General features: G+C 42.6%; 10 protein-coding genes across 38 annotated transcripts; 5 read left to right on the top strand and 5 right to left on the bottom strand.

Annotated features, from left to right (window-relative positions):
* The first annotated feature begins 6,861 nt into the window (after nucleotides 1-6,861).
* LOC100488256 (insulin-like growth factor-binding protein complex acid labile subunit-like) lies at nucleotides 6,862-15,156 on the top strand. The gene is made up of 2 exons (XM_018089351.2): nucleotides 6,862-6,942; nucleotides 13,063-15,156. The coding sequence occupies exon 2, from the start codon at nucleotides 13,167-13,169 to the stop codon at nucleotides 14,226-14,228; it is 1,062 nt and encodes a 353-aa protein (XP_017944840.1). The 5' UTR covers nucleotides 6,862-6,942; nucleotides 13,063-13,166; the 3' UTR covers nucleotides 14,229-15,156.
* A 3,614-nt stretch (nucleotides 15,157-18,770) lies between these two features.
* lsm12 (LSM12 homolog) lies at nucleotides 18,771-28,647 on the bottom strand. 2 transcript variants are annotated; one of them, NM_001037267.1, is given in 6 exon segments: nucleotides 18,771-19,411; nucleotides 21,210-21,336; nucleotides 25,000-25,016; nucleotides 25,019-25,109; nucleotides 25,465-25,598; nucleotides 28,410-28,565. In NM_001037267.1, coding segments are annotated over 4 exon segments (360 nt in total). In that variant the 5' UTR covers nucleotides 28,531-28,565; the 3' UTR covers nucleotides 18,771-19,411; nucleotides 21,210-21,336; nucleotides 25,000-25,002.
* Nucleotides 28,648-34,001: 5,354 nt separating this feature from the next.
* Nucleotides 34,002-57,270, top strand: g6pc3.1 (glucose 6 phosphatase, catalytic, 3, gene 1). Of its 3 annotated transcripts, none has more exons than XM_031894737.1 (7): nucleotides 34,002-34,022; nucleotides 53,755-53,972; nucleotides 54,363-54,463; nucleotides 54,925-55,006; nucleotides 56,291-56,409; nucleotides 56,515-56,656; nucleotides 56,758-57,270. In XM_031894737.1, exons 2-7 carry the CDS (start codon nucleotides 53,755-53,757, stop codon nucleotides 57,116-57,118), a joined length of 1,023 nt encoding a protein of 340 aa, XP_031750597.1. In that variant the 5' UTR covers nucleotides 34,002-34,022; the 3' UTR covers nucleotides 57,119-57,270. The 3 variants fall into 3 exon arrangements, with proteins under 3 accessions (XP_031750597.1, XP_002935604.1, XP_017944816.1); XM_002935558.5 differs by lacking the exon at nucleotides 34,002-34,022 and adding an exon at nucleotides 51,034-51,140; XM_018089327.2 differs by lacking the exon at nucleotides 34,002-34,022 and adding an exon at nucleotides 53,320-53,338.
* A 7,216-nt stretch (nucleotides 57,271-64,486) lies between these two features.
* Nucleotides 64,487-107,138, bottom strand: hdac5 (histone deacetylase 5). 3 transcript variants are annotated; one of them, XM_012952843.3, is made up of 27 exons: nucleotides 106,008-107,138; nucleotides 99,537-99,705; nucleotides 92,891-92,962; nucleotides 80,937-81,202; nucleotides 79,399-79,543; nucleotides 79,152-79,263; nucleotides 78,602-78,732; nucleotides 78,343-78,474; nucleotides 78,005-78,117; nucleotides 77,557-77,670; nucleotides 77,240-77,420; nucleotides 76,790-76,980; nucleotides 74,021-74,230; nucleotides 73,230-73,362; nucleotides 72,560-72,693; nucleotides 71,677-71,797; nucleotides 70,899-70,948; nucleotides 70,552-70,659; nucleotides 70,190-70,245; nucleotides 69,831-69,918; nucleotides 69,611-69,730; nucleotides 69,405-69,502; nucleotides 69,120-69,238; nucleotides 68,479-68,612; nucleotides 68,306-68,390; nucleotides 67,193-67,340; nucleotides 64,487-65,648 (listed from the first exon to the last, which is right to left on the bottom strand). In XM_012952843.3, the coding sequence occupies exons 2-27, from the start codon at nucleotides 99,556-99,558 to the stop codon at nucleotides 65,609-65,611; spliced, it is 3,123 nt and encodes a 1,040-aa protein (XP_012808297.1). In that variant the 5' UTR covers nucleotides 99,559-99,705; nucleotides 106,008-107,138; the 3' UTR covers nucleotides 64,487-65,608. The 3 variants fall into 3 exon arrangements, with proteins under 3 accessions (XP_012808297.1, XP_012808298.1, XP_002935586.2); XM_012952844.3 differs by lacking the exon at nucleotides 92,891-92,962; XM_002935540.5 differs by lacking the exons at nucleotides 99,537-99,705; nucleotides 106,008-107,138 and having other exon boundaries at nucleotides 92,891-93,337.
* A 15,246-nt stretch (nucleotides 107,139-122,384) lies between these two features.
* On the top strand, nucleotides 122,385-130,941 carry hrob (homologous recombination factor with OB-fold). 4 transcript variants are annotated; one of them, XM_012952850.3, is made up of 10 exons: nucleotides 122,385-122,527; nucleotides 124,275-124,328; nucleotides 125,778-126,686; nucleotides 127,940-128,023; nucleotides 128,166-128,309; nucleotides 128,525-128,633; nucleotides 128,918-129,003; nucleotides 129,097-129,198; nucleotides 129,465-129,594; nucleotides 129,754-130,941. In XM_012952850.3, the coding sequence occupies exons 1-10, from the start codon at nucleotides 122,513-122,515 to the stop codon at nucleotides 129,801-129,803; spliced, it is 1,683 nt and encodes a 560-aa protein (XP_012808304.1). In that variant the 5' UTR covers nucleotides 122,385-122,512; the 3' UTR covers nucleotides 129,804-130,941. The 4 variants fall into 4 exon arrangements, with proteins under 4 accessions (XP_012808304.1, XP_004918641.1, XP_012808305.1 ...); XM_004918584.4 differs by having other exon boundaries at nucleotides 122,385-122,515; XM_012952851.3 differs by having other exon boundaries at nucleotides 122,386-122,527; nucleotides 128,169-128,309.
* Nucleotides 130,942-132,238: 1,297 nt separating this feature from the next.
* asb16 (ankyrin repeat and SOCS box containing 16) lies at nucleotides 132,239-138,508 on the top strand. The gene is made up of 5 exons (XM_002935539.4): nucleotides 132,239-132,643; nucleotides 134,137-134,404; nucleotides 135,596-136,088; nucleotides 137,074-137,187; nucleotides 137,269-138,508. Exons 1-5 carry the CDS (start codon nucleotides 132,334-132,336, stop codon nucleotides 137,452-137,454), a joined length of 1,371 nt encoding a protein of 456 aa, XP_002935585.2. The 5' UTR covers nucleotides 132,239-132,333; the 3' UTR covers nucleotides 137,455-138,508.
* An 11,210-nt stretch (nucleotides 138,509-149,718) lies between these two features.
* On the top strand, nucleotides 149,719-155,516 carry tmub2 (transmembrane and ubiquitin-like domain containing 2). Its single transcript, XM_002935538.5, has 3 exons — nucleotides 149,719-149,825; nucleotides 150,828-151,432; nucleotides 153,551-155,516. Exons 2-3 carry the CDS (start codon nucleotides 150,831-150,833, stop codon nucleotides 153,912-153,914), a joined length of 966 nt encoding a protein of 321 aa, XP_002935584.3. The 5' UTR covers nucleotides 149,719-149,825; nucleotides 150,828-150,830; the 3' UTR covers nucleotides 153,915-155,516.
* Nucleotides 155,517-158,799: 3,283 nt separating this feature from the next.
* On the bottom strand, nucleotides 158,800-175,898 carry atxn7l3 (ataxin 7-like 3). Of its 7 annotated transcripts, none has more exons than XM_031894414.1 (13): nucleotides 175,764-175,898; nucleotides 175,275-175,385; nucleotides 173,490-173,622; nucleotides 172,606-172,777; nucleotides 168,867-168,964; nucleotides 168,558-168,580; nucleotides 166,091-166,136; nucleotides 165,545-165,576; nucleotides 162,060-162,128; nucleotides 161,507-161,550; nucleotides 161,310-161,381; nucleotides 160,783-160,916; nucleotides 158,800-160,503 (listed from the first exon to the last, which is right to left on the bottom strand). In XM_031894414.1, the coding sequence occupies exons 1-13, from the start codon at nucleotides 175,773-175,775 to the stop codon at nucleotides 160,361-160,363; spliced, it is 1,089 nt and encodes a 362-aa protein (XP_031750274.1). In that variant the 5' UTR covers nucleotides 175,776-175,898; the 3' UTR covers nucleotides 158,800-160,360. The 7 variants fall into 7 exon arrangements, with proteins under 7 accessions (XP_031750274.1, XP_031750272.1, XP_031750275.1 ...); XM_031894412.1 differs by having other exon boundaries at nucleotides 168,846-168,964; XM_031894415.1 differs by having other exon boundaries at nucleotides 168,846-168,964; nucleotides 175,275-175,389.
* A 6,043-nt stretch (nucleotides 175,899-181,941) lies between these two features.
* On the bottom strand, nucleotides 181,942-194,758 carry ubtf (upstream binding transcription factor). Of its 10 annotated transcripts, none has more exons than XM_004918581.4 (20): nucleotides 194,332-194,758; nucleotides 190,551-190,649; nucleotides 189,840-190,015; nucleotides 189,632-189,715; nucleotides 189,384-189,539; nucleotides 189,086-189,150; nucleotides 188,870-188,990; nucleotides 188,599-188,709; nucleotides 188,157-188,290; nucleotides 187,585-187,726; nucleotides 187,146-187,187; nucleotides 186,669-186,716; nucleotides 186,323-186,454; nucleotides 186,109-186,219; nucleotides 185,880-185,968; nucleotides 185,574-185,763; nucleotides 184,694-184,741; nucleotides 184,389-184,457; nucleotides 183,640-183,780; nucleotides 181,942-183,551 (listed from the first exon to the last, which is right to left on the bottom strand). In XM_004918581.4, the coding sequence occupies exons 2-20, from the start codon at nucleotides 190,606-190,608 to the stop codon at nucleotides 183,429-183,431; spliced, it is 2,040 nt and encodes a 679-aa protein (XP_004918638.1). In that variant the 5' UTR covers nucleotides 190,609-190,649; nucleotides 194,332-194,758; the 3' UTR covers nucleotides 181,942-183,428. The 10 variants fall into 10 exon arrangements, with proteins under 10 accessions (XP_004918638.1, XP_002935582.2, XP_004918630.1 ...); XM_002935536.4 differs by having other exon boundaries at nucleotides 186,606-186,716; XM_004918573.4 differs by having other exon boundaries at nucleotides 182,329-183,551; nucleotides 186,606-186,716; nucleotides 194,603-194,758.
* An 11,762-nt stretch (nucleotides 194,759-206,520) lies between these two features.
* On the bottom strand, nucleotides 206,521-237,746 carry slc4a1 (solute carrier family 4 member 1 (Diego blood group)). 6 transcript variants are annotated; one of them, XM_002935535.5, is made up of 22 exons: nucleotides 237,457-237,746; nucleotides 234,376-234,467; nucleotides 233,884-233,962; nucleotides 233,296-233,347; nucleotides 231,697-231,794; nucleotides 226,102-226,190; nucleotides 220,371-220,551; nucleotides 220,149-220,284; nucleotides 219,802-219,892; nucleotides 218,608-218,674; nucleotides 218,129-218,313; nucleotides 217,545-217,743; nucleotides 216,837-217,034; nucleotides 216,057-216,205; nucleotides 215,470-215,664; nucleotides 213,419-213,589; nucleotides 212,980-213,069; nucleotides 212,266-212,441; nucleotides 211,244-211,485; nucleotides 209,762-209,931; nucleotides 208,190-208,363; nucleotides 206,521-208,063 (listed from the first exon to the last, which is right to left on the bottom strand). In XM_002935535.5, the coding sequence occupies exons 2-22, from the start codon at nucleotides 234,391-234,393 to the stop codon at nucleotides 207,983-207,985; spliced, it is 2,841 nt and encodes a 946-aa protein (XP_002935581.2). In that variant the 5' UTR covers nucleotides 234,394-234,467; nucleotides 237,457-237,746; the 3' UTR covers nucleotides 206,521-207,982. The 6 variants fall into 6 exon arrangements, with proteins under 6 accessions (XP_002935581.2, XP_017953388.1, XP_031750102.1 ...); XM_018097899.2 differs by lacking the exons at nucleotides 231,697-231,794; nucleotides 233,296-233,347 and having other exon boundaries at nucleotides 237,457-237,742; XM_031894242.1 differs by lacking the exons at nucleotides 233,296-233,347; nucleotides 234,376-234,467; nucleotides 237,457-237,746 and having other exon boundaries at nucleotides 233,884-233,954.
* Between the last annotated feature and the right edge of the window lie 11,771 nt (nucleotides 237,747-249,517).

Consider the following 249,517-nt stretch of genomic DNA (forward strand, 5'->3'; position numbering starts at 1 on the left):
GGGTTATATGGAGCAATGGGAGGAGTTATAGGGAGGGTTATATGAAGCAATGGGAGGAGTTATAGGAGGTTATATGGAGCAATATATGCAGAGTTATAGGGAGGGTTAAATGGCACAATGCAAGGATATTTAGGGTAGTTTATTTTGAGCAATGTTAAAAATACACTTAAAAAGCCACACCAACCAAAACTTTTTGCAACAACCTTACATAATATTACAATAATATGACAAGATATTATTATTCCAAAACAATCATTAATGTGTGAATAATTAGCTAATGTACTATTTAAAAACTACTTTTCTATCTGAATATGAGAATATATTACATTTTGTCTGTATAGCAGAAGGTCAGGGATAATCTACTATAAATCACTCCTTATAGATCTACAGATGGAAGATAAAAAGAAAAACAGGTTAATGGGGTACACATACTTTTGTTTATACTAATATGATCTCCTAAGGTCAATATCAGACTGCTAGGCTTTTATAAAAGATAACAGAGGTAGGGGTTGCCACATTTCTCTGTGACAAATATTGGCCTTTGGGTTGGGGGGGTGGAGCGTGATGTCATTTGGTGCCAGGCTATGACATATTTGGCAGACTGGGCGGAGTTATAGGCGGAGCATAGTTATAAAGGGTGATCAGCAGCAGAGCGGGTCAGGGAAGGGAGGGATTTCTAGACCAGTGCCTATTTACAGGCAAGTACAGTCAGTAAATATAAAATACTGGTGCTGGCCCTAGCTGGGGATTTACTGGTTATGTGGTAGCCCTAAACAGGGGGGATATAATGTGTCCCAGTGGGGATCTCCACAGCTTTCCATTTACTTGTGTAGAATATTTTAGGATTATCTGTATTATAATCAACACAAATAAGTTTTTGTGTTGGGTAAAATACTGTCCTTCGGCTTCAGCTTATTCTTCCGCTTTTTCTTTTTATTCTTAGCGCCCCCCATTTTCTAAACGCTACTCCTCCTACAGTTTTAGGGGTACAACACCCTAACTCTCCAAACTTCTTCACCCAATAGCGGAGCAGGTTGTTCTTTTCTAAGCGATCCGGCCCCCCGTCTTTTTGTGGCGCCGCTCCGAACCCCACAATTTTTCCATTGACTTTGACAGGGATGTTTTCAAACTGCTGCTAATCTTACTTTGAAGCTACACCCCCCCAAACTTGAATAACATAATAATGGGGTCACCCCGAATGAAACAGCGACATTTGTTGGATGACCCCAAAGTGGGAGGGGCCAAAAACAGGCAATCAAATTTCACCCATTGACTTTAATGGGAAAATTGAAGCTGCTGCCAATCTTACAGCTTTGAGGTTACACCCCCCAAACTTGAATCACACAGTCATGGGGTCAGCCTGAATGAAAATATGATGATTGCTGGATGCCCAAAAGTGGGTGGCGCTGTGAAGAGCCAATCAGATTTTACCTATTGACTTGGCAGAAATCCAACCCGCTGCCATTTTCACAGTAATAACACCGGGGGCCCCAAACTTTGCAGAGTTAGGCACCAGGTAACTGTGGTTTAAGGTAAGAAAAAGTGGGCGGAGCCACCAACATCCAATCAGATTTTACCTATTGACTTTTAATGGGGAAATTCAACCTGCTGCCAGTCTCACAGTATTAACACCAGGGTCCCCAAACTTTTCACAGTTGGTCACTAGAGGACTTCAGTTTTAGTTTTGAAAAACTAGGCGGAGCCACCAACAGCCAATCAGATTTCACCTATTGAATTTTATTGGTTTGATGCCAGGGTCCCCAAACTTTGCACAGTCAGTCACTGGCTGATAACATATTCAGGGTTAGAACAAGTGGGAGGAGCCACCAACAGCCAATCCACTTCCACCCATTAGATTTCATTGGTTTATATTTAAACTGATGCTATTATTTAAATATTAATTCCAGGGTTGTTAAACTTTCCAGAGTTAGTCACTGGGTATTTGCCATTCAAAGTTAGAAAAAAGTGGGTGGAGCCACCAACAGCCAATAACATTTCACCTATTTACTTCCCAAAATTTGCAGAGTTGGTCACTGGGGGACTGCAGTTCAAAAAAAGGAAAAGTGGGTTGGGCTACTAAAGCCAATCAGATTTCATCCATTGAATTTTATTGGTTTAAATTTAAAATGCTGCCATTCTCACACTATTAATGCCAGAGTGCCCACTGTTTGTCACTGGGTGACTTCGACTCAAGGTTAGAAAAAGGGGGTGGGCTCACCAACCACCAATCACAATTCACCTACTGACTTTTATTGGTTTAAAGGACAAGGAAAGTCAAAATCTATTAAGCACACTATTAAATAGTACTACTATTGCTGTGTAAAAACGCTATATTTCTGGCTTGCCTAATGAAAGATTTACAGAGATACACCTGCTACATTCAACTTACTTGTTTCAGTAAACAGCGCCGCCATCTTTAACAAGGGATGCCCATTCCCTTTCCCTCTCTTGTCTCTACTGCGCATGCGTCCCCCGCTCCCCCCTGCATCCTTCTCTGTCCCCCCCCAGCTCACACACCAACTCGTCCAGCTCAAATCACCCCCAGCGCCTGCCTGCCGGCTGCGTCCTCTTGTCACTGTCACCCCCTCCCGCTCCGCTCCGTTCCTCGCTTGCCTCTCTCCCCCCCAGTACCTGCCGGTTGCATCCTCTTGTCACTGTGGCCACCCCACCCCGCTCCGCTCCCCGCTTGCCTCTCTCCCCCCAGCCTGCCTGCCGGTTGCATCCTCACTGTGGCCACCCCCCCCCCCACTCCGCTCCCCGATTGCCTCTCCCCCCCAGCATCTGCCTGCCGGCTGCGTCCTCTTGTCACTGTGGCTACCACCCCCCGCTCCGCCCCCCGCTTGCCTCTCTCCCCACCACAGTCCCCCCTCTCCGCTCCGCTCCCCGATTGCCTGGTCGCATGGTCTGTGCAGGAGCGATGCATTATGGGAATCTTAAGGGCACTATTAAGACAACTGAAGGTATGCCTGCAGCTTGAGATTAACTCTTTATTAGCCTTTCCTTCTTCTTTAGTTCCAGGTTAGAAAAAGGGGGTGGAGCCACCAACCGCCAATCAGATGTCACTCGTTGACTTTCAGTGGGGAAATTTATGTTGCTGCCATGCAGACACTATTAAAACCAGGGTCCCCAAACTTTCCACAGTGGTTTTTACTGTATAACTGTGGTCCAGTCCAGTTTGTTCTCAAACTTCCCTTTCTAGTTATTTATGCATTTTTCAACTTTAACAAAGAGAAAGAAAAATAGAAAGGAAAAAAGGGGGAAAAGAAGAAGAGGAAAAATCTCATGCTAGACACTGGAGCCAATTAGTTTCATTACTATTACACTTAAACAGTAGGGTTAGCAGACGTTTCATGAAAAGAAATCCTGGGGCCACATACAGCATCAAATTTTTGGTACAACCCCTTGTAATTATTTTTGGTTGGTAAGAGTGCTATTAACTAACTCCAAAACAGAATAGATGGAGGAGACTTCCATTGTAGGAGGATGGCTTTTTTGAGGTAGCAAAGTCTGGCATAATGATTAAGTCCAACAATTGGTGATAAGATCCAAGGAAAATTTAGGGCATCTGAAATACAATGAACAATATCTCTCCAAAAGTGTTGTACAACTGGGCAACTTTAGAACACATGCATATACCAAACAGTTTCCCGTTCACTCTTTATACAGGTATCAGAAGTATGGGGGTACATCTTGGATAGCCTATATGGCGAAAGATAGACCCAATTAGGAAATTTCATCTGTATGTATCTGTCCCTAATTGATATTATCAAGTCTGGAATTTGCCTTAAGATAGGTCTGGAACAGGGGTAGGCAGAAGAGGCACCTGCTTAGGGTGCAACAGTGAAGAGGCGCTTGGCAGGTACCACTGTTGCCACCTAGTCCAGGATCTCTTCATTTCCCGGCGCTCCCTCCACTACCGCCATCCCTGCGTGTGTGCACATGCGCATGCGGCGAGGGGACCGGCGGGGGCGAGGTGCTGGCCGGGTCGCCTAGTGTGCCCGGCCGACTTGGCCCGCCTCTGATCTGGAATGTCCCTCATCTATTTCTCTAGTACCTTAGCAAGTTGGTCTGGATTGGCCTGCCATAGGATAATGTTGTACCAAGATAGGAGCTTAGTGAGGTTTTCCCTATGTAGGTATTTTTCAAGAGTGGTATCTACTATGTCTATCGGTCTAGTCTGGAATTGGGTGAAGAAGGTGTGTCAAAGCTGGAGTTATCTAAATTGCTTGTGGATTTTGATGACATTTTCTAAGTGCTTGGAAATGTCTTGCAGGTGTTTGCAGTGTGAAGCCCACTGGGAAATGCTGGGTAGAGAGGTGCCCACCATGGCCACACCTGTTGTGGGCCATGGGCATGTTTAAGAGCCTTCTGAAATGCTAGGATAATTCTAAGCATAGGGGTAGTGGTTGTATAATATGAAGAATATGGTATTCTATTTAACTATTTAACTATATAACTATCAGGGTCAAGTTAGCTTCTTCAGATTTTGTGTGGTGCTTATTAATGATGATCCCCAGGTATTTGAATGATTGTACTACTTGAAGGTGACCTATTTGCCTAAAATTGGGATGGAGGGAGTGGATCTTTTAGACAAAAAAAGGCAGATTGCACTTTTTTTTTATTTATGCGTTTTTCAACTTTAAAAAAGCGCAATATAAATAGAAAGGAAAAAAAGGGATAAAAGAAATGGGAAGAGAAAGAAAAGGAAAAATGTAGTGCTAGACACTGGAACCAATTAGTTTTATTACTATTATACTTAAACAGTAGGGTTATCAGACATTTTGTGAAAAGACATCCAGGGGCCCTATACAGCATCAGATTTTTTGGGACAACCTCTTGCAAAGGAAAGTCAACTTTTGTTTGGTAAGTGTGATGTTAACTAAGTCCTTCCAAAGCAGAAGAGATGGAGGGGCAAAATACTTCCATTGTAGGAGGATGGCTCTTTTGGTGTAATAAAGAAGTTGGAGTCAATTAGTGAAAGATCCAAGGGAAATTTAGGGCATCTGAAATATAATAAACAATATCTCTGGGCAAATCTAGAACACATGCATATACAAACCAGTTTCCCGTTCACACTTTATACAGGTATCAGAAGTATGGGGGTACATCTCGGATAGCCCGTATTGCATAAGATAGACCCAATTAGGAAATTTCTATGTATCTGTCCCTAATTGATATTGTCTGGAATTTGCCTTAAGGCATCTACCCACATTTCCTCAGATAGATCTGAATGTCCCATTTTGGAAGGAACACCATCAGGTAGGGTGAGTGGTAGGGTCGGATTGGGGCGCCCCGAGGCCAGTCCCCCCACCTTGACCACAGGTGCATGTGCATCACAACTCATACGGAGCATTGGGGAGAGGACTTTTATGTGCGTCGCCCCTAAATTCCTACTGCCCTAGGCCCGAGCCTTTGTGGCCTCTCCACAAATCCCGAGTTGGTGAGTGTTAGCTGTCCCCATGCATCTGTTTTGTTGGATAAGTGTTTATTTAGAAGGGTGAGGTTAGCATCTTCAGATTTTGTGTGGTGCTTATTAATGATGATCCACAGATATTTGAATGATTGTACCACTTGAAGGTGACCTATTTGCCCAGAATGGGCTGGAGATTGTATTTTTTGGAAAAATTACTGATTTGGTTTTATTCATACGTATAATGCCAAATAGGTGCTGAATTCCTCTATCAGGGTCAGTGCATTGGTTAGTGCTTCTCCCAGATAAGTATAATTACATATCATCTGCATATAATGATATTTTTTCTGTTAGTCTGCCAACCTGTAAGCCCAGTATATCAGGGGAGTCCCTTATTAATATCGCTAAGGGCTCTATAGCCTAGGCAAAAAGCAAGGGAGACAGGGGGCACCCCTGTCTCATTCCACACCCCAGTTGGATGGGTTTCGAGAGCCTCCTGTTGACCAATACTTTCTCTTGACTTTGCAGATATAATGCCCTCACCCAGGCATATTGACAATAGCTTCTTCTATATCCTCTACATATCTGTCTAGGTCTATTTTTGTATCTGGTGGGATGGAGTTCTACCTTATCTAAAAAGTTGCAGAGTTAGCTATGTGGGGTTGGGGGTGAGCTGCGTATGTACCCTGAAAGTATTGTCTGAAGCAGTCCAATATCCGCTCTATTTCTGAGATTTGGTCACCATTTTTATCTCTAATGTTTGCTATCACTGGGATTGTCTTCTTTAGCTAATAATGCAAAAGGTTTCCCATTTTTTTGCCTCTATCAAACCATGAAGCTTTGCAGTTGATGCATTTTTTGATACATAATAAATCAAGCTGTCTCTGTGCACCCCCAATCATCTCTTTAGCAGTATTATTAGGATCAGGAACCAACTTTTGTACGGGCTTTGCCAGGGACGATTTAGCTGTGTTTATATTGGCCTGAATTTCCCGTCTGGCAGCAGATATCAGCGAGGTATAGAGCCCCGGTAAAGAGCCCCCTAGTATAGGCTTTTCATGCATGCCATACCATCTGTTCTGACGCCGTGTTAATATTTTGTTCTCAATAATTTTAGCAGATTACCCTTTAGCAGACATGGGCCCTATGTTACTTTTAGGGCTTAGAAATTTGCATCATTAATGGGACAAATGTTTTAAAACTATAACAAATTCTAGGAAACGCCATGAAGTGGGAGGCTGTCTCACAATTGATTAAAATACCAGTAAGTAGAACTTATTTTGTTCTAATCTAGACTTTTGTTTCTGGGTATGGGACTAAGCTGTCAGTGGTGGCTCCCCTCTCCCTAGCTCCCTGTACAGGTGGGAGGCTTAAATAATGCAGCAGCCACATGCATATTTTATAGCTTGCCCAGTATTATAGTGCTGAGTGACAAGCTGGAGTCCCCTTCACAACATCACACACAAGCTTCCCAGAGACTGAGGGATACGGCAGGCTTCCTAAACACAACAACTAACTAGTGGATTATGGAGGTAAGAAGAACATGCTCGTTGGCTAACCCAATAGGTGAACTTGGTATAAGAGCTTGCAATTCTTCTAGGTGGGGCGATAGCTTAAATGCATGTTAAGGCTTATGGCTAGCAGGCTTATAAGCATAGAAATAAGCACTTTTACATTGATCAAGAATCAATGTTAGAACCTGGTAGTCCAATCTGCTGACTATGCTTCATGGTGAGGTCCTTCTTGGGATTTGGGCACTGTTGGAACAGGAGAGAAAGGGAATGTGTAATTATCAGTGGCATTAGACAGTTCGTAATCAATTGTACATTTTTTATTGACTTATTTAACTCCTTCAACGAACACATCTTCTCTCCAGTTTGGAACATAACCATTTATCTGGTTGCTTGGTTACCCAGGCAACAAGGCAGTGGTCTAAATGGCACACCAGAAGAGGAATAAAAGATGCCCTACAATGAAAGATGAGTGAACAAATAAATACCAGCCAAACTCTATCATCAGGCTGTGGCAGATGGAATAACATGAGTTTATCATGAGGGAGACCTGAGGGGGCCTGGGATAAAAGGGGCATTGCAAGGTTCAATTATTTATTTTATTTTACCCCTCTCATTTATAATATAATCACTAAAAAAAATCTGCAGCCTTTTCATTATTTTTAATGTAATAATATGGTTTGGAACAGTACCCTAAGCCCCGTCCCCTGTTCTCCTGCTGATCTGGCTGACTACTTTGAGACCCAAATAATGTAACAGTAGTCGCCTGTCCTCAGCCTGCCTTCAACCTGCATCCTCCCAATCCCACAATTCCCAGTAGACGAGATGTCAATAAGGAAAAGGTCACCACAGTGCAATGCATTCTGGGTTATGTAGTTCCTGCATGCTGTCTGTAAGCTATGAAGATTTTGTTACAATTTGTAACATCAATGTTTTAGTCCCTCCTCCCCTTCCAGGAATTCAGAAAGAGAAGAACTGTTTTGCAGCTGGATTTTAGCACATAAAAACTTACTTCATGCTTTTTGAAGGAACAGATTACAGTGAGAGGTATATTAGGGGGCTCTGTGCTGTGTGGGGCTCTTTAACAAATTTTGGTTCAGAAGCCATAGTTCCCTTTTAAATTATTGGTTAATTACAATTCTTAGAACGCCCAACTCCCCCCACCCCTTTCTGATAGGATTTAGTTGTGCTGTAAATTGAAATTCTGCAGTAACAGAGGGGCTGCAGGTTGGACAACACTGATTTAATTGTTATGTTATCATCTGGCCCTATTGCCTTTCTTTGTGCCCTAGTATAGCTGCTGCCTCCTCTCTTCCTACGTACAGCTGCTTTTCTGTAGGACATCATTATGTGCGGTGACCAGGGTGCTCGCCCTTATTTGCATTCCCCTAATGACAGTTATATATTTTCAGCCAACACCATGAATGCATATCAAAAACATAGTAAAGAAGTATATTAGGATGAAGGTGCAGGTAAAGCAGCAGGTAGCATTGTCCCATCTGTTAGAGATCAGTGTCAGGTGTCAACAACAGCTTGAGGATGGCAGCCATGACCAGACCTGGAGGAGGAAGGGGAAAAGGTGAAACATAAGGTACAAAAGGAGATGGTGTTTGGCAGTAACTGAATCCCAAGAGATGGAATGGAGGCGCATAGATAGACATGCTGTACAGGCACATCCAGATGGGTACATACAGAGCAGTTGCTACAATTTCTTCAGCGAAAGATAGTGGTGGCAAGGCAGACAATGCATGTACTGCTACTGCACAGAGAATTGCTTCATTCCTCTTGGCAGATCAGCTCACAATAAGGAGGATAAAGACATTAGGGTTGATTCACTATAGTGTGATAAAACGAGCTCTATTTATAGCATGCGTTAGAAATTTTATTGCGTCTTATTTTTCGTGTCTTAATGCACGATTTACTAAAAGGATATTTGCGTTAATTTAGACGCCATGCTGTTTGCGCTATTTAAGTCGCAGCTATTTTTGTGCAGTATTTGACGCAACGCACGCTACTTAAAGCAGCACGCTACTTGTTGCGTGTGCTAATTAATGCACCTGTGCTACTTATCGCACCCACGCCATATTAGCCATACACACCATTATGTTCGTAAAACTACTGTTCTGAAAATGACCATTTCCCTGCAAACTGGCGGCTGCATCACTCTAGGGCCAACACAGACTTGAATAAATAACACTGCAAAGTCCTTATTGTGTTGCCAAAAGCTCATGAACTCTACTTTTCTATAATTACTGCCTGCCCCAAGTAGGTGTTAATTTTCGCATAGACTAATGCGATATTTAGTGCGTCCAAGTGTTTGTGAATCATGCGTTAGTATTATCTCTGCGCGCTAATTAACGCAATTCGTTAAAATTAAAGCATTCGATTGCACACTATTTAACGCACGTGATATGTGACTTAAAGCATTCAATAATACTTCTAGCGAATCCCACGTTTTTTTTTGCGTCAATTTTAATGCAAAAAAGCAAGAGATAACGCTTATCGACCTTTTGTGAATCAACCCTATTTTCTTTTGTTTTAAAAATGGGAAAAGTTTACCTATAAATGAAGTTTTTAGTATGTTATAGACACACTTATTCTAAAAACATCTCAGTTGGTTGTTATGTATGGTTTTTCCTATCCTGCTGCTGTCGAGTAAGTGATACTTTTATATGGTTATAGGAGTCACTTATTTTGTCACCTTGGTGGTGGGTCAAATTAGGCTAATCCAGCTTTGGGGAGAGGTTTGCTTTAATGGTCCTCACCCAATGATGTTTCCAAGCTTGCACTGCAGATTTCAATTGCCCGGCTATAGTTTTGGTTTGGAATGGTATATAGATATATATATATATATAGCAAAAAAGGTTTGACGACAAGCACACCCTCAGTGATCCTTGAGAAAGGTCCTATTATGTTCGCAATAAACTTGTGATATTTTTAAAAGGTTGTGCTGGTCGTGAAACCTTTTTGGCTAAATATTTAAATTTGGCTTTGCACTCCGCGAGACATAAAGTTTTTGCCATTGGAGTGCAGACACTGCAAAGACTGGTGTGCACCAATATTCACTAGATTTTTTATTTTTAATGCTTAATTGGTAGCACCTGGGTCTTTTGACCACGCTTAGGAGTGATGAATCTACATATGTTATATATATATATATATATATATATATATATATATATATATATATATATATATATATATAGAACAAAAAAGGAAAATGCCGCACTCACAGGTCTTAGTGTAAAAATTCAGCTTGTTTATTTCAAACGTCTATCTAACGTTTCGGCTGCTTCCACAGTATTTTTCAAAGTGATAAACACACAGAAACACCCACTGATAAACCCTAAGTGGCGCCAAATTAAAGCTGATGGCGTCATCCTGCGAGTAATCAGTCAACCCCCACTACAGTGTACATATATGCAAATAAAAAAAAACAAACAAATAACTATACCAAATTCAAGTGTGTTAATACCAGAAATCAATAGAAAGAACAGTAAAGAAATAGTATACAAAAGAATCTGTGGTAGAGGGAAAAAGAACCAAGATCAGAAATGCACAACCACCTGTATAGCTGAACTGCAACTCCCTTATAGTGCTGAGCGAGCGAGGATATATATATATATACAGTAGAACCCCCGCCCCCTATTTTATCCCAATCCCAGAATAAAAACTGTTGTAAAAACCAGGAAAATGTAAAATCGGGGAAATATATTATGCATTATATACTGAATAGACCACACACCAAAAACAGTGTGTATGTATTTATGTGTTTACTTGGAAGGTACCAATGTTTTAGCATGGAGCTGCCCAGTGAATTGGTTAAATCCATAAGCCAATGTCCAATGAGGGCTTCCCAGATCCAGGGGACGGGGGTGGAAGGGATAATGAAGACATAATCCAGCACTATTAATCCTGCACAGGGATTACATTTCCCTCAAGGATTTATGCAGCAGGACACAGATTTCTGATGAAATCCATTAGTTTGCAGGAAGCTCTGTATGAAACCGGACTAGAAGATGGCTAAGGTAGGTCACAAGCTGATAGATACCCAGCTAAGATGGGGTGGTTTTATAGACTTCATTAGAAATATGCCTTGTAAAGGCCTATAGGACTTTTACATACACTTATAGATAGAACCAAGTATAGATGTTAGAACCTAGACATGCTCAGAACACACAAAAGTCATAGATACTCAAACTATAGACACAGATGCAGAGTATATAGATAATGTACCTACAGAAACCCACTGCATACGTACTGGATTTATAAAAACATGCTGCATAAACATGGGACCTACACAGCCACACAACATGGATACAGGACCTATAGATACACACTACATACAGTAAATACAGAAGATATAGAATTAAACTTTGTAAATACAGGAGAGACAAGTGGTGAATGCAGAAGAGACAGTAGATCGATGCGCAGGAAAGTGCTGAGATGACAGCTATTACTGAGCTGCCAGTGAGACTGCCCATACGCTGTACATGAAAGCACTGGCAAGCTGTGGGTTAGTGCAAGGACAGTACAAATATCACTGGCTGAAGATGCAGCATTTGATAATTGGGGCCACAGGCAGTTGAATGTGTTCTTGATTGGGGGGCAAATAGAGGCTGGGTTGTGCTCTGTTCAATGAGTTGTGCAAATCAGGCTTGGACTGGCAATATGTGGATTCTGGCAAATGTTAGAGGGGCTGCTCTAGACCAGGGATCCCCAATATTTTTGTTTTACCTGTCACAATTAAATGTAAAAAGAGTTGGGAAGCAACACAAGCATGTTCCTGGGGTGCCAAATAAGGGCTATGATTGGCTTTTTAGTAACCCTATGTGGGCTGGCAGCCTACAAGAGGCTCTGTTTGGTGCTACATCTTTTTTATGCAACCAAAACCTCCAAGCCAGAAATTCAAAAATAAGAACCTGTGTGGCCACTGGGAGCAACATCCAAGGGTTTGGTGAGCAACATGTTGCTCCTGAGGCAGTGGTTGCTTGGGAATCACTGCCATTTATAGTCACCATGTATTGGGCTGGTGGGAGGCTGTTTGGGCCTCTGTGTGCTTAAAGGAGAAAGAAAGGTTTATTAGCTGTTTATTAGCTGTAAATACAGCCATAAGCACTCACAGAAACGCTGCACTGACTTCTCTGTCAAAAGATTAGTTATGTCTGTAATTCCTGTGCCAGAGACAAGCAGCTTTCTGCTCTCTGCTCTCTCCTGCTCCCCCCTCCTTCAAGAATGCTAAAAACTCACTCCCCCCTCCCTTAGGAATGTGGATCTGAGCAAATCAGCAGGAAGCTGACTCAGAGGGGCACATTTACTAATCCACGAATGTCCGAAAAGCATCCAAATGAGTTTTTTTCGTTATAGTCTTACTAACTGAGCATGTTCACTTGGTCTGGGTGTCTGTGCAGGAGTGAGGTATTATGGGAACTTTCTTTACCCAGCTCAGCATTTTTTCTTCCTGTTTGGCTTCTGATCTTCTGAACAGGTGGAATATGGGGAGACTAAAGGGCACTATTGAGACAACTGAAGGTATGCCTGCAGCTTGAGATTAACTCTTTCCTAGCCTTTCCTTCTCCTTTAAAATGCCAGGGCCTATTTTGAATCCCAGTCCAAGCCTGGTACAGATAGATATCCCTTTTGCAAATTTGAGAGTAGGACAACAGACAAAGTACTGAGGCTTCTCTGCTGGAGACCTCAGAGACACATTGGAAATGGCTAAAGAGCATTTAAGGAAGGAAGTGGGTGAACCCCTGATCTTCCAAGTATGAATCAATTTAGCGTAGATTGGGAAAGGGTTGGGAAAGGCAATAGTCTTTCAGGTGGCGTTCAAGGCTTCTAGCACAAGCTTCTATTGAGATACTATGAGATACTTGTTATGCTATCTGCAGGTCAGCAGCATGCTAAGGGCAACTTACTAAGTCCAGTCCCTGACCACAGACATTAGTAGCTCACCTTTAGAAATATATGTAGCTATATGCATGTGAGGACCTAGAACATGGTAACATAAAGTTCTCATTTGTCCATATGCACTAAATACAATGTAATACAGAGAGTAGATGTCATATGGTTCAGCATGGATTTCATTGCTATATTCTAATTATAATCAAATGCTAAAATATATGGATTTTTTTATTACAGTTTCATGAGTATTTGAGGTGATGGAGACCTGCAGAAGAAAAACACAAGTCTAACCTGTAGCTGGTAAACTATGGTAAGGTAGTGATCACGCCACTACCCTCAAAATGCTGGAATTGCTTCCCCTCTTGCTGATAATCGTACCTTCCTATTCTAACATAGTTCAGAACTGCCCTAACTTCTGCCTTTGCTATGAGTCTTCCAACCTTGTGGAATGCCGGAATCAGAACCTCCTCAGTGTTCCACACCATCTGTCACACAGCACGTGGATGTTGGATCTAAGACATAATAACCTCAGCAGATTGGATCCTGCGTCCTTCCAAGCTTTGTGGTCACTCCGTATCCTCCTCCTTTCAGACAACAGGATTGAGAAGGTGTCCCCTAGATCTTTCCGCTCTCTTGGCTTCCTTGAACGCCTGGACCTCTCCTATAACCAGCTTTCCAGCCTGCCCTTTGACTTCTCCAGGGGCTTAGGTTCCTTGAGAGAGCTGAGGGTACCTTCCAACCGACTGACAGTCTTGAGCTATGAAAGCCTTCGCCATTTAGAAAGTCTGGAGAAGTTGGATTTAAGCAAAAACTTCTTGGCTTCTGTAGAGCAAGGAGCTTTCCGTGGACTGTCCAGGCTTCGTCACCTCCACCTTCAATCTAACCTTCTTTATGCAATAAGAGGTGGTTACTTTTTCATGCTTCAGAATCTTGAGCTATTAGACTTGTCAGACAACAATATCAGCAGCATAGCAGTGGAATCCTTCACTTCTCTGCACTCACTTAGACTCCTTGCTCTCTCTGATAACCAGCTCAGTCACCTTAAATTTAAAACCTTCATTAATATACAGACCCCAAGCACTCACATGCAGGTATCTGGCAATCCCTGGGTGTGTGACTGTGACCTACAGAGAGTATTTGGCAAGATCAACAGTGTTAGACACCTGCACATAGATGACTATGAAAATCTAACTTGTGCTGGTCCTCCACAGCTCTTGGGAGCAGCTCTAGACTCAGTGGACAGCCAACTGTGTGTGGCTGAGACAGCCACCGTCTTGGTGATTACTATCACCGTTCTCGTAACTGTGATTGCTGCTATTGTCATGGCTGAGAGGAATCGGAAGAAGAACCAGGACAAGAACTGGAATGAACTAGATGGACCCTTCGAAACCCAGGACAAGTGATGACAGCAGCTTTGCAAGCTGGGCCGACTCACTACAGTAGTATGTCTCAGAATATCAACTGAAACACCCAGGAGAACATGTCATATAATTTAAGGGGAACCATTAAATATTTGGCTGCTTCTTTGGACCCAACCTGATTATAAGGGGTCTTTTTAAAGGGGGGATTGAGATCAATTGTGTTTGCTAATATACTTTCATATTAATATGACCTTGTCTGATCAGCATGTTAGTGTAAATACAACACCCAGCACCCTCTTGTATTTATCTTTGATTCTATTAATCCAGCTCTTGCATCTTTACTTGTATATGTCCGCCTATGTTGAGAAAGCAATTAATTCCAAAGGAAAATATTAGTGGGATAGTCTCAGGCATCAGAACTATGGGGCAGAGCCAGGGTGATACCCCAGGAGATTTTCTCCTGATTTAAATTTTTTTTTGTAGGATGCAGGCAGGCAGGTAGATGAAGGAAACGTTTTCAGTGCGGCAGGCACCATACTGCACCAAAATGTATCCCCCCTTCACCACCCACCTCCTCCCAATATGATCTTCTGGGGCCCTTGAGGAACAGGGCCCACCTTTGTGCCATAGTATCCGTTAGCAAATATTCAGCGGGTAACATTCACTGGTCACCTGGTTGAAAGTAAGAATCTGATTGATATGGGTTACTAGACTTGGAGCAAAAGTTGCCCGTTTTATGACATTAACGCCATTGCTGGGTACACCTTGGGCCTCTGCTGCTGCTCTCATCTCAACTTTCCTTTTTACAGAACTTTTACACTGGGGGATAATAATGGTGGCCTAGGGTCCTAGTTCTAATGACACTCACCACAATGTAAAAGAAAATGTATTCACTCTGTCTTAACTTGTGTTGCTTATTGGCATTTTGTGTGATACCTGTGATTGAAACTAAATATTATTTTGGATGCTCTATTCGTGCTTGATTAATTGGAAATCCATTTGTTCTACTCAGACCCTCTCCTATACTTTTGCCAGCCTGCCATTCAAACCACTGCCTGGTTGCTAGTGGGACCCTAGAAACCAGTTATATTATGACAGAGAGCTATTGGGAAAAAAAAGATAATTAAAAAAGCACAACAGAATAAGAAAAGGAGCAATGGCAAATTGTGTATATTAATGCCCTTGTCTACATCAAACAAAAAGTTAATTTCAAAGATAAGAGCATTTTCTTGACCCGTCCTTTTGTTAAAGGAACAGTAAGGGCTCTGGTACACGGGGAGATTAGTCGCCCGCGGCAAAACTCCCTGCTCGCGGGCGACTAATCTCCCCGAGTTGCCTTCCCCCTGCCATCCCACCGGCGAACATGTAAGTCGCCGGCGGGATGGCAGACGCGGCGGCGCTATTTCGCGCAAATCGCCGAAAAAGACTCGCGAGGCTTTTTCGGCGATTTCCCAAAATCGCCCCGCCGCGTCTGCCATCCCGCCGGCGACTTACATGTTCGCCGGTGGGATGGCAGGGGGAAGGCAACTCGGGGAGATTAGTCGCCCGCGAGCAGGGAGTTTTGCCGCGGGCGACTAATCTCCCCGTGTACCAGAGCCCTTACACCAAAAAATTATAGAGTTTTAAAGTAAATAAAATATAACATACTAGTGCCCTGCACTGGTAAAAGTTGTGTGTTTGCTACAGTAACTCTACTATAGTTTATATATAATAAGCTAGTGTAGCCCCGGGGGCAGCCATTCAAGCTGGAAAAAAGGCACAAGTTACATAGCAGATAAGTTCTGTATAATACAATAGTGTTTTATCTGTTATCTGCTAAGTGCCTGTGCCTTTTCTCCTTTGAATGGCTGCCCCCATGGCTACATAGCTGCATTCTTTATATAAACCATAGTAGTGTTTCTGAGGCAAACACACCAGTTGTACCAGTGCAGGGCAGCAGTACATTATATTGGAATTTCTTTTATACACTTGAATTTTTTGGTGTTACTGTTCCTTTAAAAACAAGGTAATGAGGATAAATATAAATGCCACCATTATCATAATACTCATCCTGGTGTAGTTAACACAGCAAATCAGCATATGGAGCAGGTTGTTCAAATAATAAAATGGTTTCAGTGCTCCTGGGGCGACAGTATCTAAAGGTGGCCACACACATGGCGATTTGCGATCTTACGAAAGATCGTTCCAATCTGCCACTAACGTTCAGGGCTGAAACGGCAGATAAGGAGGCAGAAACAATCGGATTTCTACCTCCTTCTGCCGATTCAGCCCTGAAGGCAGATTTTGCTCAGGCGCCTTCTATGGCCATACACGCACCGAATATCGCACTAAACGAGGTTTCGCAGAGACTTGAGTGCTCACAGTAATCTTCCTTAGCACCAACAACATGAAAGCTGCTTCTGAAAGAGTTCCTGCTGGATTCATTTTAATAGAGCAAGGGAGGGACCTCTACTGGCCAAAATGCTCTCGTGCACGGAACGTTACTTTCCTGAGGTGCCAAGAAAGGGCTATAATGGGCTGTTTGGTAACCCCTATATGGACTGGCAGCCTACAGGTGGTTTTCTTTGTAGTACACATAGGATCCGATTCACTAAAGGTCGATACGCGTTATCGCATGGTTTTTTGCGTTAAAATTGACGCAATAAATAACAACCGATTCGTCAAAGTAATTTCGTATGCGTTAAATCACGCGCTACTGCAATGCATTAATTCACGAATAGAAATAATACTAACGCATGATTCACAATCACAAATGAAGCTTTAAACGCACTAAATATCGCATTAGTCTGTCCGAAGATTAACACCTACTTGTGTAGCGGTACTTGTGAAAATTGTGGTTCGTGAGCTTTTGGCAACACAACATGGAGTTTGCAGTGGGATTTTTTCAAGTCTGTCTTGGCCCTAGAGTGATGCAGCCTCCAGTTTTCAGGGAAATGGTCATTTTCAGAACAGTAGTTTTACGAACATAATGGTTACGTGCATTAAATCGTGCGCTAATATAGCAAGTGGCGTAATATATCTCAACTCAGTGTTCCTTGCAGGCAAAATGGATTGGCCTAGGGATCTATCATCATAACGCATTCAAAGCACACACACATCCTAAAGTGCCTGCAGCTTTCGTGTTGATTTGCAGTCATTTTGTTTCAAGGAAAAGATATTGCTCACGTTTGCAGTGGATAATGAGGATTATGCTCCAGCTTGGTCTTCACTCAGCCTCCTTTCCCTTAGCGTTCAGCAAGCAGGGGTACAGCAGGTTTGTAGTTACCCTCATTAAAGCCCCAATACTGGGGTTGTTCACCTTTTGAGTTAATTTTGGCATGATTTAGAGAGTGATATTCTGAGACAATCTGCAGCTGGTCCTTATTTTTAATTATTTGGGGTTTTTTTGTGTGTGTGTTTTTTAATTATGTCACTTTTTGTTCCGGAACACTCCATTTTGGAATTTCAAGTTATCTGGTTGTAAGGGTTCAATTTAGAACAATGGAGTGGTATGAACAAGACTGATGTATTTATAAAAGACGCCCAGAATCGAAAAATAATAATAAGTAACAGTAAAATCGTAGCCTCATAGAGCAAGTTTGTTTTGGCTGCAGGGGTCAGTGACCCTCATTTGAAAGTTGGAAAGAATCAGAAGGCAGCACAGACCGATTGAAAAGTTGCTCACAATTAGCCATTCTAGAACATACTAAAAGTTAGCTTAAAGGTGAACCACCCCCTTTAACTCTGCACCAAGCCACTACCCTGTACTACTGACTATCTTCCCTAAAATAACCCCCTGCCTGAGATCAGTGTGGGCCTATTTACTTTCCATCCTTGCATTATGTTAGCTCACATGCTTTCCCCCTTTATTATACAGCAGAATCAGTCAGTCAGCATGACTTGTCAGGTTTTTTGCAGATGTCACTGCCTGGGGCATTCTGAATAACAAGTTTGTTGAGTGACCACCCTTGCCTTTCTGCTCTATAAGCTCAGAGCACCAACATTTGCCTTTTACCTTTCCGCAAAGACACTCACGTCATTAGGGAAATAATCTGCCTGTGTGCAGTCTTTAAAAAAAGTTGGATGAATGTAGGTGCTAGGTAGGTATTTTATTGAAGAAAATTAACGTTTCACCTCTAGCGTTAGCCTTTCTCAAAACACTTGGAGAAAGGCTGGCGCTACAGCCGAAACGTTATTTCACATTCTTCAATAAAATACTTTGCTTCCAGTTCGGATAGTGAGCGGCCATTAGCACACGCAACTTGCCTATTACCAGATGCATCCCCTATGATTTGCCCTGCAGGCATGACAGCGCCACCACACCAAAAGGGATTATTGGCATATACTGTCATAACCATCCAAGCTTGGGGATACACCTTTTTCTCTCCTGGGGGTGGTAGGAAGTCAAGAAAGTGCAAATCTAGCATTTTTTTGGGTGCTTGATTAAAATAGATGTGAAATTTCAAATAACGTGTAGGTCTGCACAGGAGGCTGGGGTGTGCAGAGCCCAAGAACCATTTTGCCGCTCTTACACGCAATTAGTTTGTTCCCTCCCTCCCAAAATGTATACATTCTGAAGCAGCCACAAAACAGCACAAAAGGACATACTTTCTTTTGGTTTTATTTTTAGTTTTTTTGCTTTTGTATTTTTTGTTCCTTCTTTGTACAGGCAGTTTTATAACCGCTGCACAGCCAGCGAGGGACATGCCTTGCATTGCCATTCCCCTCTGGCTGAGTATGGTTGCACTTTCCCCCAGCAACAGACAGAAAAAAAAAATCTTTACACAAATAAAGGGGAGGGGAAAATCTGCTGTGGAAGAAATGCAATGTTGGGGAAAAAAAACCTCTGAATTAGAGCCCAAATGGCTAAAGAAAAAAATATTCTGGATGACTGAATGAAGCCCTTGGGGTCTTCCATAGAACATAGTATGTCCTCAACCCCTTCCTGAAGCCAAGACTGAGAATAATGGCTTTTAAAAAAGTAAAGGGTTGAGTGACTAGTCCAGAAATAAAAGCTACCCAATCCCACCCAAATCCCCGCTCACCCACCCCCATGTGGTCCACCCCCTATAGCTCTCCTTTGGACAACCACACTACTGGTGGAAAGAAGAGCAGGCAGCATGGGGAAGGCGAGGCCAACATGATTCGAAGGCTCAGGATGACGTGCTGGTCTCTTTCTGTGACTGTTGGGCTGGATTTCTCTGCACCCCCTTTTGATTTTCCATATCTATAAAGTGTTTCTCAACCTGAAAGGAAAGCAAATGATGACGGAAATTGTCAGAACTGAAAATTTTCTTCCTTCGCCACCCAACATACTGATGCTATTTTGACAGATAGTACAGTCCAAGAATTAACAGGGCATGCCCAATGTGGTTTAACCCTTAAGTTATAGCTAGTCAGAATGATGGAGTTATTGAGGCCACATCTGCACTTAATCATGGATTTTTATTTTAAATTTTGCCCTTTTCGTACCCCATGGATTCAATATAACTACAGAAAGGTTTAGGGCAACAAACAAGGCACATTTCTTACAGAAGAAAAAGTCTAAATTGCCAAATAGTATCTAATTACTTGCCAGTACAGTAACCAGGAAATATGGTGTTTATGGCACGCGACCAAGTATCAATGTTTAGTTCTCGTCTATCATTAGCACCATAATTACCAGTACTGAAAAGTGAAGGTGGAGAGGGATTAATACACTGACTTTTGTCCTAAGTGGAATAAACTTCCCTAGGCTTATTCTTACAGAGGAAGGGGCTTGCCACATTCCAAGGGCAGTCATGACCCTCAAACCCTTAAAAGGTAACATTTATACACAATACTAACTTGCTACCTCAGGCTCTATATAAAGGAGAAGGAAAGGTAAAAACTAGCAAGCTTTATCAGAAAGGTCTATGTAAATACAGTCATAAGCACTTAGAGTCCTCTATCAAAAGAAACACAGGATTTATTGTCTCCTTTTTTTCCTGTGCCAGAGTCTGTGCAGCTCTATCCTGCTCCCCCCTACCATAAGAATGCCAAGAACTCCCTCCCTCTCCCTTAGGATTGTGTGATCTGAGCCATACAGCAGGACGCCTCCTCATTAGTCTTACAAACTGTACAGGGTCTTGGTGCAGAAGCGTCTGAACAGGTGAAATATGGGGAGAGAAGGGCAATATTGAGAGAACTGAAGGTATGTCTGTAGCTTGAGATTAACACTTTATCATCCTTTCCTTCTCCTTTAAGAACTCAGTGGTGTTATCCAAGCTAGGGATACACAGAATCCAGGATTTGGCAAAATCCTAAGTGTTTAAAGAGTGCAAAAATTCTCATCCTCCATTCCCAAAGTATCAACAATGGGGGCTGAGGAATGTTAGAATTAAGGAAAAGAACAACTGTAATTTAGAGGAAACACAAAATGGGGGAAGGGCAGCTTATGTGACTCAAAGACAAATGTAGAATGTACAGCGACAAAACGATATTCTGCCTGTAGATTGGATAAAGAAATGTCACTGTGCCGTTAACACTGCACCTAGATATGGAAAGATCCTGAGGAGGCTAGGAATGGCTAACTTTAACCTCATGGAGAGGGCTTCCTTTATAAAAACAAAATAAAGACCACCTGCTCAAGAGCTTTTTCGGTTCCGGTTGTAGGTGGTTGCTTATCATTGCAATGAGTAGGGAAACACCTTCCAATGAGACACTGGCACTTTCCAGGCAGTGCTAATATGGAAGCCTTCATTTATCAAGGTAAAGTGATTTTTTGAATATACAGTATCTAAACTGAAAATATTCCTTTTGTTGGCCAACTGATGGACTATGGACTTAAAGAATTCATATTTCTTTAAGTCCATAGCCTCATTTAATATTCATAAGGGAAATGTGAAATCCCATGACAGTGTTCCTTTAATACAGAACAGGAAGAGTAAAGAACAAGGCAGAGATGTAACCTTTTTGTGAAGAGGTAGAAGATAAGCAAACAAAAAGAGCTAAAACTTTCCTGATACAATAGCAAAGACTTGCAAAGTCTCCCCCCTCTGTCCGTAGAATGAGCTCTATACTTACTATTTTGCAGACGTGGCACAGGGCACGGCCCTCCTTTCCTTTACAATTTTCAACCTGGTAGGGGGGAGAAATTACAACTTCTTCCATAACTACTATATTCTTCTCCTGCCATTTACAGTCTTTTATCCTAATTTAAAAAAAAAAAAAAAAAAAAATTTAGACGTAAATACACAGAAACAAATACAGAGTCACAGAGGTTACCATGAAGTGGTTGGTTTGTAACAGAAAAAGTGAAACTGGTTTTAACAGTGTTTAGTACAGAAAAAATTAAACATTTTCAAAAATGATTTTAAAGGACACCTATCACTAAAAATTTGTTTCCCAGAGTTACGATTTCTATTTGCCTAAACCTCCTGTGGGGGAAGTAATTTTCCTATACAGGTATGGGATCCCTTATCCGGAAATCAGTTATCCAGAAAGCTCCGAATTACTGAAAGCACAACTCCCATAGATTCAATTTTAATCAAATAATTCAGAATTTTAAAACAGGATTTCCTTTTTCTCTGTAATAATAGAACAGTACCTGTACTTGATCCCAACTAAGATATAATTACCCCTTATTGGGGGCAGAACAGTCCTATTGGGTTTATTTAATGGTTAAATGATTCCCTTTTCTCTGTAATAATAAAACAGTACCTGTACTTGATCCCAACTAAGATATAATTACCCCTTATTGGGGGCAGAACAGCCCTATTGGGTTTATTTAATGGTTAAATGATTCCCTTTTCTCTGTAATAATAAAACAGTACCTGTACTTGATCCCAACTAAGATATAATTACCCCTTATTGGGGGCAGAACAGCCCTATTGGGTTTATTTAATGGTTAAATGATTCCCTTTTCTCTGTAATAATAAAACAGTACCTGTACTTGATCCCAACTAAGATATAATTAATCCTTATTGGATGCAAAACAATCTTATGGGGTTTGATTAATGTTTTATTGATTTTTTGTAGACTTAAGGTATAGAGATCCAAATTATAGAAAGACCCCTTTTTTCGGAATACCCTTGGTCCCGAGCATTCTGGATAATCGGTCCTATACCTGTACTAGGTGCCCTTTAAAGGGGTGGTTCACTTTTAAATTAACTTTTGTTATGTTGTAAAATGGCCGATTCTGAGCAACTGTAATTGGTCTTCATTATTTATTTGTTATAGATTTTGAATTGTCTCCTTCTAAAATTGGTCACTGACCTCCGCAGCCAAAAAACTATTGCTTTGTGAGGCTATAGTTTTACTGTTATTGTTACTTCTTATTCTTTTTATATACCAGTTTCTCATTCAAACCACTCCCTGGATGCTAAGGTAATTTGAACCCTAGCAACCAGACAGCTACTGAAACTTCAAACTGGAGAGTTGCCGAACAAAAATTGAAGTTAGGGATTCACCAAATCCAGGATTCAGTTCGGGATTCGGCCGAATCCATGCCTCTGGCTGAACCAAATCCGAATCCTAAAAATCATATGACTTGGCCACGTTTACACGGAAGTTGAAAATTGTTTCCATTTTTAACCCTTCCAAAACCTAATTAGGATTCGGTAAATGGCCAAATCCTTACAAAAGTGCATTCTGTGCATCCCTAATTGAAATAATTAAAAAACTGCAAATAAAAAATGACCCAAGAGGAAATTGTCTCAGGATATTACATCACACTAAAACTTAGCTCATAGGTGAACAACCCCTTTAAGCTCACGCCCTATAAATTGAGTTAATGTTGAATAAGGAACTGCCCTTTAAAGGAATTGTAACATTTTTTAAAATTCAAATACCCTCTCAATACTTTTATTAGCAAATACAGCATAGCAAAATTTCAATAGTATAAGTTCAGGCAGCAGCTCTCTCCCACCATTGCAGTAAAACCCATAAATCACTCATTAGACGGACTCTGAAAACTCTAAAGAATGCAGCAAATTAACTTGTCTTTTCTTTTGCCCTATAAATTAGTGGTAATGTATTTTATTCAAAAACCACTTATAACATTGCAATTTTTTTTAAAGTTACATATCTTAACAGTATTTAGAGGAGCCAAATACGAAGTTACATTTTGAGCTACTTTTCCTTTTTAGAAACATGGCTGAACACAATGAAAGCAGGTCCTTACTGAAATACTTCAAATCAGTGATCAATTCTCCTTTCTCTGACTATTGCAGAGCATTCAGAAGGTTTCTATGTAGTGGTACCAAGGTGATATATATATTAAATCATTTAAAAAAAAAAAAAGGCCATTTCATACATAGGCCGGCTGGGGCTCAAAACACCTTGGATAGTCAAATCTTCTGAAGCAGCCCAAGATGGACAGCCTTGATATACATAAGGATCTTATTGTCAACACCACCACCCCCATCAGCTACAAGTGGAGAACAGCTTACTGAAGCTCCTTTAACATTAGAGAGTGGAAATCAGAACCCAGTTCCGGCAGGCACTGGCAACCTAGATGTCTTGTTTTTGTCACTTTCGTATTGTCCTAAAATTTTCACCTTTTAATCTCTAGCAAACATGAATTAGTTGATGTTACATGTAATTAATGAGCACCTAATGCATCATAATGCTTAGGGTTACCAACTCACTGCTGTCACAGAGCTGCTTTATAATTTAACCACTTTCAATGCTATATAGCAGGGCTGTGGAGTCGGTAGATAAATTCTCCGACTCCTCAGTTTCTGATACTTCCGACTCCTCTGTTTTTAATATGCTAATGTATTTTATACATTCATTGAAGGAAAGGAAGGAGACATACATGTCATTTAACCACAGAACTACTGGCTAGGAAGCCAACACTCTACTGTATTGCCCAAGTAATTAATTATGACTGTTTGTGAATTGGGACATTTAAACTTGCTTTATTTTTTTTATTCCCATTTAAATTTAGTAGGAGTCGGTTCATTTTTTGCCGACTCCAGGTACCCAAAATTACCTCCGACTCCACAGCCCTGCTATATAGTGCCTGTCCCAAAAGCAAGAACAGATTTCCTGTTGTACACATGCAGGGGCTGTTTTGTGCACATTAAAGGAGACATATTGGACAAATAGAAATAAACATTAATCTTGAAGGCAATTATGAATAATATATGGTGCTGGTTTTATATTGCTCTAAAACTTATAAAGATTGCTCTAAAACGTATAAAGACTTGGAGAGCAACACAAGCACCATAAAAGTTCATGGAAGGGACACTATCAGATTACAGGAGACTTTATTTGGGAGTAAATCTTATTTTTATTCAACCAAAACTTGTATCTAAGTCGACTATGAAGATTTTCATTCATGCAGGTCATGGTATATCTAGTAAGTCAGGAATTCAAAAATAACTACCAGGTTTGGGGGAACGGAGAGCCAACATCCAAGGGGTTGGTGAGCAACATGTTGCCCCCGAGCCACTGGTTGGGGAACACTGCTATAGACCCTATCAGGTGTCTCTCCAATTCAAACAAGGGGTGGGCATGTCCTAATGATCCCTGCCAATAGCACAGTAGGAAGGAAGTAGCCAATCAGAGCCCTGCAGTCACACAAGCAAATACAGGCTTCAGTTCCCTATCAGGTCAGTGTGTATTTAAACTTGGACAAATAAGGGACTCACTCAAGAAAATGTCTTCAAAAATATCCTAGAGCTTCCTGTCTGATCACTTTTGCCAGACAACAGACAGCCGTAAAACTATGAGGAGGAATGTGCAACTACAATCTTAAATGAAGTACAACAGATGCTTATACAGAATGTAAATTTGATTCTGCTCCTGCGAGTGCACCTCTGCATCTGCTCATGGTATCTGACAAAGATGGTTAGTGGTGAAGACTCACGTCTTATGAATGGTCTGAAAAAGTTGCTGTCCATCCAGTGACACTCCAGCACTGATAGCGTAGGCCTGGCTCAACTTCTCTTCCTTCTCTAAGCGAGCTCTGCTGGCAAGCTGCAGACATAACAGCAAAAGATTTACTTAGTTTTACTCAGTACAAAAGCTGGGGTCAATAGGCTGAAATAAAGCTGGGAAACTATCTGCAAGGAGTTTGTATATAACCCCCTTGCTTTCATGGTGTCCTGGTACTCAGGTACACTCCCACACACTGAAAACATACAGGCAGGTTAGCTGGCACCAGATAAAATTGACCATAGTTGTAAATGTGATAAAGTGCTATATAAAGAATATTATTAAATACTGACTAAATGTAAGGTGACCACCAGTGTAGCAAACACAAAACAAACCGCAACATTCAAATCAGAAGTTTGGAAAATGACAATATATTAAATTGCAAATAGGTTCCTACCTTGGTGATATTGAGAGAGGCTAAGGGCGGTGGGGTCTGTGTTCTTTCGTTTATCACCTCTACGTCAGACACATAGTCCAAATTCAGGAGAAGGATATCAGCATGGTTGGGCTTCCCACTGGAGGAGGGGCACTCTGCAGAAAAGGAGGTTAAGGAAAAGAGCACAGAAAGGGCAGCACTTAAGCACACAGCTCATTTAAAAAAACAAAAAAACAAAACAAAGCTACCCAGTCAGTTGATCGGCTCACGGGTAAAAAAAGAAATTATGTCTTCTACAGGTCTGCTATCTCGGTCTGTGTTCCTAATCAGCTAACAATTATAAACGGAGTAATCTATTTGGTTCAAATGCATGAATGGTGAGCTGTTTAGGGGTGAAACATCATAGCAAAATCAGCTATTTATCAGGAGACTAAAGGTGGCCATACACGTGGCGATCCGACGATGTTTCGTACGACCATCGGTCGCACGAAACATCGTAAGATCCGCCACACACCATTCAGGGCTGAATCGGCAGGTAAGGAGGTAGAAACAATAGGATTTCTACCTCCTTCTGCCGATTCAGCTCTGAAGGGAGAATTTTGGTCAGGCGCCTTCTATGGCGCCCGATCAAAATTTTCAAACTTGTCCGATCGGCGAGTCGTCCGATATCGGCAGCTTCCTGCGATATCGGTCGACTCGCCGACATGCCATACACACACCGATTATCGTACGAAACGAGGTTTCGTACGATAATATCGGTGCGTGTATGGCCACCTTTAGGGAACAATAAATCCACCTCTAGTCAGCACAATCACCTGATTTCACTCCTAAACAGCTCACCTTTCATACTCACAGTCATTTACATATCCCCTAGTCATACCAGCATCCCTTGGGTTAAACAGTTTAGATTTGGAGAAGCCTAAAGCTGGCCATACACGGGCAGATCCGCTCGCTTGGCGATGTCGCCAAGCGAGCGGATCTTCACCCGATATCCCCACCTACGGGTGGGCGATATCGGGGAGGCATGTAGGCAAATTCGATCGTTTGGCCCTGGGGCCAAACAATCGAATTCTACATGCGGCAATGGGGCAGTGGGTTTGGGGACCGCATCAACAAGCCGACCCAGTCCCCGATCCGACTGGATTTTCTTACCTGGCAGATCGATATCTGGCCAATTTCAGGCCAGATATCGGTCGGCCAGGCCCCTCAGTTCTGCCCCTACACGGGCCGATAAGCTGTCGAATCGGTCCAAGGGACCGTTATCGGCAGCTATAATCGGCCTGTGTATGGGAGACCTTTAGAACTGTGGCACACGGGAAGATTAGTTGTGCCGCACGACTGATCTCCCTCGAAATGCCATCCTACCGGGCGAAAATGTAAATCGCCAGCGGGATGGCACACGTGGCGCTGCGATTTCCCCAAAATCACGGAAGTTTCCTCTCAAGGTGCCGCGTATGCCACCCCCCCGGAATTATACATCTACTCCCAGTGGGATGGCATTTCGGGGAGATTTGTTGCAGGCGACTAATCTCCCCAAAATGCCATCCCACCGGCTAGAATGTAAATTTCTGGTGGGATGGCATACGCAACACCGAAATCGCCGAAGTTTCCTCTCAAGGCAACTTTGGCAAATCACCGTGTCACGTATGCCATCCCACCGGCGATGGGATGGCATTTCGGGGAGATTTGTCGTGCGGCGACTGTCACAGCCCTTAGGGTGAAAATACTAGTAGCAGCTACTTGTCGTGGCTACTAACAGACAATGCTGATTGTTTACTGATAATTATCTGTGTGTGTTTTAGCACAGGCAATTCTCAGTATTGTCTATGGCAGGTTGTTTTCTGGAGTTTTGTAGCCATGACAAGTAACTGCTATTAAGTAGTTCAGTGTGTCTTCACCCTTATACATCCCAAAAACTATCAAGAACCTGTTAAGATCTGCATTCTCATCCATTGGACCTTGGCCTACAAGTTAGTGTGTCCGGCATAGGATCTTTCAGGACCCAGCAAAGTATCCTGGTAGTATTTTCATGCTGGAAGCAATTCTAAATATTCTGCTTATGGGGCAAAGATGCTGCACTGATCATTTTCTCCATGCCAATCCCCTCTTGTGTGCTTTCACCACAGAAGCAGTTCAGAGACTGGGTTTAAATTCTGGTCACATCTGACCCCAACTCGCACATCAGGCTGTCAAACTGACCAACCCCAACATATCACCTATCCCCCTAGAACATGCAACAACAGCATGTTCCAATCAATGCCAACTGGAGCAGCAGTGAACCCCCTATAGTAACTAGCTAGACTGCCATTGCAGTGTACCGTATATTACTCACAACCTCATACATGCTAGCTCATGAACTGCCCACCCTGACTCACCTCAAACCACGTTTTGAAAGCACGATACCCCAAACACCCCCCCAGAACAACTGCTACCCAGTAAACAAGAAACGGCCAGCCAAGTAAGCCCCCCAGTCACACAGCACCACCCACAAACACCACCTACACCCAGACACAGTGATACCTACTCACCCACAGGCAACTCTCCATACAAACTGAAATCCCCTGCCCACACCTAGCACCCATCCCACCCAATCCCCTCACAAACACCTGATAAGAACCCCCACCCCAGCATCCCTTATACCCTTCAAGGCCACCCCGACAGCCTTACTTCCGCCTCCCAGAGAAACATGCCGAGTCCCCATAAACAGCCCACTCTCGCCTCCTCCATTCAAACCCCACCGCTCGCTTCCCCTTCTCCCATCGGGCCAGCGGACTGCCATACGTATTATACGATGTAATAGCCAGCACCTGTCAGTCTCTCCTAGCCCACTCACCTTTCCCCCTTCATAACCTTCCGCTCCCTCACTCCATTTTCTCGGCAGCCCCTCCCTTCCCCCCACTTCGTACCCATCCCCCACCGATTAGCTCCCTATACATTATCCGTCGCTTTCTCGCTATAAAGGATACTGAGCGCCAGCATTTTGCTTGGGTAGTCAAAGGCAACCACCTCGCCCTGCAGTCTCGTCTCTTGGCAGGTCCGGCATGAAACATAGGCGCCAATGGCGAAGTATTCCCCCGGACCCGCCATCTTCCAGCCGGCCTGCGTAACGTGCTACAGCAACACGACCTCAGCACGTATTCTTAAAAAGCCAGCGTCAAACTCTGGCCTGCTGGGAAATCGCCTAGGAGACGCGGCGTTACCACGCCTACCAAAGAGCACGCTATTTCCGTCCATCTTTGGTGGGGCGTCTTCATGTTAATAGAGGATTTGGCATTACCACGCCCACAAAGGAGTAGGTTGTTGCCTCCATCTTGAAAGGGGAATTGATACGCTAATAAAATTCATAAACGTTGACCTTCGCCGTAATTGGAAAAACGTTACCTTGTCAAAGCGATTGAATCGCTTGATAACGCAGTAAAATGTTTATAAACTTAACTGCAATTAAAAGCAGTACTGTTTGAATTCTCTGAGACACATATATACAGTTTGAGTTGCTGATAGTTAAGGTGCAGCCTGCTTTCCACTAAAACCCTGGCTAGGCCACTGTACTGCTGAAATTCCAGTGCTTTAAAGAAAGACATTGTAATCATTTCTCTCTCTTTGCAAAGACTGTACCAATATGTACAAGCTTTATAGTAAAAATGAATAACATCGGTATCGGTAAGCCTGGCCAGGAAATGTATTACTATACTGCTGAAATTCAGGATGGCATTTCAACTGTTTTTTTTTTCTCTTTAATTGTCACTATCTCTTTATCATTGGTAAAACTGTACCAAATTTGTACAAACTTTGTAGTAAAAATGAATAACATTGGGAACAAATTGGGCCCGGTGCCCCCTTCCCACCTCCATCTCCCTGCCCTGCATATACTGTAAATCCCCACTCCTACTTGGGAGCCATTGGTGAGCAGAGAATAAAATGCCACATTGGAGAAAGCAGACCATGCAGCCCAGGCCCACTGTATCATGCTAAGATAACACCACAGACTGCTGTTCAGATATAAATTTCACAAAAGTAAACCATGAAATGAATAAAATGCCACCTATACATCATTGCCCTGTCTGTGTAAAGACCATAGTGAATACAAGGAGTCCAGAATTTACGTTGGGCATATAATAGTAATTCAAAGGAGAAGGAAATGTCAGGTACCCCCACCCAGTGATTTTAATCACCTGATACCCAGGCCAGTGCTCCTGTTGGCAGAAAACTACACTGACACTTGGTACTTCTGAGTGAGCACCACAGAGCAATCATCTTTTTTCTTCTTGATTCTTCAATAGCCCTGGGTCAACACATGCCCAGTGGGGTCAAAAAGCAGACTTTTTGCTTAAAGTTTGACTTATTATCAACTGCACACACACACATGACACAAAGAAGGAAGAATCAAGAAAAAGATCACTTCACTCAGAGACGCGTGCAGTTTTCTGCTGACAGGAGCAACAGCCCAGGGTATCATACCAGGTAAGTGATTATAATCACTGGGTGGTACCTGACATTTGACAACCCCTGGTGATTTTACCTTTTCTTCTCCTTTAAAGGAAAACTATACCCAGAACAATGTACTGTAGGTCTCTATAAAATATAGTGCATAAACCAGCCCCTATGTAAAACCCTGTTTCATTTAAATAAACCATTTTTACATAACTATACTTTTTAGTAGTATGTGCCACTGGGTAAACCTAAATAGAAAATTGCCATTTTAAGACTTAAAGGAACAGTAACACCAAAAAATGAAAGAGTTTTAAAGTAAATTATATATAATGCACTGTTGCCCTGCACTGGTAAAAGTTGTGTGTTTGCTACAGTAACACTACTATAGTTTATATATAATAAGCTGCTGTGTAGCCCCGGGGGCAGCCATTCAAGCTGGAAAAAAGGAGAAAAGGCACAGGTTACATAGCAGATAACAGATAAACTCTGTAGAATACAATAGTGTTTTATCTGTTATCTGCTAAGTGCCTGTGCCTTTTCTCCTTTGAATGGCTGCCCCCATGGCTACACAGCTGCATTCTTTATATAAACCATAGTAGTGTTTCTGGCAAAAACCCCAGTTTTTTGGTGTTACTGTTCCTTTAAGGGCCCCTGGGATCATAGGATTCACAGTGCACACAAACAAACCAGGGCAAACATACATGTTAGGCAACATCAGCCAATTAATGGACAGAGCTTTGTCTTTAGCCTTCACACTTCTTCCTCTTACAGTTAGATCATTTAATCTCTAAATGTTGTCTCAAGAAAAAAGATGCAAAAGGGCAATATTTACTGATATATATATATTTCAGTTTGGCAAGATTATTTAATAGGTCACTTAACATAGTACAAACTATCTGTTGGTTAAAGGGGACCTATCACCTTAAGAAATAATTCCAAATTGTTTTCTATTGTGTTTGTCAAGCGATATAAACTATACTTACACTATATAAATTATTTTAATCTTATTTTCTTCAACCTCGGAATTCACAATGGCAGTAAGCAGGCAGGCACCATTTTGTGGCACTGTTATCAAAGCAGGCATTGCATCCTGCCAAAATCTTGTTTTTGTGCCAGTATGGGTGGACCTGATGCCTATGTCCATACACTGGTAACAAAATTTCATGGTGAGGAGGGCAGTAACATCTAGGAAGTTCTGAATTGAAAGTGAAAGTAACTGTCTACCCCACCTCTATGCCTAACACATAGAGGCAGGGCAGGCAATATATGACTGACAGCTGGGATTTTTAAATGCCTTTATAATGGGTAGGAATGTGGTAATAAAAAAATGATTTTGGGTTTCTTGTTTAATTTGAAATGGGCTTTTATTATACAGCTTTTTATGTCTGGATTTCCTTCAAGAGACTATACCCTTAAAGTGGAATACCAACAAAAAACTGTTTTTACATATTGAAAGAAAATGTAATACCCAATACCTTTTTTTTAATATAAATTAATTGCAAACAACAGTTTATCCAAGTAGCAAAGTAATGTAGCTAAAAACCTACTGATAATAAAACTATAATACTAAAATTCTCATCTTGCAGCCAGTCAAGCAAATTGGCAACACTGTGTAAAAATGTGAATAGAATTCTAGGAAACAATAAACAATGTAACAATAAGGGATGTGGTACTGCACAGTTGTGTTACTGAAGATCAAAAACATGTAGGCACAGTTCCACATTACCTGGTCTTAACTTGGGTCCTTTCCTGCTTGTCTAATATCTCTACTTGGATGTTCCAACTCTACAGAAATGGTTCTTTTTTCCTATCCAACATTCACAACTTCCAGGAAGTCTCTATCAGTTTTGAACTCCATAATCACCCCATCTGCTCAGGCCCGGTTCTGCATCATCCTTTACTCCTCATATCCAGTCACTCACTAAATCATGTCACTTTTACCTGCACAATATGAGCATTTATCACGCAAAATGGTACTAATATTCGACTACACTATATATCATCACATTAATAGATCTCTATTAATTGGCCTTCCTATTCAAAGACTGTCACCTCTTCAGTCCAAAATGAATACTGCTGCTGGGCTCATACACCTCAGTAACCACTCATCCTCTTCCGTGCCACTCTGCCAGTCTCTGTACCGGATTCCACTACCTTTCAGAATTAAAAAGCAAACTAATGACCCTCAATTTTAAAGCAGTCCATAACTCTGCTCCACTCTACATCTCTCATGAAGTCATCCCCTTGTTACACTTTTCTACTGACCTGCTCCTCAACTCCTCTCTCATTATCTACTCACACGCTCGCATTCAAGACTGCAAAAGCTGCCCTGTTCTATGGAATTCTCTTCTACATGCTGTCCGCCTGTCAATTTTACATTTGTGTTTTAACCCCTTCACCATTTAGATTGTAAGTTCTTTGGGGCAGGGTTCTCTAATCTCTTTTATTGGTTATTGCCTGTTTTGTATGTTTTCTGTTTAATGGATACACTTATTTATTGTACAAAGCTGTAAGATATGTTGGTGTCTTATAAAAATGTAGTAATCATAATAATACAGCTCTAACAAAGGGTATGGCATCTACCAATGAAATATTTGGGACCTGGGGTTTACTGGATAAGTGCTTTTTCAATAACGTGAAGCTTCAAGCCATAAGGCTACTAAAAACCCTAAAGCTTTAAAAAACAGAACAGAATTTTTTTATCATCAGCATGGACTTTGACTAGCTTCACTAACAAGATTTAGGGGCCCATTCACGAAACCACGATTAAGTATTTATGAGAAAAATTTATATTTTTTCTAACTTATAGAATATTTCATAATGTCCACAATAATTTTGTTAAAATTCCACAACTTTTTCGTGGTTTTCGTTAACTCCCACGAAAAAGTCGTACTTTTGACAAAGACTACGAAAATTTCGGAATTTATTCAAGCTTTGTTATCATGACTATCTTTTTGCCAGGTTGGATTCGTAGAGTGTCACTGAGTCCTATGGAAGGCTTCCAAAATCATATATTGAAGGTTTCAAAGCCAGAAAGGTTTTCACGCCGTTTATGAACATTTGGTTCAGAAAATTCTGTGATTTTCAGAATGCAATCATGATATTTTCATGCCTCGGTCATACAGGCAGAGCAGACAATTACTTTCACTTTGCAGTCTGCACTACCTAGATGTCATTGCACTCCTCTCATTCCCCCTCTCTCCTCATGGTCTATAAATACATAGCTGTTGCATGGACCTGGGCATCAGGTCCCCCTTTCTGGTGCAAAAACAAGATTTGGGGATGATGCAAAAATCTATAAAAATCTATCCACAAAATGGCACCTGCCCGCTTGCTGTTATAGTTAATGCCAAGACTGATGGAAATAAGATGTAAATAAATTATATAGTGTAAGTAAAGTTTATTTTGCTCAACTAACATGCTAGGATTTTGAATTATTTCTTAGGGTGACAGGTCCTCTTTAAGCTATATAGGAAACTATGGAAAATGGCTGACATATTTCAGAACTTTTTCAATAATGGGTTTACAGATTATAGTTCTCATACTTGTATACCTAAATATAACAGTATTTTTGGTTTAAAATTCTATTCTATTATACAGAAATTTTCTCTATATATAGTATACAACCAAGCATGGTAGAAGGTGCTTTTGGAGAGGATTTAAAGATTTATATACTACACTAAATCCAGTAGAGGGCAACACTGCTTAGGTAAAGAAATACAATAAGAGTTACTTGCAGAAGGACTAAAGTATATCACTTTGTTTTAGACAGCAGCAAGTTGCTTTGCCCATCATCATTAATTTACAGAGGTCCAATAAGTTATACCACATTTCACAACAAATGGTAAAGGGCCTTGCTCATAAGAACTTATAATCTACAGGCTTGATAAACAAATGACTCCAAGTGAAGTCACATAAATGTCCTTGAAGAGGTGGGAGTTTAGGAAAGCAGCCAAGAATAGAATGATGTTATGAGAGGGATAGAGAGATGAAGGTCAGAAACAGAGAACGTGTGTATTTGTGTGGTTGGATATTTTTTTATGAGATCAGAGATACTGGGAGGGGCCATATTGAGGGTATTGTTGTTAACATTTTTAAGAGAACAGAGTCAAGTGAAGAAAGCCAGGTGATTGGAAGCCCTTACATAAGTAAGTTCCGGTTAATTAGATTGGGACATGTAAAAAATTTACCTGGAACAGCAGAAACTTTCATCAGGTAAATAGAGATGGAAAGGGGTATTGCAGCTAGGAGCAAAAAATATAGAAAGGGATGGGAACCTTATTATCACAGGGGGGTCAGTTGGTTGATGAGATTAGGGAAAAAGCTGAAATTTTGGACTCTTATTTTTCATCGGTCTATACAAGTGAGGAGCCAGCTAATGAAGGCTTCTTTTAATATGCCCAGTTCTAGTAATTTAGCTACTGACGCATGGGTCACTCAGGAGGAAATTCAAAAGAGACTTGAACATGTAAACAAAGGTCCAGGACAGGATGGTATTCATCCCAGGGTATTAAAGGAGCTTAGCGATGTGATTGCCAAACCTCTTCACTTAATTTTTCAGGATTCATTGCGGTCTGGCATGCTGCCCAGAGACTGGTGAATTGCTAATGTGGTGCCGTTATTTAAAAAGGGATCCCGTTCTCAGCCTGAAAACTATAGGCCTGTTAGTCTGACATCAGTGGTAGGAAAGCTTTTGGAAGGGGTAATAAGGGATAGGGTACTTGAATACATTGCAGTTCACAATACTATAAGTTTGTGCCAGCATGGTTTTATGCGTAACAGATCTTGCCAGACTAATTTAGTTGCCTTTTATGAGGAGGTGAGCAGGAACCTCGATGCTGTAATGGCAGTTGATGTCATCTACTTGGACTTTGCTAAAGCATTTGATACAGTACCTCACAGAAAGTTAATGATAAAATTGAGGAATATTGACCTAGAACATAATATTTGTAATTGGATAGAGAACTGGCTGAAGGATAGATTACAAAGAGTGGTGGTAAATTGAACATTTTCTAATTGGACCAGTGTTGTTAGTGGAGTACCGCAGGGGTCAGTCCTTGGTCCTTTGCTTTTTAACTTGTTTAACTCTTTTACTGCCAAGCACGTATGGCATACGTGCTGGCAGTAAAAGGGCTTAAACGCCAACGACGTGTCTCATACGTCGTTGGCGTTTAAGCGCTGCCCTCTGCAGCGGCGGCATGTGCCGCCGCTGCAGAGGGCTTCTAACAATGACAGCCCCCCTGGGCAATGTGCCAGGGGGGCTGTCATCAGGGTCCTGCAAGCCGATCGCTCGCAGGACCCTCCAGGAAGCAGCAGACGCGATCGCATCGCGTCTGCTGCTTCCTGCTTCCTCTCTCTCCCCCAGCGCCGGCGCCACTGAAGGAGGAGGAGATCGGTCTTCAGGACAGGTAAGGAGTATTATTTTTTTTTTGCATTTATACACTTACACACACTTTTACATACATTTATACACACTTACATACATTTACACACACTTACAGCACACATTTTAGCATCTTTTTTATTTTTTTTTATTTTTTTTTTCATTTTTCACACTTTTATACACTTATTTACACTCATATACACACTTACACACTATCACACAACTTTTACACATGTACACACATGTATACACAAACACTTTGGGTTTTTTTTGTTTTGCTTTTTTTTTTTTTTTCATTTTACCACTTTGTTTTTATTTTCTTTTACCTAAAAACTGTTTATTTTGACAGCGTAACTATTGGATCAGATATTCTGGCCACTAATTACACTGTCATGTAACTTATTTTGTTGTTTCACTGATTTGCACAATTTTTGTGGTTTTATCACATTTTATCCCTATATAAGTGTTCCTGATCTGTTTTTAGCGTAGCTTTGCCAGGTGTAACTTTGGTGTACAAAAATAACTTTACCTATTTTGAATTCATCAGAATGTGTACTTTCCAAAAATATATGGTTTTCTGGGGGTCACTGTATAGTTAGGGGGGGTTACTGCACATAATACACTGACAGGGGGCTCTGTGTGCAAAAGCTGAGTTGCAGGCGAGAAATCCTTATGCGCTATTTTCATTTTGGGTTCAGTACATACCGCAGACTTTGGTATATCTATGCATATTGGGCATCAAACTGTTCAGTAGGCCTCTGGTGTTCCTATTTGGGGTGACTTGCCTTTGTACGCAAGAAATTGTGTGAGATAAATGCGGCAAATTGCAACATTTTTAGGCGATTTTCTGAAATGTCATAAAAACCGATAACTTTAGGAAAGCTTTGCGGCTTGGTACTTTGGTGTAGAAAGGACTCTTTACCCTTGTTGGATTTGTCAGAATGTGTACTTTCCAAAAATATATGGTTTTGTGGGGGTCTCTGTATAGTTAGGGGAAGTTTTGGCACATAATACACTGACAGGGGGCTCTGTGTGCAAAAGCTGAGCTGGCAGGCGAGAAATCCTTATGCGCTATTTTCATTTAGGGTTCAGTACATACTGCAGACTTTGGTATATCTATGCATATTGGGCATCAAACTGTTCAGTAGGCCTCTGGTGTTCCTATTTGGGGTGACTTGCCTTTGTACGCAAGAAATTGTGTGAGATAAATGCGACAAATTGCAACATTTTTAGGCGATTTTCTGAAATGTCATAAAAACCAATAACTTTAGGAAAGCTCTGCAGATTGGTACTTTGGTGTAGAAAGGACTCTTTACCCTTGTTGGATTTGTCAGAATGTGTACTTTCCAAAAATATATGGTTTTGTGGGGGATCTGTATAGTTAGGGGAAGTTTTGGCACATAATACACTGACAGGGGGCTCTGTGTGCAAAAGCTGAGCTGGCAGGCGAGAAATCCTTATGCGCTATTTTCATTTAGGGTTCAGTACATACCGCAGACTTTGGTATATCTATGCATATTGGGCATCAAACTGTTCAGTAGGCCTCTGGTGTTCCTATTTGGGGTGACTTGCCTTTGTACGCAAGAAATTGTGTGAGATAAGTGCGACAAATTGCAACATTTTTAGGCGATTTTCTGAAATGTCATAAAAACCATTAACTTTAGGAAAGCTCTGCAGATTGGTACTTTGGTGTAGAAAGGACTCTTTACCCTTGTTGGATTTGTCAGAATGTGTACTTTCCAAAAATATATGGTTTTGTGGGGGTCACTGTATGGTTAGGGGAAGTTTTGGCACATAATACACTGACAGGGGGCTCTGTGTGCAAAAGCTGAGCTGGCAGGCGAGAAATCCTTATGCGCTATTTTCATTTTGGGTTCAGTACATACCGCAGACTTTGGTATATCTATGCATATTGGGCATCAAACTGTTCAGTAGACCTCTGGTGTTCCTTTTTGGGGTGATTTGTCTTTATCTGATCTTTATCAAGAAATTGTGAGAGATAAATGCGGCAAATTGCAACATTTTTATGCGATTTTCGAAATGTCATATAAATCTGCAAACTTAGGAAAGCTTTACAGCTTGGTACTTTGTAGCAATAAGAAATATTTACCCATTATAGATTCGGGGGGATGTGTATTTTCCAAAAATATATGGCTTTCTGGGGTGAATGTACTTTTTTTGTAGCATTATCCCACATAAAGGATGTAAATGTGTTGATTTTGCAGGAGCTGAAATGATAGATCATATGGGGGTATGTTCCCATTGGGGCCCCTACATGCCACATACTTAGGTAAACCTATACATATTGGGCATCAAACTGTTCAGTGGACCCCTGGCGTTCAAATTTAGGGTGTTTTATCTTGGTACCTAACACTATGTGGGAGATAAGATGCTGCAAAGTGGAAGCTTTGAGGGGATTTTTGGAAATGTCATCAAAATTGCTAACTTTAGAAAAGCTGTGCGGCTTGGTACTTTGGAGTAGAAAGACATGGGTACCCATTTTAGATTTGGGGGAATGTGTACTTTCCAAAAATATATGACTTTCTGGGGTGAGCGTACTTTTTTGTAGCTTTATCCCACATATAATGATGTAAATGTGTTGATTTTGCATGAGCTGAAATGACAGAAATGACAGTATATATGGGGGTATGTTCACATTGGGGCCCCTACATGCCACATACTTAGGTAAACCTATACATATTGGGCATCAAACTGTTCAGTGGACCCCTGGCATTCAAATTCAGGGTGTTTTATCTTGGTACCTAATGCTATGTGGGAGATAAGATGCTTCAAAATGGAAGCTTTGAGGGGATTTTTGGAAATGTCATCAAAATTGCTAACTTTAGAAAAGCTGTGCGGCTTGGTACTTTGGAGTAGAAAGACATGGGTACCCATTTTAGATTCGGGGGAATGTGTACTTTCCAAAAATATATGGCTTTCTGGGGTGAGCGTACTTTTTTGTAGCTTTATCTCACATATAATGATGTAAATGTGTTGATTTTGCAGGAGCTGAAATGACAGAAATGACAGTATATATGGGGGTATGTTCACATTGGGGCCCCTACATGCCACATACTTAGGTAAACCTATACATATTGGGCATCAAACTGTTCAGTGGACCCCTGGCGTTCAAATTCAGGGTGTTTTATCTTGGTACCTAATGCTATGTGGGAGATAAGATGCTTCAAAATGGAAGCTTTGAGGGGATTTTTGGAAATGTCATCAAAATTGCTAAATTTAGAAAAGCTGTGCGGCTTGGTACTTTGGAGTAGAAAGACATGGGTACCCATTTTAGATTCGGGGGAATGTGTACTTTCCAAAAATATATGACTTTCTGGGGTGAGCGTACTTTTTACTAGCTTCATCCCACATATAATGATGTAAATGTGTTGATTTTGCAGAAGCTGAAATGACAGAAATGACAGTTCATATGGGGTATGTTCACATTGGGGCCCCTACATGCCACATACTTAGGTAAACCTATACATATTGGGCATCAAACTGTTCAGTGGACCCCTGGCGTTCAAATTTAGGGTGTTTTATCTTGGTACCTAACACTATGTGGGAGATAAGATGCTGCAAAGTGGAAGCTTTGAGGGGATTTTTGGAAATGTCATCAAAATTGCTAACTTTAGAAAAGCTGTGCGGCTTGGTACTTTGGAGTAGAAAGACATGGGTACCCATTTTAGATTCAGGGGAATGTGTACTTTCCAAAAATATATGACTTTCTGGGGTGAGCATACTTTTTACTAGCTTTATCCCACATATAATGATGTAAATGTGCTGATTTTGCAGAAGCTGAAATGACAGAAATGACAGTTCATATGGGGGTATGTTCACATTGGGGCCCCTACATGCCACATACTTAGGTAAACCTATACATATTGGGCATCAAACTGTTCAGTGGACCCCTGGCGTTCAAATTCAGGGTGTTTTATCTTGGTACCTAATGCTATGTGGGAGATAAGATGCTTCAAAGTGGAAGCTTTGAGGGGATTTTTGGAAATGTCATCAAAATTGCTAACTTTAGAAAAGCTGTGCGGCTTGGTACTTTGGAGTAGAAAGACATGGGTACCCATTTTAGATTCGGGGGAATGTGTACTTTCCAAAAATATATGACTTTCTGGGGTGAGCATACTTTTTACTAGCTTTATCCCACATATAATGATGTAAATGTGTTGATTTTGCAGAAGCTGAAATGACAGAAATGACAGTTCATATGGGGTATGTTCACATTGGGGCCCCTACATGCCACATACTTAGGTAAACCTATACATATTGGGCATCAAACTGTTCAGTGGACCCCAGGCATTCATATTTAGGGTGTTTTATTTGGTTACTTTATGACCTGTAGGAGATAAGATGCTATAGACTGGAAGCTTTGAAGCGATTTTTAAAAAAAATCACAAATTTTGATAAAAACCAATAACTTTAGGAAAGCATTGCGACTTGATAGTTTGGAGTAGACAGACAGTTGTGCCTATTCTGTATTCCCCAGAATCTGTTCTTTCCAAAAATGTACAATTTTCTGGGATAAACCTTCTGTTAGTGGAAGTTTGGCCTTGAAATCCAAAGTATGCAGTTTTTTTGGAGCAGTGCTTTGGGAATTTGGTAGTGTACTGCTGGGAGTTTTTGACCTATACAAGTGAGAAATCTCCATAAAACTATATATATTTGGTATTGGCACGTTCAGGAGACATGGGACTTTCCAAATCAGTTGTATATTCGTGCATAAAATAATTTTTGTTTCTAGTATGTGTGATTATATTATGGAAAATTTGATTTTTTTTGCATTTTTAGACATTTAGAAGCCTATATCTTGTTACAGAATTGGAATTACACAAAAATTCTACCATATTTTGAAAGCTTAGGTTGTTCTGAAAAAAACGATATATTGTTTTCCTTGGTAAACTAAAAGTCCCCCCGAGGAAAGGCCCCTAAAGTGAAACAGTGCAAAATGTTCAAAAACTGTCTGGCAATACAAGTTCCGCTTTGACCAAAATGGCTGGCAGTAAAAGGGTTAAAAAGGAGGTGGGCATTTATAGTACTGTCTCTATTTTTGCTGACGATACTAAATGTCAGGCCAAAAAGTAGGTGTCGAGGCTGAAGGATAGGTCGTAGTGAGCAAGCCCACAAACATCTCACACTAACTGGAGGATTGCCTGAGGATGGGAACAGGAAGCACGGAAGTGGAGAGAGGCTGGAGAACCAAAACGAAGTAACAACAGGATCAAGCAAGAGAGTGGTCAGACGGGTCCGGGTCGAGGCAGGCAGAACAGGTTCAAAAGCGGATTTGAGGCAGAGGTTCACAACGGAGAAACAGGATAGGGAAAAACGTCAGGCACCACAGTAACCTTGATAACCAAGCAAAGATGGCAAGTACTGGGCGATTATTTACAGGATGGCGACAAGACACAAGTGCACACTGCGTCACCTTGAGTATGCAGTGCAGTTTTGGGCTCCAGTCCTTAAGAAGGATATTAATGAGCTGGAGAGAGTGCAGAGACGTGCAACTAAACTGGTTAAGGGGATGGAAGATTTAAACTATGAGGTTAGATTATCATGGTTGGGGTTGTTTTCTCTGGAAAAAAGCGCTTGCGAGGAGACATGATTACTCTGTACAAGTACATTAGAGGGGATTATAGGCAGATGGGGGGGTGTTCTTTTTTCCCACAAAAATGATCAGTGCATCAGAGGCCCCCCCTTCCATTTGAAGCAGCATAAGTGGTTTTTCATGGTGAGGGCAGTGAGGTTGGGGAATGCCCTTCCTAGTGATGTGGTAATGGCAGATTCTGTTAATGCTTTTAAGAGGGGCCTGGATGAATTCTTGAACAAGCATAGTATCCAAGGCTATTGTGATACTAAAATATAAAGTTAGTATTGATGTTAGTATATATAGTTTATGGGGCACATTTACTTACTCACGATCGTTCCGACGGCGTCCGATTGCGTTTTTTTCATAATGATCGGTATTTTGCGATTTTTCGGAAAATTGTCGCGACTTTTTCATTGCCATTCCGAATGTTGCGCAAAATCTGGCGATTTTTTCGTAGCGTTAAAACTTGCGCGAAAAGTCGCGACTTTTTCGTAGCCTTCGCGCCGAGTACGAAAGATTCGGATTCATTCAAGCTTCAGTATGGTGACTTTTCTTGGGCCAGGTTGGAGCTGCAGGGTGCCATTGAGTCCTATGGGAGGCTTCCAAAATCATGCTAAGTCTGAAAGTTTCGCCCGCCGCTTACGAGCGCTCAATACGAAAAAGTCGCGACAAGATACGAGCGCATCGTAATGGCTACGAAAAACTCGCATTTTTTCACGCAAATCGTATTGGTAACGAAAAAGGCGCAACAATTTCTGAAAAGTCGTAAAGGCGCCGAAAAAATCGCAAAAAATACGAAAAAGTCGCAAAATGTTCATTTTCCAATCGGACTTTTTCCAATTCGGTTCGGATTCGTGGGTTAGTAAATGTGCCCCTATGTGTGTGAGTGTATAGATAGGTCAGTATGGGTCTGTATGTGAGTGTATAGATAGGTCAGTATAGGTTTGTGTGTGCTGGGTTTACTTGGAAGGGTTGAACTTGATGGATTTGTGGTTTTGCTACTGAATTTTGAGTAGACAATGTATTGCATGTGCAGTGTATTGAAAATAGCAATGAATGAATGTAAGCGACAGTATAAGGCTGTGTCACAGAGTTCAGTGGAGAACCAAATTTCTGGGCTGACAGTATGATGTGTTAAAACCAGCAGAGAAATCTTAAGGAGGAACTCATACCCAACCAGTGGCTAGCCTTTATGTTGCTCCCAGTGGTCTAAAGACAATGTACACTGCCAAACAGAGCCTCCTGTAGACTGCCAGTCCACATTGGGCTACAAAATAACCAGTCACAGCCCTTATTGGTCACCAATTGCTTTGCTCCCCTGCTTTTTTATATTTACATGCTAATTACAGGTAAAAAAGGTTGGGAATCCCTGTATTAGAGTGGTGGTAAGGAATCAAGTCTTTCTGAGGTTAGAAATGGCTAAAAAACTTCAAGTTAAGTTGTACAATTGTTACACCATCAAGGCTAAAGACCTTATTAGTGGGACCTGTACCCCCTCAAGACCATTAAGGTTCAACATTCACTTATAACAAGGCTACAGATTATTACAGAATTATTGCTGTAGCTGCCATCCAGCTTTTGTAATCCAGAAGAAACACCACAAATAACTCCTAATAAATTTAAATTGTAATGAAAAAAATAAAATATGTTACAATGTACTATTTCATAGATAATAGACATAATATAGTACTTTTCTGCTGTAAGTAGCTTAGTTGTTTCACTAGTGCCCAGCCGAGCAATTATAATCATATTGTTCACACCTTACTATTATAACTTTGTTATCTTAAACTTTAAAATTTAGGTTTAAGGAATGTTTGTATTTTCTTTAATAAATAAAATTCAAAGCAGAATGACATAGGCTTAGTTATAGATTTAGACCCAAACCAGAACAGTATCTTCATTCATGTTGGCAGCGACAGGCTTGGGTGGGCAATAGGGCCATGTAGCAGCTTTCTAGCCAGTAGTTCTTTGGTTTGTTCCCAAAAGCAGACACCATCTTCATATAGCTTTAACATTGTTTTGCCCTTTTAATCAACATGGAAAATACATTAGTATATTAAAAACAGAGGCATCAGAGTCAGAGGTACTATAAACTGAAGAGTCGGGTTTGAAGTTGAAGAATATATGTACTGACTCCACAGCCCTGGGATATACGCAGGTCATGAATCAGCATGACCAACGCAATGTCTCCTGGCGCAGGCACGGGGAAAGGTTGATGCCAGCAATAGGGGACTATTCTTGGCCTGCATTTATCTGAAGACCTAGAATCAGCCCTGTCTGGCATTAGCCTAAATAAAAGTAGTGAGTGGGGGAGTTAGCACAGATAAGAGATGCACAGCTGCTAAGCCAGTGAAAGTGTTTTTCTGAAGCAGGAAAGGATGAATTTGAAATGTAGGAAGTCAGGGTTAGACCATAGCTTCCTCTACAAGTGTTCAGCTGTCTGGGTGTTTCTGGAAGGAAACACATTGGAGCTGTGTGGCTGGGTTGGAGGTTTATGTGAAAAAGGTAGAATTTGGTAAGGGACTACATAATAGTTCTACCCTTAGGAAGAAATACAATTAATGGAGAAGGAAAGTCATTTTGGCATTTTACTGCCAATAGATTCGCCACATTACTGCCACCTAAGAACACTATATTTATTCTGCGGAATGCATTACCTGAGTAAAGAACCCTAGAAGCTTTCCTTGTTTGTTTAACGGCTGTCATTTTAAGTAGCTTCCTGCTGCAGTTCTAGCCTGTAGCTCAGATCACACACTCCTAAGGATGGGGGAAGTGAGTTTTATGATTTCTTATGGGAGGGGGGAGCAGGAGAGGGGTGAGAGGAGAGAATTGGGCAGACTTTGGCCCCGGGAATGAATGATTTTACGGAGAGAGGAAGTCAGATACCCAAGAAACATGTTTACAAAAAAAGAGACAAGAAATACACAGTGCGGCTTTTCTGTGAGTGCTTTTTGCTGTATTTACATCTGCCTTTCTGATAAAGCTTACTTAGTTACTTTCCTTCTCCTTTAAGGGCACACACTAATATAATGCGCTTCAAAGGCACTGTTAAGTGATTTGATGAATGATTGTGCAAAAGTGGGTACATTAAGCAATACTCAGGGGTATTTATTTAAGCTTTTACAGTTACTTATTTTAAACACAGTGTGCACTATTTTCCCCCTATAGGAGTGTATTAGAATTACAAACAACGATTATTGTCTAATCTGCATTTATAATCTTTAGGCAAAGGGTTCTTGGCCTTTAACTTTTACAGTTTTATTTTGGTGCTCAGGCATGAGAAGTATGAGAATAGACATGAGAATAATGAAAAAAACAAACTGTAAGGTCACTCTAAACTGACGTGGGAGATAAATCTGGCTTTCCTGTGCCCATGCACTGCCAGACATATCCCTTCCCTGCATAAGTCATTGTTTTTGTTTTGCAGCTGAAATCACAGGGAGTCAAATTTTCCCCACTGTAATTTTGAATAGAACCTTACGGACGTCAGTGTGCATATATTGCCTTGTGTATTATTTTACATTTCTTAGGGGCCTTTTCATCAAAGTACTAGTTCGAATCCCGAAATGGAAAAAATTGGGATTAAATACAATAATTTCTGATGATAGCAAATATCACGTAAATGCTTACGAAAAAATCATATTAGTTATGATAATATCGTATTGGCGATCCGAAAGTAACTAAATTTTCATATCCAAACGATCGTAAATGGCGGGAAAACCTTTCTGACTTTAATCCTTCTGTGCATGATTTTGGAAGCCTCCCACAGGACTCAATGACACTCTGCAGCTCCAACCCGGCCCAAGGAAAGTCTCCCATAGGGCTCAATGGCACTCTGCAGCTCCAACCCGGCCCAAGGAAAGTCTCCCATAGGGCTCAATGGCACTCTGCAGCTCCAACCCGGCCCAAGGAAAGTCTCCCATAGGGCTCAATGGCACTCTGCAGCTCCAACCCGGCCCAAGGAAAGTCTCCCATAGGGCTCAATGGCACTCTGCAGCTCCAACCTGGCCCAAGGAAAGTCTCCCATAGGGCTCAATGGCACTCTGCAGCTCCAACCCGGCCCAAGGAAAGTCTCCCATAGGGCTCAATGGCACTCTGCAGCTCCAACCCGGCCCAAGGAAAGTCTCCCATAGGGCTCAATGGCACTCTGCAGCTCCAACCTGGCCCAAGGAAAGTCACAATACTGAAGCTTGAATGAATCCGAAACTTTCATATGTTTTTGTTGCACAAATTTTGTCGCAAAGTAAAAAAGTCGCAAAATGCAAAAAAGTTGTGCAAATATACAAAAAAGTCGCAGAAAATATGCACAGTATGAACAAATACTAATTTTTTTTACCTGTCGTACTTTAATAAATAGTATTTAGTAATATTAGTGTTTCAGTCACCCTCAGTGCAGACAATTGGTGTCACCACCAGATTGATATATAATTAATAGTTTGCCAAATGTTATTTTGACCTAGGAGGTAACAAAAGAGGCAATGGTGTAACTAGATGTTACACCATTGTGTAAATTTAATGTAGGCCACCAAACCATGTATAGTTGACCTGTTCTATTAAGATATATTAAAAATGCTCATTAAGACCTTACAGGGCCATCTACACTCCTAGCCCCCCTGCAACCACAGGGTCTGCTTCCTCTGTAATTATGCCCCTGAATAGAGGCTGCCTGTTAAGGGCAGAAGAATATAGAGGGCCCAGTGAAGGATCTTAGCTAAAAAAGTTTTTCAGTTAGCCTTTGCACCACATAAAAATAGGCAATTAGCACTTATCTCTGGTCATATTATACCTCCCAGTCATGTGTGGACTGGGATTCAAAATAGGCTGTGGCATTTTAAGTACACAGAGACCCAAACAAGCCAAATTAAAATTGACTGTCTGTGGTGTCTTACAGCAGCCCCTCTGGAATTTCCCACAGATTGCCAGTCAGGTCTGCTTCCAGTCTTGAACTGCAGCCAGAGAAGTTGGGGGCAGAGATATGGGTGGAGGGGGTCTGTCTGGGTGTAACTGGACATAGCCAGGGTGGGTAGATAAAGCAATAGCCTAATGGTTCACATGGAATTTTATCTACCAGCATTTTTTTGCCAGTATGATCCATAAGTGCCAGTCCCTAATGAAATTACATGAATTTCTTTCAGTTTGCACATGGTGTGCAATCTGGGGCTGGTGTCCACTACACGTGGGCACTGACAGGCAGGCGCCATTGTAGTCATTGGCATTAGGAGGTTGTGGCATGTGACTTCTGTGACGTTGGTCTAGGGTTTACAAATTACATGTAGGGAGGAATGTAACAAGAAATACTTCTGCCCTGTTGGTCAGTTTTAGGACCACTGACAAACCAGTGACAAAATCAGTGACTGTGCCTGTAAATTGGGAACAGTTATAATCTCCATTTGTTCTGCCACTGATCAGCTACATGTTGTCTGGATTTTTTCCAATTTGGTGCCAAAAAACTATCTCTACTCTTTACTAGGGTTGCGGGTTGCCACTGGCTAAACCTGAACAAAGGGTGTTATTGAGGGTGAGGCAGTAAAGCCAAGGGTGGGCATGATGACATCAGGGTCAGGCATGTTAGGTGGGGTTATGATACCAGGGTGCGCTTACTGCATCACTTAGGACAGGGGGACCCAACCTTTCTTACTCGGGAGCCACAGTCAAATGTAAAAATACTTGGAGAGCAACACAAGCATCATAAAAGTTCATGGAGGAGCCAATTAAGGGCTGTGATTGGCTATTAGGGGCCTCTATGCACACTATAAGCTTACAGGGGGCTTTATTTGGTAGTAAACCTTATTTTTATTCAACCAAAACTTGCCACCAAGTCAGTAGTTAAAAAATAGCTGGGATGTCTGATTCAAAACCAGATGGTTTGCAACCCTAGTTATGTCTTTATTTTGCCTGATGAGTAAGCCCAATCCTTTAACTAGAAAGGGAAGTTTGAGAACAAACTTCATGTTGGGTTGAAAAACGTTGTCACTGACGGTTTTCACTGAATGAAATCTGATCTGTTGTTGGCTCTGCCCACTTTTTCTAACCTTGGACCCACAGTTATATAGTAAAAACCACTGTGCAAAGTTTGGGGACCCTGGTTTTAATAGTGTCTGAATGGCAGCAATTTAAATTTCCCCACTGAAAGTCAACGAGTGACATCTGGTGGCTCCACCCCCTTTTTCTAACCTGGAACTGCTGTTACCCAGTGACTAGCTTTGCAAAGTTTAGGGACCTTAGGATTAATAGTTAAAGAACGGCAGCAGTTTAAATTGAAACCAATAAAAGTCAATAGGTAAATTGTGATTGGTGGTTGGTGGCTCCGCTCACTTTCTCTAACCTTGAGTCGAAGTCACCCAGTGACAAACAGTGGGCACCCTGGCATAAATAGTGTGAGAATGACAGCATTTTACATTTAAACCAATAAAATTCAATGTATGAAATCTGATTGGATGAAATTTAATGGGTGGAAATGGACTGGCTGTTGGTGGCTCTGCTTTGCAAAGTTTTGGGACCTTAGTATTAATATTTAAAGAATGGCAGCAGTTTAAATTTAAACATATGAAGTCTATAGGTGAAATCTGATTGGCTGTTGTTGGTCCTGCCCACTTTTCTAAACTTGAACATAGTCACCCAGTGACAAACAAAGTTTGGGGACCCTGACATCAAACCAATAAAATTAAATAGGTGAAATATGATTGGCTGTTGTTGGCTCCACCCACTTTTTCAAAACTAAAACTGCAGTCCCCTAGTGTGCCGCGAGATGTTGACTGGTGTGCCGTAGGCAGGGCCGAAATTTTTACTTTCAAAGGGGGCCCGGCGATGCTACAGTTTTTCTTAGTAGCTCTTAGGCCCTTTAATAAAATCCGGGCCCTATCATTGGTTGCGCCCCGTGTGTACGGGTGACGTCAGTACGCACGGGGCGCAACGTTATAAAAGGGCCTGTGTGCGGTCGCGTGTAGGCAGAAGTGCAGAGGCGGCGCGCCTGAGGGATACGAAGATGCTGCTGAAGCCACGGAGAAGCCGCCGAAGAGCAGAAGTAAAATGCTGCTGGGCACCAATGTATTAGGGGGGGCCACGGGGCACACTGACTTATGGGGGCACTGCTGCTGGGCACCAATGTACTAGGGGGGCTGGCTCTTGGCACCAATGTACTGGGGGCACTGCTGCTGGGCACCAATGTACTAGGGGGGCACTGCTCTTGGCACCAATGTACTAGGGGGGCACTGCTGCTGGGCACCAATGTACTAGGGGGGCACTGCTCTTGGCACCAATGTACTAGGGGGGCACTGCTGCTGGGCACCAATGTACTAGGGGGGCACTGCTCTTGGCACCAATGTACTAGGGGGGCACTGCTGCTGGGCACCAATGTACTAGGGGGACACTGCTCTTGGCACCAATGTACTAGGGGGGCACTGCTGCTGGGCACAGAGTTAAATTTTTTAACATTTTCTAATGGTGGTGTGCCTCGTGATTTTTTTCATGAAACAAGTGTGCCTTTGCCCAAAAAAGGTTGAAAAACACTGCCCTAGTGACCAACTGTGAAAAGTTTGGGGACCCTGGGGTTAATACTGTGAGAATGGCAGCAGGTTGGATTTCCCCACTGAAAACAATGAAAGAAATGTGATTGGCTCTTGACAGCCCTGCCCACTTTTTCTAACCTTGAGTATGTAGTCACCCAGCGACTGACTTTGCAAAGTTTGGGCACTCTGGCATCAAACCAATAAAATTCTATAGGTAATATCTGATTGGCTGTTGGTGGCTCCACCCACTTTTTTTAAAACTAAAACTGCAGTCCCCTAGTGACTAACTGTGAAAAGTTTGGGGACCCTGGTGTTAATACTGTGAGAATCACAGCAGGTTGATTTTTCTCCATTGAAAGTCAATAGGTAAAATCTGATTGACTGTTGGTGGCTCCACCCACTTTTTCTAACCTTGAATCACAGTTACCTGGTGCCTAACTGTGCAAAGTTTGGGGACCCTGGTGTTATTACTGTGAGAATGGCAGCAGGTTGGATTTCTGCCAAATCAATAGGTAAAATCTGATTGGCGGTTCACAGCTCCGCCCACTTTTGGGCATCCAATAATCATCCTATTTTCATTCAGGCTGACCCCATGACTGTGTGATTCAAGTTTGGGGAGTGTAGCCTCAAAGCTGTAAGATTGGCAGCAGTTTCAATTTCCCCATTAAAGTCAAAGATTAAAATTTGATTGGCTGTAGTTGGCCCTTCCCACTTTGGGTCATCCAACAAATGTTGCTGTTTTATTTAGGGTGACCCCACGATTATGTTATTCTAAAACTGTAGGAGGAGTAGCGTTTAGAAAATGGGGGGCGCTAAGACGAAGAAGAAGAAGAGGAAGAATAAGCTGAAGTTGAAGAACAGTAGGTTGGGGTTTTAACCCAACATAATGATACCGTTTCATGACAGCCCCTATAACTAAAGATCGGACCGTACCATTTTGGTGGACGGGGGGGTTGAACTATACCATTTTATTAGAGGAGGGGGATGGACTGCACCATTTTTTTGGAGGGGAGGGGGGTCGGACCATACCATTTTTTTGTACGGGGGGGTTGGACCGTACCATTTTATTTGGGGGGGTCGGAATGTAACATTTTATTGGAGGGGGGGTCGGACCTTCCCATCTTTTTGGAGGGGGGGGTTGGACCTTCCCATTTTTTGGAGGGGGGGGTCGGACAATACCAATTTTTTGTAGGGGGGGTTGGATCGTACCAGTTTTTGGGGGGGTTCGGAATGTACCATTTTATTGGAGGGAAGGGTGGACCGAACCATTTTTTTATATACTAAAAACCACTGTGCAAAGTTTGGGGACCCTGTTTTTAATAGTGTCTGAATGGCATCACACAATCATCATATTTTCATTCAGGCTGACCCCATGACTATGTGATTCAAGTTTGGGGAATGTAGCCTCAAAGCTGTAAGAGTGGCAGCAGTTTCAATTTCCCCATTAAAGTCAATGATTAAGATTTGATTGGTTGTTGTTGGCCCCTCCCACTTTAGGGTCATCCAACAAATGTTGCTGCTTCATTCAGGCTGACCCCATGACTATGTGATTCAAGTTTGGGGGGTGTAGCTTCAAAGCTGTAAGATTGGCAGCAGTTTCAATTTCCCCATTAAAGTCAATGGGTGAAATTCGATTGGCTGTTGTTGGCCCCTCCCACTTTGGGTCATCCAACAAATGTCACTGTTTTATTCGGGGTGACCCCATGATTATGTTATTCAAGTTTGGGGGGTGTAGCTTCAAAGCAGTAAGAGTGGCAGCAGTTTGAAAATCTTCCCTGTCAAAGTCAATGGGAAAATTGGGGGGTTCAGAGCGGCGCCACAAAAAGACGGGGGGCGGGATCCCTTAGAAAAGCACAAGCAGCCTGCTCCGCTATAGGGCGAAGAAGTGTGGAGAGTTTGGGTGTTGTACCCTAAAACTGTAGGAGGAGTAGCGTTTAGAAAATGGGGGGCGCTAAGAATAAGAAGCGGAAGAATAAGCCAAAGTGGAAGAACAGTCTGTGGGGTTATTATCCTGGGGCCAAGTACAGTATTACCAGTAATCCATAAAGCTCTGAAAATGTGCTTTTTCTTTGTGTAATAATAAGAATTAAACAGACCGTGCTGATAGAAAAAAAATAGTATTTAAATATTCATTTATTGCCCAATTCCTAGCAACCCTACTCCTTCCAGTTCCTAGCAACCCTACACCTTCCAGTTCCTAGCAACCCTACTCCTTCCAGTTCCTAGCAACCCTACTCCTTCCAGTTGAGTTCCTAGCAACCCTACTCCTTCCAGTTGAGTTCCTAGCAACCCTACTCCTTCCAGTTGAGTTCCTAACAACCCTACTCCTTCCAGTTGAGTTCCTAGCAACCCTACTCCTTACAGCCCACCTTTTACACTACAGTACCATCCTTCTGCCATTTATGGCTCCCGGCTCCCCCTGACTGGCTACACTGGAACCCTCCTTTTGACAATACAGCAAGCCTGGCACCCACACTGCGGACTGGGCTACAGAAAGCAAAGGGAAACCTGGGCCGGAATAGCACAAATAAGCACAATCACCAAAGCTTATGAATAATATCTTAATCCGAAAGTTTAGAGATTCTCTGACGTCATTACCCCATTTTGAATTCACATACATTTTTCCGCAGTTTTACAGAGAAAAAACGTCACACAATCGCGCATGCGCTTAAAGGTAGGTTTCTTCGCTTCCCCAAGTAGGCGCGTCTTCAAGGGGGCGGGGAACAGCGTCCAATGAAAAGGCGGAGTGGAAGCCGGCGGTGCGGGTTGGGAGCGGGAGGTGAGTGAGACGTGGAGCTGAGTAGTTTCTTAGGCTCCTTAGTTGCTGCAGCCTCCGCTTCTGTAGGGCGCGGGAGTGCGGATGGGGGAAGGGTATAGAGCTGGCTGCAAATATTTCTTCCTTAGCAATTGAGGAAATAGGTATTGGAAGGATGCTGGGAGTTAACAACGCACTATGGGAGAGCTCTGTGCAATGTAATAGGGAGAGCTCTGTTCCCTGTAGCGCTGCTGGTATGGGTTACAGCGGGGATCCCCAACCAGTGGCTCAGGGGCAACATGTTGCTCCCAGTGGCCTTAAAGTAGGAACTTATTTTCAAATTCCTGTTTTAAAAGCAAGTTTTAGTTGTATCAAAACCATTTATACTGCAAAACAGAGCATTCAGTAGGATATTAGTCTACTTAGAGGCTACTAATAGCCAATCACAGCCCATATTTCACCCCCAGGAACCTTCTTGTCGCTCACCAGTAAAAAAGCTTCGGGGACCCCTGGGTTAAAGGGACTGGCATATGTGTCCCTGGTTAGGTGAAACTGACAACTGGAGCTGCATCATTGTATCATATCCATTATAAAGCACCAACGCAATACAGTGATTATATGTCTTTCCTATCAGCCCCTGCCCCAGTGGAGCTTACAATCTAAGGTCCCTATCACATTCCCATCAGTCCCTGCCCCAGTGGAGCTTACAATCTAAGGTCCCTATCACATTCCCATCAGCCCCTGCCCCAGTGAGCTTACAATCTAAGGTCCCTATCACATTCCCATCAGCCCCTGCCCCAGTGAGCTTACAATCTAAGGTCCCTATCACATTCCCATCAGTCCCTGCCCCAGTGGAGTTTACAATCTAAGGTCCCTATAACATTCCCATCAGTCCCTGCCCCAGTGGAGCTTACAATCTAAGGTCCCTATCACATTTCCATCAGCCCGTGCCCCAGTGGTGCTTGCAGTCTAAGGTCCCTATCACATTCACACACACACTAGGGCCCATTCTGTCAGAGCCAATTACATTCCTACATGGCCAGTGAGCGGTGGGCATGTGCCCAGGCAAGGTGTTAGTGTATTTCTGGTGAGTTTCAGGCGAATATGGTGATGTTAGAGTATAAAAATGACTCCTCAGCTGCCAGCCTAAGTTACTAGCAAGAAATCTGCTTTTGTCCAAAAGTGATTGTCATTACAGTTCTGCCTTGGGGTGGGTTAAAAGCATTGAAGTAAATGGTGGCAGAGTATTAATAGGATAGCATGCAACATTACTACACAGAGGACCAAACAGCCCCCCACCAGCCAAATAAATAGTGATTGCCTATGGTACCTTACAGCAGCCCCATTGGCAATTGCCAGAACTCACAGATTACCAGTCCGGCCCTGCACAATCACATCAATTGCTAATTCTTCTGTACCCCCACAGTAACAGCCCAGTCTTCTACTTCCTATACATTGCACTTGAATTTATTGAACCCCCCAAAAATTCAAAGGCATAAAACCCTCCTAAAATGACATTGTATACAGGGGACATTAGACAGAGCTGGTGACATGTCCAGCTGTATAACTAGGCATGGCCAAAACAATCTTTAACCCCTCCATGGCTGGTAAAGGTTTTTGCTCACAGTTTAAGGATGTACTGTAAGCAACAATATGCCATCAGCATTTCTAGGGCAGCTGCAATATCAAACCTGCTACAGTGGAAAATGGGAATTAATTACATTAGAGTGAGAGAAGATATTTCTAATTAAATACATTGCATAGCTCCCTTAAGTCATTTTCTTAAATACATTTGAGCCTAAAAGGGGAACTCAGGCCTCCGAACCAAAATTTGTTAAAAAGCCCCACACGACACAGAAACCCTTAATAGACCTATCACTGTAATCTGTTCCTTTAAAAAGTATGAATAAATACCATTTTTATATGCCGAAATCCAGCTACAAAACAGATCTTCAAACATCATTTGAAATATTGGCAGGGGAGGAGGGACTAAAACATAGATGTTCCAAATTGTAACAACTGCTCCACAGCTTACAGACTACATAACCCACAATGCATTGCACTGTGATGTTCCTTTCCTTATTGACATCATGTGTGCAGGGAATTGCGGGATCTGAAGGATGCAGGCTGAAGGCAGGCTGAGGACAGTCGACTACTGTTACATTTTATTTGAGTCTCAAAGTAGTCAGCCAGATCAGCAGGAGAACAGGGACCAGGCCTAGGTAACTGTCCCAAACCATATTATTAAATTAAAAATCATGAAAAGGCTGCATATATTTTAATTGATGTTTTCTGCAAAGTTGCTTGAAATTATGTTTACGTTTCAAAAAGCTTAAGTTTTGTTTGGGTGGAGTTCCCCTTTAATCTGTAACCTAACAAAAGAGAGGTCAATGTAGAAATCAATAGCATTAGTGATAAAATGTGACTAAAAGTGCCATGCACTAAAACCTGTCATGGGGTCTCATTGCCTTCCAGATGGAAAAATCCAAAAAGCAGGAAAAAAGCTTTTTTCCTACTTTTTAGATTTTTGCAGTTGTATTTGGTTGCAGCACAGAGCAACAACTAGGAGCTAAAGCTTTTTTCGTATGTATTTTATACAAAGTTTACCAATCATTTTTTATTTTTGAATGCCTTCCAGATGGACGTGCTACATAGTTCAGGAGTCGTCTTGGCTGCTTATTTGCAAGAGAAATGCCTGGACTTTTCTCAGTTCTGGCTATGGGTGAATCATCTCGGAGACCCCGCTCACATCTACGTCATCTACTTCCCCCTGGCTTACTGCATCTGCAACAGGCTAGGAGTGGCCATCCTGTGGACAGGTCTCCTCTCTGAGTGGTTGAATCTCATATTTAAATGGTGCGACTCCATACTTTGTTGTGGCTTTCAGCTTATTTCATCCTTGCCTTGACATGAATAACCCCAAAACACAACCACTGGAAACACAGTTGGCTTTATTATCCCCAATATTAGCAAATAGGGATGATGTAATAAAAGGCACTGTTTGCCCAGGTTCTGTAACCTATAGCAGCCAATCAGCAGGTGGAATTTACTGGTCAACTGTTTAACGGCAAACATCTTATTGGTTGCTATGGGTTACTGCATCTAGGCAAACTTGGTGCCATTTATTACATATGGGGCTTTGACATTGTGTGAACTAAGCTTTGAGTGATGAGGGAGGGAAGGGCTGTTGTCCATAAAGTCAAATCACTATGTTGCTTTTTTATGTGTAATATATATTTTTTCAAGGTTTTTATTTGGGGAGCGGCCATTTTGGTGGATATATGAATCTGGGATGCACAGTGACCTACATTTAACACAGTTCCCATTAACATGTGAGACAGGACCTGGTAAGTACTGGAGCTGGGGAATCCTTTCATTTCGTCAGTGATGGAATTTAGGCTATATGATGGAGAAGGATAGGGATGTTTCTGATACATAGGTTGGTTACATGGAGCCTGAAGAATTCTACTCTTTGGGCTTGCAGGATTATTTACTAGATATCTAAGGGGGAAGGGGGGCAGAGATGCAGAATGTTTCACAAGCTGATTTTTTTAAGGGGAACTCCACCCAAACACAACTTAAGCTTTTTTGAAAAGTAAACATAATTTCAAGCAACTTTGCAATAAACATCAATTAATAAATAATAAATGCCTTTTTAAGGACCCAGGCATACTGTTATATGTGTGAGTGATGAAGGACAGTGTGTGTGAGGGATAGTCCTAGCTGTGACGGTTCTGGGAATCTATATTACATTCAATTTGGACTAAAGTGCCGAAGTGACTGGAATACAATTTTTTTCTGGTTCTAGGGAGCCCTTCAGGGCACTGTATGATCACAGGAGCTGCACTTTGGCCAGTAATGATGTTCTTCACCAACCTACGGCCCCAAAGGTAAGTTGCTGATACAGGTAGGGGCAATTTGATGCGACTAGGGCTGTTTTCTTTATCAAGGAGATACTTGTTCATTGTTTCATAGTAGCTTTGAAAAAGAGGCCTCCATACATGTCGGCTGCCAATTTTCTTTGCCCCAACTTCTTCAGTCACCCACAGTAACAGGCCTTCCACTTCCCATACATTGCACTTCCACTTCCCTGAACTTACCCTTGACTTATAGAGTAGCAGCATCTAATAAATACTGTAACCTGACAGCCAGGCTAAACCAATGAAGGAGAAATGAAATCTTAAAGAATATGTTCCCAGACCCTGTTGATGTTCTAGTTGGTGGGCTACAAGCAGTGGCAGGGCATTCCTATGGGTGAACAAAAAAGGTTCCTTTTGTAGCTTAGACATAGCCAATACAACCTTTCCAACTAATTGCTACCATTTTGGTTTGTTAACCTTATGGTTCTTTACCTAACAGTGTATGGACTGTTCTCATGGTGCCTAAGAAAGTTCCCTAGGAAATGTCTTGTGTTGGTTTGAATGCATTCAGATTGATGAATTATATTGCCTGGCATAGACCTCTTAAAGTGGTAGTTCACCTTTAAATCAACTTTTACTGTAATATAGACATTGATATTCTGAGACAATTGGTCTTTATTTTTTTTTTTTGTTGTTTTAAGTTATTTAGCTTATTGTTCAGCAGCTCTCCAATTTGGTATTTTAGCAACTACTGGGTTGCTAGGGTCTTAGTTACCTTAGCAACCAGACAATTTGTTGTAGAATGAGAGACTGGAATATAAATAAGTGAGGAACTGAATAGAAAGATAAGGAAAAAAGAGTAACAATAACAATAAAATTGTTGCCTCACAGCGCAATATTTACTGGCTGATGGAGTCACTGACCCCCCATTTAAAAGCTGAAAAGAGGCAGAAGAGTAAGTCAAATATTCCATACACTATAAAAAAAGACCAATTACAAAGTTGCTAGGAATAGTACATTCTATAACATACTTAACTTAAAGGTGAAACAGCTCAGTCCCTCTTCATTAATCTTCCCTCACAATTCATTTTAATATATTTTAAAAACACCCTTAAAACCCAAAAGGTACAGCATATTGCATATCAGAGAGGATACGTTCAGAGAGTTTCATTTTGTATTGACGGAGCCCTGAAGCTGTTTCACCACATCCATTCACTCGTTGGGAGACTGATACGTGCCCAACAGAATGAAATTGTGAAGGTAGGGTATGGGAAAAGTACTGGGCCAATAACAAATGTTAATGTATCATTTCAGGACTTTGCTGAGCTTGGTGCCCATCATACTGTATATAATGCTGATGGTGGGAGTTGCAATATCCAGAGTCCTCATCCTAGCTCACTTTCCTCACCAGGTTGTGGCTGGTCTCATAGCAGGTTAGTCATTGGATGTTGTCAGTAGTATTGTCCTGACGGGATTGGCTTGGAGAAGCCATGTCCTTGGTGCCCTAGCTAACATTTGTTGTTCTATCCAACATCTAGGGATGTATTTGGGGCACAGTATACCAGGCACTGTCTCTCGAGGCTGTACTTTACTGTTTTTCACGCTAACATCTGTCCTACTGCTCTTTGGGGCCTTCCTCATATATTTTGGAATGGGTATCTTTGGAGTGGATCTGTCCTGGTGAGTATGAAGTCTTTTAATCCTAAACCTAGTAACAGTGAATGTAGGTGTTAGCCCGCCTATATACCTATATACAATTCACTGGAGCAATCGTTCCCTAGGTCCATCAATCGTGCTACAAAATGGTGTGCAAAACCCGAGTGGGTTCGTCTAGAGACGAGACCCTTTTCTTCAGTGACCCGAAGTGCAGCAAGCGCCTTAGGATTAGGATTTGCCTTTCGCTGTCCCCTGTACAGCCGGCTGTGTAAAGGCAATAGAGACTGGAGGAAAAGGACAATTACCCTACTCCTTTCATTGCTATTGCTTGGCCTCCTTCATCATCTCCCCCTACAGACAGCCTCACCATTGCTCTTCTACTTTTTAAACTTTATCCGCCATGTTCTGGGCCCATTTGCTGTTGTTATCTTGGCTCCTTTTATCACACACTCTCTCAGCATGAGAGCGACAGACAAGAAAGAGTGATTTCCTCAGTGTATCTAATCTGTTATTACCACCACAGTCAGTTTCGTTTCTCGCTTCCACCTATATCTGAAATGTAAGACTTCATTTTCTTATTGGTTTTGGAGTTATTTCTATATTTAAATAAAAACAGTGTCACCAAGTGACAAAACACAGCTGTCTATTCTGTTGTATCCTTCCAACGGTATAATAGTGTGTAATTATGTGACATATTACAGTACGGGCATAGAACAAGAAAATGTCTTTATGCCGATAAAAACGTACCCAGCAGTAGTCGCCCATTTCAAAAGTGCCCCCTACCTCGGACCCCCAGGCCCTGTCTACTGGTCAGTCAGCAACACAGTTTTCAAACAGCAAGGCCATATAAGAAGCAATGTTGGGTTAATGGGACAATGTCCCAATAGGCCAGGGGCACATGTCCTTTAGACTATCATGATTTTGTCATGCCAACAATTTTGATGTCACTCCTAAGACCTAAGCTGCACATGACCCACAGTCCAGTAACAAGGGGTATAAAGAAGGAAGGGCAATTTTTGAATTGGCGATAGGATTTTATAGGTATAGTGATATGCTCCTGTTAAAATATAGAACATATCACTTTCAAGGTGACAATTATGTGCCAGTGCATTATACTCTTCTATAAATACAAATTATGTGCTGACAAAAACTGTGTGTTGGCCTGATATATTGGACCTTTCTCCAAAACCCTACTAGTCCCGCCCATCTGTTTCATTCCTGCTGCCTTTCCCAGGCTGTGCAGGGGAGCCAGAGGCACTCAGCACACTGCACTGTTGGATAGGAACCAATCAGCAGCTAGGCTGACCTGATAGGGAACTGAAGCCTGTATTTGCTTGTGTGACTGCAGAGCTTTGATTGGCCTGGCAGGGACTGTTAGGACACGCCCACCCTCATCTGAAAGATGGACAGAAACCTGAGAGGATCTATAGGGAGCTCCAATAAAGGGACCATTTTTAAAAATGATTATTTTTAGCCCAAAGTGAAAACAGCACTATATATTATTCATTATTGCATACAGGGGGGGGGGGGGGGAAACAATGCTCTAAATCTAACCCCTGAGTAGCTTTGCATTGTAGGAGTATGCAAATATCTATTGCTAAAATAACTGTAAAAGGAAGCAATAGCTTAAGGCTGCCACGCATAAATAGATCTGCTTGTTTGACGTGGTCAACAAACGAGTGAATTTTTTCCAAATTTGACAATCCATGTGCAGCACCAAATTGGACTGATTTGTTGATGTGGCCTACAATATGGGACTATGCAGAGGGCCACATCAATGCACTGATGCAGTCTGTACCCGATGGGTGTTTCAAACCTGCCTCATAGATATAAATTGGCCAGATATCAGTTGGGCATAGTGACAATATGGGCACTTAAGCCAGCCAATAAGTTTCCAACTGGAGAGGCAAGGTTGGCAGTTTTTATTGGCCCATGTACTGTATCACCAGAACATGGTAAACGCACATAAAATGTTGCATATTCTATTTCTGCCCAAGCTTTCATCTCTATTTGTGACTCATATGATTACATTTTTTTACAATATATATATATATATTTATTTATTTTTTCCTGTTAGGGATTTAGTAGCCCCCTTTTAGGAATTTATCCACGCCAGCAGGGAGGGAGCCTGAAGCCCCTATAAATAGCTGGGACCTAGGCAAGTTGCCCACAATCATCCTCCCCTCCACAGTGGACACGAAGTGGCCTATTTATAAACTGAATGTGTTTTGATTTCAACACAATTTGTGACATCATTGTTCCAACATATTGTCGCAGTATCTTATATTTTGTTGTGCAGCAATATTGCAACTTTTCTTGCAGCCATGTAATGATTTGTGTACATATACATACATAATGTCCCTACACTTGATACTGTAAATGTGACCCCCAGGAAAGAATAAAGGACAAGCCCACATTCCAAAATAAAACCACTCTGCCCATTACCACAGAAAGCCAGAGGTTCCTGCCAGTCTGAGCACATTTTTATTTATACAAGGACAAACAGGACATATTACAAAATACTCGGATGAAAATTCATACCCACAGCATGTGAGGGAGAGACACAAAGACACACACACACACAAAAAAGGGAATTTACAGCGGATCTACCTCGAAGGCTGTCCGCCCAGAGCCCCTAAACTCTGCATGTAATACTGCTGAACAACATGGTTTTGTTTTTATTATTAATTTAGAAAAAAATATATATATTTATTTACACAACAAATTACGAGACAGTTGCACAAGTCCACTGCATGTGAGGGTGAGAGGAGTTGAAGCCTTAAGACGTTGTTTGAAGGTGAACCCGCCTCAATCCAAGCCTGGTTTCCACCTGCCTGAAATTTCCTGACAATTCAGTGTAAACAATTCCATTATAGGTTAAATAACGATCAGCATGATCAGTGGCATTGCCATTCTAATGCCACCCTACCTTCCCTTAAACAGTACAGTGTGAGCTTGTGCGCCAAACAGAACTCTCAAAATGATGATGTTTGGCGCACAATGCGCTATGTCCTCACTGTCTCTTTAAGGGCAATTAAATGCAAGATAAACACATTTTCTCTGTAAGTCCCACAGCCAGAAACATTTAGTTACATTTTAACACATCTTTGACCTCTGTATCTTCATTCTTATATATCAGATGAAGAGGAAAACTCATTTAAAGTCTTATTTTTATCACTGCCTTTAAAGAACAAGGAAATCATTACAAAGTAAATGCTCTACACCCTTTTGCGATCTACGTGCATTATTTATTAATTTGTTTCTGTTTCAGAGCTATTTACTGTTTTATTAACTGTCATTATAATGAATTTTGTAACAACAACGCCATCTGCTGGTCAGTTCCTGTAGGAAAACAGAGAAGTGCTTTTGACCTCTTTCCTGAGCAGAGCAACATTGGAAGTCTTCTCTGTTTTCCTTCTGAAGGTATATCTCGTTGTACAATTACAGGACTGACCATCAGGTTGGTGCTGTTGTTAAAAAAAATAATTATACTGGCAATTCATAGAAACTTAAATAGCTCTGAAACTGAAATAAAAAATGCATATAAATTGAAGAAGTGCTTCGAAATGTGGCACACATGTGGTTTGCTTCTCCTTTAAATCTAGCTTGTTGACTGAGAATCCCAGGAGTTGTAGTTCAGCCACATCTTTGAAAAGCTGTTTGTTTATTGATTCTAGGTTGTCATGCTTAGTCAAACAAGCCAGCCATATGCAAAGATTGACAAAAAGATCTTCTTATTGATGGTGAAAAGGTGAACCCCCTAGTCAGTCAAGATCTACTGACCTTCCCAAACATTAGACTGAAGCATTGCCAGTGTCCAATACGCATGTAGCTTGGCCATGCAGTGAGGCCATAGTCTGCTTGACTCTATGACTGCTACAATTCACAAGATTATTGGCTCCTACCACCATGGAAAGAGATTTTTTCCCCACAGCATGATGCACTAGTCCAAAGGGAGTCCCCATATTCAGGCATATGAGCAGTGGCTAGGTATGTGTACAATATGCAGTCAGAATTACAGGGTACATCAGGTTTATGCTCTGCACATCTGGCATCCAACAAGACCACTGGTCAAGGCAATTACCTACACCCCCCCCCCCATGGATTTCTATGAACAACTCATTTCCATTTACTTGAACCCCCTTTGTGCCTTTAAACATTTACATGCACCCTGAATTCCCTCTTCATCAGATATCTGTGCTGCCAGAGGCAGATAAAAGCAACCTAGCCACTGTCTGGCCAATCAAACCAAGCCTTATGGCCTTCACACACGGCATGAGTCGACGTCTTCAGCCTGCACCTCCAAAGGGCAACATCCAAATGCCGGTGTGTTAGGGCCCTTAAAGGAATAGCAACACCAAAAAGTGTTTTAAAGTAATTATAATACAATATACTGTTGCCCTGAACTGGTAAAACTGGTGTTTTTGCTACAGAAACGCTACTATATAAATATAAATAAGCTGTGGTGTAGCATATATGCTCTGTAGAATATAATGGGGGTTTATCTGTTATCTGCTAAGTAACCTGTGCCTTTTCTCTTTTGAAAGAGACAACCAGTAGCTCGTGAGCAACATGTTGCTCACCAACCCCTTAGATGTTGCTCCCAGTGGCCTCAAAGCAGGGGCTAATTTTTTGAATACTTGGCTTGGAGGCAAGTTTTGGTTGCATAAAACCCAAAGTAAAGCCAAACAGAGCCTTCTGTAGGCTGCCAGCTTACATAGGGGCTACCAAATAGCCAATTATAGCCCATATTTGGCACCTCCAGGTACCTTTTTCATGCTTGTGTTGCTCCCCAACTCTTCTTACATTTGAATGTTGCTCACGGGTAAAAAAGGTTGGGGATCCCTGATATAAACTATAGTAAGGGCTCTGGCACACAGGGAGATTAATCTCCCCAAACAACCATCCCCGAAATCGCCTGCGCAGCGTGTGCCATCCCACTGGCGACTTACATTTTCACCGGTGGGATGGTAGTTTTGGGAGATTAGTCACGGGCGACTAATCTCCCCGTGTGCCAGAGCCCTAAGGATTTGAAGCAAACACAACAGTTGTACCAGGGCAGGGCAACAGTGCATTATACTGTAATTACTTTTATACAATTTAATTTTTTGGTGTTACTGTTTCTTTAAGGTACGGAAGGTTCAGCTGGGCTTGAGTATGTAGCTACTAAAGTGCAATATCATTATACAGTCTGAAGGAGATAAAAGGCATCAATAAGGCTGTGAAATGCTACATATAAGCTTGTATAGCTGGCTTAGGGTGCAGAAGCCTTCTGCATCAATGGCATTTATTTTCCATTATATGGTCATCTTTTTACTGCCGTTGGGGATCTTTGTAAGCCCTAAGACTTTGGACTGGGCTTTAAACATGGCCTGGGGCACCCAGGTCTTAAAGGATAGTGTCATGCCTCTAGAATATGACAGTACTGATCAGGTTCAATAAATAAATGTACGTTATATTACATTGCCCTTAAGGAAACTGCTTCAGTATGAAAGACTATTTAGGAACATTCACAGATAGTGGTTATGGAATACTTGTGCCTGTGTAGTGTGCATCAGACAGGGAGCTACAGGCGAAGAGGATCATTTTGACCAATGTTTTTCCGCAGGGTGGTCAGGAACAGCCCCTGTACCATTAGCATAAAGGTTGCAACTAATCCCTTAACAACCGTAACTGGGCTCACCTCATTTACTAACAATGGGAAAACCTGCACCCGGGCCACAACCCACACTAGCTAATAAGTGATCATCGTAGTTTAGCCAGTTGCAGGGTAGTAATGATTTCATTGATGGCCAAGGGCAACTTTTCCCACTGTTAGTAAATGTGCCCCCATTTGGTCTACATCCTGCAGTTTATTAGCAGTGGTTATAGAGTCTCGCTGCAAATTGCAGGGAAGGTGCTTTATTGGTAGTGTTAGTGTGAGTGGGGGATTTCTTGGTGCCCCTTAAACTAGATGATTAATTACTTGCACTGATTTCTATAGTTAGACAGCATCTGTCTCTTTGCACAGTCATAGCATGTGCATCTCTATAAAGTGCAAATTAGCCACTTACGACAGAATCGAAATTCCACATCATAATATTTGTATCTGGGAGTGTTCACAAACACATATTTCATACTGGAGCTGATTAGTGATGAGCAACATTTTTTGGCAGGCATGGATTCTCTACAAAATTCCCGCATTTCGCCATTGGTGAATTTCTTGCAAAACGGCTGCAAAAATTCACCACAACAAAAATTTGCCAAGTGAGGGAAAAAGTCAATGCATTCATATTCTGTATGTATGTTACTGGAATTGGTGGTGATACGTCCACTGTGGGGGGATTGTTCATAAGGGACAGTTCCGTGCTACAGCCATGGCACATGTGGGTATACATAGCCAAATAATTCACTGGACACTATGTGACCATATACACAATATACACACAAATGTGTTTGTTTTAATGCAATGAATTGGTCTTGAATGTTGTGTATGCTGCCTCTTGTGCTCTCTGCCTTACAATGTGCGCTTGTTTTGCTCACAGGGCATTACTAAGTGCACCTACCTTGCTCACAGGGCATTACAAAAGAGGCCTCCCTTGCTCACAGGGCATTACCAAGTGTGCCTGCCTTGCTCACAGGGCGTTACAAACTGCACTTGCCTTGCTCACAGGGCATTAGTAAGGGGTATATTTATTATGCTGTGTAAAAAGTGGAGTAAAGCATTACTGGTGATGTCGACAAGCAATTAGATTTCAACAGTCAGAAAACCAAAGCAAAGTATCTGATTGGCTGCTATGAGCAACATCACCGGTAATGTTTTACTCCACTTTTTACACAGCATGATAAATATACCCCTAAGTGCGCTTGCCTTGCTCACAGGGCATTACAAAGTACACCTACCTTGCTCACAGGGTGTTACTAAGTGCGCCTACCTTGCTCACAGGGCGTTTAAAAGTACACCAGCCTTGCTCACAGGGCGTTACCAAGTGTGCCTGCCTTGCTCACAGGGCATTACCAAGTGTGCCTGCCTTGCTCACAAGGCGTTACCATGTGTGCCTGCCTTGCTCACAGGGTGTTTCCAAGTGTGCCTGCCTTGCTCACAGGGCGTTACCAAGTGTGCCTGCCTTGCTCACAGGGCATTACCAAGTGTGCCTGCCTTGCTCACAGGGCGTTACCATGTGTGCCTGCCTTGCTCACAGGGTGTTTCCAAGTGTGCCTGCCTTGCTCACAGGGCGTTACCAAGTGTGCCTGCCTTGCTCACAGGGCGTTACCAAGTGTGCCTGCCTTGCTCACAGATTGTATCGCACTGACATAAAACAGTGCTGTAATCCTTGAATCAACATAAACACTCTCAAAGGGGACATAGTTAAAAAAGGGAGATTTCTTTCTACTAGGATTTTTTTAAAGAGCGACTATATCTTCATTTTTATAAGGGTGTGGGCGGGGGGGGGTTTCAGATTTATACCTTCTCAACATAAATGCTTGTGCCAACCATACCTTTTGCCTTTTGTATTTAATAGGCGATGTGTGGTTTCTGTTATTTGTTGCATAAAAAGGGGGCTAAATGTGAAAATGCAAGGTATGTCACATTCTACTTCCTGTCCTGCCGAGCAAGGTCAAACAAACCTTCTTGTCTGGCCAAGCAAAGTCAAAGCAAATTAGCTGTTCACTGAGCCCTGCCTGTCATTATACAGAGGCTCCTATGTGGGTGGCTATGTTTTGACCTTGCTCAGCAGGACAGGAAGTAGAATGTGAAATGAAAAAAAAAATAAAATACATATTTTCCAATTATAACAATAGACAAAAGGTAAGTTCAACACGAGCCCTGTTAATTGTACATCTGCTTAACATGAGGGTATACTTTCCCTTTAATTTTGATATCTCTAATAGAAATAATAAATAACCATATCAATCTGCTCCTTTGCTTTATTTTCCCTTATCTTTTATGCTGGTGTTACTGGGCCCGGCTTGCACTTTTAGCCTATGCTGGCCTCAAGGTTCCATGGCCGACTTTTTTTCCCCCCCTTAGGGTCCTTCGATATATAACTTAAGTAATTGGTTAAGGGCATTTAAATGGCCCAAGCTTATAAATAATTAAATCATACTGGGAATTCAGAATCATGAGAGTTTTTTTTCAGGTCAGTGTGCAATACAAAGAACCTAAATCCTTTCAGCAGGGCTTATGTTGAACCGAAGTCTACATAGTCCCCCTTTTAACACACTATCATGTGTATGTCATCCATGGATTATACAGATTGTTGGATGACACATTAAGCTCAAAGTGTTAAGCTGTGCTTTAGTTGTGGCATAAGCGAGTGGAAAATAAGACTCCATTACTGATATAAAGTAGGGCTGTTTAGCCTGTGGCACTTTAGCCATAAACTGAAGGCCACAGGTTAGGCAACACAGGTACATAGTGTTAGCATCACCATCTTGTCCTTTATGTTTCCTGCCTACAGCCTGTGCTCTGAAAGGCACAACTAAATGCAGGACCACAGAAATTCAATTCCACAACAGGGGCCCATCCATTTCTGCCCTGTAGGGTAAGCCGGAAGGCCTTCCGCAAAGCCGTTACTTCCATAGATCATTCCATTTAAAAAGTGCAATGCATTAGTGTATACATTTCCCACACATATATACATACCATTTAGTGTTGTATAAGACACAGAGAGATGGCACTTTGGCAGTAATAAAAGGTTACTCTTTTCACTGGGGCGGTGAGACAAAATCCAGGACAGCAGCACAGATGGAGATCAGGTTGGAGTGAGTGGGTCCCAGGAAAAGGGGTGGTGGGTGTGCTAGCCTCAGCTGCTGGGACACAGGACATCTGACCCATTTAATTGTCTTGTGGTTTGTTTGTTTGTTTTTTTTCCTTTTTTTTTTTTGTTTCTTGGTTTTAATAGAAAAAATAAACCAATCACCATAACAAAAACTAATAAAAGAAAATTAAAAAAAGGACTGCGGTGTGTGTGGGGGGTTGGATGTGCGGATTACTCAGGCCACTGGTTCATCTTCCATGGGCTCTTCTAATGGTCTGGAAGGAGAAAGACAGAAGTGGAATTAGGGGTAGGGGATCCCCTTAAAAACAAAGAGGGTTACATTCAAAGAGTGGAAGCCCCCGCTGCCTTTGATTAAAAAATAAGTATATGCAGGTAAGATGTAAGAATGAGCAAAAATCCTAACGTGTACGGCTGCCACTCATAAAGCAGAGATAAGGGTCCCAGCCTGAAGGCTAATGAGAGTGCTACCTAGTTTCTCTCCATGAAAGCAACACTGATGGTTAGCTAGAGTGGAATACAGGTTAAAGGAACAGTAACACCAAAAAATGAAAGTGTATAAAAGTAATTACAATATAATGTACTGCTGCCCTGCATTGCTACAACTGGTGTGTTTGCCTCAGAAAGACTATTATAGTTTATATAAGTTAGCTGCTGTGTAGCCATTCAAAGGAAAAACGGCACAGGTTACTTAGCAGATAACAGATAAATCCCCATTATATGGGGCTTATCTACTAGTTATCTGCTATGTAACCTGTGCCTTTTTTCCAGCTTGAATGGCTGCCCCCATGGCTACACAGCAGCTTATTTCTATAGTAGCTTTTCTGTAGCAAAAACACCAGTTTTTTGCAGAGCAACAGCACATTATATTTTAATTACTTTAAAAAACTTAAATTTTTTACTGTTCCTTTAACAACTAATTTGTCTTTCTAGATATTCTTGGAACTGTAGAAGAATAACTTGTACAATAATGTTTTCCTATCTCTGTAGCCTTGCCAATAGCTAAGGATGACCTCAACTAGATACTGGATTACAAATGACTTGAACCCAAAATACTTGTATATATAAGGTGGTGGATTTAGACTTTTTGGGATCCCAACTGGTAGGAGATACTTTGGCCACCTAACATTACTAAATAGACCAGGGGCCACAAGCTTTCTTACTCGTGAGCCACAGTCAAATGTAAAAAGACTTGGTTGGGAGAGCAACACAAGCATCATAAAAATTCATGGAAGTACCAAATAAGGTCTGTGATTGGCTATTTAGTAGCCTCTATGCACACTATCAGCTTATAGGAGGCTTTATTTGGTAGTAAATCTTGTTTTTATTCAACCAAAACTTACCACCAAGTCACGCATTCAAAAACATCTACCTGGTTTGGGGGCACTGAGAGCAACATCCAAGGGGTTGGGGAGTAACTTGTTGCTCACGAGCCACTGATTGGGGATCACTGAAATAGATCATGATTAGGAGCCCATCAGAGGTTAAAATCCTACTAAGGCCAAGAGAGATAAGTGACTATACCCAAGTCTGGAAACCCAACACTTGCAGTAACAGTACTATATGTGCTTGTGGTCCATTAAAGTCTACCCACTAGGGGTGGCACCTAAACTGTTTCTTTCTCTATGCATTTCTCAGCATGCATACTGGGTGTCTAATACAGTAGCCATGGCCATGATCATCGGCCTTAACAGCTGCTGAACTCCACCTCTCTGTATCTTATCATCCTACAATAGTAAATTTTCCTACTCCCTGGATTTCATAATGTACTGTACATTATTGTTATTGTCAACTTGATTACCTAGGGTTAGAGTCTGAGTTGCACTGGTCTGTATCCACTGATAAGGATGCAAGCGCACTGACGGCTTCCGCTTCCTCCAGTTCTACGCGTTGCGCCTCTAGGATAGAGAAGCCTAAAGTAGAGCTCTTAAGACAGCTCCAGTGTTTGCCTGAAGGAGAAAGGATAAAACTATGAAGTCTGCTCCACCTGTATATTGCCCCTTAAGTGCAAGCAGTCAGAGGATGGGATCAGGAATTAAGCCAATGTATTTCGAACCCCTTTCCTAGTAAGGTCTTTGGGCTCTATGCTTCCAGTAAAACACTCGGCCAAACATTTGCCAAACCAGTTCTAGTCCCTCAATCGCACAACAATATACTTCTATAATGCTCTGTAAAATTATCCCCGCAGTAGCATAGTGGCCAAATACCATTTTTTAAAGATCCATGACCCCTGTTTATTAGCACTGCATCCAGTGTATTCATGCCCCCACTGTTATCTGCTATCCAAACAGCCCTACAGAGCCCATCATGGCTGCTTCCACTACCACAACATGAATTCCTTTAGTTCCTCCCATACCTTCTGTAACTCCTCCTCTAATCATATGCCCTAGTTCTCATAATCATTCAATTAGCTGCTGTTAATCCTAGTAGTCTCCCATACCTTCTAAGGGCTGTGACACACGGGAGGTTAGTCGCGCCGTGACAAATCTCCGTTGTCGCGGACGACTAATCTCCCCGCAATGCCATCCCACCGGCTAGAATGTAAATCACCGGTGGAATGGCATACGCGGCTCCGCGATTTGCCAAAGTTTCCTCTCAAGGCAACTTCAGCAAATCGCAGCACCGCATACAGTATGCCATCCCACCGGCGATTTACATTCTAGCCGGTGGGGTGGCATTGTGGGGAGATAAGTCGCCCTCGACAACGGAGATTTGTCTCAGCGCGACTAAGAGTCACATGAGCAAAAGAAGCTATAGTGGGTATCAAAGTTGGAGGAAGGTATTTAGAGGAGTATATACTCCTCCATCTAACTTTGATACCTGCTCTAGCTTCTTCCTTGCACCCCTGTATCTGTTACTACTCTGCAGTTTCTTCTCTTAAGCTGTACTCTATCAGAATGCTCTTTCCACTTACCATGAATATTGATGACTCTCTCCAGGGTTGCTATTGCATTGTCACTGGGTCTCTGCTGTAGGACACTGTTATCAAAAGGTGTGGGCTACAGACAAAGAGACAACATTAGATAGGAAAGAGGATAAGAGAAAGCTCCCAATGCCCTCCCCAAGCGAGCCCCCTCTATTCCTCACCTCCATACCAAGAAGGGCAGAAACACAAGCCTCTGAGGCATCACAAATGGCTGTCAGATCATGACCTCCCTCTAATGCCAGGACCACTTGGCCGCCAGCCAGAGTCATTAATTGCTTGGTAAGATGTCCAAAGCCTGATGGAGGCATAGATATGTGAGAGGTTTAGAGAAGGCATTAAAGAATAGATGATACAGAAGAATAAAAAATGAAAAGGAGACTGAATGCTGTGTAAAGTAACTTGAGAACGTGGGGCAAGGTGAAAGGTGATACAAAACTTGAAGAAATGATGATAGAAATAATTCTATTTGAAGATAAAGTTGAAGGCAATGTTGGGACAAGGTGTTCTGGCACATAAAGCAGCTGCCAAAAAATGTCACCCAAACCCGTTTCTTTACTGGCTGCTGGTTTCAAGTCAAATGACCAGCACTATGGTTCCACTAGAAGCACCAGCCAATTCTGCACTTCTGGAATTGAGAGGAAGCCAACTCTTCATATAGCCAGTGTAAACATTATATCTAATGGATCTGTCGAGGAGTAGTAGGCTTGTGCTGCATCCCCACAGGACAATGCCCTGAACAGCTGCTCTCATGCCAGTTCTGAGAGAAGAAAGAGGTGGACAAGGTATGATCAGTTGCACTCACATTTGGCTGTTACCGAGTAGCCCCCTAGTGGAGACTGATGACCCTCAACTGCGTCAAAGCCAGCAGAAACAAGGACAAAGTCTGGAGAGAACTCCTTGGCTACAGGCATAACCACCATCCTAAGAGGAGACAGCACAAAATGAGTAAAGGGAGGTCAAAACAGGGAGTAGCACGTGAGTCTGAGAATAATGGTACAAGTGGAAAAAAAAAATAAAATGAAGAGCTGCATACGATGCATAAATGAAGAAAGATTGTGAAGAAAATAATAGAAACAAGACCACAAACCTGAATGCAGCAAGGTACTCAGCGTCACCCACAGGGGGATCCACGCCGCCCGTCCACGCAATGTTAACATTGAACCCAGTTCCATGGCCAGCACCTACCTATCACAGAAAGACATTTCTCTAGTCAGGACACAACCCTGTATCTTGATGCCTTCCCCCAGTGAATACCATCACCCATTCTTATTTCTGACTCATTTCTTCACACACCTCATCTGAAGAGCCGCTACCAGGGAAAAAGTTCCCATCATCATAACGGTGGAGAGAAATATAGAGGATATTTGGATCGTTGTAGAAGGCCTGTTGTGTGCCATTACCATGATGAATGTCCTAGAGGGGTATTGGAATAAATATACGGAGTAATTTAAGGGTATCACTGACTTATATAAGGCTTAATGTCTTATGAGACATTATTTGTCCAGTAACTTACCCAGTCCACAATCAGAATTCGTCCCACATTCATCTTCTGACGGAGCAACTTGGCCGCTATAGCCACAGAGTTAAAAAAACAGAAGCCCCTAAAGAAAGAGGAAAGGGGGAGAAGGTTATTGATGGACAAGAAAGAGGTAGAGCAATATGTTAGAGAAGTCAATGTGTAAAATGTATAATATGGCAGTAGAATTCTTAATGAGATGAAAGTGGGTGTCGGACTGGCTAGAGCAGGGATGGCTTTGATGTAGTTGGCTAGCTTGAATATATTGCAATATATGGACAAACAATCACTGTTTTGTTTAAAGGGAAGGACATCCTTTATATATATATATTAATGGGTAAGAGATGTCTACTTACATGGCAACAGATTCTTCAGCATGATGTCCAGGCGGTCGGATTACTGCAAAACCATTCTATTAGAGGAGAAAACAACATGAATAAGAGAGGACAAATGGAGTATCCACAAGCAGGGTTGGACTCGTCCATCCAGACACCGGAAAAAAGCCTGGTAGGCCCCACCGACCCATACCAAATCCCCACTGCAAAAGTGGGGAGGGAAGGGGCAAGCGGTGGGTGGCGGGGGCCCCCTGGATCCTGATGAGATTAAGGAAATTAAATATACAAAGTAAAAAGTGGGATAGAGAGAATGGGCAGGGATAAAAACAATGGCCGCCATCCCTGCCTTACGTGTCTATTAAAACCCACCATCCGACTCTTACCTTCAGTTCTCCAGCAGCTACTTTATAGACTAATTCGATTAGAGACCCCACTGCTGTTCGAACAGCCGGAGGTGAGTGCAGCTCATTCCACACGGTGTCACTGTCCACCTATGATGAAAAATATGATAGCTCAAACTATGGAGACATTGCCAGACAGCAGTAGCCAGATATCAGTTCCTTGTCAGGTATAATGAGCATGATTCAGTGCATGAAGTAGGGTTGTTATGGTTTCATATAAAGACCACAAAGGTATACTGGAGGTTAGAAATCCAATGAAAGAACATGGAGTTTCTACCAAACTTAAACAGAGAAGGACTGAAAAACAATGCTCTGAAAGAAATACTCACTCCAATTCCTCCACAGGGCAGGACTGCATACAGCTTCTGGGATAGAGTCCCTAAAGACCACAACAGACACAACAGAAATAAACTTTTTGTTGCTGGGTAAAGCTGCTAGGATGCATACTGCAAGTATAACTTCTAAGTTCATATTACTGAATACCTAGTTAGAGTTTCCTAGGTAATACCCAGCGTACTATCACCATATGAACATCCTACATAATTTCTGCCATTTGCCATAATTAGTTCTCTACCACTAATCTGATTAATGTGTGGCCCCACAACTTCACTTTTTATCCATACATCGTACCCCCCCCCCCATCCTGCTAAAGCATACCCTTTGTGCTTAATGTTTCCCATCACCCCCTGTACATCTCTAATTGCAATCTCTCACATTTCTATGCTTTAGCCAATGCCACACTCTATACTGCCAACATTCTTTAAAGGACATGTAAACCCCACACACAAACATTTAATCAGAGAACAGCCTCTTTGAAATCTTTGAATACCTGCCACACTGGTTGTCCAGAGGTTACTAGTAAAGCTGCAACATCTCCTTAAATGTAATGGTGCTAACAAATGGAGGGGGGTATATGCAGTACAAATAATGGCATTTGGGTGGAGGAGACGTGCCCAACTGATACACATTGTAGGCAGATGTAGGCTTTACATGTCCTTTAAGTTATACTCCAGGTCTTCTTTCCCTTGACGATTACTGCATTTTCTTTTGCCTTTCCTATGCCTTCTGTTTATATCCCATTCCTTCTCTTAGAATATCTCCCCTCACCTAGAATGTTCTTGCTCTCCAATTTGTGGCGACTCTGAGGGCTGGTCCCATAAAGCAAGGTGTGATGCTCTGTGTGAACGGTTTGGATCTCATCCAATGTGGCCTTCCTGCCTCGGACACGCTGTTATAAGGGCAATACAGTAATGTCACCATTACACTCTTGTTCAAACTTCCCCCTAGCAGCCTCAGCCATGATACCCATGAGAAACCTTTGTGACATACCTTAGGTTTACAGTGTCATGCAACCCCCTTCCTCAGTGCATAACTATAGAGGAAGCAGGACCTGCAGTCGTGTAGGGGCCCGGACCAGGGGTCTGCTTCCTCTATAGCAGTAAGTAGCTCCACTTACCTACTCAGCATGAGCGACTGGGGAGCAAAGGACATGGGTGGGAGAGTGGATGGAGGTAGGGCTGGGTAGGTGCGCGCTGGGCCGCCTCTCTAAAGTTTTTTTTTTTGCATGGGAGCCCGGTGCATCATTGTTATGCAGCTGCCCTTCCTGACATTGTACAACTGTAAAGCATTGGATTCTAGGACTTAAATTCCCATGACACTATGAGCCCAAAGGGAAATGGTTTGTATGAGTATCATGGTTTTCTTTCAATCTGTGGAATCAGGTATATCTGTGCTCAAACATTTATATTTATCTTTGGAAGTTCAGATAATATTTATGCATCTTTTGTACATAACCTAAATGAATGGATGGAGGGGGAGTCCAGAGAGAAGGCCAATTTAAAATATATTTTGGTATAAAAGCTTAGTATGCTTTGGATATTCTTGAAAAACCTGGGTGATAACAACATGTTCAACTGTGTAAAACAAACCAAGTTTGGATCCAAGATTCCTCGCCTTTAAATACATCTGCTTTATCACTTCTATAATGTACCTGGCATTTTCCCAGCAGGCCAGTCTCCTGCAGGCGGGACCAGACACTTTGGATTCTCCCAGCATGCTCTGGGTGATTGTTGGTATCTCCACATGTGCACTGGTGTTTCAGCATGAGGGTATCATAGACTAGACCTGGCCAAATGTAACAAATGAGAAAAACAAGATGATATAAGAGACAGCAGTGGGTGGAGATGGCAGGAAAATAATTGCCATATTGTTTTAATAACAATTAAACAGAATCTTCCCAAATCAGTTGTATGGTTGCCAGTGACCCCCAACAACAAATTTGCAGGTGCAGGCTAGAAAATGTGAGAAGAGGACAGCTAATAATTCAAAACCATACAAAATAAATAATTTTTTGCTTAAAAGAGGTTCATCTATAACATACTAAGTTCATGTAACAGTAAAGCTCCCCCCCTTTCAAAAACAATATCATTTGAACAAAGCACCGCTCTCACCCCATGTATCATTAGGCAAGATAAACCAATTAAAATAGATTCCAAATCAAATGTGTTGCTCCCCAACTCTTTTTACATTTGAATGTTGCTCATAGGCAAAAAACATTGGGGACCTTTTAAAGGGACACTATCACTCAAGGAGTATTGGCAACTTAAAATGTGGAATGTAGTAAAGTTAAGCAATTTGGACGTCATCTTCCTTTGTCTCACCAGTTGTGCTGATTACTCTGTGGTGTGGTTCTAAACTGCAGGTTGAGAGAGGAGCCGCAGGGGAGGACTGAGTGCGACTCAGAGCTGTGTGAGGGAGTGAACCCTGGTAGAGAGGAAGGGCGTCTGGGAAGAGCTGGAAGAGGAAAACAAAAAAATAAGTTGAAGTAGGAAAAGTTATTGAGAATGAAATGTTCAGAAACATGAGCGAGCATGACTAGAATGACTAAGGTATTGGTGACTGCAGTGGCATGAGGGGACAGCGACATATCCATCTCTGCCACCATACACTCACAGGCACCCCTCTCATTTCTCCATACCTGCAGCCCACATTCCCTCTCAGAGCAGGTCATAAGGGGGTGTCATTGCAGAGCTGAGTCATAAATGGGGGGGGATGTGAGTCATTGGTGTGTGACTCATACTCTGCTGGTCTTGTCAAAGAACGGAGGCTGTGCGTGAGAAAGCGCGCCATACGCACTGCAGTGTAGCCTGCCCTCTTCGTCTGCAATGCCTATCTCCAATGCTTCTCCGACTATAGCCCTAGATTGTATCTGTCTCTAGCTTTAAGGTGGGCACTGCAGAAACATAAAATGCAGCAATTCTGGCCTGAAAATTCACAAATTTTCCATTTAAGTGAATAGGAAGAGGCAGTAAAGTTGGCACTTCTCTAACAGCTGAAGGGTATGGCTCCATGTGTCACAGCCTAAATACATCTTTATTTCAGCATGATGCGCTGTGCTGTTCCCTGATGACCACCCCACCAATATTTCTAGGTTTCCCCACATTTTCTTTACCTTTTTCAGTGCATGCTCAACACCATTGGTCCTGCTGTCTTCTCTGTCTTCATCGTCTTCCTCTCCACCATCTTCCTCCTGTGTTTCTTCACTTTCTGTGCCCCCATCAAGAGTGAAAATCGCACGGCACCTTTCACCTCCATCCTGCTCTGTCAGCTCTTCTTCTGTTTCTTCTGGGTGGGTAGGTGGCTGGCGGATGGCCTCACTGGCCTGAAAATATGACATTAAGAAAAATATGAGATGGAGAGGCAATGTACCAAGGACAAAAACGTGTTCAGGTACCACAGCCTTGCCTTATCTGCCTCTGTTAAAACAAGCAACAGACTTCTTTAGCGCCTCCCACAGTTCTTCTATTGTTGGAATCCCCAACCTTTTTTTACTCATGAAAAATGTATTTGGGGATGCCAAATAAGGGCTGCGATTGGATATTTGGTAGACTTCTGGGAACTGCTAGCCAGCAGGAGGCTCTGCTTGGAGTAAAAGTGTGTCTGTGATTCTGAAGCCAGAAATTTAAAAATGGGCACCTACTCTGAGACCAATATCAAAGGGGATGGTAAGCAACATGTTGCTTATGAGCCACTGGTTGGGGACCAGTATTGTGTTACCATGCCATTAAAATAAGCCAGCTAGGGAAAAGATCACATGGTTTAGATCCCCTAAAAGCAGAACTTCATTACAATGGAGGAATTGTCAGGCCAGAAATCAATGAAGGGGAAAAATACACATACATGGAAATGGAAAGCATACAATCAACAGATGACAGCTACCCTAGGGAAGTAATAGGACCACCCTGATGTTTGGAAATAGTATGGGTGGGTCACAGACATCCCCAAGATAAGGGCATGCAATGTGACCAGAGTAATTAAAATAGTATTGGCAAATAATGACAGAAATATAGCTAGGAAAAGTCAGTATGACAGTCCATTGGGTGTCATACTCCTAGATACCCCAAAAGCCCAGCTAAGGTCAGTCAGCATACAATTTGGGTCAAATCTTTTACATTGGTGAACAGACATACAGTGGATATTTTCACACCCCTGGTAAAATGTCAGGTTCCTGTGCTGTACAAAAATGAGACAAAGATAAATCATTTCAGAACTTTTTCCACCTTTAATGTGACCTATAAACTGTACCACTCAATTGAAAAACAAACTGAAATCTTTTAGGTGGAGGGAAGAAAACCAAAAAAACTAAAATAATGTGGTGTACACACCCTTAAACTAATACTTGGTTGAAGCACCTTTTAATTTTATTACAGCACTCAATCTTTTTGGGTATGAGTCTATCAGCATGGCACATTTTGACTTGGCAAGATTTGCCCACTCTTCTTTGCAGAAACACTCCAAATCTGTCAGATTGCGAGGGCATCTCCTGGGCACAACCCTTTTCAGATCACCCCACAGATTTTCAATCAGATTCAGGTCTGGGCTCTGGCTGGGCCATTCCAAAACGTTAATCTTCTTCCAGGGAAGCCATTCCTTGATTTGGATGTATGCTTTGGGTCGTTGTCATGCTGAAAGATGAAGTTCCTCCTCATGTTCAGCTTTCTAGCAGAAGCCTGAAGGTTTTGTGCCAATATTGACTGGTATTTGTATAATACCTTTTCCCACATGTTTTTGGGAGACTTCAGATGTGTTTTTGCAAAATGTAGCCTGGCTTGGATGTTTTTCTTTGTAAGAAACGGCTTTCCCCTTGCCACTCTACCCCATAGCCCAGACATATGAAGAATATGGGAGATTGTTGTCACATGTACCACACAGCCACTACTTGCCAGATATTCCTGCAGCTCCTTTAATATTGCTGTAGGCCTCTTGGTAGCCTCCCTGACCAGTTTTCTTCTCGTTTTTTCATCAATTTTGGAGGGACGTCCACTTCTTGGTAATGTCACTGTTGTGCCATATTTTCTCCACTTGATGATGACTGTCTTCACTGTGTTCCATGGTATATCTAATGCCTTGGAAATTCTTTTGTACCCTTCTCCTGACTGATATCTTTTAACAAAGAGATCCCTCTGATGCTTTGGAAGCTCTCTGGGGACCATGGCTTTTGCTGTGGAATGCGACTAAAAAAAGGAACCTGACATTTTACCAGGGGTGTATAGAGTTTTTATATCCACTGTATATCCATTTATGACATTAACTTTAGGATTGCAGAGCTACATAAATTCCCATTCCCATTCTCACTGTACTGAGAATGAGAAGAAGCAACTCCAAGGCTGTCCTGGGAAGAGTACAGAAGCTTACAGACTTCTGGGTTAGGAACACTTTAGATAAGCTTACAAAAAGTTTGGGGATGGGAATACATTAGGAGAAGCTTTTATAGAGCTCCACGTTGAGGACACAGTAGAAGAAGCTTGCAGAGAGTTTGGAGATGGAGGTAGAGAACAAGAGCTTTTAGAGAGCTCCACATTGAGAACATAGATGAAGAAGTCAGCATAAAGTTTGGGGACAGGGGTAAAGATTAAGAAGCTTTGAGAAGCTTTTAGAGAGCTCCACATTGGGGACAAAGAAAAAGAAGCTTGCAGAGAGTTTGGGGATAGGAGTAGAGAACAAAAGCTTTTAGAGAGCTCCACATTGAGGAAACAGTAGAAGAAGCTTGCAGAGAATTTGGGGATGGGAATACAGAACAAGAAGCTTTTAGAGAACTCCACGTTTAAGACACAGGGCAGGAATATTGTGGAATAATGGCACTATATCAAGCTTATGTAGAGTTCTGGAGCAATGGCATAGTTGCACAGTTAAGCTAAGGTCCTGAGTGGTCTATACAAACCTTGTTGAGGTGTTGCTGGTCCAAGTAATGCTGGTGTTGCAGAACCAGTTGTTGAAGCGCCTGAGGACTTTGCGGGAGAGGAGAGGACTGTGTACGACTTAGGGGACGATGCCTTGTGCCTTTGGTGACAGAGCGTAGGGAACCAGAGACTCGGTCTCCCCCTACTAAGGGGGACTGACCATGAAGAGGGACTGCAACAAAGAATAACTAATAGTAATGAAAAATAATTTGACTGACGAAGGAAAGTCTAAATATTATTTGATTCCATAAGACGGAAGGAAAGCAAGTTAGGAAACTTGAGGAAATAAGTCAGGTTATAATAAGATGGGTGAATGAAGAAAAGAAAATGTAACCGGGTGTCATGAAAAGAGAGAGAATTTAAGGATAGAAAAACTAAAGGAGAAAAATGAAACCTTGAAAGGAAAAGGGAAAAGAAAAGCAGATATTCACCTGTTATGAGAGCGCTCTGCTGTCTAGCCTGCTCTAGTAAGAGAACATGCTGTAGGAGAGAAGGTGCCGTCAGGGTACTTATCTCACCCCCATCCAGGGCAGGCAGTGGAGAGGTGTTAATGAAGGGACCACCTGGGCGCAGACTCTGACGCTCTGCCCCTTCCTGGGGGCTAAACTGACCCTGAGGAGAGAACCTTAGAAGTAGTAAAGGTCAAGTCATCATGCCTGGAAATGATACATTTCTAAAAACCCTCTGTAAATGTGCAAAGGTTTTCTCAGACTGTAAACATTACTTCCATTTCAGTCTGGCTACTCACAGTTAGGCTGCTGGTGCTCCCCTGCAGGCAGATGTTGGGCAGTGATGGAGAAGTATACAACCCGAGAGGTCCACCCGCTCCTTCCAGAGCCAGAACTCTCTGCTGAGGAAGCATCTAAAGAATTTAGAGTACAATATTGTCACTGGTTAAGTAGTGACCACTGCAACACAAAACAATTTTCACCCACCATGTTCAGAAGCCCTTGTACTATTTAAACTATCCAGTCATTTGACCCTTCTCACCTCTTCCAGCTTCCATGCTGGTCTGGACTGGTAGTCAAAATAGGCCCTGGCATTCTATGTACACAGAAGCCCTAACAGCCCCCCACCAGTCCACTTTCTATTGCATATTACAGCAGCTCCTCTGGCATTTGCCAGAAGCCACAGATTGCCAGTCCGGGCCTTCCATGCACATCTTTCCCACAACTTTTACCCTAGGCCTCCCTTACCTCGCTGGCAATATTAGGCACGCTGCCAGTCAGTCCATTCTCACATATGGCACTGTTGGAGCTGTTTGGCGAGCTCGGCCCAGATCCTGGGGCACTATTGCACACCGAAGACACTGCGGGAGGAGCACCAACATCTCAGCGATGAGACTTGGGTTTCAGGGGAACAGGAAAAAAAGCAATGGAGTGCAGTAGAACTAAAGTGACTGTATGAGCAGTATGGGGTGAGGAATGCAATATATAAAGGATAAGTAGAGGCAAATATGTGGGTGCAGGTAGAAGGAATTCAGCAAAGAGTAGCAGTAAAGAGTTGCTTAAAGATTGTATCAGTTCCAGCATACCCTGGATTTCAATGGCTCTTTTCTTAAAAGCACTGATAACAGTTCCATCCTTTCTTCGAAGCAGAGGACTACTCCGACGTTCTGCAACTTTCTGCTTTAATCGGGATCGGACCTTAAGATTAGGTTCCGAGGCTGCAGGAAAACATAATAAGATTTTGAATAACATCCTACACATAAACCTTAGCCTCAAACTCTTCACTGATCATTCTCCCTCAGTTTCTCTGGTGCCCAGTATAAAACCCAAGTTGGATATACTAACCAGTTTTGCGGAGAGGAAAGTCATCACGTCCATCGCAGGTTGCAAGGAGGGATACCTTATAGGATGGGGGAGTTGCTGGTGACCCAGACTGAGGAGGGGAACTATGGTCCAGTGAGGTATGGTGCGTGCCCCTATGACAAAAGAATGGGACACTGATATGCCATGAGAAAACAGATGAGAGGCCATAAGGTAAATGAACATTTGGTACATATAAAATAGTGAAATACAGTTATAATGGGGTAATGCTACATGTTAAATACAGCAAGAAGGCACAGAGTTGCAAAGATTAGAGCAAGATACTAAGGGAAAGGGAGGAGGAGAGGGTGAGAACATATTAAGTAACAAAATCCAAGGAAAGGAGAGATGAAGATGTAGAGTAGACTGCAGGTACTTGAGGTGACAGTGCAAGTAAAGATGAGAATTAGATGGAAAGAGAAGTAGAAAATAAAGATGGGAAGAGCACTTAAGAAAGCAGCGAATACCATGTAGTATGAAGGAGGAATAAAGCAGGTTTCAGGAGTGCAAGAAACCTCTTCTAGTTCTCACTTACCAGCACTTGGGGTGCTGTAGGATGGAATGGTTCACATTTCCAGGTACCTCCTTGGACTTACTGAGCAAAAATTCCTGTAGCTTTAGTTTCACCTCTGTGCTGGCAATAGCACCTAACAAAAACCAGAGATTACACACTAGTAAAGGATTAAGCACCATGTCTCTAAATAAGATGAATGTTCTGCAGCTTCTGATCATATTGCCTTGCCCCCTAGCTTAATTGTATCCCCTTTCCTTAATCCTCTTACTTTCTTTGCTCTTCTCCTTGTTCCTCAGAATCAGAAGCTGCTGCTCCAGTCGCTGTTTTTCAGCCTCTTCCTGCCTCTGCCTTTCACGCTTTCTCTGCTGTTCCAACTCTTGCTGTCTCTTAGCGGCCATGATCTCCTGCTGTTGCTGCAAAAATTCAAAAAGACTGGGGTGAATGCTGGAGCAGTGATCTCCAACCAGTGGCTCGGGGGCAACCACTCCCTTTGATGTTGCTCCCAATGGCCTTAAAGTAGGTGCACAGAGACATAGTTTTACTCCAAGCAGAGCCTCCTGCAGGCCAGCAGTCCACATGGGGCTACCAAATAGCCAATCACAGTCCTTATTTAGCATCACCAAAGAACTTATATCATGCTTGTGTGGCTCACTAACACTTTTCATATTTAAAGGAACAGTAACACCAAGAAATGAAAGTAATTGAAATATAACGTACTGTGGCCCTGCACTGGTAAAACTGGGGTGTTTGCTTCAGGAACACTACTATAGTTTATATAAATAAGCTGCTGTGTAGCCATGGGGGCAGCCATTGAAGCTGGAAAAAAGGAGAAAAGGCACAGGTTACATAGCAGATAACAGATAAGACACCATTGTATTCTACAGGGTTTAACTGTTAGCTGCTATATAACCTGTGCCTTTTCTTCTTTTGAATGGCTGCCCCCATGGCTACACACCAGGGTTTATATAAACTAGTAATGTTTCTGAAGCAAACACAAAACTTTTACTAGTGCAGGGCAGCAGTGCATTATAGTTTAATTTCTTTAAAATATATACATTTTTTGGTGTTACTGTTCCTTTAAGGTGTGGCTAAAAAAGGTTGGGGATCCCTTTGCTGGAAGATGGCAATTCAACATAAATAACACAATTCTCTACCAGAACTGACAAGAAAAGGAGCAATGTCTGCATATGGTTATAAGAAGAAAGCTAGTTTGGTTGAACAGATAAGACGACATCCCAATCAGAGAGACAGCCAAAAATCTTTATATGGGGGAAAGGGCAATCTCTAAGGAATATGGAAAAAAGAAAAGTAATTTCTATAAGTTGTGGGCATGATCCGGTGGGAAATGCTTATATTTAGCAGGAAAGCTACTAGTCAAAAAGCCGTCATATAAAACTGATAAAGAACAAACATTTAAAAGAAAGGAATGGGCTACAGAGCAGTTCTGCTACAAAATGCTCAGAAAAGTGTTGCAATTCATTTAAGGTTTAGTTTACTACAAGGCACAAAAATGGATGCCCGGGCATGTTAAAATACACATATTCATCGTGCTTGTGCTCATATAGTGGAGGAAGAAACATGTTGCCAGTAGTACTTACTTCAAGGGGCATGGTGCCAGTTATAATATACATAGGAGCAAAGGAGTCCCGGACTGAGCAACACAGTGAAATGTACTGATTATTTAGACTATGATTTAGTAAATGAGCCCAGTGATTCTTGAGCTTTACGGTGGGGGGAAGTTAAAGGGACCCTGTATGAAGGTGTTGGTTACATGGGTTTCACAAGCCACCAAGAAAGGTTCCACACCTTAAGGTGTTTCTGTAGTTGGACCTCATGTTGCCTTGTCAGGTTTTCGTGCTGCTTTTGGAACTCAGCAAATAGAAGCTGCTTCTGGAGTTGCTGCTGTTGTTTCAGGAGAAGTAGCTGCTGCTGGAGCTGTTGTTCCCGACCCACTGGGTCCAGGATACCCCCAGAGCCGCTGCCGGACCTCGGTTCCGCTCTCAGCTCTCCTGAAGTAGGCGATAGACTGCTGGGAGTGGGTACTGCCGCAGAAAGGAGAGGAGAGACCTCCACTGTTTGGGAAAGACAAAAGAAGGCTGTAGGTCAGTAAAGGCATGTAGCACTTACAGTGTACAGTGTAGCCTCACAGCGTTCAATTAAAACACGTGGGTAGTAACCCATCTGCTACACATGTGATTATTGCCCCGGATCCAGAATAAATATTGTAATACAACTAGTACGTATAATAATACTAAAACAAATAAAAAAAAGAACAGGAATTTCTTGTGACAGACAGGTAAAGGCCACTCTGCAATTACCTATTTAGTGTTACCAATTGGATCCTGTCTCTCAAAATTTAAGAATTTCCCATGTTTTTCAATAGGAAGCTGTAACAGGTAGGCATTTTGAATGCAGTGGAACACTGTGGCAGTTACAATCTCAGCCCCAAGGGTTCTACATTTTACAGTAATATAAAGATTACTACAGTGCTAAGGGGTGCAAGAGGGTGCCCCTTACTGCTCACTTAGCAAGCACCTGTGCTCCTCATAGGGCTGGCAATAAGGACAGGCCCCGTTACAGCCTGCTTCCTCTGCCACTCCTTAATGTCTCATATGAATGACATGCAAGTTAGGAGGTAGGTGGAGGGATGCCTATGTGCCTCCCACCTCTCACCAATACAGTGCTGACTACAGCAGTCAGCTCTGTATTCTTGGAGGAAGCAGCAAGCCTGTGGATAGCTAGAATCTCAACCATAAAGCAGTACAGGACTGCTGCACACAGTTTAGTCTAGTTTAGATTATTCGAGCATTGCAAATTGATATAGAGGGCAGAGCCATACCGACTCTCATGACTGGGAAGAACATAGTAGAGTTATATAGGATAAATGAAAAAGAGGGGGATGGAGTTAGTGTGCATAACTGCATAAATCGTGAGTGTTTGAATGAAGGTACAAGGGGAGTTAATAACCCCATTCACTGAGACCAGAGTCAACGAGGTTCATTCCTCTTGCTGTCCCAGAATTAAAGCAGGGCTAGTGGGCGGAGCAAGACTCTGACAGGCTACATTTGGGGCATAGTGCTGTCAAACAGCCCACAATAAAGGAAGAGCTTACAGCACTGGTATACAATAAAAGGGCTGTTGGCATAAACATGAATTGAAATCTGGCTGAAACTCTTATTTTTCATCTGTCTATACATCCGAGGAGCCAGCTAATGAAGGCTTCCCTTTTAATATGCCCAGTTCTAGTAATTTAGCTACTGACGCATGGGTCACTCGGGAGGAAATTCAAAAGAGACTTGAACATGTAAAGGTAAACAAAGGTCCAGGACCGGATGGGATTCATCCCAGGGTATTAAACGAGCTGAGCGCTGTGATTGCCAAACCTCTTCACTTAATTTTTCAGGATTCGTTGAGGTCTGGCATGTTGCCGAGAGACTGGCGAATTGCTAATGTGGTCCCGTTATTTAAAAAGGGATCCCGTTCTCAGCCTGAAAACTATATGCCTGTTAGTCTGACATCAGTAGTAGGAAAGCTTTTGGAAGGGGAAATAAGGGATAGGGTACTTGAATACATTGCAGTTCACAATACTATTAGTTTGTGCCAGCATGGTTTTATGCATAACAGATCTTGCCAGACTAATTTAGTCGCCTTTTATGAGGAGGTGAGCAGGAACCTCGATGCTGGAATGGCAGTTGATGTCATCCACTTGGACTTTGCTAAAGCGTTTGATACTGTATCTCACAGAAGGTTAATGATCAAACTGAGGAATATTGGCCTAGAACATAATATCTGTAATTGTATAGAGAACTGGCTGAAGGATAGATTACAAAGAGTGGTGGTAAATGGAACATTTTCTAATTGGACCAGTGTGGTTAGTGGTGTACCACAGGGGTCAGTCCTTGGTCCTTTGCTTTTTAACTTGTTTATTAATGACCTGGAGGTGGGCATAGAGAGTAATGTTTCTATTTTTGCTGATGACACTAAATTGTGCAAAACTATAAGTTCCATGCAGGATGCTGCAGCTTTGCAGAGCGATTTGACAAAATTGGAAAACTGGGCAACAAACTGGAAAATGAGGTTCAATGTTGACAAGTGCAAAGTTATGCATTTTGGTAGAAATAATATAAATGCAACTACCTAAACTATCTACTGGTAGTTTGTTGGGGGTATCCTTAATGGAGAAGGATCTAGGGGTTTTTGTAGATAACAAGTTGTCTAATTCCAGGCAGTGTCATTCTGTGGCTGCTAAAGCAAATAAAGTGCTGTCTTGTATAAAAAAGGGCATTGACTCAAGGGATGAGAACATAATTTTGCCTCTTTATAGGTCCCTGGTAAGGCCTCACCTTGAGTATGCAGTGCAGTTTTGGGCTCCAGTCCTTAAGAAGGATATTAATGAGCTGGAGAGAGTGCAGAGACGTGCAACTAAACTGGGAAAGGGGATGGAAGATTTAAACTATGAGGTTAGACTGTCAGGGTTGGGGTTGTTTTCTCTGGAAAAGAGGCGCTTGCGAGGGGACATGATTACTCTGTACAAGTACATTAGAGGGGATTATAGGCAGTTGGGGGATGTTCTTTTTTCCCATAAAAACAATCAACGCACCAGAGGCCCCCACTTCCATTTGAAGCAGAGTAGGTGGTTTTTCACGGTGAGGGCAGTGAGGTTGTGGAATGCCCTTCCTAGTGATGTGGTAATGGCAGATTCTGTTAATGCCTTTAAGAGGGGCCTGGATGAGTTCTTGAACAAGCAGAATATCCAAGGCTATTGTGATACTAATATCTACAGTTAGTATTAGTGGTTGTATATATAGTTTATGTATGTGAGTGTATAGATTGGTAGGTGTGGGTTGTGCGTGCTGGGTTTACTTGGATGGGTTGAACTTGATGGACTCTAGTCTTTTTTCAACCCTATGTAACTATGTAACTATGTAGGGTTCAGCCAGATGGAGATTTTCTTGTACATTTTCTTTACATCTATATTCATTTTTCTCTCTATTTTTCATGGTTTTTTTTGTATTTCCCATTTTTTTTCACCAGCGCTGCATTAAGGACCCCAAACAGGGGCTTTCAAACCTGATTTTTAGATATCAGTAATGAAGATAACGTTTGAAACCCCCTCACAGGCCAATGCCTGTTTCCTCAGCATGAATTGGCTAAGGGTGGCAATACGTGGACAGATTTCATTATATTTAACAAATTATTTTAGGACAATCCCAATAAAATATTGTATCATTACATTGATGGGGTGCAAATGATTGCAAAATTTACGGTCGTTACAACTACATCGTCCGAACAGCCGGCAGTTGGACAGGTTTAAGAACTTTTATTGCGAAACTATAAAATCAGTCAGTGAATGGGACAATCAGATCATCATCATTTAACAAATGTTCACTGCACATGCCTTTATTTTGTAGGGTTGGGTTAAATGTAAACAAAAAAAGTAAACAAAGGAACAGAAAGCCATCGGTTAATATATGTACCAGCCAACATGACAAAGATACAACAAAAGTCTCCTCACATATTGTTATTCCTTGATGGATGAATGGTTTGTTAACAGACAATCTCAGCTTTTGCATGAGCAGCTTAATTGAGAGAGAGATGAGGGAAAGATAGATGGAGGCAGAGACAGAGGAGAGAGGACTGCAAGAGAAAGAGGGTGAAGTGTAAAATAGATTGATGTGGATGAAGTGTAAATGAGAGGAACATATAGAGAGGGACAGATCTAGAGGAGAGACAGGGCAGAACAGGTGTGGTACAGAGAAAATGGGTAGCGTGAGAGAGGTAAAGGAGGGACAGGGGAGAGATGGGGAGAGATGGGGTGAGAGGGGAATGTGGGAAGAGGACAGAGGAGGCACAGGGAAGAGCAGAAGAGTTAAAGAAGGGATGGGGGAAATAGAGAAGGTATAGGTAAGAGTGGAATAGGCAGAGGGACATGAAACAATGGGAGGAATAGGGACAGACAGTGGAAGTGGTAAAAGAGGGACTGGGGAGATTGTGAAGAATAAAGCAGGGTAGAGGTAAAGAAAGGACAGGAAAGAATCAGAGAGGTTAAAGAACATATGGGAAAGAGTGGCAGGTGTAAATTATGGAGTGGGAGAGGTAAAACTGGGAGTTGGGATGGGGTTAGTGGGAGAAGTAAAGGGATGATGGGGAAATTGGTAGAGGGAGGGTGGCAAATGTAAAGAAGGGACGGGGGAGTGGGGAACAGAGGCAGAGTGGGAGGGAAGGGACAGTGGGGAACAGAGGAAGAGTGGTAGGAAAGGGGACGGGGGAGTGGTGGAAACAGAGGCAGTGTGGTAGGGAAATGGACAGGGGAGTGGGAGGGAAGGGGCAGGGGTGAGTGGGAGAGAAGGGACATGGGTAAGTGGGCGGGAAGGGAAATGGGTGAGTGGGAGGGAAGGGACAGTGGTGAGTGGAAGGGGTGGGTGGAAAAAAGCAAAGGGACAAAAGAGTGGAACAGTGGGAAGGATAAGAGAATCTGGAGAGAGTATGCACAGGGAGGGAGGAAGAGGTGGAGTAGGATGGAAGGGTTGGAGAGGAACAGCAGCAAATGAGTGCGAGACATAAGGCGTATGGGAAAGGTGGAGGAGGGACAGGGGAACAAAAAGGTTTGAGGAAGAAGCAAAGTAATGAAAAGGGTAAGAAGATAGGAGGCAGGGAAGATACAGTGAGCGCAAATCACCTTTTTGTACTTTCAGAGTGATTATTCTGGATAAACAAAGCTAAATATAGGCAGAGAAAGCATCTGCTGAGATAGGTGGGGGGTGGAGAACGGAAGGGAAAGGTGTGTGTATACAAACATGTTATTGTATAAATGTACTTAATACCCATCATTCTTATCTCCCTCTGTATAGTGTACAGACCCAATGAGCGGCCGGTGACAGTTCTGATACACAGTGGCAAGGGGTGGGCAGGTGAGACTTGCGAGGGGGCAAGGTTAGTGAGGGGATGGTATCCATGTAACATTCCTCCGGTCTTCAGACATCACAGGAGCTAAATATATTCTGAGCCATTTATATTTAGACTGAGACACTCCACACAGCACTAATACTATATATACTGCAGGAAGGACAGTGCTCCCCTGTTAGATTAGTAGGTGAGATGCTGAAAATATATCATCATCCCCAGATATCTCTGGTTCTCCAGTGATTTAAAGGAAAAGTAACACTAAATTTTTGCAAGTGAAAAAGCTATTCTACCCTGCGATACGGCGAAGGAAGGAGCAGGCATCAACTATGCGACGATTGATTGATTGAGTCTAGCCTGACTCCTTCCTATACAGAAGGAAGGCTAGGCTCGATCAATCGATCCTCGCATAGTTGATGCCTGCTCCTTCCTTCGCCGTATCGCCTTAGTTCAATTGACAGGAAGTTTTAACAGGTATTTTCTTTTAAAGCATTCAAAATACTAAGGGGTTTGCAGGATAGGGCAGTTATTGGTGCAGGGTAGAATAGCTTTTTCACTTAAAAAATTTTAGTGTTACTTTTCCTTTAATCTGTTCTCTGTGATTCTCGCCCAGCAAAACTAACTGTGATATATATGGTATTTTATTCTGAACTGACTCCTTAAAGTAGGTGTATTGCAACATGTTTTACTGTGTTTCCTTGTGTTACCTGTAAGTTTAGGCATGGAGAATATCTGCCTGGGTATTAGGAAAGAGTCGGGAGTATGTGTGCCTGGGTATTAGGGGAGAGTAGGAGGTATGTGTGCCTGGGTATTAGGGGAGAGTAGGAGGTATGTGTGCCTGGGTATTAGGGGAGAGTAGGAGGTATGTGTGCCTGGGTATTAGGGGAAAGTGGGAGGTATGTGTGCCTGGGTATTAGGGGAGAGTGGGAGGGATGTGTGCCTGGGTATTAGGGGAGAGTGGGAGGTATGTGTGCCTGGGTATTAGGGGAGAGTGGGAGGTATGTGTGCCTGGGTATTAGGGGAAAGTGGGAGGTATGTGTGCCTGGGTATTAGGAGAGAGTGGGAGGTATGTGTGCCTGGGTATTAAGGGAAAGTGGGAGGTATGTGTGCCTGGGTATTAGGAGAGAGTGGGTTGTATGTGTGCCTGGGTATTAGGAGAGAGTGGGAGGTATGTGTGCCTGGGTATTAAGGGAAAGTGGGAGGTATGTGTGCCTGGGTATTAGGAGAGAGTGGGAGGTATGTGTGCCTGGGTATTAGGAGAGAGTGGGAGGTATGTGTGCCTGGGTATTAGGGGAAAGTGGGAGGTATGTGTGCCTGGGTATTAGGAGAGAGTGGGAGGTATGTGTGCCTGTGTATTAGGAGAGAGTGGGAGGTATGTGTGCCTGGGTATTAAGGGAAAGTGGGAGGTATGTGTGCCTGGGTATTAGGAGAGAGTGGGAGGTATGTGTGCCTGGGTATTAGGGGAAAGTGGGAGGTATGTGTGCCTGGGTATTAGGAGAGAGTGGGAGGTATGTGTGCCTGTGTATTAGGAGAGAGTGGGAGGTATGTGTGCCTGGGTATTAAGGGAAAGTGGGAGGTATGTGTGCCTACGTATTAGGGGATAAAATGAGGTATATGTGTCTAGGTATTAGGGGGATAATGGGAGGAATGTGTACCTGGATATTAGGGGAGAGTAGGAGATATGTGTGCCTGAGAATTAGGGGATAATGGGAGGGATGTGTGCCTGGGTATTGGGGGAAAGTGGGAGGGATGTGTGCCTGGGTATTGGGGGAAAGTGGGAGGGATGTGTGCCTGGGTATTAGGGGAGAGTGGGAGATATGTGTGCCTGAGTATTAGGGGAGAGTGGGAGATATGTGTGCCTGAGTATTAGGGGAGAGTGGGAGATATGTGTGCCTGTGTATTAGGGGAAAGTGGGTGGTATGTGTGCCTGGTAATTAGAAGACAGTGGGAGGTATGTGTGCCTACGTATTAGGAGAGAGTGGGAGGTATGTGTGCCTGGGTATTAGGAGAGAGTTGGATGTATGTGTGCCTGGGTATTAGGAGAGAGTGGGAGGTATGTGTGCCTGGGTATTAGGAGAGAGTGGTAGGTATATGTGCCTGGGTATTAGGGGAGAGTGGGAGGTATGAGTGCCTGGTTATTAGGGGAGAGTGGGAGGTATGTGTGCCTGGGTATTAGGAGAGAGTGGGAGGGATGTGTGCCTGGGTATTAGGGAAAAATGAATGGGATGTGTGTCTGGGTATTAGGGCAGAGTGGGAGGGATGCATGCCTGGGTTTTAGGGGATTATGGGAGGGATGTGTGTCTGGGTATTAGGGGAGAGTGGGAGGTGTGTGTGCCTGGGTATTAGGGGAGAGTGGGAGGTATGTGTGTCTGGGTATTAGGGGAGAGTGGGAGGTATGTGTGCCTGGTTATTAGGGCATAGTGAGAGGGATGTGTACCTGGGTATTAGGGGAGAGTGGAAGATATGTGTGCCTGGGTATTAGGGGAGAGTGGGAAGGATGTGTGTCTGGGTATTAGGAGAGAGTGGGAGGTATGTGTGCCTGGTTATTAGGGCATAGTGAGAGGGATGTGTACCTGGGTATTAGGGGAGAGTGGAAGATATGTGTGCCTGGGTATTAGGGGAGAGTGGGAGGGATGTGTGCCTGGGTAATAGGAGAGAGTGGGAGATATGTGTGCCTGGGTATTAGGGGAGAGTGGGAGGTATGTGTGCCTGGGTATTAGGGGAGAGTTGGAGATATGTGTGCCTGGGTATTAGGGGAGAGTGGGAGGGATGTGTGCCTGGGTATTAGGAGAGAGTGGGAGGGATGTGTGCCTGGGTATTAGGAGAGAGTGGGAGGGATGTGTGCCTGGGTAATAGGAGAGAGTGGGAGGTATGTGTGCCTGGTTATTAGGGGAGAGTGGGAGGGATGTGTGCCTGGTTATTAGGGGAGAGTGAGAGGTATGTGTGCCTGGGTATTAGGGGAGAGTGGGAGGGATGTGTGCCTGGTTATTAGGGGAGAGTGAGAGGTATGTGTGCCTGGGTATTAGGGGATTATGGGAGGGATGTGTGTCTGGGTATTAGGGGAGAGTTGGATGGATGTGTGCCTGGGTATTAGGGGAGAGTTGGATGGATGTGTGCCTGGGTATTAGGGGAGAGTAGAAGATGTACAAAAATAAAAAATGATAGGTGAACTTTGTATAATATACTTGCGAAAAAAAGCTTTAGTTTCTAGTTGTTGCTCTGTGCTGCAACCAAATACAATTGTAGAAATCCAAAAAATAGGAAAAAACCTTCAGCAGGTTTACTGCAAAACATTTATTGTGGGTAGTGGTAACACGAAATGTTTCAGGTCAATACCCTTTATCAAGTGTACCACTTGAATGAGTGGGATGCATGTCTGGGTATTAGGGCAGAGTGGGAGGGATGTGTGCCTGGGTATTAGGGGAGAGTGGGAGGGATGTGTGCCTGGGTATAAGGGGAGAGTGGGAGGGATGTGTGCCTGGGTATTAGGGCAGAGTGGGAGGGATGTGTGCCTGAGTATTAGGGGAGAGTGGGAGGGATGTGTGCCTGGGTATTAGGGGAGAGTGGGAGGGATGTGTGCTGGGTATTAGGGGAGAGTGGGAGATATGTGTGCCTGGGTATTAGGGGAGAGTGGGAGGGATGTGTGCTGGGTATTAGGGGAGAGTGGGAGATATGTGTGCCTGGGTATTAGGGGAGAGTGGGAGGCATGTGTGCCTGGGTATTAGGCCATAGGTTTGTGTGTCTGGGTTTTAAGGGAGAGAGGGAGATATGTACGACTGGGTATTAGGATCGAGCAATTAGTATGTGGCTGGGTATAAGGAAACAACAATAAGCGTATGTGCCTGGGTATTTGGAGAGGGTAGGAGGTATATGTGCCTGGGTATTATGGCAGAGCAATAAGTATATGTGCCTGAGTATTAGGGGAGAGTAAAAGGCATATGTGCCTGGGTATAAGAGGAGAGTAATAAGTATATGTGCCTGGGTATTAGGGTAGAGCAATAAATATATGTGCCTGGGTATTGGGTGAAAGTAAAAGGTATATGTGCCTGGGTATTAGAGGAGAGCTATAAGTATATGTGACTTCGTATTGGGTGAAAGTAAAAGGTATATGTGCCTGGGTATTAGAGGAGAGCAATAAGTATATGTGACTTGGTATTGTGTGAAAGTAAAAGGTATATGTGCCTGTGTATTAATGGAGAGCTTTAAGTATATGTTTCTGGGTATTAGAGGAGAGCAATAAGTATATGTGCCTGGGTATAAGGGGAGAGTAAAAGGTATAGGTGCCTGTGTATTAATGGAGAGCTTTAAGTATATGTGCCTGGGTATTAGAGGAGAGCAATAAGTATATGTGCCTGGGTATTAGAGGAGAGCAATAAGTATATGTGCCTGGGTATTAGAGGAGAGCAATAAGTATATGTGCCTGGGTATTAGAGGAGAGCAATAAGTATATGTGCCTGGGTATTAGAGGAGAGCAATAAGTATATGTGCCTGGGTATTAAAGGAGAGCAATAAGTATATGTGCCTGGGTATAAGGGGAGAGTAAAAGGTATATGTGCCTGGGCGCTAGGAAAGAGTGAGAGATGTGCGCACCTATATCTCTTTATTAGAAAACAGTAAGAGGTATGTGTTCCAGTGTTTGTGTATAAGAATATTAAGAGGTGTTTGCTTGTATGTTAGAAGAGAGTAAGAGGTGTAGTTGCCAGTGGCATGTGCCCGTATATTAGAAGAGAGCTAAATGCATGTCTTTGTTGGTAGCTTTGGGGAGAGACGGGTATATGTGCCTTTAGCCATGTGCTAGGAAAGATTGTGCTGGGAGAGGTACCCAGGTATATATGCCTGTGTATTTGGAGAGAGTGTAAGATATGTGCACTTATGTCTCTGTATTAGGAGAGAATGAGAGGTATGTGTGTAGGCAAGTGTGTTCAGAGAGAGAGGGGGGTGTGTGGGCTGATGTCATTGTATTTTAAATGAATGGGAGATATGTGCAGTCTCGCTGTGTGCACTGTTTGTGTACGAGTATATCTTTGTTTCTCTATTGTCTATGTACTAGGAGAGCTAGTAATGTTTTTCTGTACTAGGAGTGCTAGTAAGCCTATGTACTAGGAGAGCTAGTAACCATTTTTCTGTACCAGGAGAGCTAGTAACCCTATGTACTGGGAGAGCTATTAACCGTTTTTCTGTACTAGGACAGCTAGTAACCCTGTGTACTAGGAGAGCTAGTAACCATTTTTCTGTACTAGGAGAGCTAGGAACCCTATGTGCTAGTAGAACTAGTAAACCTATGTACTAGGAGAACTAGTAACCCTATGTTCTAGGAGAACTAGTAACCCTATTTACTAGGAGAACTAGTAACCATATGTACAAGAAGAGCTAGTAACCCTATTTACTAGGAGAGCTAGTAACCCTGTTTCCATGCTAGAGAGCTGGTAACCCTATGTACTAGGAGAGCTAGTTATCCTGTTTCAGTACTAGGAGAGCTAGTTATCCTGTTTCAGTACTAGGAGAGCTAGTTATCCTGTTTCAGTACTAGGAGAGCTAGTTATCCTGTTTCAGTACTAGGAGAGCTGGTAACCCTATGTATTAAGAGAGCTAGTAACCCTGTTCTGTGTTTCTGTACTAGAAGAGCTAGTAACCCTATGTACTAGGAGAGCTAGTTACCCTGTTTCAGTACTAGGAGAGCTAGTTATCCTGTTTCAGTACTAGGAAAGTTAGTAACCCTGTTTATGTACTAGGAGAGCTAGTTATCCTGTTCCAGTACTAGAAGAGCTTGTTATCCTGTTTCAGTACTAGGAGAGCTAGTTACCCTGTTTATGTACTAGGAGAGATAGTAACCCTGTTTATGTACTAGGAGAGATAGTAACCCTGTTTTCTGTGTAGCAAAAAAAAAAGTGTTTTGTAGTTGGCTGTGTATTAGGAGACATAACTGTCAATCATTTTCTTTCTAAGCATAAATATGTATATACATATGTGTGTGTGCATCTGGCTGCTCCAGAGAGATATCTATATTTTATAGGAAGGGGGTTGGAATTTTCCAGTGGAAGAAGTGGATTCCTATGAATGCGTGAGAATAAAAAAAAAGGCAGACAGAAAGGTGTCTGGGATGACAGCAATTGCTGAAATCAGGCCAATCAGTTATAGGTGGTCCCTACACATGGAGCCGGGCAGGAGGTAGGGTACCAGTGCAATCAGGGAGCAGTAGAAATGGTGCTGGGAGAACTGGGAGGGATTCCCAAGGTAAAGCAGCTGGGAAAACATAGTGGGTTCCCCATGGAATGAGATGGAGACAGGATAGCCCCAGAGAGACTGCTTGCAATAACAGCATCCCTTCTACAGATTAACTACGGTTCTTTGGTATCTAGGGCGTGCAAATGCACTCTAAGGATAGTGAGGGAAGGGGTTCCTTATGTGCAGACACAGCAATGGGAAGAAGTAGATGAGATGTAGAGTAAGCTAGAGCTACACCTTGTACAGAAGGACATGGCATGGGATAGATAAGGAGTATCGGAATGAACATTTACAAGTACAGGGGAAAGCTCCCCCAAAGAGACCACTATATAAATGAAAAAGAAGGATAACTAGAAATCAGAGGATATCTGAGGTTAGGATGGAGGAATGACAAGGAAATCCAAATATAACGTGGGTGTGTGCACAGCCAGGAGGATGGAGTATGTGGGGGATATATATGTAGCACGGTCCTTGGGATAATACTGTGGTTAGGGAGTGGGGTTTCCTGAGACACAGATGTACTGTAAGGTGCAGCAATGCCAGTATGGAGGCAACAGGAAACCAGTGGCTGTGGCAGTCTGTGCTGATGAATGAAGGGAACATAAGGCATGGGTACGGAGGGTGGCTCTCACCTGCAGCAGGCAGTGCGTGCCCTTGTGCCCGGCTCAAGATTTCCAGCGCTGGCTCTCGCCCTTTCACCCCATCTGCAGAGGACACACAAGGCTCTGTCTCATAGATAGTCTGCAGCATGTCAGGCAGCGCCAGAGCCCTGGGAATTAGCAACATTCCCAGGCTTCCCCCTCTACCCAGCCGATATCAACAACCAGCCGGATTCACACCGCCAAAGAGACAGCAACAACAACAAAAAGTGTCTCCCCCACTTCTCCCGGCAACTCTTTTGCCCCACAGATAGTCCTCAATATACTGTTGGTGTGCTCATGCAGATGATACAAGCCATATCCAAAATTAAGGTGTTGGCAGTGCCAGGGCTAGTGGGAGATGGGGAGAGGTTTTGCTAGGCCTGTACCATGCCCTCCCCCTTCTGCCTAGTGAGCGCCGGGCTGCAAGTGGAAGGTTCTGCAGCAGAGAGACTGAAATAGAATGGGAGAGGAGGAGTCGGATATAAATAGACAGCAGAGAGAGAGTGAGGGAGAGGGAGAGAGAAGAGGGCTGGGGGGATAAGGACTCCTCAAGAATAACAGAGCTGCTGGAGTGTCACACTAGAGAGCAAGAGAGTGAAAGCAGAAAGAGACAGACCAGAGGGCAGGGTACAAGATGGCACTTCCCTTATTCACCCTTAATGCCACAGTGCCAGCTTATACAGGAGCATGTTGCCATGGGTGGGTGGCAGATATATGTTGCACTTTAAATGTAAGAGCATGGGCTCTGCTCTTTAGAGCTTACATAAAGCCAGGAGGAGGGGGAGCCGGGGAAAGAGAGTAAACAGTGTGTGGACGGGTGCCATGATGGAGGAGGAAAACAAAATATAGAACGACAAGAAGAATGAGTGGAGAAGCCACATAGAGAGAGACAGAAGGGAGATCAGGTGCAGGACAAGCAGGTGGAAGAAGAAAGGTGGTATTTGGAGAAGAGATGGAGCGTCATTAGAAGAGAGGGAGGAGAAATAGACCATAAATATCAACAACAGAATGGTTGGGCTAAGAGATGAAGATTAATCATGGGTATAGCCATTGGCACATAGGCTGAATTTCAGGCAGTTTAATTAAATGGTAGTTATTCAAAAAAAGATCACTGCACCAGTGCTGATCCTAACAGGCAATTGGCATTTAACTCTACAGGAAACAGCAGGGGGCAACTTCAGGGTTTCCTATGTGCAGTGGGCAAAATGCCTGAAATCTACCCCATATGCCATAGGCCTAGGGAGAGGAAGTGGGGCAAAGGGGTACCTGGCCTGGAGCTGAAGAGCCAGAGGTGAAGATGAAATCAATGGAACAGAGGCAGGAGAGATCAGACAGAGATGGGCAGGGTGGACCTGTAAGAAGGAAGCCAAGGTCTAGGACTAAGGGAAGTGTAGACAGCGCACCTACTGTGAAATAAAATAAATGCTATCATAGATCTTGGCTGAAGCTTTCGTGATCAGCAGATGATAAATATGCCGGCGGGTAGTAGTGTTATTTGACAGGAAATATTTCTTGTCTAATGCAGAAGGGGCTGAGACAGGAGTACTATAGCAGATACACAAACAGGAGGGCAAAACACAGATACTAAGGTTAGTAACAAGAGAGGGATACAGTACAAAGTAGGGAAAAGGAATAAGATGAAGCGTAGTGGCTAGATAGGTGGTGTAAGAGAGGAGGGTAAAAAGTAGAGAAGGTGGGGGTACGAAGAAAAGACAGAGAAATAGCATGAGGTAGTGATAAGAGTAAGAAAAAGTAGACCAAAGTATAGTATAGTGGTGAGGATAAAGTGAAGACGGATGGGTGGCATATGAAGGAGGAAATGGAGACAGGGAGGTAACACATGGATGGTATTTACAGAATAAGACAGAATAACATGATGAGGTGGAAATAACAGAAAGAGAAGTAGGAAAAAGGTTTGCATAAGGGAGGGAATAACAGAAAGAAAAGGAGGGGGAGAAGGGGAGAAGGGAGAGGATAACAGAAAGAGAAGAAGGAAGAAGGGTCGCATAAGGGAGGGAATAACAGAAAATAAAAGGAAGAAGAGAAGGAGGAAAATAGTAGTATAAGGGAGGGGATGACAACATCAGGAGGACCTTAGGTTGCCCACCCCCATGTATATACACACAAAATATAAATAAATAAATATATATATATATATAAAATGCAATAAATATCACTTGTCCTTAAAGAAACCTCATCAATCTACATGATAACAAATTGGATCGGCTTCCCAGTCTTGTTAAAAGAATCCAGTACATGTATATAAATAGCACAATGTACGCCAGCATCGCCTGCCCTATGTTTATACACAGCTTAGTATAGTACATTTCCTTGGAACGCATAAATGTTACGGAAAGCAGGGGTTGCTGGGAAATGCCCAGGAAGGTTCCTGACATAAAGCTTCATTTCCCATGATCGCCAACAACCATAACTGTGTTGGATCCATGGTCAACAGGTTTGTAACATTTGGTTCTTATTTTTTTTCAACTTGAAATGCTTTCTGGCTGCACATGATGAAGGCATAAACAAGCAGACATCGAAATACATGGGCAGAGTATGATATTCTGTTTGTCAGAATGTCATCTCTCTGAATTCCACACATAAATAGCCAGAGAAATGTATTATTAGACGGTGTGTATATATAGCTGTGACCTCATTCTAAGAGCGTGTGTCAGTACAAGCAGTGTACCCTGCTACCGTGCTCTTTGGCAGGTCAGAAGCACATTGTGACAGTGTCTGTTCAGTTCCATGCACTGTTCCAGGGGTTCAGCAAGGACCTTGAAATTGATCAATGTCATCTTAAAGTGCTAACTACTGGTCCTTGTAGAACTAAAATTTCATGACCTTTAGGGTAAAACAAATGAATATTAAGTATGACAGTCTATATGGCTATACAGTTGCCATTTTGCCCTACTAAGACTCATTCTATAAATACAATATCCCCCTACTATACCTGCTATCCTACAGCCACAGTCCCTTCTCAGAGGCTATTATCCCCACTGCTACTATAGGCACCATCTCTCCCTACTATACCTGCTATCCCACAGCCACAGTCCCTTCCCAGAGGCTATTATCCCCCCCCCACTGCTACTATAGGCACCATCTCTCCCTACTATACCTGCTATCCCACAGCCACAGTCCCTTCCCAGAGGCTATTATCCCCACTGCTACTATAGGCACCATCTCTCCCTACTATACCTGCTATCCTACAGCCACAGCCCCTTCCCAGAGGCCATTATCCCCACTGCTACTATAGGCACAATCTCTCCCTACTATACCTGCTATCCCACAGCCCCAGTCCCTTCCCAGAGGCTATTATCCCACTGCTACTATAGGAACCATCTCTCCCTACTATACTGGCTATCCCACAGCCACAGTCCCTTCCCAGAGGTTATTATCCCACTGCTACTACAGGCACCATCTCTTCCTACTGTACCTGCTATCCCTCAGCCACAGTCCCTTCCTAGAGGCTATTATTTCACTATAGCATACCCCCCAACTGTCCCGCTTTCCGCGGGGCTGTCCCGGTTTTTATAGCGCATCCCGCTGTCCCGGATAGTTCAATGAATGTCCCGCATTCATTGAACTATCCGGGATAGCGGGATGCACTGGCTGGAGCCGGGCACTCCGGCTCCTTGTGCGGCTCTGCTCCTTATGTGGCTCCTTGTGCAGCAGCGACAGGCCCTTTTATAAGGTTGCACCCCGTGCGTACTGACGTCACACGTACACATGGAGCATAACCTTATAAAAGGGCCTGTCGCCACCGCACAAGGAGTCGCATAATGAGCAGGAGCCACTGAAGAAGGAGCGTCTATGGGGGCACTGTGTATGGGGGGTACTGTCTACTGGCCCACTGTGTATGGGGGGGCAAAACTGGTACATAGTTATAACTCTGGTTAGTCCTTGGCTTGGATTCCACTAAAGAAAGCTCTGGCAACACCCAAACCAGCAAAAACAAGCAGATTATGCATGGTGGGGAGTAAAGCAGCAATAAAAGATATACAATCAGCTGTGTCATAACCAGGTAGTAGTTAAAAAACTGGGGGGGGGAGAAAACACAAGACAAAACTAAAGAAACAGGAATTACAAATGGACTGTAGAGGCTAAAGGGCAAAACAATCCACAGTTCATATCACTATTAAATTGCATGTTGTGCTGGCAGCAAATATACTTAAAATTAGGTCCGGAACTAGGGGTAGGCAAAAGGTACATTTTCTGCCTACCCCTAGTTCCGCTCCCTTGTCTTTGCCCCCACCACTTGTCATTAAGCGGCAGGACAGACCAGGGGAGAGGTGGCCAACCATGTTGCCTAGGGTGACCGGTCAGTTTAGCCTACCCCTGCTTGTAATTAAACTGCCTGGATAAAGTGCTGCATAACTTACACTTAGTTCCACTCTGGGCTCTCTTTCCCTTGCGCCCAACAGTGCGGTGCCCTAACTGTGACAAATTTATAATTCAGCAAAAGGAGAAGAGCACAATCCATACAGAGGATGAGCAAGGGTACAAGTGGTAAGTACATAGGCAATAAAGGCACTGAACAAACTACAACTCACACCACCACCCAGGCAGCTGAATGTTATGCTGTTATAATGGAGCAAAGCAAAGGCACTGTGACAAACTGAATGCAACTATATATAAATGTGGCTATACACTTTAAAATAACAATCTTTCTTGCGATCACTGGTTGCAGGAATGATCGCTCATCCACTTCACTAACGTTAAGAGCTGAATCATCAGATATAAAGGTAGAAACAATCGAATTCTACCCCATCTGATGATTCAGCATTAACCTACTGCCAATGTTCAGCTGCAGATCGGAGAGACGATTAAAATCCAAGGCTTTTGCCAATATTGGTCACCTCATTAACCCATCATACAAGCACCAAATATCATGCGATAATGTTTGTGCATGTTTGGGCACCTATAGTACAGGGAGAACTTTAATGGAAGTGGTATTAAATGCAACTCAGATGTAGATGAGACCTAATGTTACCAATATTGTGTCTGAGTAGAGTTGGAACAATAACAGAAGACACACAAACATATAGGGAGACATCAACTTCCCATCTGTATCCAGTGCTGACTCCTAGTGGGGAAAAACTGTACATAGTAGGCTAAACCATTAAGTAGACCAAGCCAGATATATTAAGACAGTAGAACAGCAAAAACTTGATGAGTGAGGTAATGAGCTTTTTGAAAAAAGGGGGTAAAAAATAATACTAGGAAATATGTAAAGTATGTCATGGTTGTGTAGAACTGGAAGATCTAAAGGCAGAGAATAGTGGATTGTAGGAGTATGTGATAGCGTGCATTTAAATTCATTTCATACACATATTTACCAGACTTCCCAAAATGTGTCGAGTGGGATGGTAGTGGAGAAATGCACAAAGTGAGAAAATGAGTAGGTGGAACATAGAAGAGAATATAGTGTGGATATGGAAAAAAGAGAGGTAGAATGAGATTGCAAAGGTCAAAGGCTAGCACAATGCAGAAAGAGAGAGGCATCAAAATGGGTAAGAATAAAAAAGATTTGTGCTATAAATTAATAGGCAGTGTAATATCAGGTGATGGAGGGAGAGGTAAGGAGTACTGTTAAAGAGTATAGATGGGTAGACAAATTACAGAAGCTGGAATGAGTGGTCACTAGGATTTGATGGAGACACTAATACTACAGCAAATAAAGTGCTGTCTTGTATAAAAAAGGGCATTGACTCAAGGGATGAGAACATATTTTTGCCGCTTTATAGGTCCCTGGTAAGGCCTCACCTTGAGTATGCAGTGCAGTTTTGGGCTCCAGTCCTTAAGAAGGATATTAATGAGTAAAGGGGATGGAAGATTTAAGCTATGAGGTTAGACTGTCGAGGTTGGGGTTGTTTTCTCTGGAAAAGAGGCGCTTGTGAGGGGACATGATTACTCTGTACAAGTACATTAGAGGGGATTATAGGCAGTTGGGGGATGTTCTTTTTTCCCATAAAAAGAATCAGCGCACCAGAGGTCACCCCTATAGATTAGAGGAACAGAGCTTCCATTTGAAGCAGCGTAGGGGTTTTTTCACGGTGAGGGCAGTGAGGTTGTGGAATGCCCTTCCTAGTGATGGGGTAATGGCAGACTCTGTTAATGCCTTTAAGAGGGGCCTGGATGAGTTTTTGAACAAGCAGAATATCCAGGGCTATTGTGATACTAATATCTACAGTTAGTATTACTGGTTGTATATATATATAGTTTATGTATGTGAGTGTATAGATTGGTTAGTATAGGTTGTGTGCTGGGTTTACTCGGATGGGTTGAACTTGATGGACAATGGTCTTTTTTCAACCCTATGTAACTATGTAACTATATGTAACTAATAGACTGCTGCTAGATGGGCTGATTTTCGGCCTGTGTGATCTGAGCTTCCAATGACTATAACTGCAGCAGGAAGCTAGCAAAACCAAGCTAAATTGTCAGCTGCTATTGGAGAGAGCTTCTAGGGCTGATTACTCAAGTATAGTAAAGCTATTCATTATTTGGAGTCTCATATTAAGGTATCTGTATTTCTGAACAAATATCAGTTCCTTGCATAAAACACATATCAGTTCATTAACACTGTCATTCAGCATATTATTAACACCTCCCAATATCCTATCCTACTACTCACCAGACTGGGTGGGCAGGCTCATCACGGTGTCCACTTGGTGGGGAGATTACGCGAGGGGTCCTAAAATCCAGGTCACCAAATCCTAGGTTTTCCCCCCAAGGTTAAGGGAGTAATGACACCAATGTTAGAAGGTTCTGGCTTCTGTGGACATCCCTTAGTCTGTTGTTACCTGTATGGGGCAGAAAGAAAATTTAAGAGGATTAGGCAAATAATACAATCTTTTTTTTTAACAGGAAACAGTTCCTTCATAAGCAAATAAATATGAGGAGCAGTGGGGAAGAGATTTTTTTTAGGGGAAACAGGAGGGTTATGTGGAGCAATAAGAAGGGTTATATGGAGGGTTATATATAGCAATAGGAGGAGTAATAGGGAGAGTTACATGGACCAACAGCAGAACTTATAGAGTATTTTATATAAAGCATTATGAAGAGATATAAAGTGGATGGAAAAGGATATAATGAGAATTACATGGACCAACAACAGAAGTTATAGGGAGGGGTATATGGAGCATTAGGATGAGTAAGACGGAGGTGTTACATGGAGCAATAGGGTGAGTTAAGGGAAGGAGATATATGCATGGGCACTTCTACTGGTGAAAACTTTGTTGCAGGTGGCATTTTACTAAAGCGGTCTATAGGTAACTTCAAACTTACCATTTTAATAGAAAGTTTGGCTCTTTACAGTTTCCAAGAAAGAGGACAGGTAAGTGAAGGAGCATAGCTCTGCTAACTCACTTAGCAATATAGGACAAAGCACCCATGGTTAAATGGGTTATATATAAGATGTAATATATAACATATAATACAGGGATTCCTTAAATATGACAACAGAAGGTGTTTACAGAAAGAGGTTAATTGAGCTATACATAAACATTAAGAAATGACAGGATTTATATTTCTAAAAAGAAAAAAAGAGCAATAGTTATGGGTATATTGGGTTATATAGAGCAATGGAAGGAAATATATACATATATATATATATATATATATATATATATATATATAACTGCATATGGAGCAATTGCATGGTATGTAGGAACCTTTTACTACTTGGTTTATACAACCATGCACCTGCATTGTACAACCAAAAAGCATTACAAAATGAATATCAGGGACTGCATAAACATTCCCTCTGCAATGATTTTCTTTTGGTCTGTCAGTATTGGGTTATGACAGCCTACCCATCCACCCCCATACTGCAGTGAAATCACGTCTCCCTGCGTCTGTGACCCTCGGCTCTAGCACAGTCATTAACATTCAGCGAGTGGAGAGGAGTGTGGGAGGGAGGGAACAGAATGAATGGAAACACGTAGAGCACAGCATGGGGAGGAGAATTATGAATGGATAGACAGAGAGAAAGATAGAGGAAGAAAAAGGGAAGAATTATGAATGGAAGCACAGTGTAAATTAAGGGAATGACAAACACGGCACATCCATAGATAAAGGTGATAATAGCCTATAGCAGGTATAGTAGGGAGAGATGGTGCCTATAGTAGCAGTAGGATAATAGCCTCTGGGAAGGGACTGCGGCTGTGGGATAGCAAGTATACTAGGGAGAGATGGTTCCTATAGTAGCAGTGGGGAGATAGTAGCCTCTGGGAAGGGACTGGGGCTGTGGGATAGCAGGTATAGTAGGGAGAGATGGTGCCTATAGTAGCAGTGGGATAATAGCCTCTGGGAAGGGACTGTAGCTGTGGGATAGCAGGTATAGTAGGGAGAGATGGTGCCTATAGTAGCAGTGGGGGGATAATAGCCTCTGGGAAGGGACTGTGGCTGTGGGATAGCAGGTATAGTAGGGAGAGATGGTGCCTATAGTAGCAGTGGGGAGATAATAGCCTCTGGGAAGGGACTGTGGCTGTGGGATAGCAGGTATAGTAGGGAGAGATGGTGCCTATAGTAGCAGTGGGGGGATAATAGCCTCTGGGAAGGGACTGTGGCTGTGGGATAGCAGGTATAGTAGGGAGAGATGGTGCCTATAGTAGCAGTGGGGGGATAATAGCCTCTGGGAAGGGACTGTGGCTGTGGGATAGCAGGTATAGTAGGGAGAGATGGTACTGATGGTCCTCAGCAAACTAAGTATGCACAAAAAAATTAAAGCCCCCTCCCTGTGGCTCTGGTTAATGTGTGTGTAAGCTGTGCAAACTGATTCCAGAACCTGCAGACCTGTCTTTTCACAAATCACAGGCTGTTAGTCTCTAAACAATAGGAGATTCCATAAACCATTCGAATGCAGACAGCATCTCCAGACTGGCCAAATGCATTCAGGGCTATGTGCCAAAGGGCTGAGGGATACACAAGCAATGCAGTCAAATCCAATATTCATTTGAACAGCCAATCACTGTGCAGCAATTGTTCACCTTACCCCAATTGGATAAAAGCAGTATGAAAAATGCTCCTTAGGACATCTTCTCCAGACCTCAGGGGAGCAGCAGTTATTTATATGGGAGACAACAGTTGCCATGTATTTTAACTGCTAGCCTTGGAGACCAATTAAATGATTCTAGGTTCTGAGACAGCCCTTCTTCTACTGTAAATCATATATACAGTAGATGCCACCAAGAAGTGCTTTTATAAAACAAAGCCCAGGACATTCAGTTAGCAAAGTGAATGCTACATCCTCCTTTTTTAAGTGGTGGTGCACTGGGCTTCCTTTCATTTCTGCTTGTGGACCCCTGTCCACTTAAAGGAACAGTAACACCAACAAATGTGTTTTAAAGTAATTAAAATATAATGTAATGTTGCCCTGGTAAAACTGGCGTGGTTTCTACAGAAACTATACTATAGTTAATATAAATAAGCTGCTGTGTAGCCATGGGGGCGGCCATTTAAGCTGGGAAAAAAGGAGAAAAGGCACAGGTTACATAGCACATAACAGATAATCGCTGTAGAATGTAATGAGTCTTTATTTGTAACCTGTGCCTTTTCTCATTTGAATGGATGCCCCATGGCTACACAGCAGCTTTATTTATATAACTATAGTAGGGTTTGTGAGGCAAACACACTAGTTATACCAGTGCAGTGCAACAGTGAATTATACAGTAATTACTTTTGTACACTTTCATATTTTGGTTACTGTTCCTTTAAGGATGTGATTAAGGATGTGGGGAAAGGCTTGCTAATTCACTGGGATGGAGCAGGTATGCCCCCACAAAAAATCAGTACACCTAGAGAAAATAAGTATGGCCATTTTTGTGACATGTCTTACCACAGTAGTTCCCATACCTAGACCCACACCAGGGGTAGGGGACCCAGCATAAAAGCCAATAAAGGTGACATTTGAGGGTTAGTGCTTTTGTACAGCCTTGGGCATCAGTCTAACTACAGCAGCTAAAGTGGTCTTACAGTAGCACAGGTTGACATCTAAGCCGTCACTACTATAGGTAGCAATATCTTATTTATTAGTTTACATTTCTATCAAACTGCTTCTCTTGGACGTGGTATTGGTCATAAACAGCAAGGGGACTGCGCCATCTTGTGGTCAGAAACAATGATCCTATTGTGTTCTATACACAAGAAGCCTGGGCGCCAGATTGACATAAATCACTTTGACCCTCCTTTTAAATTTAATACAACCAAGTTTCCCAGAATCCCCAGTACCACACAACAAAGATGGCTATCTGAGCAGGAGAATTAGTGCTGTTGGTCATACCTCAGAAATGTGCAGAGAATCTAAGCCATTGTCATTGGGTGTCTTCCACCTATTACTTTTAGGGTCCACGTCCCTTATATAACCTGTTACTGGATCAAATCCCTGCAGTGATGCAAACATTGTGTCTGGGATAGGATTCCTAACTGCTGTAGTCTGAACACACTGATATAAAGATGTATGAGCCCCAACCAAAAAGGACAACAGAACCATTGATTCAAAAGAGAACTGAGTTTTCTTGCACAAGCACAAAAGCTGATTATCATTTTTTCTGCTGTTAAAGGGAAACTCCACCACTGAAACAAATACATAGTAACATAGTAACATAGTGTTTGATTAATGCAGAAAAAATTAAATCTAAGCACTTCTCCAATACCAAAGACATTTAAAAGTTTTATCAGCCTGGCTGTTTACATTCTCTTCACTGCTGGTTGTGACCCCTGAAAGAGAGAGGCAAAAGCCACCTGTAGATCTGTTTTTTTTTGTTTTGCTTCAGAACCAGAAAACAGAAAGGGGTGAACCAGTGTTGGGCTGATTCTTTTATGGTCCACTAGAGAAGCTGACACTGAGGCCCCACACTCAAAACAATTATCTGTAGACTTTGCTAAACGTAATAGTTGACATATAGACCTATGATGGAAATGGGTTAAGACTGATGGAAATTACCTTTGGCTAGGGCCCAGGCTAGGGCAGGGAGTCACTGGGAGATGCCCAGGTTCTGTGGCAGACCAGTCCAACACTGGTATCATAATTTTAAAAAAACCCCTATAGTTATACCTGTCGTAACAATCCACATGTATGTATGTGTATTTAGATACAAGTGGTTAACATGTGGTCCAAGACTACTGACTGTAGCCAGGGTTGGACTGGGGGGGGGGGGTGCAGGGCCCACCGGGGCTCCAGCCTCAGGGGCCCTACAGGTGCCCCGGCCAGCCACATCACCTAGCCCCCCCCCCCCCAGGGGCCCCCCTAACCCCCCCACAGGGTTCCCACCCGACGTCCACCCCGAGCACGCATAAATTGAATGCGTCAGGGGAGAAACAGACAGGCAGGGGGAGCGCCGGCAAGGGTCGGACTGGGCCACCCAGTCCGACCCTGACTGTACCTGTATAATTCCCCTGCTTCCCTCAAACCCTAGGTACCTGGGCAAACAAAACATCACTTTTGATTTAGTGTTCGCGGTGGATGGGGGAACCTGCATGACTCAGGTGAAGGCATTTAACCTTTTTTGAGGTCCCTGCTACCGCAACTGCATTGGCCAGATTACACAGATAAGCAGTTTGCTGACAAAAAGTGCAACTGCCACTGAAAGGGATGTTGATGAGGTTGCGGAGTTTAACATTGCTGTAACTCTGTATTTTACACACCACTGGGCAAGAAGCATGTCAGTGCCCTGTAGCTGTAGGTGCACAATGTTTAGCCATGATGTGGGTCTGAGAGGGGGCATCTGTTATAGACGCATTCGGCACAGTCCTTGAACTGCTGTTAAACACTGATTAACTACAGCGCATCTTTTTCTACTGACATCTCCCACTGATGTAACATTCAGCACACTGACATCACTTTAAAGGTCTCTTGATAATAAGAAAGGACACTGCAGCGCAACACATTCCAGCCAAAGTTTTACCGTTCTCCGAAAAACAGAACCCTTATTGGCTGTGTCGCTGCTCTTATTCTGGTGCCTGAGGAACGCACAAGTCCATTTTTTACAGCTGGATTTAAACTACAACTCTCAGGGCCCCTCACTAGCAAAAGGCTGTTTAAAGGAGCAGTATTCTCCCTTGGTTAACACAAGGGCAATTTATAGGACTAGGACTGAATGTACTTTTTGCCTGTTGTTTAAATCACAAAAAACCTATGTTTTTTGTTATTTCTTGAGCTAAACAGGGAAACTGAAACTGAACTTCCTGATTGGCCCTTGGAATGTAGATACTGCCCCTTTAAGGATGCTAAGAGTCACACTCCAACCAAATCATGACATCTTGTTCATAGAAACCCCAATGTTCTAGCATTTTTTGCAATACTTGGATTAGGATGAATACTTAATAATTAGCTTTCAACCCTATTCTGACCCCTAGAGAGCCTTTAAAAAGCATGTAAACCCAAAAATGCAAATTAGGCTAATAAAAATTCTATATCTAATTTTGAGCAACCTTTCAGCATACATGAAATAAATATTTTTTTAAATTTTCATGTGTTTTTTAAGTTATTTTAACTGTAATTGCTATTGAAAGCAGTGTCTGCCAGTTATTTGCTCCTATTCTGCACTGCTAGTTCTGCGTTTTGAAACTATATAGCAGAAGCCAGTTGATTAACAGAACTGTCTTGGTTGGAGAAGAGCTGGAATTGTTTTAACAGTCAGAACCAGGAGTGCAGAAAGGAACAGACAGGTACAGCTTACGTTACAATAAAAGTCAGTATATATGTTTAATGAATATATATTGGAACACTGCTTAGTTGCATTTTTTCATTGGGCATTTTGGGGTTTACACACTCTAGATAACCCTTATTACCCTAAACATCATCTTTACCCAAAATGTTTATCCCTAGTTTCTACTGCTATGTACCCATACCAAACTGTTAGAGCTGTTATATCCTATTCACAATCTCCGTATAAAGCTATGGAGCCTTTTCCCCCCAGTATCTGTAAAAAACAGGTAAAAAAAAGGAAGTGGAAACCCAAAATTAAAAAAAAAAAAAAATTGAAAAACCCACAATCAGAGATGTGTATCCTGTAGCTCTCCTGCAAAACTGCTTCACTGCTACAGCAGCTGGAGGGCCCCAGGCTGTACATCACTGGACTGGATCAGGTACCTTGACTCTTACCTGCAGATTGCTTTCTCCTTTCAGCACAAAGACTGGGCAATGTCACCGGCTGTCTCGTCTTTGTCTCAGCAGAGAAACACCATTGGCCTCACACCGGACAGACCTCAAAGTTGTTGGAAGTCTTGTATTTTGGCAGCAATAAATGGACCTGCTCTGGATGTCTCTTAGATCCTCAGAGTAGCAATATTATGCATAGCACTGGGTAGATAAGGTATAAAAACTGAAGCTAAGTGACCTGAAAACACTGATATATATATTGCAAATAGCCTTGAGAGTTACTCTGCATTTGCCAGGAGGTCTCTTAATTCTCTGATCAGTCAGTAGAAGAGGGTCTTATAAATTCTGCCAGGGACGACAGGTCTCCCAGCTCTGTCACTGGAAGGTTGGGGGTGTTTGTGCCGATAGCTGGAGGTCTGCAGTTCTGCCAGAGGCAGGGGACCTCTCAATTGTGTGTCGGTCACGGATGCTGGCGATGTCTCTGTTCTCCAGTTGTCTCTAATGTTAGAGGTCCCTTGGTTCTGCCTCAGTGGCTGGGGCTCTCCTGCTCTTCATGTAATTGGATGGTGGCAGCCTCTCAGTGATGACATGGAACTCTCTCACTTTCTGTGTGTCTCCTGTCCCTAAGTGAAATAAGAATTGTCAGGATCCCATAGAGTCTCTCAGAGATTTCTTTCATCCCTTAGTGCTGGCAGGTCTCCTGTGTTTCTCAGCTGGAGGGATGTCTCTCGCTGAATGAATGCACCAGAGGGATGTCTCTGCAAGTGAATGAATAGGAGAGGATGTCTGCCTTTCTTCATGGGCTGGAGACTTTAAGTGGAGGTTCTGTCTCTTGCAATCGGTGGCTGTCACTGCTCAAATGCTTGCTACCTCCCTCACAGCATTCAAATGCCAGCCTGTCTCCCTAGGAGGCCCTCACATTCCCTCTTTCTGGCCATCCTGCCCCCCTTTCATGACTCCTTGTCCCTCTGGCAGTCTCTACTCCCGTGACTACCACCCGACTCGTCTCTTTCTCTCTCCTCCACAGCGTCCCTCCCTCCTTCCCTTGCTTTATGCCAATCTGACCCTCTCTCTCTCTCCCCTTTGCGCTCCTTCTCTCTCTCTCTCTCCTGCACAGTCTCTCCTTCACTAACAACAACATTCAATGACGTCACCGGCCGGTCACGTGACTTGCTCGCCTAAAAATAAACTTCTGTCAACGATTGGGCGGGGCCTGAAACCAAGAGGTGGAGTTTATGATGGCTAGCAGAAAAATAAATAAATAAATGAAAAAAAAATCCCTCTTTGTTAAAGGAAACAGCACCCGAAAGTGTATTTCTGTGTGATCTAATAGGACACGGTGCGATTGTACGCAGATAAATATGCTTCTACGTTGTTAAGGGGGATTATGTGAAGCTTATGTGAAGTACGGACCCTCCAAAAACATTCGTTTTGCCTCCATTAGTTGTGCAGTTATAAAGAAATTGTAATTGTCTCCTAGTTGGGGAACTATAATAAGCAGAAAACACAACCACACTCCTTTTTCACTAGGCTTCTGGGGGATTCTGGGAGTTGCAGTTTAGCAGACATAACCTTTTTCTCTTTCATTGTGCAATGGTGTGCTGCCACCCATGTAATTTCAAGATGAGTAAAAAAGAAGGCTAATCCAACTGATGTAAAAGAAAATTGGTTGGACCTGTGGACTTGCAGAAAGGTGGATTTCCAGTGGCGCACCAGCAAAATCAGGGCGATTACCATTATTGTCAGTGCAGATGTGTTTTCCAGCATGAATAGCAAAGTGCTACAGATGTATACATCAATAGGCACATTTCTAAACAGTCCCATCAGGCCTTCCCACCAGGAGCTTCACTGTAGTCAAATGTCGCATTTTGTAGCATATTGTAATAGTAAGGCCAGTGCCATTCAGGGCAGATTCTTGGACTAAGGATAACCATTGGTAACCTGCTACCTGCTATCCCACAGCCCCAGCCCTTCCCAGAGGCTATTATCCCACTGCTACTATAGGCACCATCTCTCCCTACTATACCTGCTATCCCACAGCCACAATCCCTTCCCAGAGGCTATTATCCCCCCACTGCTACTATAGGCACCATCTCTCCCTACTATACCTGCTATCCCACAGCCACAGTCCCTTCCCAGAGGCTATTATCCCCCCACTGCTACTATAGGCACCATCTCTCCCTACTATACCTGCTATCCCACAGCCACAGTCCCTTCCCAGAGGCTGTTATCCCCCCACTGCTACTATAGGCACCATCTCTCCCTACTATACCTGCTATCCCACAGCCACAGTCCCTTCCCAGAGGCTATTATCCCCCCACTGCTACTATAGGCACCATCTCTCCCTACTATACCTGCTATCCCACAGCCACAGTCCCTTCCCAGAGGCTGTTATCCCCCCACTGCTACTATAGGCACCATCTCTCCCTACTATACCTGCTATCCCACAGCCCCAGTCCCTTCCCAGAGGCTATTATCCCCTCACTGCTACTATAGGCACCATCTCTCCCTACTATACCTGCTATCCCACAGCCACAGTCCCTTCCCAGAGGCTATTATCCCCACAGCAACTATAGGCACCATCTCTCCCTACTATACCTGCTATCTCACAGCCAAAGTCCCTTCCCAGAGGCTATTATCCCTACTGTTACTATAGGCACCATCTCTCCCTACTATACTTGCTATCCCACAGCCACAGTTCCTTCCCAGAGGCTATTATCCCCACAGCAACTATAGGCACCATCTCTTTCTACTGTACCTGCTATTTCACATTCTGGATTTTACTAAAAAATAATGCTTTGCAGAATCCTAATAAGCATATGGCCCAGGGCAGTTTCCCTGCTAGTATACAGAGAGCTGGCATATCCCCAGTGTATAGCTTTCTAGGGCAGAATATATAATGTAGTACTATTTTTAGCTTTGGGAAATAAATTATCTTTCATCGAGTCTAAAAATATACAGTGTACACTATAGAGTTAGTTACACATTCTGAGTTGTATCTTCTGACAAGCAGTAGATGTTTGGTTAAAAATGGAGCAACCTGCTTTTGTTTGTAACATTCCTCAGGCTTAACTGACACTGATCTATGGGTGTGAGGACAAAAGGATACAAACAAACAGCATCCTGTATCTCGTGTTGTTATGGGTTACGGAACTCTTTGCAGGTATGTCGATGAATGCCATAACATGGTCTTTTGTATAAAAGCAGCTTTTCTTAAGCCTTACTACTCCACTGAGAGTCAAGGCTGTCTGTGCCACCTATATTATGTACGGTTACTCACATCCCTACAAATTCTATGTTTCCATTGTATTATTAATGTATAGAAATTACTGTGTTGACTTTTACTGTTCCTATTTAATATGCGTAATGCAGAGTGACATCACATATTTGTTCCAGAATTCTGCACTTCATTCAACCCCCCTCTCATTTTATTACCCCCCCCCCCTTCCTTTATCTCCTTAATAGCATCTTACTCCTTTTCACTCACACTTTCTATGCTGCCCCAAAGGGTTCTGGGTAAAAAGCTGGGTCCAAAAGCCGGTTTCCATGGCAATAATGCAAGTTTTTTTTATCACTTTCCTCAAACGCCCAGTCCTCCTGGAAAATGAGAGAATGTGCGAAATGAGGAAAGAGTTGCTTCCCAGGGAGATGTGGGAGAGGAATAAGATTCTTTCTGTTCTAATACAAAGGCAAGGACATGGAAAGAGTAATGTATGAATGTCTGTATGTATATCTTTATTTATATAGCACTACACAGCGCTGTACAGCAGATCTAATATTTATTCCAAATGTCATTATTTAGGGTCATTTATCAGTAATGCCTTGAAAAAAGCATGGGATCCATAATTTTATTTAATTGCTTTACCCCCTTGCATGTGAAAGTGTAAGTATTGCTTGCATTTCCCAAAAATGGGATGAAGCCTAACCAATCAACAATTACTTTCATTGCTATAGCTTTTGCTGTTCAGCCTAATAGCTGAATGAACAGGTCAGTGGCTAGACTGTAGCAAGCAATGGCAGTCAGCAGTAGGAAGGGCCAGCAAGGTATTCAGGGTCCCGGCGGGCCCCATGGCAAATGGTGAGTGCTGGCCTCCCATCGTGGCCGCAACTGTGTACATGGTGTGGGGGAAAGGGGATAGCTTTGGATTAGGTCCTCACGACTGGGGTGCCAAAGTCTGACACTGCACGTATTGTTCTGTATTAAAAGATTATAGATGTGATATAGATCACATAAGGAGTGGGCTATTTGTCTTCTTTACAAGGTCCTAAGTCCTAAAAACCATGACTTAAGCTGGCCATACGCGTTCAGATTTTAGTCTTCTTCTTAAATGCTATGATCTAAAACTAACATTTAGACTGAAAACTCCTAAAAATAACAAATCAGAGGATATTCTGAACATGAAAATAGTTGGCAGACACCAGTCATACGAAAGTGACTTCCATTGCGGGCCCCCAAGAATATTGTCTGATACACAATACATGTGCAGATTTTTTCTGTTAGCCAACTCAAATTTTCTAACTTGCCCGATTGACTAAACCACCGATCAGCATGGTACGTAAATTAGTGGGACATTAATTTGGAGCACACATGTGGTTCTTAAATCAACTAGGTTTTGTACGATCTTATCGGTATGGGTATGGCAATACATATCAGTACATGTATGGCAAGACACACATGGCGATTTGTAGCCGCGACTTTTTAAAAAGTTGAGGCAACAAATCTGCAGAGAGAAAATGGTGTTCGATTAGTCACAGAGACTTGTATAGAAACTTATGGCAGGTAAGTTGCCGCAATCCACTTTTTTAATAAGCTGCAGCTACTGATTGCCATGGTATGGAAGGGATCAGTTATGAAGAAAGGCTGGGCATGCTGGGATTGTTTACACTAGAGAAGGAGACAAGGGCATCCCTTGAGATAAGGGTAATGTGACACAGAGCTGACGCAGGGCAAGAATCAGCAGGTCTGCAGGCCTCTGTCCGTTGGTTTGTCTGCACTCACAGGCACTGTGGCAGCCTGGGTACAGACACATGGACCGGATTTCAGCATGCACATGAGTACGCATTTTCATGCCAAAATCCACTCCATGTGTCTGCACACAGACAGGTACACAGCCTGAGGGGAAAGGCAAAAACCAACCAGAAGAGGCCTGCAAATCAGCCCCATGCAGCACTATCCTAAGAACTGAGAACTTTTGTGATTGTACTGGCAGATACATTAGAACTTCAATAAAGAGTTGGATGGCTTTTGTCATGTAAGAAATACAAGAACCTGATCCATGGACCGGTCCAATTGCCATCTTGGAGTCAAGAAGGTCTTTTTCCCCTCTCTGGTGATCACCTGTAGCTGCAAGATACAGCCGGATCCCAATACCTTATATATTATGTTAAGGACCAGGTACAGGAGAGGGCTGCATTATATATTATATTTAAAGTAGAGATCATTTGTGCAGCCGAGGGAATCTCAGATATTCAGTCTCACACTTGTCTCTTAGACCTACCAGATGGGCTTTATCCACACAGCTACTATTCAGTGTCCTGATTTACCTAGCTCCTGTTTTAGGGTCCCACAAAGTGACCAGAGCAGTATGAAAACCATTGCTGCTCCAGAGCTAAGTAGGAGACAGGAGCTCGGAGATTGCGCAGCATTATGCGCTGCACACACTCAGTCCAGCCGCATTATATATTCCACTCATGTCCCAAGCAGAGGTCCTAAGGCTCTGTTGCTCAGTGACTCATTGCAGTCTGACTCACCGCTCGGAGACTGTCTCTCTGACATGGTCACCCACTGACATCTTCGGAAAGCGTCTCCTGCAGGCTCTAAGCTTCTACACCAGGAAACTGGCAACTATGATACACTGAAAAGGCATTGATATGTTCATTCAAACACTGTCAGAAGCAAACCTGCTCTCACATTGTCACCAGACACACCTGCAGTCATAGTCACAAGAAACAAAAGGGTAGCCAGTCATCTCTTTAAAACCATGCACACAGAATAACTGCAAGTTAAATGGTTAATTAGCAATTAACATACATATTTGCTATTAAATTGCTATTTTATTCAGTGTGTGTGGATTTAATATGTATCAGAGGAACTCCTGCAGTCATACACTGATAAAAGAGTCATTTACATTCATGCTGTGCCACTAGTGGCTCTTGTGAGTACACACACACCTACAACTCATGAGCAGGGACGCTATAAAGAACCATGGGCTCCTCCCCCCAAGAAACCCATAATTATTATCCTAATTCTCACCTAGGCTTTTGCCAAAAAGTCAAATACCCATACATGCATGGCCATGCCTACAACCTACCCCAGGATGCCCCATTATGACATCTGCTCAAACTCCACCCACTCACCTGAAAGCTCTAAATCCTTTGTGACCCACTTATCACATTTTGGGTATAATGGGATCTCTTGGGATCATATAATAATCTCTGTTACAGGGTAACCCATTTGAAATAAAAAAATAACAAAAGTGGTATAAAGGTGATACCTTTATTGGCTAACTAAGATAACCATAGCAAGCTTTCAGAACTTTTTTATTCCTTATTCAAGCTGATAACAATGAAGCTGTGGTTCTCTCTGATATTTATACAACTTTCAGCTCATGGATCAAATAACCAGAAAAAATATTTATCTGTGTGGAAGGTGTTAACAAAGTCATAAAAACTGGGGGGGGGGGGGGGGGGGCTTAATATAAATTAGGGTAAGTTACTGAAGTGTGAAGTAAAAGGAATTCCTTGTGAGTAACCCGTCCAGTGTCTCTACAGATGTCTGATACCTATATTGGCTAACAATAAAAATACATTGCAAGCTTTCGGAGCTCTAAGGCCCCTTCATCAGGCAAAATACAAATGAGAACTGGAATGGCACAACATTTATACTGTTAGATCAGAAGCAATAGTGTTCACAAGCAATAAATTAGGAAGATACAGATAGATAGAGACAACTTGTGAAGATATTAAAAGTAATTAAGGTTTATTAGGATGGGTTGTAAACAGTCCAGGGGTCTGGATTCAGTCAGGTCAGATAGTGTGACATGAAACCTGACCCCAAATTAAGGCCCTGTCTTAATGTGTTGAATAACTCCATACATTTGAATTCATAGATCTTCCTTTCTCATTCAGTTCCAAAGTTCCCTTTTAGAATTAACACCTTCATATCCTGAAGCCTGTGGTCCTGATTGCAGAAGTGTTGTCCCACTGGTGTATCACATGCTTTCGTCTTGATATTATGTCTGTGATGGTTCATCCTTGTGCGTAGTTTTTGCCCTGTTTCTCCAATGTACGTTCCTCCTGTAGGGCACTTAGTACATATGATCATGTACACCACATTGGAGGAATCACATCAATAGCAGTCCTGATTGGTGTAGACTTTTTTTTATATTCGGTATTGCAATTTGATCTTTGCACAGGATTTATTTGCAAGTATCACATCTTTTGCTGTTGCAGGGAAATGTACCTGCTCTAGTTGTTTGGGGAAGAGCACTTCTAACAATCATTTTCCTCAGACTGGGAGGTTGTCTATAGGACAGAAGGGGTAGTTCAGGGAATATCTCCTTTAGTCTGGTATCTGTATGGAGCATGGGCTGCCGCTCGATGGCTATTTTTCTTATAATGTTCAGCAGTGGGTTGTAGGTAGTTACATAGTTACATAGGGTTGAAAAAAGGCCAGAGTCCATCAAGTTCAACCCATCCAAGTAAACCCAGCACACACAACCCACACCTACCAATCTATACACTCACATACATAAACTATACATACAACCACTAGTACTAACTGTAGATTTTAGTATCACAATAGTCTTGGATATTCTGATTGTTCAAGAACTCATCCAGGCCCCTGTTAAAGGCATTAACAGAATCTGCCATTACCACATCTCTAGGAAGGGCATTCCCCAACCTCACTGCCCTCACCGTGAAAAACGACCTACGCTGCTTCAACTGGAAGCTCCGTTCCTCTAATCTAAAGGGGGGGCCTCTGGTGCGCTGATCGTTTTTATGGGAAAAAAGAACATCCCCCATCTGCCTATAATCCCCTCTAATGTACTTGTACAGAGTAATCATGTCCCCTCGCAAGCGCCTCTTTTCCAGAAAAAACAACCCCAACCTCGACAGTCTAACCTCATAGCTTAAATCTTCCATCCCCTTTACCAGTTTAGTTGCAGTCTCTGCATTCTCCAGCTCATTAATATCCTTAAGGACTGGAGCCCAAAACTGCACTGCATACTCAAGGTGAGGCCTTACCAGGGACCTATAAAGAGGCAAAAATATGTTTTCATCTCTTGAGTCAATGCCCTTTTTTATACAAGACAGCACTTTATTTGCTTTAGTAGTCACAGAATGACACTGCCTGGAATTAGACAACTTGTTATCTACAAAAACCCCTAGATCCTTCTCCATTAAGGATACCCCCAACACACTACCATTCAGTAGATAGTTCGCATTTATATTATTTCTACCAAAATGCATAACTTGCACTTGTCAACACTGAACCTCATTTTCCAGTTTGCTGCCCAGTTTTCCAATTTTATCAAATCGCTCTGCAAAGCGGCAGCATCCTGCATGGAACTTTTAGTTTTGCACAATTTTGTGTCATCAGCAAAAATAGAAACAGTACTCTCTATGCCCACCTCCAGGTCATTAATAAACAAGTTAAAAAGCAAAGGACCAAGGACTGACCCCTGCGGTACTCCACTAACAACACTGGTCCAATTAGAAAATGTTCAATTTTCCACCACTCTTTGTAATCTATCCTTCAGCCAGTTCTCTATCCAATTACAAATATTATGTTCTAGGCCAATATTCCTCAATTTGATCATTAACCTTTTGTGAGGTACTGTATCAAACACTTTAGCAAAGTCCAAGTAGATGACATCAACTGCCATTCCAGCATCGAGGTTCCTGCTCACCTCCTCATAAAAGGCAACTAAATTAGTCTGGCATAAAACCATGCTGGCACAAACTTATAGTATTGTGATTTGCAATGTATTCAAGTACCCTATCCCTTATTATGTCAGACTAACAAGCCTTTAGTTTTCAGGCTGAGAATGGGATCCCTTTTCAAATAACGGTACCACATTATTTATTAGCCAGTCTCTCTGCACCATGCCAGACCTCAACGAGTCCTGAAAAATTATGTGAAGAGGCTTGGCAATCACAGTGCTAAGCGCATTTAATACCCTGGGATGAATCCCATTCGGTCTTGGACCTTTGTTTACCTTTACATGTTCAAGTCTCTTTTGAATTTCCTCCTGAGTGACCCATGCGTCAGTAGCTAAATTACTAGAACTGGGCATATTAAAAGGGAAGCCTTCATTAGCTGGCTCCTCAGATGTATAGACAGATGAAAAATAAGAGTTCAAAATTTCTGCTTTTTCCCCGTTCTCATCAACCAACTTACCCCCCCGTGATAATAAAATTCCCACCTCCCACTTTTTGGTTCAGGGGCCACATTGGCTTACCGACGGGGCCTCTCAGCTCCCCCCAGCATACCACCCAGCATTCTCCAGCTCCACTCTCCAGCATCCTGCAGCTCCCAACCCCAGCATCCTTCAGCTCCACCCCCAGCATCTTCCACCTCCACCCCCAGCATCCTCCAGTTCCCACCCAGCATCATACAGCTCCACCCCCAGCATCCTCCAGCTCCCCTCCCAGCATCCTCCAGCTCCACCCCCAGCATCCTCCAGCTCCATTCCCCAACATCCTTCCCTGCATCCTCCATCTCGCGCCCCCAACAGCTACGTGCGGCTCGCTCCATCCTCCGGCTGATTCTGACCCCAGCTCCCCACTGAATCCTTTTATATGGTTGCGCCCCGTGTGTGCTGATGTCACGCGCACACACGGGGCGCAACCAATCAGGGGCCATAATTCTTTTAAGGGGGCACGACTCGGTGGCCCGAATTGAAAAGGCCAGCGGGCCGGATGTGGCCCACGGGTCGTAGTTTGCCCACCCCAGCTCTAATGTGTTTTGGATCTGTATTTTGTCTGCATTACAGATGTGTGGGCAGGTTTTGCATTGTTTTTTGCCACAGGGATAAGTTCCATTTTTGTTGGGTTGTATTAAGGCACTTCTTGTTGTTAGTCTTTTAAGGTTTGGGGGCTGCCTGAATGCCAGAAGTGGTGGGTCTGGGAATATGTTTTGGAGCCTCTCATCCTTATGAAGTGTACACTGTAGATCCTTGGCTATTTTTTATCTGAGGTTCTTTAGTTGGGGATTGTATATGATCACTAGAGGGATTTGATTTATTTCTGTTTTTTGTTTGTATTGTAGAAATTGACTTCTGCGAATCCTGGTGGCTGTATGGATGTATTGATTCACAATCTTTGGGTTGTAGCCCCTTTTAATGAAGTCTGCTTTGACTGTTTTGAGGTGGTGGTCCCTTTCAGTAGCGTCAGAACATATCTGGTTATATCGTGGAGCCTGGCTGTAGATGATGGAGTGTTTAGTGTGGTCAGGGTGAAAGCTATCATACATTAGATATGATGGTTTATCCATTGGTTTTCGATATATGGTGGTTTGTAAACTATTTGCGCTGATATGAATGGTTGTATCTAGAAAGTGAATGTGAGTAGAGGAGTAGTTCAGTTTTAAATTGATAGTTAGGTGAAAGTCATGAAATTGTTTGTGAAACTGAATGAGTTCTTGTTCAGTCCCTGTCCAGATTATGAATATGTCATCTATGTAACGGAGGTACGTCAGAGGCTTGGTGATACAGGTGGAGAGAAAGTATTGGATACCACTTTTGTTATTTTTTAATTTCAAAAGGGTTACCCTGTAACATTTTGACTGGCTAGCATGGTACATCACCTTTTCCTGCATCTACAATAATCTCTCTAATGCTTTAATTACCAGTAGGTCCTTCCAGCAGACACAAGGCCACCCATTCCAATTACAAGAAAGGAAGTTCCATCTGAATCGTAAAGTGATTTTTACTGTGAGAGCTGTGAAGTTGTGGAATTCTCTCCCTGAACGAGTCGTGCTGGCTAATACATTAAATAGCTTCAAAAAGGGGTTGGATGGCTTTTCAGCAAGTGAAGGTAATACAGGGTTATGGGAGATAGCTCTTCGTACAAGGTAATCCAGGGACAGGTCCAATTGCCATCTTGGAATTTTTTTCCCCTCAACAGCAAATTAAAGAGGATTTAGAAGGGTTTTTTTGCCTTCCTCTGGATCAACTAGCAGTTAGGCATTAAGGTTGAACTTGATGGCTATATGTCTTTTTCAACCTAACTTACTATGTCACCATGTCCCACAGTGCCTCTGCCCTGGTCATATGACACTTGCTGTCACACCCTAATGAGAAGTACTTGTATTCACAGCCAAAAAAGACACTGGTACAGTCCCCAAAAACACCTGAGTCCACACACAGTCCCCAGAAACACCTGAACCCACACACATTCCCCAGAAACACCTGAACCCACACACAGGCCACCATCAGGTGGGGAGAGGGGGTTCTGTTGTGCCGGGCCCGGTGAAACTCTGTTTCAGAAGGGCCTCCCCGCGTCGTGAAAGTTACATATAAGGTTATGTGAAAACTTACGCAATTTATGTAACTTCCACAAAAGTTGCCTACAAACTTAAAGAACTGACGTAACTTGCCTAGAAACTTTTGTTCTGAAGAAGAAGACAATCTATGAAGCATGACAGGGGCAGGTAGAGGCAAACCCACTCACCACCAATGAATTAAAAAAATAAAGAAAATTCCACTGCCCCCAATGAACTGACTGACTTATTAGTACATTTATTATTTTTTTTATTTATTATCATTTTAACTATATATATGAACTGCTTATTATAGTGAAACATTACCTGATTATTTTGGGAGTAATTTACTAAATTTTGTTATTGTCTCCTACATGAAGTATCACCCGGGAAATTACTGGTTATTGGGCCCCACATCAATATAATTGGGCCCCTACACTTACGCAATTTATGTAACTTTTTCAAAAACTTTCAAAGAAAGTAATACGTAACTTATGTATTAACTCCTCTAACCCCCCAATAAAGAGACTGACTTATTAGCGCATTAATTATTTTTACTTTGTGTATGAACTACTACTACTATTGCGCTCCTAAACTTTACAGTTTACATAACTTGTGCAAAAACTTATGTAACTTTTACATCAAGCAATGACAGTGCAGAGCAAGGGCAGGAAGGAGTGTAGAGTTTAAACTTATTACAAATTCCATTAATCATAAATGAACTGACCAATAATTGGCACAATAATTAATGAAACTCTTTCTATGAACTTCTTATTATAGAGTAACATCAGATGTTTATATTGCACACACAATAATTTTGTCTCTGTACGCTTGTGTTCATGGGGGGGGGGCCATATAAATAACTTGTATGGGGAACTAAAGTTTCTGATGGTGGCCCTCCCCACAAACAGTCCCCAGAGTCACCTGAACCCCCACACAGTCACCAGAAACACCTGAACCCACATACAGTCTCCAGAGACACCTGCATTAATACACAGTCCCGAAAACTGTCTGAAGTGCAGGTGCACTTTTGCACCTTAACACAATTTTCAAACCATTTTCATGTGGGCTCACAGCTGCACACCTGTGCATTTTTCCATTGAAGAGAGGCTTCAGATGGGGTTTTTTTGCCTTCCTCTGGATCAACTAGCAGTTAGGCAGGTTATATATAGGTATTATGGTTGAACTTGATGGATCTATGGGAGGTGGTCATGGGCTTTTTTGGCCAGTGGAAAATTGTAGGTGGAATATCTGCTAAGTATGACCTTAGTTATTAGACAGTATCGTCATCTCTTCCCTAGGAGGATTGTTGTGTGGTCAGCAAGGCACAACTTGCGCTATTTCATATGGTGTATGTCACTCTGCCCATTCAATGAGCCTTTGTTGTCCTTTTTGCCTTCACTCAAGCACGTGGCCAGTACTGAGAATTTGCATTGCACTGGGCAAGGAATGGAGGAAAATATAGGACAATGGCAACTGAAATGTTCCCTTGTCTATTTTTCTGATATGTGACTGTTGAGTACTGATATTTCAACAAGTAATTCAGTTTAAAAAAAATATGTTAAAAACACCAGTTGTTTTTTTAAAGCAAAATATTAATTTTTGACTGATTTTCTTTTTCATTGTAAAAAATAATAATAAATAACCTTGTTAACTAAGCTATCATATACCCATGTTGGTGGCAAAATAATCCTATTAGTTTTTATTTTCACTGTTTTCTAGTAGCCTAATGGTGGCCATACATTATCAGATTTTAGTCTTCTTCCGATGGACGTTCATATATTGGTCGTACATTTAAATGCAAAGATCTAAAACTAACATTCAGGCTAGGATATATATAATGGTAGGATAAAGCCCTAAAAATAACAAATCGGAGGATGTTCTGTACATTAAATAGTTGGCAGACACCAATCATACAAAAGTGACTTCCATTGTAGGTCACCCAAGGATATCTTCTGATACACAATACATGCGCAGATTTTTTCGTTAGACAACCAACATTTTCTAACCTGGCCGATCGATTAAATGGCCGTGATCCATGATATGATCATTTGAAGCCCACACTTGGTCCAAAAATCATACTAAACTAGGTTTTGTAAGGTTTGAAGTGACTGGAAGATCCCTTATCCATAAACCATCCTGTATAACTGCAGTAACATAAAACACCACTAGGGGTCTGTAAATCACAAACTAGTAACCGCTGATTTTTACTTCATAGGCATTTGTAAAATATACAAATGGCCACACACTTACAATATCTGGTGATACCTAGTGGCACACAGAGTATGGAGGCAAAGAAATAACAGGTACAATGATTCTCTCAGAAGACTAGATTTTTGCTTGCTACTGCAAATTCAGTGCAATCATTTGTGGCCAGATGCTGCCATCACATAACTGCTGTTGGCTAAATAAGTGCCAGTGGGTACATTTTATGGCCAGAACAAGGTCTTCAGTATAGTCCAGTAATTAAAACAAGCTGTAGGCTGAGATACCGTACAGTCAGGGGTATATTAGTAAATTGACCATCAATTGGAGGCTCATTCTGAGTGAGTAGAATAGGGGCACCCCCTTACTCCCTCAACTCTGCATCTGAATTTCACTACAAGTGGTCATGAAGAAAATTAAATTTCTGTTATATACAGGTTTTCTGCACTGCCCCTGAAGCTACCCCTATAGTTATACCCCTGTTAAACACCCCAAAAATTGGATACAGTGTTACCTACACAGGTGTATGTTTCTAGTAACACTGGCATGGTATCAATATTCAAGACAGCTGGCAACCTTAGGGGGCACATTTACTAATACTCGAATCCGAATCCCGAATGGGAAAAAATCAGATTGGAAACGAAAATTCAGCGTTTTATCGTCACAATTTTTTCGTATTTTGCACAACTTTTTCGTCGCATCATGACTTTATCGTATTTTGCGTGATTTTTTTGTCGCTGTCGTGATTATTTCATATTAATCAATTGTAAGCGGCAGAGAAACCAATCCGAATTCTTTGCGACGGCGATGAAAAAGTCGCGGAAACAATACGATAAAGTCGTAACGGCGACGAAAAAGTTGCGCAAAATACGGAAAAATCGCAAAATACCGTTCATTATGAAAAAAACGCATTCGGACGCTTTCGGACGTTCGTGGATTAGTAAATGTGCCCCTAGGTGTGTGCCATCACTGTAAATGGCATGAAAATGCATTCGTATTTTGCGCAACTTTTTTCGTCGCCGTCATGGACTTTATCGTATTTTGCGTGATTTTTTCATTGCCATTGCGATTATTTCGTATTGAGCAATTGTAAACGGCGGAGAAACCAATCCGAATTTTTCGCAACGGCGACGAAAAAATCGCGCAAAATACAATAAAGTCGTAACGGCGACGAAAAAGTTGCGCAAAATATGAAAAAATCGCAAAAAGTACCGTTCATTGCGAAAAAAATGCATTTGGACGCTTTCGGACGTTCGTGGATTAGTAAATGTGCCCCTAGGTGTGTGCCATCACTGTAAATGGCATGAAAATGTTTCCATGATTTCATATTTGCACAATCCATGAATTCAAATACAAACCTGTCAAGGGGCTAATAAACACAGGACTCATGCCATCTCTGTCCTCTAGACTCATTGTTCCTGAGTCCCACTTGCCTCACTGTACCTCCCAGTGGTACAGAATTGTAGAGCCCCAAAACAGTGAGGCTCACTAGAAGGTTTGCAATAGATCAGAGTAGTTCCTGCTTGTAAATGGACACAATTGGATTGAGTATGGCTTAAAAGAGAATGCAAGTCAAAATTTAAAAAGCATACTGCCCAATAGTCCTCCTATTGTTTAGTAAAAATGCCACACTTTTGGCTCACCTAATCAAATATTTACTCAGTCACACTTACTTCACATTTTCTAGAACAGGCAGCCATCTCTAAAAAGGTATTCTCCCTTCCTTTCCCTCCTTGCTTCATACTGCACATGTGTTTCATTCCCTCCCCCCTCCCCTCTGCCAGATCCACTTCTGATTGGCTGGTGGGCTTGTGTAGCTCAGAACAGGACACAAAAGAGATCGTTCCCGCACACCCAGGCTCTCCAAAAATTTTCAAAGCCTGGTGCTCACTATTAAAGGGACCGGCACCCTCTAGAATCCAGTGTACAAACAGTGTTTGCTATCATGCTATCTGACCCTGAAACGTTGCATATCCGCAATAAAAGTTTAAGGGCTTGTTCCCTTTTTTGCAGCCCTGAGTGCCACTTGTTTTTTGTTTGTAGCTCAGAACAGGAGACAGGATCAAGTTACACACATGCTCAGAGAATAGGAAGGCTGCCGCTGGCACCTACAGGAAGGGGAGAGAGATTTCAGTGATGTCACTGTAGGCTTCACACTGCTGTAGGCTGCCAGCACCATATCTCAGAGAAGCAAGCAGGGATCTGGGAATTAAGATATGCAGTATGTACTTAAAAAGAATGCCATTTTTAATTGCCAGGTGGCAACCCTACCCCAGACACACGTTCAGTTGATTCCTATTCACCAATAAGCGCATTGGGGAATGGCCAGAGTAGATTGTGGGCATGGCCAGTGGTATTCTATTCACATAAGCATTTATAGAGAAGCCAGGGCCCATTATAAAAAAAAGGGTCAGGAAGGCAATCTCAGGTTCTGAGGGGAAGGGCACTTAATCAGCCTGGTATAACAATTTCTACGTCTTGAGGAACCATAAACCATATAATCCCCATGTTGCTTTAATATCACGGAATATCGCTGGATATTAATACCTCTGGATCGTTTACCACCAGGATACAATGTTCAGTAGAAATTGCTCACCTCTTTTTTTTTTTACCGGTGTGGGGAATACTTTGGCAAGCTACAAACCATGACTGGAACGCAAATTAATTTACTGCGTCCCACACACCGGAAGTGTTGTATCGGAAGTACCCTATTCAAACTGTGCGTGCAGTTCGGAGTGGCAAGACTTACGCATATATCTGTCGGAGGGTCCGGCTAAAATGTCAGTTCCTGGTGTTTTATCAGCGTGACCCCGGAGACATGGTGGGTTGTGAGGTTTGTTTTAGTGGTAGCAAACTTAGCTTTTTCCTTTGAATGTTGTTCAAATCCCCCAATGACTCCTCCCCCACCCTAATAACTATTGCAGCTTACCCCTTCCTATCTATCATCCCTAGTGACTCAAACAGGTCTCCCCTTTCGATCCCCCTACATTCTAATCACTTTTGCATCTTACCCCTACCTGTTCTCCCCACCCTAATAAACATCTCCAGCTCACCCCTTCCTATCCCCCTACACCCAATCACTCCTCCAGCTCACCCCTTCCTATCCCCCTACACCCAATCACTCCTCCAGCTCACCCCTTCCTATCCCCCTACACCCAATCACTCCTCCAGCTCACCCCTTCCTATCCCCCTACACCCAATCACTCCTCCAGCTCACCCCTTCCTATCCCCCTACACCCAATCACTCCTCCAGCTCACCCCTTCCTATCCCCCTACACCCAATCACTCCTCCAGCTCACCCCTTCCTATCCCCCTACACCCAATCACTCCTCCAGCTCACCCCTTCCTATCCCCCTACACCCAATCACTCCTCCAGCTCACCCCTTCCTATCCCCCTACACCCAATCACTCCTCCAGCTCACCCCTTCCTATCCCCCTACACCCGATCACTCCTCCAGCTCACCCCTTCCTATCCTCCCAACACCTTAATCACTGTTTCAGCTTACCTTTGCCTATTCCTTCCCCCAATAACTCCTGCACCTCACTCCTTGCTATTTACTCCTGTAGCTTATCCCTGCCATTACCCCCTCACACATACACAACATGCAGAAGATACGCTTTGCCTTCCATTTTGTAGCCTTCATGCTATTTTCCACTGCCTGTTTGTGACTGTTTTCCTTTACCCCAATTACTTTTTTATATAATATATAATTTATCCCTATTTTCTCTAGCTTGGCGTCTGTAGCCACAGAGAGGCTTTCAGAAATATTGGATGAAGACTTTCCCTTTGCTGTTCTTTTCTTTTACACAAGATATATGAAAATATGATTGTTACAGTGACGGTTATGATTGTTACTGGCTATAGTTGCTGCTATATCTAAAACATAAACCTTTACCTTCTTCAGTTCAAACTTTACCTAATTTCAGTCCAAATCACAGTAGAGTCGCCGGTGGAAATGTCTTTGCATTGCTTCGGTTTTCAGAAGTCTCGCAGTAGGCTGCAGGGGAAAACTTTGGGCAACTTTGGAAAATGGAAGTGATGCAAAGGCCTTTCCGCCACCAATTCCTATTTGTGCCAGTGGAAAGGCATTTAGGAGCGGTTAGTCGCCCGTGATAGCAGAGATTTATCGTGGGCTAGTAACATGCTCTGTGGGACATCAGAGTGGGACATTTAGGCCAGCCCCATTGTTTGGTAGCCTCTTTTATGAAATCATGTATATAGGTTATTTGTGCTACTGTTGAGTGTTATGAGATGCATTTAATTTACAACTTACACAGGGCCTGTATATACCATTGTGCAGCTCATTTATCAACATAGGTACAAAATAGCCCAAGTGCAGTTGTTGGATCTATGCAATACATTTCATTTTGGCCCCTACTAGCTGTTACCCTGCAGTGCGTTTGCACTTGCACTGCCTTATTACAGGTGAAAACGAATTAAGCATATTTTCCTTTAATTTGCCTCTTTTCTATCCCATCTTTGTCTGCTGTTTCAACCCCCCCCCCCTCCAGCTGCCATCTTGCCTACTGTACCTCTAAGCACCCCCTAACTTGTTTTTGTTTTTTTTTCTCGTCTTCAGGCTCTGAGTTTCCAAAACCTTTTTTCTTCAGAAAATGACGATTTTGATGATGAGGTAAGATGACTGATGTGTCAATAAGGTAGGGTACAGTGGTATCACTGTGCATTTATGTACAAGGGGTTAATTTGTGATTTAGAAATGAAAGTTACAACATGCTGACTTTGTCCAGTGTGGTTGTAAGGGGAACTTAAACCCCAAAATAACCTCCCTAACTATTTCTTCATGATGCAGGGACGCTTAGAGACCACTGCTTTGATAAATGTGTCCTCTAACATGTACTCGCGCCTCACCAGCAGTGCATGTTTTGGGCATTCACCCAGCAGCACAGGTAAGTCTGTTAGTGGGTCTGTTTTCTCATTGATCCATCTGGGTTACTGATTGGGCCACCTGTACTGCTGTGTGATTATTCGAGCAATATATATGATTGGCAAGGAAGAGGGCAGGCTTAGAAACCTGTGAGATGATGGTTTCCAGACTGGCAAGGACCCTTCCTGACTAATTTTATGGAGCAGCAATTAGTTTTAAAATACCACTGTTACACCATACTAAAAGTTTGAATTTTAAGGTGAACTGTCCCGTTCTGGTCTGTTTTGTACTGCCCACGAGTCTGTATTGTAAAGAGCAAACAGACAGGTTAAAAATATTTACAGCTTTAGTTTTATATTTGCAGCCCTCATTTCTCCATAAACAAGCATTGCAGTGTGTAAAAGACTACCCAGGAGTGGATTAACCCTTCACGTGCCACCCACTGATCACAGCAAGGTCAGACTGGCCTACTAGAGGATTACCCAATGGGGCTCTGCCTTGGACACTTCCCATTAGCCTTTTGTTATTTTAGCCATAGAACTATATAACACCTAGAACATTCACTATAGTCAACAATTAGTTCTTGTGTGAGTGGCCCCTGGATACACCCGTGTCACTGCTCCTTTTATCACCATTGAATCAAATATGAATGACTCTAAATAATTTAGTCCATCAGAACCAGCGCCTGGCCTTTCTGTAAAAATAAACATATTCTCCCTATCATAACAACTTGCTCAAGGTGACGCAGCTAATAAAGTTCCCTTATTCACTGTCGCAGGTTTTCTGTAAATAGGCCAACAAATATAGGCCACACAGAACAAACAAGGGAAAAATAGTTTTTAAGTTTATAAATGCTTGGCCCCTGCCCCTGCCCTGGCAGCATCCAGTCACAACTGCTGATCTTTAGGCATTGTGTAGCTACATGGGCAGCGTTGCTCAGTCCAATAAGATATTTGCTTACATTACTCCAGCTACAGTAGGTCTACAGAAGAAATAAAGCTGCTGATTGGTTGTTACTAGTAACTAGACAAACACATATATTAATTAGTGACTGTTAACTATCTATGAAGAGCCCTGTTTGGGGGGCTTTACTGCATTGACTGAAAGTCAGCTGTGTGACCATACACTTAAATATCTCAGGGTGCACAAGCATTTTCCTATAAGCAGGAATTAATATTTATTGTCTTATCTCTGTAGGACTTTCTGTCAGCATTGGACAATACAGAGCAGAATGTCATTCGCACTGTGCCTTCAGGAGCACGATCTCTTAGGCCTATCTCCCACGTGCCTGCCGAGTGCACAAATGAACCAAAAAGCAGGGTTCCTTCTCCTCCCTGGCACACAATGCAGCATCAGGAAGTGGTGGGAAAGAATGACCAAACACAGATGGCATACGATCTTACCCAGGACATGGATGATGAAGAGCTGTTATCTGTATGCAGCATGCTAGAGGTTCCAGAGAGACCCCTTGACACACAAGAAGCTGGGCAGTCTGTGAGTGTTCCAAGGAAGGATGGCTCTAGTGGGAACATCTCATCCTCCCTTAGACTGTGCCCAACTGGAGAAGCATGTTTTCAGGCACATGATCCCAGGCCCAGTTATAAGGGTACTGTAGTGTGCCAGCCAAGCAATTCTCAGATGAACAGAATTTGTGCCAACTCTCCATCTCCCCTGCAGATACATTCAAAAGGAAACAAGCACTTTCAGAATTCAGGCCCTACTGCCAAGAGACCTTGTAGAAGGGACATGATAGACACTCAGTCTCTGACACCTCACAGAGGAGAAACTCAAAGCCACCATACTCCTGTTCAGCCACGGTCAGTTGTGCAGTGTGTGATAACACCTAGCACTTCACAGCCTTGGAGCCCTGGCCCTTTGCGCCAAACTAGCCCTGTACCCAGTGCCCAAAATGTCCACACTGCTCCTAAAGCTCCTCTCATATCCCCACGTCCACTCATTCCCAATTCCTTGCAGACACCTGTGGTAACAAACCACTTGGTGCAGCTGGTGACTGCAGCCAATCAGACGCCAAGGAGACTTTCATGGGAGACACCACCACCAAAAGAGAGGAGGTTCCCTGGGCCAGCTGGCTTATTGCCACATCAGGTGACAAGGCTAAGCAACAATCATTGGCTGTTTATTTGCATTAGCAATAAGGCTGTTACCACTTTCTGCTGTAGTAGTAGGAATGTAGTGAGGTGCAAAGGATATAAATTTGTATTTGCAATTGAAAACAGTATTCTTCTGCTGGTTTTGAAAAAAAAGTCTGCTCTCCTCTAGCCAAGACTCCAATTCCTACACATCGTTGCTGGCTTCCTCTAATTGTTTCAAGAGTCAAAATCAGCCAAGCAGAGAGTAGAATGGGGCAAAGAGATACTAAAAGCATTTGCATTTAAAAAAAAATATAGTGCAATTAATGTATATTGGAAAGTTGCTTAGAATTTCATTTTATTATTATTGGCATATTTCCAGTGCACATTCTCGTGACTGTCGCACATTCTCGTGACTGTCGCAAATTCTTGTGACGGTCTCTTGACCGTTGCAGGTACTGCCACTTATATATGTAGCTGTAAAGTTGGCATTGATGGAGCTACTGTGACCCTAGTTTCTGCAACTGCATTTCTGTGGGGGTTTTCTTAGGTCTTTGTTGATTTCAGTTGGTCCCACCTAGTATAAAGAACTTTTGGCTGATCTCAATGGTTTGGTTTAGGCAGCTTTAGTTTCCCCTTTATATGTATATACAAAACAGTCTTTTTAAGGAGTATTTTTTTTATTTATAACAGTTTGATGTCCTGGATGCCTCAGCTTAGTTACAGAGGTAAAGCTACTACTTGGTGAGGTTAGGCCCTTGAGGCCTGGATTCAGAGATGCTGGAATGGCCTACCTCGGCAAACTATGCTGGTGGCCATACACGGGCCGACTATAGCTGCCGATATCGGTCCCTTGGACCGATTCGGTAGCTAATCGGCCCATGTATGGGGAGAGCAGAGCGGCCTGGCCGACCGATATCTGGCCTGAAATTGGCCAGATCTCGATCGGCCAGGTTAGAAAATCTGGTCGGATCGGGGACCGCATCGGCTCGTTGATGCGGTCCCCAATCCGACTGCCCCATTGCCGCCCACATAATCCGATCGTTTGGCCCCAGGGCCAAACGATCGGATTATTATTTTTTTTACCTAAATGGTCCCCGATATCGCCCACCCGTAGGTGGGGATATCGGGGGAAGATCCGCTCGCTTGGCGACATCGCCAAGCGAGCGGATCTGCTTGTGTATGGCCACCTTTAGTGTATTAATTTCTTTATCATGGTAAACTACACCTACATTCATTCTGTTTACTTGCACTTGCTCTTTGTTCCAGTTTAATGTAAGGGGCTTGGATGAGATCAGTGTATCTACTCCTCATACTCCAGCACATGGGGCAAGAGCCAAGCTTAGCACTAAGGTAACTTATATAACTTATTATGTTCATATAATGATCAACTGCATTCACAAAATTCTACATTTTCTCGCCAGTCTTCTCTAAATCTGCTTCTCCCTCTTTCCTTGTAAGACACCTACATATAACAGTTGGACTCTTGTGTCAGCAGGCAAGCCTGGCTTCTCAGCAGCCGACGGAAGAGGAGTTTGGCAAAGGCCCGTGGGCATCCTTGAAGGCTGAGTTGGCATTGGATGAGAATGATCCCACCTGCTTTCTAAGGACATACAGCGTAGTGATGGTGCTGCGTAAGGTAATTACTGTCCTTCTTTTTAGTTTCTGAAACCATAAGTCCTTTCCGGATTTTAACATTCATGTAGGTTTACCAGTATTTGTAAGTGGGTTGAATGTGGTACCCTAAAGCATAGCTAATCGTAGGAGATGGCCTAATGGCCTTAGAGCTGTGTCTTGCAATCTTAATTCAGTGTCTTGTTAGTCTTGCCTCTAAACATTTCCCTACTTTGACAGGCAGCTCTAAAGCAGCTTCCGAAAAACAAGGTTCCGCGAATGGCCGTGGCTCTCAAATCCCTTACTCCAGCTAATGGTGATGCTAGTGCAGTATTCAGAGACCACACCGGTGAGAGAGTTTGTCTGGTCTTTAGCTATCTCCTCCTCATACCTTTCTGAACCTTATCAACCCAAGCCAAATACTATTCCTATTAGCCCTTCTTGTTTCTACCAAAGGTCTATGACACCTATTACAGTTAGCACTAAATCTAGACCTATTTTGTTATGAGAAGGAGCCTTAGATGTCAGGTTCTCTGGTTGCCCTCGGAGGCCCAATCCCACTACTGCTTCTTTCTGCTTTTATATTCGTCTCTGTGTCATGCAGTTGGCTGATTGATCTCTCTCCCATGCTAGGTGATATACAGGGCACTGTCCACCACCTATTACTGGATGAGAAAGAAAGTGACCTGAAGGTTGGCAGTGTCCTCTTATTACAGCAGGTAAATCCATTTCCCCCTTTCTCCATATGCAAACACCTTTCAAATGACAGCTAGTGCTTTACAAACAGCTTGGTAATTACCTTTCCTCTGCAGGTTGGAGTCTTCTCCCCATCTAATCGCAACCATTATCTGAACGTGACCCCTAACAATCTGGTGAAAATCTACCCTCCGGAGGAGGAAGGCACCCATGCAAGGGTAATATGCAGTTTGAAGATGATAGAAAAATCTAGTAAGGGGGGCATGACACTTACGGCCAAAGTTTGCCAGACCTATCGTATATATATTGAGGGTTTATTCTATAAATGCAGAGCTCTATGGGCACCTTAAAATAATATAAGGATTTACACATAGGTCAGTGTGGCAAAGATTTTCCTTCTCTTCTCTATTAAAATCCAATAACAACAGCCGATAGTTCAGTACAGAAGTGAAAACAAATTGTAGTGTCTGTTCTTATCCTTTAGCTGGAAGCTCCACCAGTGTCAAGTGAGACTGATTTGAACAGTAATCGAATTGAGACCCCAGCTCGTCTATCAACCAACACAAGAACAGCTGGAGCCCCACAGCCACCATCACTTGGAGAGTGGGATATGGGTAAGGATTACAGTAAGGAGTCACCGTGTTGCCTGCACCCCACTGTTCAGCAGTATTATGATACATGCCCCTTCTTTTTATTTATATACTGCTCATACCTGCATTGTGCTCTTAGGTGCTGTACAATTACCCATTGTGCACTTTGTTCCTTTCCTGTAGATGACCTGGATTCTCTCCTATGTGATCTTCCTGAGGATACTGGGGACTGAACCCACTCTAATATGACCTTCTCTGTAGCATGATGTCCTCATAAGCAGGATGGAGTGACTCCATAAATGACTTCTACTTCCCTGCTATCTGTGGCCTTTTGCAGATTTCACATAACAGCCATGGCTGCCCTAGAGTGTGCATCTTTAACTGCCTACAGATATACAATATCAAATAAAGTGTGTTAAACTTTAGAGGGGTCCAGTGGTAGCCACTGTTATGTTTTGTATACGGAGGGGATTTCCTTTACTATAATGTCAATGCTTCAGTTTTGCTACATACTTTATACATATCCCATCAGGCACTGCAGCTATTCATAAGAAAGAAAACATGAGCCTTATATGTTAGAGTCCATACAGCTGTTGCCCAGTATCCAAAGTGACATTCTACGTACTTTCCATTTTCAGTATTGTTTGGCTTAGTTTCTTTGGTGTTTCACTATCACAATTGTGTGCTTCGGTCTGTTAAGGCATGGTCAAAATTAACTGTTTGATATTCATACATGTCCACCAATCAAGAAGCAGCTTTTTGCTTGTTTCCTGTTTCCCTACTATATTTTTAATTGATCATCCCAGTGTTTAGTTTTTCTCACTGTATGATACAGATACTGGACCTGTTAACTAAAATTCTTGGGACCTGGAGTTCTCCGGATTAGTGTTTTTGTTTTTTTTTGTTTTGTTTTTTTTTTTTCATTTTGATTGGTGGATTTTTATGAAGTAAGTAGACCTTGCAAAGCTAATGAAAAAGTATGTCAAACTGTCTTTGTATGACACATATGCTATAAGGGGAACCCCTGTGTGGTGCTCTATGGAGATCCCTGTAAAATGTTATCATGGACATTTAGAGTTATAACTGCTATTTAAAAGGAGAAATCTGAATAACATACTTTTGTATAATTTACTCTGTATATTTGGTGTATATTTCAGTTTCTGTAGATTTAATGTTATAAAAAAAATAAATACCTTTCCAGAAAACCAAATTATAATCATGGCAGTATAAGTTGCTTGTGCATAGACATGGTTACATCTGCTCACTACTTCCAGAGGGAACTCACTCTGATATTGTTAATGGGAATTAAGGTGTCCCTCGCCTTATAAAGAGATACTGATACCAGATATTAAACCCTTTTTACAACTGTCATAACAGTGTCTTTGCATGATTGTTATAATTTTGCCATAAATGTATTTACCCAATGCTTTTATATTACCTATCTGATCCCCTGTGTTCCTCTATGAGGGGACTGCCATATTTGAGCAGCAAGGAGTCCGTTAGCATTAGAAGCTATAACTGACAGGTTGAGAGGGGACAGTCAGGTTTAGGAACTTTAGGTAACCATTACTTACAAAAGTAGAACCATCAGTGAAAAATTATCAACATGACCTATAGGGAACTTTAATATTTTGTAGTTTTTTAGTGTCAGTGTCACTTTAACACATCCCTGAGCAAGTCAACCTGCATAAGTTGGGGGGGGGGTATTTTAAAGTGGTAATTGCACTTGGTGCTGCGGAGGTTAACAGGCATTGTGAACATGGCTACTTGTACTGCCACTTGTACTGTTGTATTGTCAGAATTCCTAATAAAACTATAGAACTAAACACATTTCAAGCCACTTTTGCTGATGGAAGGTCTAACCCCCAGCAGAGCTCAACTTAAAAACACTTGTAGGGCGAATGCTTTTCTTGCGACATGTTTAGAATTGTGAAACCTCACGTTAGATCAGCATACAAGTGAGGAAGATACCTTGTTGGATAATCTTACAAAAGATATAAAGTTGCCTTCATAAGGCATGTGATTTAGGATGTTTGCAGAAGCTGCTGCACTTACTAGCACTAGCTGAGTATTTATATATTAACAATTTAAAAAAAAAAAAAACAATTTGAAAATTGCTTGGAATAGGACATTCTATAATATACTAAAAGTTAACTATAAAGCTTGGCCATACATGTTTATATTTTAGTCTTCCGTCGAATGTTCGGTTGTATGTTTAAATGCAACGATCTGAAACTAACATTCAGACTGAAATTGTAGGATAAAGCCACCAATCGTACGAAAGTGACTTCCTGGTAATGCCCCCCAAGGATATCGTCAGATACATGCACAGATTTTATCTTCTTGAAATTGTCTAACCTGTCCAACTGACTAAACGCCCAATCTCCAAGGCGCAAAAATTATCGGGATAAATAATTCATCATTTTCATTCTGAAAATTGGACGTGCGTGGCCAGCTTCAGACCGTCTCCTGTTGCAAAGGACCATATATACAAACTTCCCTTTGTTACTACCCTGTAACTTACAGAAGTTGCAACACTGCCATGTAATAGGACATTCAGAAGCAACACAGGGGCCTATTAGGTACACCCTCCCTCTCCCCCCCCCCCCCACCCCACCATAATTCCATCAGTAGGAACATGACACTGCAAAAATATGCTTACCACGTGAAGTATCAATGATGGGTAGGTTATAAATAGGGCACATTTTTCTCTCTAGCACAGACACATAGAGATACTGTGATGCCACTGCTGATCCATATAAAATGTCTGGAGAAACGTTCCCTTTTACACCCGGCACCCTGCGAGCCCTGCAGAGACAGAGGGAGCAACTGGAGAGTGAAGATCGGAGGAGGACATTGAGTATTGAACGCCTGTCCCGCAGAGCTTTGACTTCCAGCCCTGGAGTTCGACCCCCTGTGACCCGCAGGCAAAAGTATTGTAGGGATGCCGCCATCCACAACGCATTGTACACTGGGGACATGGAGAGGCTCAAAGGAATATTCAAAGAAAATGGCTCAGCAGATATCTTGGTGGAGACAGTCAGCGAAGAGTTACAGTGGTGTCCAGAGATGGGTAAGATCAAGGCACTGATAATGTAACGGGTACAATTGGGCGCCAGACAAATCACAAACCTGTAAGGAATCTGGCTACATTTTTCTGACAGTCGTATAATCACGCTAGAATGGAGACAGACCCAGTGGTTGCTGGGTTGCCATGAATACAAAGGAGATTGTACTTGGTGTTTTTTAGATTCAGTACATATTTGTAATGTGCATTAATCGGGATCGTTACATCAGCTAAGTTAAAAAGACACAGTGGATTTGGTTAACACGCGTTTTCAATACATCTAAAGATATAAAGATACTATCCGCCATCGTCATGTGGCATATTGACCAGACACTCCAGATTTGCCCAGAAACTGGGTCCTGGCACATTTTCTGCAAAATATCTATTTTTGACTGCCTTGCGATCCCTTCATCCTCACATTTATAAACTAGACATGACTGACCCGTTATGGCCTTTAACCAGTCTGACCAAACTCATAGTAAGGCATTTTATATATGGGTTTGCTTCCATTTTCATTCTCATGATGAGACATGGCTTCTCATTAGCTATACATGAGGTAGGAGTGCCTAGTTTTGTGTAATTTGAGACCTTTCAGAAATTAAGTGGGTTTCCAGGACATTTTCTGGGATATGGCATTTAGTACTTGCCAGGACCAAATACCAACAACAAAATATTGGCCTGCTGTGTTTTATAGGTGGGCAATCAGAAAGATACCAAACATGAATGGTGTCTGATGACCCAGTCCCCCAAATATCCTAACTGGTGGGTATAGGGATTGGTAAGTAAATGATTTATGAGGGTATGATCAGGGGGGTATATGGATCCATTTCTGTAAGTCATGAAATGCATTTATATGTTGCCTCATTATTGTCCCCAGTGCATCTCTCTTTCTCTTTTTGGTTGATCATTAGTTTAAACCAGCTCTAGTGAGCTGAGGGACTCTCAGGTCAAGCGGTATTGGGCTGACACTTGCACAACATATTTGGGTTGTGCTCTTACTGCCACCCTCCCCACCCACAACCTAAATGTGCCCCACTTCCTCTGCCGGCAGCGTATCAGAGATAGACGGCTTGGGCACGGATACGTAAGTGTATGTGGATCTATAGGCCAGGTTTGGAGTAAGTTGGGTTGAGTATTTGCAACCTGCATATCACTAATTAGCTCCCTAGTAAAACTGACCTGGCACAGGCCATGCTTATCAGTTGGGTTCATTGAATAGGGTTGCCACTGGTTTATGCCGGTTTTCAGAATGTTGAAAACCACTCAGAAGGTTTTGACCCAGACAACCCCTTGAAAAACCAGGCTGTCCAGGTCAAAACCAAACAGAAGGCAACCCTTCTGTTTGGGGGCCCCATACACTCAGTCCGTGAGCAGCTTTTATGAGCCTGTTGTATGGCCACATTAAGATGGTAAATGGCATGAAGAATACTGGTGATATATAATAGATTACAGTAGGCTCAGTATGCACAGCACTTAGAATGATTTTATTTTTTTGGCAGGCCTTTGGTCTCTCATCCCTAAAAAATCCCACACCTCTCCCCTGAGGATCACCGCTGGGCGTGGCTATGGGGAATGTGTACGCTTTCTGGTGAGCCAAGGGGCGGATCCTAATTCGTCCGCAGGAGGTCGAGGTCCACTGCATGACGCTTGTGAGGGTCACCACGCTGAATGCACCCAACTTCTCCTGAGCAGAGGAGCTAAACCCAATCTACTAAGTGAGGATGGACAAGCACCTCTTCACCTGTGTAGCACACCTGAGACCTTAGAGTAGGTACCCAGGACACACCCAGACTGGCAATCTGTGGATTCTGGCAAATGCCAAAGGGGCTTCTGTAAGATGCCTAGACAGTCACTATTTACTGGGCAGGTGGGGGGGATGTTTGGGCCTCTGCATTGAAATGCCAGGACCTATTTTGTATCCCAGACCAGATTTGACCCAGGGTACAAGGGAGCACTAGTTCTGGTAGTTGCAAGCGTTTAAAAAGCAACCAGTAGGTATGGGTAGCCAGAAACACACAGACCCTGGTCCAGTTTTGTGTTAGGACTGCTTCTAAGTGCTGGTGGGGTCTCTTTCTTTATTTAGGGGAGTCAAGAATGGAAAGGGCAAAAATCATGCCCCCTTGGCCCAGGGCTCAGTATTGCTTCTCTGCATCCTCAGCATTTATTTTTTGCTATCTTCCCCTCCTGCCTCTATATCTTATAGTATCATTATTCCATGCTAAAAAGTCCTTCTGTACAGCATTGCCACTTAAAGGGAAACTCCACCCAAACACAACTTAAGCTTTTTTAAAAAAAAAAAGAAAACATAATTTCAAGCAACTTTGCAATATACATTTGTTAAAAAAAGCCTTTTTCATGTTTTTAATGTAGTAATATGGTTTGGAACAGTTACCTAAGCCTGGCCCTGTCTTCTTCTGCTGATCTGGCTAACTACGTTGAGAAGGAAAGGAACTACTCAGCGCAATGCATTGTGGGTTATGTAGTTCCTGTATGCTGTCTGTTAGTTGTGGAGAAGTTGTTACAATTTGTAACATCAATGTTTAAGTCCCTCTTCCCCTGCCAGGATTTGAAATGATGCATAAAGAGAAGAACTGTTCTGCAGCTAGATTTTGGCATATAAAAATGGTATTAAAGTTTTTTAAAGAACAGATTACAGTCATAGGTATATTAGTGGGTTCTGTGTTATGTGTGCTCTTTAACAAGTTTTTGTTCAGAAGCTGGAGTTCCCCTTTATTGATTGGGCCAAGACTGGGCAGTGCACGCAATGACTGAAAGAGATATCACAGGGCGAGCCACATATTATTTTTGACTGATGGGCATCTGCAAGCAGGTGCCCCTTTGCATCCATTACACCTGTGGGCCTAAGCCCACCAGTGTGCTACATAAGACTATAATGTTATAGAATGTAGGTTAAGTTTGATTCCAATGTCAGCATCACTATCTCTTGCAACCTTTCAGATGTGCAAAGTTGCTGCTTGACTATGGTGCGCTAGTCAACCTTGCCTGCCACTATACCCGTGCTACACCCTTACACGTGGCATCTGGACGTGGTCTTGAAGAACATGTTGCCTTGTACCTGAGCCTTGGTGCTGACCCTTCTGCCCGTAACCGCGAAGGGGAAACCCCTCTAAATGCGGCCTGTGCTGCTTGTGATAGCCCACAACACTTTGGGCGCTATTACAGGGTAGTGGATATGCTCTTGCAGTCTGGTGGTAATCCTGACACACCAGGGAAAAAAGGGCACAGTCCTTTGCACAATGCCAGTTCTAACTGCCACCTGAGATTGGCTAAGCTGTTGCTGGACCATGGAGCACCAATTAATGTGACAAACAGTGCTGGGTATTCTCCTCTGGACTGTGCTCTACAAGTGTGCGATGATTACCCAGATTGCCAGCCCCATCTGTTGGTTCAAACATTGCTCAATTATGGAGCTGTCCCTTGTGATCCCAAGGTGAGTGAACATTGCTACTGGCATATGTATTCATTGCAGTGTGCATGATGATTTCATATCGGCCATGGAATAAACTGGGCAAAGCTTACCCATGAAACTATTAAACAAATGCAGTTAATGACTGGAGGCAGAAGGGCTGCTTGATTTGATTCTAAGTTGCTACACAACCAGGGCAGCCATGTTTTACATGTGTACAGCAGGCATAGGATGAGGCCATACTTCTATAATCATGCCATCAATTTAGAGATGAATGTTGTGGACCAATCGTGAAAGTGCAGTTCTTTATGGAAGGCAATAGTTCAGCAAGAGATTGGCACATGGGTCCTCCAAGATCTAGAAAATTGGCCTATTCCTGTCCTATTCTCCTGATGATCTGGCTGACTACTTAGGTTTTTCTCAAACAGTAGTCAACTGTGCTCAGCCTGCCTTCTCCAAACCCCACAATTCCCTGTGCACGTGATGTCAATAAGAAAAGGAATACCATATTGCAATGCATTGTGGGTTATGTAGTTCCTGAATGCTGTCTGTAAGCTGTGGAGAAGTTGTTACAATATGTAACATCAGTGTTTTAGTCCCTCCTCCCCTGCCAGGATTTCAAATGATGCAGAAAGAGACAAACTGTATTGCAGCTGGATTTCAGCTTATAAAGATGGTATTTATCCATACTTTTTGAAGGAACAGCTTATAGTGATAGCCCACAGTAGATATATATATATATATATATATATAACAAGAACAAACGGAGCACACCCTATTGAAATTCAAATGCCCAGGGTGCTAGCTAAAAAATATAAAGCAAGAAAATGAGCTGCACTCACCAGGACTTGGCAAAAATATAATAAGTTTATTTAAGAAAAGGGATCTCTTTTCTTAAATAAACTTATTATATTTTTGCCAAGTCCTGGTGAGTGCAGCTCATTTTCTTGCTTTATATATATATATATATATATATATGTAGTTGACTCTCATGTTTTTCTGCCCCTAGATGTGGAGGTTCTGTGCAGCCTCACCAAAAACCTTTGAGACTCTTCTCAATGCTTATGACCGAATTCCCCCTGGGGATTCCTGGGTAGAAGCTGTGCCTCTGGAGACTTGGGAGGTAATGTACTATACCCAGAATTACTAACAAAAAAAGTAAATTTTGTTCTTAAACTTGATTTTTACTTAAATTTCTCTACAGGAACATCGGCCCTTCTATGAGTCAGTTCAACAGGCATCAAACCAACCCAGACCCCTGTTGCACCTTGCAAGATGCGCTGTGAGACGACTGCACAATGGACAGTGCCAGGTGGCAGTCTCACATCTGGGCTTACCTTCTGTGCTCAATGCATATGTACTCCTGCAAGCTGAGGGTGTCATTCACTAGCAGAAAATAAGAAAGGGTCTATCTAATGGTCATGCATTTTTTTGCTTCAGACTGAAATAACGGGGGGGGGGGGGGGGTGCAATTATCTGAGGGCACTGGGGATGAATGGAGCTGTTCTTTTTCCCTTTATTCTGCTAATATTACTGAAAAGCTTATACACACAAACACAAATCATCAAATAAACTGTGGTATAAGACAGTGTATCAATAATACATTATACAGTCTCTCAATCAAAGTCTCTCTTTAAGTCTTGTACCTCCTGACGGTGGCCCTCTTCTGGCTCTGTCAACTTTTTCTTATACCCCCACTTCTGCCAATCTGCCCTTTCTTATCACTGCTTGCCACATTGTCCCTTCTCCCCACTATGTTTGTCACACCTCCTGTTGTTCTGCTCCAGAGGGGTTGTTCACCTTTGAATTAAATTTCAGTATGATGTAGACAGTGATAGTCTGAGACAATATGCAATTGGTCTTCATTTTTTATTAACTATGGTTTTTTTGGATATTTAGATTTTTGTTCAGCAGCTGCACCGTTTGGAATATCAGAAGTTTCTGGTTGCTAGGGTTGTGTTCACTTTAGCAATCAGGCAGTGGCTTAAACATGAGACTGGAATATGAATAGGAGAGGTACTGAATATAAAGATAAGTAATAAAAAGTAACAATAACAATAAAATTGTAGTCTTATAGAGCAATAGTTTTTTGGCCTCCGGGGACCACTGTAGCAGTGGAAGGCAAATAATTAGAAAACTATAACAAATAAATAATGAAGACCATTTGCAAAGTTGCTATTAATATGACATTCTATAACATACTAAAAGTTAATACAAAGGAGAACCACCCGTTTAAAATCATATTAAGAAAGGAAAACATGATCCTTGTTTTACAATGATAAGCCAGGCTTTTCACTGAGTGGAGATAAGGGTGGGCCTAAAGCTGCTACCAGGCACAACACAAACCCTTGCATAGAAGCAGAGATTCAGATTAAGCCCTGTTTATAGGCATGTGATTATATACTGATTTTATCAAGCTTATTAAATCTTGGCCTATAAATCAACACATGGGGATGTTTTATATGAATGGATTCTACAAGCTATTGTCTATTCAATAAATAAAACACCATTAATAATCATAATGACTATACATAAACCTGCACAGTCAGTATGAGAGGGTTTAAAAAAAAATTGTGTGTGCCTATGTGGATGCAGTACACACATGAAATCACTGTTGCAGTGTCCAGGGACCCACTGGAATAATAATCCATTCTCATTGTCAGTTACCCTTTAATTATTGATCTAATGATGTCTTTAAAATGTAATTGCATACAAGCATAATGCCCCATGCACTGTAGAAAATATTCATATCTTAAGCTGGCCTTACAAGCACCAATATTGTTGTACAATAGACCATTTTGTACAATATTTGTTGCATGCATGGTGGATCAATGAGACAACCGATTTAGCAGAAGCTTCGGATAACAGTCATTTCGCCAATCAGGCGGGACAAAATCTGCATTTAGGGCTGAATCGTCAGGTGGAGGTAGGATACCTATTGTTTCTACCTTCATATCAGCCCTGAACGTCAATGGAGGGAACAAAATCTTGGAAAGATCGTAATTGGTACGTGTATGGCCACCTTTAAAAGTCACCCATGAGGCTGCATGTTCACTGCCTTCACACAGGTCATGGAATTCAGATTTGACTTCTGCTTTCTCTTGGTACATTTACAGTAGGAAATATGTTATTTCTTATCATATACATTTAGATGGCTGATGCAGAGCACATGGTAACTGAAAAATAGAAAGCTTAGGGGGTTATGTAATAAAAGGCACTAAATGTGCCCAGAAGCAGTAACCCATAGCAACCAATCAACAGGTAGCATTTACTGATCACCTGTTTAAAAGAAAAAATGTTATTGGCTGCTGTTGGTTACTGCTTTTGGGCAAACTTAGTGCTTTTTATTGCATATGGGGTTAGAGGTTACTTGGCATTTTAAAGTTCCAACATTTTACTGATGGCACTGTAGATGGTCTAGGACAGGTAATACATTGTGTATACACATACACATGGTCCAGGAAATGGCTTCCTTGGTATCCTACATGCATCTGTGTGCCTTAATGGATGTGCCTTTACCTGGGTACTCCTTTCTAAATTAGAGCCAAATCCTTCTCTAAGAAATTAATCTTAAAATTATTTCAGACAATTAGTAGATTGCTTTTATTAGTCCAAGTGTACTCGGTCAGAAAAAAGCTTGCTATTGATACGTTTCCCATGTTACTGTATAACCCCCCATAGACCACAAAGAGGGGCAGTGCAAAGGTCTTACTAGGTGTATATGGGAGCAAGGAACCAATGAGGAAAGCCACAAAAAGTGGGTGGGAAAAAAGCTATGATAGTTTTACAGTAAGGCACTTTTTGCTTCAGGGTTAATTGACTGATTATGGCTATGGTAATATACCGTATATATACTGTAGGTCTGAGCAACTTTCCCGCATTAATCTGTTTTCAGTGGTTGTAATTGTTTCTGAATTCAGTGTGTGTCACTTCTCAGTTTCTGACTCTTGAAACATAGCGGATAGTTTCCTTTCAGGTCTCCTAATTAGCTGCCTTCTGCTGCTTTGTTTGTGGAGTCAGAAGCAGCAGTGCAGACAATATAAACAACCGGGCAGATTCTGCTTTCAACAACATTACAATTACAACAGTAACTTTAAAAATCATTGAAATTGTGCAATTAATGTTATCATGGAATGTTGCTTAGAATTACACTATTTAGGCACCTGGTTCCCCATTAACAGAGCTATTTAAGTCCTTAGAACATTTTCAGGGGTTTCTTGTATGCTGGTAAATGGCTATCTGCACATATTTGGCTGCTTACAAAGAAAAGAGACCAGTTTATATAAAAGCCAGAGCCTATTTTGAAGCCCAGTCCAGGCTTGCTAGACTCCATATCACCCTAGCAACCAGGCAGTGGTTCAAATAAGAAACTGCCATATGAATAGGAGATGGTCTGAATAGAAAGATAAGTAACAAAAAGTAACAATAACAATTACATTTTAGTCTCAAAGGGCAATCAGTGCCCCCCTTTAAAAAGTTGGAAAGAGTCAGAAGTAAAAAGCAAACAATAACAAATAAAAATGAAGACCAATTGAAAAGTAGCTAAGAACTAGCCATTCCATAACATATTAATAGTTAACTTAAAGGTGAACCACTCCTTTAACCCGTGTTGGAGAAGGCTGGGATAAATTGCACTGTTACAATGACATCTGCTGTTATTCATAAATTTTGCATGCGTTAAGATGCATATTGCATGCGCAAAATTATGCACTATCGCAATGCGTTATTTACCTCATATTTCATTAATTAGCGAATAGAAATAATACTAACGCATGTTTCACAAACACGTATGAAGCATTAAACGTGCTAAATATCGCATTAGTCTGTGCGAATATTAACACCTACTTGGGGCAGGCGGTACTTAAAGAAAATTGTGGTCCGTGAGCTTTTGGCAACACAACATGGAGTTTGCAGTGGGATTTTTTCAAGTATGTGTTGGCCCTAGAGTGATGCAGCCTCCAGTTTTCAGGGAAATGGTAATTTTCAGTAAAGTAGTTTTCCAAAAGTAATGGTTATGTGCGTAATATTGTGCGCTAATACAGCACGTGGCGAAATATATCGCACACAGCAGGAAATAATGCAAGAAAAACGTTCATCGTCAGTTAAATAATGCAAAGAACATCGCTTCTTAATTATGACGCCTGTCCTTTTAGTGAATCGAGCGTTAAGTCGCAAAAAATAAGAAGCAATAAAATTAACGTATGCTATAAATAGCGCTCGTTTTATCTACCTTTAGTGAATCGGCCCCAAAGAGTGAAACAGGTCAAATTGCAGTACCACATGCAGGGGGATGAGATATTTAAGTGGTAGAGGGTAGAATTAAGAAACTATTTGCTATTGAGGACATAAATATCTCCACCAGGGCCCACGGCCCTATAGCTACGCCCATTCCTCCCAACTAAATCTATTTACACAACCTTTATTTATTAATGAGCAGGAGAGAGTGCAGAGACTGCAACTAAACTGGTAAAGGGGATGGAAGATTTAAGCTATGAGGTTATATTGTCAGGGTTTTCTCTGGGAAAAGAGGTGCTTGCGAGGGGACATGATTACTCTGTACAAGTACATCAGGGGGGGATTATAGGCAGTTGGGGGGTGTTCTTTTTTCCCATAAAAATGATCAACGTACCAGAGGCCCCCCCTTTAGATTAGAGGAACGGAGCTTCCATTTGAAGCAGCGTAGTTGGTTTTTCACGGTGAGAGCAGTGAGGTTGGGGAATGCCCTTCCTAGTGATGTGGTAATGGCAGATTCTGTTAATGCCTTTAAGAGGGGCCTGGATGAGTCCTTGAACAAGCATAGTATCCAAGGCTATTGTGATACTAATATCTACAGTTAGTATCAGTGGTTGTATATATAGTTTATGTATGTGAGTGTACAGATAGGTAAGTATAGGTTATGTATGCTGGGTTTACTTGGAAGGGTTGAACTTGATGGACTCTGGTCTTTTTTCAACCCTATGTAACTATGTAACCTTGTTTCCAAAAATTTTGGGACACTGTGTTAAACATTAAAAAAAGAGAATGGACCAATATGCCAATCATTTAATCCCAATATTTAATTGCAAATGGTGCTTTTTAAGACATGTTGGTGGCATCAGATTCAGAATGAGCATATATTTTTCAGAATCATCCCATTCTAATGTTATTTACATTTTACAGGTTTTTTGGAAACAGGGATGTATGTGAAAGTCTATATTTGCAGAGCATGTATGATTTGGGGGTTACCCCTATGGGGGAGCGGCAGTAAGGGGTGCATTAGGGATTTGTCTCGGCGTAACTTGGCATGACCTGGATGAAACAAGTGCAGAACCTACAGTGTCCTAGTTTTTCAGTCAGGAGTGTTGGGAGTTACGAAAATGTCCCTTAAGAAAGTTCAAGACTTTGGGATAAATAAAAGATATTCAACAATGCACATTGCTTAAATGTTTAGAACTATATGATACCTATTACTAGTCGGGGTAAAGCCATTATACTTGGGATAAACTTACTGCTGGGCACTGCCCTACACTACAGCACACACCTCCAACACTCTGATTCCCCATGCCCGGCTATGCCTGGACATGCTGCTAACCCACCATAAACCCACACACTTTTGTGTAAACCTTGTTGCCTAATTGCAATATATTTGTGTGGAATTTTATTTTCTTCCCCAGAGTTTGAATAAATTTTGGTTTAATCAAGTCATGTTTTCATGAAAAACTGTGCTGAATGGATTTACCCAATGGGATGGGTCCCAATAGACTGCAGTATGATCGAATTGTTGGTCCCTGAGCCAATGGTTGTATCCGCCTGATTTGGCCCTGCATATGGCGGCCAAATAGGGCAAAGATCCACTTGTTTGGTGACCTCGTCAAAGGGGAAAAACTTTACATTGATGACTGGCTTTACTCAAGAGAAGTTCTAGCAGAACCAGCCTAGCATGTGTGGTCATCTGCAACATCCAAAGAGGGCATTTTTCTATTTAAATCAGCGTGAAAGTAGGGGAGACATATAGGGCTCTCTCGACTTATGGCTGGGACAAAACAGATCTTTAAGAAACCATTAGTTCCTTAGACAGCATATCTCCAATACTTGCACACTGATTTAAATAGAAAAATGGGAGTTGAAAGCACTTTACCTTCAGTACAGTGGCTTGCAAAAGTATTCGGCCCCCTTGAACTTTTCCACATTTTGTCACATTACAGCCACAAACATGAATCATTTTGTATGTGATCCCTTAACAAGCCTTAAAATAACTTGCCCAGCACGGATGTCAAACTTACAGGCTTATAATTGCCAGGCTGAGATCTTACTCCCTTTTTAAAGGGTATTACATACTGTATGACCTGCTCCTCAACTCCTCTCTCATTCCCTCCTCACACACTCGCATTCAAGACTTTGCAAGGGCTGCCCCCCTTCTCTGGAATTCGCTCCCACAAACTGTCAGACTTTCTCCCAATCTCTCTGCCTTCAAGAGATCTCTAAAAACACATTTATTCAGAGAAGCTTACCCTAATCTAGTTTAACAATACCCTGTGCCCCACCTCTCACAACTCTGGTCATGCCCATTCCCACACCTTGTGTCTCAACTCTTTCTCCTTGTAGATTGTAAGCTCTTTTGGGCAGAGCCCTCTTCACCTCTTGTATCGGTTATTGATTGCTTTATATGTTACTCTGTATGTCCAATGTATGAAACCCACTTATTGTACAGCGCTGCGCGATATGTTGGCGCTTTATAAATAAATATTAATAATAATAATAACGCTATGGGCATTACATACTGTATAACGCTATGAGAAAGATAATGAAAGACATATTTTGTCAGATACACTCAGACTCTTCCTCTGCTCCAGAAGGTTCCCAGTCTTGGAACCAGACACGCACGTAGAAGTAGTGTACAAAATGAAGATTGGAACAGGTGTGGTTCTGTGGATTAGGGCCTGGTGCAGGTCGAGTCTTACCTGACCAGCACATCACTATTGTAGGCATCCACACTCCTGCCCTCTAATTTGCTTGTCATTTAGGGGCATATTTATTTATTATAATGTGTAAACCAACATTAGTGCTGTAGAAATTGCAACCTTGAGGAAAAATAAATCACCCTTTTATGCTTGTAAAGTGTTTTTAGCATGGTTGGGTTTAGACCAACAGAAGTAAAATATGATTTGCTAGAGGGATTTCTACTGAGACCAATATGATGTTTCATTAGAATGTTCGGCGGGCCTGTGGTGCTGCCCTAGAGACATTCTCAGCTGCATAGATTCTGGTTCTGTGCTATTAAATCACAACCAACAGCATAACTTATCTGGGGATACACTAGTCCTTTGCTGGTGCATTTGCCTTTGAATCATTTCACTCGGCAAAACAATACTTTAACTGGACATGCTGACCTCAGCATCCTTCATTACAGCGGAGAAATATGTGCTGAATAAGGCCAGCAAGTCAGCCTGGTTCTTCCGATAAGATAAGTGACATGAAAAGTGATACATATACAATGAATAAAAGTTTTAGTTGTATTGTAGCAGCAGAGTGCACCTGTGATTTATATTACTTTACAAGTTCTAGGCTCAAAAGATGTAGATAATAGCCTAAACCCAACATCCCAAACCCCTTGCTTAGTCCTGTCAAGGTCTCCACACTCTGTGTTTTTCCACACAAAATACATTGATCAATAGATCAATGCAAACTGTGTCAATTTTATTATGCACATTTAAAATTCCAGACATCAAAGGTTTGCAGCACGACTGTGTACTGCGGTTTTGTGTCTAAAAAAGTGACAAAATGAAACTATGCACACTACACTTGCACTAGTAAATAAGCCTGCACTCTGCAGAACCTTCAGTTGGAGGTTTGATCAAAGTTGTAATAGGTTATTCCTTTAAATGATTAGCTTGACTCCTGTGCAACGGGTGATTTAATTAGACTCCATTTAAAGGAGAAGGAAAGGCTAAGTCACTTGGGGGTGCCAAATTCTTAGGCACCCCCAAGTGAGTTTAATCGTTTAACTTGTACCTTGGTGCCCCTGTACGGAGAGAACAGCACCAGCCCGGGGTACCTGTAGCGAGCGAAAAGCCGACTTCTCTGTTAAAGTTCCACTATTCACTCTACTGCGCATGCGTGCGCGGCGATACAGGAAGGAGGAAGCGCTCACTACAGCTACCCCGGGCTGGTGCTGTTTTCTCCTAATAGGGGCACCAGCCCGGGGTACAAGGTATGCGATTAAAGTCACTTGGGGGTGCCTAACATTTTGGCACCCCTAAGTGACTTTGCCTTTCCTTCTCCTTTAAATGGAGTCTAGTTTAAATAAACATCAAATTGCCTCAGATATTATTAAATGGAAAATTATAGTGAAATTATTGCAATATCCAAAATTGTGTTTTAAGTGGATTATGATTCTGATAAATCTATACAGAGATAAAATTGTGAAAAATTCATTCATTCAGAGCTCAGATTTCGAGTGCCTGAAATAATCCCCCCCCCGGGGTTTCAGAGGTCCTTGGAAGCAGTTCTGTTTTGGTTTACCTTCAGCGCTTACGGCCGTGTAGTACTTTCCTTCTTATACATTACTTTACACCCTATAAGAAACGTCGTACCCACTAACACTGACATAGCGTTTTAACAAGTTACATTTTATAAGCAAATTCTGTCACAGCACTATACAGTCTGACCCCATTTCTACCTCACACCGAGGGCTGGAATTAATGACGTATAGCAGGTCCACCCCATAAGTGGCCCCGGAGAAACCTTGTTAAAGCGATACTGACAGAGTTTGAATTTTTTTTTTTTAACTTGCCATGTTATTTACTTACCTGATAGCTACTGAAATCCTATTAAAAAAATCCCATGGTCCAGCTGGTCCTCTGTCCGCACCTTCTGAATCTAAGTCCCATGACGCCGCCATCTTCTTTCTTCTCTTCCTGGTACCTGGATCGCCGTCCCTGCAATAAAAAACACTTACCTTTACACCAATCGGCGACAGGACCTGCACTGCCCTTTCTTGCTTCAGTGCGCGATGACGTCATCGTGCACGTCGGCGCTCAGGAACAAGCGTGCCGATGCTTGTAGTTTATTCTTTAGCCTGCTTGACTACTGCTGCACATGTTGTGTGTGTATATATGCGAAAAAGCGCACTTTAACACTGAAATAACGCAAAGTAAGTATCAGTGGCATCCAAATACACAAGATCACATATTACAATATTCCAATCTAATCAAATATTAAATAAATAACAACAAAGAATAACAATTTAACAAATAAAAACAATATGCTAGTATTACTATAACAATACTGCCAGCACAATAACATCTATATATAAAAATATAAGATACCAATAATATTATATTAGCTACTAATAATACAATAAAGGTATACATAAAGCGAAAAAAATACTTTGCTGGTACAGGTATAGGACCCATTATCCAGAATGCTCGGGACCAAGGATATTCCGGATAAGGGGTCTTTCCGTAATTTGGATCTTCATACCTTAAGTCTACTAAAAAATCAATAAAACATTAATTAAACCCATAAGGATAGTTTTGCATCCAGCAAGGATTAATTATATCTTAGTTTGGATCAAATACAAAGCACTGTTTTATTTTTACAGAGAAAAAGGAAATCAATTTTTAAAATCTGAATTATTTGCTTATAATGGAGTCTATGGGAGACAGGCTTTCCGTAATTCGGAGCTTTCTGGATATCAGGTTTCCGGATAAGGGATCCCATACCTGTAGTACTGGTATTACTAGTATAATAGTACTATACTAATACTATAGTAATCAAGCAATACTATAATGATATAATACTACTATACCTCTAGAGCCAAACTATACAGGTTTAATACTACTATACCACTAGAGCCATACTATACAGGTATAATACTACTATACCACTAGAGCCATACTATACAGGTATAATACTACTATACTACTAGAGCCACACTATACTGGTATAATACTACTATACCACGAGAGCCATACTATACTGGTATAATACTACTATACCACGAGAGCCATACTATACTGGTATAATACTACTATACAGGTATAATACTACTATACCACGAGAGCCATACTATACTGGTATAATACTTCTATAACACGAGAGCCATACTATACTGGTATAATACTACTATACCACTAGAGCCATACTATACTGGCATAATACTACTATACGACTAGTATGCTGGTATAATGGTATTACTAGTATATTTCAACTATACTACTACTATATTTTATAATACACTGACAAGCCATTCCTTCTGCCAATCAATGTTTGTGCATGTTACCCCATAGTATAGTGCCACAGTACCTGACAGTCCCTTTTCAGCCTGTTAGTTTAAACCATATAATGCCAACAGCCTACTTCTGCACAAATATGGCAGACTAAATATATATTAACTGAAATTCAATTTAAAGATGAACAAGCTCTTTTTGTATGATGCAATTGGTCTTAATTTTTTTTGTAGGAGTCAAATAATAAATGTTTTTTTTTCTATCAACATGGCTTAATTTTCATCAAGTTAAATAATAAGCAGCAGCTCCTACAGTTGTACCCAGAAGCATTGCAGGCAATATCTGCAAAAAAATGGCAAGTCTTGCTCTTATCCTCTGGCTGACAATCTGCCCCGTATGGCTGATAATCTGCCCCATATGCCCTTGCCATAAGAGCAAACCCGCATAAAGAACGCAGGCATAGAAAAGCAGACCGTATATTCACTTTATACATTAAGATATACTACATACATACATGCATACATTCATAATAGGAAGATGATCTATATTGGAAGACACTATTAGATTTAAATGTTGTAATAGTTTCAAATAAAATTTTATTTGCATTCACTGAAAACAAATGCTTCTCCTTTTTCAGGACCAAAATAATGCCTTCCTGCTTAGTTAAACAGTGCCATAGCTGGCACCAATTGGTCTGACATGACCTGTCCTTCATGCCATGCTAATTACTGCTCATAATGCCATAATGAACCACCCCTTTAAAATGAGGAGTGAAGAATATAGTACTATTGCCAGTTATTGTGCCCAGTCAGTAGGGGTAATGCCAACTAAACATGACCTGCCTATCAGTGCTAGGTACCACCTTCATCATCCTCGTTTTATTTTCCATGCAGTCACTTTTCTGTGTTTCCCTAGGGTCACTGTATGCAGTTGGCCTGCAATAAATATGGCAGCCGTGTGTTAGATCGCATGTGGACGGCATCAACCTTAAGGGTCAAAGATGAGATAGAGCAGAAGCTGGGTATGTCTGCTATACAGCTATACTGGGGTGATCCAGAGATCCCTTCCTGTAATACGGCATTATATTTGATATATTCTCTCTCTCTCTCACACAGTCGAGAAGCTCCACCAACTGCAGAACGATCCTGTCGGTCACCACATCGCCCGCAACTTTGCCCTGACGCACTTTGTGAAGCGGAGGAAATACTGGGAGGAGCGCCAGCTGGGGGAGAACAAGCGCCGAAAAATGTTTTCTGAGATCCTGGAAGACTGAAGCGACATCTGAAAAAACTGACTTACAGCTCTAAGCCATTGCCAACATGGTGCCTTGGTGCGGAGTTTGACAGTTCAAGCCAGGACTTGAATCAGTCATAAATCTGCCAATTGGTGGTTCTGGAAGTCTGGATGTTACAACAGAATCCCTTCCCTTGTTGATTAACATGCAATGAGCTGGACTCTATCATGATATGGAGCTTATATTTATAGGGCAGTGGTTCTCAACAAGCTAGTTGAAATACTTTATTTCACTAGGTGACAGCACTTCTAAACCGGGATAAAATGACAGCCTCTTTTACAATTATGATTAGTGATGAGCGAATCTGTCCCATTTCGCTTCGCCATAAAATTTGCGAAACGGCAAGAAAATTTGTAAAACGGCAAAAAATTCACAAAACGCATTAGTCACGCTATTTTTTTTTGTTGCCCACGTCTATTTTTTGTCGCCTGTGTCTATTTTTTTGTCGCCCGTGCTTTTTTGCTGCACCCGCGCCTTTTTGATGTGACCATGCCCGATTTTATGTGACAACGCCCTTTTTGACGCGCAACGAAAAATTCCGTAAAAACAAGTAGGATCTATCCTACATGCACTATATTTTATAATTCCTATGATTATTCATTTTCCAACTAGAACATAGTCCAACTATATAAAAAAAGTCTATTTCCTTATATGCAAAGGTACACTGTTCCATTACCAACTAGGAACTAGATATATCTGACCATATTGTCTAGTTTCTATTACTGTTCCTTTTCCCACTAGATTTTAGCCCAACTTACACTGAAAGATCTATTTCCTAGTCTGTAAAGCTGCTCTGTTCCACTAGCAACTTGGAACTAGATATGTCTGAAGAAATTGTCTAGTTTCTATTACTTTTCCCTTTCCCACTAGATGTTAGCAAAACTACACTGAAAGATCAATTTCCTAATCTGTAAAGCTGCTCTGTTCTATTACCAACTAGGAACTAGATATATCTGAAGAAATTGTCTAGTTTCTATTACTGTTCCTTTTCCCACTAGATTTTAGCCCAACTTACACTGAAAGATCTATTTCCTAGTCTGTAAAACTGCTCTGTTCCATTAGCAACTTGGAACTAGACACAACCCGCCAATCACTGCCAATCGCTACTCTCTTCCTACTTCCTATTTCCGGCCAGCTAAAGTGACGCTGTGTGGTGACGTTTCCCCGGGCGCGTAGTTAGTGACGCAACCTTCCAGATACGGGTGGGCCCTTGTGAACTCGGGTTTGGGCAAAGAGGGATCCAGGCGAAGCCGGGCGGTAAGTGACACGCTTTTGACGTCACGTCATATTTAGACCCGCTCAGGACTCAGGAGCCGTGACCTCACCCCCTTACGTGTATCACCCCCTTACGTGACATCATCACACCCGGCCGTACCATTGTAGCCTCGACTTCCTAGCGTTTATACGTGACAGGCACACTGTAGCCCCATTCAGACTATGATTCCCTGACTGAGTTTGTGTGCTTGTATAGGGTTTTGTTGATAGGCAATGCCATTGGTTCCACTGTGTGTGCTGCGGTATTGGTGCCATAGTCACTCTGTGACTGCTCTGAAAATGAGTGGGAGGCCAGGTGACTGCTGAGAGAGAAGGAATTTGGGGCCTTGTCTATCAAGGGGCTGAAGGCTGATGCCCTGTCTCTGCAGTGTCTGGGCCTTTTATTGTATAATATCATACAGAGAGACCCCTGCTTCAATGTGTGGGAGGCCCCTATGTGGCAGTGGATTGTTGGTGGCATCCTGTGTTTGTGGTTTCAGATAGCTGGGGGGGCTGAATGTGGGTCATCTTTGTATTCCTACCTGCCCGCACAGTACCCCCTTTTAGCTTACCACTCAGGGGCAATCTGGCCCATTCAGAGTCAGCAGCGTATCTACCTGTATATGGGGTGCTCTGTTGGGCCTGCCAACCAATACCTGGCTGGAAATTGAACAGATTTCGATCGGCTTACTAATGCCTTCCTAGTCTCGATGGCCTGCGTTTCATCATTGTCGTATGATTGGCCAAAACAATCGGATGGGCCCAATACTGCCCACCTCATATAAGATCTGCTTGTCTGGTGACCTTGCCAAACAAGCAGATCCTTACATGTATCTCTAGCTTAAGAAGTACATGTTACCTGCAGCCCTCCTTCTGCTGTTGGATGATAGCTACCTGCCCTTGGCCAGTAGATATAGTTTGCTCAGTGTGCTCACGGCCCCTAGTAAAGCATGGTGGGCACTGTATCTCTTTCATGTAACATGTGACCATCTGTCCTTCTTCTAGGAAATGGGCATGGAGTCGCCCCCGCCAACCATGATAGAGGGTCTCGGAGATGAGGTAACAGTAGCAGTTGGTCTCTTCATCCTACTCCTAGCCATCACCTTGGCATGGCTTTCAACCTACGTTGCTGAGGGAAGTGACCCCCTTTTAGGAAGCTTAATCCCAACTGGGCGCAGGGATCCTCTCCTGGTACTCAGTAATCCAGTACCTGCCAGTCCTGAACCACAGAGGCCTGCGGAAGCCCAAGCTGAGAAACCAGAAGAAGGAGAGCAGGATCCTGGTGGAGAGCAGGAAGCTGGCAGTGAAAATGCTAACCTGGATCAGATGCTGGATATTCAGGGGGTATCCAAGCGCAGCCAGGCTGTGCCACCACTGAGAGAGGAGGATGGCACAGAGCAGGATGTGACACAGGAAGATGATAAAGAAGCGGAAAGCCCTCTTATTGTGGGTAGAAAGATAGAACAAGAGGAGGAAAAGCCACTTGCAAAAGAGGGGATGACTCGGGAGAAGCCTGAAGAAGCACTCATGACAGTCAGGCTTAAGTTCCTGAATGAAACAGAGGAGGTGGCTATGGTCAGGCCAAACGACACCATTGGGATGTTAAAAAGGTGAGATAGTGAGGAATTGGGATACAAATAACAGATAAAGAATATAAACCAGATTAAAGGTGGTCAATAAAAGCTGACAACTGGGTTCCTCCAGGACAGTGCTGTCCAACTGGCGGCCCGCGACCCCCCTCTGTGTGGCCCCCCACCTGTCTGGCTGCTTTGATGGCTTACCTTTGAGTAAGCATTAAATGGTATCAGTACTGAGATTAACTGGCCCCCTGCATGGTTCTCACCTCAGATTCAGGCTGTAATCCCTCTGTATTGTTTAAAAATGTAATCCCCTGTGTTTTTCACACCTTTTAATACCTGCATTGTTCACACCTCAGGCTCAGACTGTAATCACTCCCATTGTTCACTTCTTCACACCTCAGACATAGGTACTGTAGGCAGAGTATGGCACACACAGGCAGCATAGGTCAGGGAGGGTATGGCACACACAGGAAGGGAAGGGCAGGCAGAGTATGGCACACACAGTCAGGTTAGGGCAGGCAGAGTATGGCACACACAGGCAGGGTAGGGCAGGCAGAGTATGGCACACACAGACAGCATAGGACAGGCAGAGTGCTGTCTGTGTGTGCCATACTCTGCTTGCCCTATGCTGCTTGTGGGAGGTGAACCTGGCAGGGGTTTGTTGTGGGAGTTTGTTAGCAGTTGGAAATAGCCATTAAATGGTCCCTAAGGTGTGAAATTATGTACTGGGGGTTGCTCTGCTATCCACAGGGGAAGAGGAGGCATATGAAATTTAAGGTTATATCTTAATATGACATAATTCTTTCACATATGAATGATGGTTGATATCCCCACAGTAAGAACCAAGCATTTGGGATTTTGCTGTGCTACCACCATTGTGATAAAATAGGTGTGGTTTGAAGTGGGTGTGGTTTCAAAAAGGGGAGTGGTCAAAACTGGCTTCCATTAGCGGCCCTCCACCATGTATGCTAGAGAAATTCCGGCTCTCGGCACCGTAGAAGTTGGACAGCACTGCTCCAGGACAATGTGGCAGCCTATTGGCCCATGTAGGAGGCCAACCAATATCTTTCAGGTTTGAAAATCCCATTAGACTAGAACCGCATCAACACATTGATGCAGTCCTCATCCATTGTGTCTTCATAGTCCCTGCTCTATGATCTGCCCATTGGCCCTGCGCATGAGTGGCCAAATTGGGTTGAGCGTGAACAGATTTCAACATGTATGGCCAGATTAAAGCTAATCTCTACATATCCAGCCTGTAACACCTCTAAGACTGTGGTTGAACAACCACAGCATGCACTTGGCAGGTGTATTTCAGCAATAGCTGCAAGGTTGCGAGTTGAAAATGTAACCTATACCTGAACAATTGACTGCAGTCACTGGTATCATATAATATGTACATAGGTTCTGCAGTAGGCAGTGCTAGTCCATGCCTGTAGGTAAATACTGCAAGGTCTGCTCCATAGTAGATACAACTTGACTGCATTATCATGGATGAGCTAATGGACAGAGCTTTAAAGTAATAGTGACACCTTTAGTTTTGTGATTTAACATTTTCTTTGATAGCAGTAATAACTATCAATAACAAAATCACTGACATAAACCTACCAATTCAGTATAATATATTGCCGTAAAAAAACACTCCACTTCCTCATATGAAGAAGGCTACTACTTTCCTTAGGGGGCTTTATTCCTGCTGTTTATTTCTTTCAGACCCCTTCTGTGGTCACATAATATTAGCTGACAACACAATTTAACTGCACTGCCATATTCTTTCTGCCAGTCAAGTCCAACACGCTCTTAAAGCAGAATCAACCTTTGTCCAGTTAATCTAAAAGAGAGGTCAAATTGAGGTTAAAATGGTTTTGAAGGAGATATAGGCAAATATAGAAGTGTCCCTATCCCTTTAAATTGCCATTTACCTAATAATGGAGGAGGAATTGCACAGGTAGCAGCAGAGAAAACCTTGACTTTTACAAGTGCACTGAGAATGCAACAAAAAAAGCAGTTCACACAGATACAGTTACAGTATATATATATATTATTTTTGCTATATCTGATGACTCCTTTTTCTCTCTCCCTTTCTCTTTTGCCTATTCTCATCTTATTATTCTACCATCTCTAATCATGTGACCTCTGGTGCAACAGCAAATACTTCCCAGGCCAAGAACAGCAAATGAAGCTAATTTTCCAGGGGCAGCTCCTCCACGACTCTTCGCAGACCCTGTGCTCACTTCATATCACAGACAACTGCGTTATCCACTGCCACCGCTCTCAAGCCACCACCCCGACATCCTCATCCAGCCCAGAGTCTGGAGGAAGCTCCCAAGAGCATACTGGCCTCACACCCCCTATTGGGAACCTGATGATCCCTGTTTTTGTGGTCATGTTAGCATTAATCTGGTACTTCAGAATCAACTACCGCCAGTTCTTCACTGCTCCAGCTACTGTCTCGCTGGTCGGAGTTACTGTATTTTTCAGTTTTTTGGTCTTCGGCATGTATGGACGATAAGAGACGAAGAAGCATGAGCTATAGGGAAGGGACATGGATGCTGAAACATAAGTCTGGTGTATTGCTCTACTCTAAAAAGATGGCTCCCCATTTGTTTGCTGCTTCAGCTAACCAATAATTTGGGGGGCTTAAATATGCCGTATCCTATTGTTCTCTGAGTGGGATAATCTTATTCCCTGATCTGCCCTTAGCTCCCAGAGAACTTTAGATGAATAAATATAGATGGTTTCTCATTCTCCCTGGCAGGTTTACACGGTATGGTTTAGCCAAATAATGAGACTGTCAGCCTAGCCAGAGCAGGATTTAATAAGCATATAAGCCAAAGTGACCCCCATATTGGCCCTGGCTAAAAGCAGTACGTATGTGGGTGGGTTAGGGATTACCATATAGTTTAATAAAATGATTGAAGGCCAGCATCAATTACCCAACAGCCACCGCAGTGAATGCCAGAAGTTGGTGGCCTACGCAATGGTAAGGAATCCTATAATCTAGATAATACTGTATTTTGGTATTGCTTTGAGAATATAATATGCCTTAATTTCATGGCAAGCAGATTTAGGGGGGGTTTATAAAGAGAGTATAGATATCCCTGCGCAAAACTGAGATGTACAGCACGTTTGTTATGTTTGATTGTAGGAGAGCACGTAACCATGTCTGGGCGCACCAAAGCTGTGGGGGGAGGGAGGTTACATTGTATAATGTGTCCAGTTATGTGTAAGGTGGACTTCTTCCTTTTTATACTAAGGGATCCATCAGTCACAACCAAAGCTCAGCACTAGTGGTGAGAGAAGCTGCCTGCATTTTGATTTGCTGATAAATTTGCAAAACCACGGAAATTTACACTTGTAATCGAAACAAGAGGATTGGCTACTGACAGAGAGCAAGGGAACTGCTGTCACTGCTGCCAGGTTACAGGAAAACATGGAAATCAGTGTAAGGGAGGGCAGAAACAAGCAAGAAACCAATCGGACCTGGTCATACACAGGTTAGGCAGTACCAGGGGATATTCTGTGGGGTTGTCACATGACAGGCTGGTTCATACACAGACAGGAGTGACTGATCCAGTAACTTTAAGCAAACAGGTTAACCTTGCTGCAGGGCCATGCTGCAGTTTTGACACCGGGCGGAACTGACTCCACGGCGAAATTCTAACACAGTTTTGCGAAAAGTTGCACCAGAGGGGAAACCAAAAATTCTGCATAAAACTGCGCCTCCCTACTCTGCACTAGTCCTGGTATTGCCACCCAGTGAGGCTGCTAGAATGGAAGAGGTGCCACTTGCTGTATGTTTGCACAATAGAAAAGAGACGTTTGCCCAGCAACCTAGAATATTTTCCGGTGGGGGCTTTTTGGTGAAACAACTGGATCTTTATATCTTGCAGACTTTTTGACAAGGTTGTAGAATTGCTGCATTGTTTGGGCTGAACATCGTTGCTTAGTTTCCATGGTTTGAAAAGGACAGGTTTATCCCAGCCCTCAGGATGACACTCACTATCCAATAGTATCTGTATTTCAAAGGGAATAAGCTTTTACTGTCCTCTAAGGGGGGGATCTACAGTGTGGGTGTTTATAACTGAATAAAGTCATCTTGCTTCTCAATGAACCAGACTGCTTGTAACTGAAATGGATGTGAACTACAGCTGCCAGCTGAGGATGCTGGGAAAGGTTGCTAGCAGCTGGGGTTCATAGTAGCTGCAGGACTTTCTCAGTTCATACCATTTATACAGGTATAGGATCTGTTAACTGGAAACCCGTTATCCAGGAAGCTTTGAATTACAGAATGACTATCACCCAAAGATTCAATTTTAATAAAATAATTCAAATGTATAAAAATTATTTCCTTTTTGACTGTAATAATAAAACAGTACATTGTACTTGATCCCAACTAAGATATAATTAATCTCTACAATCCTATTGGGTTTTAGCAATGTTTAGTTTTTTTAGTAGACTCAAAGTATGTGGATCAAAATTACAGATCCCTTATCCGGAAAAACCCAGATCCCAAGCTTTCAGGATAACATGCCCTATACCTGTATAAGGACTGCAGCCCTCCAGGCGTGGCAGCTAGTTGTATGAGAGATGCGAAGAGTTATCTGGCCACATTGAAAGATTGGCCACTTAAGGTCTATGGAATTGGTCTGCGTACCCCAAATCTTACCCTAACTGGTCCTTAGGCTAGGTGCTCTATAAACTGTGTAGGTGCAACAAACAAAGGGATCCCTGCAAATAACTCCACAAAGAAAGGGTTAATCCCAAGACATTTACAGTGGCTTGCGAAAGTATTCGGCCCCCTTGAACTTTTCCACATTTTGTCACATTACAGCCACAAACATGAATCAATTTTATTGGAATTCCACGTGAAAGACCAATACAAAGTGGTGTACACGTGAGAAGTGGAACAAAAATCATACATGGTTCCAAACATTTTTTTACTAATAAATAACTGCAAAGTGGGGTGTGCGTAATTATTCAGCTCCCTTTGGTCTGAGTGCAGTCAGTTGCCCATAGACATTGCCTGATGAGTGCTAATGACTAAATAGAGTGCACCTGTGTGTAATCTAATGTTGTGTCTAAGAGAATATTGGGAGCAACAACACCATGAAGTCCAAAGAACACACCAGACAGGTCAGGGATAAAGTTATTGAGAAATTTAAAGCAGGCTTAGGCTACAAAAAGATTTCCAAAGCCTTGAACATCCCACACAGCACTGTTCAAGCGATCATTCAGAAATGGAAGGAGTATGGCACAACTGTAAACCTACCAAGACAAGGCCGTCCACCTAAACTCACAGGCCGAACAAGGAGAGCGCTGATCAGAAATGCGGCCAAGAGGCCCATGGTGACTCTGGGGGAGCTGCAGAGATCTACAGCTCAGGTGGGGGAATCTGTCCATAGGACAACTATTAGTCGTGCACTGCACAAAGTTGGCCTTTATGGAAGAGTGGCAAGAAGAAAGCCATTGTTAACAGAAAGCCATAAGAAGTCCCATTTGCAGTTTGCCACAAGCCATGTGGGGGACACAGCAAACATGTGGAAGAAGGTGCTCTGGTCAGATGAGACCAAAATGGAACTTTTTGGCCAAAATGCAAATCGCTATGTGTGGCGGAAAACTAACACTGCACATCACTCTGAACACACCATCCCCACTGTCAAATATGGTGGTGGCAGCATCACGATCTGGGGGTGCTTCTCTTCAGCAGGGACAGGGAAGCTGGTCAGAGTTGATGGGAAGATGGATGGAGCCAAATACAGGGCAATCTTGGAAGAAAACCTCTTGGAGTCTGCAAAAGACTTGAGACTGGGGCGGAGGTTCACCTTCCAGCAGGACAACGACCCTAAACATAAAGCCAGGGCAACAATGGAATGGTTTAAAACAAAACATATCCATGTGTTAGAATGGCCCAGTCAAAGTCCAGATCTAAATCCAATGGAGAATCTGTGGCAAGATCTGAAAACTGCTGTTCACAAACGCTGTCCATCTAATCTGACTGAGCTGGAGCTGTTTTGCAAAGAAGAATGGGCAAGGATTTCAGTCTCTAGATGTGCAAAGCTGGTAGAGACATACCCTTAAAGCCTGGCAGCTGTAATTGCAGCAAAAGGTGGTTCTACAAAGTATTGACTGAGGGGGCTGAATAATTATGCACACCCCACTTTGCAGTTATTTATTTGTAAAAAATGTTTGGAATCATGTATGATTTTCGTTCCACTTCTCACGTGTACACCACTTTGTATTGGTCTTTCACGTGGAATTCCAATAAAATTGATTCATGTTTGTGGCTGTAATGTGACAAAATGTGGAAAAGTTCAAGGGGGCCGAATACTTTTGCAAGCCACTGTATATACTCTGTACTTTGCACTTCTGTTCAGCAGAGTCTACACAACCAGTATAGAGGAGCATGTATTGATACAAGGGCATTGGCCTGGCTACAATATCCTACCCATGTGGGTGCTTCTCATATTTTTATTCAGGTGTGGGCAATCCAAACACCAGCTTCTTGGCCCATGCCACCCTAAACGTGCATTCTGACAACTGCTGGGACAGATCTCTTGCTAAAGGCAATACAATTCTCACCATCATTGCAGAGACATGGGTGGGGGGAGGAGACGTGTGAATTAAGCAACTTTTCAAATAGTCATTACTTATTTTGTGTGGCGTTTGATTTATTGCCTAAGGGCTCTTACATGTGGGCAAGGCATGCTGAGCGCATAAAACGCATATTATATTTATATGCATTTTTTTTAAACACACCTAAGTGTGTCAGTTCCAAATGCAACCCTTCCTCAATTCTTGGCCCTAGGATTGAATTTGGGCTGAGGACTGCATCAGTAAGCCAACGCTGTCCCTGATCCAACAGGAAAATCAAACCTGCCTGCGATTTTCGGGCATATATCAATAAGGGAGGCCCATACATGGGAAGATAAGCTGTCGAAATGGTCTAAAGGACTTGAATTGGCTTCAATCTTCCATGTATGGCCACCTTTACAGTGCTACTGCTGACTAAAGCTGGGCATATAGCTGGGCATATGTGAGGTTGCCCAACCATTCTTACTCTGGGCCAAATTGAGATTACTGTTATGGTTGGCTCCCAGGCCAGATCAGATCATAATTTGAGCCAAGGAAAACCTGGGCTGCATCAACGTGGTCATTTAATTTTTGGCTGACATGATTATCAGGCAGGCATATATCTGGCCAAATGTCACAATACATGAGACAGTGAAGGCCTGAGTTTGCAGTTTTATTGGCTCAAGTATGGCTACCTTACATCCAGTGAGCTAAATGGCAAGAAGCAAGGACTACTGGCACAGACAACACAGAAATGCCACTTAGTGTCTCTGCCATTAGGGTTTTCCCTTCTAAGGGGGGAAACACAGGAAACCACAAGCAGGCTCTTTACCAGCACAGGCTTTTATTCCACACACAATTTACAGATGCATATTGGCATTGGCATTTTTTTTTTTTTTAAAGAATTTTTTTTCCCCTATATTAAGGAAGGAAAAGGACACGTTAGTGAAGACCCTGATATACAAATCATAACATCCATCACTTCCAAATCAGTTTATACAGTTCATAATGAGAGGTTGCAGGGCCAGCCCTGTTAGGGAGTAAAGTGACCAGAGGAAAGTGGGTGCCGCTCCGAAGGGCCCTATCTAGTACAACCTTTGATCTGATAGGAATTTTTTATGGTTTTTTTTTTTTTTTTTGGTCACTAGCCTTCTCAATGGGATTTGCCCAGACACCAACTCATTTGTTATAATACTGTGTCCAGGCCTGCTTGTCCCCATTAAACATTTACTAAAAGAACTAAGGGCACAGTTGATCGGTCACTTTGCTCCTACTAAGATTGACCCCCTTTTTTTTAAAAAAAAAAAAAAAAAAGAAAAAAAAGAAAAAGCTTTAAAACCATATTACTCTGGCCATGTAAAAAAAACAAAAACACAAAAACCCACATCAGGCATGTCCAATCCTAAAACCCCCAACACCTTTGACTGTTGAAGGATTCTGGGAATTTTAGTTCAACAACAGGTCCAGGTTGGACAACCCTGCAGTCCATGGTGCTTTCCCACAGTGTCTTTCCCCCCTAAAATAAATCACAGGCACATAATAAAAAAAAAAAAATGGAACTGGCAGCTGCCATAGTCTCCAGGATTCTAAATGGCAAGATCCACATCATGTCATCATTTTAGCATTTACCTCCCCCAAAACCCCCTCGCCTCATCCTGTAAGATTTAGTAAATCTGTGCCTGATGAAATACTGAGTATAATTTCATTAAACGTGCAAGATCTATGAATCGATTTGCTGCCAGAGGTACTGCAGGCGGCCTGCACCCATATACTATGTAACAGAAATGATACCAGAAGCAGCACACATCATGCCTATGTTCATGTTACTGGGGGGGGGGGGGGGGGGAGGTGGTTCCTGCAACTTCTTGGTGGCTCGTGTCTCAGAGTCCCATTTCAGGAAGTTCACGCCTCGGTTCTGTTGGAAAGTTGTCTCCAGATGGCAAGATCCAATGTCAGTAGAGGAAGCAGCAGCAGGCACCCTCTTGACACAGTAGAAAGATCCAGGCTGACCTGAGGATTCCCATTAGATCATATATATATGTATGCATGTATACATATATGACAGTCACAACTGCTCTCCATACCTGGCACAGGCACTGCAAGTGGGACAGGAAGAGACAGTAAATACGGCAAAATTGGGTCCAGTATTTGTTTTGCGGAAAGGAATAAACCGCATTGGGCGAGGTATATTTTGGATCCTCTTTTTTTCTAACATAGTTCTTACCAGACCTGATAATATTCACATTCAAGGGTTTATTTATTTAGGGGTACACCTGGCATTACGCCCATTTGTCTCCATGGGATATATAAATATACCGAGAGAACAGTGCATGTATATTTGGGCACCCAGTCTGACTATGTATAGCACTCCTTGGTCCACTATGTTCAATTGAGTTCGCTGTACATTCCTGGTGTCAGAGGGGCAGGAGGTTTAGGTTTCTTCTTCTTGCTTGTGCCACCTCCACTTGCCAGGCTGACATGACTTGGCTTCTTTTTCTTAGGCTTGCGAGTGTCTGAGTTATTTGTACCTAGGCAGGGAGGAATACAGGAGGATAGGTAGGATAGTAAGGAAGAGGAAAAAGGGAAAAGCATATAGATGAGCGCAAGAGTAATACAAAAAATTCACAGTTGGAAAGCACAAGCAACCAACCAACAGGCACAAGAAGATGAGAGCGCATTCAAACAGAAACAGTGTGACATTGGCCTTATATTGCTCATTTACAACACTGACCACAAGAAGGGGATTGGGCAAACCTTGCTGCATCACAATTACCACATATCCTCCCCCCTGCCTCTGGGTCTCTTACTGGCTTTAGAGGACGCAGAATCGGAAGGAGAAATGTCAGATGATCCATCCCACTGCAGCCGACTCATCAGTGCCTGTCCCTCCACCACATCGAAGCTGTCGTTATCCGTACTGCCGTCAGCCTCGGGGAGAGAGCTGGTAGGGAGGCAGGGGAGAGCACCATCTGTAATGCTTAGCCTTACAAACAGGTTGTGTGTCTTTTGCCCTGTGCAGTCCTATAGGTATAGGCTAGGAGCAAGCAGGCTCCAGTTTTATGAAGGTGAAAATGTCACAGTATGCGGTTGCTAAACAAATCAGCAAAACTGGAGAAGGATGAAGAACCCTCATTCAGTCCAGTCATAGTGATCCCAGTGGGGATTGTACTCTAGAACCGTCATAAAAAATCCCTATGTAACTGCAAAAGCTAGGAAAATGTCCCTGCCCAGTACAGTCCTAGAGGTACCAAGAAGGAAGGGAGACACTGCTACGCATCCTGTTGTCTGTGCTCCTATCAGATTTATGGAGTTATGTGGTCAGTTGGGCACTTACGCAGAGGAGCCCAGCAAATAGACTCTCACAGACCGGCGCTGGTCATCTGTGTGTTGGGGGCAACGATGCGATCTAAAGAGAAAACAGATACTGATGAGAAAAACAAACTGAGGAAATCAGTTTTGCCTTTGTGGTTCATGAGCAATAAGCAGAAGTCAGTGGCATAGGAACACCAGCACAGTATTACAATGACTGACCTGGTACACATCTTCTTAGTGTGCTCCGATATAACCCCGCATTGCTATGGAGAAATAAAAAGGGATGAATTAACAGCTTTCCCAGTGGGTGCCATACAACTGGATTGCATTATAATGTACAGCTCTACCACAGCACTCACAGGACTTTGAAAAATAACAATATTTTTAATACTGCAATAAAATTATATATTGCACTAACAAAAATATTGTGTTATTTCTCAAAGTCCTCTCTACCTTTTTTGTACTTCACCACTTGACCTGGCACCCAGGCAGTAGGATGTTTTTGGAGTGTGCCCTCTAGAATTTATTTTACGACTGGCACACCCTATAAAAAAATCACAGCTTTATTGCTAACACATTGCACAAAATTAGTCCAACGTTTCGATCCTTAACAGAACCTTTCAAAGCAAAGCTCTTCAGTACCTTTGAATACATATGCAAAACCCTCTCCCCCTCTCTTGCCCAATGGTTCCATGACATTTTCATGCACTTATTGAAAGGGACTGGATCTCTAGTATTTTGACTTATAGTTCAGTGACTGTAGGGTGCTTACCGTGGTTAGAAGTGTTTGAAGCTCATCTGGGCCGAGGTTCTCATAACTAATCCCTGAACTGCTATTATACTGAAAAGGGAAAGAAGCATTAGTATCAGTGCAGAAAGGAACATATATTTGTGCAAAGAACCATTATACCTTTATATTTTCTGCAAACTGTGCTGGCACAGATTTATAGTCTCTTTGCCAGGTCTGGACTGAGACCCAAGATACAGTGGATATAAAAAGTCTACACACCCCTGATAAAATGTCAGGTTCCTGTGCTGTACAAAAATGAGACAAAGATAAATCATTTCAGAACTTTTTCCACCTTTAATGTGACCTATAAACTCAATTGAAAAACAAACTGAAATCTTTAAGGTGGAGGGAAGAAAACCAAAAAAAACTAAAATAATGTGGTTGCATAAGTGTGCACACCCTCTTCTAACTGGGGATGTAGCTGTGTTCAGAATTAAGCAATCACATTCAAAATCATGTTAAGTAGGAGTCAGCATACACCTGCCATCATTTAAAGTGCCTATGATTAACCCCAAATAAAGTTCAGCTGCTCTAGTTGGTTTTTCCTGACATTTTTTTTAGTTGCATCCCACAGCAAAAGCCATGGTCCCCAGAGAGCTTCCAAAGCATCAGAGGGATCTCATTGTTAAAAGATATCAGTCAGGAGAAGGGTACAAAAGAATTTCCAAGGCATTAGATATACCATGGAACACAGTGAAGACAGTCATCATCAAGTGGAGAAAATATGGCACAACAGTGACATTACCAAGAACTGGACGTCCCTCCAAAATTGATGAAAAGACGAGAAGAAAACTGGTCAGGGAGGCTACCAAGAGGCCTACAGCAACATTAAAGGAGCTGCAGGAATATCTGGCAAGTACTGGCTGTGTGGTACATGTGACAACAATCTCCCGTATTCTTCATGTGTCTGGGCTATGGGGTAGAGTGGCAAGATGAAAGCCTTTTCTTTCGAAGAAAAACATCCAAGCCAGGCTACATTTTGCAAAAACACATCTGAAGTCTCACAAAAACATGTGGGAAAAGGTGTTATGGTCTGATGAAACCAAGTTGGAACTTTTTGGCCATAATTCCAAAAATGTTAATCTGGACGAAGATTAAAGTTTTGGAATGGCCCAGCCAGAGCCCAGACCTGAATCCGATTGAAAATTTGTGGGGTGATCTGAAGAGGGCTGTGCCCAGGAGATGCCCTTGCAATCTGACAGATTTGGAGTGTTTCTGCAAAGAAGAGTGGGCAAATCTTGCAAAGTCAAAATGTGCCATGCTGATAGACTCATACCCAAAAAGATTGAGTGCTTTAATAAAATCAAAAGGTGCTTCAACAAAGTATTAGTTTAAGGGTGTGCACACTTATGCAACCACATTATTTTAGTTTTTTTGGTTTTCTTCCCTGCACCTAAAAAGATTTCAGTTTGTTTTTCAATTGAGTGGTACAGTTTATAGGTCACATTAAAGGTGAAAAAAGTTCTGAAATGATTTATCTTTGTCTCATTTTTGTACAGCACAGGGACCTGACATTTTATCAGGGGTGTTTAGACTTTTTATATCCACTGTATGAAGAATACGGGAGATTGTTGTCACATGTACCACACAGCCAGTACTTGCCAGATATTCCTGCAGCTCCTTTAATGTTGCTGTAGGCCTCTTGGTAGCCTCCCTGACAAGTTTTCTTCTCTTCTTTTCATCAATTTTGGAGGGACGTCCAGTTCTTGGTAATGTCACTGTTGTGCCATATTTTCTCCACTTGATGATGACTGTCTTCACTGTGTTCCATGGTATACCTAATGCCTTGGAAATTCTTTTGTACCCTTCTCCTGACTGATATCTTTTAACAATGAGATCCCTCTGATGCTTTGGAAGCTCTCTGGGGACCATGGCTTTGGCTGTGGGATGGGACTAAAAAAAATGTCAGGAAAGACCAACTAGAGCAGCTGAACTTTATTTGGGGTTAATCGGAGGCACTTTAAATGATGGCAGGTGTATACTGAGTCCTATTTAACATGATTGTGAATGTGATTGCTTAATTCTGAACACAGCTACATCCCCAGTTTGAAGAGGGTGTGCACACTTAAGCAACCACATTATTTTAGTTTTTTTGGTTTTCTTCCCTCCACCTAAAAGATTTCAGTTTGTTTTTCAATTGAGTGGTACAGTTTATAGGTCACATTAAAGGTGAAAAAAGTTCTGAAATGATTTCTCTTTGTCTCATTTTTGTACAGCACAGGAACCTGACATCTTACCAGGGGTGTGTAGACTTTTTATATCCACTGTAGGTCCTGGCATTTCAAGTGCAGAGAGAGCCAAAAAGCCCCACCCAATTAACAGTGACTGTATATAGCATCGTATATAGCAGCCGTTCTGGCATTTGCCAGAATCCACAGATTGCCAGTCCAGGCCTAAGGAAACACTCAGATTTCTTCCTGAAGTGGAAAGTGCCAGGCCTAATTCTTTTTCTAATGGGTTTGTAACACAGTAGGACATCAGTGGGAAGTGATAAGGAAGGTTGTAGAGACACAATGGCGCTTTGGCAAGGTTTAGCCTAGCATCACTTGGTACAGTTCATGAAGCAATACCCAAAATGCTGTTCTAGTGATGTCTAGCAGTTTCTATGATCATCAAATGGGAGAAGGCAAGGGCAGTTACGAAGGTTCCTTAAAGCATAAGACAACAGGGCTGCAATGTACAGAAGTTCGTGTCCAGCTTGTAGAGCTACTCCGTCTGCCAATAACAGGCAGCCTCATTTCAACTGTACTAATAATAGCCTTCTTCGGTTTTATAATGTTCCCAATTTAGAACACAGTATAATAATACAAGCAGGAATGGATCTGACAGCAGAAGCAGCACAATTGGGTCCATTTAGTTTTAGACATAAGGAGTATGTGAGTATGTGAAAGGTTAGTCTCTTCACCTTTAAGTTATCTTTTAGTATATTATAGAATAGCCAATTCTAAGCAACTTTTTAATTGATCTTCATTTATTAATTTTTTTTAATATAGTTTTTAAATTATTTGCCTTCTTATTTCTTTTGCCTCTTTACAGCTGTCAGTGACCCCAGCAGCCAAAAAACTATCGAGGCTACATTCATAAACCAGCCTATCAGTCAAACCTTTCCCTGGTTGCTAAGGTAATTTGGACTTTGGCAACCAGATAGCTGCTGAAACTCCAAACTGGAGAGTTGCTGAAACTCCAAACTGGAGAGCTGCTGAACAAAATGTGAAAGCATTAAAAATAATAAAAAATGAAGATCAGTTGTAAATTTTCTCAGAAACTTACTCTCTACATCATACTTAAAGTTAACTCAAAAGTAAGCAACCCATTTAAGAGATCCAAAAATAGGGGTAAAAATGAAAAGGCCCAGTGTGCATGGGGCCAAACCCCGTTCTCTTCTCTCCCTTGGCTCTTGTATCCTTTCCTTTGGCTCTTGTATGGTCACAGTGAAGTGAAGTCCTTTAGCAAGGGCAGTGTCTTACCTTAAATGGGTCAGAGTTAACAGAGAGATCTCCTGCAAGAGGGAAAATATAACAAGGTGTCAGAAAACCATCGATTTTAATGCAATGTCTATCCACTGTGCATTACTGTGGCACATTTACACACAGGGCTGGATATGTGGGAATGGCCCAAAGATGCACCGCAGATAGCACCACTAGCAATAGAACAAGGAAGCCAGCAATGGTCCCCAATATTGCTTCTAATAGTAGCCATAGAACTGTTTTGCTTTATAGCACAGAGAAATGAAACTGAGGCTAATGTCAGCGAATCAGATGATTTATTATGATATCATGGTATGAAGAAGGAAACTAATCTAAAAGGAATGAGGACATTGACCCTGAAGTAAATCACAAGGGTAAAAGGGTGTTGGATCATAGCTGTAAATAAACCTCCTTAGAGACAATGGACCTTGACTGTCTATGCTTAATATAGGTCAGCAGCCCGATACCTCCCCCAATATAGATCACAGCATGCATTGTGACAGTGAAATGCAGTTTGGAGTTAAAATGATATCCAGTGTCACTCACCGTTTTTGTGTTTTAGGGACTTTGATCTGCGAGGAGAATTTGGGTTCTGAAAGAGGATTTGAAATACTTTATTAGTATGCACATGCAACCCATGAACATATGAAGGGGAGTGGGCACCTCATTATTATTTTTTAAAAAAGAAAAAATGAAAGGATTCTACATAAATTTACTCTTATATCCATTTTTCTGCTACTGATTTCTTTCTTTATATATATATTTTATATTTAATTCTGGTTTTCTTTTATTCGTCACTATTGTGAAGTCAACCTATTCAACCTATCCTCCACCCAAAAATCAATAGCAGCTGAATGCTTTAAAGGAAATCTATACCCCCAAATAATGAAGGTCTCTATAAAAGTATATTGCATAAACCTCATATATAAAATCCTGCTTCATCTAAATAAACCATTTTCATAAATATATATTTTTTTAGTAGTATTTGCTATTGGGTAATCCTAAATAAAAAAACTGCCATTTTAAGAATTATGGGCCGCCTCCTGGGATCATAGGATTCACAGTGCACACAAACAGGACAACGCACACACACATGCTAGGCCCCATCAGCCAATTAATGGGTAGAGGTCTGTCTTTTGCTTCCCCACTAGTTCCTGTTACAGTTAGAGCTGTATTATTTCTGGTCATGTGATCTCTGAGGGAGCACACAGCCCATCACTAAATGGTGGATCAAGGGAAAGGATGTAAAAGCAATATTTTTTGATTATATATATATTCCAGTTTGGCAAGATTCTTTAATAGGTCACTTAACATAATATAAACTGTCTGTTAAGTATTCATACTGGGGGTATAGTTTCCTTTAAGTCATGCAGAGTCAATCAAACCCTCCCATCACCTTGCTCCCTGTTGCAGTGAGGGATACTGGGACTTGAATGCAAATCCAATAAGGTCTAAAGGCTCTAGACAAGCCAGCACTAGCAGCCACCTTGACCACGTCAGACCAAGTAAGCAGTTCATATGGCTTTCTAAAGTGCCAAAATGATGGCCCCCCTGACTGATAGCTGGCCAGAGACCCACAAAATGGGCACAGACTACACTGAAACGCTGCAACAATCCAGTTCGTACAGGTCTGTATAATCCCATGTTATTATCTGAAGGTTGGCCCAGCACCTAAACAATCTATTCTTGTTTGGCCCACCAGCTGGGTTGCCCAATCTGGCACAGTGAGAAGATTTTTCAAAGACTGGTACTGCGAGCCATGAGCCGTTGTACTGATAAATTATTTTTTTTAAGAAACTCCTGACTAGTAAAATAAAGACCAACCCTGTTGCTTTGCGTATATTATGGGTATATAATGGGGATAACGTGTAAAACAATAAACCCTTTAAGCCAATGCTGTCTAACTTGCAGGCCGCATCTGGGCCACAGCCTCTACATGTGTGGCTCCCCCCACACACTGTAACTGCTTACCTTTGTGTAAGCTTTAAATGGTATCAGTACTGAGATTACCTGCCCCCTCCCTGCATTATTCACTCCTCAGGTTCAGGCTGTAAGGCCACATCTGTAAGTTTCTGCATTGCTCAAACCTGAAAGACACTAATAGGTTTCCCTGTCTCCTGCCCTACTTTGCCTGTGCCTGCATGTGCAATTTTCTGCCTGCCCTACCATTCCTGTGTGTATCATACTCTGGCTGCCCTATGCTGCCTGTGTGTGCCGTACTCTGGCTGTCCTACCCTGCCCGTGTGCGTCTTACTCTGGCTGCCCCACCCTGCCCGTGTGTGCCATACTCTGCCAGCCCTACCCCACCTGTGTGCGCCATACTCTGCCTGTGCCTGCCCTGCATGTGCCAAATTCTGCCTGCCCTACCCTGCCTTCGTGTATCATACTCTGGCTGCCCTATGCTGCCTATGTGTGCCGTACTCTGGCAGCGTGTGCGCCGTACTCTGCCAGTCCTACCCTGCCTGTGTGTGCCATACTCTGCCTGCCCTATGCTGCTTGTGTGTGCTATACACTGCCTGCCCTATGCTGCCTGTGTGTGCCATACTCTGCCTGCCCTATGTTGCCTGTGTGTGCCATACTCTGCCTACCCTGACTGTAGGAGGTGAACCTGGCAGGGGTTTGTTCTGGGAGTTTGTTAGCTCTTGGAAATAGTCAGGAGACATATGGATTTAAGGGTATGTCTTAATATGACTTAATGAACTTTTTCACATAGGAGTGATGGGGGATAATCCTGCAGTGAGCACCAAGTGTTTTTTTTGGTGTGCTACCACCATTAATTTGGATATGGTCTTAAAAGTTATTGTGATAATATGGATGTCATCAAAACTGGCTCCTATTATTGGCTCTCCACCACTTAAGTCAGAAAAAGTCCAACCCTCAGTACCACAGAAGTTGGACAGCACTGCTTTAAGCAATAAAGGAATAGAAGGGTAGTGTATTGATGCTGGTCAGGTTCAGAGAAACCAGCAATTGAGCCTGTACTCATTAATAGGTATAATGTAAACTGGCTTACCTTCTCTGATTTTCTCTTCTTTGCTAAAAGTGCAGGAGAGAGTAGTAGGGAAGAGAGGAAACAAACCAACAGAAAGAAAAAGGGGGAAAACAATAAAAAAAAAAAAAAAAAAAAAAAGATGGGGCAGATGAACATAAAACAATGAGAAGCAGGGAAACCAGTACATACAAAAGGGAAAAGTTTGAGAGAGGGAGAAAGAAAGGAGAGAGAAGAGAAAAAGGTTCAGCCCGGGTGGAAAAATCACAACAGTAACCAAGCATGTATTTAGGCACAGCACAGATTAGTTACCTCCAGACGCATTAAACGCACCTTTCTTCTCCGATCCATAGGACCAATCGTTATCATTAACATCGTCGTTATCTTCCTGGTCGCTTTCTGACTTGTTCATGTTGTTACTGCTTGCGATTCTGGGGAAAGGATAAAAAGCACTTATGCATGCAGGGGCATCATGGCATTTACCACTTCCTTGCAGAATACTGGGAGTTGCACAATATTCTCATGGGCATTTTGCACACAGGCAGAAACCTGTGGCAGACAAAACGCTCCGATCCACCTGACCCGATTCCCATTAGAATATATAACGGCACTACTTAAAATGTGGGGGATACATTTCCCTTGCCCTATTACTGCGCAAAGTTTCCTCCTGCATGCAACTTCGGAAAACCAAACTATGTGTATGCCTTGGGCGATTCTCTTTGTTGCCGATGGAAAGGCATTTCAGGGAGATTTGTCGTCCGTGGTAGAAGAGATCTAGCGCGGGCAACTAATCTCTTCATGGGACATCAGCCTAAAGCTGCTGCCCTAAGCACATGCCTTTGGGTACCTATATATAAGTTAGAAATGCATGGGCTGCATCTGTCAAATTAAATAAATTCTGGCTGCTGTACTACAGAAATGAAATACAGGAGAATATCATACAACAGACATGAGCAGTGACAATTTGGGTCAGGTATCTGGAGTTCTCTGCCCCTAAAGGTTAATGGAATCCATAAAGCATGGGTCAAGAATAATCCTCCTTGTTTGGAAGGTGACCAACTCCTTTAACACGTATTCACTTAACACTTTTTTTCAGCTACTATATCAAAAAGAATGATGTTTCAGTCTGGCAGCTCAGTAATCCAGGCTCAGATTCTGATTTGCTGCAATTTGCTGCTTCATTAGTCGATACATTTCTCAGCAGCATCCTTGAAACATTAGCAACTATTGTATCAAATATAACTGCTGCCTTTAATGAAGGCTGAAAGGGTCATTATTTCTGGCGTATTATCTGCAAACAAATGTAAAAAAAAAAAAAAAAAAAATTTGGAAAGCAAACAATTTTCTGCTTCATAAATTGTGACAACCCCTAAGCTTAGCTTCTCAACAGCTTCTCAGAGCCCACTGAAGCATGTACATGTGCACTGTCCCAGACAGTGGAGTCAGTTTATTACATAAATAAGGCATTTCTAGCCATATTCATTTTTAGGGTTTAGTTCTCCTTTAATAATGTTAATAAGAGTCCTGACTATGCAGTAAATACTTGTCAGCAAGCCAACACCATCCCTAAAGGCCCATCAGATGGCAGCACATACAAGGAAACTGTAATTGCTGTACATGTTCAGTAAAGGAAATAAACATAGAAAGTAATAAACATATGCATGTAGAACTAATATTTATAGATGGCAGCCATGATTTATTTTTTCATTACAAGCATTTATATTTGTAGAACAAAAAAGAGAAGGGTGCCACTTTGAGAAAATGGAGAAGGGTGCCACTTTGAGAAAATGTGTAAAATGCCATGCTGTGTGAGCTATCCAGTGCCACGCTGTTCCATGGCAGTTTGCCTTTCTCTCCATAACAGCTTTTAATAGTGTTGGTTTATTTACCCTTCATAATGTATTCTTGATTAATATACATTCAATGGAACATCCACCTTACAGTCACGGAACCCTTTCATACTGAATGGAATGTGTTTTGTGTGGAAATTCATCCCTTAGGGCAAGGTCACATGTAGCATAGATTCGCTAGTCTCAGTCCTGTGGTTTTTCCATCACTCTAAGAGAAGCGGATCCGCTTCCCTACGCTGTCCGTGGGCCTGCACTAAGAACTACAGTATCTGCAGCACACACAGTGGAGTGGAGCGTAGGCCTGCCCAAAAGTGCCTGCTTTCATGTTTAACAAGTGGACCTACACTCTGCTGTAAGTGCCTGAACTGAGGCGGATACTCAGTGCAGTCACACAAGCGGCATAGGTAAAGCTTCTCTCAGCCTGACTGAAAAATGCAGGGTTGAGAGAAGCCAATCTACACCATGTGTGACCTTGTCCTAAGGGTGCCACTGCCCTAAGATAGCTAGAATAGTGCATGGTGTAGGGAGTGTGTGGGGGGTAATAATATTATATCTGATAATATACTGTAGGTAATGTTTAACACAAGGAGAACACTACACAACTGTGCAAACAGTTGTTGTGTCATTGCATTGTACATAGTTTATATTGTCAGGGGGTTGCATGCCATTTGCTTATGTGTAAACAACATTGGGGCTGTGAAACATCAAAGCCACCTTTTGTGGAGGTGTAATTTTCCCAGGGACAAGATGGATTAGAGACTCTGGATGTTAGGATTTAGCAGACAGTCAGGATTGAGGGACATCCTTGTAACATCTTATGCTGGTTCCCTATGCTTCTATTTTTATTTAACTATACTATATTTAACTATACTATATTTAACTATGCTGTATCTTGTTCATTTTAACAAGGAATAAATATACCTATTTTTATATAAATACTACGAGCCTAAAGATTATCATCGTACCCCTAGACACACAAGTGAATCGGCACTTGTATCAGTAGTTTTATACTGCTAAATTGGTAAGCAGTACCATTAACCACTTCCGACACATGGGAATAAGGGAGGCCAGTTAGGCTGCATAAGTCTAAGTGTGACAGGATAAGGGTATGGATGAGCATTTCAGCAGTTGCTTGAAAGAAAGATTGATTTTGGCAATATTGTGTTGTACAAAATATGAGTTTACTGGTGTTAAAGGAGAAACAAACCTAGCTGTACCAAATGCCACGTTGTAACCCCTTGGGGTACTCAGTTTTCAAGACAATTTTTCTAGAATTACATGGAAAGCCTGTCAACTTGGTGAACCCCCACAATGACTTTAGGTTTCATTATCCTTTTCTGTATTATACAGTATAAAAGGTTTGAGAGCAACTGGGGCCAGTAGGGGACTGGATTTTGACATAATGTGTGAAGTATATGCTCAGGGCATTTTTCCTGCATTGTGGCCCCATTCTACTTGTTGGCAGAACCAGCAATCAATGGGATAATGATTTAAGTCTTTTGGTTTGGAGCAGGTCTGGACTGGGATCCAACAGGCCCTGGCATTATAAATACACAGAGGCCCAAAGAGACCCCCCCAACCCACTAAACAGTGACTTTCTATGGCATCTTGCAGCAGCCCCTCTGGCATTTGCCAGAACCCACAAATTGCCAGTACAGGCCTGATTAGTAGGCCCTGCTGACTTGGTTCCCATGATTACAGATGGTGGCCCTGATAACAAGCATACAAGTAGTAATGTATATGGGGTGTAGGGCTCTGCTGATGGATTAAAGCTAGTGAAGGGGTAGATAAATATATTTAGCTAGCATCTGCATACATAATGTAAGAGATAGTAGACTGGATTTCAAACTTGATACACCAGCTGCAACATGAAAGGATAATAAACAGGTCTTCTCAAGTGCACACAAATGCAGAAAAGTCCAAATCAGCCAGCCTGTAAACCAACCTTAGGGTGAAGACAGACAGAGCTACTAGTAGCAGCTACTAGTCATGGCTACAATAGATAATTCTGATTGTTTACTGATAATTGTCTCTACGTGTGTTTTAGCAGAGACAATTCTCAGTAATGTCTATGGCAGGGTATTTTCTGGCATTTAGTAGCCATAACAAGTAGCTGCTACTACTGCGTGTCTTTGCCCTTAGCCCATTTACCATGATAGGTATGTCAAGGCACCACCTCAGATGAGCTAAAGAGTGGTTGTAAAGTAAAGGTTTCCCCTTACCTGCGGTTAGCAATACGGCTGCTGTTCCTGCCCATACCCAGACACTTCTCAAGGTGAGGGGCAAATCTTGATGCAGCGATACTGCGGTTACAGTTTGGACACACGCATTCTTTGCTTTTCCACTGGTTGTAAACCTGACCAAATATATCCACCCCTGGCTGGTCTACTATTTCTGTGAATTGCAATAAAAGAAAAACTTGAAGATGGAGAAAATGGGAAAAAAGGTTGTATGATGCAAGCATAAATAGCATCAGAACAGAGTGTTGAAAAACGCATTTAAACAATTAGGTCTCCTTCCTTTCTGTCACTAAACAGCAGTGCGGTTATGCTTTATGGCTGCATTTCTAGATATTTCTATAACTGAAGACCTCAGAGGTCAGATGTCCTATCTGATACCCTTTGATCACACCTCTGAGGGATTCTGAGCCCTTAATAGGATTAACTACAGAGACTGAGAAATGGAACTGTAGCCACTGTACTATAAAATTGCAAAATTTGCAAGTCTGGAGATTATGATATATTTAGGGAAAAGGAAAGTAGAGCGGTCTCTGCAATTTTGCCAGCTGCACTTTTTTCATGATAAAATGTTGCACCAAAAACTCAGCACCCTGATATCCTTCTACATAAATTATGTGAAAATGCCAGTATGGGCAATTGTGGCCCAACGTTTCACAGAAACTGCAACGCACTCTTAAGCATAGAGATAAAATAGTAGTCAAAAATGTCAAAAACTGCTCTGTGCACACTATTATGGTAAAGTGACTATGTTAAGGGGGCTCATGAAGCCACAGAAAACCTGTAACAGGCCAGCCCTGCCCTCATATTTTTATACTGTATTTCAGCAACTATATGCCTAATGCACAAAGCTGGCAAAAGCTACTGACCAAAATCTTTTACACTCTCAGGGTCTGTTTCATCCAGCAAGAAATATCCACATTTAGCAGCACGATGGACCTCAAAACTGAGCCCCAGACATGTGTCCTCTATCAGGTCTGTGTAAATTTCATGAGCAATGGCCTGAAAGAAATAAAGAACCGTGTTATACAGCATCAGGGGAAAGGGGCGGCACTACAGTAAACCATGAATCTATGGTTCCAAGATATTATCTAACTGGAAGCGTTACCAGGGTAGATATGTAGTGCAGTAGATGGGGTTGAACCTTATTTTATATGATGATATATATTATCAGGAATGCTTGGGGTCTGGAGTTTTTTGGATAAGGGTATTTTTGAATTTTGGGTCACAGTACCTTCTATAAGAAGACATATAAGCATTAAATAAGCCCAATAGGATGGATTTGCCACCAATTTAGGTTCATGCAGCTTAGTTACCATCAAGTACAAGCTACTGTTTTATTATTCCTCCCCAAATCAGTTGTGCTGGCTGATACATTATATAACTTTAAAGGAACAGTAACACCAAAAAATTAAAGTGTATAAAAGTAACTAAAATATAATGTACTGCTGCCCTGCACTGGTAAAAGTTGTGTGTTTACTTCAGAAAGTCTACCATAATTTATATAAATAAGCTGCTATGTAGCCATGGGGGCAGCCATTCAAAGGAGAAAAGGCACAGGCACATAGCAGATAACAGATAAAACACTATTGTATTCTACAGAACTTGTCTGTTATCTGCTATGTAACCTGTGCCTTTTCTCCTTTTTTCCAGCTTGAATGGCTGCCCCCGTGGCTACACAGCAGCTTATTATATAAATTATAGTAGAGTTACTGTAGCAAACACACCAGTTTTACCAGTGCTGGGCAACAGTGCATTATATTTTTATTACTTTAAAGCTCTTTCATTTTTTGGTGTTACTGTTCCTTTAAGAAGGGGCTGGATGGATTCTTAGCAAGTGAGGGAATACAGGGTTATGGGAGATAGCTCTTAGTACAAGTTGATCCAGGGACTGGTCCAATTGCCATCCTGGAGTCAGGAAGGAATTTTTTCCCCTCTGCAGCAAACTAGAGAGGTTTCAGATGAGGTTTTTTGCCTTCCTCTGGATTAATTAGAAGTTAGGCAGGTTATATATATATATATATATATATATATATATATATATATATATATATATAGTCATTATGGTTGAACATGATGGACGTATGTGTTTTTTCAACCCAACTTACTATGTTACTATGTTACTATTACAGAGAAAAAGGAAATCACTGAAAAAAAATTGAATTATTTGCATCAAATGGATGTTATGGTAGATGGCTTTCCTGTAATTCTAAACTATTTAAAGAAACTATACATGGGCCAATAAAATCTATCAGTTTAGTCCCTCCAGTCAGCAGATTTTTGGTCTGCATGCGGGGGTTCCAAACAGATCAACATGTGTAAGTTGGACAAGTTTGAAAATCCTGTCAGGAGAAGATCTCAGCAGCACAATGATGAGGTCCTCACCTGACGGGTCTCCATAGATCCTCATTATACTACCATCATAGGCTCTGGTGACTAATAACCACTAGAGACCAAGTAGCAGTGGTTTGCTTTAGATGGCCAACAATAAAATGAGCATGTTGCCCCATAAGAACTATTGAGTTCTTCACAGCAACTCATTTCCTTAGTACAAAGTGCCAGCTCTCTCTTGTTTTATTATCCTTTATTTATGTAGACCCAACACATTCCACAGCCCTTTAATGCTATTATCCATTGTTCATGTCGCTCCTCACCTCCAGTTTGCTGTTATCCAGGCCAGATAGAGACATGTCTTCCATTTTCATTGGCAACCACTGCAGGGAAGAGGAGAGGCCAGTCAGGCATAGAAAGGGTGGCCACCCATCCTACCTAGGAGACAGAGACAATCATGTTACCAATCTTAATCAAGATCACAGAAATATATGGAGGGTTAATATCCCACCAACACAGACAGCTTACAGTCTGATAACGTGGAGAGAAACTATATAAATATATAGAGAGCAATAGAAGAGGAATAAATCAGTTGCCCCAATATAGGTGTACAGCACCAGTCACACAAAGCAATGCCTGCAACTTATGGCCCTTTGTTGATGAACTACAATTCCCAGCATCCCTCAGCATTGTAGGTTGTAATTTACCAGCAACAGGGGAGCCAAAGGTAGCAAGTAAGGTTTAAGTTTAAAGCGTAAGCAGGACCGCCCATTCCGTACGCGGCCATCCAAAATGTCTTACTCCATACATACACAAACATCCATACATGATGCACACCCTCTCCCATCTCCTCAGCTCTCCGCAGTACCCGCCGCCATTTTACTTAGCCAGGCAATCTCAATCGCCGGCAGAAAACATCGACCCAGCCCCTCTCCCATGTTGGGCGTGGTAGTAATCTGTCACTGCAAGTCAAACCTTGAACCTAGCCTACAAGAGGAGGGAGCTAGCAACAGGGGCGGGGCCGGTTCGACTCTACCAATCAATCACAAACGACACAATGCCAGTCTTAGCCAATCAACAACAGAGAAAGACCGGAAAAGCAATCGCGAATCAGAAAGTGTTTAGGGCAGAGATTCTACCTAAGGCGCCTATCAAATGGCGCGGTGGGCGTATTTGATGTTTTGTTGTCATGGCGACAGTGCGGGGTCTGAGCTAAGATGTTTGGTGGCAAAAACTCGTGTTAGCCTATCTTGCCGTGGCGGGAATATATTTCTAAGTAATTGTAAGAGGAGTTATACATTATTGACGTCAGAACCATTACTTAGGTTACAGCCCAACACCCCAACTGCTTGCCCACATGCTGGTCCTTGGGTAGTCTAATAAATAATAATTTACACTTGATCTCAGTAAGGAATAGCAACAAAAAAAGCAGCTTGCTTTGAAACAAATACAAAAATGTAGTCTTACCTTAAATTTTCATTTTCTTTGGTTCAAAGGTAGCACATATGGGGGTAATACCTCTGATCCACCCCTGCTAGGACAGAAAAAAGTCACACCCACTAAGAAACTAAACTAGAAATAGACAGGGTCACCCCCCCCCTTGATCATTTTCAAGCTGACTCAAGTAACCGCACAACTTGCTTCAACAACAACTTTAGGGAGGGAATATTTGTGCTGCTGTCGGACTAAAGAAAATTTCAGGTAAGAATACATTTTTCAGGCAGCACACACATTGGGATTTAGCAAGCTAAACAATTAATTGTGAGGGGAACAAGCCCGAAGAGCTTGATTGGCTGCCACATCCAACTTGTAAAACTTTGAAAATGTGTGAAGATTTGACTAAAGATCCCCATACACGGGCCGATTATAGCTGCCAATTCGGCAGCTAATCGGCCCGTGTATGGGCAGAACCGAGCGGCCTGGCCGACCAATATCTGGCCTGAAATTGGCCAGGTTAGAAAATCCAGTCGGATCGGGGACCGCATCGGCTCGTTGATGCGGTCCCCAAACCGAATGCCCCATGGCCGCAAATGTAATCTGGTCATCAAATCCCCTTTCTGAAGGATATTAATTGCCGGTCTTATGGTCTCCATTCTCTTTCTTTATAAACTGATTGAGATATTTCAGATCTATCACAAGACGATAACGACTGAACCAAAAATATTATTGAATAAATACCTTTCCAGTGTTATAACTCCAGCACTGGCTCTACCACCTTTTTGTTGAGAAAGTCCAGGGTGGCAAGCTCTAAGGCTTCCTGCTTCACAGGATTGGAGTCTGATTGACGCAAAACTTTATCACTGGAGGAGCCTTGAAGGCAAAAAAATAACCTTCTCTTATAATGCTTAGTACCCAAGAGTCTTCTGTTGTCTTTTGCCCAACTGGAAGAAAGAAGGCCAGTCTTCCGCCTACTTCTTCTTGACCTCTGGCATCAGAATCCAATAGACTTGTAAATGGAAGGCTCTTTCTTCTGACCTGTTTCCTTGGAGGAGATTCTGCCACTGAAGGACTTTCCTCTGTTTCTGAAATCTCTAACCCCGTCTCGATCTCTGAAGGACCTTCTATAAGAACTGGAGCGAGGGGAGGACTTCCTTGAGTAACCATGAAAAAAGGTTCCTTTCTGATTCTTAGGTTTGTCCTAAGGAAGAGTCTTACCCTTCCCTGTAGTAAGATTATCCAGCAGGTTATCTTAAGATGAACCAAACAGCCTTCCTGGCTCAAAAGGCATAGATATTAAATAATTATTTTATGCTAAATCTGCAGACCAACAACAGAGCTCTTCTGCCAGCAGCATATACAGTAAGGCCATAGTTCTAGCCCCTAGCTTTGCTGTAGCAATAGCCATTACAGAGAATATCCGTGGCCAACTTAATGGGATGTAACCTATCCAAAATGTCCTCTCTGGAGGTTCCACAATCAATCTCTTCTTCCAGTGAGTTCAACCAAATCTTCAAAGATCTGGAAACTGAGACTGTAGCCAGAGAAGTTTTACAGATACTAGCCCCCGTAAGATCTTATCAAAGCACATTCAGCTCTGCAATCCATCTGATCCTTAATGGACGATTCTTCTACCAGAATGGTAGTATGCCTAGATAACTTTCCACTGGAACATCCACCCTTAGAGGATCTTCCCATTGCTGAAGCTCTTTCAACTCTAAGGGAAACATCAATTTAAACTCTTAGAAGCATCTGGTTTCTTCCTAGGTCTGCTGACTTCTTTTCATTAAAGAAGATCTTGCTCCTCCAGAAGGGGTAGAATTTTTGACCCCTATTACTCTCCTTATTTGTGAGGATGAAGAAGATGAAGAGTTTTCATGGGAGGAGGACACTTCTGAATCAGAATCATTCTCAACAGCTACCAACCTTTTTGCTGGAATACCAGAGGAGGAAGCAGATGCTCCAGAAGTTTTTACTTTATGGGATGTCCTCTCTGGAGGTTCCAGAATCAATCTCTTCTTCCAGTGAGTTCAACCAAATGTATACCCAGAAATCGGGAAAAACTTTGGGTGAATGGGCAAAACCAGTAGAATACCATGGAATGACAGGAGATGGGGGGAGAGGAGCTAAAATAGAGTAACTCCCGGCCCTTTATCTCCTAGGTCAGTGCTGTCCAACTTCTGTGGTACCAACGGCTGGAATATTAACACAAACATTTTTAAGACCATATCCACATTAATGGTGGTAGCATGCCAAAAAGACAAATGGTTGGTGCTCACTGCAGGGATATCACCCATCACTTATATGTAAAAAAAAGTATATTAAGACATACCCATAAATACATATGCCGGGCAGGGTAGGGCAGGAAAAGTATGGCACACACAGGCATTGTAGCGCAGGCAAAGTATAGCATACACAGGCATTGTAGGGCATGCAGGGTATGGCGCATACAGGCAGCATAGGGCAGGTAGAGTATGGCACACGCAGTGGGCATAGGGCAGGCATAGTATGACCCACACAGGCAGGGTAGGACAGGCAGAGTATGGCACACACAGGCATTGTAGGGCCGGCAGAGTATGGCACACACAGGCAAGGAAGGACAGGCAGAGTATGGCAAATACAGGGGGCATAGGGCCGGAAGAGTATGGCACACAGGCAGGGTATGGGGCACACAGGCAGGGTAAGGCAGGCAGAGTATGACACACACAGGCAGCATAGGGCAGGTAGAGTATGTTACACACAGGCAGTATAGGGCAGGCAGAGTACGGCACACACAGGCAGGGTAGGGCAGGCAGAGTATGGCACACACAGGCAGGGTAGGGCAGGCAGAGTATGGCACAAACAGGCAGGGTAGGGCAGGCAGAGTATGGCACACACAGGCAGGGTAGGGCAGGCAGAGTATGGCACACACAGGCAGGGTAGGGCAGGCAGAGTATGGCACACACAGGCAGGGTAGGGCAGGCAGAGTATGGCACAAACAGGCAGGGTAGGGCAGGCAGGCAGAGTATTGCACACACAGGCAGCATAGATCTGAGATGTGATCAATGAAGGGGGTTACAGCCTGAATCTGAGGTGTGAACAATGCAGGGGGGCGGTCAATTGGTTGCTTAAGGTTACTAGATCTGGGAAAAGTTTTCTCCTTTTATAATATACCCCTGTTAGCAAACTGATAACCTAATAATAATATCCATTGTTAATTGAGGTTTTCAGACCCAGGCCCATAATGTGATCAGTTTTGCATCAAGCCAATATATTTTTTATGCACCAGAATGGGTGTCCCGATGCCCATGCACCAGCTACACCAGTGCTGTCCAACTGGTGGCCCACAGCCCCCCATCTGTCTGGCTGCTTACCATTGTGTAAGCTTAAAATGGTATCAGTACTAAGATTAACTGGCCCCTGCATTATTCACACCTCAGATTCAGGCTGTAATCCCCAGTGTTGTTCACAAATTTAAGACCCTGTAATGTTCACACCTTCCAGTCCTTGCATTGTTCATCCCTCATGCTCAGACTGTAAGTGCCCACATCTGTTCACACCTCAGACAGTAGGAGCAGTGCCGGCATTGTGTCACTGCATGTACTGCCTGCCCTTTGGTGCCTGTGTATGCCATACTCTGCCTACTCTATGCTGCCTGTGTGTGCCATACTCTGCCTGACTTTTAATGCCTATGTGTGCCATACTCTGCCTGACCTTTACTGCCTATGTGTGCTTACTCTGCTGCCTGCCCTGTGCTGCCTATGTGTGCCATACTCTGCCTGCCCTTTGCACGATGTGAACCTAGCAGGTTTTTTTTTCTGGGAGTTTGTTAGCATTTGGAAATAGTCATTATATGAAAATATGTGCTATGCTTTCCACAGGGCAGTAATATTAAGGGTGTGTCCTAATAATACATAATAAACTTCTTTCACATATGAATTAAGGGTGATTTCCGTGCAGTTTAAAAAAAAAAAGGGGGGGGGGGGAGTGGTCAAAATTGGCTTCCATTATCAGCCCTCCAACATGTAGGACAGAAAAATTACGACCCTCGGTCCCACAAAAGTTGGACAAACTGAGCTACACAATTAGACAGTGTAGAGAGAGGGGAAATGGGAGGAGTGCAGTGACTTCTAGGACATCAGCCCCAACTAATAGCTCAGTGCTATTCAGCTGTCCAAGCGCATTGCACAATATCCAACCCATTCGCATTGCAGGCAGTTTGTCGAACAAAGTTGAGCAGCAGAGGGGAGTTACATTTTTATTTTTGGAGACTACCCAAGGTCAGACTGGGCCAGCGGGCCACTGCCCTGCTGACCTCCATCCCCTGATCACATTGATGTTTATAAGTATAAAGTATGTGCATTCGTGGAGGTGGGGTTTGGGGGGCCAGTTGGCGGGGGGCCTCTGCTAAGCCCCCGCAAACCCCACTCCAATGCCAAGAATACCAAAAGATGGCTTTCTAGATGTAAGCTTGTAACTGTAGCAGTTGGTCTCTTTTTGGGGAGGCTTAGCTTCCCAAAACCTTTAATATTCTCTGTCAATGAATGGCTGCCAAAAGACTGCCAGTAGTCTGTATATGATGTCTCAGAATATCAATGTCTATATCATAAAGTTAATTAAAAGTAAAACAACCCCTTTATCCTGCTTGGACGTGCTACACGACTCACAACTGCCTTATCTTCTATTCCTGAGCCTAATCGCTTGATTCCCTATGCTGTCGGGGGACACCGCAAGGTACTGTCATTGCCCTTAGAGCAAAGCTATTAGAAATCTATCCTAGCACCTACATCACCTACTGGAACCTACCTCTGTGTGAAATACTTCAGCATACCACCTTAGGCTTACCTTCCCAAAACCTTTAATATTCTCTGTCTATGAATGGCTGCCAAAAGACTGCCAATAGTCTGTATATGATGCCACCAAAGGTTCTAAGACCCCCTAAAACGGCTCATATACCTTAATGATGATTCAGCAGGACCAGTCTATGTGAAACTTTTGTGTACGGGCACACAAAATTCCAAGGGGCAATTACTGCAAGGTACCCCCCAGCTGTCTTTCATATTTAAAGGAACAGTAACATCAAAAAATTATTATGTTTTAAAGTAATCAAAATATAATGTGCTGTTGCTCTGCAAAAAATTGTTTTTTTTTTGCTACAGAAAAGCTACTTTATAAATAAGCTGCTGTGTAGCCATGGGGGCAGCCATTCAAGCTGGAAAAAAGGAGAAAAGGCACAGGTTACATAGCAGATAACTAGTAGATAAGCCCCATATAATGGGGGTTTATCCGTTATCTGCTAAGTAACCTGTGCATTTTCTCCTTTGAATGGCTGCCCCCATGGCTACACAGCAGCTTATTTATATAAACTATAGTAGTCTTTCTGAGGCAAACACACCAGTTGTAGCAATGCAGGGCAACAGTACATTATATTGTAATTACTTTTATACACTTTAAATTTTTGGTGTTACTGTTAAAAACTCATAAAAACTCATAAAAACACAGGGACTAAATACAATCGCCAGTCACTTCAGACACTCTTTTTTTTGCTGATGAATGAAATGAAACAAGCTCACATATTTTCCCTAAAGTTTTATTTTCCAGAGTACTGAACAGAAAACCTTTCCCCGCCCGCCCTCTTTTTACAAAACAAAAATGAGAACGCACGCATTTCTGAAACTGCCTACACTAAATCAATGGATGTTACAAAACACATTTTTTTTGTTTTTTTTAGTCATTTTTCATTTTAAACTACAAAAAAGCGCTTTTTGTGTTTTAAATATCGTCATTACAGAAAAAAGGGAAAAAAAAAAAAAGATATTTGTAACACGGCTCACATCCTATTTTTTTTTCCACAGTGCTGAAAATGCACTAAAAGGGTTTTACCTCTCACTGTGCGTTCGTACCACACCGTAAGAATCTACATTTCCCCAAAAAGAGAAACAATATCAAAGAATTTTTTTTTTTTTTTAAACAGAAAGAGATACTAAAACAGGTCTGCTAAAATACAACATTGTTTTAGGTACAAGCAAAAAAAAAAAAAAAAATTGAATTAAACAGCCCACTTGCCCACAAAGAAAAATCTCTTGTGAACAAGGTTTTTGTATTCCTTTTGCTTTGGGGCCCTGCCGGAATTGTATCCCATTTCTAATGGTTTGCGTGCCTTCCTGTCATGTGACTGTCTATATATGGGTTATCCCCCACCCAAAACATGCCAAACCCCCTCCCACAATTATATTACATATAGGGGTCAGACTTGTGCTGACCCAGGCTGTCCACATATATTACAGAGTAGAAGTGATATTAACCATTACACCATGGCTGCAATATATTCCTGCCCTCACTGTCAGGAATAGCATGGACGCTGGAAGGACAGAATGAGATAAAGAGATTGAAGCCCAGACAGAGTGGGGGAACGGGGTTAGCTATAGGAGATTATGGCAAGAAGCAGGGAAATGATAGAGAGGGCAAGCAGGACAAGACCCAATATAGACCAAAGCATAATGTGAGGCCAAGTGGGTTGGACAATATGCAGATGACAAAGCAGAGGGGCAATTCCATATTGTCAATTGTGATAAAAAACAGAACACAAGTGAAATAAGAATGGGCAGCCAAAGGCGGGAGGCAAAGTGAGACAGGTTCAGTACAGGTGAGAGTGCTGGCAATAGAAAGACAGTGCTATATAGGGTGCCCGGGCACCACAGATAGGAAGACATAGAAGGGAGAGGGATAACAACAGGAGTCCAATAACCAAAACAGTACTGAGAACATTATGATACAGAGCATGGGAACGCAACAGTAGGAAAAATGAGTGATATGATACGGCACCAGGTAGAGGAGACTCCTTTTGCAAGAAGTAAAGGAAACCCCTTCCACTCAAAGGAAATTTGCCATCCATCTCCTTATAACTTGACCCTGTAAGCCATCCCTACTTGGTGGCAAAGATTCCACACATTTCAAGCCATACTATAACAACCCTAACAGCCCTGAACAGGGTAAAAATATTGCCCCCTCCCCCTTTTTTTTTTAACCCATCCCCGAGTCCGGATGAAATTTCAATGTATTCAGTTAGAGTCCGAGTCAGAAGAGTCTGCAGAAGAAGAGGAAGAAGAGCTGGATCCTGATTCATTGTCATCGTCCTCTTCATCATCCTCATCATCCTCCTCCTCATCTTCTTCGTCTTCATTCTGCAGGTAGAGAGCAGAAAGCGTGGCTCAAAAAAGGAGGGTTGTCACTGGAAGCTCTAGGCTCCCAAACCAGCTGAAGGTTACTCACCTCCTCACCATCCTCACTGTCCTCATCACTGCTAGACTCTGAAGAATCTCCATCTTCAGATGAGTCCTCCTTATCTTCATCTTCATCATCTTCATCATCCTCATCATCGTCGTCATCATCGTCATCGTCATCATCATCCTCCTATAGAGGGCAGCCATAAAACAAAAGAATTAACTTAATCGCACCCAATGCATCAAGTTTGGAGTACCCTACAGGTGCCGACAGAGCAATTTCTGCCCCAGGCCTGGTAACCAAATCAACATATTGCATTAACTAAAGTTGGAAAAATAAAGCAAATACTTGATTGGAGCGGTACTCTGGGGCAACTTGCAACTGATTTTCAGTATTTATGAGTATTAAATGAATTCCCAACACTGTAGATTCAATGGTTATGGTTTTTTTTTTATTGATCTATGCATCAATGTGGGGCAATAGCAACAATGAAAAATTTGCAGCTGGGCAGTAACCCACAACAACCAGTGGTTACCATTTTTTAACCAACTGCAGGAAGAACAATAAAAGAATAAACTTGATTGGGTTACTGCCCAGGTGCAAATTTCCCAAGTATTCATAAATAAGCCATTGTGTGGGTCTTTATGGCATGGCAAAACAACCTCCATGGCACGCAAAGAATTACATTAAAATTCATAATTGAAGATGATAGATTCCTTTTCATTTTAGGTCATCTTTGGCATTTTGGCACAATTTGCAAGTATACCTACAGGTACGTAAGAATAATAAATACTTACCGATTTGCTCTGAACTACTAATTTGGATTTGTTGCTGGGAGTCTGTATTTTTGTTGTACTTTTGCGTTTCTGCCAAAAAAAACAAAAAAAAAAAAACAGGTAAATAAATTACAAGTTGGATGGTCAACCCATAGCATTACTTCACATTGTTAAAAGTAAAAGCATTTTGCAGGGCAGCATGCAGGACAGATGATATATACACATATGCTGTGCTCTATTCTGACAGCACTTCACTAAGGCTCCATATACACATAAACCTGATGAGGTCATACATCTTAAATCTCTCTCCCTCAGACCTCACTTACATTTGAATTCTGTTCCTTGTATGCAGCACGGTCTTGTGACGATAAAGTCTATAAAGAAATTCGAACAAAATGATTAAAACTTTAAGATAAGGCAAATGCATGAAGTCATGGCATTTCAGGGGCTTTTTCTAGAATGCTATAAAACAGAGTTCCCTTTTTTCCCCAACCCATGTTTTTGGGCCACTCAAGGACTTAATACCCCAGGCTTAACACTCCCTTGGATAGGAGAAAGGTCTATTTGTAGACAGATTTGAGTTCTCTCAGTCCATTGGCTGCTAGGGAAACTAACCAGACATGTGGTAATTAGCAAAAGCAACAAACATAGTTACATAGTGTTGAAAAAAGACCATCAATTTCAACCCTTGCAAGTAAACCCAGCACACACAAACTTACCTATCTATACACTCACATTCATAAACTATATATATGAACATTAATACTAACTAGATATTAGTATGACAATAGCCTTGGATACTATGCTTGTTCAAGAACTCATCCAGGCCCCTCTTATAGGCATTAACAGAATCTGCCATCACAACATCCCTAGGAAGGGCATTCCACAACCTCACTGCCCTCACTGTGAAAAACCACCTACGCTGCTTCAAATGTAAGCTTCAGTCCTCTAATTTAAAGGGGGGCCCCCTCTAGTGTGTTGATCATTTTTATGGGAAAAAAGAACATCCCCTATCTGCCTATAATCCCCCCCTAATGTACTTGTACAGAGTAATTATGTCCCCTCGCAAGTGCCTTTTTTCCAGAGAAAACAACCCCAACCTCAACAGTCTAACCTCATAGCTTAAATCTTCCATCCCCTTAACCAGTTTAAACAAAAATATTCTAGGATGTACTTAAATAAATTAGACTTTTAAGTATTGCTCACCTTCATCCAGGCATCAAATTGTGTACGATAGATCCTCTGTTGGTCCTCTGCCAGCTTCTTGTAATACTCCTTTTGAGCAGGGGAAATCCTGTGCCATCGGCTTCCAATTTCTACCATTCGTTCCTTAAGGGGGAGGTGATTGAGTTCTCCGTTGGACAGGAGCTCCTGAGAGAACTTCTGGTAGCCATTCCTAATGGTAAGCATGGGACAGAAGAATAGCATAAAGAAATGGAATGCTTCAGGACAGAACAGCACACCTGGGGAACTTAGTATAGTATAATATAGCTAAAAACAGTTTATACTCACATGGGTGCTTTTTTGGGCTCTCCCAAAAACTTGACCTTCTTTCCAGCTGTAGTTGGAGTTGGAGCAGAACGCATATCACTTAGTTCTCTCTAAAAAAGGGGCAAATAATACAAAATTGATTTAATAATGATAATAATATTAATCATTAAGGGGAAATCACACTGCCATATCCTGCATGGCTATTGCAGAGGATCCTGAGAATAAAACAGGAGACAAATAAAAGCAATACCTCATAGCGTTTCTGGTCCTCGGCTGCCTTCTTTATCCACATGATTTTTTCCTTTTTCTCCATATTTAACCATGTGGCCTCCATGCACTTCAGGGCTTTCGCACGGTCATTCTGAATAATAGACAGTAGGAGGTGGAAGAGTGAAAAAGTGAGTGAGATGGGACAAAAACAAACAAAATGTATCTTGCTCAGACATACAAGTTTCCTCCCGTACCTTAAATCGAGCAAGATAGTCTCCAATCACGCTCTGTTGCCAGATTTCTTCTGCGGTTTTGGGGGTCTCCGGCAGTTTAGCCCTCTCATCTGCTGCTTTCTTCTTGTCTGCCTGTGAGGATCTGCTCTTTACCTGCGCAGCCATGCACACATTAAAAGGAAACAGAATATACATATATTACCTAACTACAGTAACAGATCCACGCTACTGCGCTGTGATCAGATCTCTGTGGGTCCGATCCATGAAACATGCTTGACCCTTAGAGAGACACAACAAATGTCACCTTTGCAGCATCCTGGGTGGCCATCTTTGATGCTGGGGTGTTAGTTCCTTTTCTGATACCCACCATCTTTTCTTCTGCCAGAACCCTTTGCTGCTCCTCCTCTGGGAGATTCTGAAACACATGCAGAAGGCAGACTTTAGTGGACATGTAAAACACATGGCACTTCTGTATGTTAATATCACTTTATCCTACTTTTTATTGGCTCATTTTGCTTTGGCACAGGGATCACTGTCCAATCAAACCTAGTATTGTTATGTTAATTATACTGCTATGATGTATTTAACACGTGATTTGTAATATATGAGAAAACACTGTATCATTTACCAATGTTGGGAAAGTCTGCACCAGCGCTGTCACCCATAGAAAACAATAAGCAGCTAGTTCTCATCAGTCTACTATAGGTAAGAGAAAATAAGTAAACCTCTGATTGGCTGAAACAGGCAACAGCACTGGAGAAAACTTGCCCAGCATTAGGAGAATGAACCCTACAGAGCCATACACTAACCTATTAAATCTCATTAGAAGCCAAGTACGACTTACCTCAAGGAAACGCATCAGCTCCACTTCATATTCTTTCTTTTTCTGCAGAAATGAAAAGAAAGAGTTTAGCTGAATGTAACTTGTAGGCCTGCCCTTAAGGTGTTACAAACACGTTGCACAGTCTCCCTTGCACTAAATTGCTGTTGTCTCTCCCATTCTCTGACCCCTCTTTATCTTACCCCAGAGTCATCCTAAAACCTTATAAGGCCCTTACAAAACACAGTATAATCGGGGAGTAGCCTAGACTCAACGGTGGGTGATTAGCAATGAGGCTTTTCAGAGACCATGCAAGCCACCTTGTTGCATTATAGGCTGTATAGAAACAGACAGGCATAAGTAAAAAGGTGAAGCACCCACTGGTCCGGCTAAAACAGTTGGTACATTAGATGTCCATATTTCGAAAAAAAGAAAAGAGTTAGAGGCACATTAAGCACATCACCTGCTCACACTTCTTGTGGTAGGCGTCCTTCTCCTTCTGGGAGAGCAGCTTCCACCTTTGGCTGCAGAGGACCATGCGTTCAGTGCTGGGAACATCCTTCATATTGGCCATCAGTTCTGCGCAGTACATTGAGTAACTGTTCCTAAGGGAAATGAAAAGTAGTGGGGTTCAGAGTTATGCCAAACTACATCTGTCAGAATTCCTCAACAGCTTTCAGAGTATAAGCCCTTTTCTAATTTAGATCTACCCAAATCACATGACATTCCTAATCAAGAGTCACCAAGATTTGCATTACCAGCTTCTATTCCTATAGCACCTGTCATTCACAGCTAGCACAGTTTTATCATCCACACAGCAATCAGTTTTGTCTTGGACCTTCTGCTATTATATGTCTGCCCAGATGCTGTAGAAATACAACTCCCAGCATGTCCCAGCAGAAAGCATGCTGGAAGTTGTGGCCCACAGTATCTTTAGAGATGAAGGTTCTCTATAAGCTCTGTACATAGAAGTAGGATAGATTAATAAGGACATGCCCACTGCTTGGGTAACAGCCACATCAAACACACACTTACGGTGGAGGCTTGGTTGGCCGGCCATCAAACTTGTCCTTCAGTTGTCGCTCGGCCTTGGTGAGAGTGGAGCGAGTAATGCCCTCTTCTGTTAAGTTCAGTTCTGGGTGCTTCTGCATATATTCCCTCATTATGTTCTGTTTGTCAGAGAGCAACACAATAGTGGGGTTATTGCAGAGCAGTAACAATAACAACTTAGCCATGGCCTAAGGTGCACTCTCCATTTCTGCTTCTTGCTATGTATCTGCCTAAATATCACTATGGTTCTAAACCCCACCAATCAGAGTTTAGAGCAGGTCCTTGGATGGAAAAGGACCCAAAATAAGCTCTAGAGCAAAAAGGATAGCCCTGAAATAGTACATCAAATGTGCATTCCTGAAGGCCACAGCCTGAGTGTGTACCTAAACATGGGACCTACAGCAGCTCTCTGCTAATGTGCACTCACTTCATATAGCTTGCGTTGCTCCAGTGCCTTATGGATCCATTTCAGGCGCTTCTTATCAGATAACTGGGACCACTGCTTCCCTAATGCTTCCTTCACGTCTTTTGTGCTGGCCTGAAATGACAGAAGTGAAGTTAAAGGTAGTTGCTATCAAATGCATGCCATCTTCCTTGTTCACACACACTCAGTCAGGGCATTGTGTCAGACACAGTCGGACAGTGCAAGTTTTGCTATACCCCACCTCCAACAGTGACAAGCCCTATCGCACACTCACATCAGCATGCAGTTTGAGGTAGATCTTCCTCTCATGGTTATACCACAGCTGCTGAGGGGTCTTGGGCTTTTCCGGGACATCAGATTTCTTTGGATTTTGCATGAGATCAGGATGCTCGTCCCTAAGAGGTGGGGGTAAAATAAAAAGCAGTAAGATGTGGTGGCTTTTCTCTGCTAATATTTTGTTGTTCCTGAACACATACACATGGACAGTTACCTGAATTTAGCCAGGTTCCTCTCAAAGTCCAGCTTTTCTTTCTGGAAGTCCTGGATGTATTTCATCTGGAGAAGAAAGAACCATTAGGAAAGATGCCATTAAACAACACTGCTCTTCCTTTACAGTTCAACTATAGCCTTTTCTCTTATTATATTTTTTACCCCACCCCCTCCACCCATTAGTCCTCTGTGTGTCTCCCCAAATCCAACCCCTCTTTCTGTGCAACTTTCCTACATTTTATGGGTTGTACGCAGCCCTCATCACTCAACACCCCTTCTACCTCAGGTCCTTCACTCACCTTTTTTTTCTCTGGCAACTCTTTGTATTTTTTGGACAGAATCTTGGTGAGATCCAGATTACTCATTTCTGGATGTAGTTTTGCATATTTAGCCCTCTTTTCCATGAAGAAGCGGAAATAAGGGGTGAGCGGCTTCTTGGGAAATTCTGGGTGTTTCTGAAAGGATTGGGGTAAATATGCTGTTAATGCACATGGAATTCAAACTGCTATGGCTAGATTCCAAACCCAAAGAGGTCCGATAGAGTTACCTTCAGTTTTTTCCCTTTGTATGGATTTTTAACATGTTCCTCTGCATCCAAGATCAACTCAGTAAGAGTCCGGAACTTCCTGACCTTATGTCATCAACAGAACAAAAACACAAAACAAAGCTCATATATTGCTGTAGAAAGTATCCCATTGCTTGAGAGAAAAGGCTCCCCCCCCCCCACAGAAAGACGTCTCATTAGCCCACTGTACCTCATTGGAAATTTCCATCCACTTCTGGCGACACATGGAACCAGAATAATTTTTGAAAGCCAGCTTGTTCCAGTCTAGGTGAGACTCTGTTGTCTTAAACTTAGAGTTGTCCTGGCTGGGCAGGAGTGACTTCATGGTTTGTAGGAGAGTCAGCATATCCTCTTGGGACCATTGGTCTACATGGAGAGAGATCAATAAAATGGACTGGGTGTATGCAAATGAGAAAAGGCCACCCCAGAGACTTCACAGTGTTAATCACACTATGCTCCATCAAATAAATTGAATTGTAACATTAACATGGCCATACATGTTAAGATTCACTTGTTTGGGGACAAGTTGACCTTTACTTGATGTGGCCACCAAGGCAGTGCGCAAAATCAGGGGCATTTGATAGTTTGGCCCCTGCACAAATGATCATAATGGGGGCCCATCGGTATTTCACAGCAGCCAAACATCAGCTAGATATACAGATTGGGCAGGATCTCCTAAGGGCCCCATACATAGACTATTAAGCTACTGACTTGGTCTGGGGGGGGAAGGGGGGTTGAGTCCGCATTTAACAGCCTGCGCACGGCCAACTTTAGTTACTCCCAGAACTTTAACTGGAGTATGTAATGGCCCACAAACTGTTGGTTCCCTCATTGCAGGCCTAGTGCTACAGTGACCATTAAACGTGAGGTTTCTGGATCTCAGTCTCCATCATCATCTTACCTTGATCTTTTGGGGCTGTCATGTTTCCTTTTGCTACACCGCCAGCTGCTCCGTTCATCCTATGCTGGGCAGACCCTTAACACCAGCCTGGGAGACTCTCTACATGGACAAAAAGCAGAAAAAACATTATACTTGGCACTACTTTATACACATATCCTCTGGTATTTGGCAGGTCAAATCAATGTAGAATATTTAAAATTATTGTTTCGAGTTTACTCTTTGTTGAAAGAGAAGGCCTGTTTACAATTTTACCGTTATAAATGGTGCTTAGTGATGTAATTGAACTTCATTCACAATTTTGTGTGTAAGAAGAACTAATGTAAAACATGTGGATATTAGAAGTCACCTTGGAATTCAATGTCCTGGCCTGCAGCCTTGTGCCTTTATATGGTCACAGAACCCCTCAGTGACTTCTAATATCCTTGTTATTTACAGTAGGGGGTACATTATTCCTTACAATACATGCGTGATGCTCAGAGTTTTATAATACATGAGTGATGCTCAGAGTTCCCTGTATAACTCAGCCTGCAGAACCCCTCAGTGACTTCTAATATCCTTATTATTTACAACAGAAGTACAGGTATGGAATCTTCTATCCGGAAACCCGTCATCCAAAAGGTTCCCAATTAGGGGAAGGCCATCTCCATAGACTCCATTTTAATCAAATAATTCACATTTTTAAAAATGATTTCCTTTTTCTCTGTAATAATAAAACAGTACCTGTACTTGATCCCAACTAAGAAATAATTAATCCTTATTGGTAGGAAAACAATCCTATTGGGTTTAAATTATTTTTTAGTAGAAATGGTACAAAGATCCAAATTAAGGAAAGACCCCTTATCCAGAAAACCCCTGGTCCCAAGCATTTGGGATAAAGGATCCCGTACAGGGCCGCCGCTCCCTATAAGCAGAGTACTCAGTCTGCATAGGGCACCAACTCCCAAGGGGGCATCATCCCAGCTGCTCCAAAAAAAAAACATTTTTATATGTTATAACATACCCCCCCAACAATGTTCCGCCGGTTTTTATAGTGCATCCCGCTGTCCCGGATAGTTCAATCAATCTATGGGGGCTATTGGGGGCACTTACTATGGGGGCAATTGGGGGCACTGTGTGTGGGGCCCCTATAGTAGGTGTTTTTTTTTAGTATTTCATTTTTACTTACGTAATATTTGGGGGAGGGGGCACAAAAGTAAATTTCCGCTTAGGGCACCCATTTGGCCAGCAGCGGCCCTGATCCCCTACCTGTATATGTTTCCCTATATTTACAGTGTAGCTGGGTAACAAAAGACACAAGGCCACATGCCATAGAAACCTGAAGGGATAATAATGTAATACCCCTGTAATTCCTGTAAGGGGAGCCCTGAACACAAGAACAATCCCATAACACTGTACGGTTTAAGGCAGTATAAAAGGGTATGTAGGCATGGGCTGGGAGTAAATATCAGCTTGCTTGGCATTTTACATGCGATGGGTGTGTGGCAAACACAGTCGGGGCATTACCTATAATCTGCCCCTCCAGCTCTACCATTATGGTCACATGGTTCTGGTATGAGGTTAAGGATATTTGGAGTCTCACAGCTGCGACTTTTGGGGTAGTCCAGGAGATATAGGGGGTCACAGTGGCCATGTCTTACTGGAAAAGTGAAGGGGTCCTAAATGGTTTTGCTATTAAACCCAAACGAGTCTAGTGGCAGCAGTGCAAATGTGTGTGTGACGTGACTGATGCTGAACTACAGTTTTCAACAGCAGCGCCAGTTGCAGGGAATCGTACACGGCGTAGGAGCTGCCATACAAACACACCGATCAGTACGGGCCGAGCTCCGGCTACAGGACTGGGTACTAAGAAGCAGCGCTGCTCTATTTCCAGGAAAGGGCGCTCTGAGGTCACAATTCCCCACCCCGAGTCGGGCTAGGACTCTCCGTTCTGCCTGCAGGGGGCCCCCGCCGCCTCTCACCGTAGCACCCGCCCAGCACCGGGAGGGGACGGGATCCGGAAAGAGCAGACGTATCCCACCCCCGAAAGGGAGGAACTTCTGGCTGGGAGCCGGGATTCCTGTTGGGCGCGTCGGGAAGCAGCAGCGATGCGGTCCCGGTAACTGTACAACCCTAGTCCGGTGCGAGGGAGGATTAGCGCGGCAGCGACCCCCAGGCAAAGCCGGGTTCCTAGCCGTAAGGGCGGCCCGACTGAGCACTGCCGCATACCCAGCGGTACTCTCCCGTCTCCAGTCCCAGGGAGGGGTCGCTCCAACCTGACACAACCCACTGACTCTACCGAAGAACCGTCTCACCCGGGAACCCCTGACCCTAGCGAGTAATGCCTGCGGGGCTGGTCCTTACTGGACCAAAACACCAGCTTTCCGGGCACCCTATCCCGCTTAGTCCAACCCCCACCCCGGGCTCTGACTCTCCGTACCAGTAAATAGCATCTTTTCGAGCCCCCGTCCGTAGCGAGGAATACACCCTAACCTACCGCCCGCTTCCGAACCAGCGGCTCCCGAGAAAAGCGCTCCCCCCTTTGTTATGGACCAGCCGTAGCTCCGGCGTCCGCTCCTTCCCTGCCGCGGCACGGCTTCCACTAGTACGGATCAGCCCATTCCGCGACCCAGGGGGAGCCTCCGCCTTAAAACGCTTTTCATTGGGATCGCTGGTAGCCCCGACTCGTTCACCCTGTGCCGGGAAGCCGCTTGGGCTGCCTTGAGCAAGGTGCGGGGAAAGGCTCCGAATCGGATTCGGCTAAAGCAGAGCCCGTATGGTTAAACCATCAGACGATCCAGTCGGGCTGCCTGCGGTAGTATAATGCGCCACAGGCTCGGCCGACTTTCACCCACCTCGTTATTTGCCCACAATGGGTCCCTTCGCTTCTACCCGCGAATGATTCTTTCGCTCCCCGTTAGACACCGGCCGACTGCCTCCTTAACTACCGGCAGCGCAGTCCAGGCAGCATCTGTTCTTCCCGGGAAACAGGGTCACCTTCTACCCCCTCTCCGCTCCTACTCACCGTGAGAAGCGCCGTCCCCAGCCCGAGTCCCCTGCCAGCCCACGTGTCGCGCCCGGAAGCCCCGCAACAGCAGCCGGACGCCCCCTCGCGTTTCCCCGCAATATGCACCCGAGCCCCGGCCAGCTCTGCCTCATGTTCCCGGCCCCCTCCCTTCGGTGCTCCGAGCCGTGTCGGCGCAGCTCCCCGCAATCTTCCCGGGCACCCACCTCTCTGCTCCCCTGGGAACGTCTCTCTCCTTCCCCCTCCGCAGCTCTTACCTTGTTCCCAGCTGCCGGGCCTCACCTTCCGGCCAAGGGGGGAGGAGGAGCCGGAGACTCGGGGGAGAGCGACCTCAGCAGCCCCAGCGCGGAACTAGCAGCCTCTTCCCGAGAAAAACAAGCCAAAGCCCGAGGGGAGGGTGCCTGGGAGAGGGCGCAGCGGGAACCCGGGCTGCTATTGCCCTTATTGGGTTCCACACTGCCCGTCACATACAGTGCCCTTCCCCGCATTAAACAAACCCATGCCCCGCAGGGTGAGCCCGGGCAGGGAAACTGAGGCTACACGTACCTTCCCCATAACCGCAACGGGGTGAGTCGCGCAAGGTGACCGAGAAAAGTGCATGTTTCTCGGCAAGCCCGACTGAATCGTGCCCGCTTGGAGGTGACATTTTCCCCGGGTTTCCCCGCACACTAACGCCCTTCGGTGGCTACAAATTCCCCGGCCGGTAGTGGATTTTATACTAATCCAGCGATCTGTGCCGTATCCGTCCCCAGGTGCCCGCAGACCCCCAAGCCGGCTTACCCCACTGTCTCTCCCAGGGATGTTGGGGGGAATCTGCTTGTCCGGATCTCGGAGACAAAGCGGCTGCGGCAGCCCCTGGGTAATGGCGAGAGCTCCGGGGGAGGGGGGGCGCTGCCTGCTCCTTCTCCCCGCCCAGCGTCGCTGCAGCAGCAGCCGGGCAGACAGAACGCGGGGAGCCGCCTCCTCCTCCTCCCGCTGCTGCACCCTACACAGCCCGGCAGGGGGGCCTCGCCAGCTCCGGGGGAGTTCTATGGAGCTCAGTGAAACCCACCTCCTGTGTGTGTGTGTGCAGCCCGGGCTCGGCTTCCTCCTCCCCTGTACAAGGCTGGGGAAGCGGCGCTTGAATGATGGCCAGATCTGCAGCGCTGGCCCCGGGCGTGGACTCAGACCCAGTCCCCGCAGAGAGCTCGCACTTCCCCCGCCTCCATCGCTCTCCGTGCCTATACAGCCTTCCAATCAGCCAGGCCCCCTCCAATCTCTCCCTGCAACAGGCTCCAGCTGATCCCTCCATCCCTCCCTTTCCTCCATCCAGCCAGCACCGCAATCTGCTCCCCATTACCAGCTGCCGCTACAGGCACCCCTCACATTCACCTCATACGGCAGCAATTTGCTTCCAGCTGTTGTCCAACTACAGCTCCCAGATAGGCTGTGCGGGCATTCTGGGAGCTGTAGTCCAACAATACAGTGATCATGGTTGAAGCAGGGCTTGGTGGCTGCTCAGATCCGGCGGCTGCTGGCTGCTCAGCGCTTCCAACCATACACAGGCGCTAAACCCCCCATAACAGGTTTTTATTCCCTATATGTTGTTCCTGTCTGACTCTTATTTATCTTCTCCTTTTTTTTAACCTAATTTTTTTTTTGACTCCACCTTTGTTGTTGAAAGCGTCAGAGAGAGGGAGCCAATCATGGGGGAAGCTTTCCTGGCACATCAAGGAGGGTTTCTTCTCTCTCTCTCTTTAACATGAACAGCAATCAGGCATAATGAGCGGGGAGCAGCTAGAGATGCCAGGAGCCCATACTGTGCCAGGGGAAGGGCTTTGCGCCTTACAGTTATTAACCCTTATTTATATGGTACTGACACTGCAGCAATGAGCAGAGATTGTACACCAGCCCCCGCTCCAGTGGAGCTTACAATCTAAGGTTGCTACCACATTCACTAGGGTCAATTTATCAGTACCACTTAATCTGCCTGTATGTATTTGGAGTGTGGGAGGAATCCCAGGGAGTTGCAGCTAGTGCCCAGGCTAGAATGAAACCCAGACAGCAGTGCTAACCAGGGGTGTAACTATATACAGGGTTGAACTGGGGGGCCCTGTCCTGGCCCCCACTGTCTGCTCAACTCCCTCTGCCGTGTGTCTTAGCTTATGTGCAACAGGGGAGAGAGCGCCATGGGTTTTGGGCCCAGTCCAACCCTGACTGGGGTGGGGGGCCCGACTGCAGGGTCTGCTGTGCCTTAGTCCCCCCTCCCAGGCCCCTTTCCTACCTTAAATATACTGGTGCAGTCTGGCCGGATGGAGGGACTGGTTGCGCCGGACCCTCTCAAAAGCTTTTTATGCAGGGGGCAACCAAGTTATGCCACTTGTGCTAACCCCTATGATGCCCATTGGTCAGAGGCATGAACACTGAGACAACACTGAAATCTACTTTTGCTGGCCCAGTTTGGTTTTTCGGGCAATGTTGAACTGGGCCGGCAGGGCATGGGGAAAAAACAGTGACTCCCCTTGCAGGCACTGGCGCTCCCCCCCTCCCATTGCGGCCGCTAGGAGGAAGTCACACAGTGGTGGCGGGAGAAGCATACAAAAGCAGCTCACGACTGTGGTTGGGGGCCCCCATGCAGCAGCCCCAGTAGGCTTCGGACAACCCAGTCCAACACTGTTTTCTGATCAATAATTTCTATGCATGTTTAGGGTGTTAGTGGGGAGTAGGTGACAGGAGTGTTGTGGGTATATAACATAATTTGTGTCAGGGTGGAAAAGTTATTTGAGCACAAAGAACATAATAAACCCTAAGGCTGATGCCACACGTGGCGTTTTTACGCTGCGTTTTTTCTCAGCCTAAAAACGCAGCACAAGCCACACAGCCCCTGACTATGGCGTTTTTCAGCCTAGTACTGGTGACGTAGCAAATCCCGTTTCCATGGTGCTAATAGTGCAAAATAGTGAAAAACGCTGCATATTTCCGCTAGGTCTGGCAGCTGCCTTTGTGTATACATAGGAATATCTTGCTGTGCAAATACTGGCGTATTTCGTCAAACGGAAAAATCCGTGCTAAGGCGTTTTGTAGCGTATGTACTCTTTGTGTGGTTTACTTCGAGTCTTTTCAAGTTATTTCTATGGATGATGATATCGGGCGTTTTTCAGCCGCTGAGAGAATTAGAAAATACGCAGCGTAAAAACGCCATGTGTGGCATCAGCCTAAATATGTAGGAATTATGTTGGTTTGAAAAACCCAACATACTGTTCTTCCACTTCAGCTTATTCTTCCGCTTCTTCTTCTTCTTAGCGCCCCCCAATTTTCCCATTGACTTTTATGGGGAAATCCAACCTGCTGCCAGTCTCACAGAATTAACACCAGGGTCCCCAAACTTTTCACAGTTGGTCACAAGGGGACTGCAGTTTTAGTTTAGAAAATGTGGGCGGGGCCAACAACAGCCAATCCAATTTCACCTATTTAATTTTATTGGTTTGATGTCAGAGTTCGCAAACTTTGCACAGTCACTCACTGGGTGACTACGTACACAAGGTTAGAAAAAGTGGGCGGGGCCACCAAAAGCCAATCACATTTCTTTTATTGTTTTCAGTGGGGAAATTTTAACTGCTGTCATTCTCACACGTTTAATGTCAGGGTCCCCAAACTTTGCACAGTTTGTCACTGGGTGATTATGTTCCAAGTTTAGAAAAGTGGGTGGGGCCAACAACAGCCAATCAGATCTCACCTATAGACTTTGTACGTTTACATTTAAACTGCTGCCATTCTTTAAATATTAATACAAAGGTCCCCAAACTTTGCTATTCCCCAGTTAACTGTGGTTCAGAGTTAGAAAAAGTGGGTGGAGCCACCAACAGCCAATCAGATTTTACCTATTGATTTTCAATGGGGAAATTTAACCTGCTGACATTCTCACAGAATTAACATCAGGGTCACTAGGGGACTGCATTTTTAGGTTTTAATGAGTGGGTGGAGCCACCAACAGCCAATCAGACTTCACCTATTGATTTTTTTTGGTTTAAATTTAAAAGGCTGCCTTTCTCACACTATCTATGTCAGGGTTCCCAGTCACTGGCTGACTACGTATTCAGGGTTAGAACAAGTGGATGGGACCACCAACAGCCAATCCACTTCCACTCATTAAATTTAATTGGTTTATATTTAAACTGGTGCCATTATTTAAGTATTAATTCCAGGGCTGTTAAACTTTCCAAAGTTAGAAAAAAGTGGGGAGTCCCCAAACTTTGCAAAGTTGGTCACTGGGGGACTGCAGTTCAAAAATAGGAAAAGTGGGTTGGGCCACTAACAGCCATTGCATTTTATTGGTTTAAATTTAAAATGCTGTCATTCTTACACTATTTATGTCAGGGTGCCCACTGTTTGTCACTGGGTGACTTTAATTCAAGGTTAGAAAAAGTGGGCGGGGCCACCAATCACAATTTACCTATTGACTTTTATTGGTTTAAATTTAAACTGCTGCCGTTCCTCAACTATTAATCCTAGGGCCCCTAAACTTTGCAGATTTAGTCACTGGGTAACTGCAGTTCCAGGTTAGAAAAAGTGGGTGGAGCCACCAACCGCCAATCAGATATCACTCGTTGACTTTCAGTGGGGAAATTTAAATTGCTGCCATTCAGACACTATTAATACATTAATACCCAAACTTTGCACAGTGGTTTTTACTATATAACTACCGGTATGGTCCAAGGTTAGAAAAAGTGGGCGGAGCCAACAACAGGTCAGATTTCAAGCCAACATGAAGTTTGTTCTCAAACTTCCCTTTCTAGTTCCACCTGTTTTTTAAGAAATGCTTACTTATGTTTTACATGTGGCACTTAAACAGTACAGGATTAAATAAAACTGAATAAAACATGTATCCAATAAGTATGGGGACAGCCTGTCCATCATCTCATTCCCCAAATTAAAGAAGTTTTTCCTCCCTTAGCTGCTATAACAGCCCTACTCTTCTTGGAAGGGGGCCACTAGGGGCAGTGGCACATGGGCAGCGCCGGATTTCTTTTCCGGGGGCCCTAAGGCCGCCCCCCCCCCCGGTGGGATGGTATTGCAGGGAGATTAGTCGCCCACGGTAACGAAGATTTGTCGCGGGGTGACTAATCTCCCCGTGTGTCAATGCCCTAGATATTGTTGGTGGGATTAGCTGCCATTCAGCCACAAGAGCATTAGTGAAGTTGGGATTTAATGTTGGGGATCAGGCCTGACTCAGTTGGGGTTCCTATTTTTCCCACAGGGGTGAATTTAGTGCTCTGTTCCAACCAGTCAGGTTCTCCCAGTCCTCATTCCTCATCTCAGCAAACCCAATTTGTAGGGACCTGGCTTTGAGCATGGAGACATTATTGTGCTGGGACAGAAACAAGCCTTCCCCAAACTGTAGTTTGTAGTAAAGAATGCCATTGCACTCTGTCTCTGTAGCCTCAGGGCAGGGACACTAGTTTTTAAAATGGCAGTTGCGCCAACTAATCGCAGCGACTTTCCCACAACAGGTTAAAGCTGTGACTAATCGCTTGCATGTGTCTTCGCCCTTAAGGATAACATCCCACAGAAAGATTAGTCTCCTGCGATAGATCTCTGCTACCATGAGCAACTAATGTCTCCTAAATGCCTTTCTACTGGCAACTTCAGAAAAGGCAATGCGTAGGCCTTTCCAGCTGGTGGAAAGGCATTTTGGGGAGATTAGGGGAGGAGGGCAGGTGAGGATCTGGTCTGGGTTGGTGTGGCCCACCAGGTTTTTTCTTGGTGTCTTGCTGACCCATCTGACCCTGCCTATTCATCTTTTAGTCTCTTGTTCAGATCACTGCCAGGTTGCTAGGGTCATTTGAACCCAAACAACCAGATAGCTGCTGAAATTGCTGAAAAAAAAGCTATATTGTTCACAATCTGCAAATAATAAAAAAAAATGACCAATTGCACGTTGTCTCAAATTACCACTTTATACATCATTCTCATGCCTCCCAACATTTCATTAAGAGAAAGAGGGACAAAAATAGGTGATGCGGGTAGTGCGGCAAAATTTTTTTGGGCCACGCCTGCTTTATGACCACACCCACGTGCCACGCCCACTTTACATGCCCCAGATGTGCCAGTATAATCACTAAATAAAAAGAATAAAGAACATATTAACTTCAAACATGCCAGTATGACTACATTAAATTGATAAAGGGGATATTAACCCCAGATATGTCAGTAAAATTACCAATCAACTTCAGACATGCCAAAAGTTCTGTGCATTTTCCAAAGTTAGAAATAGGGCAAATTCCAGTGGTACATAAATCTATGTTATTTCCTTCCATTCTTAATCAGTTGAAAGCAAAACAATATTAATGTACCACTAGAATTTCTAGCCATATTAACAAGGTCAGCCTAAGGTTCCCAAACTTATAAGGGCAGCTTTTAAATGTCTGCTATATTTTATGAACGGATCAGCGATACCTCTGTTTTCTATTGTGCATGCTGTGCTCTGCCAGAGATTCCCAGGAGTGAGAGATATATGTTAGGGGTGGAAAGGTGAAACTGTCCAGTATACAAATAAAGACAGCAGCCTCTTCTGCCTGATAAAAGACAGAGCGCACCCTCAGTGAGCAGGAGCAGGGAGAGGGATGGCGCCAATGCCAATAGTTGACCCTTGCCTGTCACAAATGCTCCTCCCAGGACAATTAAACATCAAGGTAAACCTGTGAGCTTGAGGTAGCAGGGGAGATTCAAGAGTTAAGGGGGCGGGCTGATGGGGGAGCACACACAGGAGCGGTGCTGACGAGCAGCAATGGGGAACAAGGGCCCAATCTAGGGGTAGGTGAAGGAAGAGGTACATACTTAGTGTCCCCCCATGTTTGCACCCAAGGCATGTGTATCTTCTGCTTACCCCTAGTTATGGCCCTGGCACCTAGACTTACAGGGGTATTAGGCTTAGCTTTAGTGTCCCTGATCCAGGTCTGCTGTATTAGATCCAGACCACTAGAGGTAGAAACACTAAGGACTTTGTTACTACTCAAGCTACTCTCCATGGTGATACATCTTTACATTTGCTTGCTCTGCACTGAGCCTGCCAATTAATTTGCTGTACATGCATTGTGAGTATTTACTGCATATCTTTTGGATCAATAAACCACTTCTGTTTGAGTTTGATGCAGGAACCGTCTGGTGTCATTTATTTCTTATATTTTTTTTTGCACACAGCATAAGTGAGTTTTACTACCTCCCCCTTGATCCTTCCACATTGTGAAGGCTCATCCTGTGTGTTAGAGTCCAGTGTACCCCATGTTCTAGAGCCATTCTAGCTGGTAAAGATTTGCAATCAAAAGGGGTTACAGTGAGGTAAGGAGGCTCTGATAAACTGTTGTACACAATATGAGGTCTTAATACTAATAGGGGGTGGGCAGTTGTTCATGCAGTAACAAAAATGTGCAGCTGTTTGACTAACTTCTTTGCCCTCCCTCCTGGAATGTACAACATACAGGCACACGCAGTGGGGAGTTGGAAGGCACAATAGCAATGGTTATACATCCCTTCCAATTGCATGTGCCCCGACCTAACAGGAACAGTGAGTGCGTTTGAAGAGAGTGATTCTTTACTGCCATGGGTTCCCCTGGATCAGGGCAAATTTTACAGCAATCTTTAATCTGTAGCCTTATAAGCTAAGGGGGTCCAGCCTAAAGGCCAGTTAGGGGGAGATTTAGGGCAAGAGCTTATTTATGCCCTGGGTAACTCTTACCCCAAATGTTTCTATATATCTGTAACCTTGTTATGAGCAGCCTTAAGGTCAGTTAGGGTGAGTTCTTATTTGCTGCCCTAGATAATATAGGATTATTAGAGTCATAAGGTGGGCCAAAATTACAAACGTCTAAAGATCTTTGCCTTTGCCAGTGACAAACTTTCCCTTATACTCCAATGCTATCTCCTCTTAGCGCATGTTCCTCATGTAAGCTGAGCAGCACCTACCCAATGTGTCCAACAATTGCAGCCAAAAATTAGACACCTGGTATTTTTTATAAATGACTCTGGGCCTGATTCACTAAAGGGCGATAAAAATTATCGCACGCTTTTTTGCGTTAAAATACGCAAAATAATTTGCGCGCGATTCACCATAGTATTATCGCGTGCGAAAAATCGCCATTTTCGCATGGGTTATTTCTCGCACTAGTTTTACCGCATGAGTTAATTTCTGCGCTGAAAAGAATACGATTGCATGATTCACTATAACTTTTGCGCGCTAAATATCGCATTCGGCTATGCGAAAATTAACACCTACTACAGGCAGGCGAAAAATTATACAAAAGTACAGTAAATGATTTTTTGCAATAAAATATGGACTTACAGTGTTATTTATTCAAGTATGTGTTTCCCCCAGAGTGACGCAGCTGCCAGTTTGCAGCGAAATGTTCATTTTTAATACAGTAATTTTCTGCAAGTATTGGCGTGTATGGCTAACATGGCGTGCGTTCATTTGCGCGACTATTTATATTTGGCTACAAGTGATGAAATGCTTCGCCAGGCATGGATTTGCAGCAAATTTTTGGACGTGCGTTGAATTTTTTCGCAGCTGATTTTTTCATGCGTTTCGCAAAACAATCCGCCAATGGCAAAACGCATGAAAAAATTCGCCACGCAAAAATTCACCGCACATACAAAAATTGATACAAGCGTCAAAAAATAAGTCACAGCAACAATTTTTTTGCCCGCACAATATTTTTGCCGTTTCGTGGATCTTTCGAAAGATTTGCTAATTTTTCACTAAAGATAACCAGAACACATTTGCTCATCACTAGTGGCTACTATTTATAAGCATCTACTATTTATATGATACCATTTATATGTGGCTAATATTTATATACACCATTTATATGCGGCGACAATTTTTATACACTATTTCTAAGCTACCATTCATATGCGGTGACTATTCGCGGGCGTAATTTAGCACATGTACCAGCAAATACCGCATTGAAATAGTCTTCGCGAGTTAAATAACGCATGCAATATCGCGCGTAAAAAAGCGCGAGTATGCTTATAGTGAATCGTGCGAAAAATCGCCAAAATTAAGATGCGGTAAAAATTTTAGTGCACAAAAATAGCGCACGTTTTATTGCCCTTTAGTGAATCAGGCCCTCTGTGTCTGTGCAATCCTTTCTGTTCCATTCAGCCTCTGCTTTGTGGTACAATTGCACTTGTAGTTAAACAGCAGCTGGAGGGCAGCAGGATGGGCATCCCTTATGTATATTCTTAAAAGAGCTAACAATTGCTAAACAATCTAATTGACCCAATGTGCTTTTTCTGCGCCTATGAATCTAGGAGTCAAGGGCAAAGGGCTGCTTCTTAATCTCATTGCAAAGCATGATGGGGAATTCATTGCCTCGCTGACTCACAACACCCCTGCCTATGTGATAGCACCTGCTGTCACCATACTTTGTATGCCCCATGCTCTGTCCTGGACTGGCAATCTGTAGATTCTGGCAAATAGCATTGGGGCTGCTGTAAGATGCCATAGGCCGTTATTTTTCTTTTTTGTCTGCGAGGGGCTGTTTGGGCCTCTGTGTACTTGAAATGTCAGGGCCTGTTTTTAATCCCAGCCAGACCTGTGCAGCATGCTACTAATACTCACGTGCTCGATCATTCCTTCAGCCCACAGAAACGGAAAATGCGGAACCCTAGATTGTATGTGTTTCCTTTGCCCCATTTTGGGGTGAATGTTCAATTTTCTGATCATAGCAGGGCTGTTTATTAGACTTATATCTGTAACACTGCAGTGAGGCAAGTGGAGCATGGACTAATACTGCACTGTAAATGTGAGAAGGAAATTGGTTTGCTGCCCCCCCACACACCATGAGAAGAGCTGGGAGATGCAATGCAGCAGGGTGTGGGGGGGGGGGGCTAGAGCTTCTATTTTCTTCGCTCCCCTCTTTCAATTGTTTTATTTCTTTGTGCGAACCCACAGCAAGGCTATTGACTGTGAGAAATAACCTTTAATGATAATTTATTCCAAAAATAAATAAATAAATGAACAAAAGCCCAGATTTTGGAACCTCTGCATTTGTTTTTCAGAGGAGAAAACTGCAAGTTGTCAAAGGTTTGATGTGCGTGGGTTCCTGATTATTATTTTGTGTGGTGTTTGCTTCCACCTAGAGGCCAGCAGTTCTGTTGCAGGCAATGGAGTTCAGGAAAACATTCATTATGGATTGTTGCCTTGGGTGCCAAAACTCCATGGTTGGCTCTGCTTGCTCGGCTGCAGGCAACTCAGGGGAGTTTTGAGGCACTGGCAAAGTCAGTCATGCCCCAGTCATAAAGTCCTACTCTGACGCTACCCCCCTCCCCCACACACTGTGTACACACTTGCAGCTTTACTTCAGTAGGGGGAAAAGCACCGACTCCCACATTTGTGGGTAGGGGGTGTGGGCCTAGGTTGGCAGGGGCTGCGGGGCCCATGAGGGCCAGGGCTCATCTGGTTTTTTTCCCGGTGCCCTGCTGGCCCAGTCTGACCCTGGGCACTGTACCAAGTAGTATTGGCCTGGCTCTGATACCTCTGATAATAAAGATAATCATTCCCTGCTTCAAAGATCTACAAAGCAAAAAAGGTAAATGGTTTGTATGCATTTAAATATGATATACTGTTACCCTTCTATGGTACATTTATATAAATGAGCTTCTGTGTAGCCATGGGGTAGCCATTCAAGTTGAAATAGGGTGATAGGGCACACTTATATACATTGCTGATATCAGACAAGGTTGGTATAAAATTAAATAAACAGGCGTCAAGTGCCATTCACAGTTTTTCACAGAATTATAGAATAAAAACCATCCCTCACTATAAATCCTCATTATCACTCCATACACCCCTCCCTTTAAGTACTCGTATTGTTCCATATACCCCTCACTATAGCTCCTTCTATTGTTCCATAAATGTATGGACCCATAGGGTTAACATTTCCCTATGGCTTTAAACCCTGCAGTTTCTTTAGTTTGTGCTCTTACTGGGCAAAGACCCATATATCAGTTTTGCAAATGTGTCTTATTGGATAACCGGGAGACCACTCCCTGGGCACTCTGATATAGTGCTCAGCTTGGGGTGGGTCTTCCTCTTTGGCTGCTTCTACTGACCCAGGTGGAAGTTCCACTGAGCCTGGGATCAACAGGGCCCCAGAGGCCCCTAGAGGCTGCATCTAGCTCTAGTGAAGTTGGGGAAAAGGAAGCCCCTGTTTTGCCAGCAGTTGAGACTGAAATCCAGTGAGCAGTGGCTGTAATGGCTGTGCTAGCTTTAAAGAGAGATCTGCTACACTGTGGTTAGATGCCTGAATCCTGGGATCTCAAGGTGATTGATCTATCTGAGGGAAGGTATTGAAAGTCTCCTGTGTGTGTCCCTTGTGTGAGGACAGGTGTTTTTTTCATGTGCCTGCTACGTGGGAGCAACTGCCTATCCAAAGGGAGAGGTACTTTGGGGCAGGTAGCGCTACCTGGGGAAACTGAAAGAGCTCTGGGGAAGGGACTTTGCCAGGACTGAACTGGGAAAGGGTATTTCCTCCAGGAGTGGAGTGTGGGACTGTGTTCTAGAAGAGACTGATCCAGTAGTGACAAAAACCCACAGGTTTCCAAAGCAGGGTTATTACTGTTTGCATGTTGATGCTATTTCATTTTCACTTCATTATATAAAGTTGATATTTGCTGAAAACTGTATGTGATTATTTCCTAGTGGAAATTCCCTTGAGGTGTGCTCCTCAGTGTCCACTAGGTGAAGGCACTGCTCTAAAATCCCAGTTCCCAGTACCTTTTATCTGCAAAGGGAACCAAATCTCCTGTATACAGCCCAAAATAAGTGAGTGTGCCAAGAAAGGGTTACATAACCCTCCCTATAACTCCTCCTATTGCTCCATATAACCCTCCCTATAACTCCTCCTCTTGCTCCATATAACCCTCCCTATAACTCCTCCTCTTGCTCCATATAACCCTCCCTATAACTCCTCCTATTGCTCCATATACCCCTCCCTATAACTCCTCCTATTGCTCCATATACTCCTCCCTATAACTCCTCCTCTTGCTCCATATAACCCTCCCTATAACTCCTCCTCTTGCTCCATATAACCCTCCCTATAACTCCTCCTCTTGCTCCACATACCCCTCCCTATAACTCCTCCTATTGCTCCATATACTCCTCCCTATAACTCCTCCTATTGCTCCATATACTCCTCCCTATAACTCCTCCTCTTGCTCCATATACTCCTCCCTATAACTCCTCCTCTTGCTCCATATAACCCTCCCTATAACTCCTCCTCTTGCTCCACATAACCCTCCCTATAACTCCTCCTATTGCTCCACATACCCCTCCCTATAACTCCTCCTATTGCTCCACATACCCCTCCCTATAACTCCTCCTATTGCTCCATATACTCCTCCCTATAACTCCTCCTCTTGCTCCATATATCCCTCCCTATAACTCCTCCTCTTGCTCCATATAACCCTCCCTATAACTCCTCCTATTGCTCCACATACCCCTCCCTATAACTCCTCCTATTGATCCATATACTCCTCCCTATAACTCCTCCTATTGCTCCATATACCCCTCCCTATAACTCCTCCTATTGCTCCATATAACCCTCCCTATAACTCCTCCTTTTGCTCCATATATCCCTCCCTATAACTCCTCCAATTGCTCCACATACTCCTCCCTATAACTCCTCCTATTGCTCCATATACCCCTCCCTATAACTCCTCCTATTGCTCCATATAATCCTCCCTATAACTCCTCCTATTGCTCCATATACTGCTCCCTATAACTCCTCCTATTGCTCCATATAGCCATCCCTAGAACTTCTCCTATTGCTCATTATCCTAAAACTGGGTTCCCGTTCTATTTAGGGTGGGGAAACTAAGATAACTTTAGGGTGGTAAACTATGATAGGTAATAATATGCCAGTGTTTTGTATTGTGAAGCAGACTCCCACGTTATTTTGGGTCCCTAATGCATACAAAGCACAATTCACATATTTCAAAAAGGGATTTTATTCATTGTATAAAATATTACATTGAAGAATGTCTAAAAAAATCCATTATTGCAAAGCGCAACTCTGACACTTAAATGCTAGTAATGATAATCCTAAAACTTTTCATGTCGTTCATGAATTCATAAGCCAAATTTTAAAAAAACCTCTGTACTTTTTTTTGGATATCCCTTCAAAAATAGCAGTGATTTATAATAAAAAAAAATCTGTTAAATAGATTTATAGATATAATTATATTTGCAATTTTTTTTAGCTTTGTTTAAAATATATTAGATTCTAGCACAATATATACGATTTGAGGTATATTTACAAGGGGTAGATCAAGCACACATCATAAAAAATAAAGCATAGAAATAAAAGAGGAATGATCTGGAAATGTTAGCATTTTAAAGGAGACATATCCTACCATTTAATCTAATTTAAAATTGCTGAGAGTTCTGTTCTTTGCACTTTTGCAATTTATACTAAATTCTTTTTGTAGATTTCATGATATTAGCACTTTTCACAGCAAGGCACAGGCAAAGCAGCAGAAGCTGAATTTGCTAAAGGAGGAAGCATCTCTTGCCATTTCCCTGCTCAGTTCCAATTTGTGGTAGGAGTGATTAAACTGAGCAGGGAAGCGCCAGGCGATGCTTCTTCCTTTAGTCAATTCAACTTTTTCTGTTTCTTCTGACCCTTACCTGGGCCAAACAGCAGGCGGTGCTTTAGTTTTACATATAAGATATTAGCAGTTTACTAAAGCAGGGAGAGAGGGTTTGGCCTGGCCAATTGCCCCCAGTGGTAGGTTTGATTTCTCCACAGTGTCCCAGCCCCATGAATCATAGGGCAGTGCATACTTATATACTCCAAGGACATCAAAGATTTGGAAGGCACAGGTATATAAAGCGGTGCAGTGCATCAAGTTTGGGTTAGGCCAGGCAGAGGAGGAATCTATGACATGTGCATCATTAATGTCCAGGCAAAACAATATGTGGCACTATGGTTACAAACTGCTAATATCATGACATTGTAGGGATTAATATTCTGGGCCAATTGAAAACAAACAAACAAAAAAAAAAAGTAGAAAAAATCCTTACTTATGCTACATAATTACCTTTTTTGAAGGCACTGGCAACATTTCAAATGAGGTTATGAAGTTCCTTATGGGTTGTTTTGCCCCTGGAGCAGTAATCCATAGCTACCAATCAGTACTTAGCCTTTACTGGGCAACGGCAGTTATAATAAAAATAATAATAAAAAAAAAATCTGGATTGGTTGCTAAGGGTTTGATATATATAACTTTCCCAGGCAGAACGACATAACCCAGAAGGGTTCGAGGTAATACATTGCTGAAAGCATATATATACTATCAATAGATTGGAGCAACCTTTTCCCTCAACTAACATTTGGCTCAATTTAAGGTGGCATTCTGTTAAAGGTAATATTCTAAGTATTATTTGGGTCCTTTAAATGGGCATCTGGACCTCATTATAGACATCCTGGCCTTCTTCCTCCTCCAGGTTCACAGATGCATCTTCAGAGTCCAGCTAGAGATGGAAGAAGATGGATATATAAGATACAGGCAAAGAGATTGTACACAAAGCCCTGTGGGCACAACCAGAGACTGCCCCCCAGTACACACTTTCCTTCTACCTCAGACCTCTCATACTTACACATTTGAGTTCCAGTTTATTGAAGATGAAGGGCATGAGGAACATGCGGACTGGCACCGTCAGGATCAGGATGAAGGGAAGTGCCAGGGAAGCTGGGGTAAACATCACAGCAAATAATACTGCCAGGCACAGGGTCTGAATCAGTGTGAAGATGTGCATGCGCCAGGTCTTAACCTGAGTGGGGAGTTAAACTTCATTATATATCAGATTAGGAACCAGTGACAGTTGTCCTGTCCCCACCCAACAAAACCTATTTATGGCTACCATTGTCATTGCCCACTTCCGTCATTATTATTACTTGCCACCTGCTTGTTTCTTCTATGTCTTCTATCTGTGATACCATACTAAATAATAGCACAGTGCCCAGAAACCAGAGTAAATAGGTGGTATCATCACTTGTGGATGGAGCTCACCAGTGCCTAGATCTACTGGACCCCTAAGGAAAGACTGGTGTTAGATACCAAAGCTATGTGTGGGTATAGGGTGAGATCAGGCTGGTGGTTTGTGTAGCTTCTTTTTATTTTTCATTCTGGAATCAGTGAGCTCCATCTATGTAAGGTTTTCCTCCGCCCTCTACTATTTACTTTTTTTTGCCTAGGTGGCCACCCCTCAATTGTGTCAGTAGTGTCTTGATCTGCCTTCTTGTGCACATAAGGGAGCCTGCATATGTGCATATCATCACTCACCCAACTCTTCTTCCCTCTCATTTCTCTTTAAAGGACAAGTCAACCCAAGATATAAGTTTTGTTTAATAAAAGAAAACATAATTCTAAGCAACTTTACAATACACATTCATTACAAATTTGTAATGGTTTTTGACTAATCTGTATATATATAACTGCTATTAGAAGTAGTGTTTGCCTTACCTTTTCTATTCTCTGCCCTGGTGGCTCTGGCATTTGAAACAACGTAACACAGGGCAACAGACTGACAGACCTGACTCGGTGGAGGAGACTGACCTTTGCTACGTTGTTTAAAACAACGGTTCTCACCCTGTGGGTCGGGACCCCTTTCACAGGGGTTGCCTAAGACCATCGGAAAACACATATTTGCGATGGTCTTTGGAATAATTTTATGGTTGGGGGTCACCACAGCATGAGCACTGTATTAAAGGGTCACGGCATTAGGAAGGTTGAGAACCACGGGTTTAAAAAGTAACAACCAGGAGTTCAGCATATTCTGCTTTCAATTGCAATTGCATTTACAAATTATTTTTAAAGCACTAAAAATTTTCAATAAATTCAAATAGGAAAGCTGCTTGGAATTATGTTTCCTTTTGTTAGGCAAAAATAATTTTTGAGGTTGACATGTCCTTTAACATAGTCATCAACCTCACTACCACTACAATCCTCATTCCATGAGAATCCCTAACTTTATAACCTGTATTGTGCATAATAATATGCCCAGTCACTGTCTCCTCGCCTCATGCACATGTCTTCTCACTGCCCATGCTTCTTCACTTCATTGCTTCCATCTCCATGATTTTGGATCTCACAAGTTATTTTTCCACTATGCACCAGCTCTCTGCCCACCCTCCCCTCATGCTTTGCAGTCTCACTTTCCTTCTCTTACCCTTGTGACAAATGGTACATTTGGGTGATACTTTGGTGGCTTTAGCATGAGTAAGATGCGATCGAACAACTGGATTCCATTTAGGGAGGTCACACCCATGTACAGGAAAATCCCAAATAGGACAGCCAAGGGAATGAGGGTGAGAATAGGTTCCATAAGGATGGACACACCTGCATAGGGAAGTACATGTACAATATCAGTTAGGTGATGTGCTGAGTGGCCTTCCTTACTAAAGACACATTTCTGTATGGGTTGGAACACTTTAGGGCAAGGGTACACAAATCTTCGTTGTTGAGGGTGACTAATCTCCCCGCAATGCCATCCCACCAGCTAGAATGTAAATCGCCGGTGGAATGGCATACGCGGCACCGTCATTTGCCTAAGTCGCCCGAAGTTTCCTTTCAAGGCCACTTCAGCGACTTTGGCAAATCGTGGCACGGCGTATGCCATCCCACTGACGATTTACATTCTAGCTGGTGGGATGGCATTGTGGGAAGATTAGTCGCCCGCGACAATGGACATTTGTCGCGGCGTGACTAATCTCCCCGAGTACCCCTGCCCTGAAGAGTAAATTCCAAGGATTATTTAAAACTACTTTAATGATGAAAAAATAGGGTTCCTGACGTGGTCTTCTCTGTATTTTTACATTTAAAGGGACATCTGTTTGCTTAGGACTAGCTGTACAGTCAGGCCTGGACAGGGTATCAAAATAGCCCTTGGCATTTCAAAAACACAGAGGTCCAAACAGCCCCCCACCAGCCCAATAAATAGTTACTGTCTATGACATCGTACAGAAGAACCTCAGAATCCACAGATTGCCAGTCCAGGCCTGTGCACAGTGAACAAACAGTTCTCCTAGCTGCAGGTAAACTAAAACTGGTATTGGTTACTTTAACCAGAGTGAGGCAGTATTTCTTGCATTAAAGGCTAAATAACATTGGGTGTGGAATCTGGACCCATCAGCACTAGGTAATCCTATTTGCCCTCTCTTCCCAATAATTACCTAGATACAGAGCTCTGATTCCCTATACCCTTTCTCCATGTTCCCCACTTTTTCATGGTCATTTAGGTGCTGAGTAGGCTTCTACACAACTGACTATTACAACTGAAAATTACCTTTGCTATCCAATAATACTTAAAGCAACTTGGTGGAAAAACACCCTCCTCTAGGGTCCAAAGCTTCATATTATACATTGGGATAACAACCCAAACCAAGCTGAAACCCTCTTCCAGCCTGACTATGGAAAAGAGCAACCGACTGTCCATGGGAAAGAGCTCTCTACTTGGGTAAGCACTGAAGATGTACTGAATTCCAGAGGAGAGTTGCTAACATGAAATTAGAATTACATTTATCATTTAACCAAACTATATCTGGCTACTATTTATAAGTAGCCAGATATAGACTTGAGACATTACATTCTCATGCATAGACATATAAACCAATCAATCTCTAAACTATTGGCAGCAAGTAATTGCACTTACCAACAAGGATGGCCACCAGAAAACCACTGATCCGCTGTTCGATAACCCGCTCTATCTGAGGTTTATCCCCTTTGCTGGTAATTGTGAGGGCATTAGCATGGGTTACAGTACGCACTGTGGTGGCACTAAGCCAGGGCATCCCAAAAAGTGCGCATACCCCTCCCATGCCCACAATCAAGAGGAGATCCAAATGGAAGCCAGAGCCCTTTATTGTTTTCCTTTCTGGCTTACTGACAATTAGCCTATGGAGGAGAAAAACCACATCTGGTTAATGCATGGCAAATAAAACCGGTGCATCTTGTCTAAATGCCAAAAGCCTGCTTGAGCCATACACTTCTGGCTAAAGGGGCCAACTTGTACCATGTTCTATATGCATATCAGAAACAAAAAAGACTGACTTGTATTTTTGATGTGAGGCATACGAATGAATATTAACACAAATATACCGACTTCCCCCTTATGTAATAATGCTAAATTGTACTTAATTTTACTAAGTCATATATCAAGTATTCTATAATTTTAAACTTTATGTAGACCTTATGTCTCCCTTAAATAAGTACAACTTTAAAATAAGTGAATGTAAAATTGATGAGTGCTAAGCACATTTTCCATTTACATTATTTTCATTTTTTCATTCCAAGATATTAAGCGATAAAGTACTGTCAATATAAATAAAACAGCACCACCAGCTGGTCAGTTCCCAACCATGGCTTCTAATGTTTTTCCTAACCAACAAAGCATCAGATCAGCCTTCTTTCTTTCTCCTGACAAGTTCCTTGACAACATCATGGTTGTAAACTGGCCAGCAGGTGGCGCTGTTGTGACACAATTCATTTATATTTACAGTATTTTATCCCTTAACTTAATATCTTGGAATTAAAAAAAATAATGAATGTAAATTGCAAATGTGCTTAGAATAGCACTCTCATCAATTTTACGCTTACTTATTCTAATGGTTTACTTATCCTAAAACATTTGAAGAGCCACCCTAGAAATAAATAAAAACAACTCCATCTCCTTACGTGGTTATTTGAGACTCCATGAAAATAAGGATAAAGACCAGCAGGGCGGGGACTACTGAGGCAAACATCATCCAGATAGGAAAGGGATTGTCAACTGTGTTGAATCCAAGGGGTGGGATAAACCAGGTACGGTTTTCAGGTCTGGAAACACTGAGACCCTTGGGAAGGCTGAGTTTCTGCAGAAATTATGAAACATTTATGAGAAGAAGCAGCAGTGGTGACCAGCTGTGACATTAAAAGGGCTAAAAGCAGGGCCGGATTTCTGTTTTGGGCGCCCCGTGGCCGCCCCTGTCGGTCGCCCCCTCCCCACCCATGCGCATGCACGAAAGCGCCCCCAGTGCGCATGCGCGAAAGCGCGGCCTCCAGTGCGCATGCGCAAAAGCGCGGCCCCCCCAGTGCGCATGCGCGAAAGCGCCCCCCCTCCCCCCGTGCGACCCCATCAGTGCGCATGCGTTCCTTAAAACGCCCATACGGAGCAGTGGGGAGAGGTCCCGACTGCTCCGTATGGGAGCCAAATTTAAATTTTTTTTGCGGCGGGGCGGCATGCCGCCCCTAAACTTCTGCCGCCCTAGGCCCGGGCCTTTGTGGCCTCTCCACAAATCCGGGCCTGGCTAAAAGGAACAGAAAGTGGTTGGAAGGTAGGGCACAAGAGAAAGGGTGGGGGAGGGGGGACGAGTCAAAGTAAAAAAGAATTCGCTTGAAAAGAATCCTTACCTGTGTGTAAGTGTCTTTAATAAAGTAATCAGCCACCACCATTAGTAAAATAGCAATGGGCACACCAAAATCTCCAACGATCCGACGCAGCTGTAAGAGACAGAGATGAGAACGTTCGCAGGAGAGAACATTGTAGCAATTTCCAGAAAGGTAATAACTATATTACAGTCCTCTATTCTAGCTAGTATATTGTATTGAGTGCTCTTGCTTCATTTGCACTAACTCTGTATACTGTATATAGTCAATGGTGGGTAATAAATTAAATAAAAGTTGCAGATTTGGTACTGGTCTAGTAACCCATTGTAACCCATCCTTTGGTAGCATTTACTGGTCAGCTGTCTGGAAACAAAAACCTGATTGGTTGCTAGAGGTTATTAGACCTTATGTCTGCCCTGCACAGAAATTGTGTCATCCCCATTAACAACCAATGAGATCTCACCTTCCCAGGAAAGAAGCCGCTGTTTTTGAACTGACGCAGGAAGAATGCAATTAAGAAAGCTCCGAACATCAACACTAGGGACAGCAGAGCTGTGTTGGGTTGAGGGGCCTTGGCGAGGTCAATCTCAGTTGTTTGATTGTAATGACCTTGTAGGGGATGTTTACTGAAGATCTGTAATAAAACACAATGGGCTCAATGTGGCAGGGCTAAATTTAAAGGCACTATACTCCAACAGATAAAATTGTCTCCTATTCATCTGTACAATAAAGTATGCGGATATAGTTTATTGCATGAACATTTCTTCCCTGCAGAAAAAAGTGGGTATGTTCCATATTACTTGTTTAGAACAAGGTTAATACAAAAACCATAATTATCCTACCTGTCGAACGAATGGATGTAGGGTGGAATGCATCTTTAACACAAATAATGTGTATTTATAGTGCAGTGTAAACAAAAGCTACAAAGTACTGTAGTTTTATAAACATTTAACCAGCTCTGTGGCACATACACCTTTCTTGAAGGCATGCCTTGTTCATGTTCTTTTTATTCCAGACACTAGAGAGGGGGTCTTCAACTCTTTTAAGAACATGTCTCTTCTCCACCTAGCCTTGACTAACCATGGTCTACTTGGGACAGGCCCCCTATATAGCCAGTACAGTAAAAGTAATGCTGGGTGTGGAGCCCTAAACCTTCAACTAGAGCAGAGGTTCCCAAAGGGTCCTTCTTAGGAGGGACTGGAGGCTTATCCTTGAGATCAGTTAGGGAGAGATTTGTGAACAATCTTTGTTGCCAAGATACACCTAAATTAAGGTTAAAGATTAATACACCTATATTTTCCTATATTTGTAACATCTTGAGCTAAGGAGGGCCTGACCAAAGGTTGGACCTCCAACTGGGGATTTGAATTCAAAAAGTCTAACAACCACTGAGCTAAAGGGAGTAGATAATTGAGTTTATTGTGGAAACATGCCCACCACAGCCTTAGCCCAAGTGACAGGTGCATGCAATGTGTATGGCTGCGTTGGATGTGTTTCCACAATAAACTAATACTTTCACATTGACCTTTCTGTGGGTTTCTGGGAGTGCTTACCTATTCAGAGCTCATGACAGTAAACAACTCTAAGGGCTATATACCAGGGCCAGTAACACCATAAAACGTAATTACTATATATAAATGTATTTGGTATATTATATGTCTGCCATGCATCTGCAAATAAAATATATCAACAGAATAAACCCCACTAGACCCCACTTCCAACAACAGAAATGCATGACTCCCAGTAGTTATTCGTTCTCTGCATAAATATAAGTGGACCCTGCTATTCTTATAAATACATTTAAGAGTAATAACACACCTATATATATGTAGGCACAGATGGGAAATGGCAATGACGTGTATGATGTCTTACGGATTATTCAAATTCTTGCTGGTGGGATGGTATTTTGGGGAGATAAGTCGCCCATGGTAGAGAAGACTAATGTCCCCATGTGCCACCAGCCTTAGCCCTTATACAGAGTATTCCTGCATGCTGTTATCTGACAGGTAAACAATATAACAGAAGTTTAAATGCTTCACCTTTTATTAAATCCTTGCACCACTCACTTGCTTGTCCATCAGATAAAAGCGGTGGGCAAATACTCTGTAAAAATGGTTGAACCGACTAAAGTCTGCTGGAAAGGAGCAACAACATTAGATGACCCTAAGGGTAATGCCCCAGAGAGGGTTGGCCTGCTTTTGTGTTTCCAGGCCGGCCCCCAGTCCTCTCCGCTGTGTCTGCCTGCAAGCGAGCGAATGCTATGCAGATCAATAGAGCAGTGTGCAGGAGCTGATCTGCTTCTCTCAGGCTGAAAAAAAAATGCCCGACTGAGAGCAGTGGAGCAAATACTCCATGGGGCCTTACCCTAAGCTGCATCTGCTATATTATAATAATATACAGTGAATCAGGGAACTTGAACAGTCTAAAGACTTTCTTGTCCTTTCCCTTTTCCTTTATCTCCACTCAGCTATATTTTTCTAGTTGAATCTAATTCATTTCTATTCAGATACTTACTGTCACCAGCTTAGCGAAGGTCTCGTAGATAAAAATAAGTGAGATTAAAAAGGAAAATATTTCCTGCGTGAATCTGGAGATAAACCGGACAAGGAAACTTCCCTCGAAGGCCACTACAATAATTACAATGAGGATCAGCCAGAATCCAATCCATACTCGGCCCACAATGTACTCAATTCCCTGGCTCTCGCAGAACTGAATTCAAAAAGAAAGCAAAGATGAATAAACATGCACAGTTGTCTTCCAAGCATTGCCCCTTTGTTTCTTCCTCTGGGAACCAAATTCTATATATATGATATCCACAACTTCTCTTTTCCCCACCATCATACCTTGTGTTTTTAATTTCCCATTTGGTTATCTATGCTGCAATTACTTAGTACAGACACTATTATTATGAAATGATTGATGTCCCTGTCCATTTATCCATAGCAACCACTTATCAATAAGCATTTATTGGTTGAATGTGTAAATGATAATAAAAGCAAACATATCATTGGTTGCTCTGGGTTACTAGATCAGAACAAGATGAGACCATTACTAAATTAGTCCAAATCACAAAATGTCTCCAGTATACAAAGAAAGCTTACATTATAAAAGGCCTCTTCAAAGACAAGCAGTGGTCCAGAGAATCCAAGGATGAGAAGGGGCTGAGCTCCAAAAATGCAGAACACAACACCTTGCACAGCCGTGGATACCAGCAGTTCTGATACACCCATCCATCTGTTCGTCTTCTCAGCTAAGCAAAGAATGGAGAAAGGGATGGTCAAAGATATGTTAGAAAGAGAGAATAAAAAGTTAAAAGTGAAGGAAGTACAGTGAATACTGGGGCTAAGTGTTCATAAAGACAATAGGGTGTTTGGAGAGACAAAGACAGTAAGTAAGCAAAAGGAAGGAAGGGCATACTCCGAATTAAGAAATATACCTTATAATGCTCTAAAAGGCAATGATTAGAATAAGCCAATGCACTAATAATCCTGCTCAAGTAATATCTAATTATATGGAGTGTCTAGACACTGGTGAAGTACAGCAAGCTGGCTCTTAGGATGCTCTTATTATTGTTATCCGGTATAATTAGGGTATCAATTTACTGAAATGAAATCACAGAACTCTGCAATGATAATGTGTAGTTATACAGGGAATATAGGCACATTGCACATTGTGGAGAAACACAGAAATCTCTCTGCCTGTTTCTCTAGTCTATATAAAGTATACACATGGATTATTTATGCCTAGGTGCTATAAAAATATAAATACATGTATATACCCTACTCATAAGTATATTTTTATTGAACTTTGGTACCTATGTGCCTTACAGCACTGGTAAGATTTAAAATTAGATTGGGTAAAAGGTATAATTTGTAATTTACACATTAACCCGCCAAATGTGATAGCCGGGGAGAGGGCGGCAAAGTAGATGAAGATGACAGCTGCCAAACACTGGGGGTTCAAGGCGTCCGTGATGTCACTCAGATACTTGGGATATCTCCGGCGTATGTCACGTGCAAGACCCCCAAATATCTTTCCAGTTCGACGCAAGGGGTCCTCGGGTGGTTCATCAGGGATTTCTGTTGTAGAGATGGAATAATGAGAAAAGGTAGATCTAGAAAGTCATACAATAGCACAAGCCCAGTTTGCTCTGGCTGGTAACCCACAGCATTCAATCAGAAGTTAGCTTGCACTCATCTAGTGCAATCTGAGTAGTAAAAGCAAAAATTGGATTGGTTGCCTATGGTTAAACTTTTGTAATTCTCACACTTTCCCTCTGCAATCCTAGACAGATCTATAATGGCAAAGTGAACAAATGTAGGAAGGGTTATTTTTAATGAAGTGGGTAGGCATTAAGAAGGGCTGAGAGGAAAATAGAGACTGAAAAGTAACTTAGGATGCATGGTGGGAAGAAAAATGACAAAAACAGATATAAATACAACAGTTTACTGATTAAGAGAAAAAGAATGTGAGTGTAAAGAGTGCCTATGAAAAAAAGTAATGAGAATAAAATATGGGAGGGAGCAGATACATTGTGGTGAATGCTAAGAGGAAGCCATAGATATGTAAACATCTCCTCTGCCCAGTACCTGGTTTGATTCTCCCAAGCTCTTTTTCCACCTGGTATCTCTTTCTGAGCAGGTTCTTTTGCACAGGTACCAGGTCCTTCAGAAGTTGCCCATCAGGAGAGTCACAGGGGGGTAGAACTATACTGTATTCCAAGAAATCCTCCAGAGACTTAATGAGGTCCTGACGCCCTTCAGCAAGATACATTTCATTGCGGAACACCTAGGGAAACACAGGAACCGGTTTATGGCACAATAGGAAGAGTTCTTGGGAAGGTTAAATTGAGCAATAGAAAAAGTTAAATTATTTTAATTCATTTTAGTTTTATCAATTCAAAGTATTATATGGAGCAAAAGGAGACATTTTTGGAAGGGGTTATAAGAAGAAATATGAGGAGGAGTATTTAAACAGTACTAAAAATGTAGGGAAGGTTATGTAGAGCAGTTGGAGAAAGTAAAAGAATCAATACGAAGAAACCATGACAGCATAATTTGGAGCCAATACTAATTTGTAAGAGATGGACAGTAACAGTCTTTCTTGTATGGAGCAAAAGAAATACTTTTGTCTGTGGATACATCACAAGTCACATTAAGAGTTCATTGCTTACCCTCTCAGCCATCATACTGGACACTGCCCTTCCTACTTCATGGTAGCTGATATTTGAGTTGTCAGGGCCCAGTAGGACAAACAGAAACCTAATGGGTAGAGGAACCTCCAGGACAGTGTCTAAGTAAACTGCTTCTTTTAGGCGCACAAAGGCAAGAGTTGGTTGTTCCAAGAAAGAGACACATCCTACAGGAGAGGGAAAGAGAAGCATTGTGGAGACAAATGAGAGAAAGAAATGAAAAAAAAATTGCAAGAAGGAAGGAATGCAATATTGGCATTATAGGGTACTAGACCAGGGTGCATCTGGACTAAGAGTCAAAATAGGCTCTGTCATTTCAATTTTAGAGGCCACAAACTGTTATAACATATAATATCCTATAAATACACCCCTCCCTCAAACTCCTATGTACTCTCTTGCTTATTTGTCATTTCACAAATAGGATATAAACCTACAGTATACCGTAAAGGATGTTTACTTACCCACCAGAACAATGGAGGCTTCTGCATTTTCTGGCACACGTTCAGCCAGCGGACTTTTCTTCTGTTCCTGTTGGGCATTTAGACAGCCCCAAAAAAGAAAAATAACACCATGAAAAGGAACAAAGACCATTCAGTAATATGCAGTCACAAAAAGGACAAAAAAGAAGCCTATTACTTTAGACCAGTGCTGTCCAACTTCTGCGGTGCCGAGGGACGGAATTTCTCGCGCATACATGGTGGAGGGCCGCTAATGGAAGCCACTCCCCCTTTTAAACCACACCCACTTCAAACCACACCCATTTTATCAGTACATAATTACACACCTTAGGGAGCATTTACTGGCTATTTCCAACTGCTAACAAACTCCCAGAAGAAACCCCTGCCAGGTTCCCCTCCCACAGGCAGCATAAGGTGGCACTCTGCCTGCCCTACGCTCCCTGTGTGTGCCATACTCTGACTGCCCCATGATGCCTGTGTCTGCCATATGCTGCCTGTGTGTGCCATACTCTGCCCTACCCTGCCTGTGTGTTCAATACCCTCCCTGTCCTATGCTGCCTGTTTGTGCCATACCCTCCCTGCCCCATGCTGCCTATGTGCCATACTCTGCCTACCCTATGCTGCCTACACACAGGCCTGAGGTGTGAACAGTTGAACAATATGGGTGATTACAGCCTGAGCCTGAGGTGTGAACACTGCAGGGGGGTAAACAATGCAGAGATTAAAAGGTGTGAACAGTACAGGGGATTACATATTTAAACAATACAGCCTGATTACAGCCTGAATCTGAGGTGAGAACCATGCAGGGGGCCAGTTAATCTCAGTACTGATACCATTTAAAGCTTATACAAGGGTAAGCCATCAAAGCAGCCAGACAGGTGGGGGGCCACACATGCAGCCCGCGGGCCGCCAGTTGGACAGCACTGCTTTAGACCACTAGGTCTCCAGTCCAGCGCTGATCAGTACCAAACCAACAACACCCACTTCTGGTTTCCATGTCATTTGTTTAAGGACCAATCTTATGGCAGCACACCTCTACCTCTATTAAAAAGCCTTTTCAACAAAACAACATAGCAAATGGAAGTCAGATGCTGCAGCGGCTTGCATAGGTATTGGTATGAAACAATTCTATCCAAACATGCAATAAGAAATGTATTTTTGAGGTGGAATAGAATAATTCCAAAAATGTTTCCTCACCTGTTCAGGCATAGTTTTCATCTCCAATGAATGTAGCAGAGGTTGCCCACTTTCTGGGTCCCCCACTTTTATAATTTCTTCATCAGGACGGCTACAAAAATGTAAAGATAAAGATTTGCATGAACATTTTTTGAAAGAGTCACCATGCTATCATTTTAATGAGTATCCATAAGAACTTTTATTCATGGATGGTGTTCTGACATCAGTTTGGGTCATCCCCATGGTTTGGACTACTCAGTCAAGATGACTTGAAATTCCTCACTACTTAAGGCTGACATATCCCCCAGTTTTAATACACACAGGTGATCTTGTGATGTAATTCAGACAATTAATTACATATACCTTACCTGTGTTGTAGAAGAAGGGCTCTTAGGACCTCATCTCTGTTTTGGGGCTTTAGACGGTCTTCATAAATCATCTGGTCAATGACTTGGCTGGATATACCAGGAAGTGTCTTCTCAGCAAGATCCAGAAGCACCGTTCCTGCAGAGCAAAATTAATAATTAATTTAGTCTAGTAGTATATTAAGGTCATGAAGAGATGACCCAAGAAGAACATTGATCCCTCACCTTTCTGGAATGCACGATGTACCTCCAAAAGACTGTGAAAGGTGAGATAGGAGATCTGAGGTTTACCCCATTGCCTAATATCATCCTGGTAATCCTCCTCCACCTTCAACCAACGAGCAGCCTCTACCCAACGCATCTCATTGTGGGCATCCATTGTCAACTCATGCAGCTCTATGTAGACCTGTAATATGACAAAAGGGCAACAGAAGATAATATTTAGAAACAGAAGTGGGTAAAGAGTCAAGGGTAGTGATAAATAAATTAATAATAATAGTACAATAATAATATCCCTAGAAGGCAGACCAGTAATGCCATGTGCTTGGTAATCCCAAAGTAACCAAGATTGTGAATAAAAAAGTGCTTGTGCTTTAAAATCTGCAACATGTCTTAATCAGGCCATGAGGAAGGCACTTAACACAGTGGTGAAACGTTGACACAATAAATTCTTTTCAGGAGCACCCTAGGCATTACAATATAATGTACATTGCAGGCAAAAGACAAAGTCTAGTAGGACTAGAAGAAAATTGTAATGGATCCAGTGGTTTAATTAGAGATCCATGGACCACACTGCAAGATTTGTCATTTGCTCCCCACTTTGGGCCCTAAAACTCTCAGACCCACAGTTGTTTAAACCTTATCCCTCTATGCAGACATATCCTACAATCAAAAAAAAGGATCATGCATTTTCCTTTAGTACCATAATTTTAATGACAATAAACACAGAATTTATTATGCTCATATGGCCGCCTCCATTCCCTGGGCCCTGGTGCAGCTGCCACCTCTATAACCCGGTGGGTGCACTACTGTATGTATAACATTTTAAGGGTTTTGGTATTATTCCTAATCTTCATTAATGATTTATTAATCTTCACATCAAATTGCTCCATTTTAGCAATGGATGCCGATAAGTATATAGGAGCTCCAGTGTTGCATCTGCAACTTGGATCCCAGGCTAAATACAAAGCCACATGCTACATGGTTGACCAGTAATCTCCTAGTTTACACAGATTATCTGGTTGTAGTGCAGTTTTACCTACTCTACTGGTTTGCCTTTCTCTTGTCACTCACTCTTGTATCAAGCTTTGCCTTCCTGGGATAGCGGTTTGAAGTTGCAGCCTGCCCCATAATAGGCTAAAGCCAAGCTGCAAATGTTAATTCCCCCAAGCCAACATAAGGATCTGCTGGAGCTCAGGTCCTGTCTGCAGAGTTACAGGAGAAAGTACATCTATTTCTACTTCTAGAAGGATGGTCTTTGTGACAGCCAAGAAATGCAACATTCCAGTAACAGGAGGGGGGAACATAATCCCCACCCCTCCAAGGTGGTAAAGCAAGTTTGGCTGCCACCCTATATCATGACCTGGGGTCAGAGCTACAAAAAGTTGAATTTTGTGTAGCCTTTAGGCGAAGCCTTGCTACTCCATCTTATTTAGCACTCATGAGCCTCAGTATATCACCATGCTCACCAGCTGAGAAATAGCTCTCCCACACATGCCTCTAGGATCTCATGCTACTCGATTCAGATGAGGATTAAGCAACTGGCAGGAAAACACTGGAGGTGCTGAAACTCCTTCAAACACAAAGTCAGAGTATATGATGTGTGGTAACCCATTCTAATCTCATAGCATTAGTGACCTAGGATGAATCTCATTGCAGTGTGCAGGAAACCTCAAACAGGACAATCTGCAAACATAGATCATGGACTATAGAGAAGATGGAGGGATTAATCTTCTGTTGGTGCCAAACTACATGGAAATCTATACAACACACAGTGAGTCATATTACACCGCACTGATTGTCTCAATGTGGAGAGACAAGTGTTCCAAGTTGTCCAACCCTGTTCTTTAGCACTAGATCCAATCAGGCTCCAGGAGAACTTCTGGTGGGCCTAAGAGTATATTGTTTCTTTTTTTTTTACTCTTTTAATCTTGTACCAATTCTGTTTCATTTTATGGCAATGCAAGTGATTATTGATTCCCCAATGTCTTGTGGCTCTGTATCAACAGAAGGGTACTTTGAGCAATGGAAAAATGGATTAGTACCTATTGTTATTGCATATAGTATGGTGTCCTCTCCACCAGGCAGATTAAGAATTCAAAAATAGGTTGCAGTACTGTGAAATATATAATAATGCTTCCAGAGAAGATAAAAAAGCAATATATTGCCCACCAAGGTTCAATCAGGCTTCAAATCAAGGCTGAATTAGGAGTCTCACTGGGAACAAGCTTTTTAATGATATTCTGACTCAACCTGTTATTCAGTTGTGAAACCTAAAGAATGTGATAATGTCTCCCAATTTTTTTTTTTTTTTTTACTGCAAAGTCATGGCAGGGCACAGATGAAAGTTAATAACAGCAATTTGTAGAGTTTAACCCAGACATACATTTATATCCTCCAGCTCTTTACAATATGTAGGTATTGTGCAGCATGTGCTAAACCTTTCTGCCGCCACGGAGAAAGGGATATCGTTGGTCTGGTTATCCTGCTATGCTTGTGCTACACGTGAGAGCAGCTCAGAACTACATATATTGGTATTTTTCAGATAAATGCCCTGGTAAAGGGGATATTGAAATGAATCCTCCTGTTGAGGAAATGTAGAGGTTTCAGCATAGCCCGGCACAGTGCATTCCCTAAAAATTATATTTTTATTAGAACAGTATTGTCTACATCATACTAAAGTTTAACCTGTTCTTTAAGTATTTGCTTGGACACACCCACTGCCCTAACGAATAGTTATGTGTGGGCCATAAGAGCGGAGTAGGTGCAAGTATATAAAGAAGGAGGGCTCACAGATTTGAGCAGGGTTTGGATTAGACAATGGTCGATTAAGGTGACTTTATGTCAACCCGCACATCCCTTCTGCCCAACACACCAAACATTTATGATTGCAGTTACTGTGCACAGTAAAATAGTTGAGAGTGCTATTCTAAGCACTTTTGCAATTTACATCATTATTTTACAAGGAGAACAAGTACTGTTAATATGAAATAATTTTTGTTACAACAGTGCCACCTGCTGGTCAGTTTTCAACTGTTACCCAGCGGAGGAACTTGTCAGAAGAAAGAAAGAGGCCTGCTCTAATGATCTTCAGGTTAGGAAAACATTAGAAACCTCACAATTGCAGGAAATGTTTTTACATCCATTTATATTAAATGTTTAATTATCCTTTAATAATGTCATAGTAAGAGTTAAACTGGCAAAAATGTAGCTTTCAGACCATTGTGAATTTGTTGTTTGGTGATTTTTTGCTGTAAATGAACATTTCCAATTGAACTACAAATTCATCCTTATGACACTTTTGAGAATTCAGTGCAGCCTATTAAAAAAATGATAATTATGATAACGATCCTTGAAGGATTAGGGAATTGAGGTAATGATGCAGTTCAGCAAGATCTGAGGAGGCATCTGCTCGCCTTCTCTTCTGCTAAAAGTTTAGGATTTCTATGCACACCACCTAGCACTGCATTGGTATAATCTTTTGTGTGGTGGCAGAAACACTCTCTGCAGTTATGATTTTAATATCAATAATCACTGTTATCCCAGTATTTTATCAGGTATTAAAGGTAACTTCCATTACTGATAGATTCTCCACAGCAGGAGGGTTGCCAATTCCACTAATCCTACCTGCAGGGCATGGTTTCAGCATATCCACAGCAGCAGGGGCAGATCAATTGGTAGTACAACTGAATGTGTCAGATTTGCTCACTGATCCACCTGTCCTTCCATAACATAAACCCTTTAATTGCCAACAAAGTGTGGAACTCATGTCACATGACCTACAAGTAAAACCATTAATATCCAGAGTTTATTTATTCCATGTTTGTGGAATCACACCTCCAGCTACACTTATGGGCATATTAATTAACTGCACCATGCAACATACCCGGTGATGTTGCCCACAGTAAACAATGAACAATTAGATTTGAACAGTCACCTACAAGTTAGAAAGCAAAGGCAAAGATCTGATTGGTTGGTATGGGCAACATCAGCGGTGATGTTTGTTTCCAGTGTTAATAAATACTCCCCTTATTGTGGGCTTGTGAGGAGTATGCATGGTGCAGAAACTTGGAGTAAAACACTGCTTTTTATGTATTAGATGCCAAGAGACTTTGGTCTCCAAAGGGCAGAAAATGACTTTGCAGCAGCTGGATAGGGATTTTAGTTGTTGGGGGGTGGGCAAGGATTAGCTTATACCTTAACACCTGCTCCCACCTGTCTCCTCTAATACCAGACATATATTGAATCTACAGCCATAATGGCAATTCAGCCAGATTCCCACATTTCTGAGCAGCCATGCACTTAGATAAATAGGTATGAACTGATAACCAGGCATGCAGGGCATGGCTTTAATTTGTGTCTGGGTTTAAAGGGGGTGAGGTGGCAACTCTTTTTTTTACCTTCTTGGGGGGCTGTGTGATGAAAGATGCAGTATAAGAGAGGGCCTGAATAGGTGTTGTTCACCTTTGAATTAACTTTTTGTATGCTGTAGAGCAGTGGTCCTCAACCAGTGGCTCAGGATTAACATGTTGCTCACCAACCCATTGGTTCTTGCTCCCGGTGGCTTCAAAGCAGGTGCTTATTTTTGAATTCCTGGCTTGGAGGCACCTTTTGGTTGCATTAAACCAAGTGTACTGCCAAACAGAGCTTCCTGTAGGTTGCCAGTCCACATAGGGGCTATAAAATAACCATTCTATAACATACTAATTAGGGCCATTTCTGATAAATGTACCGCTCTGCGGAATATGTTGGCGCTTTATAAATAAATGTTAATAATAATAATAAATGCTGATAAGTTGCTAGGTTGCACAGATAATTGCAGCCCTTTTCACATGATTTGGTAACATTATACTATGCTGATAGCAGCCATTCAGCATTTAGCTGGTCAATGAAAGTAAGGAATTAAAGGAAAATTTTAATTGGCTTCTATGGATTCTATAAACTCACCCCTTTACAGCCTGGTGCATATTAAAACCAAATTCTGTTTATCTAAGGGCTATGCCATACAAGTGTAGCTAACTACCTGTAGCAGGCTGAAATAGTTCTTACTGTTTCCTATGGCCCAAACTACAAAGCCTACAACTGCAGCAGCTCTGTTATCATAGGAATAATGGAATCTAGTTATAATCTGCTACTAGTAGTAGGCTGCCAGCTGGAAAGGGTTAAAGGGAAAGGCCAATGAATGAGCAGAGTGACCCAAGGGCAGTGTTAATTGGGTAATTTAAGATAAGAGAAGGAAAATATATACAAACTATAAAACTATATGGAGTGTTTATTGGAAGTTGTAAAGATAACACTAAGGACATTCTTGCTCCCCACAGAACAGAAGCCAGATGGGTCTGGTTTTTAACTGCAGGTTAAGGGATGAGTGACAATATATGGAAATGTTTTATCTACAAACACAGCCTGCCGTATGTACACACGTCCTGCAGGGAAAGAGGGGGTGCAGAAAGGAGGTAAAAGGGGGAGGGTAAAAAAGAAGAGTAAAGAGGAGAGGCATATTTGGCATATTTCACAAGTTCATTCATCATTTCATTTCACTTTATCCCAACCCCATTCTAGTTAAAATTGATGCTAGAAAATGTGGTCAGTAATATGTAATATCAGTGACTGGAAGGAGAAGACTATATCAGCAACAACTAGAAATTCATAATTACACACTTTTCTGTTTGGTTACTATGGGTTACTAGACTGCGAGTAACCACATTAGCCCCTTGGTGTTTTCTCAGGGTCTCACCTCGTCTGTTCTGTGTCTAGGTGGGATAAAGGCTGGAGCCAAAGGAGGGAAATCTGGTGCAGACGCCTCTTCTTCTTCTTCAAATGGCTCTGTGGAGAGAGACAGTACATTAACAGATACATTTTAGTCACCAGAAATAATTATAGAACAATAAAGGAGAATATTGGTTAGATGTGATCCACCCATATTCAAATATTTCTGGGCTAGCATGGGTAAAATGTAGAATGTTAGAGATAGAGAATCTCTGTTCTCTATCTCCCTCACTGGGGATTTGGATAACATCTAGACAGCTGAGGATGCTGGGAATGGTAGTTTAAAATAGCCAGAGGGCAATTTCCTTACCTTGCCTTGGAGCAGTGTAAGGTCTGACCTTCAGCCATGGCCCAGAGATTGTGAAATGGTACAGATATAAAATGTATCAGCCATTTAATCATAGTTTCAACAAAATGTATTCACCCCAAATCTCACCTTATGTGACCTTCAAGCTGGGCTTTTAGGTGTATCTTGGTGAGCAAATGGCTATTCTTCCCATCATTCTCATTCATCACCTTAACTGGCCTTCAGCCTGAGCCCCACCACCACCACTGCCTTAAGCACCTCAGTAGTGCCAGACCCACAATTAAGGGACTTACTCTTAGGGTTTTTACTGCTTTAGGTTTTATGTGGAATGCATGACTTATATAAATACACCAAACAGTGTTACCATATACACAATAATATTCAGCAGTATTTTTTTTAAGTTATAAAAAGCTGATTTAATCACTAGTATATCTACAGTATAGATCAGTAAGGTGATTTCAGTATAAATTAGGAATACTTTGCAATGTCCCTTAGTTCAGAACTGTCCAGATTACTTAGCAACGGAAATTTGGAAGCTGTAGTTCAGTACAAGTGTTCCCATATAAACGTATGATAACCTTATATATAAAACATGAAGCATTCTCTCGCTAAGTTAACAATTATTCACCCCAATCAGAGATTTAGATTAAACATTTTAGTGAAGAATAAAGTAGGAGCAACTTCACACCTATTACAAACCAATGCATAAAAATCCCATAAATGCAATTGTATGAGAGACAGGTAACCACCACCCACCAGTATTCATCAATGTGATGATTGCTTTCTCCTTAATATGCTTTAAGGTAAGTCCAATGGGAACTATAATGCCATAAAGACCAGCTGTCTTCTTGTATCTTGACTTGGTTAAGAATGTCTTCAGAAGATGACATTAAGGCTGAATCAGTAGGGGGTCCTGCATTTTCACTATAAATTACATTTATTTTTAAATAGTGTTGTCCACTCTGTCCTGTGATCCAAACATTCTAAGGAACTAACTTCCAAGGGATTACATTCAGGTTAGAGCATACTGTCAAATGCATGGATAAGCCTTAAAACAGTGGTCCCCAACCAGTGACTCATGAGCAACGTGTTGCTCACCAATTGCTTGAATGTTGCTCCCTGTGGCCTCAAAGCAGATGCTTATTTTTAAAGTTTTGGATTGGAGGCAATTTTATAGAATTGTTGTATAAAAACCAGTTGCACTGACAAACAGAACCTCTTGTAGGCTACCAGTCCATATAGGGGCTACCAAATAGCCAATCATAGCCCTTATTTGGCACCCTAGGAACTTTTTTATGCTTGTGTTGCTCCCCAACTCTGTTTACATTTAAATTTGGCTCACAGGTAAAAAAAAGTTGGAAACCCCTTGACTTGAAACTTGCACTGTGACATTATGAGACAGAATGTATGACATGGTTCAAAATGACCTCTGCAAAAAGTATTTGTTGAATAGGGGGTTTAGTGTACTCAGAGGGCAATGTAGAAATATAGATTTATAGTTTGGGACCACATGAAATATACTTCTCTCACCAAAATTCCTATTCCAAATTCCTTCTCTTTTGGGGTGTAGAAACTATGATGTGGTGTTATCTATGGATGATTTCTCCATGAAGATTCCTATAGATTTCTCCATGAAGATTCCCCAAATGCCCAAAGCATAAAATAGTGTGCAAAAGAAATAGGGGATTTTCCCAGTTCTGCTAGAGAAGGGGTACCCAACTTGGTTTACCCGTGAGCTACATTCAATTGGAAAAAGTGTTGGGGAGCAACACCAGCATGGAAAATGTTCTGGGGGTGCCAAAAAAGAGCCATAATTCCCTATTTAGTAGCCCAATGTGGACTGGCAGTCTACAGAAGGATCTGTTTGGCAGTAAACACTGTAATAGCATAGAGGGGGAAGCAGCAAATATCTACCCATGCAGGTAAATTGACAATCACTCTTTAAAGAAGCAGCAGGTACATAAGACTTCCTAAGAGTAGAGATAGTAGTAACAGCTAATGAGCTGCCATACCCAGAAACACGCAAGAACACCCAGCTCTCACCTCTCGTCCTTGTAAGGGGATCGGAAAAGGCAGGGTGTCCCAATTTTTAGCCCTTTATTAAATGACACATCACCAGCACTGACCAATCATTTTCTGTCCCTGAGTTGTCCCCATAACTAAGTCACCATGTCACCAATTCCCTCTCTGTTTACACTAAATTATGGAGCACTTTATCCTTGCTGACTGTAAACACATAAACTAAAGTGGAGGTTTTGTGATTCTCCTTAACCCTTTGGGTCAGGATGGGATCCCTGTTGAGCCATAACTCACAAGCAATGCCTGGTTGTGGGGGCTGCAGGCCAATAAACATTTCCATATAGTTATTATTATATTTATGGAAGGGCAGATATATCACACAAGTCTGCATTTTAGCACATGAGGCTCTGGCAAATATAAGTGGCTTGCACAAGTCAGTGGCTGAATTGAAGCAGGTTAGAAGAACTTAGAGCACTAGTACTAATATTACTGAATGGAAAAACTAAACATAGTAGGCCTTGGTCTTAATCTGCCCTGGGCACTACCAATTACTCCACCCAATTTTCCTCTAAATCTAAATAACTGGTATGCCAAAGTTGTAGCCTTGGCTATAATAGGCAAAAGAGCCTAACTACAGCAAAATTAATGGGGGAATGCTTATGGGTTTGGGGGGGGGTGGTCATCTGAGCCCCTATATGGCCGGCCTAGTTGTGATGGGGCAAATAGTACTATTTAACCTATGGTTCCTTTGCTGTTGTAATATTACAACTCTCCACACCCTCTGATGGCTCTTGGTAGCTCAGGGGCTACAGGCTAGCCAACACTGACATGTGTGTTATTGTAGCTTTCCTGCTCTCCGTTTAACATCTTGTTCTGCTAAGCCTGCTTCCCCCCCCCCCCACACTTTCCTTACTGTACCTACAATTGCTGCAGAATGCCACTATATGTGAAGCACCTCTCACCTTTTCTCCCCCCCCCCCCGCCCCGCAAAGAAGGGCCTGCAACCAATTAGCAGTAACATTTATATGCCTTAACAATTTACAATACCAAGTGCATCTGATTGGTTGCTGTATATTTTTAGGAGGGTCAAACTTCTGCCCAGTTTATACACTGCTCACTAATAGGTACTGTAATAAAGGGTACAAAGGTTTTATAAGGTATAGTAACCCACTGCAAGCATTCAGATGACAACTGACCACCATATACTAACTGCTGATTGGTTGTAATGGATTACATGACCTGGTGCACACTTTGCACCTTATATTACATACATTGCTATTTTATTAAAACAGAAAGCAGGGCCCAGTGTGCTACAGTATGGCTGTTAGGCAGCTGTATCATTGTAATACTTTTGCTCACCCCTATACTCACACCTTCGGAATGCGCTGGCTCTCTCCACCCGCCAAGCCAGAGCTAAATCTCTCGAAGTGAAGGAGGCATTTTGTCATTCCTTTAAGCCCATGGATATAAAAAAAGCACTTGGGAGCACTCTGTCTGTGTGCATACTTACCTTATCATCCCCCATTGTAGGCTTTCCCTAACCTGCTCAGTGTTTACTCATAACAGAACAGAATTTTCAGCCACTCATAAAGGAGGAGAATACAAGGGATCAATGAAAGATTATTGGAATAAAAATCTTTTTTTTGAAAGGGAAGCAGCAACTTTGCCTTCTTTGACCTGGCTGTTGGGGGATGCTGGAATTTGCCAAAGAAACACAGGTTGGAGATATTTGTTGGAAATTAGTATTTATTCTAAAAGAGAGGTTTATGTTGCCTTAAAGTTATGGACTATTTGAAATTGAAATGTAAAAATGGGGGTGTGCAACAAAGATGCCTCGGCTCCATACTGTGGGGCCCTCAATGGCAGCAGTAAAACTGCACTGTGCCCCAGAGAGGGGGTCACCTGGCTATTATTTTATTGGACTGACCTTTAAAAAGGATTCTTGATGCCAATGTAATTGTTGATAAATAAGCATAAAAGAGATAGGAAGCCCGGGCACTTACCCCAAGATTTCCTCTGGGAAGGGGCTGCTACTGGGCAATAGGTGTGTGTAGGTATATAATGAGACAAGATGGTGTCAGAGGAATGGATTATAAGTGTGGGGTGGTGTGTTTAGTAAGGCAATGTGGTGTCAAGGAAAGCAACTGAAATTGTATTGTATTGTATTGAAATTGTATTGTATGTATATTAAAGGTGGCCATACACTTTGGATCTGCCTGTTTAGCAAGGTTGGTGAGATCAATGCCTGATTGGGCCACCTACACACAGGCCAACTTGAACTGATGCAGTCATTGATCCAGGCGCCAAAAACTGGATTTTACTGTGAGCCTACTTAAGCCCATCGTGTAAGGCAGGGGTCCCCAACCTTTTTATACCTGTGAGCCACATTTAAATGTAAAAAGAGTTAGAGAGCATGAAAAAAGTTCCGGGGTGCCAAATAAGGACAGTGAATAGCTATTTAATAGCCCCTATGTGGACTGGCAGCCTACAGTATTCTGTTTGGCAGTACTCATGTTTTTTATGTTACCAAAACATTCCTTCAAAGCAGGAATTAAAAAATAAGCACCTGCCACTGAGCACAACATCCATGGGGCTAGTGAGCAACATATTGCTCACAAGCCACTGGTTGGGGATCACTGGTGTAAGGGCTACATGAATGCACCAATGTGGCCCCATACACAGGGCAATAAGCTGTCAACTCAACCTGAAGGGGCCAAGCCGGCAGCCTTTATCAGCACATGTATGCCCATTTTTAGAGAAGCTGGTGTCAGAGGAAGAGAATACATTGCTCACACAGCGGTTGCTCTGTCAGATTACAAAGAAAGTGCTGTGTGTGTGTAATGCACACTGGGATCTTCAGGCTGCTCCCTGTCCCTTGGTTTATCTGGTGTTAACAGCCTCAAGCTGCCAAAAGGGAGGCAACAAAGAGCAGAGAACTGGTGCCCCAGGCCTCCTGATATCATTATCTATAGGAGGGCAAAGTGGCCCTTTCATTGACTTGTAGTCATTTAGCTACTGAAGCCACACTGGTTGGAGTACTTTGGCTCCTAACCAATGAAGGCAGCCCTGCATAAAAGCCCTGTACTATTGTTATTCTTATAATAAAGGTCAGGAATTAGATGGATCCCTACCATATCAACTCAGAATGGCAATATACAAGCCTACTGCCAATGACTGCCCCCAATAACATAATCAGAACCTTTATGCAACATGGAAACAGCCACATGGGCCACCTACTTTGCTTTACACGATATTGTCCACCCTGCCTTTTATCTTTCATTCGCCTCCTCCTGTTCAGATTATATGATCCCCGAATCTCCCAAAATGCAGATTGTCTGAAAAACAGACACGCAGGAGGAGGAAAACGAGGAAAAATGATCCTTTTCATCCATCCCACCCTCACATTACATTTATGCTAAACCTTCCATGCAGATTAATATGTTTAAGAATGCCTAATGATTTGAATGTAACATGCCAAAAACAGGCACATGGCAAAGGGCCATTTTTTGCACCCTCAGATGCAGGTCTTTGTGCTCCAGAATGTGCCTTCCCCAAGAATATAATGCTGTGTGTGTTTAACATCAATGAATTCATGGGTTACAGGCTGGGGGTGATATGTGGGCATTCCTTTGGACAAAGCTAGGGAACCCCAATGAGCACAAGGTTCTACTTAGCCCTGTACTTACCACCTGCTTATGGCAAGGCTGCCTTGCACTCAGCTGCTCATCATGCTAATCCAGTGCAAGGTGTAAAAACCATTGCGCCAGATGCAGCAGGTAAGTGCATGGGCCTTAAAGGTTGCAATTTCATGCAATGTATATGCAATGCTATCTTTTTACCCCTTTATGAAAGAAAAAAATATACATGTGATTTTTTGTTGTTTTTCTCATAAAAAGATATACATTAATGTTAATAAACTTATCATACCTTGGGGAACCATCTGAAACAGCATGTGCTGGGTTCCATTAGGCCATGGAACAACTTTTGCTTTACTCGAGTCATTCACTCCTTCTGGAGAAATACGGCTCAGAATTTGTTCAGAAATCAAGGCAAAGGTAAATTGCATTCCCAAGCCTTGTAGAAAAACAGCACATGCCGTTACAAATATCTTACATTCTGGCATGTAAAGGGGTCAATTATCACACAGACGTTTGCATGTTAGACTAACAATTACCACAAGCATGCAGTCTGAATGTTTGCTAATGTGCACCAGTATAGCACTTGCACATTCTGCTTTATAAAAAGAGTGATCGGCCCCGCATCTGAATGCAACTGATTATCTTGTACTGATCGCTGGAAGAGCAAGTTTCACTGCCCAGTCTTGTTTAACCACTTTGTACCTGAAGAGGCATCGTAACTCAGATCTCTACCTTTAAATTGGAGCTATGAACTTAGGTAGGGAAGCCAATATCTATTTATGATGTATGGAGGAATGCTCTATTACCTACTAGAAGAAAGACCATTGGGCAATAGCCTCTATAAAATGAAGGGATCTTCCCATACTGTAGATCCTAAGTCAAATGAAGGTATTTCTTTGGGTTCCTGGCTCATAGGATAATACATGCACTGAAAGTTTTCTCTTTTATGTATTTCTACCATTTAGGGTAGTTGTTATTGGTTCAAGAGGTTGAACCTTTGAGGCCCCCCTCAGCCATTCAGCCATAGTTGTAACAAAAGACTATAGGTCAGCAAATAGGTGCTTACCCCTATACCCTACCCTATTTGAGCTTCATGCTAAGCTCGCCCTTCTTTATGGGCAACTTCAGCCACAGTTTCAGTGCCAAAGTTCGGCAACCACTGCTCTAGGAGAAGGGGTAACTGTGAGCACCGACTCACCTAAGGAATTTGTACAGAGTAGATCTCCTCTTCTGCTCACCATCGCTTTGGCCTACACAAAGCAGAGATATATTCCCTGACACTCATAACCAGGACTGGCCAAAGAAACTTTCCATGCAATTTTACTCTCTGACAAATATGGTGATTAGAGTTGCAACCTCCCCCTTTTAAAAAACACACATTAAATCTATTTGCTTCATTGGTGACTAGCAACTGATGTACATACATGCTGCACACTGCACTGATATCTGTGTAGACATATGGGATGCATCTACACTTAGTTTTCCTTGTCAACCCGTGTTTACGGTGGGAAGTGACAACCATAGAGGCCACAAACATAACATATGCCTAAATCCACATGAGGGTATTGTAAGTAAATCATATTAAAACTGTCCATGTAAAAGAGGCCTTATGTTCTGTGTTGCAAAGTTTCCCCTTCTTATTAACAAGGATGCTGCCTTTTTTAGAAGTTAGAAGTTGTCTTTCCTTAATAACATTGGTAACAAGTACCATTTTTACCAGTAAAATAGCACCCCTAGTTATCAATACATGTACATATTAGCAAACAAGGTATTTAGCAGCACTTACTCTCAGTGTACGGAGTTGCTTCTGAATCACTAAAGTCCACTTGTTCCAGTGCTTTCTCTATATCCATGTCATAGTCGGACTGTAGGGTATAACAATCACATACAAATAACATGTAATTGTCCTTATGCAGTGGATTCGCTCAACATGTTGTGTAGAGTAGAAATACATGGCTGCCCTAATTACAAAGAGGATAACCTAAAGTTGGACATGTAATATATGATCCTCTTGTTTAGGGAGGTCTTTACCTGATTTGTTCACCACTACCTGGGGCCAAATCAGGATGATCTGATTATTTGGCCTACAGGTGAGTGATAGCATCATAAAGGGGTCCAACCGGAGAGAACTGGATCAATGTGGCTGGTAGGTCAAGCAACCAGATTACAGTGTAAATTCCAGATTGGAAAGCTCCAAGAAAAGGGCAACATCACTATACACTATAATAAACATGTCCTTATTTGTTGAACTAGTGGTAGATGTGGCAATTGGACTCACTTGATCTTTAGATGCCATGGTGTCTTCTCGTGATTACTCCCCTCTTTGTCCCAGTGCCCAGGCAGGTATGCGCATCACACAAGTAATCAAACCTGTACGTGGTGGGATAAGGCGTCAAAAGTCATAAGATGTTAAAAAAGTCAGCGCTTGGCAACTTTACTGCATGAACAGCTCTTGATTGTCCTGCTGCATTGTCATTGTGGCTCTCCAACTTACTCTGAGCCACAATTCCACCAGCAAAATGGGGAGATCAGTCGCTCTTAAGGCAACTTCTGCGACTTCGGCAAATCACGGCACCGTGTATGCCATCGCTCAGGCAATTTACATTCTAGCCGGTGGGATGGCATTTCGGGGAGATTAGTCACCCGCTACAAGGGAGATTTGTCCCCGTCTGTCACAGCCCTAAGGGTGAAGACACAAAGAGCTACTAGTAGCAGCTAATTCTTGTGGCTACTAAAAAAGACAATGCTGATCATTTACTGATAATTGTCTCTACCTGTGTTTTAGCAGAGGCAATTCTCAGTATTTTCTATGGCAGGGTATTTTCTGGAGTTTAGTAGCCTTGAAAAAGTAGCTGCCACTAGTAGCCCAGTGTGTCTTCACCCTAATTCTTTGGACAGGTTCATCTTATATAAACTTATATAAAGTTATCTATGGCCCTTGAATTGCTATTACACATTCTCCACTTTGCCCTTCCATCACCACCTTCTTCTGCAATACCCACTGTCATTAAATCTTCATCCTTGTAACTAATGCTCCCCAGTGAAGCCATAGACAGTGGACATACCTGACTAACAAGTGCCCTGGGATGTGGCTCATCTCTTAGCTTCCAAATGTGCATGAATTCTAACAGAGCACAGAACATTCTTATGTGGGAAGGACCCTGTGATTTTTACCTTTGTTTAATAATAGTGTTATAGTCTTTCCAAATGATGTTCCCTGCAATGCTAGTGTTAATGTGTGGAACTTGCTTCATGGGTGTCACTCTTCTTTACTACATTTGACATAGGGCCTCAAGTATATAGATTAGTAGTACATTTAGCCATTAGCTGTTTTCTGTTTTCTCCGATAAGTCCTAGAGAAACTCAGTAATACATGAATATCTAGATAAGACTGAAAATTTAACCCTCCCCACCCACTAACTTCTTCAAACTTTTTCTCTTCACTGCTCAGCACTTTTTCTCCTGTAACACCTCCCTTAGAAATGCAACGGTTGTTGAAATGCATTTTTTAAATTATGGCTTGGTAGGCTAAAAAGGTGGTCTGCCCCATACCCAATCTCCAACCATCCTATATCATACCATTCTATCCTATATCATTAGGCCATCTTTTTCCTCCTGTCAGGCTAATAACATTTTGGTCACAGCAGAGGAAGAGTAATCAAATATCTGTTAACAGATTTATTCTTCACTAAGTGACCTTCCATGAAGGCAAGATGGTGGCAGCAACTCACTATATTATTCTGTTCAACCAGTAACCTTTGCTTTTTAACTTGTTTAAAAGTTAGAAAACAGGGCAGCAAACTGGCAAATGAGGTTCAATGTTGAGTACAAAGTTACGCACATTGGTAGAAGTAATAATATAAATGTGAGTTATACACAGCACATAGTGTTGTTTTGGGGGGATCCTTAATTGAGAAGGAGCTGGGGATTTTTGTAGATGACAAATTGTCTAATTCTAAAGCAAATAAAGTTCTGTCTTGCATAAAAAGGGCATTAAAGCGGTTGTTTACCTTCAACTTAACTTTTAGTATAATGTAGATAATTCTATTTTAAGAAAATTTGCAATTGTCTTCATTTTTTATTACTTTAGCTTTTTATGTAGCAGCACTCCAGTTTGGAATTTCAGCAGCATTCTGGTAGTGTCCAAATTACCCTAGCAACCAGGCTCTGATTTGAATGAGGCCTGAATAGAAAGGTAAGTAATAAAAAGTAACAGTAACAATAAAATTGTAGCCTTACAGAGACTTTGGCCATTCTATAACATTCTAAAAGTTAGCTTAAAGGTAAACAACCCTTTTAAGAGTGGTTTGGATGATTTCTTGAAAACGCATAATATCCATAAATGATAGAATCCACAGATTACATTCAAAGAAGAAGCCAGTCCCTAAAAACCTCCATTCTGAGTAAACTCATCCAAGGTCACATGAACCAGGAGTAGATCTATTATAAATATTAGAGTGCCCTGAATATTTTGGTTTGATGAGTAAATCTAAACCTCCCCAACCTTAACACTGGTAGATTCTGTTAATGCCTTTAAGAGGGGCCTAGATGAGTTCTTGAACAATCAGAATATCCAAGGCTATTGTGATACTAATATCTACAGTTAGTACTAGTGGTTGTATTTATAGTTTATGTATGTGAGTGTATAGATTGGTAGGTGTGGGTTAGGTGTGCTGGGTTTACTTGGATGGGTTGAACTTGATGGACAATGGTCTTTTTTCAACCCTATGTAACTATGTAACTATGTAACTATGTAACACTGGCTTAGAAATATACAAAATAGGCAAAGTGCAATATATTCCAAGATGGTAGAATTCTAGCCTGTTGATCATAATATATATTGATTATTACAGTTAAAAACAATGAAAACCATGAAGTTTTAAATAACCAAATACTTGATAATTTTATACATGTTGCAAGTTACGTGTGTGCCACCAACCGATTTGCTCTACAGATGTGTACATTCAAAGAGCATAAAAACCGGACTTTTATCTGGCCCTAGAACCTAAACCACAAGATCTAGAACTAGCTATAAGCCTGAAGCATTGAGAGCAGCCATTCAAAGTTCCATATTGGTGCTTTTTTGCCTGGCATAGACGACCCCCATTCTTGAAAAGGCCATTGGCCCACAGGTTCTATTGCACCCCTACCTAGGAACAAGACATTCATTCAGTAGCTTGCTCATGTTCATTTCTATTAACCAACAGGAGTTCAAGCAGGGATGATCTTAAACTATTGACATCTCTTGAGCGTCAGAGTAAATCCTATTGCAATTGAAACTAATTCAGCATTAGTCCTAAGCATTTCAGATTCCCATCTTTGCTTTTCACCCTTAATATCAAAAACCAGCACCACTTACCTGGATGTCCAAGGAGTCTTGTCACGGGGCTTCTGTCTTTCTTTAGATCTTACTCTTCCGTGCTCCTTCCAAAACCCTGAGTCACCAAAGTCTCTTAATCTCCTCCCTCTGCCAATGCTCACCTTATCTTTCTTTCCACATGCCTTCTTGAACCTCTCCCCTCCATCTTCACATTCAGATATCTCCATGTATTTTTTCCATTAACCTGTTTTGCCCCCACCCCATTCAAAAAGGAGCTCAGAAAGAGGGATTCCCTGGGCAAGAGCACGTAATTTGTGGGGGCAGTAGACTTGGTCGAAGGTTGGACTGGAAATTTGCAATTAAAAATGAGAAAGTCACGGTTAAAAGGTTAAAGTCATTAAAATACTAATGTATAGTTCTTGAACAATGGTACAACCCTGTCCTGAAAATCTTGCATTGGGATATAAGTTTAAAATGTCCAATCTGCTCATCCATGCTTGGTCTTTCTCTTAAACACACCCTTTCTTAATTAATCTACAATTGTCCTCTTTCTTTCTCTACAGTATTCTTTTAGTTTATTCTCTTCATCTTTCTTGCACATTTTATTGAATTGCTCCCTTTCTCCCCAGCACCTCTTTATCTTTCTCTAGTCAGCCTAGCTCCTTGCATCCTTCCAACCTAAACCTATATCTGAAAGTCTCACACCACCATATAAAAATATGAATTTTCTTCCTCTACATGCTCTGCTGTTACCTTAACCCCAATTCATTCTTTTTAAAACTCTCTTTTCTTCTCTCCCTTTTTGTCTTACTATACACATCTCTTGCTTTCTCCTTGCTGGATTCTTGCTCTCAGCGCTACCTCTTTCTGTATTTCTAGCCCTTGCACACACACACACACACACACTGTTCTACACCTGCCACCTTCACTGCCCATCCAAGGAAACAGAGCAGATCCTCTGGCATATTATTAAATGAACTAATTAATTATATATTCTTTCATTGTCCGGGATCACCTGACAGGCATCTTCTATTTAAATTCCCACAGATGGACACTTCGGTGTAAAACTGGATCAGCTGCACTGTAACGCTCCTACCTGTAAAGTGAGAATCAAATTGCAGTTGAAAACATCACTTCTCTGTGTCATGCACTTATTTTTTCCTCTGTCTCAGCTGGAAGAAGTAGTGACTAAGAAACTGAAACCATTTCGGTAATATAATTAAGGTTGAACCCAGTCTAGTAACCTATAGCAACCAATCACTAAATGCTATCTGGTTGCTGTGGGTTACTAGACCTGATGCAAACTAGTGTGACTTATTACATTACATAGTGTGATTTAATATGTTCCCTATGAGTACGCACTAGTGCCATGTGCAGAGCTACTTAAAAGGGGTTGCAAAGAGATATGCCTTTCGTGCTACACATAGTCCCCACAGAAAAGCAACTGTAGAAAGGGGTGATGAAGGACAAGATGGCAAAAAGATGGATGGACAGTAACAATTTGCATCATTTCTGCCCAAATTTTGAACAACATCTCTCAGCCTCCAGCAACAGCCAAAGGCCTTAATAGGGAAGTTTTGGAGGATATAGTTCAATATTTCTCCGTATGCAAGCAAAATTAGGTGTGGCGGGCGGTATGCTACAAATCCAGGCCTGCTAGCTTCTGAAACAAAATTTGTTATCCTTTTGATTATTAGTGGTTTTTGAGCCCAACACAACACAGAAACCCCTAACACCTATCACTGTAATTTGTTCCTTCAAAAAAATATGAATAAATACAATTTTTTATGCTGAAATCCAGCTGCAAAACAGTTCTCTTTTTGCATCATTTGAAATCCTGGCAGGGGAGGAGGAAATAATACACTGATGTTAAAAATTGTAAAAACTTCTCCACAGCTTACAGACAGCATGCATGGACTACATAACCCACAATGCATTGCACTGTGATGTCCCTTTCCTTATTGACATCACGTGTGCAGGGAATTGTGGGATTTAGAGGATGCAGGCTGAAGGCAGGCTAAGGACAGTCAATTACTGTTACATTTTATTTGAGTATCAAAGTAGTCAGCCAGATCAGCGGGAGAAAAGGGGACCAGGCTTAAAGAACTGTTCTAAACCACATTATTACATTAAAAATAGTGAAAAGTTTACATATTTTTTCAATTTATGTATATTACAAAGCTACTTGAAATTATGTTCACTTTTCAAAGAACTTAAGTTGTGTTTGGGTGGAGTTCCCCTTTAAAAAACTTAAAGGAGTCTCATGACCCTACAACGTATAACTCAAATGACCAATTAGTCAGCAGTTATTACTGATATTACTGATTACTGATATTACTGAGTCCTGTTGGAGCCATCTTGACACTTCGCTTTGACTGTCGAGATTGTGGTGTGTACAAAGGCAACATTTGCCATGATGCACTCTGAGCTTTTTATATGTCATTTTGTGTATCATTTACAATGCTTTGTTTCTATGGTAATCTTTTAAGCTGGCCGTGTTTGAAAGACTTCAGTTCCATAATGCACTGCAAGGTCTATACTTACATCGATGTCAGAGGTGGGCTGGCTGTATATAAGGTTCTGTAGGGCCATGAAATGTGCATTAATCTTTTCATTTTTGTATTTAGCCCTTCGATTAAACTTGAGTGTGCTTCCTCAACCCCTTTGTCGCCTTTCATAAATGGGACTAAACCTTCTATTGTTCTTGTGCAGCTGGGTTGTTAGTCACCAAGTTTCCAGGGGCACTGCTGCTATGAAACGAGTTGAGAAGCTTGCCTCAGGCAGCAACGCCCCTGAAGGTACCAGGGATGGCAAATCAACACTCCTGCTAACTTCAATACCCGAAATTCTACATTTTAAATTGGAATTTCGTCTCTGCTAGTGCAGAAAGCATAATAGTAGTCTCTGCCCCCCAGCCCCTTCAACACAAGATACCTAAGGGAGGAGGGGTAAGGGCAGTGGCAACCCCAGGGATGATGCAGATGGGGAAGGAGAAGGAGGGATAACAGGGTACTTAAGTTCCCCATTAAAAGAGGGAACTTATTTCAGTATTTCTAGAGTGCCATCCCTAGGACCCAGAGCCTTGAGGCTATAGTGTACCAACATTCCTGAGTCAAATGCATACCAATCAGAGTGTTTTAGACCCTTAATAGCCAGTGCTCCCAAATGACTGCCCTCTTTGCTCTGAGCTTTCTCTCTTATGTCTGAGTGTATTGTGGACATCAGGTTGTCACTACCTGCATTGAGATCTGATTAGTGTTTGTTTACTCACAATGCAGTTGCTCTGAGGCCCAGTAGCTGTGTATGAGGTTACCGTGTTCTATGGCATGCCAAACTGGCTATATTCAAGGGGTGCATTGAATACTGTAAATGCCCATTAGCAGGGCTATGCCATGAAAAAGTTACATCAGATATTCAGGTCCCTGTGGGCTTCCCCAAGTCTTATCATTGCCCTGTCTATACAGGATTCCCCTGCCTGTGTTGACAGATAGAGGCCCTGTCACTCTGATAAGGCATCACTGGGGGGGGGGGGGTTGTTTACCAGTATTCAATATTTTCCAACTCTTTAATTCACTTTAGAGAGCACTGATGCTCAGGTCACCATGGGCTTCCCCAACCTATATCAGGGTTCTGTGCAGGATTCCCCTGCCTGTGTTGACAGATAGAGGCCCTGTCACTCTGATAAAGCATCGCTGGGGGGGGGGGTTGTTTACCAGTATTCAATATTTTCCAACTCTTTAATTCACTTTAGAGAGCACTGATGCTCAGGTCACCATGGGCTTCCCCAACCTATATCAGGGTTCTGTGCAGGATTCCCCTGCCTGTGTTGTCAGATAGGGGCCCTGTCACTCTGATAAGGCATGAGCTGCATGGTCCTTGTTTCATCATTGGAGGGGGGGTTGTTTACCATATTTTTCATATTTTCCAACTGTGTCATTCAGAAAATGCCACCTAAACACTTAACCCACACCCTTAGTTCCAATACTGCAAACAAGGACATGTGGAGGATGTGAAGTACAGACAGAATGTTCTGGAACATAAAGAAAACCTGCCATATGTTTTAAAGGGGTTGATCACCTTTTGATTATTAGTGGTTTTTGAAGTATTTAACTTTAGCTTGGAGTCTGAGGGTCCGAATAGAAAATAAGTGATAAAAAGTTACAATAACAATTAAATTGTAGCCTCAGAGGGCAATAGTTGCTGGGGTCAATGACCCCCTTTTAAGAGTTAGACGTGGAAAGTAAATAATTTAAAACCACTAAAAAATAAAAAAATGAAGACCAATTGAAAAGTTGCTAAGAACTAGCCATTCTGCAACATACTGCAAGTTAATTTAAAGGTGAACCACCCTTTAAAGGCCCCCTCCTATTTATATTCTAGCCTCTCATTCAAATCCATGCCAGGTTGCTAGGGCAATTTGAACCCTAGCAACCAGATAGTTGCTGAAATTCCAAACCAGAGAGCTTCTGAATATAAAGCTAAATAACTAGAAAAACACAAATAATAAAAAAGAAGACAAATTTCAAATAGTCTTTGAATAGCACTCTCTACATCATGTTAAAAGTTAATTTAAAGGTGAACTACCCCTTTAAGTAATCAGGCCTAGAAAATTTCTAATGCAGGGCCTCCTTATCGAAATGAGAAATCCTGGAGGCTCAAATGAATGACAGTGTATCGGAGGTGCTAAGGAGTTCTATTTGGGCTAAACTGATTCAGCAGCTTATCTGCCCGTGTATGGGCACAAATGAAGGGCCTGCTCGACCGGCATCTGGCCAGAAATCGGACAAATCTGGACCGGGCAGGTTTTTTGGATTAGGGACCACATTGGCTCGTTGATTCAGTCCCCGAACCGACGGCACCTATACCCGCTGTTCCAATTCGATCGTTTGGCCAAACAAGCAGATCTTAGTGTGTATGGCCACCTTTAGACCCACAGGGAGATGGTTCTCTGGCAGGCTGGTCTGACCCTAAGCATGCTAGTGCTCCTGTACAAAAAACTCAGTGTTGGACTAATACACAAGAGCCTCTTTGGAGGAGAATTGAAATTTCCTATGACTTACGGGCAGGGTTGGACTGGGCTGGACTCATGATCACGCTGAAGGTAAGTCTAATGTAAGCTCACTTGGAGGGGGGAAAAGGCAGCAGAGGCCCCTGAGGGGGTGTGGGGGCCCCTGGGGTGGCATAAAACACTGGGCTGGTGGGACACCGGGAATGTACCCAGTGGGCCATCCCAGCTGGTCTCCCTCCCCTGATAGCATCTATTTATGCACACTTGGGGGGCATTTGCATGTGGCGGGGGCCCCTGGGGTGGCAGCCCTGGTCCACACCCCCAGTCCGACCCTGCTTATGGGTATGTATTTAGTGTTTCTTTAAAAGCTCCAGAAATGGTAGGGTCCAGGGCAGTTTCTCCCACTTGGGGCTCTCTTTGCAGAGGCATGCTTTGCAGGTATACACAACAGTATATTCCCCTTGTAAGCAAGGAGAGGCATCGCAAAGCAAAACCCTTATGGCTGAATAAAAGAGTTAAGGTCGAGGTTGGTAATAAAAAACGTGCTTTTAAAGCATTCAAGTTAGCTGGGACAGCGGAAACTTTCATCAGGTACAAGGAAGCAAATAAAGCATGCAAAAAAGCTATCAGGCAAGCTAAAATAGAGATGGAAAGGGATATTGCAGCTAGGAGTAAAAAGAATCCAAAATTATTTTTTAATTATGTGAATAGTAAAAAAATGAAGCAAGAAGGGGTGGGAACTTTATTATCACGGGGAGGTACGTTGGTTGATGAGAACGGGGAAAAAGCTGAAATTTTGAACTCTTATTTTTCATCTGTCTATACATCTGAGGAGCCAGATAATGAAGGCTTCCCTTTTAATATACCCAGTGCTAGTAATTTAGCTACTGGCACATGGGTCACTCAGGAGGAAATTCAAAAGAGACTTGAACATGTAAAGGTAAACAAAGGTCCAGGACCGGATGGGATTCATCCCAGGGTATTAAATGAGCTGAGCGCTGTGATTGCCAAGCCTCTTCACATAATTTTTCAGGATTCGTTGAGGTTTGGCATGGTGCCGAGAGACTGGCGGATTGCTAATGTGGTGCCGTTATTTAAAAAGGGATCTCGTTCTCAGCCTGAAAACTATAGGCCTGTTAGTCTGACATCAGTAGTAGGAAAGCTTCTGGAAGGGGTAATAAGGGATAGGATAGTTGAATACATTGCAGTTCACAATACTATTAGTTTGTGCCAGCATGGTTTTATGCGTAACAGATCTTGCCAGACTAATTTAGTTGCCTTTTATGAGGAGGTGAGCAGGAACCTTGATGCTGGAATGGCAGTTGATGTCATCTACTTAGATTTTGCTAAAGCGTTTGATACAGTACCGCACAGAAGGTTAATGATCAAATTGAGGAATATTGGCCTAGAACATAATATTTGTAATTGGATAGAAAACTGGCTGAAGGATAGAGTACAAAGAGTGGTGGTAAATGGAACATTTTCTAATTGGGCCAGTGTGGTTAGTGGAGTACCGCAGGGGTCAGTCCTTGGTCCTTTGCTTTTTAACTTGTTTATTAATGACCTGGAGGTGGGCATAGAGAGTACTGTTTCTATTTTTGCTGATGACACTAAATTGTGCAAAACTATAAGTTCCATGCAGGATGCTGCCGCTTTGCAGAGCGATTTGACAAAATTGGAAAACTGGGCAGCAAACTGGAAAATGAGGTTCAATGTTGACAAGTGCAAAGTTATGCACTTTGGTAGGAATAATATAAACGCAAACTATCTACTGAATGGTAGTGTGTTGGGGGCATCCTTAATGGAGAAGGATCTAGGGGTTTTTGTAGATCACAAGTTGTCTAATTCCAGGCAGTGTCATTCTGTGGCTACTACAGCAAATAAAGTGCTGTCTTGTATAAAAAAGGGCATTGACTCAAGGGATGAGAACATATTTTTGCCGCTTTATAGGTCCCTGGTAAGGCCTCACCTTGAGTATGCAGTGCAGTTTTGGGCTCCAGTCCTTAGGAAGGATATTAATGAGCTGGAGAGAGTGCAGAGACGTGCAACTAAACTGGTAAAGGGGATGGAAGATTTAAGCTATGAGGTTAGACTGTCGAGGTTGGGGTTGTTTTCTCTGGAAAAGAGGCGCTTGCGAGGGGACATGATTACTCTGTACAAGTACATTAGAGGGGATTATAGGCAGTTGGGGGATGTTCTTTTTTCCCATAAAAACAATCAGCGCACCAGAGGTCACCCCTATAGATTAGAGGAACAGAGCTTCCATTTGAAGCAGCGTAGGTGGTTTTTCACGGTGAGGGCAGTGAGGCTGTGGAATGCCCTTCCTAGTGATGTGGTAATGGCAGACTCTGTTAATGCCTTTAAGAGGGGCCTGGATGAGTTTTTGAACAAGCAGAATATCCAAGGCTATTGTGATACTAATATCTACAGTTAGTATTACTGGTTGTATATATATAGTTTATGTATGTGAGTGTATAGATTGGTTAGTATAGGTTGTGTGCTGGGTTTACTCGGATGGGTTGAACTTGATGGACAATGGTCTTTTTTCAACCCTATGTAACTATGTAACTATGTAACTATGCAGTCATTATACTCTAAACATAAAAATACTCATTATCATTATAGAAATACTCATCATCATTATTTACAGCAACTTGGTCCCTAGTGCCTCTATTATGAAAAATCGTAGAATCCTGTGTGGCTTTACCCAGTAACAACAGTAACAACAAAGCATGCCTACGTTTAGTGAATATGCTTTATTTTACTCAGCAATAAAAGCACAAACATATAATTACTGGTACCTAATGCATCTTAATGAATGTAATGGGATCTATTATCTGGAATGCTTGGGACCTGTGATTTTCCGGATGGGGGGTTCTCTGTAATTTGGATCACCATACTTTAAGGCAGGGATCCCCAACCTTTTATACCCATGAACCACATTCAAATGGAAAAAGTTTTGGAGAGCAACACAAGTATGAAAAAATTCCTGGAGGTGCCAATAAGAGCTATAATTGGCTATTTGATAGCCCCTAAGTTGACTGGCAGCCTACAGGAGGTTCTGTTTGGCAATTACATTGTGTTTATATGGAACCAAAACTTGCATCCTAACCAGAAATTCAAAAATAAGCACCTGCTTTGAGGCCACTGGGAGCAACATCCAAAGGGTTAGTAAGCAACATGTTGCTCCTGAGCCACTGGTTTGGGATCACTGCTTTAAGGCAACTAAATGCATTTAAACATTAAATAAACCCACTAGGATTGTTTTGTCACCAATATGGATTCATTAAGCTGTTTTACACTGTTTTATTATTACAGAGAAAAAGGAAATAATTTTTAAGAATTAAAATTATTTGCTTAAAATGGAGTGATTCCCAAAATTCCGAGATTTTTGAATATTGAGGTTCTTGATAAGGGACCCAAAACTTGTATGCTATGGGTAAGCACATTGGAATCAGTGCCTTGAAGCATTCCCTGGCAATTAAACAGTTAATGTGGTATTTATAAGACTGGGCTCCTTGCAACCTGTGTCTGTCATTCACTGATACTTTACAGAAAGAGGATTCTGGACTGGTGGAAAAAAATAAAATGACTAAGCTTCTTTTGGTCCCTAGACCCCCACCCATTCGCCCCTCCCTGAGCCTTTTCAAAATCTGCACTGAACTAGCAGAGGAGCTCCAGCTGCAGTCTGTGTATTTGGATAGGGAAGGAAGGGAGTCATATCAGAGGTTCCAGCTGTAAGTTACTCCCAGCATGCTTAGCAAGCCAGCAAGTCACTAGGGGCTGGGCAAACACAAAGTTTTTTTAATTGAGGATAGAATGGTGCTTTTATGTAGTGTGTGAGTTATGAGGGAGCAAGGTAGGAAATACTTTATAGAGGCATCAGTATTGCCCTTTAGATATTAAGATAGAAGTCCCATCACCCACTACCTGCTCTCCTACTAAGGCCAACTCTGGTACAGATTGTGCTTCTCCCGTGGCGAGCTACCATGGCAATCGCTTCAGAAGAGGTGAGGCAGGGGTTCCGAACTGGCATCTGCCACATTGAATCCTGGTATGGAGGCTGCAGGAAGACTTGCACAGAGTCCAGAAATAGCAGGGGATTGTGAATAAAGATTGAAATGAAATGACTGTGATGTGCTGAGCCAGTGCAGGAAAGGCAGATGGCATCTGTAATGCAATACCCACTGTGAGTTATTTTGGTGTGGGAACAACAGAGATTTCTTCACAAGCCTGTTATGATGCAGTCATGTTACTATGGTGTAGGGCAGCACAGCAGTTATAAAAGCTGTGGGTTTGGGTCAATAGAGGAATATATAATCTTATAGGGTTTCTGCAGGTGTACTAGAAGGGGGTATTTGGCAGGGAATAGGTAATGTCTGCAGGCGATAGCATATCAGAATAGGCAAATTAGGATCCATGTGTATTAGATCAGTATAGGAATACTATTAAGATGTGTGAGATGCGTAAGGTGTGTGTGGTAATTTAATTGTAAATGAGTACTAGGGAACTTGTAAATTGATTAGCCAAGTGTAACAAGAATTAAAGGGTAAGAACGCTTTAAATGTTTTGAAAAAGTAGGTTATACACATGCTGGACATCACTTGCCCCTCTATAATCGCCACACACCAAGGAGATTCTGGATCTACTGTCAGTCTGAGGTTTCTGTAATTAAAGAGCTGTCAAAGAGACAAGCCCACCAGCATTTGTTTCTAAGAGACATCTACAAGCCCACCAGCATTTGTTTCTAAGAGACATCTACAAGCCCACCAGCATTTGTTTCTAAGAGACATCTACAAGCCCACCAGCATTTGTTTCTAAGAGACATCTACAAGCCCACCAGCATTTGTTTCTAAGAGACATCTACAAGCCCACCAGCATTTGTTTCTAAGAGACATCTACAAGCCCACCAGCATTTGTTTCTAAGAGACATCTACAAGCCCACCAGCATTTGTTTCTAAGAGACATCTACAAGCCCACCAGCATTTGTTTCTAAGAGACATCTACAAGCCCACCAGCATTTGTTTCTAAGAGATATCTACAAGCCCACCAGCATTTGTTTCTAAGATACATCTACAAGCCCACCAGCATTTGTTTCTAAGAGATATCTACAAGCCCACCAGAATTTGTTTCTAAGAGATATCTACAAGCCCATCAGCTCTTGCTTCTAAGATGCATTTGCTCATACTTTACTGGGAGTGTGTCTGTATTGGTTACAACAAGGCATACAAATGCTGGAAATTGAGCTCTGCTTGTGTCATTTCAAATTAAAAGAGAAGATTGCCATTGGCCAGTTTGAGTCAAGTGCAGATATTCTGATTGGATCAAAGCAGCCTGCCTGCAATGTTATCAGTCGCCACCAGCTGAGGCGCTGGAATGATAATCAAGCAGTGACATCCCAGCTCAGCTATTAGTATAGTACATACATATATATATACATCAAGTATATACATCAAGCTGAACTTCTTCCTTCTGCCCAATAAACGAACCTACATATTCTTTATGTCTATGAAGATTTTCATTCATCCAGGTCATGGTATATCTAGTATAAATAAATTTGAAGCAACTGGACTTGTTTAGTAATCATTGAAGACGTTTCACTACTCATCCGAGCAGCTTCTTCAGTTCAACGTTGAACTGAAGAAGCTGCTCGGATGAGTAGTGAAACGTCTTCAATGATTACTAAACAAGTCCAGTTGCTTCAAATTTATTTATACTAGATACATATTCTTTAATTCCCAATAGCTTCACATCACCTATCCTCAACATCACCCATGGCCCAGTACTATTTATGCTGCAAGTGATTATAGTTATATATGTTACAGAGGAGTATATGGACCAAATGGAGGGGGGGGTGGTTAAATGTAAAGGTATATGTATTATAACTAATATATCCTCTACATACATCACATCAATCTGTTCCAACTGGTGAAATTTCTATATAAGCAGAATCGCCATCAGAAGTCTTGGGGCCCCATACAACATGACCAGAACAGTAGACCATTTTTAAGTGCCACTGGGTTCAGACATTGTCATGCCAGGAAGCAATAGGAAGCCTCCACTAGAAAACAACTAATATATTATTCTTGGGTCACCTCACAGCCTATTGTGCCATATAAACCTTCCTATAACTCCTCCTATTGCTCCATATATCCCTCTCTATAACTCCTCCTATTGCTCCATATAACCCTCCCTATAACTCCTCCTACTGCTCCATATAACCCTCCCTATAACTCCTCCTACTGCTCCATATATCCATCCCTACAATTCCTCCTATCAGAGTTGGACTGGGCCAACAAACTAGATTATAAGAGTGCTCAGGGGGAGGGGGTTGGATGGCCAGCAGGGGGTCCCTTGAGGGGTGCGGGGGCCACAATGGTCACTTTGGGTGTTTTGGGGGGGCCGCTGTCCAGCACTGCCTCCTATTAACCCTCCCTATAACTCCTCCTATTGCTCCATATAACCCTCCCTATAATGCCACTTACTGCTCCATATAACCCTCCCTATAACTCCTCCTATTACTCCATATAACCCTCTCTATAACTCTTCATATTGCTCCATATACCCCCTCCCTATAACTCCTTCTATTGCTCCATATACCCCCTCCCTATAACTCCTTCTATTGCTCCATATATCCTCTCCCTATAATTCCTGCTATTGCTCCATATAACCCTCCCTATAACTCCTCCTATTACTCCATATAACCCTCTCTATAACTCTTCATATTGCTCCATATACCCCCTCCCTATAACTCCTTCTATTGCTCCATATAACCCTCCCTATAACTCCTCCTATTACTCCATATAACCCTCTCTATAACTCTTCATATTGCTCCATATACCCCCTCCCTATAACTCCTTCTATTGCTCCATATACCCCCTCCCTATAACTCCTTCTATTGCTCCATATATCCTCTCCCTATAATTCCTGCTATTGCTCCATATAACCCTCCCTATAACTCCTCCTATTACTCCATATAACCCTCTCTATAACTCTTCATATTGCTCCATATACCCCCTCCCTATAACTCCTTCTATTGCTCCATATATCCTCTCCCTATAATTCCTGCTATTGCTCCATATAACCCTCCCT

The sequence above is a fragment of the Xenopus tropicalis genome, chromosome 10 (assembly GCF_000004195.4).
Source record: "Xenopus tropicalis strain Nigerian chromosome 10, UCB_Xtro_10.0, whole genome shotgun sequence".
NCBI lineage: Eukaryota > Metazoa > Chordata > Amphibia > Anura > Pipidae > Xenopus > Xenopus tropicalis.

Coding starts and splice junctions, on each gene's coding strand:
- tmub2 (XM_002935538.5), top strand. CDS start 150,831: ATGGGCATGGAGTCGCCCCCGCCAACCATGATAGAGGGTCTCGGAGAT. Junction 151,433..153,550: donor ACCATTGGGATGTTAAAAAG/GTGAGATAGTGA, acceptor CTGGTGCAACAG/CAAATACTTCCCAGGCCAAG.
- hrob (XM_012952850.3), top strand. Junction 128,634..128,917: donor AGTATTCAGAGACCACACCG/GTGAGAGAGTTT, acceptor CTCCCATGCTAG/GTGATATACAGGGCACTGTC. Junction 129,595..129,753: donor ACTTGGAGAGTGGGATATGG/GTAAGGATTACA, acceptor CCTTTCCTGTAG/ATGACCTGGATTCTCTCCTA.
- g6pc3.1 (XM_031894737.1), top strand. CDS start 53,755: ATGGACGTGCTACATAGTTCAGGAGTCGTCTTGGCTGCTTATTTGCAA. Junction 56,410..56,514: donor TGTGGCTGGTCTCATAGCAG/GTTAGTCATTGG, acceptor TCCAACATCTAG/GGATGTATTTGGGGCACAGT. Junction 56,657..56,757: donor TTTGGAGTGGATCTGTCCTG/GTGAGTATGAAG, acceptor ATCGTTCCCTAG/GTCCATCAATCGTGCTACAA.
- slc4a1 (XM_002935535.5), bottom strand. Junction 218,675..219,801: donor TGAAAACTATGCCTGAACAG/GTGAGGAAACAT, acceptor AATGCCCAACAG/GAACAGAAGAAAAGTCCGCT. Junction 209,932..211,243: donor TCTGGTGGCCATCCTTGTTG/GTAAGTGCAATT, acceptor TTCCCTATGCAG/GTGTGTCCATCCTTATGGAA.
- asb16 (XM_002935539.4), top strand. CDS start 132,334: ATGTCTGGAGAAACGTTCCCTTTTACACCCGGCACCCTGCGAGCCCTG. Junction 132,644..134,136: donor ACAGTGGTGTCCAGAGATGG/GTAAGATCAAGG, acceptor TTTTTTTGGCAG/GCCTTTGGTCTCTCATCCCT. Junction 136,089..137,073: donor CTGTCCCTTGTGATCCCAAG/GTGAGTGAACAT, acceptor TTCTGCCCCTAG/ATGTGGAGGTTCTGTGCAGC.
- hdac5 (XM_002935540.5), bottom strand. CDS start 93,044: ATGTTGCTAATTCCCAGGGCTCTGGCGCTGCCTGACATGCTGCAGACT. Junction 69,731..69,830: donor GAATTCTGATTGTGGACTGG/GTAAGTTACTGG, acceptor ATACCCCTCTAG/GACATTCATCATGGTAATGG. Junction 69,503..69,610: donor GTAGCGGCTCTTCAGATGAG/GTGTGTGAAGAA, acceptor TTTCTGTGATAG/GTAGGTGCTGGCCATGGAAC.
- ubtf (XM_002935536.4), bottom strand. CDS start 190,608: ATGAACGGAGCAGCTGGCGGTGTAGCAAAAGGAAACATGACAGCCCCA. Junction 186,717..187,145: donor AGCTGATGCGTTTCCTTGAG/GTAAGTCGTACT, acceptor CATGTGTTTCAG/AATCTCCCAGAGGAGGAGCA. Junction 185,969..186,108: donor AGGACCAGAAACGCTATGAG/GTATTGCTTTTA, acceptor CCCCTTTTTTAG/AGAGAACTAAGTGATATGCG.
- atxn7l3 (XM_031894412.1), bottom strand. Junction 172,778..173,489: donor TGAGAGTGTAAAAGATTTTG/GTCAGTAGCTTT, acceptor TGCAATTCACAG/AAATAGTAGACCAGCCAGGG. Junction 160,504..160,782: donor TTCTGCGTCCTCTAAAGCCA/GTAAGAGACCCA, acceptor CTCCCTGCCTAG/GTACAAATAACTCAGACACT.
- lsm12 (XM_012971597.3), bottom strand. CDS start 28,530: ATGGCGGGTCCGGGGGAATACTTCGCCATTGGCGCCTATGTTTCATGC. Junction 25,599..28,409: donor AAGCAAAATGCTGGCGCTCA/GTATCCTTTATA, acceptor CCTTTTCTGCAG/AGTGCCCCTCCTCCAGTGGG. Junction 21,337..24,999: donor TTTCAGACCATTCATAAGAC/GTGAGTCTTCAC, acceptor TTTTTAAATTAG/GATAAAAGACTGTAAATGGC.
- LOC100488256 (XM_018089351.2), top strand. CDS start 13,167: ATGCTGGAATTGCTTCCCCTCTTGCTGATAATCGTACCTTCCTATTCT.